General features: G+C 32.4%; 7 protein-coding genes across 14 annotated transcripts; 4 read left to right on the top strand and 3 right to left on the bottom strand.

The window, feature by feature from the left end:
• Nucleotides 1–31,275: 31,275 nt before the first annotated feature.
• On the top strand, nt 31,276–47,789 carry LOC127708092 (uncharacterized). The gene is made up of 9 exons (XM_052212919.1): nt 31,276–31,298; nt 34,310–34,342; nt 36,302–36,381; nt 40,380–40,451; nt 42,959–43,061; nt 43,814–43,902; nt 44,302–44,370; nt 44,980–45,139; nt 47,711–47,789. Exons 1-9 carry the CDS (start codon nt 31,280–31,282, stop codon nt 47,737–47,739), a joined length of 654 nt encoding a protein of 217 aa, XP_052068879.1. The 5' UTR covers nt 31,276–31,279; the 3' UTR covers nt 47,740–47,789.
• A 2,443-nt stretch (nt 47,790–50,232) lies between these two features.
• Nucleotides 50,233–89,930, top strand: LOC127708094 (prolactin-releasing peptide receptor-like). Its single transcript, XM_052212921.1, has 3 exons — nt 50,233–51,263; nt 77,451–77,672; nt 88,075–89,930. Exons 1-3 carry the CDS (start codon nt 50,430–50,432, stop codon nt 88,441–88,443), a joined length of 1,425 nt encoding a protein of 474 aa, XP_052068881.1. The 5' UTR covers nt 50,233–50,429; the 3' UTR covers nt 88,444–89,930.
• LOC127708093 (uncharacterized) lies at nt 65,112–67,447 on the top strand. The gene is made up of 2 exons (XM_052212920.1): nt 65,112–65,658; nt 66,265–67,447. The coding sequence occupies exons 1-2, from the start codon at nt 65,574–65,576 to the stop codon at nt 66,777–66,779; spliced, it is 600 nt and encodes a 199-aa protein (XP_052068880.1). The 5' UTR covers nt 65,112–65,573; the 3' UTR covers nt 66,780–67,447.
• Nucleotides 89,931–105,552: 15,622 nt separating the features above from the next.
• LOC127708091 (17-beta-hydroxysteroid dehydrogenase type 6-like) lies at nt 105,553–122,362 on the bottom strand. 2 transcript variants are annotated; one of them, XR_007985146.1, is made up of 6 exons: nt 122,060–122,362; nt 113,918–114,130; nt 112,367–112,549; nt 109,224–109,356; nt 108,109–108,865; nt 105,553–107,954 (listed from the first exon to the last, which is right to left on the bottom strand). XR_007985146.1 is itself a non-coding variant. In XM_052212918.1 (5 exons), the coding sequence occupies exons 1-5, from the start codon at nt 122,223–122,225 to the stop codon at nt 108,529–108,531; spliced, it is 1,032 nt and encodes a 343-aa protein (XP_052068878.1). In that variant the 5' UTR covers nt 122,226–122,362; the 3' UTR covers nt 105,553–108,528. The 2 variants fall into 2 exon arrangements, 1 of the variants encoding a protein (XP_052068878.1); XM_052212918.1 differs by having other exon boundaries at nt 105,553–108,865.
• A 5,602-nt stretch (nt 122,363–127,964) lies between these two features.
• On the bottom strand, nt 127,965–177,909 carry LOC127708088 (serine/threonine-protein kinase LMTK2-like). 2 transcript variants are annotated; one of them, XM_052212904.1, is made up of 12 exons: nt 177,811–177,909; nt 162,557–162,675; nt 159,844–160,033; nt 157,838–157,908; nt 156,058–156,185; nt 151,199–151,286; nt 150,159–150,292; nt 149,606–149,690; nt 148,514–148,632; nt 147,269–147,418; nt 142,896–144,764; nt 127,965–131,271 (listed from the first exon to the last, which is right to left on the bottom strand). In XM_052212904.1, exons 2-11 carry the CDS (start codon nt 162,659–162,661, stop codon nt 142,904–142,906), a joined length of 2,931 nt encoding a protein of 976 aa, XP_052068864.1. In that variant the 5' UTR covers nt 162,662–162,675; nt 177,811–177,909; the 3' UTR covers nt 127,965–131,271; nt 142,896–142,903. The 2 variants fall into 2 exon arrangements, with proteins under 2 accessions (XP_052068864.1, XP_052068865.1); XM_052212905.1 differs by having other exon boundaries at nt 143,126–144,764.
• A 1,739-nt stretch (nt 177,910–179,648) lies between these two features.
• LOC127708089 (cytohesin-1-like) lies at nt 179,649–219,958 on the top strand. Of its 6 annotated transcripts, none has more exons than XM_052212909.1 (12): nt 179,649–179,801; nt 186,067–186,140; nt 195,929–195,993; nt 199,387–199,453; nt 201,256–201,374; nt 202,742–202,935; nt 205,399–205,547; nt 206,157–206,268; nt 213,234–213,310; nt 214,627–214,783; nt 215,192–215,261; nt 216,654–219,958. In XM_052212909.1, the coding sequence occupies exons 1-12, from the start codon at nt 179,747–179,749 to the stop codon at nt 216,724–216,726; spliced, it is 1,212 nt and encodes a 403-aa protein (XP_052068869.1). In that variant the 5' UTR covers nt 179,649–179,746; the 3' UTR covers nt 216,727–219,958. The 6 variants fall into 6 exon arrangements, with proteins under 6 accessions (XP_052068869.1, XP_052068871.1, XP_052068870.1 ...); XM_052212910.1 differs by lacking the exon at nt 179,649–179,801 and adding an exon at nt 185,357–185,571; XM_052212911.1 differs by lacking the exon at nt 216,654–219,958 and having other exon boundaries at nt 215,192–215,265.
• A 6,849-nt stretch (nt 219,959–226,807) lies between these two features.
• On the bottom strand, nt 226,808–254,465 carry LOC127708087 (ubiquitin carboxyl-terminal hydrolase 36-like). Its single transcript, XM_052212903.1, has 18 exons — nt 254,413–254,465; nt 251,708–251,973; nt 248,264–248,488; nt 247,633–247,743; nt 246,819–246,930; nt 246,357–246,424; nt 239,825–239,895; nt 239,146–239,228; nt 238,569–238,646; nt 238,121–238,211; nt 237,653–237,778; nt 237,232–237,321; nt 236,819–236,894; nt 232,493–233,830; nt 231,595–231,747; nt 231,048–231,157; nt 230,619–230,714; nt 226,808–230,412 (listed from the first exon to the last, which is right to left on the bottom strand). The coding sequence occupies exons 2-18, from the start codon at nt 251,949–251,951 to the stop codon at nt 230,260–230,262; spliced, it is 3,225 nt and encodes a 1,074-aa protein (XP_052068863.1). The 5' UTR covers nt 251,952–251,973; nt 254,413–254,465; the 3' UTR covers nt 226,808–230,259.
• Between the last annotated feature and the right edge of the window lie 33,893 nt (nt 254,466–288,358).

Here is a 288,358-nt window from a genome sequence, read left to right as displayed (position 1 = left end):
TGTAGTGATCGGGTTCATGTTGCTCAGTCCTAAGTTGTATGTGTAGTGATCGGGTTCATGTTGCTCAGTCCTTAGTTGTCTGTGTAGTGATCGGGAACATGTTGCTCAGTCCTTAGTTGTATGTGTAGTTATCGGGAACATGTTGCTCAGTCCTTAGTTGTCTTTGTAGTGATCGGGAACATGTTGCTCAGTCCTTAGTTGTCTGTGTAGTGATCGGGTTCATGTTGCTCAGTCCTCAGTTGTCTGTGTAGTGATCGGGTTCATGTTGCTCAGTCCATAGTTGTCTGTGTAGTGATCGGGTTCATGTTGCTCAGTCCTTAGTTGTCTGTGTAGTGATAGGGTTCATGTTGCTCAGTCCTTAGTTGTCTGTGTAGTGATCGGGTTCATGTTGCTCAGTCCTTAGTTGTCTGTGTAGTGATCGGGTTCATGTTGCTCAGTCCTTAGTTGTCTGTGTAGTGATCGGGTTCATGTTGCTCAGTCCTTAGTTGTCTGTGTAGTGATCGGGTTCATGTTGCTCAGTCCTTAGTTGTCTGTGTAGTGATCGGGTTCATGTTGCTCCTTCCTTAGTTGTCTGTGTAGTGATCGGGTTCATGCTGATCAGTCCTTTGTTGTCTGTGTAGTGATCGGGTTCATGCTGATCAGTCCTTTGTTGTCTGTGTAGTGATCGGGTTCATGTTGCTCATCAGTCTTTAGTTGTCTGTGTAGTGATTGGGTACATGTTGCTCAGTCCTTAGTTGTCTGTGTAGTGATCGGGTTCTTGTTGCTCAGTCCTTAGTTGTCTGTGTAGTGTTTTGATGACTTATTCGTCTTTTCGTCACTTTTAGTGTTTTATCTTAGTGTTGTCAGTTCCTCTTCCTCTTCGTCTTCTCTCACCTCGTTTTTGTTCTTGGCGTTGTAAGTTCCTCTTCGACATCTTTCTCCTCGCTATCTTCCGCCTCTTTTTGTAAACATACGCTTAAACTTACAATGAATTGCGATTTGTATCGGTAAAGGTATTTTTAGACTGCATTGTCTCCCTTTTTTATTATTGGTTAAAAAATTCAGTCAATTGTATCACTTTTTTGGTAATAATAAGATTAAATAATTATCAATGTTTCAATAAAAGTTATAGAATCTTGATGCATGCTCCTTTTGGTATTAAAAAAAAGAAAATACATCCTTCTGAGTAACTGAATAACTAAAAAACATCAAAGTGTATTTCGCCCTGAACATGCACTGGACGTTAAGCAACCTTCAATCAATCAATTTAAAGTTATCAATGAATATAGACAAACAAATTTATTATTAACTTGTCGTGACAATTTATTTTTAAAGGGGTTAATAAGTATCTTTGAGATCAATATGTAGAACAGTACGAAAAGCGATTAGTTTTGGCTCAAGGTCTTTGAAAAGTTAAGGTCATACCATATTATAAGATTATTATGATTTAAATAACCAGCGAAGTGCTTATTTTGTTTACACTTGACCCTTTTTCAATATCATTTGGACATTAACCAATTGGATAAATTTCAATCGAAAATTAAATCTAAGTGTCTACATTATCAAAAATACCGACAGAAGTTCATTTTCTGATTACATATCATCGCATGTGGTTGAACTATTAATTACTGTCGGAAATTGCGACACCCGATTAATCCTGTCATAATATTCCGCTCACTACGATCACTTCATTAAAGGCAGAAAAATCCAAGATGGTTATGGCTTGAATTATTCGAGTCAGTGACTTGGTATTGGATTTTATAATTTATGTAAGAATTATTTCCCTCAAGGTTGGACATCGTTGTTCTAATGCTATACACTTCAAATACTTTTTATCGTTTAGTTACTTTCTTAATATATGAAATTATGGAAATCATCAAAATAGGATGGTCTCGTGTCGCATTGGAATCCCTATTTTGGTCGGGTTCGGGAAAGGTTGAAACTATTGTAGTACGCTGACGTTTGAGGATGATCTTATTTAAGTAAGCTTCAAATATAAACCTTATAAACCCTCGATTTTTTGCCTTATGATGGTCAAAATGGAAAATGTTTTTAGTAGAAAATCTTTCCACTTCTTTGAGAAAAAGTTTGCACGGCTTTTGTCAACTTTTATTTTGAAACTTCTACCTCAGGAATATAACCTTGGATGTTTTAGCAAAACCTTTCGGAAATGTTGGTTCCTCAATACTCTTCAATGTTGTATTTTATTTGAGTCGAGCGTCACTGGTGCGTCTTTTGTAATCAAACGCGCGCCTGGCGTACAAAATTATAAGAATGTTATCTTTGATGAGTTTTAATTTGGACTCTTTGTACGATATAAACCGTCAATCTTACCATGAAAATCAATGACCAGAAGTATATTCTAGCAAGTTAAACTTTTATTCAGATAATAAACTTTCAATTGCGTTTTTGATCGCAGAATAAGCATATACTTGAATCTGTCAAAAATATATTTTTAGTTAATTCGGTCATTCCTATCTCGTTTGGCAAACAGAGATTATCTTCATAATGTAAAATTAAGAATGAAACGCTTGTTGTTTAAACGCACGTTAATCTTAAAGTATATAGTACATTAGTATATGATTGATAGATTTTGTTTGCTTAACGTCAAAGGGCAAATGCTTTATGTCTATTCACAAACATAACAAAAATAAGTTAATAACGTTTTAATAAGGTTTTAATTGCATTTATAAGGGATTTCTAATAGAATAACTGATTTGGCAATAAAGGTTAAAGTGTTCCTCGTCATCTAAAGTTTTACAAACTTTACAAACAATATTCTCTCGGAATTTTCTTATATCGACCTATTTCAATTTCTAAGTTATGTTCACTTATACGGAATTTGTTAATTGTGGTACATAGACGACTTCATTATATATCTTTGTTTCTGAGCAAACCCTGTATTATGGAATGATATAGACAACAATCTTATATCGAATTTTCAACTCTAACCCTTTAGCATTTTACCTTATTCACGAAACAAAACTCCACACCAATTTTCAATGATAACGATATTGTTAGATTTATTCAAATGACTAATTGATGTACAGTGTAATAATAAATATAAACTTGTTTTGTCGTCATAGATTAATCGAATAATATAACAATCAAATAACATTAGTATTAACCTGATGCAAATTATAGAGCTAAGTTATCAATATGATAATAATGAAGTAGTCTTAAATTCAAAAAACAAAACTGTTCGGTTAACATTCGCTTTATTTTCTTTGGAGTTGGGCGACTGCTTAAATTCTGGCAAATCTTTTTTGAAGAAATGTACAACATGCTGTTTAATATGTTATAACATCCCAAAAGGAACATTTACCTTGAAAAATATTTTGAAACTTGAATCAATATAATCTTTTAACTTAGATATAAGAAATGTGGACGCTAAAAATTCGTCATTTCGTAATCACGGTTATAAATATTAAAGAAATATATAAAAAACCAAATCTAAGGAATTAAGTTACTAGTAGCTCAATCTTGTTTGTATATTTTTACATATTGCAAGTAGTTTATGTATCATTATTCCAGTAACTGCTTATTTTGATTATTTTGGGGGGAGGGGGTGGAGGGTTGTTTAGTTGTAATTCTTATTACATTTATTTGTCATTGTTTTCGATTTCAACTGATAAATGGAATTTAATAGTGTGCTTTTATTTTGTTTTGCAGTTAACATTATAGTCATATCATAGTCCGAGAAGAAAACTTTTTGAAGATACCAATAACTTTTTTAAACCTTCATGGAATTTTACGAAATTTGGACCGAGCTTCTTTGTGATTAAAAAAATCAGTATCCAAGGAAATATTTTGAAAATATTTCATTATCCTTCATGATTTTTCTGATAGATGGACTTTATAACTTTCTTAAACCTTTATATAATGTTACGAAAATTGAACAAAAGCATCTTCGTGACCAAAAAATAGCATCTGAAGAAGAAAATTTGATTTTCCCCGTCTTTTACTGATAAACAGAATTAGTAAATATTACACTTTTACATTGACAGTCGCAATTTCAGGCGAGACACATGGTTCCATGGAACCCCTCATTATATTTTTTTTTACAAATAGTGCATGTTGAATTGTCTTTCTTGATTAAATTGAGATTGCTTGTCCTAAGGAGAATGTCTTCCTATTTTTAAAGATATATTCATCACAATCAATTTAGAGGCTAGAAATAAGCCTCTTCATTGGTCATTTAAAAATGAAACTCATCTTCTATGATGTTACAATGTGTACAGAGTCTTAAATCTGGAGGAATTTTCTTGTATCTACCAGTTTCCACTAGCCCTTCCAAACTATGTAATACTCTATGATGAGACGAAGTGATTGATTCCCAGACCAAATGCATGGAAGGATTGGTGCGCCTGGTGCGACCACTTCGAATGTGCCTTTACATGGAAGTTTTGTGGTTAAATATCGATTTTTTGCAAGAGAAATAAATAACAGTAATGACTATTTTATAGTAGTATTCATCAGGCCGTCGGGTTTCTCGATTGAAGTCTTTCACATTGTTTCATACTAGCGTTTTTTATAGGTTACAATTTTTTCACATTGTTGAAGACCATACGGTTACCTGTGATTGTTTCCATCTTTGTCCTTTGGTCTAAATAGATAGCTGTCTCATTGATTTTCAACATTACCTTATTTTTATAAACTTTGAACGGCATAGTTCTATGTAGACCGTTTTTATACTAAACGACAACATTATGTTTAAGGAAATGTTTGGTACTAAGTGTACCGTATGTTTGTGTCATGTCTTATATTTTAGTCATTTCTTTTTATTTCTACTTCGTGACAGGCAAGAACAAGGTAAGGCTTGCTATCTAGGAAAATATTGATTAAATTATAAAAGAAGTAATTTCATAACTACTTGTTTTCCCCGTTGTCGCCTTTAGGTACTAAAATGACATATTATCTAATTTAAATGTGCACGTGGAATTTGATTACCGAAATTTACATTTTGCTGAAACTTCGATAATATGTTGATATATACATAGGTCAAATCAATTGAGCATATTCATATATACATTATATCGGAAATTATTGTATTATTATACAAATTCAATGTAATGAACACAAATATTTCTCTGTTGTTTTTTTCTTAGTTAGGTGTATCACCCTAAATTTTCAACGTTTATTGTTTTGATTGTATATAATTGAGAATGGAAATGGGGAATGTGTCAAAGAGACAACAACCCGACCATAGAGCATACAACAGCCGAAGGCCACCAATGGGTCTTCAATGCAGCGAGAAACTCCCGCACCCGAAGGCGTCCTTCAGCTGGCCCCTAAACAAATATATGTATATAATTGTTTCTGGTACCAATGTCAGGAGCATGAAGACGTTCATGGTATAACCTTCATCAAGTGCGGTCTTGACCAAAATCTAAGAAAATTAAATGTAAATAAAAAAATAAATGAATAAATAGAAAGATGGATAGATAAAACATTGTTTTAAAGTGTTAAATCAGAAAAGTCGAAACCCAGAACTGTACATATCGCCGAAGGTTAAGTGTGCCTGAACAATTTTTTAAATACATTGTCTATTTTTTTTTCTCATGTCGTTTCTGCATTTTTCTATTAATTATTTCAGTCTGGGTCACATTAAAAAAATGTGAAGGGTCTGTAACTGATATGTTTATGTTCAAATTTCTACATAACGGATTTTCCATAGTAAGGGAGATAACTTTGTTTTCTTAATATGTTTAAAATAATTCAAAAATTCTTGCGAATAAATGTCTTAACATACAGAGGAAATGTTTGTAAATGAATTGTATGAAGGCACAAATAAGTAAAATATATCATCTGAAGTGTAAACGTATTGTTCCCGTTTCAATGCGCTTGACATCTATTTCTTGTTTAAACCTTTATTAGGTACGCTTCAGGCGAAGTTTTGGGTCAAAGAAATCATGTTCAAATTAAGATGTGGAAATACTTCCTTCGGCTTATTCTCATTTCGCCTTAGCTGTCAAAATCTTTATATAAAATTAATCCCATTTTGCCTTAGTACAAGTTTTCAGGTAAAAAAGAATTAACTAAGGCGAAATGGGAACTTGTGTAAACAATGTAATTCAGTTATTTTTTGTTTGTATTGCAATTAGTGGATATTTGTTATTTTATTGTCAAAATCTGCCATGAAATACTTTTTAAAAGAAGACGGTTTTTTGGTGTCTTTCCGATTGTCTTTTAATTCTTTTTATAGTAGCTCATCTCTTTATGAAATGTCATTTTTCTTGTACTTGCTGCATAAAGAGATCATGGTTCGTCCGGCTTTCTCCTCCTACAGTTACATCATCATAACAAGGACAGTCTATACTAACTATATAGAAAAGAAAGTCCCTGATCATACAATACATACTGTTAAATTTATAATTTCCTATGGTCAGGCGGGGGCATCATTTGTGTCTTACAGACAGCGAAACAATTTCAAGTTATATGCCAACATCACTGTTTGTCAAATCTAAAATATGTGGAACTATACTTATGCATATATGGAAGAGCAGAAAGGGGGGGGGCATTGTCCATATCTAGTTTTTACTTATGTGATATATTTTGTGAATAAAGTCTTTGTTCTTGTTTCTTATTAGAGATGTCCAATAGGTTACAGAATATTTCATATTTTACTGAATAAAATAAAGAAAAATATCATACAATCATAACAAATATTTAATTTCTGAATCAGCAATGAATTACAAGCACAATTTTAAATTAGCATACTAATATTATCATATATCATAATTAGCACAATTTTAAAGATTTTTGTTTTTGATTTTTTTTATTAAAGTTTCTGTTATATATGTAAACAAGTCTGTGGGGAAACTTGTTTTTTTTGTTCTATTAAACCTTATTAGTTGCATAATGTTAAGGATAATTGAATTATTTAGATTTTTCTAATTGCATAAAATTCATAAATTGCAACTTTTATTAAATGAAACAAAAAATATTTCAAGAGAAGCAACATTCCTACTGACAAATCTTTTTATTGCAGATTTTTTTTCTGATTTCACAACTTTTGAAATCATAGAAATATTCAAGTTTGTTAATTGAATATAAAAATAACAACTCAAGAGAAACAATTCACCCATTACATGTTGTTTAAATTGTTATAAAAACACAAAAGTTTAATTTGTTTATTTAAATTTTTAAACTAAATTCACATTTCGCCTTAGTTCAATTCCCATCTCGCCTTAGTTTTTTTTTACCTTTTTTACCTGGAATTCACAGCTAAGGCGAAATGGGAACACACCCTTCCTTCTTACATCGCGTTTTTCTGTTGAAAAAAATGAGTAAATGCATACATTTTTTAGTTTATAAGCACTTCATTTCAAATTAATAAGTAATGGATTTTTATATATGTTGGCCTCGAGCATCTCTGAAGAGACATTTATTGTCGAAATGTGCATCTGTCTGGTGCAGTAAAATTGTTACCATTTATGATATACAATCATGAACACTGGCAAAAGTAAATACAATACAAACAATCCTAAATCTCGAGATTGGCCTTAGATTAGCAGAATTAATGTCATGACTATTATTATAATTACTGTTAGAACTACTATTCTTTTTACACTTTTTCAGAATACAAAATGATCTTTGCCAGTTTTGGTGAGATTTTATGTACATTTTCCGAGAGTACAGGTCGAACAGAGAAAAAGCTTATAACTGTTATAGTCCAAAAACAAGAATGTGTCCATAGGACACGGATGCCCCACTCGCATTATCATTTTCTATGTTCAGTGGACCGTGAAATTGGGGTCAAAACTCTAATTTAGCATTAAAATTAGAACGATCATATCGTAGAGAGCATGTGTAATAAGTTTCAACTTGATTGGACTTCACAGGTCGAACAGAGAAAAAGCTAATAACTGTAATAGTCCAAAAACAAGAATGTGTCCATAGGACACGGATGCCCCACTCGCACTATCATTTTCTATGTTCAGTGGACCGTGAAATTGGGGTCAAAACTCTAATTTAGCATTAAAATTAGAACGATCATATCGTAGGGAACATGTGTAATAAGTTTCAACTTGATTGGACTTCAACTTCATCAAAAACTACCTTGACCAAAAACTTCAACCTGAAGTGGGACAGACGGACGGACAAACGGACGAAGGAACGGACGGACGCACAGCCCGAAAAACATAATGCTCATAAATAGGGAACAAAAATCGATCCAAAATAATTACTCAAACTGACACACACACAGCAAAACATGCACGTAAAATCGTGTTAATATGTCTAAATTATTGATAAATGTTTGCTTAAAGTCCAGTTGCAAATTCTTCTTGCATTTTCTTAACGAGACCGGGATAAAAGGGGATAAATCTAACTACTGCTGGAAAATAACCTAACAATTGCCTTTCAACTTTCCACCTTCGGATCATTCAAATTTGGTTGCAAGTGTTCTTGAACCTACAAAGAGCTTGGTAATATTTCCGAACGACGCATGGATGTTTACATTATTATGATCGGACGTGGCTTCGTATTTATACTACCCGAACAACCATCTGTTACATATATTTTAAAATCGGATCTGAGAAATCCAGTTGACTATATCTATTTACCCGTGTCAACCAGTGGGGTCTCTAGCACTCAGAAAACGTATAAAAAGATAAATCCTGGACACAAAACACTTTTTCGGCGTTAATGCGATATGATCTATTTTATAAATGATGCTTAATACAATAAAAGCAAGTTTCTTGACCCTTAACATATTTAATGTTGTTAAAACTGATTTTGACACTGATTAATCTTTTTTTTTTTAAATTAAATTATGAATTATGTCTTGAGAAAGGACGAATTTAGGAGAAACTTGATATCGAACGTTCATGCCATATACAAATGAGGGGCGCAAAGGGGGAAATTGTGCATTGAAGAATGTGAAATAAACAGAAAATTGTTTTCAGGCGAAAAATTCTACAATCCTACTATTTACAAGAAACTAAGTCTTCGCAACTGTCACAAATGCACATCTATTTAATATTTTTGCAACTTATTGTCTGCAAACTGGGAAATATTTTAAATACATCTGTATTAAACATCACCAAAAGTACCGCATATCAACTACTAAAAATCGACTCCTCCATAAAACAGACATTAATAAAAAAAAAAAAAAAAAAAAGATAAACAACAATAAACAGCTCGTGATGCTTTTCGTGGGCACACACATCTCATCTTCTTCTTTCTAGACCATATCTATACTACTAAAATAACGAGGTCCAATTTGTTAGCCGGCATGACGTTAAAACCACGAATCAAATATTCAACTTTATATATAACTAATATAGGACAATGGTGTTGATTAAAATTACACCATTCAAGGCCTTTTTGTTTTCCACATAATTAATATTACCAATAATTAACAAGTCCCAGGCAGAATCCGATACCGATACCAATAGTAAAATTAACATGTTATCTGTTACCTGTTACCTAATGTGTACGATCCGCCTCTGTCAGGCGCACCACCAAACGGTGTATTTGGGATTTGTTATATACACGGGTCATAATCACACCTGTGAAATTCGTCATTATACAGGGATTGACACTACTAAATTCAATCATTAACAAAAACAATATATCTACAAGTAGTGTTTGGTTGTAGTAAGAAAAACTAGAACGGGTTAAACAGAAGGATTTTGAAAGCAGAAAAAAAATGTGCACCTTATAATAAGCATGACTTTATCAAATGACAATACCAATACTAAAAATCCAGGCTAAATATATGGCGTAAGTATTTTAATTCAGTCAGGAACATGCCGCGGGTGTGTTCTAGTGTTGTAAAATTAAAACACAATAAAAACTCTGTACAGTTTAGCGACCATTAGAATGACCATCAAATAGAACAAGGACAATGAAAACAGAACATAATTTTAAAAAAGGAAAAGATAAACACTTCATACATTTCTTGTGTCCGAAGCGCTTTTCTGGAACGCTATAAGTCGAATATTTGAAATCAAAGCCGGGATGTAAAAGAACCGAAGCAGGATCAAAATGTGATTGGTACTGTTTATTTTTGCACATTTTTCCCGGATCCGTCGTGTAAGGAATATTGATACCAAAACCAAATGTCATACGAATAGATAAAAACTCACAAACAAGGGAAAGAAACAGTGAAATCGTCCGATCTACGAATGGAGCTAACAGAGAGAAAGATACAAATTTGATACAAAAACATATATTTATACTTGTCAAAGGTAATTACCATACTAATGGAAGCCATAAAGAGAGATTATATCAATTAATCTTGGTAACAGAAATTTTATAACATTTTAGGAATACTACTGGCGTTATTGCCTTCTGTTGTTGGTAGGTATTTATACATTCATAGTTCTATGTTATTTGCTTTATGTTGTTGTGTGTTCCTCTTTCTTTTTTTATTGCATTAATTAGCTGTAGCAAAATAACATAATGTGGTTACACACCTCATTAAAGAAAATTACATCAATAAGTGACACGTGACCGTCTACAGAACTGTGAGATAATGGCGGCGTAAATATAACATTAAGTGCTTGTGCATCAACTAGCTAATGTAAAAAAAGTATCGTAAGAGATAGAAATATACAAGGCCACAATTAGAACACAAAACACAATGAATTAAACATTACCTACCAATTTACCTTTCGACGCAATTCTAATAGTATCCTAACGTAAAACTAAGTGTGTCTGTTTACTAGAGGGTCGAGTATGGATGTTTTGAATTAGATTCCTTAATTGCATGAAACAATCAAAATATTGCTGTAATAGTATATAATTCTTACTCCACTGTGCTGTAATACAGATCATGTCTCAAGCTTCCTTACCATACATTTTGATATGAGGAACAGCAGTTATGATTTGACACGTTGCATTGGGTTATTTTCAAATGCATGTAGGGAAATTGTGCCATGAATGTGTACGTCATACCCCTTTAGAATTATGAGAATGTGTCTTTTGGAAATATTTTGAAAAGGAACAGTTGATTAAAAATTAAGTGATGCAACGACATTCCTTCCATAGAGTAAAGTGCATTTGATTTGTATAGCCCACTCAAAAATTATTCATGATTAATTGGATTTCCGCCTGTTCTTAATCTTTTATATACCAACTTATTATTTAATTCTTAAGAAGCATATTTTTTTAATCATGTATCTAAAATATATCCCCATTAATTCTAAGTATTAATTAATTTTTAAAATATCAATTTTCTCCTGTGGAAATAAGTAACAGCACGAACTATCGAAACAGAATAAGTCAATGTGATAAAATCTTAAATTATACCAAAACACATCCCAAAAAGCGTTTTTAATTGTCAGATTCGTCAATGCTTTCATGCGTTCATGTGAAACCTAATTGAAATACGCTATCTGTGTTACTACGAAGCTTAGAATATATTGATATTAATGGTTGACACAAATGTAAAACATACTTTAAGAACCGTGTCCTGTAACTAGGTATATCTCATTAACTCGTTACATTCTGATTTTAGCATTAAAAATACATAATAATAAGAATTTAATTATTCTTTTTCTTGTGCGTTTTATAAAAAGTGTGCTTTGATTACCTGGGTTAAGGCAGATAACTCTTAAAATAATGGAGGCGTTTGTTATTGTCCGATTCATCAATGATTTCATTTAAAACAGAACTAATAAGTTGTATCTGTGTTACTTAGAAGCTGAGTTGTTCAAATCTTTGTCCTTTGGTCTTTGTTGATAGTTTTCTCATTTGCAATCATGCCACATTTCCTTATTTCAATCTTATATTGATCAACGCTTTGAAACCCAAATAAACTTAAGAAATAAGAAATTGATAAACAAAATATACAATGCATACATTAGTATGATATATCTACACTCGTAGGTTTGTATCTTATTATAATTTCTTGGCTTTGGAAAGAAGCGAGCAACCAGTTGCCGCAAATGTTGTGCTACAGACACATGTAATGCTAATCTTTGTAAAGAAAGTATGTATTCTTAAGCTACAGTTTAAAATTGTCGTGAAACATAACTCATATCAACACCTACTATATGATCAAAGAATCTGTAGATGAAACACATAATGAAAGATATACAGAAGTCGGTCAGAAAACGCAACTCGACAAAAAGATAGACAAAAGACAAACAATGGCAAAAGAAAAAAAAGGAAACAAACAAACATTGTCCACAAATTGCAGCGCATACAAAACTAACGCGAACCTATTAAACTCAGTTGCATCGAAATGAATTGACAGTTCATGCTTACCTAATGGGGCTCGTATAGTTGTTCATGGCAAGCTGTTCTTTTTATATTGTACAAACACTTTAAATAAAAAAAAATTAGGTACTGTCAGCAATTTGTAAAAATATAATATAGCACATCTTTTTTTGAAGAAGTGGCTGTATGGTTGGATGGAACATAAGGTTGATTTAAAAATATCGTTTCCATAAGTCATATCATGAGCAATGTAAATGGCTATTCTATTTATGGACCTTTCGGTTGTATAGCTCATAACGTTTCTACATTTACTTGATTTCAAATATTTAGTTTTGAGCGTTCCTAATGAAGCGCTTAGGACGTACAAAATATATACGAATTATTTTTTTTACTAGCACTGGGTCGATAAATAAAGGCAACAGTAGTATACCGCTATTTGAAATTCATAAATCGATTGAGAAAAAAACAAATCCGGGTTACAAACAAAAACTGAGGGAAACACATCAAATATAAGAGGAGAACAACGACACAACAGAAACACAACACTAAAATGCAACACATACAGAAACAAACTATAATATCACAATGGCCATTTTCCTGACTTGGTACAGGACATTTAAAGAAAAAATGGTGGGTTGAACCTGGTTTTGTGGCTAGCCAAACCTCCCGCTTTTATGGCAATGTTAAATATAACATTAAAATGACAAGATTACATGACAGGACTACAATACAAATAAATGGGAGAACATACAGGACAGAGACAAACACAAATAACAGCTATCAAAAGGTACCAGGCTTATAATTTAATACGCCAGACGCGCGTTTCGTCTACATAAGACCCATCAGTGACGCTCAGATCAAAAAAAGTTCGAAAGCCAAACCAAGTACAAGGTTGAAGAGCATTGAGGACCAAAAGTTCCAAAAAGTTGTGCCAAATACGGCTAAGGTTATATGCCTGGGATAAGAAAATCCTTAGTATTTAGAATAATTCATACTTTTGCAAACAGTAAATTTATAAAAATGCCTATATAATAGATATACATGTTAACACCGAAGTGGTGACTAACTACAGAATAAAACGAATACGTAAACTTAAATCAGCACATAAAAAAGGCACAGCCGAACAACGTATTATATGTTAGCCGAAGAGATCGACGCACAATGTGATGTCACATATAAATTTCTATAAATTTCCAAAAAATAGGATAGAGTTCAAGATACCACTACTGGTTGATTGAAAAGTTATGTAATTTCCAATAAGGATTGTTTTGTTTATGAAATAATTTTTTTTCATGGGATTTATTCTCATGTCTGTATCGTTTTTGACATAGTTGTATTGAATAGATCTTTTTTAATCCCCACTTCAATATTACTTTTTTTATCAAATTTCCTACAAATGAATTGTTTATTCCTATTTTGTCTATTGACTTTTATTTCTTTTGACGATACATCCTTAACCGATCAATGAATAATTGAATTTCTAGGAGACCTCACCAGTTTTATAAACATAAACATATCATTGATTATTCCTCATGGAAAAAAGGGTATGTCGTACTAATGACACTATGAATCCCGACATGCACTGTACTGAAACAAAAAAAAAAGTAATTTTTAGCGGTTCTCGATAATATAGAAACTACCACTCCAGTCGATGCTATGAGCCATATGATGTTGGTGTGAAGTGGTTGCTTCAAATCTTTATAAAAGACATTACAGCAACCTTCGAGACAAAAAGCAGCAATTAAGGCGATTTTGTTTTATATATTTAGTAACACTAATTGTGCATTGTTTATCTTTGAATTTCGAACTACCATCAAATCATTTTTTCTAAGTCATGATAACCTATTATATGTATTTCACCTTCTTGTGATTGCTTGGTATATTAATTAGTTTTTAACGCCACTTTCATCGCTGTTGGCTTTTATTAGTGGAGGAACCCGGGGAGAACCACCGACCTTCGGTAGGCAAACTTATCAACTAATATTGAAGTCAAACGCACCTGCCAAGTGCAGGACTCGAACTCACAACCTCAGTGTTGACAGGCTAGTTATACAGTAGTTGGACTTATAGACTAGCGGTAAAAACACAAAAAAATAATTTAATGCACCCATAGAACACACGGCTAAATTATTTAGCCTTGTAAAGAGAAAATCGTGAATTTTCATATTAATGATGCCGTAAGCCTCAGAAGTGGTCACAATTGTGCATAATGAGGGTCAAAGGTTAACAATTATATATTTCCAAATGTTGTCTTAACAGTAAATTTTGTGTTTATTTCAGAAATTTTTAACATTTGATAAGTCAGAGAACAATATTTGATTCAGCAATTGTGAAGCTTGTAGGAGATATCAAATTTAATAATAAAAAAAAAGAATACTTTAGTAACGTTTTTAAACGTTAAAATTGACGTTTATATTAGTTTAGGAATTTTGTCCATTTATGACTTAATTTTGTTTCCATACAAAGATAGCCTTGAACTTTGATTATACAAATGTACATATAAAAATGAAGATTTTAATCGACTTGTCAGTATTTTAAACTTAAACGGGAAGTAAAGGAGGGGTAAACCTTAATTTTATTGAATTTAGTCCCACTGGCTTTTTTAGTAAGGTATCTATGACATTTCTAGTTTTACATCAAAATGTGTTCGTATAAACTTTTTAAAAATATATTAGTATCCTGTCAGCGTTATTTGGCGTTCAAAATGTGCGAATTGCCATATCGTATAGAACGAAAATAATGTGTGTGTGCTAACTTACATAAATGTGTTAATAACAGAAACATAGACAAAAACTGAATGTTAAGTACGTTTTTAGAGTCATTCGAATGTTTAAGATGTAAATAGCTCAGATAATCAAACATCATCATCATCATCTGACATCATCATCATCTGTCATGTGTGTATTGATATAATGACACAGGTATGATGCTTGACATTGATAAAGTTCAGTACAAGGCAAATTATCTTCAAAACGCACACATGCACACCAAACATTGAAGGAAGTCAGATGACATTTGACCTTAAAAGAAGACCGATTCAAGATCAAACTTTCCTTCTTTCCAACCAAATTGTAAAAGCGACCCAATAACCGATTTGGATTTATACGCATTCATTAGACTTTTTCGCATCATACCACCTTGCTATCACACTGACATTGAATGAATCATCTATATCTTTTGGTGATATATAGAATAAGTCATTGAATTGATCTGGGATAAGTCATTGCATTGATCTGGGATAAGTCATTGAATTGATCTGATATAACTCATTGAATTGATCGGATGTTTCTTTTGGTGCCTTAATAAGGATATTTGCCTTAACTAAACAAAGATGATGTAGTTTCACATTCTGTAATAGCATGTGCAATTGGAAGGAACAAATATAGAACTGAATTCATTGACTTGCACAACTCATGAAGTGGAATGTAACGCAGACAATCCTTAAGGCTAGTAACTATTCCTGTATGAAAGTACGATGCAGATATGTGAGTCATTTGTGCGAAAGCTTTAATGGCACCACCAATATTAACAACATTAACGGTACCAATTTACTGCACCAGATGCGAATTTCGACAAGAAATGTCTCTTCAGTGATGATCGAGGTAAAAATATTTGAAAATCCAAAAATTGTTTACAAAAGATGAAAAGCTTATATACCAAAAAGGACAAAAAGTATAGCCAAGGCCGTGCGGGAAATTAGAGCTTTGCATGAAGGAGATATATCCCTTAAATTAAAATAATTTCAAACCTTTTGTAACAGAAAATTTTAATAACACAATATGCGTTTTTTTCATGCCAGTACCTAAGTACTGTCTACTGGGCTGTTGATACCTTCGGGAGAAACAGTCCACTAGCAGAAGTATTGACCCAGTGGTAATAATAACATCAAGGTACCAACTTTACTGCATCAGATGGGATAGATATGGAACTGCTGAATACTATGTTAGATTAACTCTGGCTTTGTTGAAGTTGTGTAATAATTGAATCGCCGTAATAATTCTACATCCTACTTTGCAATGTATCCGTTATTTATTTGTCAGCATGCTCCTTGTGTGGCAAGGAACGCAAATTTTCCAAGTAATGTCGGTATGAAGGTCTTATGCTTAAACTATTTAGCTAAGAATTTATTTCTGATATCAAATTCAAAAATTCAGTATTCTGGTTTCAAGATGTTCTTTCTGATCTCCCTTTTTTTGTGTTTTCAGTTGATACTTAAGTTAAACAGGGCAAATGGTAAAGTGAATTTTTATAAAACAAAAATATGTAAAACCGTTGATTCAATTTCAGGATTTATTTCTGGCTGCCTCTGGCACATTTTTCATTCTGTTTTCTAATTCAACTGTGTGCAGTCTTGTGTCTTTTCTGTTGGTCTTACAAAATATGCAGGAATATCAGTCAAATCGGGTTGTTATTCTAGATATGTTTACCAGCGCTTCCATTATTTCTTGTTTATAACGAGTAAGATTGTGTTTACTAGTGTATAATCTATGGTATTTACCTGTTTTTCATATTGTCATACTTCAGTAGCTCCAATAAAACTTACTTTGCCATTATACAATAAAATGTAGAATTTTTCCGATCTTTCAGTTTGACAAATAATACACTTTTGACAATTTAATAACAGATGTTTTGACTCACTTGGCGCTAGTTGGAGCAAGTTTTAATAAAGGACAAATTAGATATCGTTTTTAATAGAAAAAACAATGAAATTAACAAAAAATCTATTTAAGCAATGTGTTCCTCTTCGTACTTTTCATATATAAATTTGTATAAGTTAAAATGCATATTTGCAGAATATCTTACAATTGTAGTGGACCAGTCTGCATACGTTTTGAATTAAAGTTATATCCAATAAAAAGTAAAATAACAAAAAAAAAAACATACTCCAAGGGAAATTCAAAACGGAAAGTCCTTTATAAAATGGCAAAATCAAAAGCTGAAACACATCAAATAAATGGAAAGCAACTGTTCTCCTGACTTGGTACAGGCATTTCCTTATGTAGAAAATGGTGGATTGAACCTGGTTTTATAGCTAGCTAAACTTCTCACTTGTGTGATAGTCACATAGAAATCCATTATATTGACAGCAATGTGTGAGCAAAACAAATATTATTACTTTAACATGTACAAAATTATAACTTGTACACGACATTTTCTTTTCTACACTTTACACAAGTATTCCCCATTCCAAACTAAAAGACAAATTCAACGAGTTGGTCCTGCTTTGTTCAATAAAAAAGAATGGCCAACGTAGATACAAGTATCTTGTCTTAGGGAAGGATAAATCCTACTTTGTAAAAAATCATTATAATTCTAACAAAAAAAATCGCTGAAACTGACAACACATTTGTTACGTTTTGAGGACGAGTTTTTCAACAAACAATCGACATTCCCATGGGAACCAACTGTGCCCCTCTTCTTGCCGACTTCTTTTTTTATTTATATGAGGCTGAATTCATACAGGAACTTCTTAGGAAGAAAGAAAAGAAGTTTGCAGTATCCTTTAACTTTTCTTTCTGCTACATAGATAATGTTCTCTCACTAAATAATTCAAAATTTTGTGACTATGTTAAACGAATCTATCCCATCGAACTTGAGATAAAGGATACAACAGATAAAGTTAAGTCTGCCTCATATCTTGACTTACATCTAGAAATTGACAATGAGGGTCGGTTGAAAACAAAACTTTATGACAAAAGAGATCATTTCAGTTTTACAATTGTGAACTTTCCTTTTTTATGTAGCACCATTCCAGCAGTGCCTGCATACGAAGTATATATCTCCCAGTTGATACGATACTCCAGGACTTGTATTTCCTATCATGATTTCCTTAAAAGAGGGTTGCTGCTCACAAGGAAGCTATCAAACCAAGAGTTCCAAGTGGTGAAGTTGAAATCATCCCTTCGTAAATTTTACGGACGCCATCACGAGTTGGTTGACCGTTACGGAATATCCGTGTCACAGATAGCGGATATGTCCCTAATGTCGAAACTACAATCCCGTCCCCTTTTCTCAAATGTGACCTACCGAATCAGATTTATTACCGGGTTTGTACTAACATGAGCAACACGACGGGTGCCATGTGCTTTCCCTTTCGGAGCACCTGAGATCACCCCCAGTTTTTGGTGGGGTTCGTGTTGCTCAGTCTTTGGTTTTCTATGTTGTGTTTTGGTATACTATTGTTTGTCTGTTGGTCTTTTCTTTTTTAGCCATGGCGTTGTCAGTTTATTTTAGACTTATGAGTTTGATTGCCGCTTTGGTATCTTTCGTCTCTCTTTTTTAAATACAAGAAACATTTATCATATTACTATTTAATTTTATTACAGGCATGCTTGAAAGGGGGTGGTCATGGTTTCAGTTTTGGTGAGGTAACAGTTCCAAGTACAAACAAGAAAAATCTACTTGATGATTTGTTGATATGTCAGGCTTGCTGTAGAGGAGATCAATGTAACGTCCAGTATACAACATGTACCGCTATGCTTCATAGTAAGTGCCAACCTATAAAACCATGTGGAGCTATGCTTCTTTGAGAGTGAAAACATATCTACAATATATTTTGTAAAATTTCAATCCTTGTATCTATGATTAGTTTAATTATACACAAAATATGGTGATCTGCTTCATAGCAAGCACAACAGATATAAAACATGTGGCGCTATGCTTCATAAAACATATAAGCTTAAATACCCAACATGTGGCGCTATGCTTCATAGTAAGTTCAACATAAACACAACATCTAGCGCTGTGCTTCATGATAAGTACCAAAAAAAACAGTGACATAACAAAAATACCGAACTTAAAGGAAAATTCAAAACAGAAAGTCCCTTATCAAAAAGCAAAATCAAAAACTTAAACACATCAAACGAATGGAAAACAGCTGTCATATTCCTGACTTGGCACAGGCATTTCCTTTTGTAGAAAAATGATTAAACCTGGTTTTATAGCTAGCTAAACCTCTCACTTGTATGACAGTAGCATACAATTCCATTATATTGACAACAATGTGTGTGCAAAGCAAACAGACATAATGGGTAAAAATGTCAAAAATTGGGATACAGCAGTCAACATTGTGTTATAACCTTAATCACTATAAAAATATACAACTATGTCAACAAACAAAAATAAAATGGCACATATTCACTCTTTAGACAAAGCACATAAGCAAATATGAAAGACAAGAATACAAATTTGACTTTAGCACAATAACGCAATGGTGGGATGTATAAATACCGAGCCACGCTAAATTAATTATTACCAAAACTGAACTAAACAGTAAAGGTTAAAATATACAAAGACAAATAAAAAGAATACTATAACACGTAATTAAGATGATTAACAACGTCAGTACCTAAAATCTATACTTCAAAACCATCATGTATCATTTGTGAAGTTGCTACGGAATATTTATCAACAAGGTCATGGTATCTTCCGATGAACTTTTTTTAGAAAAAGGACGATACGTTCTTTAATATTACTCTGTTTCACCAACTTTCTGCTCAGACATAGGTGATATTTTATAAAGTCTGATTAGCAGCTGCAAGCTCTTGAATACCGAATGAGTTAGGAAATGAATATCCCATATGCAGGTAAAGTTGGTATATTGCTGCAAACGTGGGTGAAAGTTATAATTTCAAAATTAAAATCGTCTCGTTTGTAATAGATTCTGATACTGAGATGACCGGTTATGTCATATTTGAGATATAAGTATAAAAATGGGGCGGCGGAAGCCGTGTCTATTTTTTTTTTTTTCTTGTTCTGGAGGATACAAACTTAACTTCACAACATGTGGGGCTATGCTTCAGAGTAAGTAAAAAAATAAATACACACAACAATAATTGTGACGAAATCCAGACACATGGAGACACTTTGCATTATCCACACTTAAAAGACCTTAGCGAAAGAAATTCCACCGTTTGTGGTAGTGCAAACTTCTACAGCTAATAGGAAGAGACCTTATAGAGACACAACACGTCCTTGAACAACGCCTAGGACCACCCAGAAATCCATTTGCCCAAAAGTTGAAATTTGGTTGGTCATAATTAGAAATACACAAATTGATAAACAAACTATTCCGCTTGAAGTCAACACAAAGACGGCTAACATATTGCTTACGGAACCAGAACGACTTATTGCCTCGAGACCGGAAAAAGCTTTCGAGGACGAAAATCAACTAGTTGGCCAAGATAACGACCAAAATATTTAATTCAAATGTCAAAGTTGCAAAAACGCATGCCATACAATTACCTGAGTGTACTGGACCCAGCACCAAGACTTGTAGATTCATGCATTACTCTAAGGGGCAGCACTTGTGTCACCAAAAGCAAAATCTGTGACTTTTATGGAGAATTCTATGAATAATGCAAATTTCATTCCAGAATCAGCAATACCTGAAGTTCACGGAGAAGGAATAAGTTTCATTCGCAAACAACAACCTATTACGAAGCAAAGACCGATTGCTAACCTCAATCCGCCTTTGGACATGGGGCGGCGGAAGCCATGTCTATTTTTTTTTTCTTGTTCTGGAGGATACAAACTTAACTTCACAACATGTGGGGCTATGCTTCAGAGTAAGTAAAAAAATAAATACACACAACAATAATTGTGACGAAATCCAGACACATGGAGACACTTTGCATTATCCACACTTAAAAGACCTTAGCGAAAGAAATTCCACCGTTTGTGGTAGTGCAAACTTCTACTGCTAATAGGAAGAGACCTTATAGAGACACAACACGTCCTTGAACAACGCCTAGGACCACCCAGAAATCCATTTGCCCAAAAGTTGAAATTTGGTTGGTCATAATTAGAAATACACAAATTGATAAACAATCTATTCCGCTTGAAGTCAACACAAAGACGGCTAATATATTGCTTACGGAACCATAACGACTTATTGCCTCGAGACCGGAAATAGCTTTCGAGGACGAAAATCAACTAGTTGGCCAAGATAACGACCAAAATATTTAATTCAAATGTCAAAGTTGCAAAAACGCATGCCATACAATTACCTGAGTGTACTGGACCCAGCACCAAGACTTGTAGATTCATGCATTACTCTAAGGGGCAGCACTTGTGTCACCAAAAGCAAAATCTGTGACTTCTATGGAGAATTCTATGAATAATGCAAATTTCATTCCAGAATCAGCAATACCTGAAGTTCACGGAGAAGGAATAAGTTTCATTCGCAAACAACAACCTATTACGAAGCAAAGACCGATTGCTAACCTCAATCCGCCTTTGGACATGCAAGGACTTCTCCGAGTAGGAAGCTGTATCGACAAATCTGACTTGAATCTTCGTGAAAAGGAACCTGTGATCCTATATAATAGTAATGCCTATTGTCAGACACTTCTACGACAACATCAAACATCGAGGTCGCTACGCCAAAGATAGAGCAACAAGTTCCGCAGGATGGAACGTTAGGATGAAACGCTTGATTTCGTCTGATACACACAAACATGTGACATTACGCAAACTCAGAAGAGGACCAAGTGCTAAATCTCGTCTGACCTACCAGAGGATTATCTTCGATCGTCATCGCCATCTATCAACGTTGAAAAAAAAGTACTACCATCGCAACAGCAACAATAGAAAACTCCATACATCATAGTGATCTCGTCGGAGACATCCTTTTATAAACGATAAGAAACTGTGTCGAACCCATTTTCCCGTGGGATAAATTTATCTAAGAAACTCTAAAGCGAAAAGTTGAGAAACGACATTTCTCACACGGCTAATAGTGAACATGATTCCTGTAAATATGGATTTATTAAATTTAAATTCATATGCGATTTATCTATGTAAAAGTGATATGATAGATATCAGATGGGGCGTATTCTGTAACCTCAAATTGCTCTCTATATATTTGAACTTTTTATCCGTGAAATGCTTGAAATTTAACTGCTCTTGAAAGTACAACATTTTCTTCCATTCAACGGACTGTAGTATCAATTTTATATTTGACATTTCGTTCATCATAACATTAATTCAACACATTGTAAATTTGTATTTCATTTTGTATTTCAGCTTTTTATCATTTGTTAGATTGGTTTTTGATTAAAGTATCAGCACTTTATAGTCTTTTCTGCTCGAGCCCAATCGTCGGTTATACTTAATGGTCAGGCCATTTCATTCAACATTATCGTATATCGGGAAATTTCTCGTGGGTCTTATTTTCACTTTGTCTTTGCAATTTATCCTACACAATATAAAATTTGGAGATGTGGTATGAATGCCTAGGAGACAACTAACCAGCAGAGACCAAATGACGTAAATGTTAGCAATTATGGGTCGCCGTACTGCCTTCAACAATGAGCCCATGAGGAATTTTGGTTGGCTTTATTATAACATTTCTAATTATTACCTTTTTATATTTTGTACTTTCAGGCATGGTACCTTCGAACTTTACAAGATGAAACAGAATGTATTAAAACAGGCTATCTGGATCATGTAGTGTTTGTTGTTTATTGTCTTTGTTTGTGCATTTATTTCTCAATAGGGTCGGTCATTGGTGGTTTGTGTGGTCTGTTTTACTGTCCAATATTTTTTTGTTATTCCTTTCATTCTCTTTATGTATTACAAACAAATATGTATAAAGATACGTATACGTTTTGGGTAATCTCATGAATATTGTGAGGTCAAAATTTTCTAAATTAACTCTCAATTAAGGCACATTCCTTGCATTCAACATGCATGGCCTTTTACAACTCTCTATTTTAGATTTGTCACTGAAACCCTTATATATTCCTAAACTTTGTGGTTTCGTAAATTGTCTGGTTGATTTGACTCACATATTTAATGACAATACAAGCCAAATTTATCTCTGTAATCTAAACAAAAAGGTTAATTGTCGATTTTCTTCGGAATGTACATTTACGGTAAATGCATTTAGGCCGATTGCGACCATTTTCAATGTTCGCCTTATGATATTATATAAGACGAACTCGCAAAACCGTAGAAAGCATGCATGCATGTTTTTCCTTTTTCTTCTTTAAGATACGAAATATATCCCAAAAACAAATGAAGGAAAACTTATGGCATATTCAGTCCTCGGGAATGGGCTTTTATGTTGGAACACTTTCCCTTCCTCCACGACAAAGACGTCAGTCATACATTGAATATACGAGACAAAATGCATAGTTAAAACTTTAATTTGACTGAGGCTCCTCTAAAAGAACAATCCAATTTATGTATGAATCACAAAAATGAATCTAGAAAAACATCAATCATAAACGAAGTCCGACATTTTAGACATTTTCATATCATATTCATACCGATTAAGATACTATAAAACTAAAAAAGAAATGAATTATTATTATTCTTCATGCGCATGTCCCAAGTCGAGGAGCCTGTATTTCAGTGGTTATCGGTGGTAGTTGTCTGCCTTATTTGTTTCGTTTATTGATTTAGTATAAATCATGACGTTGATGTTCTCTTTTGAATTATTATACTTCTTCTACGATACAAACACCCATAGACTACACAACTCTATATACATAACCTCATAAATGCTAATAAAATCAAATTGAATAGCCACACGACAGTGCCATGTGCTGAGTTTAATTGCACATTATGATACATAATATCATGTCGACACAAGATAATCAGTAATTTATAAATTCTACTGAAATCAAATCATATCAAATATAGCATCCAATGTACTCACACAAGCAAGATAAAAATATTTACTGTGATTTATTCAAGTTGGTCCTGTCGTGCTGAATGGTTATATCTGATGGAGCGCGGGATAACAAATGACGGTCTATAGGCAGACGAATAGAAGAAATTAATTTCAATCTTATCCAGTTCCTTCAAATGGTTGAAATTACATTTCTTCTACAATTACTAACGCCCATAGACTACGACAGTGCCATGTGCTAAACTACAAAGAAATAGCAATGAAATTTGTATCATACTTATATAATTTAATTCACGTCGAAAACAAAGGGTCAATAGCAGATCATAGGCCTAAATTTTCAGAAACATGTAATGTATCTTTTCGGTTCTTATACATCCTTGGCTTTCATATATTCGGCTTTGATCGTTCCTGATGGAGGTAAATCCAGAAAAGCGCTTCGGACGAATGAAATTTATAACATGTTGTTTTCATTTTTTCAGCACTGGGTTGATACATCTGCTAGTGGACCATTAGTCCCAGAGGGTATCATCAACTCAGCAGTCGGTACTTCGGTACTAACATGATTTATAACACACTTTTCTAATATTGTCCGTTTATAAATTTTGAAATTACAAAGAAACTAAGGTTTCAACTCTCTCAAGCAAAGTTTACCTTAGATGGAGTTGGCTCTTTTAAGGTACTTTTTGATAATATAGCTCTTCAACTGTTTCGTTTCTTATACATCCTTGGCTTTCAAATATTAGGCTTTAAACATTCCTGATGAAGGCATTTGCTGTAAAGCGCTTCGGACGCGTAAAATTTATAATGTGTTGTTTAAATTTTTTAATATAACCGTACTTGGCGCCATCTACCATGCCTTTTAAATAAACGATCGGAAATGCCTAAATAAGCCCGAGTTGTAGCTCCACCAGAACGTAAATTGTGCAGTCCATATTTCTAAATATCCGACACAAACGATTAAAATGCTAAATGAATTATTTTCTCTTACGTGTGTAAGACAGCGGTTAGTCATCCTCCCGAAGTACAAAGCGATCCTTGAATTTGGTTAAATTTCTAAAGATGAATTCTTCTGAATCCGGAGAAATATCAGCCCACAACAAATATAACTTGAAATTCTTTACTTGACACATGTTAGAATCCATACATGCTGTTACTACAGAATTGCCATCACGATGAATATCGTTTTACTTTTCTGAATAAATATAGATATATTACATAATTCAAAATTAATATTATTATTGTATATATTCTGACTAATTTGATTCGTTTAGAAAGAGTCACATATACAACTATATTTTCAAACGTAGACTGAAAACAGCAGATACAAAAGTGATATCGCATGGTTATTTTTAGAATATATATCTAAAACAATTATCTTGATTGACAACATATTTGTTATGTTTGGAGGACGTGTTTTTCAACAGACTGTCGGAATTCCAATGGAAACCAATTGTGCCCCTCTTCTTGCCGACTTGTTTTTAGCAAGAAAGATAAGAAGTTAGCAATATCCTTTAAATTTACTTTCCGCTATATAGATGATGTTCTCTCACTAAATATTACAAAATTTGGTGACTATGTTGAACGAATCTATCCCATCGAAGTTGAGATAAAGGATACTACAGATACAGTTAAGTCTGCCTCATATCTTGAATTACATCTAGAAATTGACAATGAGGGTCAGTTGAAAACATAACATAACGACAAAAGAAATGATTTCAGCTTCCCAATTGTGAACTTTCCATTTCTATGTAGCAACATTCCAGTAGCGCCTGCATACGGATTATATTTCTCCCAATTGATACGATATTCCCGGGCTTGTATTTCCTATCATGATTTCCTTGATAGAGGATTGCTGCTCACAAGGAAGCTATTCAACCAAGAGTTCCAAGTGGTGAAGTTGAAATCATCCCTTTGTAAATTTTACGGACGCCATCACGAGTTGGTTGACCGTTACGGAATAACCGTTTCATAGATGATATCGGATATGTTCCTTATGTCGTAACTACAATACCCTTCCCTTTTCACGAATGTGACCTACCGAATTAGACTATTTACCGTATTTGTAATAAAATAAGCAACACGACGGGTGCCACATGTGGAGCAGGATCTGCTTACCCTTCCGGAGCACCTGAGATCACCCCGAGTTTTTGATGGGGTTTGTGTTGCTTAGTCTTAGGTCCTCAGCCAAATATACCTCTTTCAGGTCGATATATCCTCGTATCGATCTCACACAAAGGCTTTAATTGTATAATATCTCATCTCTGTATATTAAATAGCTCGGACGTTCACATAAATCCTGAATAAGCCAGTTAGCATTTGCAAATAATACGCTGCGACATAATATTACATTCCTTAAATAAAAAAACTATACATTTTAGATAGGAGCTCAGGAGTAATGGGTTCCTTTTTCTCAGTTCGGTTAGTTAAACGACGTTTTCCACCTTCTTAATCATTTTTCACAACTACATATTGGTAGGAGACGTTTGACGAATCATAAGTTGTGCCCATTGTATGCTCTAAATGCTGAAATAACCGGAATAGCTGTGTGACTGTTATGAACTCGATAAGATACAGACAGTGCAAAGTGCAAGGGTTTACCGGTAAAATATCACAACTATTTATACCATTATGAACAGACCACTTTTTCCAACAGTTTGAAAAGAAGTCTATTTTCAACATTTTTGTAATGAAATGAACCTTTATAATTGTGGCTATTATGTAACATAATATAATGGCCCCAATGAAATATTGTTCGTCTGTTCCTGGACAAATTTTTCATAGAAAAGTCATGAAATATTGTCTTGGAGGACAATATTCCATAGGACAATATATTGCTTTACAATTACACCATAGTTGTAAATACTATGAATTAAACATCCATATGCTCATTGCACTTATCACTTTCAAGGACTTTCAATTTTCTTATTCATCATAGTAAATGCTTTCTTACGGTATTAGTTTTATAATACTATTATTATGTTATCAATCAATATTTCTTTGTTTGAACATAAATGGGTCAAATTTTCATCACGTAAACATTGAACGGACTCTATATTAAAGAAAGTGTAATATAACAACTACACCAAAAATCTACTTCTTTGACAGTAAAAAAATCATCACTCTTACTTGAATATGAAATATATAATACTTCTGTGATTAAAGCAATATTTTGCTCGAGGAAATAGTTACTTTACAAAAATGTTTGTTAAATTGTCGAATGCCTGAATACAGATGCAATCCGTGTGGATACAATTCTTTCCAATTACTAAAGAATAAAACAGACAAAATATAAGATTATCTTGATGTTATTCCCTTGATTTATTGTCAAAACGTAAAATAAACAGTGTTTCACAAGAAATGGGTTAAGCTAGATAATTTATAAAATAATCAACTTTTTTTCTTGATTTCATTTTTTTAACTCTGGTATAAGGGGGAGGTTACTCTGAAAAAGTATAATCTATAAAGGAATCTTCATGCTCATTGACCTATATTTTTTAATATATTTTTGAACATATCACAGTATATACTACAATTTGGCAAAGTATAAAAACATTCTACCATTTTTTGTTTATACTCCCATACCACATTAATAACACAATTTCAATGAAACTCGTCTACCATAACGTTTCAATGTGTACAGAGTCTTAACTCTGTGGGAAATTTCCTGAATCTACCTGTTTGAACTCGCCCATTTAAAGTATGTAATATCCTTCAATGTCATATATCTGTATCCCAATTTAAAATACCCTTTTACTTTATCTTGAACCAATTAGAAGTTAGAGCAAAGATCAAAGTCTAGTAAGTCAAATCAAGCTTTGACCATGACCCCGATTTCAAGTTCATAAAACAAGGACCTCAAATCGAAAGACCCTAGGTCTCTACTATATATGGTTTATGAGTTATATCACCATACAGCTAATTTTAAATATAAGAGGGGAAAAACTCCCATTTAAAGTCTACGTACCCTTTCAACCAAAATTTCTGTTTTACGACATGTCGCAACTAACAATTCTGTAAAAATATTTTGTCGACATCTTATACGATTTCTGAAAATAAGTGATAACAAGCCAAAATCAAATTTAGAATTTGACCTTGACCTTTGACCTTGACCTCATTTTCTTTTTAATGACCAAGGACCTCAAATAAAAAGACCCTAGGTGTCCATCACTTATGATTTGCCAGTTTCAAATACATTTCACTTATATCAAATACTTAAGGGGAAATAACTCTCATATGGAATCTCTATACCGCTTCGGTCAAAATTAAACAAAATATTCTGAGGATATAACAAGTAATTTGGAAAAATAAATTTTCAGTTTTCTACGGTTGCAAAGTATTAGAAATAACAAGAAAAAGTATTCGATTAAGCGGTGTTAGTTTCAAAAGCGTATAATCTGTTCGATATCATATACCAAATATCTAAGCGACATCTTCCAAAATAACCACACAGCGAATTAAACAAAATAGGCGGAAGAACAAAAAAAATAATAATAATCAGAACAAAGGCAAAAGGTCCACGGAAAAGTGGAAAGACCTAATTAATGACTTTTTTTGTAGTATTCATCAGGCCGTCGGGTTTCTCGTTTGAATTCTATCACATTGTGTCATATCAGGGTCCTTTTATATGCTACATTTTTTTGCAGATTGCTGAAGGCCATTAGGTGACTTGTAATTGTTCACAGTTTTAAAGGATAATATTCTCATTGAAGCTCAAACCCCATTTCCTTATTTATATAAACTATGAACGGCTAAGTTCTATTTAGACCGTTAGTGTACCAAATGACTTCAATACATAATAGGAAATGTTTCTATTGTACGTTCTTGTCATGTCTTATCTCTTGGAAATTTCTTCTAATGTCTACTTCGTGACAGGAAAGGACAAGGTAAGGCTTGCTATCTAGAAAAATTTCTATAAAATTAAAATTAGCATTTTAAAATTTTTTTTTTTTTTCGTTGTTGTCTTAAAATAATATTATGCAATATAATCTCATATCAAATGTGTCAATGCAAATTATTTACCGACTTTTACATTTTGACGAAACTTCGTAAATATGTTTATATATTCATATTTCAAATCGATAATTGCGAGTATTTATATATACATTTAAAAAAACATATCGGATTTTTTATCATAAAATTCAGTGGTAATGGAAAAGAAATTTTCCCCTTATTATTCCGAGTTCGTTTTTTTCACGCTGGGTTGTCATTGTTAATTGTTTGATTGCTTGTATATTGTGACTGCTACCAATGTTAGGAAGCATGTTATGCCTTTTTATTGGTATTAGAACCTTGATTACCAAGGAGGAAGTCCTGGATAATCATAGGTCTGTTCTAAGTTCCTTTGGAATTTTAACTAAAGCTGACGAAATGGATCTTCCTTTTTTGTATTGGATACCTAAATTACATAAGTGTTCTTACAAACAACGTTATATCGATGTGTCTTCCAAGTACTCCATGAAACTTCTTTCTAAATTATTAACATCAATTTTATCAGCAATCAAAGCCGTGCTTCAAAAATATTGTGAAACTACCTATTCTAGATGTCGTGTGAATCAGATGTGGTTACATAAATTTCCACAGATCTGTGAGAGTATATACAATCTAACAAACAAACAAACAATAGTACACAAAACACAACATAGAAAACTAAAGACTAAGCAACACGAACTACAAGTATCTTGTCAACTGCCATTATCAACATTGTTGTCAATATAATTGAATTATATACGACTGGCACACAAGTGAGAGGTTTAAATTAGCTACCTATAAAACCAGGTTTAATCCACAATTTTCTAACTAAGGAATGACTGTCAGGAATGTGACAGTTGTTTTCTATTCGTTTGATGTGTTTGAGCTTTTGATTTTGTCATTTGATAAGGGACTTTCCGTTTTGAATTTTCCTTAAAGTTCGGTATTTTTGTTATTTTACTTTTTATCAAGATACTTGATTTCCTGATTGACAACATATTTGTTACGTTTGGAGGACGTGTTTTTCAACAAACATAGGAACCAACTGTGCTCTTCTTGGCAACTTGTTCCTTTATTCATATGAGGCTGACTTTATACAGGAGCTTTTTATGAAGAACGAAAAGAGGCTAGCATTATCCTTTAACTTCACTTTCCGCTATATAGATGATGTCTTTTCACTAAATACTTCATTGTTTGGTGGCTATTTTGAACGTATCTATCCCATCGAATTAGAAATAAAGGAAACAACAGATACAATTAAGTCGGCCTCATATTTTGACTTAAATCTATGTAGAAACATTCCAGCAGCGCCTGCATATAGAGTATATTTTCCCAGTTGAAACGATATTCCGAGCTTGCGTTTCCTATCATAATTTCCATGAAAGCGGGTTACTGCTCACAAGGAAGCTGTTAAACCAAGAGTTCCAAGTAGTGAAGTTGAAATAATTCCTTCGGAAATTTTACGGACGCCATCACGAGTTGGTTGACCGTTATAGAACATCTGTTCCAATCGTTATAACCACAATCACGTCCTCCTTTTCTCCGAATGTGATCTACCAAATAAGACTTATCACCGGGTTTGTACTTAAATGAGCAACACGACGGGTGCCACCTGTGGGCAGGATCTGCTTACCCTTCCGGAGAATCTGATATCACCCCGAGTTTTTGGTGGGGTTCGTGTTGCTCAGTTTTTTAAATTTCTGTGTTCTGTTTTGTATATTGTTGTTTGTATTTTGGTCTTTTCTTTTTTTGCCGTGGCGTTGTCAGTTTATTTTCGACTTTTGAGTTTGAAGGTCCCTTTGGTATCTTTCGCCTCTCTTTTTTCATCAAGTGCGACCAAGACTAAGAAAGTCAAATGTAAATAAATAAATAGATAGATAAAACATTTTAGAACGTTAAAATCAATGAGGCGAAACCCAGATCTCAATCATCGTAGAAGGTCAACTATGCATGAACTATTTAAACAAAAGATTTTTAATGTCGTTTCTGTAATTTTCTTATAATTTATTTGTATCTGAATCACATTATAAAAGTATCTACGTACTTATTACTACAATAACGGATGTTCCTTGTAGTAAGGGAGATAACTTTGTTTTCTTATATTTTAATCTTGCAAATAACATGAATAATATGACTAAATAGATAGAGGAAAGGATGGCAAATAAATTGTATAAATTCAAAATAAATAAAATATATCATCTGAATTGTTAACTTATTGTAAAATTGAGAATATAAATGGCGAATGTGTTTCAATGCGCTTGATAACGTCTTTCTTGTATAAACTGTATTATTTACGCTTCAGACCAAGTTTTGAAAGCTACAACAGCACAGTAGCCATGTGGAAATACTTTCTTCTTACATTGCGCTCTGTTCTTCTGATAGCATGAGTATATTCATACATAAATAAAACTTTGGCAAAAGTAAATACAATTCCTTAATCTCAAGATAGACCTTAGATTAACAGTAATAATGTAATAACTACTCTTAGAACTGTTATTCGTTTTCACTTTTTCAGAACACAAAATGAACTTTGCTAGTTTTGGTGAGTTTTTATTTACATTTCCCGAGATCATAGGTCGGACAGGTAAGTCCTTGCGAAGAGTATTTTTAAACAAAAACACGGTAGGTGTCGTGTCCGGCGGAGATCGTGTTTTTTTCGAGTGAATTTACATGCGATCAATCGATTTACTGCTATTTCGCAAGTGTATTAGTTTTATTCGTGACTGTTGTTCATCTTATTCTGAATGCTATACATGTTGTGCACACAAACGACGCAGAATTTCCTTTAAGTTAACTTACAATATAGTGTTTTAAATGTCCGTGTTTTTTCGAGAGCAACATTTAAACGTCCGGGTTTTTAAACAAATGGTCCGGGTTTTTTGAAGAAAATATGAATAAGAAAGAAGACATTCTTTGGCTTCAAAACTGACTTTTTCTAGTTTGTAACTATAATTTAGCGAAGGACAATATAATATATTCTTAATAAGTCACAAAAACAGATTACTATGTTGATAAAATTTAACCATTTTCAATTTGATAATTTTCTGTTCTGAAAACATTTAACCGTAACCCTGCAGTATTACGATATTATAAAAACTCAATGAGTCCTTTTAAAAAACGGTTTTAACAACAGACACTACAAACTGCTCAGAGTCTGAAAAGACCATATATTGTGCTCGACCAGTAAGGTCGAGCACAGATTTTACTTGACAAGACTCGACATCATCTCAACAGTACTTAACTGTACTTAACTGTACTCGACTTTGGTCTCGACTTTACCTAATAAGTCTGATTGAGTACTTGATAATCTTGGTATAGTCTGAATATGGTCTCGACAAATGCTCGACCAATCTCAACCAGTCTCGACCAGTCTCGACTCAGTCTCGACCAGTCTCGACTCAGTCTTGACCTTAAAATTTAGTCTAGACTGGTCTGAATCAGCCCATCTAACTCAATTATAATATATTGATCTTACAAAATTCCAGGTTATTTGGTAGTTGGTTCATTGCTGTCGGGGACTTGTCCAATGTATTTAATAAACAACAAAATAAATAATCTGTAGGCTTCAATACGATCCCTTTGAAATAATAATTAAAAAAAAATAAATGTGTTTATAATATGCGTTCCCCTCACAAACTTACATTGTCAATTTGTATTCTTTTAATTTCTGATGAAAATTAAGCAATTCTGGTGCTTTATTACTGTGTGACCAAGAATAGTATACGCTTGATCAGACTCCTCTTCACAGTAGGAGCAATTGAACATTTCTAGAACGATATAACATTATTTATTAGGAAGCAAGAGTCTTATCTTAAGAACAGACACTACAAACTGCTCAGAGTCTGAAAAGACCATATATTGTGCTCGACCAGTAAGGTTGAGCACAGAATTTACTTGACAAGACTCGACATAATCTCGACAGTACTTAACTGTACTTAACTGTACTCGACTTTTTGATCACATTCACTCGAAAACAAAGTGGTCACACTCGAAAAAAACACGATCAAATATCACTCAAAAAACCAGCTGGACACTATACCTACCACGAAACCGATTACGGTCAAAGAACAATGGTTTGGTGATGACACATTTATAATTATAAGTTCTATTCTGAATAATTAATACTTTGAAAATTCATATTCCTCTAATAGACCAAAGAATACCAATCCAAAAGAATTACTAAAACTGTCACACACCAGCACAAAACGCATGCAATGTCGTGTTAATAGATGATTGATTAATAAATGTTTTCTTACCTATTCAGGACGAGACCTCAGTGGGTCGACCAGGATAAAAGGCGGGACATTTTACCTACCACTGGAAAAAGATGATATGTTAGAAAATGACAACAAAAATGCCATAAACCTTACCACCTTCGAACCTTCAAATTTCGTTGAAAGGGTTCTTTAACCTGCTAAACGCTTGGTAATATCTCTGCACGACGCTTGCATATGATTATATTAGTATGGTTGGACGTGGCTACGTATTTATACAACCAAAACAACCAATGGACGTCCGCCTTTAGCATAGATTTTAATATCGGATCGGAGAAATCCAGTTGACCATATTTGTATACCCTAGTCAACTATTTGGGTCTCTAACATTTAGAAAACATCAAATAACGATAAAGCATGGACACAACATACTTTTTCAATTTTTTTCCGATATGACCGATTTTAGTTATGATGCTTAATATTACAATAAGAGCAAGTTTAGTGACCCTTCACATATTTGATATTGTTTAAACTTAGTTTTGACAATGATTAATCTTTTTTGAAATGATGAATTATGTCTGGAGAAAGAACGAATTTAGAAGAAATTTGATATTGAACGTTTGTGCCATATACAAACGAGGGTCGTAAAGGGGGAAATTGTGCATGGCAGAATGGGACGTTCGATTTTACAATAAACGAAAAATTGTTTTTAGACATAAATTCTGCATTTCTGTGGGTTTGCAAAAAACTAAGTCATCGTCACTGTCACAAATGCACGTCTATTTCACGATTTTTGCAATTTATAGAACGGAAGATATTTTGCGGCATTTATAATACAAATAATAGAATGACTTATGTCACCTAAAGTACCGTATAGTACAACGGACCATATTAACCGTTAAAACCAGACTTCTTCGAAAAACAGACGTACACATAAAGATAAACAACGAAGTGCTCATGATCAAGAAAACGTGACTTCCTATGGGCACGAAATGTGATACGGATAAACAGTTTTTCGTGGGCAATCCCTCCCCTTTGCCTTTCTAGACCATATGTCGTTACATTAAAACAAATCTGCACGGGACGGCCACCAACATAATGACCACTCAGAACTTGAATAAGAAAAATAAAACTTGACGAAACATAATTTAGAAAGCAGGATCAAAATGTGCTCGATACTGTTTATATTTGCCAATTTTCCAGGATCGTGCGTGTACGGAATACAAAGAGAAAGAGAGAGAGTTTCGCATTTGATAAAATGGTAAATACCATATTAAAAAGGGAAGCCTAAATGTGAAACTATATTATTCTGTGTAACATAAATTTTATTATATTTTAGGAATAATACTGGCGTTATTGCCTTCTGTTTTTGGTAGGTATTAATACATTCATTATTATATGTAATTTGTCTCATGGTTTTTGTTCCTCTTTCATTGTATTGCATTAATTAGCCGTAGCCAAATAACATAATGTGGTTTCACACTTCATTAAAGAAAATTACATCAATAAGTGACACGTAACCGTCTACAGAATTGCGAGATTATAGCGGCGTAAATATAGCGTTAAGTGCTTGTGCATCGATTAGCTAATGTAAGAAAAGTATCGTTAGAGATAGAAATATACAAGGCCACAATTAGAAAAAATAGAACACAAACAACAATTAATAAAACATTTCACAGTTAACTAAGGACACAGTTCTATCCTAGCGTAAAATTAATTGTGCATGTTAACTCGAGTGTCCCGGTAGGGTCAGCGGTAAGCTTCCTCGATCAAATGTACCAATATAATAAAGCTTAATTTTGATAGATATACAAATAAAGATGTGGTATGATTGCCAATTAGAAAACTGTCCGCCAGAGTGCAAATAAGTGAATATAAGCAATGGTAGGTCACCGTACGGCCTTTACAAAAGCTTTTACAAAAGCTACGAACTTGCAAAAGACTTTCTTTTGAATATGTTATATGATGGAAATTACTGAAAGTGTACAGAATAGTTTTATACCTTTTTCATGATGATCAAATTTGAGTTACACTGAGTAAGATTGTTGTTACGTTCTTCACAAACATGTTCACCATCACGTGTTCACCATCTGCAAACCATTACTCATAAATATAACAACGCTTTCCTGGTTTTTGAAAGGCTTTCTCACTGCTGTCATTGGTAATGGATGTATTGAATTATATTCCTTAAGGTGGTACCTAACACTACAGGGAGATAACTCTGTAAAAATCAGCTAAACGTTTTAATTACGTTGTATTGTTAAGGAAATATTAAGCTTCCCAATGATCAAAATTAATGTTTGTCAAACTGCTATATAACCAACGAAATTTTTCTGATAAAGTGGTTGGTTCAAATTTTTTGAAATTTTTATATTTTTGTCAAAGGGTCAAAGTAAACATTATGTCAAAATTTTATGAAAATTAAACGAGCCAAATTAATTTTAGTCAAGGTGTTGGGTACCACCTTAACTGTAAGAAACATTCAACATATTGCTGTATAATGGTCTTTGATTTTAACTCCAGTGTGCTGTAATACAGATCATGTATCCAAGCTTTCAATTGCTTACGATACAGTTTGATATAAAGAGCAGCAATAAAGCTATGTCTCTCTGCTTTGGGTCATTTTCAAGTCCATGTAGGGAAATTGGGTCACGAATGTATACGCCATACCACTTCTCCTTCCATTATCAAGTGACGCGCAATAATTTTCAGATTTATCAGAATATGTCTTTGTGAAATATTTTGAAAAGGGACAGTTGATTAAAAATTAAGTGATTCATTGACCTTCCTTTAATAGATTAAAGTGCATTTGATGTGTATAGACCACTTAAAAATTATTGATGATAAATTGGATTTCCGCCTTTTCTTAATCTTTGATATACTTATTATATAATTCATACGAAGAATGTTTTTATAACTTTTTTTCATGTAGTTAAATTGGTTCCCCATTAAGTCAAAGTATCAATTTAATCTTAAAATATCCATTTTCTACTCTGGGAATAAGTAACAGTACAAACAATCGAAACAAAATAAGTTAATGTGATAAAAACTTAAATTACACCAAAGCATATCCCATCAAATCACACCTTTTTCAATTTCCACTATAATTTATGTTTCTTTTTTTTTTTTTTAGATACTCTAGTATTTTGTGTTACTGTTGCTTGTTTTTTATTAGACGGAGCAGTGACATAAATTTAATTATTTTTTCCATGTAATACCATTTGGGAATTTCAACACGAAAAGACCATGTGAAAAACGCTAAGAGAAAAAGACCTACCACTTCATAATAGTATTTATTTGCATGATAAATTAATTATGGATTGTTTTACAGCATTAAGATGTCTGAAGTGTAACCAGGCAAATACAGTGAACCTTTGTGCCGATATTGCGACTTGTGATGATATCACTGAGGTAAATCATATAGATAAAATGACATTCGGATATACATCATTGACCAACCAAAGACATCTAGAGGTCAACATACTGTCTTCGATAAAGAGAGGCGAAAGATATCAAAGGGACATTCAAACTCATAAGTCGAAAATAAAATGACAACGCCATGGCTAAAAAAGAAAAAGACCAACAGACCAACAGACAAACAATAGTACACAAAACACAAAATAGAAAACTAAAGACTTAGCAACACGAACCCCTACAAAAACAGGGGGTGATCTCAGATGCTCTGGAAGGGCAGATCCTGCTCCACATGTGGCACCCTTCGTATTGCTTATACTAGTACAAACCCGATGATCAATCTAGTCCGGTAGGTCACATTCGGAAAATAGGCTGGTGTTTATACAATGAACTCATCATACCACCTCTAGATTTTGTACGCAAGATGCGCGTTTCGTCTACAAAAGACTGACTCATCGGTGATGCTCGAATAAAAAAAAGTCAAATAAAGTACAAAGTTAATGTCAGCTCTAAATAATCGAGAGTCTGAAAATGATGTGAATAGATTTACTAGACACTATCAAAATCTGCCATCTATATAAACAAAATCTCCAAATAAAAAAAATCTGTAAGATATGACATAAGACATTATTATACTTCATGTCAAAAGGCCAGATTTTGATTGGTTAATACGAGGGAGACAATTTACTCTAACCTTTGGCAAATACTCTATTACCCTTCACGGAGACACTTGAACAAGTGTGCGCTTTATTAAATACGGATGGTTGTTATGTACAAGATGTCATAGTTTATTACTATGAATTTGAAATTTAGTAAACAGTAATAACAGAACATTCAGTATAATAAATTAAATAACACAAATCGCCTCAGTTGACAATGTTTTCTCGGGGTAACAATCTGCTCTATCACCCTCTCAGCTATGTGTTATTTATATAATGACAGATGAGGTCCCTGATTTAAGAAATTCAATTTGAAGTCCAAGTAAAACATTTTTCATTATTTATTTAAGTCCTAGTTATTTCACACCTTGCACCCACTCGGTTGTTATAATAAACACTCGGTGACATAGTTGGTGCTCGGATAGAAGAAGCATATTTTTCTTCACATGAAAATCGTATCGTATAACTGAAGGTGTGGATGGGGGTTTACAGTATAGAGAATAATGAGCAAAAAATATAAAGAATAGAGAAAAATGGACCAAAAAAAAAAGAATAGAGAATAGTGCGCAAAAAGAGTACAGAATAGAGAAAAATGGCATAAAAATTAAAGAATACAGAAATGAAGGACCCCCATCCATACCCTCATAACTCGGTTGTAAATCAGAATACATTGAAAAATTCATATGATATTTTTTCGTGATGAGTTATCAATATCAACAATATGATGAGTTTATCTATCGAACAGGATATGCATTTACAAATATTTCATAACTCATTCCTTACCCATGAAGAAGTTGTAGAAATGAATACAATGAACACACTGACAGTTATTATTGCGTTTTCGATACAGCACAGTAATTGATTGGTCTGTGTGTAATTCGGGGTACATAATCGATATGATCGAACAATTATTGAGCTGTTTTTCAATGGTCCCGCCCCGGATTAAAGCAATGTTTTTTAACATGTAATTCATTCTTAATTGACTGCTTCATCGAATTTACAATACACAATTATTAATACTAATACTAAGACGAAGGAAGATACCACTTTTTTTGCCAAAGTACATGTCGTAACCTGCATCAACGCGGTACAAGTTAATTTTATCAAAAATGATTCACATAATCTCGATCAATGAAAATCAAAGATAACAACTGGAGTTATATAAAGGAGGAAATTCAATGTAATGAATGCCATCATAAAAACCATTTAGATTGTGTAAGAACGCGAAGGGAATGCCTGGCTATTCGGTGCTCTTGATTAGTTTTATCATTTATAGACGAGATAAAGGATATCAATAATCAACTTCATTATAAGACGGAGACAACTCGAAACAAAGACAGATTCAGAATACATAACATATTTACAAGGTAAAGTTATGGAAATCTGAACTATATTTACGAATGATCCCCTTAAAACGAACACAACACATGCTTCGGGAAGAACTAATGTAGGTACACTTAAGACCAAAGGTTGTTAACGCCAAAGATTCAAAGGGGTCGTAATAGAACAGCCAAACTTTGCATGTGAGAACTGCAACTTCATAACAAGGCATGGTCATTAAAATTATGTCAATACTTAATTGGATTGTTTATGAAATAGCATGCTATACGTACAAATACTTTAACAGACCTAATCGAGATTTAACCTTGGTTTTTGCCAAGGGTATACGACCATAGGGACTATTTAGTGTTTGTGGTCTTGAATTTGAAATCTATTGAATGCTTAGTTCAATTGTGATTGTGAACAGTACTTTAATTTGATGGAGAACAAAAACGACTCAGATCTTTGTTTGATATAGAGAGGCGAAATATACCAAAGGGACATTCAAACTCATATGTCGAAAATAAACTGACAACGCCATGACAAAAACAGAAAAAAGACCAAAAGACAAACAACAGTACACAAAACACAACATAGAAAACTAAAGGCTTAGCAACACAAACCCCACCAACACCCGGGTGTGATCTCAGGTGCTCCGGAAGGGTAAGCAACCTGCTCCACATGTGGCATCCGTCGTTGATGTATTGCTAAAAGCAAACGATCTGATTTCCGTGCGCATAGCGCATATTTCTGGAATAGTGTATATCAGTTACACTCGAGAAGTAGTAACTACAACAGCTAGAATCGTCGAAGGTCCGTTTTCCTGAGAGAACAGATCCTTCGCTTTTGCAAAATTGCATAAAATTGCAGAACTTCATGAACTGGAAACCCTATAGAAAATTAAATGAACTATTAATGCTGCGTTCACACGTAATTCGACTTCGATTCGCATTAACTAATTCGGTTTAGTTTAATTCGTATTCGAAACGTTTAACGTCCGAACGTAAATTTTAATACAAATTGCAATGCGCGTTAAATCGCTTTACTGTCCAAAAGACGTTAACTTTTAATACGCATTATCAATTATTTATAATTTAAAATAAAACAACCATTTTAGAGCCAATAACATCTCCAAACTTGCTCTCTTGATCTGATATGGCATTTATCGGAATTATTTTTCCTTCTTATTTCAATAACAGGGCTAGGGTTTTCCTATTTTTTCCAAGAACATTTTTGTTCCTGTTATTTTGCAAAAACCATTGTTGAATAAAAAAAATCTTTGATTTGTCTTTGAAATTTTGTCAAGATTTATCACTTCTTTAAAAACTTCTCCTTTAGGGAACGACCATTTTATTTCTATGGACGGTGCTAGGATCAAATTTGAAATAAAAAGGCAGGATCTCATAAGGGTGTAATATTTTTAACTTTTTTTTGCATTAAAGAATTTAAAAACCATCCTAAAATATATATGTTATTAGTGTTACGTTTTTAATTTTAAAGAATCAAGAAATAATGATGATATTCTTTTAATTTGTCCGTCCAAGCACTTGTTCGGGTAATTCAAATTACAATTTAAATAGTGTCCACACCACAGTTTAATTCGAATTGAAGCGAATTAACTAATTCGCATTAATGAAAACGCATTTCTAATGCGAATCGGATAATGCGACTTAGCCAATTCCAATTTGATTCGAATTAAAAAAAGAAGAGTGTCTGAACGCGATTAGAGAATTCGATTCGCATTCGATTCGAATTCAATTCGAATTAAATGTACGTGTGAACAATTAAACCATGCCGTAAATGATGCAAGCTAACATCAGTTTTGAAGTACATTTATAAAAACTCATTAAACATAATATTCAGAACGAAAAATACTTTGTATCTAACCATAATTTATTTATTCTATCAGACATAACTGAATGAATGTTTGATTCCATACAGCGTGCTCATCTTGACAATTATAATGTCAAGATCGATACTTGTTTTTTATATAGTAGTACTATTTTTCATTGATAGGAATGTTATCTAGAGAAAGTGACGACTGCGAATTTACAACTTGTATTTAATGGTGGTTGTAGGTCTAAGCAGGTATGTTTTGCTTGTTGAAGGCATTACAGGTAACTAAATGGAAGCTGCAAGTCTAATGAGGTGATGTGTGCTGTTCCTGTTTTATCTAAACAAGTTATTCTTGTCGTATTACTGATTTAGTAATATAATCTATGCTTACTATAGTCAAAAGATAATCTAAGACTGTGATGTATACTGCTTATACATATAAATTGTGGAGGTAAAGTTTGTTGTTTATACTTCTAAGGAGGTAACGTATGCTGGTTTAACCACGAGGAGATAGTGGATCCTGGTTGTGTGTCTGGTGAGGTTATGTATGCAAGTTGTGGGTCTAGAACGTAACGTTGGTCGGTTATATATCTAGGTCGTAACATTTGCTGTTTAAATTGCTGAAGAGGTAACGTTTACTGTTTATAGGTCTCGGATGTTACGTATTATTTTGGATGTAGACCTGGGACTGAATATATGATAGTTATAGATCAAGGGCGTAACATATACTGATTAAAAGTTTTAATCGTAACGTATGCTGGATATAGTTCTATGAAGTAACGTATGCTGGTCTTAGGTCTATGACGTCACATATGCTTGCTATAGTTCTCGGAAGTAACTTTTACTGGTTAATCTTTTGGAGTTAACGTATACTGTTAATAGGTCTAGTACGTAACATTTTCTGGTCATATGTCTAGGAACTGACGTATGCTGGTTATAGTCTTCAAATTATAATAAATGCTTGATATAATAGGTCTTAGAAAATATTGTATGCTAGTTACATGTCTGATCAGGTAATGTATGCTCGATTTACTTATACTAACTGGTAATGAATTGAGGAGGCGATGTATGTACGTGTTATGTAAAGGTATATACGAATACGAAAGTTTGACTTTGATTCGGTTCACATATAGCAATACAAACATAAGCTCTTGGGAGCTTTTTACCGAATATAAATAACATATAAATAACATTAAAACACAGAACATGCAGGAGTTAATAGATATGAGAAGATGTTGCATGAGTGCCAATGAGACAACTATCCATCCAAGTCACAATTTGTAAAAGTAATGTATGCTTTTATAGGTCTGATGAACATATTTACGATAAAAAGTCGAGTCCTACTTGAAATGAGCATCAAAAGTGTAACAAAATTGTTTGAAATTGATTTCCTTGATGAAGTATGAAAACTTTAGAAAAAGTATTGAAATATGTTATCTGGGTTACTAAGAAGCTTATAATATATTGATGAAAATAGGTGATACTAACGTAAAAAATATATTAAGAGCGCTGTCCCTTTATCTAGGTCTATCTCCTCAACTCGTTTTATTCTGTTTTTAGTATTGAAAATATAGCTAAGTTGCTTGTTTCATGCACACAAAATATGCTTTGTGAACAGTTATAGGAGACAACTCTTTTAATAATTAAGTCGTTTGTAATTGTCCGATTCATCCATAATTTCATGTTAAACAGAACTAAAATACTGTAAATTCAGAAATTATTGCGTGCAATTTATATTGCGATTTTGGCAAAATGGTCAAAAATGCGAGATTAATTCTTGCGATTTGGGGAAAAGCTGCATCCAGATATATCTGTCAGATATCAGAATGTGAGTTCTTATTATTGCGATTCTCACCCAGTCGCATTATTCGCAATAATAAAAACCTCGCACTAATTTCTGAATTTACAGTATATGTATCTGAGTTACTTAGAATCTTAATTATTTACATATTTGTCCTTTAGTCTTTTATTATTTTCATTTACCTGTGTTTAAAGTTATTGCAAATGGCTGACATTTTTTTCAAGCATATTGTTTTTCTTAAATTGTTTAATATTTCACAGCGGTTTAACATGTTACTTTAATTATTCTTCCCTTAGTTTATTTATTTTGTATTTACATTGTATCATAGATCAAATTTATTTGTTCAGTGTATGTTCAATGGTGTTGATATGTCTTTTGATTGAGTTAAGCCATTTCAATTGATATTTTATAGTGTGTCTTTCTATGTTGTGATGTTACACTATTGTTTCAGATAAGGGTGAAGGTTTGGTACCATTAAAACGTTTAAACCCGCTGCAATTGTTTGCACCTGTCCTAAGTTAGGAATCTTATGTTCAGGAGTTGTCGTTTGTTGATGTGGTTCATATGTGTTTCTCGTTTCTCGTTTTTTATATAGATTAGACCGTTGGTTTTCCCGTTTGAATGGTTTTAAACTAGTAATTTTTGGGGCCCGTTATAGCTTGTTGTTCGGTTTGAGCCAAGGCTCCGTGTTGAAGACCGTACTTTGACCTATAATGGTTTACTTTTATAAATTTTGACTGGGATGGAGAGTTGTCTCATTGGCACTCATACCACATCTTCTTTAACTTTTTAATATGGTTAGTTTTTTTATTTGAAATCATACCACATTCCCTCATTATATTTTCATTTTTATTTTGGTGAACGCTTTTAAACAAAATAAGACTACAAGAAAGCAACCATTTTTCAAATGAATAGTACCATACATGTATAAGAACGATATATATATCTCAACTTGTAGGTGTGTACGCTATTACAATCTCTTGGCATTGGAAAGAAGCGAGCGACCAGTTGCAGCAAGTGTTGTGGTGCAGACACATGTAATGCTAATCTGTGTCAGGAAAGTATGTATTCTTACACGACAGTTTAATAGTTGCGATGTTGGTGTAAATTACCTAGAGAAAAAAAGCCTTCGCCAAAAATCCCAAGAAGAAAGTGTTTATATTCATGATTTACTGAATAACCAAAAATTATAAAAGTTTTCTTTGTACATTCCTCTATTGCCAACTTCAAGCTTACTTTTGTCAATCAAGTGTTCCAATAAAAAAGTCTTTCTAATTCAGGTTTATTTTATGTTTTCTATATATAGAAGGTTGTTTTACGATAATGACCAAAGTCGATCAACAAATGATTGAAATTTAAAGAGACCCCATCAATTTTAAAAACAGATTATTGACTTTTCTTGATGGAAAAGAAAGGATATGTTGTCTTAATTGGACTTAATTTCTTCTTACACTCGGCAGAAACCCAAAACAAATTTTGTCTCAAGGTCATGTGTAGCGATTCTCGAGAATATGAAAAATACCGCTCTAGTCAAGCAACTGAAGAGACAAAGAACAGGAATAAAAAAGTAGTTTTTCATATAATATTAAAACTTTAGCATTTTGTGAAATTCTGTCTTATTATACATTACATGTTTTGTCTTCTTTGAATCAAATAATTGTTTATCGTTGAATTTTGAATTACCATCATATCATTTTTTCTATGTCATGGCAACCCATTATCTCTGTCTTTGTGAATCAACTATCTATGAAAATTGCATTCTTGTCATGGTTGTAGAATACCGATGAGATACTATCAACTTTCTTTTTAACAGATCTGGCACCTGCTGATCACTGTTGTAATCAACAGGGTCTTACTGATTTTTCGAGTTGCACACATTTTCTACAATGTCAGGATGACGAGGTATGTACTTGTCTTGGTTATGTGATGAAATCTCATTGACATTCACACAAAGTTTCATAATTTTATTGTTATCAATAAAAAATGTACTTAAATTAATAAATAGAAAAAAAAAGGTTTTAGATTTTGAGGTAACATAAGGCTCGTAAATTCGAAACGCAGTTGTACATATTTACTGACTTTTTTAGTGGGGCTCTATTGTACAAGGAAAAGTTACTATGTGATAACCCCATAATTTCCACAACCACTGATGCGTAGTTAACTAGCGTTTCTTATATATTTCAATTTCACACAAGTGAGGTAATTAAAACCATTATTTATTGATTTTTTTTTCCTTTAAAAACAATAAGTGAAATAAAAACAATAGTGGTGTAACATATGATACTTTGTTTACATTGATAGGCGTGTAGCTTGAAAACCTTCATCAGGAATCGAAATGTAGTGCACGATCTCGGATGTGAGAAACGAGTAGTAAGTATTCCAGGTATCTGGAATTTTTTTTTTAAAACCAGTAGTAAGTACATGTATTCTTAAACAAAAATGTGAAAAAAAACTAGTACATACCGGTAGTTAGTAGTCTAATTGCATGTATTCTAAACCTGTACATAGTTAGTAATCTAAGTACGTGTATTCTGAAAAGGATTGTGCAAAACTAGGACATAGTTCGTGCAAAGTGTGTAAAAAGGAGGCGAGAAATACCAATAGGGCATTCGGAACTTATTTGTCGAAGGGAAACTGACAACGCCATGGCAAAAACAGAAATACGATGATGAAAAGACAAATAAGTCCACAAAACACTACATAGATAACAAATGAGTATACATGTAACAAATCGTGTATGTCTATTGAAACAAAGGAGAAACATATACAGTGTTGCTCTTCACACTTTTCATATAACATTTCTATAAGTTTAAATACATATTTGACAACTTGTAGTGGGCCATTTTGCATAAGTTTTGAATTAAAACTATTACACGTATAATTACTATAACATTTACAAAATCACAACTTGTACACTACATATAAATACAGGAAACATTTATCATATTTTCGGTATTTAATTGATTAATTTCATTGTAGGCATGCTTGAAAGGGGGCGATAGTTACAATTTTGGAGAAGTAATCGTGCCACCTCAAACCAAGAAAGATCAACTGCCTGATGATATGTTGTTGTGCCAGGCTTGTTGTAGAGGGGATCAATGTAACATCCAGTATACAACGTGTACCGCTATGCTTCATAGTAAGTACAAACATATAAAAACATGTGACGCTATGCTTCATAGTATGTACCAACATATAAAAACATGTGGCGCTATGTTTCATAGTAAGTACCAACATATAAAAACATGTTGCGCTATGCTTTCTAGTTAGTACCAACATATAATAACATGTGGCGCTATGCTTCATAGTAAGTAGAAACATATAAAAACATGTGGAGCTATGTTTCATAGTTAGTACCAACATATAAAAACATGTGGAGCTATGCGTTTTAGTTATAGTACCAACATATAAAAACATGTGGCGCTATGCTTCATAGTAAGTACCAACATATAACAATGTGGCGATATGCTTCATAGTATGTACAAACATATTAAAACTTGTGGTGATATGCTTCATAGTAGGTACCAACATGTAAAGACATGTGTCGCTATGCTTCTTAGTTTGTACCAACATATAAAACATGTGGAGCTATGATTCTTAGTATGTACAAACATATAAAAACATGTGGCACTATTCTTCATAGTTAGTACCAACATATAAAAACATGTGGTGCTGTGCTTCATAGGTAGTACCAACATATGAAAACATGTGGCGCTATAGTTCATAGTTAGTACCACCATATACAAATATGTGTCGCTATGTTTCATAGTAGTTACCAACATATAAAGACATGTGGCGATATGCTTCATAGTAAGTATCAACATATAAAAACATGTGGCGCTATGCTTCATAATTAGTATCAATCTTTTAGAACATGTGGTGCTATGCTTCATAATACCAACATATAAAAACATGTGAGGCGTTATGTTTCATTGTAAGTACAAACATGAACACAAATGTGGCGGTATGCTTCATAGTAAGTACACACATATATACACAACATGTGTCGCTATGCTTCATAGTAAGTACACACATATATATACACAACATGTGTCGATGTGCTTCATAGTAATTACACACATATATACACAACATTTGTCGCTATGCTTCATAGTAAGTACACACATATATACACAACATGTGTCGTTATGCTTCATAGTAAGTACTCACATATATACACAAAATGTGTCGTTATGCTTCATAGTAAGTACACACATATTTACACAACATGTGTCGCTATGCTTCATAGTAAGTACACACATATATATACACAACATGTGTCGATGTGCTTCATAGTAAGTACACACATATATACACAACATGTGTCGCTATGCTTCATAGAAAGTACACACATATATACACAATATGTGTCGCTTTACTTCCTTGTAAGTACACACATATATACACAACATGTGTCGCTATGCTTCATAGTAAGTACACACATATTTACACAACATGTGTCGTTATGCTTCATAGTAAGTACACACATAATTATATACACAACATGTGTCGTTATGCTTCATAGTAAGTACACACATATATATACACAACATGTGTCGCTATGCTTCATAGTAAGTACACACATATATACACAACATGTGTCGCTTTACATCCTTGTAAGTACACATTTATAATTACAGCATGCGGCGATATGATTCATAGTGAATACAATCTTGATAAGTGAAGTAAAGGCGAACCGGGTTTAATGTCAATGAGGCAGCAACGTAACAATATAAAACCAAAACATTATCTAATCATGAAAATATGTTTAACCCATTTGTGTAACCGCGTACAGTTTAACCTTCTGGTTAAAAGCGTACAGTTTAGTCCTGTGTTCAACAATGTACAGTTTAACCCTGGTGTGTTTTACAGCGTACAGTTTAACCATATGTTTAACAGCGCACAAATTAATCCTGTGGTTAACAGTGTACAGTTTAATTTACAATAGCTTGGTTAAATTACGTCGACTCGTTTTCACGGAGTTGTAGATTTACAATTAGAGAGGATAATCAGGATGGGGGTCCTTTATTATGCCCCACCTAAAGGCATTATGTTTTTCGGTCTGTGCGTCCGTTCGTTCGTCCGTCTGTCCTGCTTCAGGTTAAAGTTTTGGTCAAGGTAGTCTTTGATGAGCTTGAACTTGAAACTTAGTACTCATTTTCCCGGTGATATGATCTTTCTAATTTTAATGCCAAATTAGAGTTTTGACCCCAATTTCACGGTCCACTGAACATAGAAAATGATAGTGCGAGTGGGGCACCCGTGTACTATGGACACATTCTTGTTACTTTATTCTTCAATTTTGTAGACAATTTTCTCTATTGTTTATTTTGCTTGACCATTATTCTCTATAATTTAACACCCCTTTATTCTCTATTCTGTATTATTTTTGTCTTTTTTTTCACTATTTTTTATTTTTATTGCCCTTTATTCTGCACTTTTTGTTCATTTTTCTCTATTCTGTATACTCCATCCACCAGACCGGCACAAGTATGACGCAGACGTCGGAAGACAAAACAAGTGATCACTATGCGTCGCTACAGCTTCGCTGTCAGACGACACAATAAATAAGGATGGGCAATTGGAAAATGTTTCTTATCACAGTAAAACAGACTCATATTTGTTTCTAAAGACAAAGACGTGTCTTAAATATACTGCTAGCATTTCTAACATTTCTAATGATTAATTTGTTTATGTTTTATTCTTTCAGGCATGGTACCTTCGAACTTTACAAGATAAAACAGCATTTCTTAATGACTTCATTTATACAATAAAGTTTTGTTAATGTGTTTATTATCCATTTTACACATTCTTACTTTTGCAACAACATATATTTTTTTCCTTTCTCTGAAAATTATAAAATATCCCACCCTTTTATAACGATAAAGATAATAAGCTATTTATTGTAGAGACAAGAAGAATACCCACAAGGAGGTCTAAATACCAAAAAAAATCATTGTACATGACAGACAGAATTTCTTTCCCTTACAAAAAAGCACTTGCTGACCCAAAATTAATTACGCAGACACGGGAAAGTATGAACAATAAACTAAACTTAATATTAAAGAATTTGAAGCACGAACGACGGTTCAGATCCGATAGACAAATGAGGAGTCGTGTGCGCTCGTACAATTGGTTGACCTCTTACACTTCGTGTGCCTGTGCCAAGTCAGGCTTTCTGTACAATGTGGAGTTCGTTGTAGATTGTTTTTGTAATTATTTCTCAACAGGGTTAATCCTTGATGATTGGTTTGGTCTGTTGTACTGTCCAATGTTTTTTTTTATTTCGTTGTGTCTCTTAATGTAATTACAAACTAAAATGTATAATGATATCGTATTGGGTACTATTCAAAATTCAAATTATTTCTCAGGTAAGACACGTTACATACATTCAGTATGCATAGCCTTCAACAATAATAAAACACGCTTCTTATTTAATTCAACATTGAAAAATATTTCGAAAAATATAAATTTTCCTAAGCTTTGTTGACTTGTCAATAGCATGGCTATTTAACTGACATCTTTAATGACAAAACAAGCCACATTTATTTTTTTGGATTCTGAAAAAGGTTAATTGTCAATTTTCTTCTAAACTTACATTTATATTCTTTCCCAGAATTAAATAAACACAAAATAGAAATGTTGTTATGGTGTCTCTCTGTTGTAACATGTATTTAAAAACTTAATTTCTTACCGAAACGAAAAGTTTACGTCTGGCAAGCGAGGGTTTTTTTTTATAGTAAAGCAACCCCTGACAGTCATACATTGAAACATACGCGACATGGTTGCATAGGTAAACAACAACGGGTTCCGAGAAGACAATAAAATTCAAATAATATATTCACAAAAATAAATCTAGAAAAGCATTATTATTAACATATACGTCAAACATATTTGAAATTATATTATTAAATTTAGACCAATTTAGTTATCGTAAAACTAAGAGCAAATTTTAGTAAACTATTTGAATTACGTAAAACATCGCATGCACTTTTGCCCAATTTGAGTTAGAGTGGCAAACATTATGAAAACGAAAACAAATCGGTCCTTTTTTTATTTGTCATTTATAAGATTTAGTAAAAATTTATAATCATCATTTTGAGTAATGGTTTAAAAGAAAATAATCATGTAGGTATAACTGCAATGATCTAATCACAGTGCGACATCAAGAAACCCATTAGCAAGAAAATATTTCTAAAACGGTAAATAATATGACATGAAAATTAAAACAAAATTTAAAAAATTGATATTCAAAAATATCGCGGCACTTTGTTCTTACAAGATTCTTAAGTCTATAAAATAGCCTGGGATCCTTACACGAAGAGGAGTTATGGCCAGGATGCCAGGTTAGTATATACAAACGAAGTTATTCTTGTTTTTAAATTTTATAGGGGATGGGTTCTTCTGTGTACAGACAGCGTATCTTTTGTAGAGTCAAATGTAATTAACAATTTTAACAAAGTTTTGGAATTATTTTCCCTTGCAGAATTTTTGACATTGAAACATTTAACTGTCAAGACGCACATGTTGTAAATTGAATCGTTATTTTGATTATTAGCACATTTAAACCTGGTATTTGCATATCATTCAAGAGCATTTTATACCACTTTCGTGTATATTTATTAAGTTAATTGCCTCGGGTTTTTATTTTATTTTTCAATCGTTCTTATCGGGCAGATGATTTCATTTTTGACATGTAAATGTACTTTAAAGTTCTCTTAAAACTAAAGTTGCACTTTTATGCACTTATATATGCAGTATTGGATTAGCCAGACAAAGCTGTTAAGTTTTATAGAGTTTGATAGATAACGTTGAGCATGCATTTATGTTTTGTCTATAGTTCCAGAAACAATTAGTCAAAGAATTATTGTGTATAATTAGTAAAGATATGAAATAATTACTACTGACTATCTGTAATAGAAAAACATGTACGTTTAATTTTATATTAGTCATTGTTTATTTATATTATAAAACAACATGAAATTAATATTACATGACAAGTAAAGATCAGTGTATCAGAAATCGTTTGTAAATCTAAAAACGATCGGAATATGTCACATTCGAGTTATATCCTAAATTCTTAATATTGGTTTTATTAATTAGGATGATTCTGTTCTCTAGTGGAATAGATAAAGCTGATCGTATTAACAGAAATTTACTTCAGTATTAATTACGGTGAATCCTCAAAGTAACTTACATCCGAGAATCAATTACAAACACACATTGATATTTACAGGCAAAGTAACATACAAAGGTACATGTCTTCTTTACCCAACTTCATTCTTAGGGATGTATATACCACGTATTGACGATGTTTAGTTCCGACAGAAATTCCTCTGCAGCATGTACGATATTCTTACAGGAAAATAGATAATCAGGAATTTACTTTTTATCTTTTATCCCTATTTTTATAGATATGGAAATAAATCATGACATTTATAAATGACTATAACTCTTCTACAAATTTTCTGGACCAAAATCATATTAATGTTTCAACATGTTTACTGGATTATAATTCAACATTTGGTAAAAATTGTGATTTGAAGTTAAATGGAAGTAATAACTCTTCAAGTTTTAGGAATAATTCCAATATTTACGTTTATCCGCCAATTCCAGAAGATGGACTCATAGGATTGATCGTTTTATATTCATTGACTACTCTTTTATCTATAGCAGGGAATTTATTTGTTGTTATTGTTTTTGCGAGGGGACGAAGATCAAGGACAGACTTACGGATTTACCTGATTAATTTAGCAGCATCCGATTTAGTTTTGGCGATATTTTGCATGCCATTTACGTTTGCGGACGTTATTTGTCAGCGTTGGGTGTTTCCCGATATAATGTGTCCCCTTGTTTTATTTCTGCAACCCTTGTCAGTCGCTGCTAGTGTTTTTACAAATATGGCGATTGGAGTAGACAGATTCATCGCCGTTATGTTTCCGTTACACCGCCGTTTGACTTACAGACGTGGAAAATATGTCATTTGCATTGTTTGGATTTGTGCGATATCATTAGCATCGATACAGTTATTTGTAGGAAAAACTAAAAAAATCTCGAACGAAATAACTGTTTGTGACGAACATTGGCCGCCATATCTATCCCGTAAAATTTATACGGTTTTCATTTTGTTACTGACCTATATCATTCCGTTAACGATACTTTCAATAACATATTTAGTCATTGGCATCATTCTTTGGAAAAGGACAGCACCTGGTAACTGTCATGTCGAACGAGATATGCATCAGCTGAGGGCAAAAATAAAGGTAATCAACAAAGTAAAACAAGAATCCCCAAATTAAGGTCGAATTTATAATTTAACTTTCTCCAAGTTAGAATTTCAATTTTTAATATTTGTATCTTTTCATACTTCATAAGAAATGGTTTATTGAAAATATGTTTTTCTCCGAAGTAAATAGAAAATTCATTATTCTCGCTTAAGGTAGATGGGGGCCTAAATTAAAATCCATAGAATTTCTTAATATTTGTCAAAATGTTGTTTATATCATGCTTTTTTCAAAATTATGATAAAAAGTATGGGTCACTGGGCTTTTTTTCACGCTACAGGTTGTGCAAAATTGTCAGATTTTGTATAGATTATGCATGGAAAACCCAATTTTGTTTTTAGGTATTAGCGTTCCTGGTGAAGTATAAATTAAGAAAAGCGTTTCAGACGCACAACATCTATGCTGTGTAATTTGCATATTTGTGAAAATTATTCGCTGGCACCGATTTTTTTTATGAGCAAAAATTTTGTCCTGTAACATTTCAGTCTAAATGGTTACAAAATTTACATTTTTCTTCCTTTAATTAAATTTATAAATCTTGGTGGTGTCACTTGAATTATGCAATGAATTACATCTTTAAACAACGACTGTTCTATCTTTATTTAAACTCATTGCTACTACGTTAAAAATGTTCAAGAATGGTATCAAACATATTTTTTTATTCTCGGGAAATTTAAAGGGTAACAAATTGGTAATATAACCTAATGGGGAACGATCCAAAATCTTCAGACGACAAGCAGCATAGCCAATAAGACGAAGTACTCAAAACATGTCCCACAGATTCTCCAGAAGTGTTGCGAAGTTCCTGCTCAACAAACACTGCGCGCCGTTTTACTTGTGTTAAAATTCAATGATAACTCAAGAATCGTTGTTAAGGCCTTATACAATAGAGGATTGCCCGTTGTATTTTGTTTAAATCTAAGACATATTTAAATTTATGCCAGATATTATCGAAAGAGACGAAAGGTACAATAGCGATGTGTATTCTTTAAAATTCCCATTGATCATTTTCCGAAAAATTGATATTCATGACATGTTGTTCTTTTTTAAGATTTTAGTTTTAGGTTGAATAGAAAAAAAATAGTGCTTTGAGTGTGTTGGAAGCAAATAATCCTTCAATCAATTAATTTTAATTTCTTTTACAGTTCTGTTCATTTATAGATTTGTGGTCGGATTAACCTAAACGCTTTTCCATATAACTTCTCTGTTCTTAAGGTAAAGAAATTGGAGCATGAGGTGTTCGAGTTGTTTAGAATCGTCATGTGTGTAGAAACTATTCTTCTTGTGTAATGTCACACGAAAAGGAAGACTGCAATTTCAAAATTCAATTCTCAATACTTCCCTAATCTTGCGGATAAAATAGGAAAACGCGAGCCATGATCGTTTGGCAATATTGAACTAATGGTTTAGAGTGACTCTAGACTCTCTCACTTCCACATTTATCACAAATACTCCAGTGAGTCGCAGTCAGTATGAATAGGCGTTGTCTGTTTTTTTTTTCGACTTAGAAGTTTGAATGTCCTTTTGGTATCCTTCGCCTCTCTTTTGAAAATAAACATGCAAAATACTATATATATAGTACTTGAATTACTGCTGATTTTTTTTAAGAATTTGTTCGCTAATTTAGATACGATAATTATTAAAGAAACCAGTCATAAAGGTTTATGCAATATTTCTGTTTCTGAAAAAACCCAGATATGATTAACTTTCAATAGGTGGCGCTGGTTACCAAAACTTTGGATAGTCAAAAATATGAAAATTTATGGGCATGAAAATTTAAAGAGTACCAATTGGATTGACAAACCCGTCTAAAGTCATCTTTGTCTGAAGGAGTTGTCAACTTAGATTTATCATGATTACATACTTTTGAATTAAAACAAACAAAATTTATCATTTAAATCGTTTCTATACCGAAGGACTTCATAGATCATTAGTGAATTCAGAATGTGAATTGTTTCTTATTCCATTTGATCAGGATACCTTTCATCTACCAAACCTTTGTAATTTAATTAACTTTTTAATAATTTCATGGTATTTTTGGTATAAACTGGGTATTATATCGGCATTGACATTCTGACTCTTAGTCTCATGTTGTCTAGAGGAATGTCATCTCAAGATGTTATTAACTTATTTGAGTTGATAATCTGTAGTGAATAGAACTGCATATTCCCAGCATCCGTGCTGCCTAGTTTGGTGGCCACATAGTTTGATATACAGAACTGCGACAATACAAAGTAATCAATATACAAACGTAAAAAGTGTAGCAATATTCCAATTCGATGATTACTTTAATGCACCCAGAAATTCAGCTAAAACGCTTGACAAGTACTCTTATTACCTAATGTAATTCCATCAAAGCAGAGACGTTGGTCATATATTTGCTTAAGCATTGACAACCTGCAAATCTTCACAAATCATGTATTTAGAAGGCGGTAGTTTACCGATGTTCAACTCGTATTCATTCAGTATATAAAGGATATTCCTTGCTGAATTCAAAACAACATTTTTATAACTCAAGACTTTTTTTTGTTGTTGTAGATAATGTAAAACATCACATTTATGATAAAAAAAAACGATATGTTGGTTAATGTGCTTGCTTTGAGATACAATTATTTGAATAAAATATCGGCTTATTATAAGCAGTTCAAGTGCCCTGTGATTTTCTCCTTTACTTACTATATGAACATATACTAAATTTTCACGAAAGGCATTTCATAGTTTATGATTTTGATATTTCAGGTCATGCATTATTTATAGCAAATACGATAAAACGTATCTCTTTGTATGAATAATATTGAAATGTTGACCTAATATTAATATATTATAGAACAAATATGTATCCCCGTTGTCCTATATCTTGCGGTGATGGTATATTTTTACTTTTCGAGATATATTCCACCTGCTGCCTTGTCATAATTTATGACGTCATTGTCTTGCTGTAATATACGTAGAAAATGTGTTTTATGGAGTTGACGTCATATTCAACGAGTAGGAAGAATTCCTTTTGTGCAATACAGTCTCTCAAATCAACGTGCTTTCTTCAATCATAAATTTATCGCCCAGGTTAAAACGTATACTGAAAGATTTTAGAAACGTAGCAATGTTATTTATTCTCTGAACTTAAAAAACGACCAAATCTTACCTTTATTTAGCAATATTTAGGATATAACGTTCTTATACAATAAACTAATTTAGTTTAGAATAGTATTTTATTGCTTAATGAAGATATAATAAACATCGGAGCAGTAGAATTTTACTTGGAAGTCTAATATTAGATTCAGAAACAAGTTTTGAAAAACTTTTATAAATCCGTCTAAACTGATTGATAACACTTTGAGATTTTCTACTTTAAAGAACCAAATTAGATTTTTTGTGACGTCTTCGCCATCTGTTACCAAATAAAGGCTGTAGATGCACTTTTGTTCAATTTCATTGCAATTTAATCATTCCCAATAATTGATTGCGGAATTGAAAATATACAGACGACAAATTTAGTGTTCACTGCTCAGTATTGTTGGTACAGCTATGTTTTATCATTTCGGTACTGCTATGATTTAAAACAAACCATTCTAAGTTGTCAGTTTATAAATTTATAAATTATTAGGAAACTAAGATTCCTCAAAGTGGACATTAAATAAATGTTGCTACTGTTTAAGATAGCTCTTCAACTGTTCTAATGTATCATTGGCTTTAAAATCTTCGGTTTTAGGCGAAATAAATCCCAGGGAAGGTAAATAGAGTAAGGCGCTTCGGATGACTGAAATTTATTACGCGTTTTTGTTTTTTTTTTTATCTTTTGGTCTCAGAATCAGTTTTAAAACAAAAATATATGCTAGGAGACAGGTAATCATGATCCAGTACACTAAAGAAAACAAAAGGCGCAAATCATTGTCACTGGGTTTTACATTTTAAAGTAAATAATCTACCATATTAAATAGAAAAAACTTCCAATAATGATACACAATTATCAAAATAAACATAAATCATCTCTGATTTTTTTTTATATTTACACTCTTTTGGGTAAAATCTAATTACTGCGTAATAAGAAAACAAATGAAACCTTAAAATGATTTTGTTTATCCTTCCAAAATTTGGTATGAACTCATTTTGTTTGTTTTAATATATGGTCTCGGAAAGGGTACGTAACACTAACCGATTTCAACGAAACAACTAGGTTAAAATATGATATTTCTCGAAGTCACAATTTATAAAAGTAAACCATTATAGGTCAAAGCACGATCTTCAACACGGAGCATTAACTCCCACCGCACAGCAAGCTATAAAGGGCCCCAAAAATTACTAGTGTAAATCCATTCAAACGGGAAAACCAACGGTCTAATATATATAAAAAACGAGAAACGAGAAACACTTATGAACCACATCAACAAACGACAACTACTGAACATCAGATTTCTTACTAAGGACAGGTGCAAACAATTGCAGCGGGTTTAAACGTTTTAATGGTACCCAACCTTCACCCTTATCTGAAACAATAGTGTAACATCACAACATAGAAAGACACACTATAAAATATCATTTGAAATAGCTTAACTCAATCAAAAGACATATTAACACAAGTGAACATACACTGAACGAATAAATTTGATCTATGATACAATGTAAATACAAAATCAATAAAATAAGGGTTTATAACAAAGTTTTCGCCGTTGATTAAGAAACTAAGCTGCCAACTCCTTCAGGTAAAGTAGACATTAGATGAATTTTGCTATGGTATGTCCTATTTGTTCATACAGCTCTTCACGTGTGTTGGTCTTACATCATAGGCTTTTAACTGTTTGAGTTTTAGCGTTCCTGATGAAGGTAAATAGAGAAAAGGGCTTCGGACGCACGAAATTATTAGTGTTATTTTCATTTAAATTAAGTTAGAATGAACTTAAATTAAACAATACTTTTTAGGTAAAATTCGGGATTTCTATTTATCAACAACAATTTCAATTTCGATAGACATAATCCATTTAAAATGCAAATTGCGGGCCCAAAATCGTTTGATGGTAAAGATGTGCAGTGTCAGTTGATTGTGTTCTTTACTGAACCTATAAAAATCTACTGATCGCTAATACATAGTTTATGATTTACATTTAGATTATATTTCAGGTCATGAAATTGATATATACAGAAATGACTGTGAAACCATCTTACAATTGATATTTATGTCAATCTGATATATGATTCATTAGTTATCATAAAGTTATATATCGGTGGTCGGATGATTTCAATTGATGTTATCTATATTTTTTGTATATATAAAAACTTTATATTCTACTTTTGGAAAACTAAGTTCACCTGCTGCTTTAAACTAATTCGTCATTGCCTTTTTTCTATGTGTCATAAATGCCAAATGGTGTATGACGTCAAATTAAGTGAGAAGAAAGGCTACATTATGTCTGATACATAATCGCAAATCTTAAAATCTGTCCCTTTTCGGTAATACTATGTTAACCTATGTCAAAATGCATTTACTTGTAGATGTTACGGAACGACTATAAAAATGCAACATTGTCAGTTTCCAAAGTTAACAAAAAATATTTTGGTGTTCGTGTTGCTCAGTCTTTAGTTTTCTAAGTTGTGTTTTGTATACTGTTCTTTCTCATTTGGTCTTTTTCTTTTCTTTTTGACATGGCGTTGTCAGTCTATTTTCGACTTATGAGTTTGAATGTCCCTTGGTATCTTTCGTCTCTCTTTTAATATCAACCAATAAATACATTTCTTTGTTGAAAGGCAGTATCGTACGATTTGGGAATAATTTGCCCTATAATAAATTGTAATTACAGTATCTTCTAATTTTGTAGATTATAAATATCGAATCTTTTATTTCAGTAAGATATTGTTACTCTGGTGAAATGTCTTTAAAGGCGACCATTGTACCAGGATAATTTGTTATTAGTTCCTAGATTAAATGTTGCGTTATTACTTCCCTTAGTATATTTCAATGAGTTTCAATACGGCTGTAAAGTGCTGTTGTTGGCAGGTGTATTAATTTCTGTGAAGGAGAAAAAACCGAGCGGAAACAATAAATCTATCATTATAACATTAACCTAGTGTAAAATAATTGGAGGTTGCATCATTAGGTAATATAACGGGGTTTTTGTTATTGTTATAAACATTAATAACATCTGAAGATGATTTGGCAATTAAAAATAATTGTAGGAATATAACTAGTTTTTATTTGAATGCTTTTAACTCTTTAATGATTTATTTGATCATAATATCTTCAATATGTTGAATCAAAATCGCTTCGCATACTTTAATACTCTATTTGTTCTAACAAACAAATAAATCTGTTTTATTCAATAAAAAAAATAATAAAGCATTTGTCATCTTAATTAAAAATTTTGTATATTGCTTTGAAATACAAATAAATGCATATTTTGTAATAATTGATTTCTCTTGTATTAGGTTTTAGTTTTGTTATGTATTATTTTTGTTGTTCTAATGTTTACACTTTATATTATGACATCATTAAAGCATGGTGTTACCATTTCAATAACTGCAAAATAAGGAAGAAAGGAACAAATCAAATGGAGCTCATTGCTGAAATTATACTTTAAAAAATGTGATGATTATTAGGCCAAATAAAAGTAATAAGATCACAGAAACATTTCAACCAGAACATCTTTTTTCAGGGTCTCAAAACGACAATCAGATTTCTTCTTTTCCATACAAGCTTGTCGAAATTAGATTTTAAGGTCACATTTCCCTTTAATTCTGTAGTTCTTACCCTTTAACGACCACTTTCTACGATGCCGTTGAAAGAACTTTTTTTATGATCACCATAAGAAAAATTTGAAAAAAAACTGAGCAACAGATATTTCTCAACTCGCGACAGTTGAATAAGGGCAAACTTCACATTTTATCACTTAAAGTTAAATTTAACTCTGTCGGGTGGAGACAATCTTGCCTTACTCGATGATATGATAAGTATTTGGGTTTTATAACGAATGAGAATTGATTATCGCTTGTTTTCTGTTTATTTGATGTGTTTGAGCTTTTAATTTTGCCATTTGTTAAGGGACTTCCGTTTTGAATTTTCCTTGGAGTTCGGCATTTTTGTTATTTTATTTTTTTGATATCAACAATCGGTATGTAACTTCAATAATAATAATAAACTCGTCTTTAAACTATATCCAGTCCGCTTTGTTAATGTCTATATATTTTTTTTTTCCTGTGTTGAATTATTTCTTTTTATTCAATATCTTTATAATACCTAAGCCAGTCAGCTAATGGTGAACAATTAGTCCCGATGATACCATTATCTCCTTTTGCAATTTCTTCGGTATTATTCGGTACTGGCATGTTTAGATAATACATGTTTGGAAATTTCTGTAATTCGAATTTTGCTGTTCACAAATAATGTAATATTGATAAAACTATGATGGTTCAACTCCAAAAAAAAAGGTTTTTTAAGACGGTATTGGAGATTCTTTTTTTATTTTTCGAGAGGTCAATTTTATTTTATTTTTTTAACAAAGGTGGACGCATCTCCTAATTCACTTAGATATCATTAAATAAAATATTTTCGAAAAGTTGACAAATGTTGTTTTCTGCTTTGATTCCTTTATGTAATTTACTGTACACGATTTATTAGCAAGGCAAATATCAGCAACAAACCTACTGAAAAATATACCTGTTGAAAAATATATGAATTCAACATTATATTTCCATTTTACCTATCGCTCCTGTTTATATATATATAAATATGTAATCGTGTTGCATCAGAGGTGTTAAAACAGAAATAGCAGTATGATTGACTTGTACTTTCACAATATAGTTTACATTTTCTTATATTTGTAAATTTGCAAGTCTCTGTATAATACATCATATATATATTACGTCATCCCCTTTGCAGTTGACGATTTAGGATCCCAATGATACAATGAAATAGGTTTATAATTGGTTACTGCCATCACAAGCAATAATGACTGGTTGGTTATCTTGTACTTATTCACAAGGGTATCGTAAAGACAGTTAAAAATTTGTAGTAGCAAATAAAATTTGCCAATCTCTGACGAATCTAGGACAACTGCAATAACACTCACAAAATATACATGCAATTGTTATTGATAAATTTACTTCAAATATATAATAATATTACGTAACGGTCTGAATTAGAAAAAAAATACCGAACTCTAAGGTAAATTAAAAAAGGGAAGTCTATAAAAACTGACAAAATCAAACGTTATCAATCAACGGAACGAGTGAAAAACTACTGTTATATTCCTGTACATGCATTTTTCGAAGAAAATGGTGGGATCAACCTAGTTTTATTGCTAGCTTAACCTCCCATTTGTATGGTAGTTGTTTATAGTTCCGTTATAAAAATTTTAACGGACAGTTTCAGAAAGGTATATAATAAATCATGTCAGCTGGTGATACTCTCGGGGACAAACATTCCACCAGCAGCGGTATGGACCAAGTGCTATGAAAATTAAAATAACAATATCTGTAATATCGTATTACCTAGGAAATATATACTAAATATGCAACTGCAGCTTTAATTTTGTTGTACAAAAATGGCTAAGTGTTGCATTTTAATTATTAGAAAGTACTATCTCAATGACCAAATTTCAACAGAATCAGCTTTAAACAACCGATCTTTTTATGCATGAACCGACAAAAGCAAAATGGGTATACTCTCAAATCGTACTTTCGTGTTTATTTGACCTGTTGACACAATTTGTAATGTATTTCTGTAATTCAATGTTTAATTATTTTGATTATATCTCGTCTCACTTTTTTTAATATGTACCACCTTTGATAAGTATTTAGTATGACGATAAATTTTCACTTCTGTACTCGTACTCTGAACAACAAATTTATTAATTTTGTAAAAAATGTTTAGTTCCGTACTCCTAATAACAAAATTATCATATTTAAATTTACCTGTGTACGTTGTTTTATTTAACGCCATTTTTCCCAGGCTAGGGTTGTCTTTTGACAATGTTTCTACTTCTTTTTTATCACTACCTGTAACGTCTATGTTATATAGGCACCTACGTTTTAATATTGTATTTATATTGTGTCACAGATCAAACTTATTCGTTCAGTGTATGTTTACTTGTTTTTATTTAAATGTCTGTTTGATCGAGTTAAGCCATTTCAATTGATATTTTATAGAACGTCTTTTTATGTTGTAGTGGTGCACTGCTGTCTCAGGTTAGGGTGATGGTTAGAATGTTTAAACCCGTTGCATTTTTATGCACCTATTCTAAGTCATGAGCCTATTGTTCAGTGGTTGTCGTTTGTTGGTGTGGTTCATAGGTGTTTCTCGTTTCTCGTTTTATTTTTTTTTTTGTATAGATTAGACTGTTGGTTTTCCTGTTTGAATAGTTTTACACTAGTCATTTTGGGGCCCTTTATAGCCTGTTGTTCGGTGTGAACCAAGGCTCCGTGTTGAAGGCCGTTCTTTGACCTATAATTGTTAACTTTTTTTTCCTTGAGACTTGAATGGAGAGTTGTCTCATTGGCACTCATACCACATCTTCTTATTTATATATATATATGTATTAAATACTAGAATTTAAAGCACTTCTTTTCATGCAACGGTATTCAACTTCTCAGAATTTCATATTCAATGGTAAGAATATTAAAGTTACAGATTTTCATAAACACTTGGGTGTTACATTTAGTAGAGATGCTAAATGGAACACTCATGTGGAAAGTATCATAAAAAATGTATCGAAACATTTGAATGTACTTAGAAAACTAAAGTACAGATTAAGTAGGAATAACTTAGAAAAGCTATACTTGATTTTTATAAGACCGTTACTCGAATACGCCTGTGAAGTTTGGGATAATATGGGTGTGGGTTATTGTAACAAATTTGACCAGCTGCAGCTTGAGGCAGCCAGAGTTGTAACAGGTCTTCCTATTTTTACTAGTAGTAGAATTATTTATGATGAGATTGGTTGGGAAACTCTAGCTGAACGAAGAGAAAGGAGGAAGTTACAATTTTTTATATAATATTTAACATAATAATGCACCAGCCTATCTTTGCAATTTAGTTCCACCATCAATCCAAAGTACAGCTGTTTACCCCTTACGTAATGGGAATGATATAATATACCCTTTTTGGAGACTTTCAAAGACCCAAGAACCCTTCATACCTTCAACTATACGACTGTGGAATAACCTTAATGTGGTGACCCGCAACATTGACTCTTGAGGAAAACTTAAAATCGAATTAAAAAATCTTAAACTGAATTCAAAAGCCCAATTACCTAAACATTATAAATTTGGCAATCGTAAACTCAACATCATTTTGGCTCAACTTAGATGCTCAGCCTCTTTTTTGAATTATGATCTTAACAGAGTCAATATAATTTCAGATCCGCCTGGTAGCTGTGGTGCTAAGCGTGAAGATTCATTTCACTTCTTTTTTTAATGTCCTCATTATACGAATATAAGAATCAAACTATCTAATAATCTGAACTGGTTACCAGAGAACTCTGCACTAAATTTGAACATCTTAACCTCCTTATTAACTAATGATGAAAATGAAAGAATTTTAAAGAATGTATATGAATTTATTAAAGAGTCAAAGAGGTTTCTAATTGTGTAATATAGCACACTAAAGTGCATATACATGTATATTGTGTACAACCATTCACATCATCACACATCATCTTTTTACATATCCAATATATATAATGTATTGTTTGCATGCATGCTTTGTAAAAAATTCTATTGTTATAAATTGTTCATGGGAGAAGACTATAAGTTTGATTAACTTGTGTCTCATCCCTTTTGCATATTTATGTACCAAGTCAGGAAAATGGCCATTGTTATATTATAGTTCGTTTCTGTGTGTGTTACATTTTAATGTTGTGTTTCTGTTGTGTCATAGTTCTTCTCTTATATTTGATGTGTTTCCCTCAGTTTTAGTTTGTAACCCGGATTTGTTTTTTTCTCAATCGATTTATGAATATACTACTGTTGCCTTTATTTATTAAGCAAATAAATTATGTTTAAACTAAACCTCTCCGACGTATACACAAGTATTCGTCTACCTCTACTCATAAAGACAGGCCGAATAAATTAATTCAAATTGCATGTTAATAATGGCCAACGTAGCTGCAAAGTTTTTTTAATGGAGGGACACTACATGTTTTGTAAACAAAAATCCTGTGATTTCAACAAATATATCTGAAACCGACGAAAACAAGATGTTTGATTTTCAAATGAAAAAAATTACCTTTTTTTTAAGTGTTTTTTCAAGAATAGTCATGTAGCGCTACAAGAAAACGATCCTCCTCTTCTCTCCAGGTGTTGTCTTATTCGTAGCTTGTGACCGACAAGTTACTTGATTCCGACGAGACACACTTTATACATTGGTTTGTCGCGTAGTACAATAACACGCATTATTCTTTAATTTCGAGTTTCGTTCTATATTGTGTGTCCTTTAACTGAATATGTTGGCTGTTGACCAACCTTTTCCATTGAACTCAAAATAAAGGATACCGCAAATAAAGCTAGGTCTACTACATGCCTTGATTTTCACATATAAATCAGCAATGAGGTTTGATTGGAGATTAAAGTTTACATTTAAACAAGAATTAAATTTTAGTATTCTGAACATTCGATTTTTGTATACCAAAATTAAAGCTTCAGTTGCATATTGGGTACATACCTCCCAGGTGAAACGATATTACAGATCTTGAATCTTTCATCAGGTTTTCCCTGAAAAGAGATTATTCGGACGAATACAATTCATAAAGTATTATATTCATTTTTTATAGCACTGGGTAGATACCGCTGCTGGTGGACTATAACTCCCCGGATAGTATCACCAGCTCATTAGTCAGTGCGTATGTACTGACATGATTTATAACATACCTTTCTCTAATTGTCCGTTTACAAATTAAGAAATTATAATTAAACTAAGGTTCGAACTCGCTCAGGCAAAATTGATCGAATCTTCATTTTCGACTGTTGTTTCTATTTTTGTATTTTTTCCATACGTCATGGTATCGGATGCCTTCTTTGACTATTTTATTGACCTTGATACAATTTCCATTAAGACCTCCAAATTTGACAAAAAAACATATAGGAAAGGGGGTTCTGTCTTGTCTGCTACTTGGTACATTCTCACTTATCTGAAAACTAAGCAATGGTATTAAGATTATTCGTTTGGTGTCAATGAAGACGAAAAGTAAACACCAATTAGACAAGCTTCAAGCTCGTTTGATATGTTTTAGTCAAGTTTTTTTTTCTTATCGCACACATTATAGCAGTCGACATTGCTAAGATTCGACAATTTGTTATGACGTCAAAAATCAACCTGTTTTAACCTTTGTCTTACAGACACGAAAGTTATCGCCTCGCCTCCAGCTATTATCGTTGTCGGTTTCTGGTATCACAATTCAATATTTCCCTTGACGAGTTTTGTTTTTCTGAGATAGTATGTTTTACTTCACACCGTCTGTAATGGATAAATATTCAATCAAATATCTAACAGGCCACACAGGGACTATTGATATGGTTAATAAAAACAATAGACAGATAGTGAAAATTATTCGTCACAGTTAATCAGATTTTTCATAGAACCTTCAATAGTTTTATAGTTCAAGTTCATTAATGGGGAACAATTTGCACATTGTATTCCCATTTTCTCAAGCAACATCTAACGCATCATTCAATACAGAAATAAAGAGAGGTGGAATGAATACAAATGAGACAACTATCCAATGTAGACCAAGGACATGGATGTAAGCAACTGTAGGTAACCGTACTGTCTTCGATAATACACAAAACACATTTAACATAGTCAGATATAAAAGGCCCCGTCATGACAAAATATGAAAACGCCCGATTTAGCTATAAACAATAAACGAAAAACAAATATGACAGCACAGCAGACAATGAAACAACCAACGATAACTACTGAACTACATGCTCCTGACTTGAGAGAGGCACATAAAGAATGATGCGGGTAAAAACAAGTGTGTGAGCGCCTCAATTCGTCCCATAACCAGGGATAGTTGTGTAACAGCACAACATAAGAACAAATAGTAAAAAATCAGTTTGAGAGAGCTTGACTATTCAGGTCGATTTAAAGCACAAAAACAACTACCAAAAAAACAAAATACACAAAATGCTGATCTAAGAGTACTCGCAGATAATAACAACAAATAAATAAATCTTGTATTCCCACACCACAATGTCAATCAGTACATATTCGGATTTAGTATAAAAACATCACAACAGTTTGTGAGAAAAAAACCAAGATATTGTGCAATACCAAAATATGAGTATCGACAGGATGTAAGACCATGTTCTAGAATATTTAGTAATACATATTTAGTTATGTATAAATGTGTCGAAAACAGAATCAATTTTAAGTCAGTTGTGTTGTACGTCTTTAATGTATGTTTACACAGTTTTAGCTGCTAGATCTCATTTATTGTCACATTAACCTATCATGTCTGTTTGGGTTGCTCAAATGTTGACAACATATATCGGAACTCTAAACATCTGTTATACAAGTGGGAGGTTTAGCTCGCTATAAAACCAGGTTTAACCCACCATTTTCTTCGGGAATGTCTGTACCAAGAAGGAATATGGCAGTTGTTTTTAAAGGCAGTGCTTTAATGCCTTTCTAGTTGCCGGGTTAATCCTTCCTTCCGCGATATCCATCTTATCTACGTGGGGGTCGTTAGGCTCCAAGTAGATCCGGAAATGTTGAATTCTCTCCTCTTCTTATTGCGATATAAAATGTTTTTTGTTTCATTTCATTTACATTGGGAAATAGAGAAACGATCATTGTGTTTTGCTAGTTTTAAAAACTTGAAATATATTTGTATTTTGCATTATAAGCAGTCAACCGATTGACAAACTAGAATTATTTGAATTCCGTGTGGAAAGAGCTCGGGTTAATTTCGAGTGTTATCTGCAATCTATATGTTTATAAATCATTTCAGTCGTTGATATAATAATTAAAGGTCGACTGAACATGAATTATATTATACAATTTAAAGCGCATTTCTGTTTATGCACGTGAACCCGTCTAACGTTATTGTTATTTCGCAGTTATATAAAGTAGCAAATTATCGTTCCTGAATAGGTGGCGCCGTGGTAGCCGATCCTGTTCCTCAATTTCCGGTTTCTGCACTGTGCAACTATTTCAGTTACATTTTTAATTAACGATGCCAATTACTTGTTGTTGTGTACCTGGATGTCATTTAAGAGGAGGACATGCATTTCCAAATGACTTAAAAAGAAGGAAAAGTTGGATCAACGCCATGGCCCATACGTAGATTGGACGAGAACACGATGAAATCGTGGAGTCCATCTCAATCAGCTGTTGTTTGCAAGGCACATTTTACTGAAAAAGACTACGTGCAGGAAACTATTCATGGTAAAACTCTATTTTCTTTTTGAAATATATAGTTATATATGTAATCGCCATGCGAATAAACCAAAAACTGTTTACAACCGCAATTATCGTTTTAGAATAAAAGGGGGTGGTTAATTCAAGACGTCATAATTTTTTGGATTACGATTCAATGTGATCTTTGGTGATTGCTACAATTATATTGATTTCTTACAAGAGGTATATCATACTGAGAGAATTATTTTAGCAGTAATTATGCTAATGTAGTAATGACAGGAATGCATAAGCTATGCCTCATAGACTTTCTTGAAAAATATCAATGACAATGTTAACAGGAACAAAACAATGACATGCTCTCATCTATATTATAGTTATTTAGGTACAAACAATGTACGTTTGTTGCATAAGTCTCTCATGTTATTTAGGTACAAACAATGTACGTTTGTTGCATAAGTCTCTCATTGTTTGTCCTTTGGATTTACATAACATACATTGAATCAGGCAAACACAGTTTTATCCAGATTGTAATGAATAAATCTAGTTAATATTTCGCCAGGTAATACAAAGTATACATTGCTAATGGAAGTTCATTTAATTATCAAAAAACTAATGTTTTATAACCTTTTTCAGGGCGCAAACCCACCATTCAGAGACTTAAGTCTACTGCCATTCCCAGCCTATTTTCCTGGACCAAGCAAGAGACTGAATCGTCCGCAAAAAGAAAAATCAGGGCAGTTTCCTGTGAAAACAAAAGAACCAAACTTGATGAATATTGTAGTAGAAATCTAGACGAAAGTTTTGATTGTAAAGTTGGTTTTCCTGAAGAAGTCATTCATACTGCAGAAAGGATTTATGACTGTCCACCACCAACTGCCGAGCTAATGTTGAGCTTCACAGATGGAATTATGCAAACACCATCAATGCCTATGTTTTCAGCAGAGAATTTTGAAATGAAGACATGTGACACAGCCATGCATTTTTATACCGGTTTAGAGTTGTATACTAAATTTTTATTTGTTTTGACCACACTTGGTCCAGCAGCACATTGTTTGAGATACAAATATTTTCAAATTGATAGGGTGTCAGTTGAAAATCAGTTTTTTTATGACTTTGATGAAATTGAGGCATTATACAACCAACTTTGAACTTTCTAGATTCTAGATTGAATCTAGTGTTAAGAATATTGTGTATACATGGATTGTTTTTATGTCTAAACAGTGGTGTGAGGCTAACACTTGGCCATCTAGTGGTTTAGTCAGGTATTTTTCACCATCCAACTTCAAATTAAAGTTTCCTACGACTTGGATTATTATTGACAGCACAGAATATCCCGTGATAAAACCTAAAGCTCCTAGAGCTCAGGCAACCTTTTCATCATATAAAAACAGAAACACTGAAAATACTTGTATGTTCGACACCTGGTGGTTTAGTCAACTATGTCTCTAATGCATATGTTGGTTCTACCAGTGACTATGAAATAGTTGAAAGATGTAGAATAGTTCAATTATGTGATCCAGGTGAAAGTGTGATGGCAGACAAAGGTTTAAATGTGCAAGATTTGTTTGCTAACTTTTTTCAAAAAAAGAAACAGAATTAGTTCCAAAACTCTTATACGGGATAGAAAAGTCTCCAATTAACATGTGCGCATAGAGCGAATTATTGGACTTGGCAAAACATACAAAATTCTAATAAATCCTATGAATGGAACTGAAACAAAACTTTCATCTGAAATAACATTTAGTTGTACTATGTTGTGTAATTTTAGAACTTGTATTGTGCCAAAGGATGCATAAATAAAAGTGACGCAATGAAATTGTTCTGATATATATATATATTTATAATTACATGGACATGTAAATTGTAATGCATATAAAAATAAGGAGATGTGGTATGATATTCAGTGAGTTTATCGAACTAAAGTGCATAAGAAATGGGTTTAAGCAGTTACAGGTGTTACTGTCACCGTAGAATCTCCAACAATGAGAAAAACTTGTACCATGTAAAACATTTCAGAGATCTTACCCTAAGTTTTGTTGTCTCACCTTGACTTTGGTGAATTGTTTATATCTGTTGATGTAAATATAAAAAAGAAGATTTGATATGATTGCAAATGAGACAACTCTCCACAAGAGACCAAATGACACAGAAATTAACAGCTATAGGTCACAGTACGGCCTTCAACAATGAACAAAACCCATACCGCACAGTCAGCTATAAAAGGCCCTGAAATGACAATGTAAAACAATTTAAACAAGAAAACTAACGGCCTAATTTATGTACAAAAAATGAACGAATATAACAAATATGCAACACATAAACAAACAACAACCACTGAATTACAGGCTCCTGACTTGGGACAGGCACGCCACATACATGTACATACAGAATGTGTCGGGGTTAAACATGTTAGCGGGATCCCAACCCTCCCCCTAACCTGGGACAGTGGTGTAACAGTACAATATAAGAACGAACTATAAAAATCAGTTGAAAGAGGCTTAACTCATCAGATGGATAAATACAAATACAAGTGGTTGTGGTCGGGTAGTTGTACATCCAAACAACAAAAAGACACTAAGTACAGATCTGAGAGTACTCAAAGTTACTGACAGCTAGTTCAAAGCCACTAACAACTGATAAAAAAATCTTGCATCTAAGACTAAATTATCAATCCGTAAGCTCCCTTTAGAATTTTATAAATTTTAGATTTTACATTTCTGAGTTATGCGGTTTTATTCATTAAAAAAGGGAGGATTTTCCAGTTTCTGTTGAGCCTGCGACTTTTGTCGCCTGAAAGCTCGACATAGGGATAGTGATGTGGCGGCGGCATTAGCTAACTTCTTAAAAGCTTTATATTTTAGAAGGTGGAAGACCTGGATGCTTCATACTTTGTATATGGATGCCTCATGTTACAAAGTTTCCGTCAGCCACATGTCCAATGTCCTTGACCTCATTTTCATGGTTCAGTGACTACTTGAAAAAAAAGTTAACATTTTTTGTAATGTTAAATTCTCTCTTATTATAAGTAGTAGGATAACTATATTTGGTATGTGCGTACCTTGCAAGGTCCTCATGCCCGTCAGACAGTTTTCACTTGACCTCGACCTCATTTCATGGATCAGTGAACAAGGTTAAGTTTTGGTGGTCAAGTCCATATCTCAGATACTATAAGCAATAGGTCAAGTATATTCGGTGTATGGAAGGACTGTAAGGCGTACATGTCCAACTGGCAGGTGTCATCTGACCTTGACCTCATTTTCATGGTTCAGTGGTTATAGTTAAGTTTTTGTGTTTTGGTCTGTTTTCTTATACTGTATGCAATAGGTCTACTATATTTGGTGTATGGAATGATTGTAAGGTGTACATGTCTAGCTGGCAGGTCTCATTTGACCTTGACCTCATTTTCATGGTTCAGTGGTCAAAGTTAAGATTTTGAGTTTTGGTCTTTTTTTCTAATACTATATGCAATAGGTCAACTATATTTGGTGTATGGAAATATTTGATGATCTATATGTCAGTCGCGCAGGTTTTATTTGACCTTGACCTCATTTTCACAGTTCATTGCTCAGTGTTAAGTTTTTGTGTTTTGGTCTGTTTTTCTTAAACTATAAGCAATAGGTCAACTATATTTGTTGTATGGAAGAATTGGTAGCTGTACATGTCTGCCTGGCATGGTTCATCTGACCTTGACCTCATTTTCATGGTTCATTGGTCAATGTTTAGTTTTCTTGGTTAATGTTAAGTTTATGTGACAGTTGTAATAAAGCTTTATATTAAGGACTATCAACATAATATCAGTGATTAGTAAAGAAGGCGAGACATTTCAGCGTGTGCACTCTTGTTGGACAACAACTCAAAAATGCTTTAAGCAGTTCGCATGAAACTTATTTATAGCTATTGATGTAATCTCCCTATAGATTTTCATAAAATTCAAATATGACATTGAGAAGAAATTGAACTTTATTTGTTTATAGTCTGGCAACAGATTTATTAAGTATTGCGCAACAGCACAGTGTATTGCACAACAGCAAGAAATCTTTAATTGAATATAAATTCAATTCATATAACCGATTTCAAGTTCTTTGACTACATTTATTCAGAAACTATAATATGTCAAATATTTAATTACAATCCAAATTCAGACCTGTATCAAGCTTGAATATTGTGTCCATTTTTGCACCAACTGTTCAGGGTTGGACCTCTGCGGGTGTATCCAGCTGCGCTCAGCGAATCAGTTTATTTCTTAATTAAGAACTCCTTTTTCATTCATAAATTACTTTAAACTTGGAAATATAATTTTGCTTGGAGTTATAGTTTCTTAAAAAAGTATTGTCATTGAAAGAGTTGACATGTTGCAATGTACATTTATTCTACATAGTTCTATGGTACCAAATCAAAAGTTTATATAAAAGAAAGAAGTCAAAGGTTTCCCATTATAGTTAAGTTACATACATTTTTTTTGTACCTGAGGTCGTTGAATATAGATCATTATATAAATAAGGAGATGTGTTATGATTGCCAATGAAACAACTATCATCCATACTTAACAGTAACAAACCACATTTGCAGAGTTGAATAAAATACAGTTGATAACATTTACTTATTACTAAAAAGAAAATGCCTAACTATTTTAAACAGTATTTGAATATCAATTATATGGTCATTTTTATAAACTTCCTATTACAAAACTTTGAATTTTTCGAAAAACTAAGGATTTTCTTATCCAAGGAATAGATTACCTTAGCCGTATTCGGCACAACTTTTTGGAATTTTGGGTCCTCAATGCTCTTCAACTTTGTACTTGTTTGGCTTTATAACCATTTTGATCTGAGCGTCACTGATAAGTCTTATGTAGACGAAACGCGCGTCTGGCGTATTAAATTATAATCCTGGTACCTTTGATAACTAATTTGACTATAAATATAGATAAAAAAGGTACAAACTGGACATAATGCACTAGATCATAAACAAGTGAGAACAATCACCTTCATATAGTGCTCAGAATATGACATTCATATAACTTGTTCAATATCATTAGAGAACTCTAAATCTTAAATACTGAAAGCCACCTCTGATAAGTACACTGTACTATGCAAGATAATGATATAACTGGACTAAAAATACACACAACCTGTAATTAACTGCCTTTACAGCGCTTTCGCGCTTTGATTCACTTGTTCCGGTGAGTGATAACATTTGATTTTGTTAGTTTTTATGGACTACCTCTTTTTGAATTTGCCTTGGAGTTCGGTACTTTTGTCATACTTGTTTAGTACCGATAAAGTGAATATTCAAAGATCTTACTTCAGTATTAAATTGATAACCACTATGATGACATTTATCAAAATGTTACGTCTCTATTAAAATATAACAAAGCGTCACAGAAAAGAGCGAAACCTACAATTTGACAAAATGAAAGTTATTACACAAATAAACAAAAGATTAACTAACAGTGAGATACAATAACAAATATAAATTTCTATATACTGTATTAAATTGTTGCTTCCAATCACTCCCGAACAATGCTCGAGTTTATAATCCAAGTTTGTCTAATGAATAAAGTTAATTCCAATTTTGCAGTTTAATAAATCCAACTCATCATAGATACTAAATAAAGTTTACAGGGAGACTGTCCGAAGATATTTCGCAAGTAATCAAAATATCTGACAGATTATATTTTTCACAAGTTGTAATATTATCTAAAGATATATCCAATAGTGCAATTATGTATAATTCTTAAAGGGGCATTAGCTGTCAAATTCATGTTAACTGATTTGACTCAAATTATTATATTTGATTGATAAAATACTAAAACGTATATCCAAATTACAAAAAGTCTAAAATAAACAGTTAACAATGTGTGGACTCGATAATATGTATCAACCTTTCCAGTGTATTTTTTTTCCAGATGTCATCTAATTAATCATCTTGATGACCTCCGAAGACTGCCGACGGTCATATTACCCGATATAAACATCAATATAGATATAAACAGATAGCGACCACGTGCAATTTGGATTTTTCTAGGTCTGTTTGATTTCATATTGTAGGTAAAACAGTATGTTTATCATCGTTTTTACCTGTATAACAATGATTTTTTATGGATCGAATCAGTCAACCAAATGGTTCATCCTTGTTTCACTTTCAATGTTGACATTCTTTTCCTTTTGATAGCTGAATACATGCGTACCCATCTCCAGATAAGGGGTTAAATTGAAGGTCACATGAATACGGATTCAATTAGGTCGGACTATTTACTTGCAAGTGATTAAATCATCAGCAATGTTTCTTGGCTTATGTTGACAAAATTGAACCGAATTGGCTATTAAAACCCAATTATTATTTCATTATATCATTTTCATTAATGATTCAACAACAACAAAAATAATATTTAATTTTTTTTTTATATCTCGTAGCTAATGCCCCTTTAATGTAATATCACAGAATAATATTGAAAACTTGACGGAGTTCTATTCTCTGAAAGTCTCTATATACTAGTAAAACAACTCAGTGTATGTCGTTGGTTTTTGTCAGTCGTATTATCAATGTTTGTCGTTGGTTGTTGTCCGTCGTATTATTAATGTTTGTCGTTGGTTGTTGTCTGTCGTATTATTAATGTTTGTCGTTGGTTTTTGTCAGTCGTATTATCAATGTTTGTCGTTGGTTGTTGTCCGTCGTATTATTAATGTTTGTCGTTGGTTGTTGTCCGTCGTATTATCAATGTTTGTCGTTGGTTGTTGTCTGTCGTATTATCAATGTTTGTCGTTGGTTGTTGTCTGTCGTATTATGAGTGTATGTCGTTGGTTGTTGTCTGTCGTATTATTAATGTTTGTCGTTGGTTGTTGTCCGTCGTATTATCAATGTTTGTCGTTGGTTGTTGTTTGTCGTATTATAGTTTCGTTTATTGTTTTGTCATAAATCAGGCCGTTGGTTTTTCGTTTCAATAATTTATTAATTTGCCATGACGGGGCCTTTTATAGCTGACCATACTTTATTGTTTTAACTCATTATTGACGGCCTTACGGCGACCTATAGTAACTAACATCCACGTCATTCGGACTCTGGTGGATAATTGTCTCATTGACAATGATACCATATCTCCTTATTTATAACGAAATGAGAAATAAGTTCGTGTTGATCCTACCTCAATTTATGGGATGTATAAACCACATCATCATGAAAATTATAAGATGTGATATCCAGTTTGTAATCAGGTTTCTACAGGTATAGCTAAACTGACAGACCAATCTGTGTATCTATGAAAGAATTTATTAAAGGATTAAAGTTATGTGTGGTAAGAAATTCCCTGAATTCATTTTCTACCAGTTATACATATGGCATACATATATTACGTTCATTAAAATCTATAATCTCACTACACACACGGCCATAGCAAACGAGTCGGGAAGTGAACACACCGTAAGAAGGGACAAAAGGATCACCACCGTCAAATATGGAGAAAATTTGGACAGTACAACAGACCACAACAACACAAAACACCAGAATCCACCCAACATCCTTGACGTAAAAATATAAAACAAACAACAACGAACAACATAGTCCATTTACCTGACTCGGTACATGCACAAAATATGGTGTAATCACAAATTATGTTATCTTTTATCTACGTTTATTGAAATCTAAACCATCACTATAAACATGAGTATAGCAAACGAGTCATGAAGTATACATATTGTAAGAAGGGCAAAACGGATCATCACCGTCAAAAAAGGAGAAAATATTGGACAGCACAATAGACCGCATCAATACAATAGACCGCATCAACACAAAACAACAATTCTAAACACTTAAATCCGAGATCCCTCAACAAAATTTTCCGACTTTTAGGAAAATATAATATGCACATTTTTACATAAGGTATTCATGGTCGAATAATACTGAATATGGTCTTTCAAATGCTATTCGAAGCATATATACTGTAACATACGCAACTAGTTATATTATGATGCTTGGAGCGTTTCAGATGTAATTGTCTCTATTAGTCGAATCATTTTATAATCAAAGAAAACAGCGATTCGTGGGAAAAGGTGTAAAACTTAATAGACGATAAGCAGAAATCCCAACCTTTAATACCTATTGGTGTTTACACCTAATTCAACCTTTTAACAACGTCGTAATGTCTAGGAATTATCAGATGTATGTACACCGAAATTGATAGGTCTGGTTAAAGGTAAATACATAGCTGATGAAAACTTAGGAAAGCTCAATTATCGAGACTTTGAGAGTTACCTGGCGAGAGACAAATCCTTTCTTTAGTTTATCACTCGCTGACAAGTGGTCGAACTTCACTAGCGAATATTTGAAAAAAAGACCGTCTTCTTTTCACAATATTTTGTTACCTTTCACCGCTTTTTACAGAGAGTTACTGTGGAATTATTATATGTTTTTTTAGAAGGTAGGGGTATGGATATTTTCGTTGGTTGTTGTCTTAATAACACATTCCCTACATCTCCCATTTAGTATTTGCTGCTTCTTCGCTTAGCATGAACATTTAGGAGTAAGACCAAAGACTGGTCGCTAGGATTCATACTAATACGCTTGGATAGGGTGACATGTATTCATGTTGACTAATACCTTTGTGCACTAGCACGTTAAATCCTGTTCAGCGTCAGATCAACATGTTGTTGTCCTGATATGCACGTAATATTTCCCACTTGATGTTAAACACCAATACATCAATCCTTTGCATATCTCCTTTCACAAGACAAATATGAGCAATAAAAAAACATTTCTCCTTCGGAATATCAAACATTTCTCTTTCGAATAGCTGTCTCATGAATATCAACCACTTCTGCTTCACTATATTCAAATCTCTTACCACTACCACTACCCAAAAATAATCTCATCAAAGATACCAGGCTTATAATTTTGTACGCCAAACGTGCGTTTCGTCTACAAATGACTCATCATTGACTCTCAAATCAAAAAGTTAAAAGGTCAAATAAAGTACAAAGTTGAAGAGCATTATTGAGGATGAAAAAATCCGAAAGGGTTTTCCAAATACAGCTAAGGTAATCTATGACGTAAATTATGTAAAGGAAACTCTCCTTGACCTTAAATTATTTTTCATTATTGATTATGAAATTGACAGAACATCAATGACAGGAAATATTAAGTGACTTAAAATGCAATTTTTGTCAATATTACAGACAGAAATTTGTTCATAAATCGTTGATTTAGCAGTTAACTGCCAAAGCTAAACATTACTTTTGATTTGAAGTTTGGCATATCGTTTCTCCTTTGAGGCTAATGAACGTAAGAAATAACCCGAAATAACTGTTTTCTTCATAACCAATAATACAATTAAGGTTTTGGTGTAATGGACTGTAATGATTCATGACGTTTCATTTGTGTGTAGATGAATTTTTGAGGTGCATGTCAGATATACTGCTCTAGGTTAATTAGATGATCACACGATACATATCAAAGATAAGAAAAGCTTTATTCTTTAAAAGAGATACTATAAATCATCCTCCCGTTCTTACTTTTCTATAGAAAGGATATTTGTCTTTCTTAGACTAAGAATACAATTAATGTTCTAGCGAATAAACTCATCATAGATACCAAGATTAAAATTTCGTCTACAAAAGCCTCATCAGCGACGCTCGAATCAAAAAAGTTAAAAAGGCCAAATAGAATACGAAGTTAAAGAGCAAGCACGAGTCAACCATTGTTATGTTTGAGTTCGATCTTTAGCTTTCTGAATTTTACCATAGGAATATAATTGTGAATGTCAAAGTTGTTTAAGAAAGTTGTTCCAGCATGTCTGAGTTTGAAAATAAATATGCAAAAATACTTTATAAATCAGTAAATTTTGAAATCGCATTTTGAATCATTAATTCCTTTATAAATACTAAATCGGTAGATTTTTTATTCGTCATGAATCTATAAGTACTTAGTATACGTAATGCTAATAGAGAAATGTTTGATATAAATCCCTTATCATTATCTAAATGCACTACAAATTTCTTGATTCACACTAGGTAGTCTTTGATGACATAACACAGAAAGATATAGTTTGATATGATTTAATTTCAACTGGGCGATCCAAATGAACTGAGAAATTACTGTTTTGTGGTTTCTTATCTTAATGCAATATAACAGTTTCATAACGATTCGGTGTTGTGTAAATGTTTTAGATTCGTGCCGAAAACAGTTGTTTATGAAGACACCAAATAAATTGTGGTTTATTTAGTTTTCAATGATTATTTATATATATGTTTCGGTTCTGATTAAGAAAAGACCATTACAAGTAACACATCTTACTCTACTTGTCTTGCTGTTTTCCGACGATTTACATATTTTAAAATAGTTTGAAGATGTTGGATATAAGCTCTAATTTATAGTTCGTACTTGAAAATGCATATTATTAAAATATTGAAAGAAAAAATGATAGTATTAAACTTGCTGGTTTTTTTACTACAAAATTAGAAAATAAAGGATATGGTGTTATTTCATGACACAAAGTCCCGACGCGCAAATGAATAGTCTATGCAAAAGAACAGCGCTAGAGTTTTTGACTTTTAACATAAAGCTTAAGCTCACACCTCAGTGCAAGTTCATCACCGCCCTAACATAGAAATGAACGGATTATTTTTGCTGTCGATAATGTACATCAACAGAAAGTATTCTTTCTGGTATTTATACTCAATATCTGCTGTTATTCATAGTCCAAGAAGACCAAGAACTTTATCTCAGATATCCAAAGTAGTTGGTTCACTAACTCATAATTTTGGCCCTTAAAACCTGACATTTTTAAATTGCGATGATTTTGTGAAAATTATATGAAAACATATATAAAAATGTCATATTTTTTCAGTTATAAAAGTTTTCACCAATTGCGTCATTATTGATGTATTTGTGACGTCATAAATTTAGGTGAATTTGTGAACGCCTGATTTTTGGCAGACGTTGGTGAAATTTATGTCAGTTTGATGAAAAATTTACAGTGGCGCCACCCCTCGTCCACAAATATTTTTGCTGAATGATTTTAAACATACCATATTCTTTACTCTTCAACAATAATTTCAATGGGCGAGGGTTGGCGCCACATATGAAATCATGAAATTATAAAGTACAAAAAGATGTCGAATTTCTAGAAAAATGGACTAAAATGAAATCTATACATAGTTCAGGCTAATATATTCATAATATATAAAGCTGGTATATCTTTTTTCTTATTATACTTTCAAAAATAATGCATTTATCAATACATACACAGTAAATTTACTCGAACATTAGGCTTTTTTCATATTACCGACTTTTGACTGCGGAGTATATAATTTTTCGACAAGTTACCTACTCCGCGGTAGGACATCCTGGTACTCGGCCAAGTAAGAGCAACCAAAAGAAGTAAAATCAAACATATAACCGGTGCAATTTGGGGGGAAAGTTTACTGTTTTCCGATGATTTTGTCGTGAATTAAAAACATGAACCAGTTAATTTCTCTCCAAAATTGTACCGATTGTAAGCTTAATTTTACCTCTTTCGTTAGCTCTCCCTTGACCGAGTACCAGGATGTCGAACCACAGAGTGTGTAAGCTGTTGAAAATTAAAAACTCCGGAGTCAAAAGTCGGTAATATGAAAATAGTCTATTGAAGTTTTTAAAATCCACCTTTATAGGGCCGTTTATTAGGGTTACAGACTCTACTCCTTTTGAAACTAGACGTTTATTTAAAAAAATAAGAATGCGAATCAGTTAATTTGTTGTTGTTGTCATTATTGGTATGTGTCACAAGTCTCTTGTTTACTTATATGACAATAAAGAATTTCATAATTATCATATTACTTTTATAGGTTGTGAAGATGTTGGTTATAGTTGTAGCTATTTTTGGACTTTGTTGGCTGCCTCTTCACGGATTGAATATGGCCAGAGATACCAACCCAGAAATAATGAAATTCCAGTCTCAGAAAGAATATTATGTGTTTCTAGGATTATATTTAACAGCCCATTGGCTAGCTATGAGTAATAGTTTTGCCAACCCAATTATATATGGATTTACGAACGAAAGTTTTCGGGTAAGTACTAACATATAAGTGCACATTGATCTTAACGGTGGATTTCTGTATGTGTTTTCCGTTTTTACTCCTTTTTATTTTAGGTTTAGTAATCGTAATTTTTTAACTTGTTGAAGTTCATTTTAGTCCAGCTTATTCGTGCATATTTTTAGAAGAATTGTGGGTTTGATGATAAAAGCATGAAACTTTGCACAATTGTATATATATATATATATAATTGGTAGTCAATTTAAGCTATGGACCAACTCTGAAAAATCCAATATGGCGGCCATTTTCAAGGTGTCTGCCAATCAGTCTAAATTTTACAACCAAGTATATATTAAAGCAAATAATAGTCAAACCAAAAATTTGAAAAACATATAAAATGTAATACAACATTTTAGTAAATCGTGACGTTATATTAGACTTTTTTTTCAAAATGGCCGCCAAAAAGTGAAAGGCTATACTGATATTTATTTTTTCTTTCGAATTGCACTTTGTAGATCATACAATATTCTAGGGATTGCGTTTCCATGATATATGGATGCTGCTTGAAGGACAATTTAATCAAAGATCCTATAGATGGAAAGATTCGAACAACTTTCGGGACGCCATCAGAATTTGTTTGACCAGTAGGTACCATCTGAGTCACAAATGATAATGGATAAAAGGCTGATATATTCCCCCGCCTAAAGCTTTCACATGATTTGAGAATGTTGTGTTTTTGCTTTTAACCCGTTCCTGGTGTAGAACATCATATGGATTACCTGATCACGTTTTATTATTTCAAAAGTGGATTGAAACTTGTGGGTCCATAGCTAATATTGTTTGAAACACCAAGAATTACTACCATGCCAAATTTGGTGCTTTTATCATCAAACCCACAATTTTGTCACCGATCCGCTGGACTATTTTGAAAAAAAATCTCGAATGACCTTTATTAAACAACAACAATTTAAGAAAAAAACAATCAAGACATTACACAACATATGTTATGTGTGTCGATCTAACAAAGATAACGGGAAACGTTATGGCTGTTCAGATTGCCGAAGTGTAGATGTACAACTCTCTGAAAAACATTTTTGAAGAACATTGAAAAACTAAATGGATTTATCTTCGAACGAATAAACAGACATATAAGGTATAAAACAATAAAACAGCAACCCGATAACACAATAAAATCACAAATCTAATTAAATAATTTTTGCTGCACTCCCTGCACTCGTCATATTGAATTACATCAGATTCGAGCAAGTCTCGTACATATAAAACAAACACGTCTATTTTTATATAAACGATTAAGTCCAGTGTGGACGACAAGCGTTTCTGGATATCCATAAATCTGGGACACTCACTCGAGACCAAAAGTTTGAAACCCAACTACATGAATGGCGTTAAGATTTCTCCAGTACTACTGCACAGATCGCCTTCATGTTTGGTCTGTAACTTTATCAAACTATAAAATGGTTAAACAATATTAATCTTTAAAGAAAATATACCAGATACAATGATTTAACAATGCAAGCATAATCTAATACGTTTAATAAAATTAACTTTATGAAGAAAAAATTACGTTAATATCTATACACGATTGACGTTTATATAAGAATATTAAAATCAAAGCTTGTGGCCCATCAAACAGCATAACTGCTGACATGTGAATAAAAAAATTTCAACTTTGAAAATCATCGAGACTGACGCAAAACTACTGAAACAAATCGTGCCTACTGGGAAACATAAATAATGATGTTTTGTACAGAAATAATACTACATCGAAGCTCTTCTCTTTTAATGAGTACTTTACTTTGTATAAAGTGCAGATTTGGATAATTATTCAAATGATATATTATGGGATGACGTAACTTACCGTGCCTTAAGTGTCCTGCTCATAGCAAATTAAAAAAAATAACGATATGCATGATCTGATCAAGTATAAGTCTGTATTTTTTTATTTAATAACTACATGAAGTTGCCAAATTTCAATTAAAATTTAAAAACAAAACGATGCCGATTGGGTAATCGAAAATCTTTAGTCGAAAGACCGACAACACCATTTCTAATAGAAAAACAATATCATACAAGACTACAATTAAAAGATTGAGTAACATTGAGATTGATCGATTGGTGTTTAATGCCACTTTCAGCACTATTGCGCTATTTCGTGACGGTCAGTTTTTATTGGTGGTGGAAGCCGGAATGCCCGGAGAAAACTAACGACCTTCGGTAGAAAAACTGACAATCCCTTAACATTGGAGTCGAACGCACCTACCACGTGCCCGCCCCCCCCCCTTTCGTGGGAAAATTTGGTTGATTGTATAGGGAATCACTGAAGCATGACTGGAGCGCCCCCCCCCCCCTTTTATGAAAAGTTCTGGATCCGCCACTGGGCTGTTATTTTTACCATTCGGAGAAATTGGTTCAATAGCTTTCTAGTAATCAGTAACCATCTGTGACTTCCTTTATATAGTAACGTTGTACCATCAAGAAAATCTTGAATGGAAACAAACGCTTCGGAATAGTGTTATATACAGTTGCTACTTTAATGTTGCCACGTATAAATTGAAGATCTTTTCGTCGTTTTTCCAATGAATTTGTGGGCTCTCTTTGTCTTATGATTTTTATTCTCCCATTGTTATCTTCTCTTTTCATAGCTGGAAAAGTGATGTCATGTCTTTTGTTTTATCACTCAGTGGTCAACCTGTCCTTTCTGTAGAGTTCTAGAAGTAGGTCAACGTATGACCTTGAAACTTCTTTGATATCGTCATTTCTAATAGATATAGGAAGATGTGGTATGAGTACCAATGAGACAACTCTCCATCCAAGTTACAATTTATAAAAGTAAACCATTATAGGTCAAGGTACGGCCTTCAAAATGGAGCATTGGCTCACACCAAACAGCAAGCTATAAAGGGCCCCAAAAAAATACTAGTGTAAAACCATTCAATCGGAAAAACCAACGGTCTAATCTATATGAAAACGAGAAACGAAAAACACGTATGAACTACATAAACAGACGACAACTACTGTAATCAGATTCCTGACTTAGGACAGGTGCAAACATTTGCAGCGGGATTAAACGTTTTAATGGTACCAAACTTTCTCCCTTTTCTGAAACAATAGTATAACATCACAACATAGAAAAACACACTATAAAATATCAATTGGAAGGCTTAACTCAATCAAAAAACGTAAATTAACACACAATGAACGAATAAATTTTACCTGTGACACCTGAATGCAAATACACAGTTAATAAAAAAATTACAAGGGATAAATAATTAAAGTCAAAGTTTATAAATTGGAAAGATGCTCTCAAACGTTGTATTATTCAGTGACAGCGAATCATCTTTATATTGACACACGAATTTAAAGGCATAATTCATAGACAATGACATTAACACATTCTGTGTATCCGAAGCGCTTTTCTGGATAAACTTTCATTAGGAACTCTAAAACCTTTACGTTGGAAAGCCGTAGATGTGTAAATACGTAGTAAAGTTAAGAGCTATATGACCACGTTTGGGATTTTTTTATTGATGAACAAGTGAGAAGGCAAACTTAATCCGTCAAAATACAACTATAACTATAGTAGTTTCTAAAATGGGTCATTTAAGGGACAACGTTTTGTTATAGTTGGTCCCAAACATATCTTTGAATTTCAATATCAAATGCAAATAAACGAATCCTTATCAAAACATGACCCCCCTCCCCCCAAAAAAAAATAAACAGGAAAATGTAACAATATGTAAAAGCATATTGTAGTTAGAGCATCACGATATGAGGTGTGTGTGGTTACCATATCCTTGATGTTTTTGTTAATGATTGGGATAATTTCAAGGTATAGCAAGACACATCTGCATTCAGTATAACTGATAAATCCATAGGGATCCCTTCCTGTCACAGAAATACACATTGATTTATTAGTGATACTAATATATCCTTGTGATAATTTCCAAATATAGCTTTTGAAGTACTATTTAGAATTAATGATCAGATCATCGTCTACAACGAGATTATAGTTCTGCAAATTAATACGCTCCGTGTAGATGGGTAAAAATTAAGAATCAATAACTTTGAAATCCCGTGTGTCAAGATATTTTATTAATCAAATTATAAGTATTTACAAGCCTAATAACATTAATTATGTCACTGTAGAAACATGTCAAATATAAACAATTCATGTAATTTGAATCTGTTATTTCCATTCTTTTGTTTCAATGTCCTATATATCGACAAATTGACAAATAATTCATTTAAATCGGAAGACTTTTTACAACATGCTTCGATAATTGAATTCGAATTTCGTTGTTATTTGGATGTAAATTATCATGGGACTTTTTTATTTACATAAATGTTGATTATGTCTGCTTAAGTCAATAACCGTCCTGTGCAAAAGTTTCCGACAAGATGTAGTAACTAAATGAAAAAGTCAGACGAGACATTATCAAACCCATTACAGACACTTTTGAGACTCTAATTGCGGTTGACGATAGCAGTCAGATCTGTTCAAAACAGCACACTATACAACAATATCAATGATAACGAAAAGCAGGAAGTATCAGTTCAGATTCGAAAATAAATATCTGCAGTCTGAATTTCGAGATTGGAAATTCGAACTTTAATACCTTTATTCTCTTTATAATTCGAAAATCGAATTAAGAAATTGAACATCTGAATACACCCTTCGAGATTCGAAATTCAATATCGTTATTAACAATTCAAAGGTACACCTTTAACTTTTAACTTAGTCATATGAAACGAATTTAAAAAAAAAAATGATGTTCAGAAAATTATTGAACCAATGCATGCATAAATACTAAACTAAGTCCTATATGCACGTTTTTTTTAAACATTTTTTACGAATCTATAACGTATAATCGACACATACTGTTTCATTCGGTGATTGTTGATCGCAAGCTCATTAACTTTCGAGTTTGTTGCCGAAGTTTACCGCATGGTGACATTGATAAACAATCAACACAGAAGCACGTGGAGCATGTAAAAAATAGGTGAATTGAAAGAGCAATGGTTTTTTTTTCCTATGCGTTCCGAGGTGCTTAATAAACTTTTCAATAGCTGTTGTTAAATGATTTTGTGAATTTAATTTGTTCTTTAAAAATCAATTATTACTATTTACCTTCCAGTGCACGTTTGTTTACATTCTGTCATCACTGTTTTCCCCTTGCACTTGCGCTGAGCGGTGGCGGAAGTTCTAACGAGAGGTCTCGTAGTTAAGGTCACTGCATACAGAAAAAATATCGACGAATTAGTATACGGGAAGACAATAGTCCAGTAACAGTACATTTCTGAAGATTTTGATAAGATAATGGATTTTCTTTCACAAGAAATTCCATGTACTCTTGTTTTATAATACAACTTAGCCATTCAAGTATATAAAACATATTCAACTTTATTTTTAAATTTGAAGTTTCATATGACTTTAAGAAATGGTATAAAACTATACCGATAACAGGTCATAGAGAAATTGAAAATGTACAATTGTTGCAGACTGAGAGCCAAAATGCATTGATGCATTAGAAAAGAACTGACATAAAAAATAGAAAATGAGTTATACAATGTGTAAAGCCTTTTCTAATATCTGCTTCCTTGGTCAATTATTTGTATTTTAATACTTAAGATTTGTTCGAGTACTAAAACTGAAATATCTCTCCTCGTGTAATGTTATTTAAACATTGGATCCTGTTTACAAGATTTCATCATTCAAAGCTTTAAGACAGAAATACAGAATTAGTCCAATTTCGTTTCATTACCCCCCATAAAGTGATGAATTATCTGAAAAAAATTACGTTTAAATGCCTTCAACAACAGAACTACATTTAAAGTAGAGGTGATTGCACAAAAAAGATGAGGATATTTTGAAATATTTTCCGAAGAATATTTTTCACAGCGATCAGTCAATGAAAGACAATGAAAGGGGAACGGTTGTTATTTCCTTATCTATCTTTAGATTTGCCTGTTTTTAAACTCATTAAAATGCAGTATTTTGTTTTTAATTTCGTCTATATTAAATGAAAGGTCTAGCAATTGGAAGATTTCGGGAAAGTTTAATTTAATTTGTATAGAAAGCAACCCAAGCGTACCGTGGAATATGCGTCCAAGACCCGTGGATCATTTGTCAACTTGCCTTTGAAGTTAATTAACTTACCAACGCCTTCCAAATTGTTGAATCGGCTCAGAAAAAAAGGTGTGAATGTTTGAAGTAAGGCCTATAATAGTAAGTTCATAGTAGTCTGATCTTAAATTATGTGACTTGCTTAACATTTTTGACTGAAAAACTTTACTTATTTTTGGTTGAGGCTTTTGACTGTTTTATAACTCATTTTCCCTTTTTTGTTTTGATTTTTTTATGGGTTCTCCTCAAATCAAACATGAAAACAACACATAAACATGAAAAACATTAGCTACGATTTAGACAAAAATTTAAAGCATGATTTTGTTTTGTTTTCAAGCATAAATAAAAAATAGAATATTGAAATAATACTGTCGCTATAAGCAATCACTTTTCTTCAGTTTTGTTAAAATAAGCTCAAATCATCGCTGATATATATTCGACCTGATTTGGGTCCATCTGGATGCAATCTTTAATTTGATCGTTAGTTGGAGATAGGTCGCGCATGTGCTCAGCATATTCAGTTATTATAAAGAAAATAATTTCAAAATTAAAATGTGAAACAAATGAGCCACCAGTAAAACGATTTCGATGGTTCGGCCACAAAAACCATTCCTAATCAGATAAAACGATGACATATGAAGTCTTTCAATCTATGACACGAAATCAAACAGACCTAAAAAAAATCGTCATGAAACTATTGCACGAGCTTATTCATATCCATAGTTATGCTTATGTCGTTCACATGACTATCGGAAGTCTTCGGAGGTCATCTCACTTTTTAATTAGTTGGGGTCTTGTCCTAAAATAACCAGGAAATGTGGAAGTCATGCATTGTTTATTGTTTCCTATGGATTTTTTTTAATTAAGGTAAATGTTTGAGTATGCAATAAATCTAATTAAAGAATTGGAATCAAGTCGGTGGTATCGAATTTGGCAGTGTTATGCCCTTTTTAGTGTATAGTTTTAAAAATATTTTACATGAAATAATCCATTGTAAAATAAAGGGTTGGTGGGTAGTAATTATTATTATACCTTCTGACTGTATTCTACTTGTGATATGCTTTGTTTACGATAAAAGAGATGTTTTTTCATTCCCTATTATTAACTATCCATTTTTAGATGGTGAAGTTCCCTTGTCACCATCTTATGGTGTTTATATATCTCAACTTGTTCGATTCGCTCGTGTATGTAACAACGTATTTGATTTTAACGAAAGAAACCTCTGTATTACTGAAAAATCATTGCACCAAGGTTTTCGATATCACAAATTAGTCAAAACATTTACTAAATTTTATCATCGGTACAAGGACATCATTCGTAAATATAAATCAACATGTTGACGTCTTATACGTTCAGGTATTTCACATCCAATCTTAAATGGTAATATTCTTTACAAAGCACACAAATGTCGGCATTCACCTCAAAACTAACCAAACCTTTAAACAGACTTATTCAGAAGGGGTATAGTTACTATACTGTGTTTAGGTCATTAAAGATGGCATATTTTGGAATTAATATTGATTCACTCATAGGGTCTTTGCATCGGAAATAAACACATTTATTCTAAAACCAGTTGTTAGCATGATACGGGTTATTTTCTTCTCATATATTTTATGATGGTATGATAACAAACCTCTAACGAGAGGGATTGTGCTTGAATTTCATATCCTGAAGACATAATCTTTCAATCAGTTTAATTGAGGTCTGGAGCTGGCATGTCAGTAACTGCTAGTAGTCCTTTGTTAATTTATGTATCATTGTCATTTTGCTTAGTTTTTTCTGTTACCTATTCTGACATCGGACTCGGTCTTCTTTTAAACTGAGTTTTACTGTGCGTATTGCTGTGTGTTTGTTTATTCTACATTGGCTAGAGGTATAGGGGAGGGTTGAGATCTCACAAAACATGTTTAACCCCGCCGCTTTTTTGCGCCTGTCCCAAGCCAGGAGCCTCTGGCCTTTGTTAGTCTTGTATGTTTTTTTAATTTTAGTTCGGAGTTTAGTGTGACGTCCATTAATTTTCGCTGAACTAGTACACATTTTTGTTTAGGGGCCAGCTGAAGTCCACCTCCGGGTGCGGGATTTTCTCGCTGTGTTGAATACCTACTGGTGACCTTGGGCTGTTTTCTGCTCTTTGGTCGGGTTGTTGTCTCTTTGACACATTCCCCATTTCCATTCTCAATTTTATTAAAGGAGATGTGGTGTATACGTCAATGAGACAACATCCTAACAATACACTGAAATTAGTAAGGGTATGACCATTTGATTTTACTATGTCTTGGGGAGGAAAGTGTTGAAAATGAACATCATGGCCTGCTGAGAGCTGAAAATTAAAAAAAAATATTGCACACGACGGGGAGTAAAATTAAGATAAGAATGCGTACCAGCAGATGAAAATGGATAGTCATAACGCAAAAAAATCCTCCTGTCCCCGTCCTCCCCCGATATCAAATGGTCATTACCTAGAGACATCCAGTGATCAACACATGCAGTCTTCAACAAATGAATATACCATTATCTCATATTCTAAATCGGCACGTGTATAGACCAATTTTGAATAATAAAAAAAAGTATAAAAGTTCTGTTATCTATGCTGACTCCTTTAAATAAACTCATCGTAGATACCAAAATTAAAATTATGTACGCCAGACGCTTTAATGAGACTCCTTTCAAATGGCAAATACAATATTGATATAAACAATAGCAAGCACTGACGAGGTTCTTACAAATTTGTTTCGAGTTTATACAATCTGTAGTCCTCAACACTTTTCATCTTTATCATTCGAATTAAAAAGTTTATTCTATTTTATGTGGAAAAACGACATGTGTATTTCTGTGACATTAAATTAATAGTTTTTTTTATAAATTAATGGTTTTTTTTCCTACTTAGTTTAAGGTTAATAAATTTAAGATGATTTGACGACGTTAAGCCTATTGACGCTAATGTGTTCTTCGGTGGTTGACATTTTCGTTTAATCTTCCTCTTATTTAACAAATGATGTGAAAAACTGAGCGGATATTGAAAATATGTTTTTCCCCGACAGCTTTTGAAATACTAGTATACTGATTAGTAACAACATGTTTTAACAGTTCGGGCAAATATTGCACATATTGGGTAAATAAGAGGTGGCGCGCGCGAGCTGGTTGATTCCATGTGTACCTCTGGTACGGGCATGATATAAATGATGCATCCTGGTTATAAGTTTTCAGTTGATTTATAGAAGACCAAAGGTTGCAACTCCCTCAAGCAAAACTAGGCTTAGAAACTTTTCACTGTTGTTTTTATAAGTTCTTCTTGTTTTTGATGCACATCAAATGTTAAAACATTAATCTAATATTTTATTACGATACGATAGTAGAGGGCATTATGTTTTTCGGTCTGAGCGTCCGTTCGTCTGTCCCGCTTCAGGTTAAAGTTTTCTGTCAGGGTAGATTTTGATGAAGTTGAAGTCCAATCAACTTGAAACTTAGTACAAATGTACCCTATGATATGATCTTTCTAATTTTAATGCCAAATTAGAGTTTTTACCCCAATTTCACGGTCCACTGAGCATAGAAAATGAAAGTGCGAGTGGGGCATCCGTGTACTATGGACACATTCTTGTTTAATAATATATAATTTAAAAGGTAACAGCATTTATATAAAAATATGGAAAAACTATGGTTTCTTAAGTAAGTTTATTTATTTTAATGCCACGAGTAGATCATTGCAATTAATTATTTATGAGCTCATGAGTTTATTGCGCCTTGGTGTCTTTTGGCTATCAATTTTAGGTCTTTTTGGGCCATAAAGCTGTTCAACCGTATCGGTTCTTATACTTTATTGTCTTTCAAATTTTCGGCTTTAAGCGTTCCTGATAAAGGTAATCCAGAAAAACGCCTTGGACGCGTGAAATTTATAGTGTTGTTTTAATTTTGTATGCCTCCTGTGTAAGGAGTTTCACTCAATAGATTTGTACTAAGCACAAAATCTACCAATTATTGATGGCCACCATAGATGTTGAATAGGGATATTTGCAGTCGCCTTCAGTCTTCATAACATTTATGGTGTAGTAGGGATGTACTTCTGTTAGTGAAATCTCCATAAAGAAAACATGCTTTGGAATATCGTATGAGCTGATATACATTATATGTCACCTTTTTCATATCGTATGAGATGATATACATTACATTACAGCTTTGCTAATAGGCCTGTATTCTAGTCATTAACAAGACGCTAGTATTAATGCTAAAACTGACTTCATTAACATTCACTTTTCTAATATTTTAACACATAACCTTTTCTTGTTATAGGCAGATCTTATTGTAATGTTACACAACTGGTTACCATGTTGCGCTTGTTTGAGAGAGCTAATGATGAGAAGTTACAGTCTGTCAACATATGATAGTATGATGTATACCAAACGAAATGCAAGTCAACTCAGACAAACCAGTTGTAACATAAGCCATAGGAAAATGTCCGGACGTCGGCCATCTAGAAGTATAAATGGACTCAGGAAAATTGGTATGGAAGCAAGCAGACCTCCTTCGGAATATGGATTTCAAAATGGAAAGATGGATTCTGTTGATTTATCATCTAAACATTACAACTTGTCAGAACCAAACCTTGCAATTCCTGGAGTACTTACTATTAACGATGAAACCCAGTCCTCTCGTTTTTAATTAAAAAATATTTAATCATTTATAATATGTAAAGCTTCCATAAGCAAATGTTTCCATTGGTGAAAGTAAATACTCGCCAAAAAATGTTGTCAGGAAAAAATAACATAATCTCCCTCAAATGCCTCAATTTTCATATGAATTTTCAAAATATGAGCTGGAAATGGACATCAAAAATATGAAACCTTGTATACATCCTTGGCTTTTAAATGATTTGGTTTGAGCGTTCCATGTGAAGGTAAATCCGTCACAATTTATAAAGACTTATTTTGATTGTATGAACAAATAAAGGATTTTTTCCAAAAAAGGTCAAAAGTGAATTTATGAGTCCGTTTTTTTATTCAATATTGTCAAAAGACTAGCGTTAAAACATACCCCCAAAAATTACTGTTCTGCACTTATTAAAAAGAGTGTTCCTTCCATACAAATATTGAAACGAAACGGATTTTTTTATATTTTATTGTCCAATTGTTAAGCATACTTGGGTCAGGCAAAACAAACCATCAAGCAGGATCTTGATAAATCTTTTGTTTTAGAGTAGATGCAAATTCTTATATTTTGATCTTGTTCATCAATCTATTTATAAAAAAAATCATTGTTTAAACTTGTTTTCGTAAGGATATTATCTATTATGGTTTGTCAATAGAAGTGGTTTGAAAACTTAAATCGATTTTGTTTTTGATACCGATGTCGACTGTGTAAATGAAAAGTCGACTTGATTACTGCACAACGGTAAATATACAAAAATGTATATGGTATGATAATTGTCCTTCACTTAGTCTAGGTCGCCCCCGAAGTTGTATAACATAACAAATGTCTTAAATCCTTTCAAAATATTGTTAATTTTATTGCCAAGTTTATACGAAAATAAAGACTCGCATATAGTGCAGAGAGGCTAGCTTGAACGTCACTGTGCAATCATAAACATTTGTCCTTTATGTGTTATTACGCATACAGTTGTTTTGTAAAATAAAACATTAGCAACAGCTTTTCCAAAGAAGATAAAACTCAAATTAGCATCTTTGTACGAGATATCTTGTAGCCAAATATTTTTTGTGTAAGGCTGTTCCTCATATTTAAAATGTCAAATCAAAACCATACATATAGACAGCGAGAGATCAGTAAAAGCTAATTCTTTGTATAGTTAAAAATAAAATCAAAGTCGCTCATGCAGCTTCTTTTCCATTCGAAGCGCTTTCCTTAAATAACCTTTATCAGGAACATTCTGTCAAAAATTTAGACAGCCAATGTCCTATTGAAACAAGGAGGGGTAATCTAATAAATCGTCAGATTGTCTACCGGATAAAGAACTTTGGTTTTGTTGAATGAACAAAATGCAATGGAAAATTGTGACCAATGCAAAGCACCGACATCTCGGGCGAAGTGCACAGCTGTGTTATGTCATTTGATTTTTTTTCAATTCAAGTTTGTTATTGTTAAAATCTGTGTGATATAATTCAATTGTTGTGTTATTAAATGTATATGATTTGTATCTTGTCCGTTTAATGAGCTTGATGAATTGAAGTCTGTAAACAAAATACTTAGCTGATATGAATGTTAAATGTAATATGAGAGCAAAGATAAAACTTCATTAGAAGCAAAGTAGAGTAATTTCAAAAGTACATAAAACCGAATATTTTATGAACAGTAAGAAAACAACTGTTATATTAATCATATGATTATGATCGTGCATCCGCTTATGAATTAGCAATGGTATGGTTATGTTTTACTTCTGTTAGTTAATAACTAGAGGTTATAATATTTCAATAATTGGACTATATTTAATTAGTTATCTTCTCCTTATCTGATGGGTTTACGGTGCATTCTATACATCTGATATCTCTATTTATTACATCTAGTATTGATTTACCAACTGCACGATTCTTCATCAGACTTGTACTAATAAGCTTTTAAGCAACAAGTGAAGTGGGAAAACTTATCAAATATAAACTTTGCTGGAATATCAGGAATTACATTGTAAATGCAATATTCTTTATGTGTCTGTCCAACGTCAGGAGCTTGTCATTCGGTGGTCGTTGGTTTCTGACTGTAAGAATTGTTGTCTTTTGTTGCTTTTTCATTAATAAGTCCGTGGATTTTCTCGTTTGAATAGTTTTACATCTTGTCATGTTGGGACCTTTTAAAGCAGACTATACGGTATGAGTTTTTACTCATTGTTGAAGACCTTATAATAGAACTTAATTGGGTATATGTGCTTACACTTGGACTTGGAACACTATCCACCAGGGACCAACACATGCTTAAATATGTAATACTTCCGTTTTATTTACACGATTATGGTATTTCCAGTCCAAACATATCTATTCATCTTATATTCAGACCGGATGTAATGGGTATTCATACCGGATGTAATGGGTATTCATACCAGATGTAATGGGTATTCATACATCCCATTGCAAAAACAAACAAGAGGCTGTCGAGTGACAGCAAACCGGATTTTCCTGCAGAGGTCGAACCCTGAACAGTTGAGCAAGTATGGACACAATATTTAAGCTTAAAACAGCTCTGAATTTGGATTGTGATTGAATATTTATAATAGATTATTATCTAATTAATAACGAAAAAAAATCCCAAGGGTTCCAAGGAACCCAGTGTCTCGCCTACTTTTGCTGTTGTCTATGTTTTCAGTGTGATAGGGGAATGCACATAATAGATTTACAGTTAATGAAATAAAACGTTTGAAATGTAGAAAAAAAAGTTAACCTTGTAAAAAATGAATACAGTATGCAATTAAATCTATAGATTTAAAAAAGATATGAAACATAAATTTATTGAATGAACAAATGATAAAGAAGATAATTTTTACATTGCTTGATGATTTATCCCTTAATTCAGACGACGACGGAATGTAGGATCGCTATGTTTCGCTTTTGCTGTTAGTCGCAGGCTCAACAAAAATGGGGAAAACATTATTAAAAAGTTTCCTCTAGATACTATCTTTTGATTGTAAAAAGCTTCTGTCCAAGTTTGGTAAAAATCAAGGATGGTTTATGAATCTTATAAATGTTTTAAGGTAGATCATAGGTATATATTTCCTCAGATAGAATTTTTTTATACTTTGCCTAAATAAAGATTTTTCTATGCTTTTTCCAAAAATATAATAAAAAGTATGGGTCACCGTGCTATTTTTCAAGCTACGGGTCGTACGAAATTGCACAAATTTGCTTAGATTGTTCATGAAAAAACACATTTTTGTGCTTAAAAAGAAATCTATGAGATAGAATTTTGAAATATAATATGAGAAGATAGGTTTTATAATAAGCTTTAAGAAAATAAAAAGAAAAAATGGTGTCAACGAACTTGTTATCCTGCTACAAATAAAACATTAAAATTTCCCTATCAGTCCAGTATATTTTTTTTACTAAAAGAGTTATCTCCCCTTAAATGGCCAAGCGGGAAAAATGATTCTAAAAACACAATTATTTGATATTTATTTAAACATTTTAAATAATGCAATAAATCACCAAGTTTTCTTTCATTAAATAAACAGTCTAACCTACAAATTGCCTATCTGTCTCCAAATTTGCAGATTTGGGCAAAGATCTAGACCGATTGTGTACTGCGATTGTACAATCCAAGATGGCGGTATACCATGAATCTACCTTAAAATTTTTAAATGCAGACTCTATGTAATGTTAACTGGAAGAAAAACTAAGTCCATTTATAAGTGATATATGGAAAAACAGGAAATTAATTTTTACAAAACTTCCTTCTAGATACTAGCTTTTGATCATAAACAAGCTTCTGTCCAAGTTAGGTACAAATCCTGGATAGTTTAAGAAAGTTATTAAAATTTTAAAAACCTTTAACCACAGAGTGAATGTAATGTTAATTGGCAGAAAAACTAAGTCCATTTATAAGTGAAATACGTATAAACAGGATTTTTTTTTACAAAATTTACTTCTGAATACTATCTTATGATCATAAACAAGCTTCTGTCCAAGTTTGGTAAAAATCCAGGATATTTTAAGAAAGTTATTAAAATTTCAAAAACTTTAACCACAGAGTGAACGTAATGTTAACTGGCAGAAAAAATAAGTCCATTTATAAGTAAAATACGGATACACAGGATTTTTTTTTTACAAAATTTACTTCTGGATACTATCTTATTATCATAAACAAGCTTCTGTCCAAGTTTGGTGGAAATCCAGGATAATTTAAGAAAGTTATCAAAATTTCAAAAACTTTAACCACAGAGTGAATGTAATGTTAACTGGCAGAAAAACTAAGTCCATTTATAAGTAAAATACGGATACACAGGGTTTTTTTTTACAAAATTTACTTCTTGATACTATCTTATTATCATAAACAAGCTTCTGTCCAAGTTCGGTAGAAATCCAGGATAGTTTAAGAAAGTTATTAAAATTTCAAAAACTTTAACCACAGAGTGAATGTAATGTTAACTGGCGGAAAACTATATATTAGTAAGTCCATTTATAAGTAAAATACGGATAAACAGGATTTTTTTTTACAAAATTTACTTCTGGATACTATCTTATGATCATAAACAAACTTCTGTCCAAGTTTGGTAGAAATCCAGGATAGTTTTAAGAAAGTTATTAAAATTTCAAAAACTTTAACCACAGAGTGAACGTAATGTTAACTGGCAGAAAAAATAAGTCCATTTATAAGTAAAATACGGATACACAGGATTTTTTTTTACAAAATTTACTTCTGGATACTATCTTATTATCATAAACAAGCTTCTGTCCAAGTTTGGTGGAAATCCAGGATAATTTAAGAAAGTTATCAAAATTTCAAAAACTTTAACCACAGAGTGAATGTAATGTTAACTGGCAGAAAAACTAAGTCCATTTATAAGTAAAATACGGATACACAGGTTTTTTTTTACAAAATTTACTTCTTGATACTATCTTATTATCATAAACAAGCTTCTGTCCATGTTCGGTAGAAATCCAGGATAGTTTAAGAAAGTTATTAAAATTTCAAAAACTTTAACCACAGAGTGAATGTAATGTTAACTGGCGGAAAACTATATATTAGTAAGTCCATTTATAAGTAAAATACGGATAAACAGGTTTTTTTTTACAAAATTTACTTCTGGATACTATCTTATGATCATAAACAAGCTTCTGTCCAAGTTTGGTAGAAATCCAGGATAGTTTTAAGAAAGTTATTAAGATTTCAAAAACTTTAACCACAGAGTGAATATTTGTGGACACCGCCGACGACGAAATGTAGGATCGCTATGTCTCACTTTTGCGACAAAAATCGCAGTCTCGACAATGATATTTGATAATCTGAACCCCAAACAGGATCATGTAAAGATTAAACATTAACACACACAACAAAAATAAAATACCGCATAACAACTGTGACATCTACATTCCTAACACACATGACTTAAAAAAAAATAGCTATAAAGAAATTTTGATGTTATCATTACTGATTCATGGAATAAGTTTGAGTTATTTCCCTTTAAACAGAAATATAGTTTAACATAAGATATGACTTCACTAAAAATAGTTCTCTAAAATTAGATATGATGTAACACAATGTATGTCTATTTCTAAATTATAATCAAATATAATTAATAGTTCCAAATACTTTTTTCTTTCATTTGTCACAAACTAATATAGATCTGTAACTTATCTATCAACTTTATCTACACAATGTAATGTAATGAAATATATCCTTTAATTAAAATAGATTATAACCTAATTAAAGGAGTTCACTTCATCAAAAAAAAATTATATATATAGCATTCAGAAAATTTGTTAATACAGAATAACAAACAAACCTGCAACAAAATTCTTCAAACAATTTACCAAAGAAAAGAAAAAAATGATTTATTTCCCTTTGTACAGAAATGTATTAATTCATCAAAAATTGAATTCTTGGGAAAGGGCTATAACTGAACAACGAGAAAAGCTAAAATCATGAAAATTGAACTTGACCTTCATTTAGTCACAGGAAACAACATATCTAAATTTGAAAAAAAAATCTTTAAAGCGTTTTCATGTAAATGAACGGACACTGTTTGACAGCCGCCCGCCCATCCGCCCGCCCGCCGTCATCCCCAAATCAATAACCGATTTTTACTTCGAAAATCCGGTTGAAAACGCTCCTCAGCAACGGTTCTTCAAATTTATATTTTCTGGACTCTATCTTGATTTGTGTGACCGCTCTACAATATCTGTGTCACGGATGACCACGGATACGTTCCATTTGTCATAATTACTATCACGTCTTTCTTTCTCTTTTCGACAACAATAAATGCGACTGGTTGCTGAATTTTTTACTTTTTTACTTGTCATGAACAACAGGACGGGTACCAAAAGACTAGTATCTGAGTTCAATCCAGGTTTATGGAGTTTTTCGTGTATTACAAAATCTATAGTTTTCTGTGTACTGTTTTCTTTCCTTGTAGACGTGGTGTTGTCTGTGTTTCTTCGACTTATGTTTGTGTTGCCCCTTTGCATATACATTTTGTTTATCGCACACATGTATATTTCCTTCAACGGACCAATTCAGATTGGTCGTGACTGCGTATTCATACATCCAAAATGGCTTAACTGGTTCTAGTGACAATAGTTGTCAGACTGGTCGTGACTGCGTATTTATACATCCCCAAAAAATAAATAAACTTTCTTAGCAAGAGTGGTTTAAAGTGCACTTTAATTTTAATAGAATGAAAACCTATTATTAAGAATAAACATTTAAAGTTTTAAAATATCGACGAAATCGTGCAACTTTTTAAAGTGACAAATATCTCACAAATGTGTGAATCAATAAAAACCGAGATAAAAAGGAAAAGGCCATAACAATAAACGATAGACCTACAAATCAATGACACACAGTTGTTATAACACTTATCAATAAAATGAGATGTTGGGTATACGTCAATGAGACAACAATCAAACGACAAAAATACATTTAACAAACATAATTCTTAGAGGACAGCATGTAGCCTTCAACAATAGATAGGGACCTATACAATATGTCAAGCTCTAAATCGTCACGAGGATGTAAAAGTTGTCATTAAATTTAAAACAACAATCGAAGATCTCCAATTAACATATTTATATAGACAACAAGTGTTAATTTCATTTTTACAGGTCTGGTTCGATACTGCTGCTGGTGGACTTTTAGTCCCCGGAGGTATCACTGAAGCTCAGGAGTTCGTGCTTCGGTACTGAAATGATTTAAAACATACCTATCTAATATTGTCCGTTCATAAATCTAGAAATTAGAAATAAGAAGATGTGGTATGAGTGCCAATGAGACAACTCTCCATCCAAGTCACAATGTGTAAAAAGTACGGCCTTCAACACGGAGCCTTGGCTCACACAGAACAGCAAACTATAAAGGGCCTCAAAATGACTAGTGTAAAACAATTCAAACAGGAAAACCAACGGTAGAATCTATATAAAAAAATTCGTAAGGGTTCCACGGAACCCAGTGTCTCGCCTACTCTTGCTGTTAATCACAGGCTCAACAAAATTGAGGAAAAAAATTAATAAAAATATTCCTCTCTATACTATCTTTTGATTGTAAGTAGCTTCTGTCCAAGTTTGGTAAAAATCCAGGATAGTTTATGAATCTAATAAATGTTTTAAAAACTTAAACTGCAGACTGTTATGTAATGTTAACTGGAAGAAAAACTAAGTCCATTTATAAGTAAAATACGGAAAAAATGGAACAAAATTTTAACAAAATTTCCTTTTAGATACTATATATATATAGCTTTTAATCAAAAACAAGCTTCTGTCCAAGTTTGGTACAAATCCAGGATAGTTTAAGAAAGTTGTTAAAATTTTAAAAACTTTAACCACAGAGTGAATGTAATGTTAACTGGCAGAAAAACTAAGTCCATTTATAAGTAAAATACGGAAAAAATTCTGGATAAGTATCTTATAATCATAAACAAGCTTCTATCCAAGTTTGGTACAAATCCAGGATAGTTTAAGAAAGTTATTAAAATTTCAAAAACTTTAACCACAGAGTGAATGTAATGTTCCCTGGCAGAAAAACTAAGTCCATTTATAAGTAAAATACGGAAAAAATGGAATTTTTTTTTTACAAAATTCACTTTTGAATATTATCTTATGATAATAAACAAGCTTCTGTCCAAGTTTGGAAGAAATCCAGAATAGTTTAAGAAAGTTATTAAAATTTCAAAAACTTTAACCACAGAGTGAATATTTGTGGACGCCGCCGACGACAACGACGACGACGACGACGACGCCGACGGAATGAATGTAGGATCGCTATGTCTCGCTTTTTCGACAAAAGTCGAAGGCTCGACAAAAACGAGAAACACTTATGAACCACATCAACAAACGACAACCACTGAACAACAGGCTCCTGACTTGGGACAGGTGCATACAAATGCTGTGGGTTTAAACATTTTAACAGGCGCCAACCTTCACCCTAACCTGAAACAGTAGTGTAACATTACAACACAAAAAGACACACTATAAAATATCAATTGAAATGGCTTAACTCGATCAAAAGACATATAAACAAAAAACAGGTAAACATACACTGAACGAATAAGTTTGATCTATGACACAATATAAATACAATATTAATAAAAAAAAAAGTTGTAGAACAATGTCAAAAAAGACAACTCTAACCTGGGACAAAATGGCGTTAAATAAAATAACGTACACAAGTAAATTTAAATATAATAATTTTGTTGTTAGGAGTACGGAAATATTTTTTCAAAATAAATAAATTTGTTGTTCACATAGCGAGTACAGAAGTGAAAATTTATCGTCATACTAAATACTTATCAAAGGTGGTACATAGTAAAAATTGTGAGACGAGATATAACACCAAATAAGTAAACATTGAATAACAAAAATGCATTACAAATTGTGTCAACAGATCAAATTAGCACGAAAATACGATTTGAGAGTACTCGCATTTACTGAAAGCTAGTTAAAAGCCAAAAACAATTAATAATAAAAAATCATGCATCAGAGACTAAAATCAATTAAAATACCTCCCAGGGATTTTGTGTTTTAACGCTATGGACATGCAGTTTTAAGAAACTAAGGTTTCAACTCCCTCAGACAAAGTTGACCTTAGATGGATTTGGCTATTTTTATCTCTTTCGGTCATAAAGTTAGACATGTGTTTCGGTAGTTAAACATCCTTGGCTTTCAAATATTTGGCTTTGGTTGTTGATGAAGGTAAATCAGGCCAGAAAAGCACGAACGGACGAATTAAAATTTAATATGTTTTTTCCTTTTTTTTGCTGGAGAAGAATAAGTGCGATGATAGTCCATTGCATTGGCTAAATAAAGGTAAGGAAGTATATGGGAGAAAATAAGGGGCAGAGTTCTCTTTTTAACATAGATACCACTTACAAGATTTTAATTCAGAATATTATTTAGGTAACTCAAATGAAAAAAAAAAGGAATATTCGTAAACTATAGCTAATGACTACGTCTGTAATTGGCTTTTTAAGGGATAATTGTGTTTTCCCAGCAAACTTCTTTAATGGGTTGCTGAAATTATGACTTTCTATTATGTGTAGGTGTAAGTAAGGTAACGTGACTGTTCTTCATATGTTGAAATTCCATAGGATATCTATACACAAATAAAAAAACAACTGTTTATCTCTAAAAAAAAGAATACGCGCATTGTATTTTACAATGAAAAAGATGTGTGCAGTTTTGGAACTCCAAGAAAAAATGAAAATAACACTAAAGGAATTGCATGCGTCCGAAGCGATTTTCTGGATTAACCTTCACCAGGAATGCTCGAAGCGAAAGCCAAGGATGTATAAGAACCGAAACATATGAAGTGTTATATGACCAGAAAGGGACCAAAAATAATAGCCAAATCAATCTAAGGTCAGCTTTGCCTGAGGGAGTTGAAACCTGTTTCTTGATAATTTATAAATTTGTAAACGGCCAATTTCAGAAAGGTTTGTTACAAATCATGTAAGTACCGACGTACTGACTACTTGACTGATGATACACTCGGGAACTGATAGTCCACCAGCAGCGGTATCGACCCCGTGCTATGAAAAAAAATGAATATTATTTAAATACTATAAATTTTAGGAGTACGAAGAAAGCTTTGTTCAATTTTCAAAAAAATGTTTCAACTTTTATTAGTGCTTTGTGGCACCGATAAAGTCCACAATTCCTCTAAAGTCCACAACACCGCTAAAGTCCACAACAAATTTCCGCTAAAGTCCACAACGCCGCTAAAGTCCACAAACTTTCCGCTAAAGTCCACAAAATGACCTCCGCTAAAGTCCACAAAAAAACAGCGTTAAAGTCCACAATAACAAGTTCCGCTAAAGTCCACAAAAAAACACCGTTAAAGTCCACACAACTTTTTTTTTATTATCAAAAAATCAATTCGCTTTTTTTTTTTTTAATCCCGATGGTATAGATCTAATAAAAAGCATGGACTTGCTGTTCTTGGAAAGTATTTCTTATCCGCTTGAATTATATTTTTGATAAATGAAAAGATTCTGATTTTGATCCCCATAAAAGATCTTTGTATTGTGATTTTCTATGAATCAAACAGGCAACATTTCTGAAAAGTTATCTAGCTATGGTGCTCTTTTTGTATTTTCTTTGGTAACCATTTATACACACTGACATATCTTGGAGCCTATATTTAACATTGAAATTTCGTTTGCAAATATCTTTGCAAATATCTATTATAAAACATAAGAACGAAATCCATTCAGTTTCTGTCCACAGCAGCCAAAACGGTCCCTTATTCCAAAAATAGACTTTAAACCATAATGTTCTTGTTTGAAATCAAAATAATGATAAATAAAAGAATTCCTCACATGCATTTTGTGGTGCTAAGTAGATTTCGATCACTCACTAGTTTGCATAAAATTGAGAATGGAAATGGGGAATGTGTCAAAGAGACAACAACCCGACCATAGATCAGACAACAGCCGAAGGCCACCAATGGGTCTTCAATGCAGCGAGAAACTCCCGCATCCGGAGGAGTCCTTCAGCTGGCCCCTAAACAAATATGTATACTAGTTCAGTGATAATGGACGCCATACTAAACTCCAAATTATACACAAGAAACTAAAATTAAAAATGATACAAGACTAACAAAGGCCAGAGGCTCCTGACTTGGGACAGGCGCAAAAATGCGGCGGGGTTAAACAGGTTTTTTGAGATCTCAACCCTCCCCCTATACCTCTAGCCAATGTAGAAAAAACAAACGTACAACAGTACGCACAGTAAAACTCAGTTCAAGAGAAGTCCGAGTCCGATGTCAGAATAGGAAACAAAAGAAAATAAACAAAATGACAATAATACATAAATAAGGACAGACTACTAGCATGTTTGTTTGGTTTACAAAAAGGAAAATGTATTTGTTTCAGAATGCGTTGAAGATGAATTGAATAGATTATACGCAGATGCGGTTCTGTATTATGTCTTACCCATGATGAGTACAAGTATAAAAGATTTGCGCACATTTTTAGAATGAAGCGCTTCCTTCATACAAAATGTACTTCTGTCAACGCTTTTACACCCCAATGAATTTACAAAAAGAAGCATTCAATTTTTAAATACAGGCATTTGTTAAAATCTTAAACTTACATTGTTACAATTACATGAATAAAAAGAATAAGCGAACATTCAATCAATTGAAATGAATTATTTATTTTCTTTTTTGGCACTCTCGCCCACAAGGTACATTAGATTTTTTACATTTACATGGTTTGTTCATGCATATTCCTTTCCATTTACATTTTTTAGTAAAGTTCCTAAATATTCTAAAAAGTTTTCTTCCCACATTATGTTTACTTCCAATAACTTCAATTTCAGCGAGCATAATTCAATTTCGTGTATTACAGACATGCTAAATACAGAAGATTACCATATCAAATGTACATGACTTTTTTGAATAATTAAAATTTTAAGTTTTTATTTCAATTGCAATTGAACTTTTTGTATTAATCTAAGATTTCAGTAATGTTGATCTGTAATGTACATTTGTATCTAATACACAAAATTAGGCAGACCGTACGCGTACAGTCCGACCGTATGCGTATTTTGAAAAAGTACGCTTTCGCTCCAGAGAACATATATGTTGTAGGTCACTGTAAAACAATTTGAATTTGATCAAAACACTTCTAAATAAAATTGGCTGAACTTGCATAAACTAGGTTTCAGATTTAGATGAGAAAATCATCAGACTCTAATACCATGAACTTGCAAATATCTATAAAACATAAGAACGAAATCCATTCAGTTTCTGTTATGCTCCACAGCAGCCAAAACGGTCCTTTGCAGATTACTTTAAACAAGACCTTTGACCACCCACTTTACTTCCGGTTAATCAGTTAATAGGTCGAATGACCTGGTATGCAAACATTTCCAATTGACAACATCAAAATTAAAATATTACTCTGATTTCAAGTTTCACAGGAATTACTAAACAAATCAAAGTGGCTGATCGTGTCTTAGTTCCTTCCCTTGATTTGTTTGGTATCAAAAAAAATAAGAAAGGCGATCAACATTACTTTCGTTTTTTGGTTTTATGAGAATTGATAATAATGAAGTATAGAATGAACATTCAAATTTAATAAACAACAGGAAATTCTGTACAACATATACATATCTAAATATTATTAAAACTAGAGTATCATGTGATCTTAAGCTTGTATTGTTCACTTGACCTAAATATGATCATTGTTGGTTTTAAGGAACACATAGTTTAAGTTTTTTCTATTGAAGCGTATTCTAAACTTTGGACCTCCAGTGCTCGGTCCCCATGGAGATGCATTTCTTTAAACTAAGTCTTCACATCCATTCTACTGAAGCTTCGTAGGAAAATTTAACATCTTACATAGCTTACATGACCAACAGGGTCATGTACTTGACTTGGCTTTCAACCGTACAATAACGGCTTCGATATAACCCTTTACTCATAATCTTATACCGAAATTTACATCTTTAGGACCCTGTACCGTACACATTCTCAGTAAAACAATCATGTACTTCGTTATTGGTGAACAAGGTAAATTCAAAACTAAATTAAATGTACGAATACTCAGAATTCTTATCTAGCTATTTCATTCGTGTTAAAAATCTAACACTGCCTTTTATAATAACTAGCAAGTAACTGATAGACAGGCATTCTGCATTAATTAAATGAAAATATAACTTCTTCCTCTTTTTGTAAAAATCAACATAACTTTATGATGTAATTGTTTTTTACATTTTTTTAGTAGTTCACCTACTAATTATATCAAATTGTAATCACTTTAATCACATCAAATCCAATGTACGGATGTGCATTTAGAATATACGCGTATATGGTCTGAACCGTAGACGAACTTATTCAAAGTACGTATACGGTCGGACCGTACGCGCGCCGTCTGTCTAATTTTAAGAAATTTGTCAAATCTAGAGTTTAAAAATGAAATAAAAACTTTAACTAAATACAAAAGTCACGCTACATTGTAACTTTATCAGTTAATCTCCTGTATTAAGTATGAAATTGAGTTAAAAAGCTCACTGAAATTGAAGTTATTTGAAATGCAAATAATGTTGGAAGATAAGTTTTTAGAAAATTTAGGAACTAAAACCGTCAAGCCAGCTGTTTCTTTGTGAGAAGACTGATAGAATTAAAATGAAATGCTAAATATATGACAGTTTCTCAGATATTATAAGTGATATTAAAGTCATGTATACATCTTGTGTATTGAATGGTTGTAAGGTGTACATGACTGTCTGTCTGGTCTGTGACATATTTCCTTGACCTAATTTAATGGTTCATTAGTCAAAGTTCTTATTTCTTGATGATGTTTGCTTCCGAGTTACTTTAAGCGATAGCTAACTTAATTTGGTATATCATGGGATGAATTTATACGGCCTCCATGTCTGTCTGAAAAGATTTATCTCACCTTGACATCATGTTCATTGATCATGTTCATTGATAATTTTGCTTGGTGTAAAAAAAATTGTTCACTTTCAAAAAACTTCAATTATAAACACTAAAACAGGGAAGACATTTAAGTGTGTCCAGTCTTGTTATAATGATCATGTATACAATGTAGGTTCTTAATAACGTTAATCCGATAGCAATTATCATACAAAAATATTGGATGGAGAGTGGTCTCATTGGCACTCATACCAAATCTTATTTACACAGGTACATTGGGTCACGATGATATACCCTGTCCTCCCTCTTTTTTACGAGGCAATATTTTGTAAAAGTTCTGATTTAAAGCCATTTATACAAATGACGTTTACCTATCTATTCCTGGTCATCTATACTGATATTTTTACTTATTTGTGCTGTTTTACTATCCAGCTATTTTTATATCGGCAAACTATATAAAAGTTGAAAAAAAAGCTGGAGGCGAGTGCAGGATACATTATTATGACCCCATGTCCATGTGCTTATGTTTAGTAACAATTTTTGCTCTGTACATTTATAGTGACGTAAAACAGTGATTATATACAAAGAATAAAAAAAAAACAGCACTTGAAGATTCCAGTAATTATGTAATAACTAACGAATTTACTATGACTAGATAACTTTTCAGAAATGATGTCCATATTGGCTTGTTTGATTCATTGATCGGATCATCATAATACAAAGATCAAATTAATGGAACAAAATCTTCTACAGATACTTTTTTTCATTTATCAAACTGATAAAAAATAACTACCAAGAACAAAAGCCCATGCTTTGTATTGTACTACCGGGATAAAAAAAAAGCGAATTGATATTCTAATAATAAAAAAAGTTGTGTGGACTTTAACGGCGTATTTTGTGGACTTTAGTGGAACTTATTATTGTGGACTTTAACGGCGTTTTCTTGTGGACTTTAGCGGAGGTTATTTTGTGGACTTTAGCGGAAAGTTTGTGGACTTTAGCGGAGTTGTGGACTTTAGCGGTGTTGTGGACTTTAGAGGAATTGTGGACTTTAACGGTGCCACAGTGCTTCACAAAAAAATCTAAATTTAAAAGAAATGCCGTAACCACAAAAGATAGACCTACAATTCAATGCCTCACAGTTATTTCAACAGTTATCAATAAAAGTAGACGTCAATGAGACAGCAACCAAGCGACAAAAATAACCCAAAGTCCTACTGGCTGTATGCAAATTAAAATGTATGACTGAATCCCGGCGATATTCAAAAACAATATGCGCAACATACCTTTTCAAGAATAGCTAAAAAACAGTATATATCAACTACCGGTCAAAGTAATATCTAATCATGAAGAATCCATTGTTTAGTCTTAGGTCAAAATTCTGTAAAATAAAATCAATTTTAATAAAAACTTAATCGTAATCAGATTTAAGTAGTAAAACTCTAAATACTTTTCCTTTCCAAATAAACTATTCTACCCATTGTAGAAATAAGTGCTGAAAATGTATTCAGACGGACTAACTGACAGACTAACATGTTGGTATCAGACGGACTAACAGACAGACTAACGTGTTGGTATCAGACGGACTAACTGACAGACTAACATGTTGGAATCAGACGGACTAACAGACAGACTTACATGTTGGTATCAGACGGACTAACTGACAGACTAACATGTTGGTATCAGACGGACTAACAGACAGACTAACATGTTGGAATCAGACCGACTATCTGACAGACTAACATGTTGGTATCAGACGGACTAACTGACAGACTAACATGTTGGAAACGGACTAACTGACAGACTAACATGTTGGTATCAGACGGACTAACTGACAGACTAACATGTTGGTATCAGAAGGACTAACAGACAGACTAACATGTTGGTATCAGACGGACTAACAGACAGACTAACATGTTGGTATCAGAAGGACTAACAGACAGACTAACATGTTGGTATCAGACGGACTAACTGACAGACTAACATGTTGGAATCAGACGGACTAACAGACAGACTAACATGTTGGTATTAGACGGACTAACTGACAGACTAACATGTTTGTTTCAGACGGACTAACTGACAGACTAACATGTTTGTTTCAGAAGGACTAACAGACAGACTAACATGTTGGTATCAGACGGACTAACTGACAGACTAACATGTTGGAATCAGACGGACTAACAGACAGACTAACATGTTGGTATCAGAAGGACTAACAGACAGACTAACATGTTGGTATCAGACGGACTAACTGACAGACTAAAATGTTGGTATCAGACAAACTAACAGACAGACTAACATGTTGGTATCAGACGGACTAACTGACAGACTAACATGTTGATTTTCTCGTTTTAATTGTTTTACATTTTGTCATGTCGGGACAAATTTTAAGCTTACTAGTATTATACGATATTCGTTTTTGTATATGACCTATAATTGCTTGCATCCACTTCATTTGGTCTCTGGTGGATAGTTGTCTCATTGGCAATCATACAACATCTCATTATCTTTATAACATACGGTGATAAAGGGAGCCTATGGGACCAAAAAAAAGCTACCACGTGGTGATTTATTAAAGTAACCTTAGTGTAAAAATACTGTCATGATAATTAAACCACGCTCTAAACAAATCCCCTATTGCCGAAAACTTGCATATATACAGAGCATAGGCAACATACACAAACCAAATCCCCTCTTCCCGAAAACTTGCATATATTCAGACAAATAGACCACATGCACTCTTCCCGAAACTTGAATATATTCAGACACATAGATCACACGCACAAACCAAATCACATCTTCCTAAAAGCTTGCATAAAAACAAAAGAAATGACCACACACACAAACCAAATCACCTCTTCCCAAAAGTCTGTATTTTTTAATTCAAAAGGAAAATTGATTTACAGAGGTTAGTCTTCAGAGCACATTATAGTTATTTCAAAAATATCTACCCTCTTTTCTGAAGATGATACCGCTGTGACTTACAACAATGATCAACAATATTGTAACGTCTTTTAAATAAGCAAAGACTCAACCTAAAAATAATTAGAACGCCGAAAGTCCACTGATCAGAACATGAAAGATACAGCCCTAAACAGAAAAAAAGACCAGCACTGATGCACGACAACGGCACGTGCAAACTTCACACGTCACTGAAAAGTAGGACTTGGACAGTAGAGTAAACTGACTTGAAAACTGATAAGAAAAAAAAAGGAAATAAAGTTTTATATAACTTCCAAACAAAGTTATGTCGTGTTTATTGTATTCATTTTAATGAATTTTACAAATAAGAAACAAAATGCATTATCTGGTTTCCAGTGCCTTATTGTATAGTGAATCTTACATAATAAATACTATAATAATACGTAAGAATAGATTGAATTATATAACAAAATACAATTATATATTGGTTGTATATATGTAATTAAATATTCAAGCCATTGTACTGATCGGTACAGAATATAAATTTGTCGCCATACAAATTTTAATAATCATATAACAAAAGATACACGTAAGAACACCTGTCACGAACATGTATAAAAATTCCAACTGTGACTGGACCGGTCCCACGAAAATATATGGGGGAGATGGAAATAATTGGAGAACTGTGGAAAGGGTTAAAGCAGGGGAACGAACAAGACATTAAGAGAATTTAAAAGTGGTTAAAATTGTTGAATTTAGAAAAGAAGAATATTTGTGATAGGTGCATCCCTTTGCCGATCGTATATATTCAAAACAACCTCGAATATTAGCCAAAACACCAATACACATTTGAATATTTCGAAAAATGACAAATATTATTACAATTTTATGAAATATGAATAAAAACAAGCAGAATTTATAAACGATACATTTTGTAATCCTTAATGGATTGAAATATTCCTTTGTGAAAATACTTTTCTTAAAGCATTAAAAACATATTAGCCAAGACAAGGACTATTTAAAGCTTTGAACAATTAAAATGAAATTTGTCTTTGATATATTGACAACTAATAACAATGTATATGCTTTTAAAAAAAAATAACAACAAATCTCAATTTAACTTTAATTGTCATGATTTATAACTTTAAATACCTTTGAATTCTTATTCATAATTTATAATTGACTGTCAAAGCAAGACTTTGTCCACCGGGCTAATGCTGAAAATGTAATACATGTACACGGCTTTTAAAAACAAATTTAATGCAATCATGAGAAAAGTTTTTTTTCTGAATTGAATTCGGTTGCAGATCATAAATAAGATCTTTAATAAGATAGAAAAATTAAAACTAATTATAAGATTATCCGAAACAAGATTTGAAAAAAGAAATCTTTGCAATCTATGAAGCGTAGTGATTTTCTTCTAAATTGTAGAGGGCATTTATAAAAAATCAAGGAGAAAACAGCACCTGCCTATATTGTAGTTTGCATGTAATGAGGATGGAGTACACTTCTTTTTCCACCTGTCTAAAAATAAAGCTCTAGAATTTGAAAATAATATTTATAAACATATAAAAAACTATATAATTATGAAAAATGAAAATAAAGACAAATCTTTTCATCAACACCTGATCTAATGTCATGTGTTGCTCCATTTATCAAAAAGCCCATAGCACTACGGAGAGTGGACAAGTTAATTGTATAGAACACAACTTCTTTATGTTATTACCATAGTTTTGCGGGATATTTCAGATTATCTGTTATGTGTCATTATATACCATCAACAATCATTATTCAAATTTATCATTGACAAGGGCGTCTGATGTGATAGAGAGTGACAAGGGCGTCTGATGTGATAGAGAGTGACAAGGGCGTCTGATGTGATAGAGAGAGAAAAAAAAATAAGACTACATAATATAAAATATTGATTTTAAATACAAACGTTTTTTGTTAACATGCACCGTCTTTCATAACTTTATTTTCACTGAATATACTAGTCAAGACTTTTAAGAATGTCAAGGAAGGAGATGAAAGGAATTTCTAAGCGCTGTATATCTAAAGTTTTAACAGCATATTATAAAACAGATTTTATAGAAATTGTTCATAGATGAAGTCTGAACACTGAATTATGCAAAACATTGTGAAATGGACATTTACAAATATTTATAAAAGTAAAAATCACAACGAAAAAAACAAAACACATTAAGAAAAATAAAAAAAATAGTAAATATATACAGGTCACAATACGATCGTCCACAATGGACAATCGCCAACATCGTGTGACAAGTCCAAAATCTCCCTGAGACTAGACAAGTAAATTATCAAAAAATTGGACAAAGACGACAACTTATCAGTAAAACAATTTAGCCAAATTTTCAACAACAAAAAACGACAATGAAAAAACAAAGATAATCACTTTCAATACCGGTAGTCTTGCCCTGTAACAAAAACAAAACATTTTGAAATATGGCCTTCCGTTTTCAAGCCTAAAATCACAACGAAGCCTAGTTAAATAGACTATAAAAAGATAAATTTAATAAAAAATTACAAAATAATAAAATTGACAATGTTGTCGACTTTTTATTGGTAAATGTTAGTTAAATTGAGCTGTTTTAAAGGATGGTTTACATTACACACAAGGTGGTGAAAAAGTAACTCTTTCTTACGTCGAACGTGTAGCTAATGCATCGTCAATATTAGTAAGCATGTGCTCCTGACCAAACCTCTTCTCCACGTCAGTAGTCCGTTTACTGTGGGGCAGTGAGACAGGATCCCATGCTAAGGAAGTTCCTGACCAAACCTCTTCTCCACGTCAGTAGTCCGTCTACTGTGGGGCAGTGAGACAGGATCCCAGGCTAAGAAAGCTCCTGACCAAACCTCTTCTCCACGTCAGTAGTCCGACTACTATGAGGCAGTGACACATGATCCAAGGCTTAGAAAAATGATTCGGGAGGATAACATGCTAATTTACGACATGTTGTCTGCGAATGAATCTCATTCCGTTCTGTCCTGTAATTTTCTATTAAATATATACAGAGAATAATCGTGAAAAATCATTGGCAAATCAGACTGAGTCATTTTTCCTGAATCACCTTGTGTGTACTGTAACCTAAATATAGGTTAATCGTACACTAGTAACCTAATCAGTCAGCTTAAAGAATTCACTATAGCGTGAGGAAAAAAGAACGACTTCCGAATCCGGAGAAAACACCTCTTTAGCATTTCTATTCCGTATCTTTACTACATACGTTTACGTTCACCAGTATTGGATATACACTAGCGACCAAATTTTTCAAATCATTGTTTCTTTACGTGAACTGGTCCTTTAACTTTGTAAGTCTTTCTAAAGAAAGCATCAGTGACACTTTGCGGTAAGTACATCAGCACCGTCGCTCGAATATATGTAAGCCAGTGAGGTACATATCTACATTTCGGATTCTCTCTAGTGACGGCTTCTACCATCTGGTCGATCACCTCCTCAACATTACTCCTAGCACGCTTCATCTGTTTTGATATTGTCTCTAAAAACGATTCAAAATATTCTTCCCCATACACATCTTTTATCTCGGATGGTGTCTCTGCCCAGGATTTCCTATTTTGCGTGATAAGATATTCTTCTGATGCTATCGGAGTTCTGAAATTGGATAATAATAATAATAATGAGGATGATACTACACACGACAACTTATTTTAATAAGACAGACAAACTATGTGCTTTATTGTTTCCTTGTTTTTTTTTCCCGCAGTCCTCGTACGTTTGTTGTTCCATTTTGGTCAAAACAATTGGTTCATATGACAAACTTGGACAAACTGTGAGTAAATTCAATATAGACGCAAACCGTATGACAAACTTGAACAAATTGTGCGCAAATTAAATATAGACGCATACCGTATGACAACTTGGACAAATTGTGAGCAAAAATAGACAAAAACAAATGCTGTGACGTGAAACACGCCGATTGAAAATGTAAAATTTAAAACCAATGACTCACTTGTATAATCCGGGTTCTACAGTAATGACACGTACTCCAAACTTTGCCATTTCTTGTCTCAATCCATCAGAAAATGCAATACAAGCCTTTTTAGACATTGAATATGCAGCAAATGCTGGGACAGTGAATCGGCCTGCAATATAAAGTGATAGATAATGATAAAGGATTGTACTTAGTCTTAGTGGACGAAGTGTTTGGAAAATCTAAATCCTTTGTCTTGGTTGACGAAGTATTTGGATAATCCAACTCCTTTTAATCATATTGTACCATGCCTGACATATTGGATATATAGGAGTTTCATCGTTATATTATCACACTTTGTTATGCAGTTGAATTCTTGCCAGAAGTAATAGAAGTCCTGTAATAGAGGTCGTCCGGGATGAAGGTCGGGGGAATTTGGACTGCCACTAGAAAATGGGGGCGTCCGTTTGGCTGATCAGGATGTACAAGTACGCAGTCACGTACGGTCAGAATGAGGACGTTAAATCCGATACCTCGTGTAAAAAGAGAGCCACGCTCTTTGCACGTTACGTAGCCTTGCTATAACTCTTTGAGGGGTTCGTAGGTGGCCTGTTACAAGGCAAAATTTCTGTCCTTATCCAAAATACCCCACTTTGGCAAGGGTTTTACTGCCGGTTGGAAGAATGCCTAAGTGACCATATTTGTTTTCCTCAGTCACCCTTGGGGGATTGTTTTTGGTGGTCTGAGATAATAATATAAAAAATATACATCATAAAGTCTTTGAAAATCGCTAAGAAATTAGGTACTTTTTATGGAATATTTGAACTTAGGTCATATATATGTCTTAAATTATTACTTCGTATAAAATAGAAACATTGATTTCTATACCAATGAGTAGTTTTACTAGATAATCAAAACAACAAAAATCCTCTAAAGCCTGTCTTACGAATTCTATTTAAGATAATATGTTACTGCTCCCGAAATTTCTCTTTTATTAATTGATACAAAATTTATGAGGTAATGAAATTTTCTTAACTGATTGGGGTTGTGTTTGTCATATGTTATTAAAAAAACATTGCAATTATAATAACGCACGACTTTGACCTTTTACGATTTTAATTAACTTTGAATATACATGTATGTAGTTAACTCTTGGGGAAAACACAAATAATCCAGACCTTCATAAACCATTACAATGGTCCAAATATTAAACCTTGCAACATAGACATAACTACTTGTGATAATGTCTTTAGGGCCTTGTAGTAAAATAATATTCATTAAGCACACTAACATATTTTGTAAAATTAGAAAACGTTAGGTTTTCTACATACAAAGTATTTTTACATTAGTTTATTGAGATTGTTTATCTCCGTACTTCTCACTCCAAGATACAAATCAACTTATGCGGTTCCAGTTACATGTGTTTGCAGTTGCTTTTTTTTTTTGCTTTCTTTTTTATTTATTGTCGCGGTAAACCTGATTTGAGTGCTCCTGCACCATTCCTCTCACATTCAACAAAATGCGTGGTCATGATATGAACATATTTCTTTTGTAACAATATATTTGTCAATTGACTATAAGTAGAGATAATGTCCTGATATGTTTTGTATATCTATCGATTTGAAGAGATATTGCTTAAGGTCAAGTTACAGTAAATGGGTCATGTCACAGACTGTTTTAAATTTTGCTTACAACTGCGGTATGTTTAACTAATAGCTGAAAATCGAAAAAATAATAATTTTTCTTATTTTCTACAATATTATTTTCTGAATTCTTCCATATAGATTTACAACTATATAGAAAACTCCTCAAATCGTTAAAAACGTTTAAAAATTGTCTTAAAATCATCAAATCTCCAAAATCAAAACATAGATTTTTCTCGCTTAGCAAATGTCTATAAAACGATGGCCTTTTCATCAGCAGACTGTTTGCTATTTTTTCTCTTAACGTGTTTGATTCTAATTACTTCTACATGTTTGAAGTAAAACATGTACAAATATTGTATTTAAATTATTTACCGTGCATCTCAGTGGTTATAACTAAAAACACTTGAAAAAGGAAAACAAAACAAAATTGAAGACCAAATATATTTGAGAACCATTCATTAAATGCTGCCAAAATTCACAGCCTGTGTAATGATTTTAACGAAATTTATTTATCTACTGATTATTTTTCATATAACAACGTATACAGTACAACAAATTTTTCCATAAATCCTTGATATGTCACGAATTAGAGTGTAGTTTAAATATATGCAGTGGGAAACCATTCAATCTTCTTTAACATCACAAGTACAAATTATGAATGCGTTCTTTATATTTATTTGTGTTATAAATGAATTAGGGAAGACAAGCTCATTTATCGCACTCGATTGACCCACAGGCCTCGTAACGTATTCAAGGTCACGTCTAACTAAAACGGCCGAGGTAAATGCAATCGCCCCAAAAATCTCGTTTTGATTTAGAATTGACCAGCAAATTCAGTGTTAAAAAAAACAATGTATCAATTCTTCAAATGATGTCTGCAGTTTAATCTAATTATGATTTGGCTAAATAAATAATAGCATGAAGTTGATTGTGTTTTTCGAAGCTTGAATTTTCTTCAAGGCGTTCCGACTTTAAGAAAAGTGGAATTTTAACATCTGATTTCGTTTACAAATAAAGTAAGGTTCGCTGGTATCAGTCATTTCAATTAATACAATCGACGAAAGTAAGCGTTTTATTTCACCGTCAAAACTGACAAAACACATTCAGATAAGAACTGCTCTTACAAGGGAAGTAAGTTTCTCTGAAATCTAAAATCTTAGTTCAAAGCCAAAACAATACAATTTCAAACAGAGTATCAAAATGTGTTTTTAAAATCGTTGTCAGAGTGGGAACAGTGATACATGATGCGAAAGATACTCTAGAAGAGCACGGGCTGTGATGTCAGCCCAATAGTATTAGATTTATAAAACATATTAATCTGATATGTTAGAATCGTTTTTCTTGATGACCTCCGGCGACTAGATTGCCAAAACCCAAACGTTAGAGTGTCAAATAAATGTTAAAAAATATACTTTTACCTCCAAAAAAACCGTCAAAAATGTTTTCCTTCATTTCCAGACTGCTGTCTGTTTATCTCAAAATACACGTGTGCTGTTCCTTACAAATCGATAAGTTCTTTTTAGTAATAAATTATACCTGCCAGACTTGCAACGTTAATTACTCTTCCTCCTCCCTCTCTCAGTAGAGGTAGAGTAGCTTTAGTTACTCTAACAACGCCCAAAACGTTTACATCTAGTAGTTGTTGAAACTGTTCTACAGCACACCATTCTATTTCTTGAAAAACTGCAATGCCAGCGTTATTTACTACTGCCCACAGAACTGCCAAAAACAAGAAAGTTATTATAATACTAAAATAAACGGGTCTATAAATAAAACGCGTATACGCATAAATAATGTAACCATGACTGTTTTCGATTTTAGAAACAACTGCGATATATCGACATTCTTATTACCGATTGTGATTCCTATCAACATTATTATTAACGTTTTTGAATCCTATCGACATTCTTATTTATCTATTGTAATTCATATCGACATTCTTATTAATGTATTGTAATTCATATCGACATTCTTGCTATCGATTGTGATTAATACAAATATTCTTATTATCAATTGTGATTCCTATCGACATGTTTATTATTGATTGTGATTCCTTTTAATATGATCATTATCGATTAAGATTTAAATCGACATTCTTATTATCGATTGTAATTCCTAAAGATATTCTTATGATCGATTAAGATTCTAACGACATTCTTATTATTGATTAAGATTTATATCGACATGTCATATATCGATTAAGATTCATATCGACATGTCATATATCAATTAAGATTCATATCGACATTCTTATTATCAATTGTGATTCCTAACGACAATCGTCTTATCGATTGAGATTCATATCGACATTCGTATTATCAATTGTAATCCGTATCGAATTATTACTATCAATAGTGATTCCTATCGAAGTTAGAAATCGTAAGTTTTTTTTAGGCAAATTGTTATTACATTTATCGATGTCGTAATTTTTCAACAATTATTGTAAAGTACTGTTAAACATAAATTTATATTTTCTGTATCGTTGCAAAATAGAAATAGCTTGTTTATTTCTCTATTAGTGAATGACATCAATTCAAACACGCTAATACAATTTGATTCATAGAGTTATCCGAAGCTGTCGTAATTGGTTAAGAAAAAAATCCACATTTTCGGATTACTCAGTAAGCTTTTTTTATGAAAAATTATTTCAAAACATAATCTCAAGACGGAGTTTCGTCCTTTCCTTGTACAAGTTGTTAGTCATCGCATATTAGTTTGAGCGTTACTGATGAAGGTAAATCCAAAAAAATCGTTTCGGACGCATGAAATTTATAAGAGTTGTTTTAATTTTATGGCAAATTCCCTGTGCAAGTTTTTTATTGTGTGTTACGACAAAGAGTCTAGATAGGCAAATGCTTGGGTTTGTGTGCACTGAAACAGTTTGCCTGTATCAAGTCAAGCTATATGGACCATGTGTTGTTTCTGTCTTTGTTGTCTTTGAATGTACATCTGGTTTGTTTAGGGTTTTTATTTGTTCTTTTTTAGGGGGGGGGGGGGGGTAGGAATCGAAATTTTATGGTTGGTGTGGTCTGTTGTACTATAAAAACATTTGGTAATTTCTGTTATCCTTTTTATGCACTATTTTACCATTGCCATTCATCTTTTGTTTTACTGCAGCGATCATTTCTCTAACTTTCCAATCATCTGTGACATCTAGATGCACGATGTTTAATCTGTCAGAGCAGGCCTCTTTCAGGTCACGGGCCCCTTCTCTGTCTGGGGCTAAACATCCAGCAAATACTATGAACCCTTTGGCATCCAGACGTCTGGCAAGTTTATTTCCAAATCCACTATCACAACCTTAAAACGTTATAACATTCATCAGTTTATATTGATAATATTAAAATAAGAAGATATGGTATGATTGCCAATGAGAAAGCACTCCACCAAAGACTAATGAGGTTTATGAATAAGTAGGCAACTGTAGGTCACCGTAAGTCCTTTAACAATGAGCAAAAACCATACTGCATAGCAAGCTATAAAAGACTCTGACATCTTTAAACCTGTGCTAGTACTTGTATATAGTTTTTTGTATAATGTCTGGTGGACTGTTGTTTTCATCTGTTCGTCATTTTTCTTTCGATCCTGATGTTGTCTGTTTGTTTTATTCGACGTATGTATGTTTATATTAACTCCTTGATATCATCCCTTTTTTTTACATAAAATTGTTCTTAAAATTTGTCATTAAAAGTTGTGGTATTTGGCAATTAAACCGATCAAAATTTATGCCTAATGAAATTCTATATTTTCATTTAGTCAAAAGTGATATGACAAGAATAACAATAATAATATTTAGAGTATTTATTGTTCCAATTAAGGGTCCTTAATGGTCAGCATGACATTTATACTCACAAAACAATACACTATGATTTTGTAGATTTTTTTTTTAATTCGAAATAAAATATGTAATGTTCTTATAGTTATAAACCTACATATATTTCTTCATCTTATTTAAATCATGTACATTTTATTCCAGACAGGACCAGAACCATAAAATCGTTACAATAATCATCGTTATAAAATATATGATATGAGTTGTGATGAGAAAATGTAAACAGTGAAAATTGCATTTCTAGATAGTTGGTAAAAGCTTTAATACATCTGGTTTGTTTCTGTTTTATAAATGAAGATAACAATAAAATAAGTTTTTATTACTTCTTTTTACATTGAATATATAAATTCTCTCATGTATCCTCGGTCACGATTGAGACCTCGGATAGTAGATAAGACACAATATATGTTAAGGTATAAAAAAAAGTTTGAAACAAACACTTCTGGTACATGAACAAAAAGATCATTCAATAAAATTCTAACCTTCTTTAACCCCTGTCCCAACTCGCAAAGAAAACAGTCGGTTCCTTACAATGGAATTTAAAATATGTGACAAGTAATTTCTTTCATCTTTCAGTATATAGTGACATGAGCATTCGTATTGATGTAAAATCCTCCTATCTATTTGTTACACATTTCTTTATCCGTTTTCCCCGGCAAGACACACATTGAAAAATCTACCTCATATGTTATTATTTAATTTTTTCTTAAATTATTTGCATAAAATATTTGACACTGAGCCTTAAATTAATACAATCAATTGGTCAATGATAAAATGCAAGTACAGTTTCATTTTATAAGTGAAAATAATAAATGCCTAGATGTTGGGAATAGAGGCCCAAAAAAGACTTACTTAAAATATTGTGCAAAACGTATTTTTAACTGAATGTTTGTAATAAATACGTCGGTTCCCTCGTCTATCTGAATTACGTCAATGCATAGACGAGGAAGCTACATGTATTTATGTTCCATAGAAGAAATAAACAATCGTTTAATTGTTGTCTCCAGTGATATCATTTATTATACATAAAGTTGTGAGAGTAAGTTATACTTTCTATCAACGTGTTTTAGTAATTATCTTAAATGTTTTTTTTAATTGTTTATCTGATATTATATCTATGTTCACAGTATGGAAGATTAAGTTCTCATTAAATTGTGTCTTAAATATGAATTTTTTGCCAAAACCTAAAGCATTTGCTGATAAATGATAGCACTTCTATATAGTCAATTAAAACTATCGTCTTCTACTTTTTAATTCAGGAAGTCGGTTAAATTTCAGTCAATGAGTTTAAGTTTAAGGTGAAACGTGTCATCCCCTGGTTTTAAATTAACGTATATAGAATGTTAAGTGTCCATACTTATCAAATATTTGAATGAAAACGAATCTTGTATTTCCGTTCGAACAATTCAAACTAAAAATAGGGTAATTAAGTTTTACTATTCATAACAGTTCTTCTCCAACAATAATTAAACTTAGTTTGTTATTTTTTTTCCAAACCGACTGCAAGTCACGACAATGCAACTACAATGGTGGATATTTGGATCACATACAAAATATGCATGCCGGGTTACCCCTTGTAAATCTGATTCATACCGGGTTACCCCTTGTAAGTCGGATTCATACCGGGTTACCCATTGTAAGTCTGATTCATACCCGGTTTCCCCTTGTAAGTCTGATTCATACCCGGTTACCCCTTGTTAGTCTGATTCATACCCGGTTACCCCTTGTAAGTCTGATTCATACCCGGTTACCCCTTGTAAGTCTGATTCATACCGGGTTACCCCTTGTAAGTCTGATTAAAAGAAGGCGATTGATGAACATCTAGTGGCAAATATTTCATGCATATTTAGAACGAGAACAAATCAACAGTAGGTTCTTCAAAATGAGTCGACTGGGATGAAGGGTGCCACTTTTAAATAAGGGTATGTTTGGATAGGGACAAAAAAGATGCCTTGCAACAGGCCACCAAGATCCCTCAAAAAGATTTTATCCTATTTTGACCGGACGTAGCTGTAAAACATCCCGCGGTCAAACGGACACCCCTCTTTAACATGGGTTTTACTGAGAAGTCCATATTCCTATACTCCTTTCAACTCTTAGGTTTCATTGGTTTGATATAAAGTCGTAATAGTTTTGTGTATGTTGATTTGTTATGCATCCATGCATGCAGACGACAGTATCAGACGTTATGAAATGGACACATGTGTAGAGTGCTTAGAACTCCGATTTGGAACAACTGCTAGTATTCAAGGTATCCGTTGTCCTTGTTTGTTTTATTGACATTCTTTGTTAACTAACATGTTACTACAGTCATGTTGTGGTATTTCAAATTAGCCGAAACCGACGTATTATTCGAACACCCGACACAAAGGACCTTTCGGCGCAATTAGTAATCCGTAGTTTTTTTCATGAGTAAATAATATCATTATGCAGTTCACGTTAATTGACGTTTGTGCAACCCAGTACAACGATATAGATTTAACGGTATATGATAGGTACGAAATGGTAAAAAATCAGGCTTACGTGTATAAAGAGTCCGATACACTCTCATTTGCAACATTGGATCCGCATTGGGTCGTTTGTTATAAAAAAAATCGACCTTAACAACTCCCATGTAATTTAACAGCGTGGATTATGGACATACACGTATGTGATAGGTTCAACATGCTTCCCTCCCCAATCTGGAACAGATCGAGATATGATAACAAAAACAATACAACTAACGATTAACTACGAATACTTGCGGTCAGTCAATCTTGCTTCCCTCTTCTTTTTTTTTAATTTTAGATGCATAACATACTCAGATAATATATATCAAATATAGTTGTCATGTTACTCATAATAACTAAAATCAAGTACAAAATACAAAAAAATGAAGTGATAAAAAAACCAATGTAGTTTTATAAGCAATCGCCGAAACATGAAAATGAGTTCAAGGATAACGGACATGTGCTAGACGGGAACTTTAGAACATTAGGCATCTGTATATAAAGCATCTTGGTCGTCTACTTTCTGAAATATGATGCTTTATACAACAAACTAATGACACTTTCGGTAGCAGCATAATTTTGTTTCGATCTTCATCGCAAGAGAGACAAAATAAGAAGATGCGATATGATTGCCGATGAGAAAACTAATATTACAAAATGTTGAAAAGATAAATGTTATTAATACAGTTATGAAACAGAACTATATGAGTATTAATAATTGTACCTCAATTTACGAGCTTTATAAATAATTATGATTGATTGTTATCGATTGCTATGTAAATAAATGTATTACATTCACATTTCAGACGAGAACAAAGCAAACAATGAATCAAGTAGGATATGTACAGCTATCGTCCACGGAGATAAAACTATCGTCCACGGAGATAAAGTTATCATCCACGGCTGTAAAGCTATCGTCCACGGAGATAAAGCTATCGTTCACGGAGAAAAAGCTATCGTCCACGGAGATAAAACTATAGTCCACGGCTGTAAACCTATCGTCCACGAAGATAAAACTGTAGTCCAAGTCTGTAAAGCTATCGTCCACGGAGATAAAGCTATCGTCCATGGAGATTAAGCTATCGTCCACGGAGATAAAGCTATCGTCCACGGAGATAAAGCTATCGTCCACGAAGATAAGCTATCTGTCTACAACGTACATTGAGCAAAGCAGCTAAGTTTCTATATCTAAGCCACTGGACGTTGAACAAAGCAGCTAAGTTTCTATATATCTAAGCCACTGGACGTTGAGCAAAGCAGTTAAGTTTCTATATCTAAGCCACTGGACGTTGAGCAAAGCAGTCAAGTTTCTATATCTAAGCCACTGGACGTTGAGCAAAGCAGCTAAGTTTCTATATCTAAGCCACTGGACGTCTCAAGCAAAGCAGTTAAGTTTCTATATCTAAGCCACTGGACGTTGAGCAAAGCAGCTAAGTTTCTATATCTAAGACACTGGACGTTGAGCAAAGCAGCTGAGTTTCTATATCTTAGCCACTGGACGTTGAGCAAAGCAGCTATATATATAAGTTTCTATATCTAAGCCACTGGACGTTGAGCAAAGCAGCTAAGTTTCTACATCTAAGCCACTGGACGTTGAGCAAAGCAGCTAAGTTTCTACATCTAAGCCACTGGACGTTGAGCAAAGCAGCTAAGTTTCTACATCTAAGCCACTGGACGTTGAGCAAAGCAGTTAAGTTTCTATATCTAAGCCACTGGACGTTGAGCAAAGCAGCTAAGTTTCTATATCTAAGCCACTGGACGTTGAGCAATGCAGCTATTTTTTGAGGTATAACCAATAATGTGGTTTACTACTTTGTTACAAAAGTATTATATAAGTTCATTCAATAATTGCGTGAGGTTAACTTATAACACGTAATATCAACTGTTTGATACCCAAATGACTGTGAGAAAATGTTAATGATATGAACAATTACGGAACGTAATTTGAGTACAACTGGTAAATTATTCAGACACGGATTTCGTTACTACACATTATTAAGACCTTTATAGATATATGTATTGATTGAGTTTTGCTTATATCTATAAAGGTCTTAATAATGTGTAGTAACGAAATCCGTGTCTGAATAACATTATTGGTTATACCTCAAAAAATGGTTTTACACTAGTAATTTTTTGGGGCCCTTTATAGCTTACTGTTCGGTGTGAGCCAAGGCTCCGTGTTGAAGACCGTACTGTGACCTATAATGGTTTACTTTTATAAATTTTAACTTGGATGGACAGTTGTCTTATTGGCACTCATACCACATCTTCTTATATCAAGTTTCTATATTTAAGCCACAGGACGTTGAGCAAAGCAGCTAAGTTTCTATATCTAAGCCACTGGACGTTGAGCAAAGCAGCTAAGTTTCTATATCTAAGCCACTGGGCGTTGAACAAGCAAAACTCAATCAATACATATATCTATAAAGGTCTTAATAATGTGTAGTAACGAAATCCGTGTCTGAATAATTTACCAGTTGTACTCAAATTACGTTCCGTAATTGTTCATATCATTAACATTTTCTCACAGTCATTTGGGTATCAAACAGTTGATATTACGTGTTATAAGTTAACCTCACGCAATTATTGAATGAACTTATATAATACTTTTGTAACAAAGTAGTAAACCACATTATTGGTTATACCTCAAAAAATCTGAATGCATAGCGGAAAAACATCCTTGTCGCTTTAATAAACAGAAGCTGTGTATCGTGAGATGTTATCGGCTAACAAATATTTTAAATATTAACGGATTTTGTTTGTCAGTGGTCTTTTGGTGTCATTTATTTCTGACGTCTGTTACAAAAAGTCAGCGGGAGGTTATTACATTATAGCTTTTATGTTTAATTGTACAGCGAAAGATGATTATATTAATTTCGTGGAAATTTTATACCTAATTAAAATACATTATAAAATTAAACGGTTGATTGACAACAAGATTTATCGCCAGATTAAAAAAACAGCGCAGTATAAATTTAATTGCAGGTATGCGTGCATGTAACTCTCCAAAATATGCCTTGATCTCCCAGAACGAAATTGGTTTTCATAATCTAATTTACCTCGCAATGGCTGCTGACCCGAACAATTGTGTTTATTCCTTCCAGCGTTTAAAATCGTCTGGCTAATATCAGTTTATAAATAAAATGACTTGGTTACAACACAAAGCCATACAAAAGTGTAATGTTCTTTTCTTTAATAAATTACACTGCGTTTAAAAATACGCCCTAAAATTTGTCTTTTTATTACAGTTAAGCTCGATTCTACATCGAACCTCTACATTGAACGTATGTCAATCAATTCATCAGAATCTAAAGGAATATGCTATGGGTAATTGCATTGTTCGTACACCAAAACAGAAATAACGTCATTGGTTAAATTTCCAGTTTACGACGTTCTTAGCTTATCATAACGTTTTGGTGTACGCTTTTGAAAATATGACACAGAATGATTTAGATACCGAAACGACGATTAGACAACAGTATAACCTAAGAACGATTAGCCAAGAATACTGTAACATATAATAATCTTAAATCAGATACAAAAATTACCAATGGAATTTACAAATCCAATGTACATTTGCAAATTTTAAATTTAGATTTGAATTGATAAATTGAATTTAAATATATTTTTGGAAGTGATTGTTTGGCTTAGTTTAAATCGGTCGAAATACAGTTAAAATTAACATTGTATATTAAAAACATTTTAAAGGAACTAGTGAACTTTAAAATATAGCAACATAAAGACAGAGATCATAGTAAGTATTTTTGAGATGTATGTCAAGAACGCCACCTTTAAAAGACTCGTTCTGTGTGAAGAATGATGCAACGATATAATTTCATTTTTGTAAGAGCAAGTATAGAATAATATATTCTTTTGTATGATATGTCTTCATTTTTTGTTCATAACAACGTTTTGCTTTGTATGCATTTTGACAATTATGATAAGGTGTAAACTAACCGACTTTGCTGCTGAGATCAAGATTAATTATAGCCCGGGATCCTGACTAACTGATCGATGCGTTGCAGAGGTTGAGTTACTTTAATCGAGCGACGCGTTCGAAAGTTTCTGATGATCCCGAAGCACACTTTGATAATTGTTCTTTTGCACCATATTTATTCATTTGGTGAATTTACTATTGCAAACCGAAACAATAGTATAAGATACTGACAGAAAATAAACTATCCTTTCCATTTGAATACAAGACCTTTCATTATGGCTTTCTATGCATCTTGTTCATGATAATTTAGCGATACAAAGAGAAGTGTGTGATATAAAACCATTTAACATTGACCAAATAATTTTGTTTCTACGTTAGTTAATAGGTAACACTTTCGTCTTGATTATCTGTCTAGGGGTCTAGACAAATTAAATTTTTCCTGTAAAAACTAATTTACATATTAACTTTTTTCAGTTTAGTGAAATTGACACGCTTATTTCTGGTGTGATAAGGGAATTCGATTCTAGAAGCAACAACCTTGCCGCTTTCTATTTCTGAGAGCTATTAGATCAAATTAAAAGCATTGGAAAGTTAACGAATGACAAAGACTAGTGTTTGATGGGTTAGTTATAACCATAGCCATGGCTATTATATCTAAGGTTGTACACTATCGGTTAACTAAATTTCGTAAAATAACCGAAAGTCAAGATTACGACCGTAAACAGTCTCCCTTTCGTTTCTGCTTCAAGTATATTGGTCATGTAGATCTTTAGAAGTGTAGCAAAAAGTTGGTTTTATTAACTTTAAACATTCTGAAAGTTGGTTAAGGTAATGACAATTTGTATGAATGACTTCGTTCAAAACTATTTTGAATAAGATGTTAATACAACTGCTAATGATTTTATTTCCATATGTAGTGAACAAATTCCTATCATTAATGCATTTTGATAACTATCAGATTGACAACTCACCTGTAATAATAACAATCTTGTTAGCGGGTGAAACATATCTTCCCTTTTCAGGTAGAAATAGAACGCAAGCACCAATTAAGCACAAGCCAGACCACAGAATACCTATATCCAATTTCCATAACAGAAAAGAAACTGCTAATAACGCATATCCAAGCCTTGTGTACATATTGTTATTAAAGACTCCCTTCCGTCACCATTTTATAAATTAATCTTTACCTGGGTTTAAACTTCACTCCAATTATCCTATAAATGTTTACACTATGACGTTCTACCTTGAAGGGTGATTTTTCACAGGTCAATAAACTTACAGTACTATAATATGTTGTTAAATATTTTTATACAAAGATTCTACTATGTTACAACGTAAGAGATAAGAAAAACACATGCACCACGCCGTGAATCCTATGGGTTTACTAACTTGATTAGGTTTTCTATTTGTTAATGCATCTGTTTTGATATATCTTGTTTTCTATCAAAACAAACACAAAGTTGGTTATATACCTGTATTTCGCTTAGGAACGTAGAAATGAGAGAAAGTTGAAGTAATCACGTTCCCACCTATATTAGTGAGCGATATAGAAGTAATGTAAACATGCAATGTTTGCTAACTATCGAATGCATTTTAAATGCATAATTGGTATTTTTGTCATCTTATAAATAATGTTGGCTACACCCCTGGACCAAAATATGAGAGACAGGAACAATATTGCCTGAATATTTTCCACGCTGAAGTAGTGCACACGCGTATTGTTTGTTAACTATTAAATGCATAATTGGTAAGTTTTCATCTACAAAAACAATAGCTACACCCCTGGACCTAAATATGAAAGGTAGGAACCATTTACCCTGAATCTTTTTTTCATACTTTTGCCATTTTCAAAAGGTCTTTTTTTTTTCCTTGTCCAATATATCCTAATTTTCCAGTAGCATCAGAAAGACAAAAACTGATACACAAATTAACCATTACACTATAATATTAAGTTTTAAAAAAAAAGTTTAATATAAGATCGCAGAGTATGAAGCATAACTACTACATGTGTGTACTTTTCGTCACTATGAGTTTCTTTTGTCTGTATTTGATTGAAAGATATCATACCGAGCCACGTGAACAATTAATTTTGTTGTGAACCGCAACAGATATCCTACCGAGGGACGTGATTCATTTCATTTTTAGTTTGCACCGCAACATAATATCTTACCGTTACATGTGTATCAATTCGAGACCCGCGGTCACCTATGAAATTTTCATCCCACCATCAGCGAAGAATTTTTTTCCTTTTTATTTTTGCACCGCAACATATATCCTACCGAGCCATGTGAATCAATTCCTTGTTCAGCACAGCAACACATACAATATAATGTTGTTTGCTTACTAGCATCGTGGGATTAAATTCTTGAAATAGCATTAACGGTTCCAATTTTACAATACCAGATGCGCAATTCGATGTACAAATATTCATGACTGTATCTCAAATCTTTAAGCAAATGGCAACTTTCAATGACATAGTTATGTTGATTGTATATACACCTTTTAACAGCAAGCAACCTCTAAAAACTAAAACTCGTGCAATACACTATTCTAATTTTGTGACTTGACTAGTTTTCACTTGTTGGGTCAAACAAAGTAGGATAAATTAGAATGACACAATATAAAAGTGAAGACTTGGTATTAGGTCATTAACTGTACGATCCTGTATGATCTTGGACATCTTGGACTCGAAGTTTATCTATCTATCACAGGCACTTGTCTCAGAAATTTTGTTTTCTATATACCTTAATATGGAAAAAAAATTCTGAGACAAGTGCCTGTGCTATCTATACGTTCACTTGAAACCTGTACTACTTTATTGCAGTGAAAAATGGACACCTGGTAGGATCATTTGAGACAATTCGAGTCCTGAATGTAAACATTTTTCATTTTTGCCCTCAAAATTACAGATAAAATTTGCTTAATATCTTTTTAATTGTTGATGTAAACATGGTAAATAAAGGTGCAATTAACACAACAGTTTAAGCAGAAATATGTATGTTTCCTATTGCTATTGAAGCTTTTAGGCTTCTATAGGTTTTTTGAGCCATTTGATAAATGCAAAAGAAGAAAGATATGCTTCAAATACCTATAATAGGGGGCGGGAGGGGGCGGGGTGGGTGGTGCTGAGAGATTAACACTATAAAATGTAGTTTACATTTACAGAATGGTTGTGCTGCAAAAATGAAATATAGCTCTTTCAAAAATAGGGATAAATCATGTATGGGAAAATACGACTGAATAATGCTGTAGGGAATAAATTAGCTGAAAGATATATAGATTTCTGGGGAGGGGAGTCTTTTTAATGACTTAAATACCTCGAATACAGAAAATTAGAAAACGATTACAAATTAGATTTTTTTTATTGGTAGTTGTAGACCGATAAATGCTATCTAATTTTATTAGAATAAGATTAAGTAATAGTAATCAAAATATTGAGCATGATAGACACCGTAAATTACCCCTCGAAAAAAAAAGATTACGTTCTCTCTGTAAAAAGGGGGTTGAAGATGAATGTCATTTTGCTTTAAAATGTCATTTTTTTTTAAAAGTAGGCAAAAAATGTTTCATGAAGTAGAGGGCATGATCCCATCTTCCAACAAAATGTCATGAGAAAAAATGTATTTTTGTTTATATTTCACGAATATGACATAACTAAAATTATAGTTAAGAGGTACACGATTTATATGTACTAAGAAATAACCTAAATGACAATAAATACTAGAATTATGTAATACAACTTTTTAATTATTATTTATTACATAGACATTTGTTTTGTTTTATTTTATAACAATCTCATTAAGAATATTGTACATTTATTTTCAAATTTGAAATATCACCTCCTCCAAAATATCTAAATATATGATATATTTATATTATATGAAAGTTTGTTAACATTGAATTTTGAATGTTAATTGTAAATGTTGTCATGTTAGTTTTTGTAACAATCCAATATTGATGTTGTTTGCTTAACATCCGCTTGCATGCATATTCAAGACATCTAAAATTAGAAGTACATAAAAAAAAAATGAAAACAAAACGTTATAAATTCCATGCATTCGAAGCGCTTTTCTGGATTTACCTTCATCAGGAAAGCTCAAAGCCGAATACTTGAAAGCCAAGAATGTATAAGAACGGAAATAATTGAAGAGCTATAAAAGAATCAAAAAGGACCTTAAAAATAGCCAAATCCTTATAAGGCCAACTTTGCCTGAGGGAGTTGAAACCTTAGTTTCTTAATAATTTCAAAATATATAAAACGGACAATTTTAGAAAGGTTTGTTACAAATCATGTCAGTGCCGAAATACAGACTACTGAGCTGATGATACCCTCTGGGACTGATAGTCCACCGACAGAGGTATCTACCCAGTGCTGTAAAAAATGAAAACAACACGTTATAAAATGGTTGTTCTGCAATCACATCAATGGTACCAATTTTACTGCACCTGATGCGTATTTCGACAATCAATGTCTCTTCAGTGATGCTAGTAACTTAAATATTTGAAAGTTCTAAACATAATTTAAACATTAAAGAGCTGATTAAAACAAGAAGAATCAAAGGTCAATCCAAACCCTGACCAGGAATCAAAGGAGGGTCATGAAGGGTGTGACTTTCGACAGACACTGGTAAATGAGGATAGACAGTGTATGATGATAGGGACAGAAATTTAGCCTTGTAACAGGCCACCTTTGGACCCTTCAAAGAGTTGTCGTACTGTACAAAGATTCTGTATTTCTCTACGTCCTCTACATGAGGCATGTAGAAATTGACAAAGAGGGTCGGTTGATAACAAAACTTTACGACAAAAGAGATGATGTCAGCTTCCCAATTGTGAATTTTCTATTTCTATTTCTATGTAGCAACATTCCAGCAGCACCTGGAAATGGAGTATATATTTCATACTTGATACGATATTCCAGAGCTTGCATTTCCTATCATTATTTCCTCGGTGGAAGGTTGCTGCTTACAAGGAAGCTATTAAACCAAGAGTTCCAGGATAAAAACAAAACAGACAGCCTTCGACGACAACCACTTAAGTATGGGCTCCTGACAAAAAGTATCGATCTAAAAGTTCGTGCAGTTACTGGAAGCTAGTTCGAAGGCAATCACAACAAATATATAAATGCTGTTCTCCTAGACTAAAGTATCAATCAGGACACATCCAACGATTTCGCGAAAAGACGTCATAAACAGTCTGAGAAACGCACGACTTTGTGTAATGCCAAAAATATACGTACACAGTACAGAAAGAATGTCGGACCACAAGTTTTTATAGCTGTATATCATACTTCAAAATCAAAGTTATAGTGCTGATAGTAACAATAGATCTTACTATGGTGTTATATTGATAACCTTTAAAGAATAAATCTATTCAAGGGATCGTAGCTATTTCATAAAACAACTTTGCAAGAGTTTCCACAGCCTGCTTAAGTGAACAAAGTATTTAATTATTTAAGTTAATCCAGTTACATTTAGTGCTGCTTTGAGACGATCCGCATTTGTAGACCACAGTTGTTTCATACATCAAAAGAATATTTTGGTAATTGGAAAAATATAAATGTCATGTCTATTCTGTCAAAATACACACGGTTCAGTTTACACTTTAAACAAATAATTTCCTTAAGAAATTTGGTTGTTTTGGGGCTTATTCTAGCATTAAATTAATATGGGCAGTTTACATACGGCTAGGAATTTAATTAAGTAAATGCCAGGATATAACTTTTCAGATGAACCCTGCCAGACAGACATGTTCACCTAACAATAATTCCATAAACCAATTATAGTTGACTTATAACTTATAGTATCTGATTAACATAAACCATGAAAACTTAACATTGACCAATGAATCATGAAAATGGGGTCAAGGTCATATGACCCCTGCCAGACAGACATATACACCTTACAATCATTACATTCACCAAATATAGTGGCCCTGCTACTTCTAGTATCTGAAAAATAGACCAAACTGGAAAAACTTAACGTTGTCCAATAAAACCATCTGACAGACAGAAACTTCATAACATAAGGCATCTGCATACAAGGTATGAAGATCTAAGGTTTTCTACCTTTTCAAATATAAAGCTTTACACAAACAGTTTACACCACTCCTATGTGTGCAGAATTTGTCAAAGACAAGACAAAAAAAAATAAAAATTTCTAAACATTAACATTTCAGGGGCAATAACTCAAAATAGGTTGTCTGATTTTTTTGAAAATATATTAGATAGAAGTTTGACCTGCTGATCATTTTTATCCATGTCAGTTTTGCTCTAATTGCTTTAGTTTTTAAGATATAAACCTAAAACTGCATTTTACCCCTATGTTCTATTTTTTTAGCAGCCATGTTTATTGATGGATAAACTCCCAAGATACCATTTTTTTAAGTAGATACCCTAAGGAACATTGAGGTAATGTTCGGTAATACTTAGCCCAGTAGTTTCAGAGGTGAAATTTTTTTTAAAAGTTTATGACGCTGGAGGAACAACCACGACAGACACTGAGTGATTGCAAAAGCTCCCATGACCTTTTAGGCAAGGTGAGCTAAAAAGCTTTCATCTCAGCATCAAAACAACATACAAAGTATCATGAAGATGTGAACTTTGACTGAACACAATGCTTTCATATCATATTCAATTTATATATACCATGTTTGGTTAGTGCCATAGTGGAAGCAACCTAATAGCTCTCATTGTGTCTTTAGAAAATATGGTGAATGGCTATACAGACAGATGTTTAGAGATACTAAAATATCACATAGACATTTTCCAAATGATCTGACAAGCAGGGATATCTTTTTTCTACATGTACAAATTGGACACAATGAAAAACTTTGGTAATACAGATTAAGCAGACATCTTGAATAAAAAGAAACAAATTTACAAAAAAAAGATTTTATTTAAACAAAATTTGTGAATGAACATGAACGAAATGAATAAATATTCCTGACAATTGCACCATGTTTAGAATCTCTTGTTAAAATAAATATAATATATTAGATATGACTAGTAATACATGATTAATATAAATAAGTAACATATACACTGCATTTAAAAATGCCATAGAAAGTTCCCTATAAAATTACATATGTGTATGTGGTGGAACTTATGTCACTTTTTCAACAAGATTGAAAAGATTCTATTGTCTGTAAATCATTAAATGATGATTTATTGCAGAAATTTGCATATTAATTGATAGCTATTAGAAATAAAAACTTTGAAATTTGGTTTTGTAATTTACAGGTGCTTATAATAATATGTGGATTTACAGTTTAAGGATGTTCGCTCCTCTTGTTTTTGATTATTGCCAGATATTCAGAATCCTCTGGTTTTATCCATGTAGTGCCATTAAAAATTTTGCCTGCTAACCCCTACTTTTCTTTCCATTATTTGATTACATATAGTTTAAAATGCCATCTTTGAAAATCTTATAAAATCCTTGTTATTTTTGCATAGTTTCTGAAAGAAAAAAGGTGCCTATGTTAAATGTATGAAAAATCTAGAGAATCATTTCCTGCCAAGTTTTCAAAGGCTTATATCTCAAAAACGAGCACTCGGACCCTTCATTTTTTTCTGCTTTTTTAGTCCCTTTATTTATATACCATCAATTCATAACAGTCTTTTTGAAAGCTTGTTATTTTGAAACAGAGTAGCGAACATCCTTAAAATGTACTAGAAAATTTTCACAATTAATTTTTACAGGATGTACTATTGGTTCAGTGGGTATGAAGATCTAAGTCTTCTATCTTTTTTAACTGATTAAACACGATTAATATAAAAATAAGTACGATTGCCAATGAGACAACTATCCACCAAAGTTCAAATGAAGTGGATGTAGACACTATGTTAATCTTACTATGAAAATGAGCCCATGAGTGCAATAAGGTTATGTTGATCTTGTGAACTTTCGAAGGTATTTTCAAATGTGGTGTATTAGTTTTTGTTGAAATATAAAAATGTCTGTTATTAGGGAAATATATTTTCTGTTTATAAAATATATGCACAAAATACATCTTATTTTACCAAAAAAAAAGATCATGTTTGTGATCACAGAACTACCTCCATCATAATATAAGACAAATACTGTTCTGAAAGGAGCACTCCCTCTCCTTTCACTTTATGAGCAGTGCCATTCAATAAATGGTAAGTACAATCCAACATTTCATATGAACTAGGTAAAAAAACAGTTTTAATTAATGTTATTCAAGCTGAAATAAAACTAGAAATGGTCCCTGCACAATATTAATGTTAGTTCCCTGACCTAACCTCTACCATTATAAATAAATCAGTTGTAAAAATAAAAAAAAACGTGTCTTAACCGAGCAGGTTTTAGATGATTTTGATCTTCACATTGGAATAGAATTTTATGAATGATATTTGGCCTTTGGTGATGGCTTTATGTTGATCAACTAGACACCTTACATACTTAAGTGGTGTTGTTGGGATGCTCTTTCAATAAGCTTTACCATCACTTCCCTAATAAAAGTGTTGATATAAAAACACTTATTTCATTTATGTTAAAAAAAAATTATCCAAGATGGGAAAACTTCTAAGGTATCCAAGGTAGGCAAATCATTTTCTGGTATTGAAGCCCTGATAAACATGTACTTTTTCAAAGTTTTGCCAAAAAATCCAGAATAGAATTACTTCATTCAACATGCTAAAATCCATTCATAAAAAGAAAATTTTACGTTGTTTAATGTAACACTATATGTAATATGTTTTGGGTTTTATCACTTCATGTACAGCCATACTGAACATGCTGAAAATGTGGCAAATTAGTTTTCTTTTTTTCCATATTTCATTAGAAAATAACTGGTGTGAATGAATTTACAACCAGAAATTGCAAATTTCAAGGTTCTACTGTTTTTATTAATATTCATGAAAACAATGAGGCTAAGAATGGGAAGACACTAAAACTTTCTTCATCCTGGCCTTACTGAACAGTTTACAGAAACTAAGTGCTATTAAACATTTAAGTATAAAACGGTTTGCATTTTTATCCGTGATGCATCAAAAATAAATATTGATTTCATAAACAATTAAATAAATTTCTTTTCTCAAGAGGGGTAATTCTAAAACAACTTTCTTATCTGTTGAAAGTATAACTTCTAAAACATCAAAATTTACTTTAATCTTATGTTTGAAGGTACCATTAAAGTTGTCATCTGTTCGAAAACTGGTTCCAGGTTTAAGTCTAAACTAACAATAGGGAGGAACAGTTTGTTTACATTGTACAGAAGCTACTTAAATGTTTTGTCTCATTTAAACATATCACCTGATAGTCATCAGCAATTTAACCAAATGGATTGGATGATGAATTATGGAATTCAATATCCAGGATTTATCAAGGTTCTTCAGTCAGAGTAATCAAGGAGGGTCTGGAAGGGGGGTCCTTCATTTCTGTATTCTTTTATTATTTAAGCCATTTTTCTTTATTCCTTATACTTTTTGCCCATTTTTCTCTATTCTTTATTTTTTTTGCTCATTATTCTGTAAACCCCCCATCCACATCCTCCTCATCAATGGCATAACACAAATATTTAAATCGATTGTTAAATGATGTTTTCATGTACATTAATAACACAGATGGTACTGATACTTAAATCTGTGAAATCGGCAATAAATGTGATTAAACCAATTCTGTTATTTCATTATAGTTCTATTATATACAAAATTTGAGGATTGAAAGCAATTCTGTAATCATGTTTCATAAAAGTTTAGTAGTTTTGTGAATTATACAAGACTGTTTATATCTTTTCCTCATTAAACGAGCATATCGTTAAACGAGGAGTGTATATATATTCACAAATTCAGACACATTCATTTTGGCAATAATGTACTGGTATATATAACCAATACAATTTAAAACCTTGTTGTTATCAAATCATCCCACAACGGACTTCAATTAATTTCCAGTCCCATTGATTTCAAAATAAACACGAAAATATCAAACCATACGTCTGCCGAAAAAAGTCGAAATTGTGAAATCAACAAAATTTGACATTGCAGACATAAAGCACTTTTCAGTAACATTTTTCATGCGTTTAAATAACACACTGCAAATATAAAGCAATATTTTGAAACTACTGTCCAGGATTTCGTCAGACTTTTCTACTCCCTGTTAACACCATCATCTGTCAGAGTTTTGTCTGTATCCAATAATGTAGTGTCTTCATCAGAATCCTGAAAAGGAGATAACTGTCTAATCATTCAGTGATACATCTTTATAATACAACAGGTTGAAAATTCTTTTGCATTGCAATGCATTTTAACTTTTGCAGCTCAGGGCATGTACAGTACATACTATTTAACCCTACCTGTTTTTGTGCCAGTACTAAGTCTGCCTATCTAAACCATGTGTTTTCAAAGTTGTCTTTGTACAGGTATTTCTCAAGGAGTTGGTTGTTGGTGTAGACTGTTGTACTGTCCAATATTTTTGAAAATGCCTTGAAAAAGTTTTATCTTTTTTATGTATTATTAAATTGATTTGGTAAAAAATAACCTTGATGGTGTTATGTGAATTTTTGCGAATTCAAGTGATTGCAATTACCCTCTGACTTAAGACTCTACAGAACAAGGAGAGATATTTCAGAGTGAATCACCCACATTCACCAGAATTAAAGTGACTGCAATTACCCTCTGACTCAAGACTCTACAGAACCTGGAGAGATATTTCAGAGTGAATCACTCACATTCACCAGAATTAAAGTGATTGCAATTACCCTCTGACTCAAGACTCTACAGAATATGGAGAGATATTTCAGAGTGAATCACCCACATTCACCAGAAAGAGTAGTTTTTATCTGAACCACTTTGTAAGTAATATACTTGTAAAGCATATATAACAAAACTTGATAAAAATTTAGAGAAATATTTTTCTTGAGTAAAAGGAGCAATGAAACAGCCACAGGGCAACATATTAGTTCATCGAAAATTTAAATCTAGTTTTTTTAAATTACATATCTCATTATAATTTTCATTTCTATAAACTTCTAAGTGCAGATTCATAAACAGCAATTTAAATTTTGAATGATAAAATTTCTTTCAAACCTTAAAAAGGTAATTACACTTTAACAAAAATTCAATATTGTGATTATGTGCAGATCCACATCAAATGAGATTTTTTTTCTTCTTTGTTAAATTTTACATTTTTAACAACTTCATATATATTTTTAAATTTCAAAATGCACATTAAATTCAACAGGTAAAATTTTGGCTAACATTAAACAGAAAATTCCTTACATAAAGATGATAAAATTAATGGAAACTAGAAAAATAGGTGACTTATTTCATGATCTAAACATACTTTCCTCATCATTTATCCAGGGAATGTACCTAGAAATTTATATACTTCTGGTACATTCAATAACTTCATTTTTATTAATACTCTTTTGTAAAAAAAGACGAACATTTTAAAAAGGTTTTATTGGCCTTGAAGTGTTATTTTACCGATAATACGATACTTTCAGATTTGTGACCTCTTTATGTCAGTGTTTGCTCTATTACTTTAAGATTTGTGGTTTAAATATCTGTAAAGTTTGTTCCGCCTTTGAATGTACTTACATACATGACATAACATAGGTAGTTACAGAGAGGAGATTTAAGTGGTTGGAAGTTGGAACCCTCCTTTATAAATTTTTTTTTTATATAATCACTTTAAAGCCAATGAAAATTTGGCTGGAATCTCCTAGAACCCCCTTTTCTACCTGGAAAAACCTAAGAAACTCTCCTCCAATTCTAATATTTCTGGATACATGCCTAAAATTATGTTTGGCAATAAGCGTCTTTAAAATGTTTCTTCCTTTTTCAGGCCTATGACAGTTATTTTTGCTTTCTTTTTACAATATAATTCTTAAATGTATTTTTCATATTTGAGCCCAATCTACATAACATGAGGGTACCCAAATTGCACCTGTTTTGACAGTTTTTTACTTACATTTATTTATGATCCTGACAAAAGTTTCCATTATGTGTTTATTTTGTAGATGTATCCATTTTTACTATATAGTTCCACCAATTTAATTTTGAATCCATATTGAATCATAGAAATATGGGTTTGACCCGACCTCCAAACAACCCATGTTTCTGTAATTCGACATACCCAAACTGCATCTGTACTTAAATTCACATCCTTAAAAATCGATTAACTGATGTTTTGTTTTATTTCTTCAATTAGAATATCAAGAACAATTTGACACTAGTCCATGCTTACTATTCATTTTTTAAGAATTGGATGCCTGTAACATATTTTAATTGCTCATTTTTAAAAGTTGACTTTTTGTGGAATTCGCATGGCGTACATTTTGGAGTGAATACTTCATCTGTTGATATATACTGCAAACATTTTGTGTATCTTTAAATATATCTAGCTACGTTGAAAGACGTGCATAATGTCAAATCATAATAAAGAGCTGCGCCATGACTGCATGATAGGCCTGTCGCTTTTTCAACTTATAAAGTTCCATAACTCCTCAGTGTCATATCAGAAATTTATAAAAAAAAAACTAAAGGGAGGTTATTTTGATAGATATAAACCAGTCACCAAAGTTTCAAGAAAACTGCTCAAAGCATTTCTGAATTATTGTCTGAAAACTGGAAAATCACCCCTTTTTTATGAATAAAATCCCATTACTCAGTAATGTAAAATCTAAAATTTATAAAAAATCGAAAGGGAGCTTACATCAATAGATATAAACAATTCACCAAAGTTTCATGAAAATTGGTTCAAGCGTTTTTGAGTTATTGTCCGATATGTTGACTACGGACGGACAGACAACGTTATATCATAATAAGTCCCATAAACAGGCGTATAAAAAAACACAAATTGTTACAGCAGATTCCATTGAGTGTGTAGCCAAAGGTAATATCTTTGGTTAGCTTGCTTGTTAGCTGAACCGTGAAGTCATTATTAGGTCAGGTATACTACCCTCTTTTCGAAGTAGCATAGTCCAACAGACAGATCGATTGGTTTTCTGTCGGACTAGTCTATTCTTAAAGTAGGGTAGTTTACCTAACCTAACAATGACTTCATGGTTCAGCTAACAAGCAAGCTAACCAAAGATATTACCTTTGGCTACACACTCAATGGAATCTGCTGTAAGTCTCTAAGAAAACTTGTACGACTTCCATTGCTATTTTTGCTAAATTAGTGCAATTTGGGTACTGTGACGTTTTATTCTAAAATAATAATGGCTCATGATCATTGGTAATGTATACTTGATTTAATCCAGGTCATTTGGACTGTGTTGGATAGTTGTCTCATAAACAATCATAACATCTCTTTATTTTATACTGTAGTCAACTTTGTGGTACATATATTATAAATAAAGATATTTACTTGAGTGGACAAGCTGTGGGTATCATAAATCTATATCCATTTATTACTTATCAATAAAGTTTGTATTATCAAGTTACATTATATGTTTATGGTCATTGATGGTGGTCAGTCTTGAGGGAAATAAAGATATGATCTGGTTAAGTATACCACTAACATAAAATGGGTCATCAATTCTTTTAAGTTTCCCTGGTATGATGGATGAAATCACATTCAATTAAGGATGAATAAAAGCTCATAAAAGCTTATAAAATATATTGTATAGAAAGGCGAACAGGAATCAACCAAAATATTTGACAGTAAAACAGACCACAACAACAACTAACTCCTCTGAGAAAAGACATACAAACTATACTTGTTTGTTATAATTCATTGATTTGGATGGCATATAAGAACAATTGTTACTCTTTCAACAATTTATATAGAGTAAACAAAAGTAATATTCAATTCATACCAAACAAAAAAGAAAACTTAAATGTAACATGCTTCAGGACAATGTCCATCCTACCTAGACACATTATTCTGACTCTGAACCTATCAGTCTTTGCTCTTACTTGTAAATGCCACTTGCTTGGCAGAGACAAATACAAATTTTGAAGTCTATGGTTTTTAATCAGCAATGGATCAAACCCACAACCTCCAACTCTCTAGGCAACCATGATACCATAAGACCACTGAGACTGTAGAAGTTATTTTGATATTTCGGTATCCCTCAATAAAACTTACTTTATATCTCTCAAAGTACATCATAAAACATTGCAAGGGGTGACTCCATACAGTACTAGTACTTTAAGTATTCAAATTATTACTAAAATAGTAAGGGGGAAAAATTATCTACTCATTAATCTACATATTGGAACCACAAAGCTTCACTGGGACCACTAGATTTGCAGTCTTTGCCATCCTAAAGCTTAAGACAGACAGGCAAAAAATGACTTGGAGAAATCTGTAGTGCACTTGTACTTAACAAGCTCTTTTGAAGAAACTACAGTGTCAAAATATTAGGATTCATGAGTCTTTGACAATGTTGTAATTTCTAGTGACATGTTTAAAAGGTGATTGCTTGGTGTCAATACATCTGGTTTATCTACAAACATTTAGAATAGTACAAAGGGGCAATGAAAAAAAAATGTCAAGATGACACATAAAACAAAGACTAAAAGAACTAGAGGCTCGTTTGTCGCTCACCTAGGTATTGTATCTTCAACAATGGACACTCACCAATAATGTGGACTAGAATAGAATCCATGATCTCTTTTTTAATTGATCTAGTTTAGCTGATCATTTTTTTCTGTTTACAATTTCCGACTATCTTTTTTAGTTATCATGGTTATTGCCCAAAACACTAAAACGGGTAAAAAGTAGTCATTTAAGGGTAATCACTCCTATTAAAAGTCTTTAAACCATTTTGGTTAAATTTGACTTCTCTGTGAATCTTGTCTTGCGAATCATTTTTACCATTTAAAATGTCTATCTATCTTTTATAGATTTCAAAATAATATGCAATAATTTAAATGCTCCGCAGGGCGCAGCTTGATATGATCGCAGAGGTCGAACCCTGAACAGTTGGGGCAAGTATATATGGACACAACATTCAAGCTTGATACAGCTCTGAATTTGGATTGTGATTAAATATTTGACACAGCATAGGTTTCTGACACAGAATGAATGTGGTCTAAGAACTTAAAATTTTTAAATTGGACATTCACCTATTATGGTCCAATATCCAAAATCTAAATACATGGTTAGATTCAGCATATCAAAGAACCCCAAGAATTCAATTTTTGATGAAATCAAACAAAGTTTAATTTTGGACCCTTTTGACCTCAATGTGGACAAAGTTGATAATGGGGCCCAAAAATCAAAAATCTAAATACATGGTTAGATTCAGCATATCAAAGAACCCCATATATTCAATTTTTGTTGAAATCAAACAAAGTTTAATTTTGGACCCCGATTTGGACCAACTTGAAAACTGGGCCCATAATCAAAAATCTAAATACATGTTTAGATTCAGCATATCAAAGAACCCTAAGAATTCAATTTTTGTTAAAATCAAACTAAGTTTAATTTTGGACCCTTTGGACCTTAATGTAGACCAATTTGAAAACGGAACAAAAAATTAAGAATCTAAATACATGGTTAGATTCTGCATATCGAAGAACCCCAATAATTTAACTTTTGATGAAACCAAACAAAGTTTAATTTTGGACCCTTTGGACCACAATGTGGACCAATTTAAAAATGGGGCCCAAAATCCAAAAACTTAATACACGGTTAGAATCAGCATATTAAAGAACCCCAACAATTCAAGAATAAAACCCCATTGAAATTGGTCAAGAAATAAGCAATTTATACAAATAAAATTGAGAATGGAAATGGGGAATGTGTCAAAGAGACAACAACCCCACCACAGAACAGACAACAGCAGAAGGCCACCAACAGGTCTTCAATGCAGCGAGAAATTCCCGCACCCGGAGGCGTCCTTCAGCTGGCCCCTAAACAAATATATATACTAGTTCAGTGATAATGAACGCCATACTAAACTCCAAATTTTACACAAGAAACTAAAATTAAAAATAATACAAGACTAACAAAGGCTAGAGGCTCCTGACTTGGGACACAATACTGTGCAATTGAATATTTCTTGCTATTGCGCAATACTGTACAGTTGACAATTTCTTGCTAATACGCAATATTGTGCTATTGGATATTTCTTGCTATTGCACAATACTGTGCAATTGAAGATTTCTTGCTATTGTGCAATACTGTGCAATTGAAGATTTCTTGCTATTGTGCAATACTGTGCAATTGAAAATTTCTTGCTATTGCGCAATACTTATTATATAATAATTTACACATCCTGTTTGGTGTGTATCTCCTACCATATCATTATTATTTGCTTTTAAATATAAAACAGAAATAACCAACTTAAAATGGAAAATTTTAAAAGAAAAAAAAAAGGAAAAAAAGAAAAATAAGGGAAAAAAAAAAAATCCCCCCCCCCCCAAATTTTTTGAACCCCCTTATGATTCATCACCCCCAAACTCAATCCCAGCCTTCCCTTTGTGGTATGGTACCTTGCAGTACAATTTCAGAGAGATCCATACACTTGAACACAAGTTATTGTCTGGAAACTAGAAAAATGCTTATTTTTGGCCCCTAATTCCTAATATTTCGAGGCAATTACCCCCAAAATCAATCCCAGCATTCCCTGTGTGATATGGAACCTTGTGGTACAATGTCAGAGAGATCCATACACTTACACACAAGTTATGTCTGGAAGTTACAAAAATGTTTATTTTTGGCCCCTAATTCCATAACTGTTGGTACCATAACCCCCAAAATCAATCCCAACCTTCCTTTTGTGGTATTGAACCTTATGGTAAAATTTCATAGAGATCCATTCACTTAAACTAAAGTTAGAGTGGGAAAACCAATGTGTCTTCGGACAACGACGCCAACGTCATTCCAATATACGACCGCAAAATTTTTGCGGTCGTATAAAAATGCAAAATAATGGTAATAAACTGTTATCACAGAGATATGTCTCGCCCTTGTGTACATGTGATTATGCAAATGTTGAAATTAAAATAGCTATACTTTAACATGTTTCATAAGTTATGCAAATATTCAAAGTCAATGAACCATGACTGAGGTACATGGCTATACAATCTCCATGTAAATAAGATGTGCCAAATTGACTTATTATAAGTCGTTCCCTTTAAACAAACCTAAACACAAACATTAACTTGTTAACTATGTAAAAATTTCAAAGTCAATGAACCATGAAGAGGGGGTGGGGGCTATATAATCTCCATGAAAACAATACTTGCAAACGCCAATAAATTTGCATACCAAATATCATTGACTTAACATAAGCAGTTCATCTTAAACTGATCTAATCACACACAAACTAATACATGTAAACTAAGCAAAAGTTTCTAAGTCGATAGACCATGGCTAAGGGGGTGGAGCCAAATAATCTCCATGGAAATGAGATATGCCAATGCTTATACAACTGCACACCAAATATCATTTACCTACCACTAGTGGTTCCCCATAAAATGACCTAATCACAAACTAATACATGTAAAATAAGCAAAAGTTTCAAAGTCAATAGACCATGACTGAGGGGGCAGGGCCAAATTATCTCTATGGAAATGAGATGTGCCAATGCTAATACAACTGCATACCAAATATGATTGACCTACCACTTGTGGTTCCCTATAAACTGACCTAATCACAAACTAATACATGTAAAATAAGCAAAAGTTTCAAAGTCAATAGACCATGACTGAGGGGGCAGGGCCAAATTATCTCTATGGAAATGAGATGTGCCAATGCTAATACAACTGCATACCAAATATGATTGACCTACCACTTGTGGTTCCCTATAAACTGACCTAATCACAAACTAATACATGTAAAATAAGCAAAAGTTTCAAAGTCAATAGACCATGACTAAGGGGGCAGGGCCAAATTATCTCTATGGAAATGAGATGTGCCAATGCTAATACAACTGCATACCAAATATGATTGACCTACCACTTGTGGTTCACCATAAACTAGACCTAAGCATAAACTAATACATTGTTGACGATGCCGCCGACGCTGGAAACAGCATACCTAGGACTAGCTTTTTGACTCCGTCAAGGCAAGACAAAAATCGTGATAAAAGAGCAAGAACTCCAATTAGGAGTTGACTTACGATTTTGGCCATGTATGATTTATTTGTAGATCTTGTATTGTTGCTCATTTTTGCTATTTAAAGTGTCTACCTATCTATTATTGTTTCAAGATAAGAGGCAGAACACTAAAAGATGGTAAATATTGTCTTATAGAGTAATAACATCAATAATGAGAGCATTGATGATTTCGGCCATAAACCTTATCTATTTGAAGATCTTGTCAGCTTTTCATTTTTGCTCATTTATGTTTCTAATTATCTATAAAAGTTTTTTTTTTCAGAAATAAGCCAAAAATGCAAAATAAATTGGTAAAATTTGCCATTAAAGGGCAGTAACTCAACAATAAGGGGTCATCAGATGATTTCAACCATGTTGACTTATTTGTAGATCTTGCCTTGCTGATAATTTTTGCTATATATAAAGTTTCTCTATTTCTATTACAGTTTTGGTGTAAATGAATAAAAAGTAGATTTCATCTTTCTTAACATTTCTGTCCGTGTCAGATTTTCTCTATTTTATTTTATAGCAGTTTTCAAGATAAAATACAAAACTTGCCCCTATGTTCTACTTTTAGCCATATAGGCCATGTTGGTTAGAAGGCAAGGTCATCAGACACATTTTTACAGCGGATGACCTTGAGGGCATTCCAATGTTATGTTGCCGCAGACATTTCTACCCATGTGACTTGCGCTTTTGACTGATAACCGTTCGGACGTATTACGTATAAATATGCGGATATTATCGAGTGCAAAATAACATTCCTTATTGCTTGTTATAAATTCATTTCTTCAATGAATACTCATGAAAATATTTTTTAAGAACATAAATAAATAATATGAAAATGTTTTTTCGTGAGAAATATTTATATATATAAGTGAAAAAATTCGTAAGGGTTCCGCGGAACCCAGTGTCTCGCCTACTTTTGCTGTTAATCGCAGGCTCAACAAAAATGAGGAAAAAAATCAATAAAAATATTCCTTTAGATACTATCTTTTGATTGTAAGCAGCTTCTGTCAAAGTTTGGTATAAATCCAGGATAGTTTATGAATCTAATAAATGTTTTAAAAACTTAAACTGCAGACTACATATTTAATGTTAACTGGAAGAAAAACTATGTCCATTTATAAGTAAAATACGGATAAACAGGTACAAAATTTTAACAAAATTTCCTTCTAGATACTAGCTTTTGATCATAAACAAGCTTCTGTCCAAGTTTGGTACAAATCCAGGATAGTTTAAGAAGGTTATTAAAATTTTAAAAACTTTAACCACAGAGTGAATGTAATGATTCCTGGCAGAAAAACTAAGTCCATTTATAAGTAAAATACGGAAAAACTGGAATTTTTTTTTTACAAAATTTACTTCTGGATATTATCTTATGATCATAAACAAGCCTCTGTCCAAGTTTGGTACAAATCCAGGATAGTTTAAGAAAGTAATTAAAATTTTAAAAACTTTAACCACAGAGTGAATGTAATATTTCCTGGCAGAAAAACTAAGTCCATTTATAAGTAAAATACCGAAAAACTGGAATTTTTTTTTTACAAAATTTACTTCTGGATATTATCTTATGATCATAAACAAGCCTCTGTCCAAGTTTGGTACAAATCCAGGATAGTTTAAGAAAGTTATTAAAATTTCAAAAACTTTAACCACAGAGTGAATATTTGTGGACGCCGCCGACGACAACGACGACGACGACGGAATGTAGGATCGCTATGTCTCGCTTTTTTGACATAAGTCAAAGGCTCGACAAAAATCATGAGTATATATGCACAGGTACCAAACTCAAAGAGAAAAGAATTACTGTAATGTTCATTCAAAAATAATCAGAAAACTCATGAATAATTTACTGGACATGCTTTTCAGGGTATATTTATATTTATGAAACTTAAAGAAATCTTTCAATTTGACAGTAAGAACAAGTGAAACTGCGAGCTACTTCTCACTGATGATACCCCCACTAAAAGTGGATAATTTTAATAGTGTAAAAATATGTAAGTGTTCGGTAAACAGGAAGTTGTTGAGTGATGAATCTGAAAACGTATCACACGGTATAGCTGAATTATATAAACCCTGAAACCAAATTTCAGAAATCCTTGTAATGTAGTTCCTGAGAAAGATGCGACAAAAAATATTCTTGGGACGGAAGGACGGACGGACAGACAGAGGTAAAACAGTATACCACACTTTTTTTAAGCCTGAGTATAAGAATTATTAAGCAGTATGCCAGAGAGTCTTCAGGACAGTTCTACTGATGATATTAGGTGTATAAACATGATAAAGGATACAACATGCTTTTTAAATAGTTTGTCATATAAGAGTTCAGACATATCTACTATATTACATACAATATAATAACATGCTATATAAAGAACTAGAGTAAGGCCATTGAAAAGTAATATTTGATTCTCATCCCATCATAGGTTCTTGAATGTGTGACCTAAATTCACCTGGTAGCATCCCCTAAAACCTTGCAAAAAGGCCTCCACACTCACCCCATATATTGTAAATACCTGGGGCCACCCTTAACAAATTCTTTGTTTGATGTTGCCTACCCATGCCTTGTAGGGTTGGGTAGGTAAGTAGGGATTTTTTTTATGGCCAACAACATAAGTTACATGTTTTAGACAAGAAAGCGACTTTAGAGCACGAAAAAAAATTTCAAAAAAATTTTGAAACGATTTGTGTCATAAAATTTTCGGGTAGGCCTCTTTTTAGGTGGGTAGGTAGGCAACATCAAACAATTTAAATTTTCTTTTTGGCCTGGTATGTAAAGACATCTTAAGCAGTAATTTTCTTTTTGGAAGGGTACCTGTCATTTTTTTTCTAAATGGGCTTCTGCATTGCAATTTGCAAGCTTTGGTAAACAGATTTTTTTTGTGTGTTTTTAAACTGTTTCTGTTTTTCTAACATCAAGATAAAAAATTAGGGCAAAGTTGAGTAGAGGAATAGTGTCAATGGTAGCTGCTATATATTCAGTGCCAGTGGTCAGTGGATCTGTATTTATTTTCAGAGGTGACTGATGGGGCGGCCCGCAATGAAAAATAAGCAAAATGTATGAAAATAAACACCCTGGATTCTTTCCATGGTCTTTTAGTTTAGTATACGTAGTAACCACTAGTTTAAAATGTGGATGATTTAGAGTTTGTACTACACCTTACCTTACAAACGCTTTAGGTGACCTTTAAATTCTATTTTGTAACTTGTGTTGTTAAGTTGCTAGCCTATAATATTAAACCTTTACCCAACATCAAATTAATCATAATTTCATCTATAAATTATGATTGGGGAAGAGATAAATCACTTTAGCTAGTTTTAGTGATTCAGTGTATATGTGATGCCTGGTGACGTGAGGTGACAACGCTCTGATTTACAACCCTGTGATATACTTTCTATTATACAGACAATGACTGTCAGGACAGAGAGTTGTTGAGTGGTATCACCCATAGACAGTCATCAGCAATCTCTTTGAAAAAACACCACATTTTCTTACAGAATTACTTGTGTGTTACAGTCTTGTAAATTTCTAGAAGGGAGATATTAAGATAGAGAATCAAAATTTATATTTTCATAGCCTTATTCACAGCTTCAGAATCAAAAGGATTATGGGTAATTTAATAATTCGTACACAAAAATAGTTACATCAGAATGGTCAACTATCAATTGTTTTGGATGTTGTCTATAGATCAATCAAAATTTTGTTGTCAACATTTTTGAAAATATTACTCAGAATGCATTAGATTCTGAAGCAGTGAATTTAAGCAAGCAGGATAGTTTACCTTGTCTGTCATATTTCCCATTCATCCATAGGGTTATATAGGGAAGCAGTACTGGTTCCATGCTCCTGTTCCTGGTCAGTATTATGAGAGAAGGAGTAGAAAGATACATTCTTATTAGTGTTAGATGAACGATTAGAGAGGATATGTTTTACATAAGAATGTGCAGCAGCTCCAAGCGGACTCTTTGGACTTCTTGTAGAAGCCAGAGCCCCGAGTGGACTGTTCTTTACCTCAGAGTCTGACAAGTTGGATGTATTCATTTTTTTTCCTGATTTTCCACTGGGATTGGCCTCAGTTTTTGAGTCATTCTGAATTTCACTGTCTTGACTAGAGGAATCTTGTTCCATAGTCCAGTCTGGGAAATCAATGGACTCTCTAGGAGATATGTCACTATTTCGGACCCGGCCCACTAGTTCATCTCCTATGTAATCGTCCCATTCAAAACTGTCTATGTAAGAATCAGAAATATTGAAGTCCTCTGAAGGTTCAACAAACTTTAGTTCGTTTGATGAGGCTATAGTCTGAGGTTCATTCTCATTCTCACAAAGAAGTTCGTCTTCCAGAATTGTATTAAGACTACGAGTTGATGTATATTTAGACGGAGGAACAGACATGCCCTTTGACATGTAAATTTCACGTGCAATATCCATATCGTCTGATGTTGGACTAGATATACCACTATTTTCATCTGTTGAACTTTTCATGTCTGTTGATAATAATACACCTGATAGAGTAAGTTTCAACAGTTTTAATTTCTCAGCCTCGTCCTCTTCATTCTCGTCTGACAAATCATCAATATTGTCTGTTTTACTATTCGTTTCTGAATGGATATCTTCAACATTGTCACTCTTTGGCAAGCCACTTAACATTTTTTGTTTATGAACACTATTATGAGTTTCTCCATATTTTTCTTCAAAATCTATAATACTATCAACACTATTATTTACAAAACTAACGCTATTCTCGTTTTTATGTATTTTCTCTTCATTTCTTCCCATACCACCGGAAACTATACTTTGTGAATCTTTACCTTCTTTATCTACCGTTAAATATAATTGGGTCTTACAAACGCTACTTTCTGAACTAGGATTGTTTTCTATTTTTGTACCGTTTATACAAATGTCAGGTATACTGCTATCAAGCTTAACTCTGTCCTCATTAATAGAAGAAAGAGCTTGGTCCTTGCTTGTAACTTGCTGTGGTCTAATACCAGTTTGGTCCTTGTTTGAGAGGGTTTTAACACTAATAGTAGACTTGTCCTCATCTGTGATGGACTGAGAAGTCCTGACTTTGTTCAATTCATTTGATGATACTTCAGATGTATTCATCTGGGAATTTAAATTACTGACTTTCTTTACATCTTTGGCGAACACTTGAGGAGTATTAGGTTGAGAATTACTGACTTTGTTTACATCTTTGCCTAACGAAACAGGTGTACTAGGTTGTGAATTATTGACTTTGTTTGAATCTTTATTTGACCCAACAGGTGTACTAGTAGACCGATGGACCGTAGGTCTGTTAGGAGTACTAATAGGACTGTCGTGTCCTATACTTCCACTTACGATTTCACAATTAAAAATGGTATCTCCCTTTTCATCAACATTTATATGAGTGGGCAAGGAATTTGAATTAAAATCTGCTGCACAAATGTCATCGACAACATTATGTTTTAATCCCGAAATATCACTAGCATGAACTTCTACTTTAACAACTCTAGCTTCCCGTGTGGACATCTTGGCCCATTTCCTCTCGAATTCTGCTTCATCTGCAGCCTCCTTCTCAGATTGAATCTTCTGAAGCTGAGCATGAATCTCCTCTATCTGGGGACGATGTGATGAATCCTGCCAACACAACTGCATCATCTGGTACCTAAGATTTTAAATCAACAGCATAGATAAGTATGGTTCTGGACATTACAGCTAAATTACTTGAGTGTGTAGTCAGTACAAAATCCCAGAAAAATAAAACCTGAATCCCAAATGCCCCCCAAAAAATAAAGCATCCTTTCCAGGATTTCGAAAAATTAATCATTAATTCCTGTGTCCTAAAGAGTAGATCCTGAATTCCATCAAAAATTAAAGGCCCAATACAGACGTCCCGAAAAAAGGTCCTTTCACCCCTCTTAATTTTGTAATGTATGTATGTCAGATTTTTGTGTGTGTGTTTATTTTAGCAATCTGTATCCATTTGTATTAATATAAATTTTAAGGGGAAGTCTTGGGAGAAAGATTACCATAAACATGATTACAAATACCTAGTTGGTTTGCTTGTGGGAAACGAATAAATTAAGTATCCTGAAAACAACCATTTTCATAAATTAGTGGCCCTTTTTAGTCATTCAGAAGGACTAAGCCAGACTGTAAAGGAAATATAATAAAATAAAAAAACAATTTCAAGAGCTGAAAACATTGCCACATAAACTCATAAAAAGTAAAAATAAAATATGATAAGTGCTAAAAAAATTAGATTCAAAAACAGAACTGACCTGATGAATTCCACAATTACTTTGAGTATGTAACTTAATATAAAAATAAGAAGATGTGGTATGATTGCCAATGAGACAACTATCCACCATAAGCCTTTAACTACTTCCATGTTTCATACTTTATTTCTATCAATATTAAAATATATACTTGTACTTTTTCCAATATCATTTACCATTTTTTTACTTATCATGAGTATAATTCAGTGCCTTCAGCCTAAATAAACATGAATGACAGTCAAAATAATTTGTATTGTTTAAATACATGTATCTATCTATAGCTGCAAGCTTCCTATTATTAAAAAACATAACCTGCAGATATTCTGATGTTCATTTTTTTTTAATTTTATTTCAGCCTATAATATTTTGAAGATCATAACATACAACTGTTGAACATATTTCTTGGTCTTTATCTCAAATTTTCTTATTTTAAAAATGTATAATGTAAAATGTATCTAATTGACTAAGAAAGATATTTTTTATTATTTTCTAAGAAATAAACATTAAAAATAACTGTTAATTGACTTAGAAAGATATTTTTTATTACTTTCTTAAATAAACTGTTGACACAGAGATATGTCACGCCTGTTGGCAAAAAATTCAGAAAAAGACAATCTGATGGACAGCAACATTGCAAATTAATTCAAAGTTGCTGGACCATGAATGATTCAAACTGAGATGTACTGATAGTAATGCAACTTTATAGAAAATATCATTATCTATCAGAAGAAGTTCCTATCAAATTAACCTAAGCAGTAAATTTAACATTGAAAATTGCCAATCAATTCAAAGTCACAGGACCATGACCTAGGGGAAGGGCCTTATAATACTCATAAAACTGATAAGTACAGATACATGTAGTAATGCGACTTTATAGAAAATATAATTGATCTATCACAAGCAGTTCTTAACAAACCAACTTAAGCAGAAAACTTAACATTAAAAATTGCATATTAATTGAAAGTCGCTAGACCTTGACCTAGGGAGCAGGGCCTCGAAATAGTTGTCAAACTTATATATATTGATAGTAATGCAACTTTAAAGAAAATATCATTGATCTATCACAAGCAGTTCCTATCAAACTGACTTAAGCAGTAAACTTTACAATTGCTGACTCAGGCAACGATGCGTCGGAAAAGCAACACCTATGTCTCACCTTCCACAACTTTCATTGCAGGTGAGACAAAAATAAACATTAACATCAACTGTTAATGATTTACAACTGAGATTTAGAAGGATCATCTGTGTGGGGTAGCTATTCATGCCTTACAACTGAGAATTTATAAGATCATCAGCGTGTGGGGTAACTGTTCATGACTTACAACTGAGATTTAATAGGATCATGTGTGTGGGGGAACAGTTAATGACTTACAACTGAGATTATATAGGACCATCTATGTGGGGGAACTGTTAATGACTGGGGTAACTATTAATGACTTACAACTGAGATTTAATAGGATCATCTGTGTGGGGTAACTGTTAATGACTCACAACTGCTATCTAATAGGACCATCTGTGTGGGGTTACTGTTAATGACTTACAACTGAGATTTAATAGGATCATCTGTGTGGGGTAACTGTTAATGACTCAAAACTGAGATTTAATAGGATCATCTGTGTGGGGTAACTGTTAATGACTTACAACTGAGATTTAATAGGATCTTCTGTGTGGGGTAACTGTTAATGACTCACAACTGTGATTTAATACGACCATCTGTGTGGGGTTACTGTTAATGACTTACAACTGAGATTTAATAGGACCATCTGTGTGGGGTAACTGTTAATGACTTACAACTGAGATTTAATAGGATCATCTGTGTGGGGTAACTGTTAATGACTCACAACTGCGATTTAATAGGACCATCTGTGTGGGGTTACTGTTAATGACTTACAACTGAGATTTAATAGGATCATCTGTGTGGGGTAACTCTATACTTGTAGGATAAGCTTTAATCATATTCTGTAAGACCATTTCATCTGTTAGATCTTTATATGGTTGTTGTCCATACTCCGTTACTTCAAACATGGCTACTCCAAAACTCCTTTAAATAACAAGAAAAACATGTATTGTCTTCATAATAAACCTTCATGTAATTACTACAATCATATATGAAATAAGCAAAATATCATGATGTACATAATTGTATTCTAAATATTTGTATTTTATAATGATATTGTCAGTCAAACTTCTGAGATAATTTTTTTCAGATTAAGTTATCCTGGATCAGTGTTTTTCATTGTACAAATCTAGCAAAGAATTACTTGAAAACCAGTGCTTAGAGGCTGTCATGAATCATCAGTGAGGTGTGAAAATTAGTTTTGAAATCCTCACTGTGACTTTGAGATGAAGAAAAGCAATAAAACCCCTGTTTCTTTGCTTTTGTTTTTGATCAAGTCCTTGAAATAATTTTGTGATATGAATCAATACACCCAATCCTTTATTTTTAATAAGCAGGCAAAAACTTTATTATTTCTTTCCATAATATTTTTGAACTGCTATTTGTTTTCGTGATTTTCTTCTTCAGATAATTTTTCTTTTTAAATACAAAAGGAATGTGTACGAGGGCCCCCTCTCAAGCTTTGAAAATGGGATGGACAGATGAACAGAAAGACGTAAAGACTGAAGGACAAGGGTAACACTTAATGCCCCCATCACCTACGGCAGGGGAATAAAACTTAGCTATATTTTTCAAGCTGTCAGGGTTTTTGTATGGCCTAATAACAATAATTTATCGTAGACTTATGGCACGAAGAAAAAAAACAAGTCATCCAAAATTTTCTTTCAGTCAAGAACTTAACTACTGTAAATTCAAAAATAATGCATGGATTTATTATGGCTAATCACTGGTATAAATGTGATTGCAAAAATTTTGAGAAGATAATCACTGCTGAAATTATGAATGAGAGTTTTTATAATTTGAACCTGACAATGTCGCATTATTAGCATTAATTAAAAAAAAAGCAATAATTTCTTAATTTACAGTACTTCCAGAACAAGTTGAGGATCTCACAAATACCAATTTTTCACAGAGTAAAAGACAAACACAATGTCCAAGAAGATTATTAAAAGTAAATGTTCAAACTTTCTATTTTCAAGTCGAACAAATAATAACTTTCAAAACTGACAATTGACATACCACATGTTAGACTGTTTAGTGAACTCTGTAACCTGCCAAATAGAATTAGTTAAAGATATACTCTCTGGAGCCATCCATCTGATAGGTAAAAGGTCCTGGCCATTGTCATAATAATCCTCCTGAAAAAATACAAAGTAAATAAGTACAGGTACTGCAGAAGAATAAGAATACATAATTAATTTTATGAACTCCCAAGTTTCCCTATTTTACTTGTTGCAGTATGCTCTTTAGTATTTACTGCTGCAACTTTATAATGGCATAATATTTAAGCTATTATAATATAATATCAAATACTTAATGTAGATTTCTATTTCAAAATATTGTTGAAGGTCAGTGGTTCTCTATGGGCACTCCAGTTTCCTCCACCAAAAAAAAAAAAAAAAAAGACTGCCACCATATAGCCAATAGTGCTGAAAGTGGAATTAAACACCAAAAAATCAATCAATCATAATCTTTAAAAAAATTAAAATGTAAAAATTTCATTATATATATACTTAAAATGTACAGCATTTCCATTTAATTAAAAATAATGGCTAGGGGTCATTAAACTTAAGATCTTTAGGAAGAAGTGACCTCTCCCTGGTAGTTAAACAGGGACAAGTGAAACTCAAAAGGAGACTTTCAGCTGTTTATCAGGTCTATAGATCTATAAATAACCAGATTCAATGTTATAAGGGATTTCTCCCTATCTTCCAGGCAAAAAGACAGGAAAGTGTACTAAAATTTATATAAACAGATTTGAACATATGTTTGCAAGATTACTTCTTTTATCATAATTTTGAAAATTGATATTTAGTTTGAAGGTACAGTCAAGAATTATTTTTTTTATAGAAAGAATGCTACCATATGCTTGAGTTGTTAACTAGAAACTAAGACATGTGTGTCAGGTGAAAGATCACCTGAAATTAACCTGCCTGACAGGTAATAAACAACGACATGCATCTGCAATGATATTAATTACAATTTTGCAGAGATATGAAAACAATTTCAAGACAGTGCCATTTTAACACAAAAATCTACAATTTCAATTTCCAAACTGTATATCAAAATTACACTAGATGTGGTGTTCAGCTTTCCATTGTAGATACTAACCCTAAAATGGTCTTCAGCTACACCATAATCCCCAATCTTTACAGTCATATTTGACATCACCATACAATTACGACAGGCAAAGTCACTGTAATGAAATAAAAAAATTGTGGATATACCTTCACTGTTTATCATAGGTTTAACACAATTAAATTTAACATTTTCTTCTTCCATGGTTAACATCACAAACATATAAACTATGTCAACAGTTAAACTTTGAAAAAGGTTAATAAAGTGAGATAAAACAAATAAATTTATGATATTTTATCTAGATAGGGCTTAAGTTTCTGCATAAATGATGTCCCTTTTTATATCTTTACAACATTGAGTTGATACGTTCAGTAAAATATGAACTCTACAGTGGTGATTTTTTTCTCTTTCATAGATATCTTTTAATGCTTGCTTGTACTGCAAAGCAGAATGATAAAGCTGCAGGGAAGAATGATAATACAACATATAATGATAACAGTTGGTCAAATTGGCCCCCAGTCTGTATACAGTCACATCAGTCCTAAGTTAGTATAGTTAGTCTATTTAGTATACTACAGATAATTACTGATGGAGATATCCATTAACATGTAAACATTGCAGTCCTGAGGCCATGTCTGTTAAGAACTGCATTCTCACTATACCATCCTTCATTGTTTTTACAATTTGTCGTTCTTTCCTCAAGTAACTCTTCAGATCTCCCTAAAAATATGAAATATAACTGATCATACAAGAATCTAATAATCAGAGGCTCCTAAGGGGCTTAATTTCTAACCTGGCAAAAAAATGTCAATCTAAATTAAATATTTATTTTAACTTTTTTCCAATGAAATAATTTTTTTCATGAATTATAATAAATTACTTATTTTCATGTATATAAAGCTTTTGGAGTACATTCAAGTTAAATCAAGGACACTGAATTATTATTAGGCAAACTATAAAGTTAGAGAAAGGAAACGACAGATTTAGCATTTTTTTTCATTTATAAAGGGGCATAACTCATGAACAGTAAAAGTGACACCACCCAATTTCGAACTTGATCTCTGTTTTGTGGCAATATGCATTGTGAATAAATTTTATAATATTTGATTTAGGCAAACTAAAGTTAGAGAACGGAAACCAATTTTGGGGATGTTCAGGACGGACAGACGGTACGGACAGACATGGGTAACACTTAATGGTCCCTCCGCTATGGCGGGGGCATAAAACTTAAAACTTTTTTCTTCTGAAGATATTTTTTGATCTTTAAGAAGCTTCTGTCTAAGTTTCATAACATTCTATGAATGTTTGACAAAGTTACTGATGTCTAAAAAAAAATAATCTTAGATTGTATCTAAATGTCAACTGCAAAAAAAGTCCATTTATCAGAAAAATATGAAAAAATAAAGGACAAAAACATTTTAAAAATTTTGCATTGAACATTATTTCTTAATCATAAAAAAGCTTTTGCCAAAGTAATGTAAAGTTCTATGAAGTTTTGACAAAGTAACTGATGTCTATAAAACTTGAACCCCAGTCTGTACTGTACCTAATGTTAACTGCAAATAAACTTAGTCTACATGTATTTATCAGTAAAATTATGGAAAAAAAGAATAAAAATAGACTTACCATGCTAGCATACTCAACAATAGTTAAAAAAGGAGAGGCTTCTGTACATTGTCCTAGCAACTTCAATACATTGGGATGGTCCAGCTCTCTGAAATAAACAATTTGATCTGTTACATAAGAAAACAAGGGTAAAATCAATCCTCTAAATATCTATTTTTTAAGTAAGTGACACTAACTTCCCCCTTATAAAGGATACTAATATTTAATTTAATCAGTCAAATTACATGTGTCTATGATTGCCATTGTATAATGAACTCATGAAATATCTATACTACAAAGGATGTTGACTATAGGGGTAAATTCAGTAAATAAATATACGTCATCAGGGACCGCCCATTTGGGGGAGAGCTTTCTGTATAAAACTGAAGTCATGTGCTCTTCTGATTGGTAGATAATGTTTGTAATAAATATTTTTTGATAGATGGATAAAAATTAGAGTTGAAAAAAAATAAAAAATAAATGCTGAATGTACTAAATTTTTTTACTACAGGGTTGAAAAGTAATGGGGGTCAGTGAAGGAATTAAGTGCGAATCTACAGTGTTTGTAAACAAGGCCATGTGAATGCCCAAAAATGCCGCATGACCCTATGTTTTTATTGTTGCAAATGATAGGGCTACATTTGTACTTTCATGAATGATATATGAAATTTTCTAATTTCTAAAGGTAAATCAGGTATAAATTTAATTCAAGACATAGATTAGCATTACAGTCAATGGGAGATTTTTTACTGAATTTACCCCTATAGGAAAATATGCATTCTGTCACTGTACTTGTCCAAGGCCATACAATCATCACAAAACTTATTTCCTGTGTATATTAATGTAATGGAAGCATTTTGGAACCATTTGAAGTTGTTTTTTACACAAATTTCTATGTTTAACTCGGCTATCCAAGATGCACTGAGTGTACTGTGAGAGGAAGCATGGGGTATATGGTAAAAATCAGTTTTTGTTTCCAGATTGAAAGAAACAATAGAAATTACACTTGAGAGTTATGATATCAATGAAAGGCATAAATATTCCCCCCATTTTACAACACATTTTGCACATATTTCTCCTCATTATGTGTAAAATCATATGGAAAATCAGAATTACCTCCCTTTGACAGTGTTTTTTTTTTTAACTGTGTTTCACCATGTTAAGTTGTAGAACAAGTTGTAAATAAGCACTTCTCAAGTATTTTAACACTTGAATAATCTGACCGCATGGAGATATTCATTTATTTTTACATAACGCATTGCGTTTCTTTATTTAAAAAAAATTGTAGATAACTTTTTATGATTACATGCCCTTCATCTATGAAACTAGTGTTGAAATGTTTGTAATTGGATTACTATGTTAAATAATTGCTTTTAAATATTCTAAATTGTTACTTTAATCTTCCAAATGCAAAGTTTGGTCATACCCAGTCTTATTTTTTCATATTTGGCACTTTTTTCTACTTCAGTTTTGTCTGTCTAGTTTTGGCGAAGAAACCATCCTGATGTTGGGGTAACAGGAATTTCTGCAGAGTGATTGTCAATGACATTTTGTGAACTTTACAAGTAATTAAAACACAAATTTAGTAAAATGAAACATAATCGTTGGTTTTTTTGTATGAAACTGCTTAAAAAAGCCTTTGAAAAGTGTTTTTGTGGTCTTTTCAGGGTATGTAATCAAAAACTTCCATATAAGGCAAAATTTAACTAAGAGTACATCAAGACTTTAGTTTCTAGATGTACTTGCAATACTGGTCAAAGCAAACACAGAAAACAATTCATATTTATTAAGCATAGTATTTTACACCATTCTTTTACAAACAGTCAATATGCAACTTTATATACCAAATATACATTGGCCGCAGTATGGGCTGTAGTATAAATTTTCCTCTATCTTTACAAGTTCAGCATTTATGAATGTTGTATTGAAACTGGAACTTGAAAATTGGATATATTACATGATTATTACAAAAAAAGAGGGAAAAGCTACTAAAAAGTCCCTTATAGGGGTAAATTCAGTAAATAAATATACGTCATCAGGGACCGCCCATTTGGGGGAGAGCTTTCTGTATAAAACTGAAGTCATGTGCTCTTCTGATTGGTAGATAATGTTTGTAATAAATATTTTTTGATAGATGGATAAAAATTAGAGTTGAAAAAAAATAAAAAATAAATGCTGAATGTACTAAATTTTTTTACTACAGGGTTGAAAAGTAATGGGGGTCAGTGAAGGAATTAAGTGCGAATCTACAGTGTTTGTAAACAAGGCCATGTGAATGCCCAAAAATGCCGCATGACCCTATGTTTTTATTGTTGCAAATGATAGGGCTACATTTGTACTTTCATGAATGATATATGAAATTTTCTAATTTCTAAAGGTAAATCAGGTATAAATTTAATTCAAGACATAGATTAGCATTACAGTCAATGGGAGATTTTTTACTGAATTTACCCCTTCTACAGGAAATAGAGTGAGTTGTCTCCTCTTGCATCTTGTTTACAGTGTATTTATTCTAACTCTTCTTTGGAGTTAGGCAAGTGTGGAAAATAACATAGCAATATCATACAAGACTTCTTATTCTGAATACAAAAACAAATTATTTGTGAGCTTTCAGACCTTTGTTAAAATTTCATTGCATTAATAGGAAGAAAACAATTTTATGATTGTACTATTTTCTCATCATAAAACCAAACATACAGGCTTATCAAAATGTGCAGATCTAAGGTCCAAACCGTTTTCGCTTTGAGTAAGGACCTTGTGTAATTTATAACAAGTATTCTGAGAGTATTGCATGGCAATACATAGTCCCCTACCGGGTAAAAACTCCTTATACTGGAACAAAATGCTAACTTGTTCTATAACTTGTCATGGTGTAAACAAAAAGTAAATATCATGTCAATATCTTCAAGCATGACTAAAAACAGTGTGGAAAACTGATTATATGAGTGAATTTTTCAAGTCCAACAGTGATCTGGAAGGAATTTTTCTCTATGGGCCCAGGGCCCCCATAAAATAAATTCAATGGGCCATTTTTAGAATTAATGGGCCATGTTGTCAAATGAGTGGGCCATTCGTTTACAATAAATAATTTAAAAATAAAATGTATATTTCAGCAATGAGGCAGTGGTACTTACAGTACCTGTATGATTCTAATTGATATCATGGATATTGTTCCTGTGCTTTGTAATTTCAATTTCAATGAATATACAATAATTTCTTCCAAACCTGGCAATATTTACGATAACCTTTATTTACAACTGGTACTGTTGCCTTGTTCATGTTCATGTTTTTCTTTACATTAAATTTGGGTCTTCGTCGATTGCCATACTTTATTCCAGACGTTCCGTATTAGAGGACGTTTCTGGCATTTCCTCTGCACTTCTTGTATTATTATTACTTCATCGCGATGACAAGAATAACAGTAGAGAGTAATGTTAATTGATAAGACACAACAACAATTCGCTGAAGGCATGTTTACAAAATGTTCAAACAAGCTAAAGACCAAAAAATTGACAAGGACAGTTAAGCGCCTTTTATGGAAACAAATACTACATTCATAAAAAGGCTTTTGGGTTTTTCAATCGAAATAATAGCAAGATTACTTAAAAAATTATAATTAGAGAAAAATTTTCGACTGTTCTAGCCAAATTTCACAAATTTAAAGTTGTTTATAAAAATTTATATCATGAATGATGGTTTATTACGTATTTTGGGTAATCAGTTATACCGCATGTTGCTATTATTACCATAAAAACGCCCGAGACGTCCTAAAAATCAATAGGTGGTGCTCCTATCATTGGAGGGAACACTACACAGTTTTGTACACACACATGGCGACATGATTCACGATCGGAAATCCATTTTACGATATCTAAAGTTTAAAAACGAAGTGAAAAATATCGTGTGCCATGTGGGCGCTTACATTTGTCACCCTATGCAACATTTATGGTCGAAAAGCGCAATTGGCGCATTGCGCACGTCCTTCCCGATCACTGGTCCAAGGACCATAACTCTACACAAAATTATTAGACCGAAACAAAAATTTGAACTTGATCTGTAACTTGTCATGATAAAACTATATACCAATTATCAATCATTATCATATAAGCATGATGAAAAAAACATCAGCTATGATTAATAGTTCTCTAAAATTAGATATGATGTAATACAGTGTATATCTATTTTCAAATTATAATCAGATATAATTAATAGTTCCAAATATTTTTTTCTTTCATTTGTCACAAACTAATATAGATTTGTAACTTATCTATAAAATGTCAACAACTTTTATCTACACAATGTAATGTATTGAAATATATACATTAATAAAAATAGATTATTATCTAATTAAAGGATTTCTCTTCATAATTTTTTTTTATATATATAGCATTCAGAAAATTAGTTTATAATAAATAAAAAACAAACCTGTCAAAAAAATTCTTCAAATAATTTAACAAAGAATGTCTTTTAAAAAATGAGTTATCTCCCTTTGTACAGAAATATGGTTTAACATAGTACTCTAACATTAGATATGGTCTAGAGTTATGGTCCATAACTCTGGACTAAATCATCAGACCGGAACAAAATTCGAACTTGATCTATAACTTGTCATGATAAAACTATATACCAAATATGAAATCAATATCTTCAAGAACGAAGAAAAAAAGTGTGGAAAGCTCATTTGCCGGACTGACAGATGGACAGACAGACAGACAGACGGACAGACAGACGGAGTGCAAACTTAAAGTCCCCTTTGACTTCGTCAGTAGGGGACTAAAAAAATAATTTCCCAGGCTTTTTTATTGAGAATCCAAAAAATACGCAAATTGTGTTCTTTTACCAAATCACTCTTTCCTGCAAATTTAAGTTGTTAAAGTTACCTGTAGACTGAGAGATCCTGAAGAAATAGTTGTTGTTCTGTTGAGTTGGCATCATCTTTCATCATTTTGACAACAACACGGGTACTCCTACTACTGGTCACCATGTTGTACGCTTCACTTACAAGTACCTGTAATAGATATCTTAAAATTGACAAATAAGAAATTAAAGGATTGTAATTTAAAACTAGATGTGTTGGAACGAAACTAATGGCCCCTCTCACAAAAAGTGTTTTCATTGAAAAAATGGTCAGCTGAATGGCATGAACACTAACTGGCAGGGCCATAACAATAATGATGGAAAGCAGTATATAAAACAGGTATTCACTGTGTAAAATTGTAAACAGGATTTCACATAAAATGAATGTTAATTTACTAATATACCGTCAGAACAGTTTCACAGGCAATATAGTTTTGTAAGTGTTTATGAAATTTCTATCTGACACAATTATAAGTTAAAATGCTTATTTGTAGGACGTTAATTGATGTGCAAACCGTGCAAGCTAACTCAAAAATTAAACAAAACCCAAAAGACTTAGTGAGTGAAAGATCAAGTACAATAATTAAAATAAAACCCACTAAAAATTATTTCCAAATAAAACAAGGGTAAAACTTAATGCCCCTCTTCTAGGCGGGGGCATAAAAAAATCTCTTATCAACATACTTACCAGTACACACAAACTAATAAAGTTCAAGTATAAATATAAGAAAACTTTTTCCAAAAACATTGCAAAATATAAAAAGTGCTTTATGAACTCTTAGGGGTTAAGATTGCTTTCATTTTCCACTGTAATTTTAATTGTATTATTCAGGCAATATTTTGAATTGAGTTATCTCCCTTTGTCCATAATTTTAGTAGGTATGTCATTTTGAAAGGAATTTGTTTTCTTGACCACTAGTGATACATAAATACATTCTCATGATTCTTTTGTATAAACTTGAATATCTGAGTTTAATTTACATATACATTGCATGACATGGGCATGGATATCAAAGATCTAAATAAATGTTTACCTCACTGCGCTATGATGTGTTTACTCATGACATGGGCATGGATATTAAAGATCTAAATAAATGTTTACCTCACTGCACTATGATGTGTTTACTCATGACATGGGCATGGATATTAAAGATCTAAACTAATGTTTACCTCACTGCACTATGATGTGTTTACTCATGACATGGGCATGGATATTAAAGATCTAAAATAATGTTTACCTCACTGCACTATGATGTGTTTACTCATGACATGGACATGGATATTAAAGATCTAAATTAATGTTTACCTCAATGCACTATGATGTGTTTACTCAAAAAGGTAGAAATAGGCCTAGGTATGAAGCCAGTGATCGATTCAATGATTGTTGCTTGCTGAATGTCCAGTGGCAATTATTTCATGCATATTCAGGATGAGAAACTATTAACACGAAAAGAGGCAGACAGTTTGAATTGCAACCTGCTACCTACAGACCCCTCAAAAGTTGTGGTAAAGATTTTTTTTAACATATAGTGAGGGTGACACTGATGTATTGTGCTATGATGTTCAGTTAATTTTGTTGACATATGATGATAAGGACCTACAGTTTGTTGGTTAATATCTGCACTTTGAAAATGTTCCTTTTAAACATAGATAACTCACTGCCAGATGGATGGTTTTAATTTGGTGGATACACATTTTTTTTTAACCAAAGAATATATCATATATATCTACACTTATGGCAAATAGAGTATTCTTGTATGATATATCATTGAAGGTCATTAAATTTTATTCAATATTACTAACCTGACCAAACCAACCAACACCCATTTCTTTAATGTAGGTCAGATGACTTCTAGGAAAAGCTTTGAAGGAAGCTGAAATAAAAATGACTGTGGATTCACTATAGTACATATAGGGTGTTAAGCTCAATTACATAAAAGAAAGGTGTGCTAAAAATATAAAAATTAAAAAGGGTTCCATATATTTAAATCCTGATACTTCCTTGCTATGTTTTGGTTTTTTGCATACTGTAAACATGGAAATATTTATGCAGTTCAATCTTCGCCTATTTCATGTTCACATCAAATACATGAAAATATTCCCTGCACAAATTAACTTCAGAATGCAAAATATTTATATGAAGTGCAAATTTATCATAATGCCCAAATTTAACCGCCATGCAGAAATAGATGCAGTCAAACCTCAAAAATATGCACGTATACAGTACAGCTGTTTCTGTATTTTTTTATGGTGGGTGTATGTATATGTATTGTTCAGACATGATCCACAAAAAAATATATGTCTGCTTAAGGTTACATCATTAAAAAAAAATAAGGTAGGTAGGTCGGTATTTCCATTTTATTTTATTTTTTCATTTTATTTTTTGCGACATGAATTTGAGTCGTACGGTCCGTCTTAACGTGGTTTGAGTTGTCCATGGGCTGAGTTTACCAGTATTTTTAACGATTGGATTATTTCCCTTGGTAATTGGTTGGGAAAAAATGGCGGCAAAGTGATTTATTTCATCACATGAGTCGCAAGTTTCTTTAAACAGATGTCATATTCACGATTGTGAACATTTAGATATAATAGGCAATGGATTTATTTTATTGGCAACTCTTAACTTCGTTCATTTAATTTTTCACTTTACTACGGGAACAATATGACTTAAGGTCAGCGCTCAAAAGTAGGGTCGGTTGGGTAACCACAAACAGACATATTTTTTTTTGGCCTAACAAGCATTCATCTCTAGGAAATATAGAAAGTCTCAGAGTATTCAGCAATTATTTGAGCTAACATACAAAAGAGCAATACATGAAAAGTGTCACTGTTTTTCTTTCATGATAATATAGGTCTCACTTGTATAAGTAGAATAACAAACACAATGACCACTCCATTCCTATGTGCCTGTGATTATTGTATTATAGGATTAATTTAGCTAGTGATATAGCACTTTATTTCTGCTATTTGTGACGGTTTCAATTACCCAATTGTTAAGCACATTGTTTGTGTTTTTTGTGATGGTTTCAATTACCAACTCATTTACCACTTTTTGGTAAAAAATGTGTGACATTTTCACTTACAAGAATGTTTCCCACTGTGTTTTGGTAATTTGTGGTGTTATGACCGACTTACCCACTCGTTTAGCACTGTTTCTGTAATGTGTGGTTGTATGACCGACTTACCCACTTGTTGAGCACTCTGGTTCTGTAATGTGTTGTGGTATGACTGACTTACCCACTCGTTTAGCACTCTGTTTCTGTAATGTGTTGTGGTATGACTGACTTACCCACTCATTTATCGTTCTGTTTCTGTAATGTGTTGCGGTATGACTGACTTACCCACTCGTTTAGCACTCTGTTTCTGTAATGTGTTGTGGTATGACTGACTTACCCACTCGTTTAGCACTCTGGTTCTGTAATGTGTTGTGGTATGACTGACTTACCCACTCGTTTAGCACTCTGGTTCTGTAATGTGTTGTGGTATGACTGACTTACCCACTCGTTTAGCACTCTGGTTCTGTAATGTGTGGTGGTATGACTGACTTACCCACTCGTTTAGCACTCTGTTTCTGTAATTTGTGGTGGTATGACCGACTTACCCACTCGTTTAGCACTCTGGTTCTGTAATCTGTGGTGGTATGACTGACTTACCCACTCGTTTAGCACTCTGGTTCTGTAATGTGTGGTGGTATGACTGACTTACCCACTCGTTTAGCACTCTGTTTCTGTAATTTGTGGTGGTATGACTGACTTACCCACTTGTTTAGTACTCTGGTTCTGTAATGTGTGGTGGTATGACTGACTTACCCACTCGTTTAGCACTCTGTTTCTGTATTTCTGTATTGGTACATGATATTCTAGGCCTCAATGCTGTAGCAGTGACTGTTTTGGCTAGTATATCTGGGATGGTCTCAAATGTAACTTGTGATATATCAGAGGTATCACCTTGGGAGAAGACTGTGTTTCCAAAGCCACCCTCCAAATCATTTTCAAATGTCTGGATAAAATAAAAACAAAAATTGTATTGGTCTAAGTAAAGCATTTACAATTGACTTGAAACACACATTTATTTTATGTTACTGTTATTGTTCTACTAAAGCATGTTTAAGGACCTGTCCCAAGTCAGGAGCCTGTAGTTCAGTGGTTGTCTTTGGTTCATAAATTGTTTTGTTATAAATTAGGCCATTTGTGTCCTCAATTGGATTGTTTCATATTTTTCATGTCAGTGCCTTTTATAGCTGATTATACGGTATGGGTTTTTCTTATTGTTGAAGGCCATATGGTTGCCTATAATTACTTACATCCTCTTCATTTGAACTATGGTGGATAGTTGTCTCATTGGCCAATTTATTTTCACATTAGCAAGCAAAAACATTTTTTTGATTTTTAATCAAGATCCAAGATATTTGTAGTAGACTTCATGCAAAACATGTTTACACATAAATGTGTTATATATCGGTATATAGCTATTGCATTTATACTTTCAAAATAATTGAACTACATATAGCAACAAATAATTAATTCTATATTTAAGTGTTAATTTTTTTATACTAGATATTTGCCTATACAAGAACCAACATTGCTTATCAGAGTTAGGTTTCATGTGTAACATCTTATGACAAGACGGCAGACAGAGTCAGTGTTCTAACTAGCCCAAAATATAGCGTCAAACCTCCCCTCTGTCATTATAGTAATGTTCTACATGTTCTTAGCATTTATGCATTCTGAAGGACAATAAATACTTTCCAATGCAAAAAAAAAGAAGAATTTTAAGTGCTGGAAAAAGGTTTTGACAATCCAAGAATACTATGATTCTATGAATCCAGTAAATATTCATTTATTTCCTGTAAAATTACATTAATTTGTCCTCAATTATTATTCATTCATTATCTGTAAACATGATCAAGATGTCCCTTGTGATCAAGATGTTCCTTGTTAGAAAGAAACAGTGCTAACATGATCAAGATGTCCCTTGGTAGATAGAAACAGTGCTAACATGATCAAGATGTCCCTTGTTAGATAGAAACAGTGCTAACATGATCAAGATGTCCCTTGTTAGATAGAAACAGTGCTAACATGATCAAGATGTCCCTTGTTAGAAAGAAACAGTGCTAACATGATCAAGATGTCCCTTGTTAGAAAGAAACAGTGCTAACATGATCAAGATGTCCCTTGTTAGAAAGAAACAGTGCTAACATGATCAAGATGTCCCTTGTTAGATAGAAACAGTGCTAACATGATCAAGATGTCCCTTGTTAGAAAGAAACAGTGCTAACATGATCAAGATGTCCCTTGTTAGATAGAAACAGTGCTAACATGATCAAGATGTCCCTTGTTAGATAGAAACAGTGCTTTCATGATCAAGATGTCCCTTGTTAGATAGAAACAGTGCTTTCATGATCAAGATGTCCCTTGTTAGATAGAAACAGTGCTAACATGATCAAGATGTCCCTTGTTAGATAGAAACAGTGCTAATATGATCAAGATGTCCCTTGTTAGAAAGAAACAGTGCTAACATTCCCTTCATCCTTAAACTCTGTGTCTCTACATTTAAACCCTAGCTGGACTATTGTGAGTTTAAGACACCATCAAAATCACAGGGAAATAAATGAGTTTATTTGTCTATTTTTTTAAAATTTGAATTGTCAACTTACAAAATGTATCTAGTAATTACTAAAAGTTGAAAAATTAGGTGAATGCTTTTTTTCAAGCACACTTTGTAACTTTGCAACTTCCTTGCTATACTTTTATCTTAATAAGTTTGACAGGAATGAGTTAGAATAGGAATTGTTTACCTTTCTGTAAGTCATATTTTGTAGAAAATCATATAGCTCATAGTGTAATGTTCATGTTGTGCTCTTGACTACTTTAGTGGATTCGTTAGTTTTCTTCAGATACCAACTTTTGTTGATCTCATGAGTCAAGGTAAACCACAAATTTAAATGCTCACTGAAACACCTTTTTTTAAAGCTTGAACGCAGGCTTTGACAAAACCACGAGATCGGATGTCAATCCATGAAAGAAATAGTTTTTCCTCAATCCATGAAAAATTGGTATCCACAAATATAAGTGAATCCACAGTACATGTACTTATGTTTAAAAATTAAAGGAATAGTTTGAATATGGTGAGTAATTCATAACACAAAATCCCTTCACAAAACATTGAAGAAGAGGAACAGCATTTTCTCCTTGGACACTTGTTGTCTTTATTTATCAATCATTTCATCTCTTTACAATCATGGTTATATCTTTATTAAAAAATTAGAGAACGGAAACGAAAAATTCAGCAACTTTTCCATTTGTAAAGGGCATAACTCTAGAGCGGTATAAGGTGACACCACCAAAATTCAAACTTGATCTGTGTTTTGTGGTAATAAGCATCGTGTATAAGTTTCATAACATTTGGTTGAGGCAAACTAAAGTTAGAAAACGGAAACCAATTTTGGGACGTACGTACGTACAGGCAGACAAGGGTAAAATTTAATGCCCCCTCCGCTACGGCGGGGGCATAAAAACTTACTGTGAATCCTGATCCTCTCTTAAACAGATGACAAACACATCCAAACACCAACACAACAGAGGAAATGACAATAGCCACCCCGGCCAGTACAGCTATGTCTATCATTCTGCTATGTTAGTCTGAAAAATAAATATCTAAATTCTAAATACTGCGCATGCAGAGCTCTGAAACCAACACTTAATCCTAGATCACTGATGATTGACTTAAAGTTACTAACTTAGCATTTCAGAATGCATTTCAGAGTCTTCTCAAATGTTGAAATCAATGGTTTCATTTACATGTATCACAATAATTGACAGATTTAGACTAAACTATTGATGTGATAAGATGTATGCACACTATTGTTTTTCATATCTTGTTTAAACTTTTAACTAGATTAAACAGCCTACACTGTTAGCCACTAGTCTGATGCCCCAGACTAGTAAAATTTTATCGGACTAGTAATTTTGCAAAACTTTGTTAAGACACATAAGGAAAATTTGTCTTGTGACTAGTAGTTGGAAAAGATTTTGTTACAGACTGTAAAATTAAAATGTGGCTAAATTTCTTGTACTGTGTCTTATTACCTACAGGTAATGCTTATGTAATAAATGTGTTCACTTCAAGTGTATTTTTTAATGAAAGAAGCTTAAAATTAACCTCATTGAATATTTCATAAGTGAGAAATAAGTAACAATAACTGTAAACAAGGAGGTTGTCCTCCTAGACCTAACTATCATCAGTTTGGGCATAAAAGTCAACTGCACACTTCTGAAATATATGAATTATTGTATTTATCTTTAAGGGCACACAGCCACACATTCAATTAATAACTTTTTTGATTGTAAAACTTTGAATTCATTCGAATAGTTAAATAAAATGCTCCGCAGGGCGCAGCTTGATACGACCGCAGAGGTCTAACCCTGAACAGTTGGGGCAAGTATGGACACAACATTCAAGCTTGATACAGCTTTGCATTTGGATTGTGATTAAATATTTGACACAGCATAGGTTTCTGACAAAGAATGAATGTGGTCTAAGAACTTAAAAATTTTAAATTGGACATTCACCTATTATGGTCCAATATCCAAAATCTAAATACATGGTTAGATTCAGCATATCAAAGAACCCCAAGAATTCAATTTTTGATGAAATCAAACAAAGTTTAATTTTGGACCCTTTTGACCTCAATGTGGACCAATTTGATAACGGGGCCCAAAAATCAAAAATCTAAATACATGGTTAGATTCAGCATATCAAAGAACCCCATATATTCAATTTTTGTTGAAATCAAACAAAGTTTAATTTTGGACCCCGATTTGGACCAACTTGAAAACTGGGCCCATAATCAAAAATCTAAATACATGTTTAGATTCAGCATATCAAAGAACCCTAAGAATTCAATTTTTGTTAAAATCAAACTAAGTTTAATTTTGGACCCTTTGGACCTTAATGTAGACCAATTTGAAAACCGAACCAAAAATTAAGAATCTAAATACACGGTTAGATTCGGCATATCAAAGAACCCCAATAATTCAATTTTTGATGAAATCAAACAAAGTTTAATTTTGGACCCTTTTGACCTCAATGTGGACAAAGTTGATAACGGGACCCAAAAATCAAAAATCTAAATACATGGTTAGATTCAGCATATCAAAGAACCCCATATATTCAATTTTTGTTGAAATCAAACAAATTTAATTTTGGACCCCGATTTGGACCAACTTGAAAACTGGGCCCATAATCAAAAATCTAAATACATGTTTAGATTCAGCATATCAAAGAACCCTAAGAATTCAATTTTTGTTAAAATCAAACTAAGTTTAATTTTGGACCCTTTGGACCTTAATGTAGACCAATTTGAAAACGGAACCAAAATTTAAGAATCTAAATACACGGTTAGATTCGGCATATCAAAGAACCCCAATAATTCAATTTTTGATGAAATCAAACAAAGTTTAATTTTGGACCCTTTTGACCTCAATGTGGACAAAGTTGATAACGGGACCCAAAAATCAAAAATCTAAATACATGGTTAGATTCAGCATATCAAAGAACCCCATATATTCAATTTTTGTTGAAATCAAACAAATTTAATTTTGGACCCCGATTTGGACCAACTTGAAAACTGGGCCCATAATCAAAAATCTAAATACATGTTTAGATTCAGCATATCAAAGAACCCTAAGAATTCAATTTTTGTTAAAATCAAACTAAGTTTAATTTTGGACCCTTTGGACCTCAATGTGGACCAATTTAAAAACGGGGCCTAAATCCAAAAACTAAATACACGGTTAGATTCAGCATATTAAAGAACCCCAAGAATTCAAGAATAAAACCCCATTGAAATTGGTCAAGAAATAAGCATTTTATACAAAGTATCTTCTTTTGCACAATACTGTGCAATTAAATATTTCTTGCTATTGCGCAATACTGTACAATTGACAATTTCTTGCTATTGCGCAATATTGTGCTATTGGATATTTCTTGCTTTTGCGCAATACTGTGCAATTGAAGATTTCTTGCTATTGCGCAATACTGTGCAATTGAAATTTCTTGCTTTTGTGCAATACTGTGCAATTGAAAATTTCTTGCTATTGCACAATACTTATTATATAATAATTTACACATCCTGTTTGGTGTGTATCTCCTATCATATCATTATTATTTGCTTTTAAATATAAATCAGAAATAACCAACTTAAAATGGAAAATTTTAAAAGAAAAAAAAAATGAAAAAAAAAAAAATCCCCCCCCCAAATTTTTTGAACCCCCTTATGATTCATCACCCCCAAACTCAATCCCAGCCTTCCCTTTGTGGTATGGTACCTTGCAGTACAATTTCAGAGAGATCCATACACTTGAACACAAGTTATTGTCTGGAAACTAGAAAAATGTGTTTTTTGGCCCCTTTTTGGCCCCAAATTCCTAAAATATTGAGGCAATTACCCCCATCATCAATCCCAGCCTTCCCTTTGTGGTATGGTACCTTGCAGTACAATTTCAGAGAGATCCATACACTTACACACAAGTTATTGTCCTGAAACTGTAAAAATGCTTGTTTTTTTGCCCCTTTTTGGCCCCTTATTCCTAAAATATTGAGGCAATTACCCCCATCATCAATCCCAGCCTTCCCTTTGTGGTATGGTACCTTGCAGTACAATTTCAGAGAGATCCATACACTTGAACACAAGTTATTGTCTGGAAACTAGAAAAATGTTTATTTTTGGCCCCTTTTTGGCCCCCAATTCCTTAATATTTCGGCTATTACCCCCAAACTCAATTCCAGCTTTCCCTTTATGATATGGAACCTTGTAGTACAATTTCAGAAAGATCCATACACTTACACACAAGTTATTGTCATGAAACTAGAAAAATGCTTGTGTTTTGCCCCTTTTTTGGCCCCTAATTCCTAAAATTTGAGGCCATTACCCCCAAAATCAATCCCAGCATTCCTTTTGTGATATGGAACCTTGTGGTACAATGTCAGAGAGATCCATACACTAACACACAAGTTATGTCTGGAAGTTACAAAAATGCTTATTTTTGGCCCCTTTTTGGCCCCTAATTCCTTTACTGTTGGTACCATAACCCCCAAAATCAATCCCAACCTTCCTTTTGTGGTATTGAACCTTGTGGTAAAATTTCATAGAGATCCATTCACTTAAACTAAAGTTAGAGTGCGAAAACCAATGTGTCTTCGGACGACGACGACGCCGGACGACGACAATGACGACGACGACGACGACGACGACGCCAACGTCATACCAATATACGACCACAAATTTTTTTTGCAGTCGTATAAAAAGTGTTAGGTTATTGGCAAAATACAAATATGAAAAGCAATTTTGATCAGAATTAAAAACCAATTGTTCAGAGAACAATTGAAGGTCTTTCCACCCATAAAGATCAATTTTGATATAGAACTTTTAAAATATCATATCCAGCGTCAAAGGATAACTTATTGTACACTGATTCCAAAAATATATGGTTTCTATACATTTTTTTTCTAAATAAGGGAGATACATTGTTACTTCCGGTTTGAAAAATGTCACTTCCGTTTTTTTTTTATAGTTTACTTGATACTGATTCCAAAAATATATGGTTCAATATACTTTTACATTTAATAAGTACAAAAAATAGCTACTTCCGGTTTATACATGGTCACTTCCGGTTGGCTTTTCCATGGTCAAGTGGCTTGCAACGTAATGCAAAAAGTCCCATGGCTTTATCATGTATACATATGAGCTAAAAGCAAAGGTCAATATCTGGAACGTCAAATTTACCAATGACCTTGAGCTCAATTTCAAGGTCATTAACCAAGGGCTTCAAATCAAAAGACCCTAGGTCTTAATTATACATGGTTAATGAGTTATATCACTATATGCCTAATTTTTAATATAAGAGGGGCGAAAACTCCCATTTAATGTCTACGCACCCTTTGAACCAAAATTTAGAAGTTACCACATGTTGCAAATGACAAATTAATAGAAATATATCGTCAATATCTTGTACGGTTTATGAAAAGAAGTGAGAATAAGCCAAGGTCTCTAACACTTTTGGTTTTTCATTTACCAATGCAAATTACTTATATCAAATGCATAAGGGGAAATAACTCTCATATGGAGTCTCCGGATAGCTTCGGTTCAAATGATACCCTTAATCCTGAAGATATAACGAGCAATTTGGTAAAATAAATTTGTCGTAATCTTTTACGGTTACGAAGAAGTAGCAAACACAAGAAAAACAGTGTTCGGGGAGATAACTCTTACAAAGAAAAGTATTCAGTTAAGCAGGGTCAGTTTTGAAAGCGCATAAACTGTTCGATATCATATACCAAATATCAAACCGACATCTTGCGAAACAACCAAACAGCAAAAGAAAAAAAATAATCAGAACAAAATCAATAGGTCTTTCCACGGAAAAGTGGAAAGACCTAATAATAATCAGAACAAATACAATAGGTCTTTCCATCGAAAAGTAGAAAGACCTAATTGCCTAATTTTTAAAGATGCATAAAAAACTTGGAAATTTCATGGATATCTATTTTCTTTATTAAGATCCATACAGTGTTCTATGTGAAAAGCTGAAGCAATTAGATAAAAAATAATATTTGTGTTGACAGTACCCGACCCACCATAACTTTTTAGAGCAGACCCTATCCTTTTTCACTGAAAATCAAGCAAATTACATTTTTACCTGTATTGTTCTAGACAGCGATGTTTTTGTTAAAATGCTCGCATAATGCAGAAAATCGTTAACAAGTATTGTATGAAACCGATTTTTTTCGTTATTTTTTTAAAGATATAATTTTCAAATCATGCCATTTTATAGTTGACTATACGGTATGGGTTTTGCTCATTGTTGAAGGCAGTACTGTGACCTATAGTTGTTAAAATCTATGTCATTTGGTCTCTTGCGGAGAGTTGTCTCATTGGCAATCATACCACATCTTCTTATTTTTATATTTGTTTTCTTGTTTGAATTAATCAAAACTGCCATGCCAGGGCCTTCTACAGCTTACTATACCAGGGTTTGAAATTAGCGGTTGCCCACTCGCCATTGTCGAGTAAATTTCAGTGTGGGCCCATAAATATTCCATCTCTACCCCCCACTTGGCGAGTGATTATCAAATTCCAGTGTGGGCCAAAAATCTAATCAATGTCGCTTTTTCAGTGTAAATAAAAATTTAACAAGAGTGCACACGCTGAAATGTCTCGCCTGTTTTACTGACCATTGATTTTATGTCTTAAAGATAAAGGTTTTACTACAAGTATCACATAAACTTAACATTTTAAAGATCCATGACAATGAGGTCAAGGTCAGATAAAAAACAGTCACACAGACATGTACACATTTATGCTTAGGGGTCAGCTGAAGCACGTCTCCAGGTGCGGGATTTTCTCTCTGTGTTGAAGACCCATTGGTGGCCTTTGGCTGTTTTCTGCTCTTTGGTCGGGTTGTTGTCTTTTTGACACATTCCCCTTTTCCATTCTCAATTTTACACCTTACAATTATTCCATACACCAAATATAGTTGACCCATTACTTATGGTAATTGAAAAACAGACCAAAACACAAAAAACTTTATGTTAACCAATGAACCATAGAAATGAGGTCAAGGTCAGATGATACTGGCTAGACAGACATGTATACCTTACAAGCATTCAATACACCAATAATAGATGACCTATTCTATTAGTATTTGAAAAACAGACCAAAACACAAAAACTTAACATTGACCAATTAACCATGAAAATGAGGTCATGGTCAAATGACACCGGCTAGACAGACATGTACACCTTACAATCATTCCATAAACCAAATATAGTTGACCTATTGCTTACAGTACTTGAAAAAGAGACCAAAACACAAAAACTTAACATTGACCAATTAACCATGAAAATGAGGTCATGGTCAAATGACACCGGCTAGACAGACATGTACACCTTACAATCATTCCATACACCAAATATAGTTGACCCATTACTTATGGTAATTGAAAAACAGACCAAAACACAAAAAACTTTATGTTAACCAATGAACCATAGAAATGAGGTCAAGGTCAGATGATACTGGCTAGACAGACATGTATACCTTACAAGCATTCAATACACCAATAATAGATGACCTATTCTATTAGTATTTGAAAAACAGACCAAAACACAAAAACTTAACATTGACCAATTAACCATGAAAATGAGGTCATGGTCAAATGACACCGGCTAGACAGACATGTACACCTTACAATCATTCCATAAACCAAATATAGTTGACCTATTGCTTACAGTACTTGAAAAAGAGACCAAAACACAAAAACTTAACATTGACCAATTAACCATGAAAATGAGGTCATGGTCAAATGACACCGGCTAGACAGACATGTACACCTTACAATCATTCCATACACCAAATATAGTTGACCCATTACTTATGGTAATTGAAAAACAGACCAAAACACAAAAAACTTTATGTTAACCAATGAACCATAGAAATGAGGTCAAGGTCAGATGATACTGGCTAGACAGACATGTATACCTTACAAGCATTCAATACACCAATAATAGATGACCTATTCTATTAGTATTTGAAAAACAGACCAAAACACAAAAACTTAACATTGACCAATTAACCATGAAAATGAGGTCATGGTCAAATGACACCGGCTAGACAGACATGTACACCTTACAATCATTCCATAAACCAAATATAGTTGACCTATTGCTTACAGTACTTGAAAAAGAGACCAAAACACAAAAACTTAACATTGACCAATTAACCATGAAAATGAGGTCATGGTCAAATGACACCGGCTAGACAGACATGTACACCTTACAATCATTCCAAACACCAAATATAGTTGACCTATTGCTTACAGTACTTGAAAAACAGACCAAACCATAAAAAAATTAAGAATGAAAATGAGGATAAGGTCAGCTGAAACCTGCCAGTCTGACATGTACCCCTTACAATCATTCCATATACCACATATAGTTGACTGCTGCTTGTAGTATCTGAGAAACAGACCTAAACACCCAACTTTAAACTTGATCACTGATCCATGAATTGAGGCTGAGGTCAGGTTAACCTTGTCTGACAGACATGTAGACATTGCAAGGAACCTATATACCAAATATAGTTATCCTATTACTCATAATAAGTGAGAAATTCACATGACAAAAAAACTGTAATTTTTTTCAAGCAGTCACTGAAACATGAAAATGAGGTCAAGGACAATGGGCATATGACTGATGGAACCTTAGTAACATAAGGTATCTGAATACAAGGTATGAAGCATCCAGGTCTTCTACCTTCTGAAATATAAAGCTTTATACACAATAGTTTACGCCGCTGTCGCTGCCGCATACAGCGATAGGCGAGACAAAAACCAGAATTTTATATTCCGACTTTGTTTACTAAGTTTTTGCATGCTTCTTTAAACTGGCCACCCGTTGATTGATGCTCTGCCAAAAACTTTTAGATAAGAGTGAAATAGGGGTCCAGTTTAATGCTTCTTCTTACTGTAACTTCAGTTTGGTGTCGTTTGGCTGTTCCTTTTAACCTATTATTCTATTTTTAAAAGATGATGAATAAAGTTAAGCAGAGATCCATCAGAAGATGAAAATTTCTCTGTTAGTAATGTTTTTCTCGTACGAAAATTTATACACCCTTCTCCCGACTTTGCGATTATTATACTTCAATCATAATATCCAGTCAGGGAAATGTCTCGACTGACCAATTCTTCTTCCTTAAGTTTCTAGCGATCCTTTAGTCATTGAAGAATATTCGCCGGGCGTCTCAATTTGAATCCCTTACTTCATATTAAAGTAGACTAAATATTTTTTTTTGGTTGCCCACTTGGCTACTACTATATTTTCTAAGCTTCAAACCCAGAATATGGTATACTTTTTGCTCTTTGTTGAAGGCCATATATACGTAACCTAAAATTGCTTACTTCTACCATTTTGCGGCCACCATAAATATAGAATCCGGGTCCGTTCGCTCCATTTCACGTTCGCACCCTTTTCATTGGTTTTGTGTTCAATAATTTTTCAATCGTTTTTTGGTAAGTGTATTGCTATAAATATTTTTTTGTTCATTGTTTCAAAATGAAGTGACTTTCTAAAAAACGATTTTTGTGTTGAATAATTTTGTAATCATGTTTTGGTTATGGTATTGCTATAAATAAGTGTTTTTTCATCATGTTCATTGTTTCAAAATAAAGTGACATTCTTTGTGTTGAATACTTTTTTAATCATGTTTTGGTTAGTGTATTGCTATAAAAAAAATATTTCCATTGTTTCAAAATAAAGTGACTTTCTAAAAAGGTTTTTTGTGTTGAATATTTTTTTAATGTTAAGATACCAAACCACTATTAAACTCAACAACAATAACATTTTGGAATTTTCAAAGTCATTGTTTTTACTCATACCAAGCTAAATATATGCTAACTACATGCAGAATTTACAAGCTAGTTAAATCAATAATCACGATTTTCAAACACATAACAATAACACCAAGTTAAGCTGTGTAAACACCATATTAACAGTAATCATACATAATTAACATATAATAATTAATCATCAAATCATTTTAAAACTATATTTCATTTAAAAATTCCTGAATTTTAATTATGAAAATAATAATATTTTAATATAAACATCTAATAGTTTGTTAGATTTTAGAATAAAAAAAGGGTGCGAACGTACCTAGGGGCGAATGTGTGGGGTGCGAAAGTGTATTGGGTGCGAACGGACCTGATACCATAAATATACTGCTTATATCCACATCTTTTGGTCTTTGGTGATCTCATTAGCAATCCTTATAATTTTTTATAATAATGGATTTTCATATTTATGCTATTTGAGCATTCATTGTTCCCAACATGTTCAATTGCCCCTGTTTTACTAGGACAGAAGCGAATAACCTTACTGAGGATAATCTGTAGATAAAGATGTTTGAATTATGAGTATGGGCAAGTTTCAGAAATATTTTTTGGATGACTACCCAAATGCCTGAAATGGGCTATTCCAGAAATAAACCATCCCCCCCCTATGGAAGACATCAGTTGTGAAAAAAAAAATCCATGGAAATATTTTTCACCATTGCCAGAATTTTCTGGAATTCCAGCATTTGAAATTATAATACTACTTAAAAATCCTGGAATTTTTTTCATGATGCTGTCAATATGTCTGGAAATTTGAGTGTACAGGTCAGAAGCAATACCTATGGAAGACACCAGTTTTTAATTTTTTGTCTGGAATTTATCTGTTTCTGTGTAAATATGCAAAAAAATCCTGGAATTTACTTAGTAATACATGTATATGCAGCCATAACCAAGAGAAGTGTATTTAAAAGTTAAGCGCAAACATATTCCTGACTAAAAACTACATTTTTGTTTGTTTACCCTTGTATTTATGACGTACACCACTATTTCCAGGAGAATTTGTATCCAGCACATACCCCACCCTTTTCATATCATATTTTTACTTATCAAGAATGTATATCTGTCATAACAGCATATAAATGTATTTATGAACAAATAATAGACCTATAGTATATTAAACAGATGAAAGTTACATTGCCATTTCCTCTAAACACATCAGAATTTCTTTTTAGGACAGTAATGTAGTGTTTTATTGTTACATATTTTATAATGTTTATTTATAAATTAGGTGAAAATGTCAAAATAATTGGATTAAAAGCACAAACAGCAAATTAATAGCTGGTAAGAATGCATGGGAAAATTGATTAAGAGATAATTGATTTGACCACTATTGGAAACATTTACAAACATCAAAAGATTCTGATATCTAATTAGTTTCAGACACTTGTGATTTAAACAGGCAAGTTTAAAACTTGACCTTCATCTAAATTTCCAGATTTTATCATGAGATATGTAATGAAGCTTGAAATAGTGACCATGGTGACCGGCTCATCCCTACCACTTATTGAAATTGGATTTCCTGTTTGAAAATGCAAGTTATTCAACAACACTACCTGCTAAAGTTCACTTATGAATGCAATAAGCATTCCATAAAATTTCTAGACCTTGAAATCTTCAAAGACAAAAACATGAACATACTGGTGTTTTAGATATGAAATTCTATGAAAAAAATACAGAAAAATTCCAATATCTTCTTAAAAACTCAAACCACCCTATTTGGAACTTTAAATCCTATATTAAAGGCAAATTTATTCACTTACCTAGAAACACAAACCAGAAAAAAAGACTATTTTATTAACTGAAATTGGTAAAACAAATTCTATCAAAAGTCAAATTCCAAGACAGACAAGTGTTGTCTGCTCTATGATCGGGTTGTTGTCTCTTTGACACATTCCCCATTTCCATTCTCAATTTTAAGATAAAATAAAGAAAAAGAAGGAAGTTGAAAATAGATGTAATGTATCATTCATTACATATTATCATTCTCAAGCAGAAAAACTTCAAAAAGTATTCAGGAAATACTGGCATCTTATTAAAACAGATTCTACAATAGGTGCTATATCCCATTAAAACCTATCCATAAGATTCAAAAGAAATAGAACATTGGTGAATTAGTGAAATGAGCTATAAAACATCACAGTTCCTACAAAATTTCTCACTGTGCAGAACTAATTAATGACCATCATCATTAAAACCACACATGTAAACAAATATTCTTATAAGACAAAATTCTTACTATTAAACATTTAATTCAACATTTATTGAAATTGGTTGAAATAGTTAGAAAATCAGAAAATCAAAATTTAAATTCAAATTCAAATTAACAAATTTTATAAAATTATGAAAAATAAATAAAAAATAAAACAGTATTAAAAAAAAATGAAAAACAGAAGGGGTGGTCTCTGCTGAAAGTTTCCCTTAAATTAACACATTTCCGGAAAAACCAAAAACATTGCTACACAGTATTAATGAAAGGCCAGAGAAATGATTTGCACTAAAAATTATAGGTAAGGTGGATATTGGATCATATTTCTATGAAATTATCCCAAAACACAGAAAACAATCGTGCGAGTGCTTTGGACACATTTACTTGTTTTACTGAATGAAAAAAAAAATCACCGTTCTGCGCATTGTGCTCTAAACTATAAATCTTTATATCAAAAGTTGCAAATAATACATGTACTAGTTTGCAGTTAGCTTAAAGGATCACCATGGCCCGCTGATTACAAACAATTTAGATGAAATATTGCTCATACTTGGATGTTTGCACTATTCATCAATCATGTTAACTATTTAATAATGTGATTTGTTGAATTAAAATGTTGCTTATTAGCTTAGTGGTAGCTTTATAAGGCGCGACCTCCCTCTAAATCCCCATCTGCAATATGACCCTTATCTCTTGAGTTTAAATTATTGCAAGACATGTTTATATCTTTACTTTAAAAATAAAATCAAAATTTGCTCCGGGTTCTTTCTCTTGATTTAAGAAGAAGCTTCTGTCTAATTTTTATAAGTTTTGTAAAATTTCATGAAGGTTTGACAAAGTTATTCAAGAACTTTCATTTTAATACCTAAAGGTTGACTGCAAAATAATTATTGATAAGTAAATTATGGAAGAATGCATAAAAAAATTATAATTTTTAGTCAACATGTCAGGTAATTATAGAGTATGAAGAATCTTCTTTAAAAGTTTCCTGATATTGCTTAAAGGTTTGAGGACGTTATTGATATTTTGCTAAATTCAACCCTAGGCTGTATCTAAATGTTTATTGAACAAAAATAAGGGCTTTAGTGCCCAAGTGTTTTAAGTATTCTAACACTGTATCATTGGCTCATTGCATAGGCAGATCTAGGGGAAGGGACCCCCTTTTGGTGGGAAAAATTTGGTTGCTTATATAGGTAATCAATGAAGCATGACTGGAGCAGCCCAACCCCTTAAGTCAGCTAGGTTAGTCAGTGCCCCCCGCCCCTTTTACAAAAAGTTCTGGATCCGCCACTGCATTGGCCTGTCAACTATTCCTACACAAGGCAGTGCCCTCAACTTCAATCATAATTTACTAGGATTCCGATTGTTAGTTTTCCAACAGAAGGTCGTTTTTCTCCGGCTTCCTCCACCAATAAAAACTGACAGCCAGGCCCACAAAATAGCACAATAGTGCTGAAGTGGCATTAAACACCAATCAACATATCAACTATTCCATAATGCTTGACAAAGTTATTGAAGTCTTAAAAAAAGCTTAACCCTCAGACTGTTTAAAAAACCACATTGTTGATACCAGGCTTAAAATTGTGTACACCAGATAGGGTTCTCTCTACAAAATACTCAACAGTGATGATTGAATCAAAAAGTTTAATAAAAGACCTAATAATTTATAAATTATGAAGTTGAAGAGCATTGGCCCAAAATTCCATAGAGGTTTTGCAAAATACAGCTACGGTAATCTATTCCTGGAATAAAAAAATCCTTGGTATTTTGAAAAAATTAAAGTTTTGTACATGTATACCTTGTTAGTGCAAAATAAACCGTTTGAATGGTTTTACACTAGTAATTTTTTGGGGCCCTTTATAGCTTACTGTTCGGTGTGAGCCAAGGCTCTGTGTTGAAGACTGTACTGTGACCTATAATGGTTTACTTTTATAAATTTTGACTTGGATGGAGAGTTGTCTCATTGGCACTCATACCACATCTTCTTATATCTAAATAGTCCATTCATTGAAGTATTATATTCATTTTCCATGGTCCATTAAATGAATGAAATATTGAAAAAAAGAATAAAAATCTCTGGATGCTATCTTCATGATCAATGTATAGAAGAAGTGTCTGTCAGTTAAGCAGAATTCCATGAAGATTTAACAAAGCTTCTGTCGTTTAAAAAAATAGAAATTAACTTAAAAATGAACTTAAATGTTGATGATGCTAGAGTGAAGGATTGCTACATATGTCTAGCTTTGCCGACTAGTGGCAGGCTAGACAAAAAATAAATAATTAAACAGGGTATATATTAGGAATGTCAGGGTTTTTTTTGTGAAAAGAATTTTTATCAACTTTTTAAATTTTCAAAACTTATTTCTTTTAAAAACATCAGTCATTTCTTATTCATATCCCTTTTCCATATCTTAGTTATATTCTTTCGTGTGAAAATAAAACACTAACCACAAATACTCAACTATTGCCTTGTATTAAGACTATTAATTTTAAAAAAAGGGGGGATCTTCTTAATGTAAATTCAAAAGTCAGGAGACAGTTTTCCACTGATTCTGATAACAATCTATTTATTTGTAGCAGTATTTTGCAAACCATAGTAGAGTCATAGTCCACAGCTGGTCATTTCTGGTCAGTCTTCTACAATATTGTGGTAATTAGACAATTTCCTGCTGTGAAGACAAACAAGTGTGTTTGAATAAATGATGTATCAATTATCTGTTAATTGGTAAATGTTCTGGCTATTTAAAGTGACCTAAAATCTGGCATTAGTTGATGTTATAGGACAAACCCTAAATTTCATCATAAAATTTAGGATATCAAATTGCACAATTTATTGGTGTTAATTAATCCTTTAATATATATGAAAAGGGTGAAAAATACAGATTTTAATACATAACTTGGTTGAAATTATCATCTCCTTGATTATATATATTACATCACAAGTGTCTGAAGCTACATTTAATCATATGTCAAGATATATTTTTGATGTGTTAACAAAGGTCATTAAGGCATTCAATATTTATCAAACCATAAAAGTATTATATTTAATATATAATACTTCCATGATCAAACCAAATTTTCTCTGTTTTTATCTTTCCATGTGATATAATTTTCCACTAGTGAGTAGTCATATATGCTATTAATCCAATTATTGTGACATTTGCACCTGATTAACATTCAACAGTTTTGTATATATATATGAAACAATTCAAGATAGAATATAGGTTGCACTTCTGTAAATAAAGACAATGCAATTTCCCATAGGAACTACGGGTACCTTTACAGCTAAAACTGTGCCTCTTGTACTATGAAGTTTCGTAAAAATTTAATTATATCCTGAAATGGAAAGTTGTTGATATGTACTACTATTTTATTCAAAGGTCAAAACAAAGGGCTGTGCAGCATATACTTTTAACATTTACATGCACAAACTTCTAAAGAGTTTAAACAAATAAATACTAAATTCTGTAGTATCTCTACCCCACAAAATCATATCTGGGAACTAGTACATACACAAAACAAAATATCTACGAATAATATATATATATCTCTCCAAAAGAGACAGTCTGTGAAAAAGCTTTATTTACAAAGTGCAACTTATAAAATGAATAAAACAATATTTTGAATGCTCCTGCTCTTTAAATTTAAACTATACTATCACTGTATCAAAGTTTTGTCCCCTCCCCCATTATTTTGAAGTCTTTTAAGAGATGAACATACATAAAGAATTGATCAGAACTCTTGTGTTTTATACCTGGAAATAATGGGTTGCCAAGTATTTCTGTTCTGGAAATTCTTAACGACTACCAGTAAAAATTATGTGGAAATTACTCTACCCTTTGGAAAATTCATGGAATTTCTTGTGCACCAATAGACAAGAAGTTTGGAAATTTTTTGTGCAGATTGGAAATTTGTCTGGAATTTTAGAAAAAATTGAGAAAAAAAAATCTGGAATTCCAATGTCTTCCATAGGGGGGGGATGGATTATTTCTGGAATAGCCCAATGGCAAATCAAACTGTCGAATCTGCTTTCAAACACGCCTCTGACTCCCTTCAAAATTACTTTGTCAAAATCTGTACGTGTTCAAATGATTAGTTACTGAAAACAGTGGAAAGAAACATACTGTATACTCTGTGCATTCACATAACAAGAAGGTGTGCCTTAATATTTTCTTTGATTCTCCCCTTTCGTTTTTCCATTTTTAATCTTCTTTCGGAATATCTTTTGACTGGTCATCGTTGACTCATCTTTCTGAAATTAATATGTTTTCGTCCCTTTTACAATTTCGACCCTAGTATTCACACCGTCTCGAACAATCTCTATTTTTTTTTTTTTTTATCATTGCTGTTGAAATGTTGTTTCATTGGAATATATGACATCTTAATTATATAACTGCAACAGTTATATTAATTTTCATCTATAAGAAAATGGATAAATTATTGAATATCCGTTTCACCGTGTTAGTACTAACATGAGCAACACGACAGGTGCCATATGTGGAGCAGGATCTGCTTACCCTTCCGTAGCACCTGATATCACCCCAGTTTTTGGTGGGGTTCGTGTTGCTCAGTCTTTAGTTTTCTATGTTGTGTTTTGTGTACTATTGTTTGTCTGTTGGTATTTTTCTTTTTTAGCCATGGCGTTTTCAGTTTATTTTCGATTAATGAGTTTGAATGTCCCTTTGGTATCTTTCGACTGTCTTTTATTGAAGAGTTTTCATTGCCACTGATGCGCCATCGTAACTATTTTAAAACTAGTTACTTATAGAATAAATTAACGGTACATCTCTACATTGCATGTGTCATGGCATTGAAGTTCCATTATGATATGTATTCCAAATGGAATAAATATTCTGTACTTATTTCCTCTGTGAGAAATATAACATCTTTTTTTTTTACAAATGTTTAACAAATTTTCCGTAGGAACTTCTGAAAGTTATTAGTAAGAACAAATAAATGTTGACACATGGTTAGTAATCGTATTTGATAGCTAACGGACTATTAAACGTAATTTACCTTCCATTTTTAAATAATATTTTCCAACATTGAAACTAAATTTGAAGGTTTTAAATGTCGGATGGGGAAGGGGGACAAAGACAGCAATATTTCAAATGATCTTTAAAAACTCAGGAGATACCAGTACCAATGTAAGAACTGCAACGTACTGAACTAATACATTATATCATTATATGAGGTGTTTTTAATCTACGTAATACTTAAAACCATAACTAATTGATAACAAAGAATGTTTAAGGTTGGTAGTTGTTATTTGTATTCAGTTTTTTTTTGTGATTTATTTTGTGATTAGTTGAAATATCCTCTGCAGGTCCTACAATAAGAATAAACATATTCGAATTTGAATATTTGAATTTGACTCTAATCCTTAATTTAGGTTTTAACTTTAATTTGAATTAAGATTTGAATTTGAATTTGAACATGAGTTTGAATTTGAATTTGAATTTGAATTTGAATTTGAATTTGAATTTGAATTTGACTCTGAAGTTTAATTTCGATTTTAACTTTAATTTGAATTTGAATTTGAATTTGAACATGAACATGAACAATTTGAATTTAAATTTGAATTTGAATTTGAATTTGAATTTGAAGTTTAATTACGATTTTAACTGGAATTTGAATTAAGTTTTAAATTTGAATAAATTTGAATGATTTTGAAAGGATTTGAATGAATTTGAATAGATTTGAATGAATTTGTATGAATTTGAATTTTTCTTATATTGCAGAGTCTCCAGACAAGTCTGGCATCTATCAACTCCTGATTTGTAAAAAATAAACTCTTTCAAAACATTTTTAATGTGTGATTATAGAAAAATAATGTGAGCGACGAAAATTCAGGTCAACACATTTGCTTCGTAGACAGTACGTGCTGGCCGGTACATCCTTATTCAATTGAGGGACGAAAATACGTAAGACAATCTTGGCATTCGGAACCCCTTGGATAATTACATCTTGTAATGGCCGCTGCTGTGTAGGCGGAGGAGGAAGTTGGATTGGCTACTGTTTTGGTTAAATTGTCAGATTATTTACAGAAGATAATATTAAATGGTGATCCAAATGACAATGAGTTCAGAAACTTGCAACTCGTTTGATCTATCAGGTCAGTACTTATGCAATTCTAGATTTAAAATATGTTGCTTTGTTCGCGAACTATGTTTATATCGACAATTAAATTATAAAGGTCAATAAAGATCCATCCTATACAGTAATCATTTGTTTGAGACAAAGGTCATGTCGGATATTAAGTTATCTTTTCTTGCCACATTTTTTTTTATAGTTCATACTCAGATGCTGTGTAGAGGCCAAGTTGCATTAAATTCCTGTCACTTCATGATTCATGAGAATCATACAACTCAATAATTTCCACATCCATACTTTTTATATAACATTGGTTAAAGCTACCATTTTCTGATAAAGTTATATCAAGTTTTGTTGCATTTGATTGTAAATTGCCCATTAGAATAAAAGCAAATTTAAAGACATTTGAGAGAGTATTGTATAGTTAATCATAAAATTTTTATTTGTTTTGGTTCCGTTCCATTTACTTTATTGATTCGATAGTTGAGTCAGACATCATTGAAATTATGTATGGTGATTGTCTTGATTGCTGCAGTGGACTACACAGGACCAGAGGCTCTAGACCTTCAACTGTTAAAATTTGTCTAGTCATGATCACAAACCGGTATTACTAATCGCTCTCTTAGATTTGTGAATTCTTAATTACTGTCAAAAGCTGAATTTACTGAAGACAAAGGACTTGCGATTGTTATATATATGTAACCTGTAGTACAATAAGTTACCTCAAAACACACCATTTTGGCCTAACTGAATCAGGGCCAGATGGATAATGGAATAAGTGGAACACACATTAGCCTTCAAGGATGGATGCTTATTATATAATAAAAAATATGTATATATCACCTACTTCAATTCATACATGAAGAAGTATCTGATTTTGTGCCAAACACAGCATTGACATGATTGAGGATTTTAAGAATGTTAAAATCAGGATGTGCTTCTCTAAGGTGAAATGTCTACCACTAAACAGCATCTTGTAAACTATCGATTTAAAATAAACATCTAAATCATTGTTTGAGCAACTAATATAAAGCAGGTTTGGGGTAATCTTCAGGAGACATTAACAGCTACATGTACATGTATTATTGTGCTGAAAAGGATTGTAATATTTGCCACTGGACATTAAATTATGGAATGATACAATTAACCAAGGAACTTTGTCAACAACCTATCATCAAAAAGGTTAAGGTAACCTTGTCCACTGGAAAAGATTGGTATGGTGTATTTTAAAATACATTACATGAAATATGAATATGTATACACAAAGGAAATACCAAAACTAAATAGCACCATTTTTAACAGGAGGCTTTAGATCTCAGTATAAATTATATAATTTTGCTTTTAACATGCTTATTGAATTCTAAATATGTGTATTTCATGAGTTGTCTCCCTGTTTTTTTAAGCAAAATATGACTAACAGTAACAAGCAAACCAATAAATGTTGTGCTAGAAAAATATTTGACATGACTGAATATTATCTTGTTCAAGTCCATAATTTGCACAATTTATTGGCAAACTTCAAGACCCATGTTCCAATAGAAACAGTCTTCCATTCTCAATTTTATTGCATCTACATGAAATTGGAGACTATACTTTAATTCTTTAATGCAACAATTTACATTTACAATTGTATAACCATTTGAATATGAAAATACATTTACTTAGAATATATAAATATTAGGAAAATGTGTAAAATGTGATCATTGAATTTTCTTTAAAATAATTCAAATCCTTGTTAATTCTCAGTCAAAATACATTATCATACATGTAGGTGATGTATTTTGGCCATAAATTCAAATGAAGGGTTCTCATCCTTTTTTCTGAAACAAAATGGATCTGAACATTCTTATTTTCTGGATAAGACAAGTCCAACATTAGCCTCGCTGCAAGTTCAAGATTGCCCTTAGCAGTGGTTTGAGCTAAATTTTTTGCTAGATATTTATAATACTTCAGCTGTGTAATAAAAATAAAAAAAACAGGGTTTTATCTACCTACCCAATACCCGGTGTGAGCAGCCCACTCAGGTAAGTTTTGTCTCACCTGGGACGATAGTAACGGAAAGAGATGTGCATGTTTTTGTAAGTGGTTCAAAGAATTGTTTAAGTATGTGATTAGGTTACACAGGTGAGAAAAAAACAGTTTATATAAACCTCAATAACCCAATCATCTTTTTAAGGAATATATTGAATGTTCAATTCTTATGATGAATGGGCATGTCCCCTCCAAAGTGTGGATGTAGTGGATCATCTTAAAGTTTTGTCCACTGTCTGGCCACTCCCATTGTGAGCAAAATCATGTTAATCTGAAGAGTAGTTTAGAATACATTTTGGTCTTTTCTGGTACCTTGCCATAATGATGATTTTTTTTTTTTTTCACACTTTGCAGGAAATAAATTTTTGAAAAGAGAAAATATTTGGCATCGTCCTATCAAAAGTGTTTGTTTTTATGATATTGTTTGTACAGACTGCTTACAGATAATTTTGCAAGGTTAGTTGTAGTAAAATTGCTGATTTTCAGAAATAGTATTTAATTGCCAATAGTGGCTGTTATGTTGAAAAACACAATTTTGTCAGGACCCACAGAAGCTTCGATAAATTGTTTTGTTTAAAGATTCTTACATGTACAATAACATATTTTAATGTTCTAAAACTATGAACGTTTTATGGCATTCAAAACCGTAAAGATTGGATACCTAATTTTAAGTGTTTTCATGCAGATTTGCTTTAAAAATGTTACCAAAACACTCAGGTTTATCATAAGGATCACTAAGGGAAGAACTTCAAGACCGGCTCTTTTTTAGTCTAGTTGCTAAAATTGTTTCAGAATTGATCATGTGATCACAAGAAGAACAGGATGTTAGTGAAACAGATCCTGTGATCTCAGTAAACTTCAACACCATTTGACAAACTTTGGAAACCAGTATTTAGAATGTTACAGTGAGGCCATGGGTTAAGGGTTTGCTTATAGTCCCAACTGACTCAGGGCAGTGCTGTATTTAGAGAGGTGTGTGCTTGGTGAGGCCCCCATCACCTTTGAATCTGCCTCTGATTCATAACAATGACCCTATTTAGCTTTGTGGTTTGGATGAACTTGAAATTTAGCAAAGTGTAATTTATTTTCTTTGATGTGATGGTTTTATATCAACTTGCTGAAGACAGGGCTGCGTTTGCATAACCCAGGGGTCGCATGTTTTCTGTACCAGTAAAGTTAAATAAATGGACCATAATAGAATTGTATGAAAACAAATAGAATGAGTAAAAATCAATTGCCATCAACTGTGGCATTGTAGGACTCTTGAAGTTCAAGATCACTGTTACTATAAATACAGATGGCATTCTAGGACCCTTGAAGTTCAAGATCACTGTTACTATAAATACAGATGGCATTCTAGGACCCTTGAAGTTCAAGATCACTGTTACTATAAATACAGATGGCATTCTATGACCCTTGAAGTTCAAGATCACTGTTACTATAAATACAGATGGCATTCTAGGACCCTTGGAAGTTCAAGATCACTGTTACTATAAAAACAGATGGCATTCTAGGACCCTTGGAAGTTCAAGATCACTGTTACTATAAATACAGATGGCATTGTAGGACCCTTGGACGTTCAAGATCACTGTTACTATAAATACACAGTCATTCCCAAGGTCGCCGGACATTGGGCAAAGACCAGTAAAAGTTGGTTTGGTCCAGTTAAGTGATATGCATTACTGGACCAAATGACCAGTAAAATTTTTAATTTTGTCCAAATCATATTTGTAAATGTCCTGTTATAAAGAGTCTGGTCCAGATAAGAAGAATTGATTACTGGACCAAATGTCCAGTTGATTTCTCAAAGCCTTGGGAACCACTGAATACAGATGGCATTCTAGGACCCTTGAAGTTCAAGATCACTGTTACTATAAATACAGATGGCATTCTAGGACCCTTTAAGTTCAAGATCACTGTTACTATAAATACCGATGGCATTCTAGGACCCTTTAAGTTCAAGATCACTGTTACTATAAATACCGATGGCATTCTAGGACCCTTTAAGTTCAAGATCACTGTTACTATAAATACCGATGGCATTCTAGGACCCTTTAAGTTCAAGATCACTGTTACTATAAATACAGATGGCATTCTAGGACCCTTTAAGTTCAAGATCACTGTTACTATAAATACAGATGGCATTCTAGGACCCTTGAAGTTCCAGATCACTGTTACTATAAATACAGATGGCATTCTAGGACCCTTGGAAGTTCAAGATCACTGTTACTATAAATACAGATGGCATTCTAGGACCCTTGAAGTTCAAGATCACTGTTACTATAAGACAGATGGCATTCTAGGACCCTTGAAGTTCAAGATCACTGTTACTATAAATACTGATGGCATTCTAGGACCCTTGAAGTTCAATATCACTGTCACTGTAAATACTGAAATTTTAAGCAAATTCTTCTATATATGAGAGGGTGGGGGGTCCTTCATTTCTGTATTCTATAATTTTTTAGGCTATTTTTTTCTATTCTTTATACTTTTTGCCCATTATTTTCTATTTTTTATATTTTAGCTCCTAATTTTTCTCTATTCTTTATATTTTTTACCCATTACTCTCTATTCTGTAAACCCCCATCCACACCCTCATATGAAATCTTGAGTTTCCCTTGCTGGATTACAACAAAACTTATACAATTTAAAGATATAAGGAAAGGAAAAAGCCAATTGACTATGGCTTTTTTATTTTCAGGAATATTACTATTGATGCCCCCCAGACCAGGAAGGTTAACCAGGGTCAGGGTACCTTTGCCAAATATTTTAACTGGGTACTTCGAAAGGGTTTTCTGTATATTCAAGCTCTGGAGGAAGTATTTGAATAGATAAAATAAAAAAATCATGTTGCATCAATATCATAAGTTACATGTATGTAGGAGATCATCCATCAATGTCACATGTACACGTGCAGATCAAGGAGCAAAGGTTGGTCTTGCCAAATGTCTACTTGGTTTCCTGAAAATGTTCACTTAGGAAAATTTTCTTAAATAAAACACTCAGTAGCACAAAAGTGATTTAATAATAGTTTCTGACAAAACTTCATCTGGAGTGTTGGCAAAGAATAACTACAACTGTTTGTTATAATCTGACTTATCACAGACCTCCAGGGTCCACTTTCAACAATGTCCTTCAACCTGCAGTGCCTTGTACAGTTTAAACTGTTTATATTTATCAGTATGTGTTATATTGTGTATGTAAATTTATGAATGGAAAGTTTAAAGATATTCAGTAAGCAAGAAAATGAAAATATCCAGCTATTACAAACTGATATATATAAATAGCCAAAGTAATTAATTTTATGTATATAGATTGTACCATATGGTGGCTACAAATCTCTGTTATAAAACATGTTCATTTCGTACCATGTTTCATTTCATGCATGGTTAGAAAATTGTAGACAGGAATTTGATTAGTTGAAAACAGATGGATTAAAGTTAAAAGAAATCTGGTCAAGGTTTTTGTGTAAAAATACAAAAATAAAAGCACAGATGCTGTTTATATGTTGTTAGCAGTTCTTACATATTTATTTTCATGTGTTGCTCTACATATAAGTGTTTATCTTTAGACATTGATATAAATTCAACATGTTGGATGTGAAATAAATTGGATTATATGTATCTTTGTTAACCATGTGAAATCTAAGATTTGTGTATGAAAAGTTCAACATCAAAAGGGATGTTTGTTTTTAGTTCATTAATTGATGAAGATAAATCTCTCTTGTGACTTTGATTCAGGATCTACACAACAAAACTGCAGTGAGAACTTTTTTCTTTATGATAATTACATGTATTATGAGTGGATTCTTATCTTTTCTTTCTTTTGTTCTGTCTTCCCTCTTTGTTCTTTGTTCTTTCTTTGTTGCATGCATACTTTTTATTTTGATAAACATGATAAAACAAAGAATAATGAATACACCTAGTTTTGGACAAACTGCTGTGAGTTTTATCTTTTAATCATTGTTTTAAAGCAAAATTACAAATTTTACAATCCATTCTTTCTGTTTTCTTTCCTTTCTCTTTGTTTTTTCTCTCTTAATGATGCTATTTTTGCCACAAAATTTTATTCAAACAAACTATAATGATTACACCTGATAATTACAGAAATTCACCTGACAGTTTATTTTATCATGATATATTGTAAGAAAAAACAGTTGGCGGTTTGTTTTTGCAATATTTAGACTTAAGTAGCCACATGTATACAGTGAATCATTAGTGATGTTGATATACTTAATTGTTCGGCATTTGTTTTAGATTTGACGCCCGAGGAAAAGCTGCTTCTTGATAGCATTAGAAAGAGAAAGTTGCAGCTTCTACAGGAAATACAGGTATGTGAAGCCAAGTTATCAAACTGTTTTAATGTGCATATTATATTGCTGCATGCTGAAGTTTTAGGGAATTAATGTTTCTGTACAGACAACTGCTTAAGTGCTGAAGGAGGCATTTTACTGTGTTGATAATAGAGAAATATATAAAGGTGTACCCATATACAAATGCTTAAGTGCTGAAAGAGGCATTTTACTATGTTAATGATGGAGAAATATATAAGAGATGTATATAAAATTACCTTTAACATATATATAGGATTACTGTACTTTCTACTATTTGCCACACTTTAATAGAAATTACGGTGATTCTAAATATTGCTTGCAGCTAATTTTATTCATATGTTTTACTGGCAATCTGGATGTTTTATTAGCTACAAAACTCTTTAATTTGACTACATGGGGCAAGCTATTGGTAGAAAGTGGCACAGTTTTCTGTAAAAAAATTCCCTGTAGAACTTGGTATACCTAGCATGTCAATAATAAATTGAATGTTAAATGGAATTTAAAAAAATGAGTAAAATTTCATATACAACAATTTACATGTAGAGCAATATGATTGAATTAGAAATTTTGTATAATGGGATAAATCTAGTTTCAGAAAAGACGGTTGTAGGCAATCTAGGGTTTATACCAAGGAAAATGGGTTGGGGTATTTTTTGTCTCACCTGTGATGAAAGTCATAGTATGCGAGACAGGGATTACTATCAGGCAGTGTAAACTATTTGTATAAGGCTTTATTTTTCAGAAGGTAGAAGACCTAGATGCTTCATATCTCGCATGCAGATATATACATTATGTTACACAGTTTCCGCCTGTCATATGTCCATTGCCCTTGACCTCATTTTCATGGTTCAGTGACTGCTTGAAAAAAAATGTTGTTTTTTGTCATGTATTTTCTCATTTATTATGAGTAATAGAATAACTATATTTGGTATATGGGTTCCTTGCAATGTCTAGATGCCCTTTAGACAGGGTTCACTTATGCTCAACCTCATTTCATGGATCAGTGATCAAGGTTAAAGTGAAAGTGATTAGGTCCATTTCTCAGATACTATAAGCAGTAGGTCAACTATGTGTTGTGTATAAAATGATTACAAGGGTACATGTCAGTCTGGCAGGTTTCATCTGACATTGACCTCATTTTTCATGGTTTATTGGTCAATGTTAAGTTTTTGTGTTTTGGTCTTTTTTTCAAGTACTATTAGCAATATATAGGTCAACTATATTTGGTGTATGGAATGATTGTAAGATGTACATGTCTGTCTGGCAGGTATCATCTGACTGACCTCATTTTTATGGTTCATTTGTCAATGTAAAGTTTTTTGTGTTTTGGTCTGTTTTTCAAGTACTATAAGCAATAGGTCAACTATATTTGGTGTATGAAATAATTGTAAGGTGTACATAGATATAAGAAGATGTGGTATGAGTGCCATTGAGACAACTCTCCATCCAAGTCACAATTAGTAAAAGTAAACCATTATAGGTCAAAGTACGGCCTTCAACACGGAGCCTTGGCTCACACCAAACAGCAAGCTATAAAGGGCCCCCAAAATGACTAGTGTAAAACCATTCAAACAGGAAAACCAACGGTCTAATCTATATAAAAAACGAGAGAGGAGAAACACATCAACAAATGACAACCACTGAACATCAGGTACCTGACTTAGGACAGGTGCAAACAAATGCAGCGGGTTTAAATGTTTTAATAGATGCCAACCTTCATCCTACCTGAAACAATAGTGTAACATCACAACATAGAAAGACACACTATAAAATATCAATTGAAATGGCTTAACTCAATCAAAAGACATATTAACAAAAACAGGTGAACATAAACTGAGCAAATAAATTTGATCTATGACACAATGTAAATACAAAATTAATGAAACAAGGGGGTTAGATGTAAAACAATATCAAAAAGACAACCATAACCTTGGAAAAATGCCGCCAAATAAAATAACGTACACAGGTAAATAAAAATAATTTTGTTGTAAGGTATACATGGAGTATGGAATAATTTTTACAAAATAAATAACTTTGTTGTTCCTAGTATGAGAACAAAAGTGAAAATTTTATGCCTGTCTGTCTGACAGGATTTATCTGACCTTGACCTCATTGTCATGGATCTTTAAAAATGTTAACTTTATGTGATCCTTATAGTAAAACCTTTATCTTTAAGACTTTCAACATAAAATCAATGGTCAGGAAATTAGGTGACATTTCAGTGTGTTCACTCTTGTTTGTCAATTTCTATGCAATAAATACTAAGATATTATAGGAGGATCTTCTAGTATATAGAATTATAGATTGACCCTTTATTAGTCCCCTACCGACGAAGTCGAAGGGGACTTTAGGTTTGCACTCCGTCCGTCTGTCCGTCAGTCCAGCAAATCAGCTTTCCACAGTTTTTTTCTTCTTTCTTGAAGATATTGATTTGATATTTGGTATATAGTTTTATCATGACAAGTTATAGATCAAGTTCGAATTTTATTCTGGTCTGATGATTTAGTCCAGAATTATGGACCATAATTCTTGACCATTTCTAATGTTAGAGTACTATGTTAAACCATCTCTCTGTACAAAGAGAGATAACTCATTTTTTAAAAGACATTCTTTGTTAAATTATTTGAAGAATTTTTTGGCAGGTTTTTTTGTTATTTAGTATAAACTAATTTTCTGAATGCTATATATATATAAAAAAAAATTATGAAGAGAAATCCTTTAATTAGATAATAATCTATTTTTATTAATGTATATATTTCAATACATTACATTGTGTAGATAATAGTTGTTGACATTTTATAGATAAGTTACAAATCTATATTAGTTTGTGACAAATGAAAGAAAAAATATTTTGAACTATTAATTATATTTGATTATAATTTGAAAATAGATATACACTGTATAACATGATATCTAATTTTAGAGAACTATTTATCATATCTAATGTTTTTTTCATCATGCTTATAAGATATTGATTGATAATTGGTATATAGTTTTATCATGACAAGTTACAGATCAAGTTCAAATTTTTGTTTCGGTCTAATGATTTTGTGCAGAGTTATGGTCCTTGGACTTGAAAAATTCACTCATATAATCAGTTTTCCACACTTTTTTTAGTCATGCTTGAAGATATTGACATGATATTTACTTTTGTTTACACCATGACAAGTTATAGAACAAGTTAGCATTTTGTTCCGGTATAATGAATTTTTACCCGGTAGGGGACTATGTATTGCCATGCAATACTCTCAGAATGCTTGTTACATTTGCAAGGAATTTATCTTTGTTCAGTACCAAGCTTAAAATATGAATCAAAAACATATGTTGTCTATGAAGTAGTGACCAAATGTAATCTCATGAATAGGCTTAACAGCTACATGTACACCCAGGGTTTGAAATTAGCAGGGGCCCACTCGCCAATGGCCCCTCAAATTTGGTGTGGGCTTCTTAAATTTCTGCCTATCTTGTATAGGACTATATATGTGGGCTACAAAATTTAAGCTGTGGGCTACCATTGCCAAAGTCTTAAGTTCAATCCCTGGACACCCTAGTTGCCAATTGTGCTACTTTGAAATAGTAATTTAATTTCAGCTTTAATAAAGTTATGGATCCCATAACTTTATATCAAAACAAAATATGAACCAAAATCTAGTAGCCCTGACCAGATTATCTAATGGATGGACTATATTACCCCTGCTTATTGCCATTCTTGGTTTTATATAAACATGAACAGTAGTAGACCCTCTTATAGACCCAGCTTGTATAAAATGAGTCCTTTACAATACTCCTGCCAATGTCAGAATCTGGCAATTGGCAAAGTTTAATGCCAGACAAAAGGAAAATCTGATACCTAATTATCAGGAAATTGATTGGTAAGGTGGTGAAACTGGATTGTTATATTTAATGTGTTTGGATTAGATGTCAGATCAATCGGTCATTGACAGTCTAGGTTACCAGTAAATACATCCAAAACACCTGTCATTAGGTGAGAAGTACACACATAAAATATTGATTTATAACAAGTACTATCTGACTATTCTGAAACGCATAATAATGGCAGACTAAGCAGCTACCTAACAAGCAATATATATTCAGTAGTAAGGTCAGTTTAGATATTTTTTAGAAAGCTTGTCAGATTTGTAAAAAAAAGTGAACATGGTGTAAGAAAGGTCTACAAATTTATTATCTCCCTTATCATGATTATTTATCGACTAAAGGTAGACAACTGTCTTTATGATATTCATTGAAGCAGCTTACATATATATATGTATAACATGTATAACTATGAAAAAAATCTGTGAAAACTTGTTAATAACAGCAAATGATTAGTCTGTCAATCTCTTAAGTTACATCTAAGTGGAGCACTGTTTAATGACTTTGATATGCTTCACAACAGCTGAAATGGACTTGACACCCACCAACAGAAGGTGCAGGGTTCTCATTAAGGTGATTCCATAAGTACTGGTCTCATAAAAATTTGTCTGGACTCAAAACTGGTGAGTCCAAAGATGCATCAAGATTGTAAAATGTATCAACTGACCACATATAAGTTTATAACAAAAATAAAAAAATAATCTAAATTTGATGTCATTTCCTTCCAGTTTTTGGTCAAGTGGACTGAATTAATAAATTACCAGGTTATATAGCAATACAATTTAAATCTCTTACTGTTGGACTCACCATGGCCAAAAATGACCAGTTCCTGGACACGCCTTATGAATCCTTAGTGAGAACCCTGACTGTATGAATCCTTAGTGAGAACCCTGACTGTAGGAAAAAAACCTTAAGCTTGTCCTTATGAAGTGGATATGCTGTTTCTTTTTGTAAACTTACAAGTATAATCATTTATATGGTATCTTTTGGTTATGGGTGTCATTGCCTTTCTATTTCATTCAATGGTGTATACAGCACATCACCTTTTCCACATTAAATAAATTTAGGCATATTTATATTCCACATTTTTATTAAATAAAAAGTATAAACTGCAGTAGAAATTTTATGGGCAGCTATCTTGTGGTGCTTCTTCAACCTAGGTTAATCTACAACTTGTGGATAGGTGAAAAAAGCAAAATCCATGCAAGCTATACTGTACATCATTTTATTTTTAATGTACTTTTATATATGTATGTCAGAAATACATGCATTCAATTGCATGCACACATTTTATACATACAGTGAATTTGAGGAACATCCTAAAATGAGAAATCAAGTCTTGGTGTAGTTGATCCCACATTCCAGAGCACACTACATTTGTAAGTAGCAAACCTTCCCGTGAGAAGATGTCAGTTTTAAAAAGTATAATTTCGTTACTAAAATTGAAGTTGCTATTTCCTAAATTGTTAAAAGGCTATAAATGTCATTATGTCATACACGATATACATGTATATGTGTGTTACTAACTCTTTTGTGAATCATTATGCTGCACAATATATTAACAATAGGTAATGTTATAAAAGCACTTCAAAGCTTTGAGGACCAACTGGCTTGTATATTTCCTGTTGTTCGGTTTTTGGCTTTTTTTCGTTATTCCCCCATTATAATAATCAAAGTGATGAGTTTGAAATGGGTTAAAAAGAAAACCTGGAAGTGAAAAATGTAATTTTTTTAATTATTATTATTGTATAATTTTGTGGATGTAATAGGTATTTTTGAAGTAGTTCAAAAATGTGAATCGAAAATGGAGGCTCATAATGTTATATGTTTAATACAACAGAGTTGATGTGATGTGCTGTGTAATAATATCTCAATTGTTCAAAAGGATTATTAATTTGTGTTTTTTGATGATGCCAGAGTAAAACAGAAGAAAATGTTCACAATGTGTTTATGCCAAATTTCAAATCATTAAGGAAATTACTCATTATAAACAAGAGAAACTTTTGATCTGTTTGGTATACAGATATAAGCATGGTCTCTATGGCTGGAAAGGAACATGTGTCCACATTGTTTTTGGCAGAATATAATGATACTTGGAAATTAGTTATGAAATCATTAGTTGAAGACGCTAAAATGAAAAAAACTGTTGCTTCTAAATTGAAAAGAAAAGATGCCTATGTCAGGGTTAAATATAAAAAGAAGAAACGAGTATTTTTAGGAAAGGATTGTGCAAAGGCTTTCACGCCACCTGACAAAAAGGTGAGATTGTATAAGATAGAAATTATAGGCAAATTTCATGAGCTCATTGAAATAGAAATTCAGTCATCAATTTAATATAAATTCATGCTTATTTGAAAATCTGTTGCTTATATGGAAAAGAAAGGTCAAGGAAACTTTTAACTGAATTTTCTTTCTTCCTGGACATGTAGGAGGAGTTTTTACCGATCAAACCCACCCAACCACAAGGGTCTTAACCCTATTTTCTGTCTGACCCCATTCCTGTTGAACCAAGACAGTATTTAGCATTGCCATTGTTAAATCCATAGTTAATGATTGTCACTAGCATCAACTTAAGTGTTCATATAGAAGCTTGATTTTATGATGGATCATTGTTGTATAACCTCTTCACCCCCAATCCTGCATGTGGTCGAGATTGCAACAGCCATTCTTTTATAGCACATATGATCCTCCATACTTTTTCAGAACTGCCCTAGCTGAACTGTGTTGACAGCAGGGAGATCAATTTTGCAATTCATGGTCCATAAAAACTTTCCAGATGTGTTGTCATGAAAATATGAAAGCCTTAATACCCTTCTTGGAGTTGACAAAAAATTGGAGTTAGAAAAATGTGAAAATGTAGCCAAAATCAGGGTGGGGTGGGAGTTATTTGATGGCCACTTCATGAATGGTATAGGCCGTAGGTTTTTAAAATATTATCCTATATGCATGAATAGGTAGACAATCGAGTCACATTTACTTCTTAAAAAACCTATATGTTGATGATACATTAATTTTCATCTTAATGGTTTAAAATAATAATAGGGTCACCTACTTCGTTTTAATGGTATATATCATTCAGTGTAGTGTTCATATTATGTGAAAAAAGTACGGAAAAAACATCGAAATAATCGTTATATCATTCGTTGTAGCCCGTAAAAGGTCGATTTTAAACGATTTTTACTACCAACTAGGTAACAATTTGGTTAATACACAAAAAACAAAGTCAGTGATCATAGATTATTTTATATAATTAAAAAAGAAATTTATGTAATTGAAATTGGAGATTTGATGATTTTATTATAAGACAAATTTGAGACTGTTTTTCGCTGATTTTATATGCTTTCTATACAAATGTTCACCTATTTTGAAAGAATTCAATCACTCATATTTCAGAAAATAAAATGGATAAATGCATTATTTTTTTTGATTTTCAGTTATAGTTCAACAATCTAAAACTGTATGCAGAATTTTGATAAAATCTGTGACATAGCCCATTTAGTGTTCCTTGACCTTAACAAGTTTGTGTGCACTGGGTACACAAAAAAGCTTCATTCAAACTCAGTAACATATTGTTGTACTGACAATCTGATTAAAATACACAGATCCTGTGTCCAAGCTCTGCTTTATACAAGAAAATGCCCCATTCTTCTTTCTGATTTAAAGATTTTTCAAGATCCTCTGGTTTGTCGGATTAATACACACCTTCAAAAATTTGAGGGCTGAAATTTCGTTCCCTGATGTAATAATACCAGAACAGACAGTAAAAGTGAGTGTTGTCAGATCCTTATAAGCAAAGCTTGAACACAGGATATGTATTTTAATCAGATAGTTGTACTGCATATGTGTGTGAGAAAACTCTCCTGATGTGTAAAATTCATTTGTCCAACCATCCATCCACTCCATGCTGTAAAAGTGATCAGTCACACTTCTTACCCATGACATTTTGTTGAACAAGGAAGGAAGTCTTGTATTACATTTTATCACTGGTATCTTTACTGCAGATGTTTGTATCTCCTTGCTGAATGTAACATAGATAAATGTTTAATTAAAAATCGTCATAAAAAGCAATGTGTTTTATCATAATGATAAAGTATCTGGGGGATAAAGATAAAAAGGGCGACCTGCAGTCAGGCACAGCCATAAAGTAGTACTGCTTAGAGGATGTTTGTCTTCCCAATGTCAATTAAATCACACAAGTAGTACTTCCTGTTGCTGATAAGATTAGGGTAGATTTTACTGGTGCCAGTAGGGTACTAGACTTGCTACATGTCCCTTCCTAATTTTCTTTTTTTTTTCAATTTTGCCCCTTTAACAATTTTACTGCTATAACTAAGAGATTTCCATTATACTGACATCTGCAGAGGAAGGTATACCGGTACTGGCAGTTTTCAGTAAACATATAAATTAATAAGAAAGAAATAAAAGAAAGGGAATTGTAGCAAGTCTAATAAAGTACCAGCTTGACAAATAAAAAGAGACACTTTGTACCACTTTGACAAATAGAAATAGACATTTTGTACCAGTTTGATGATTGAAAATAGACATTTTGTATAAATTTGACAAATGCAAAGAGACAGTTTTAATGAGAGGTGGAACTTTTTTATTAAGCTAATAAAAAGATTTGAACATACATGTAATGCATGGTTCACAAAATGTTAAAGGATAAATAAAAAGGTGATTCCTTGAGATCCAACTGTCCTTTATCATGTTAATATTTAGTACTTTTATTGTTGGTGCTTGACCAAACACTGTTAAGAAAATTTAAGAGGTCAATGGTAAAGTATTGCACTTTGCCTTAAATTATCTTTTAATGATAAAAAACCTGTACACTGGCAAATCTAATTTGAATCATGGTGATATAGGAAACCCACACTTATAATATGTTTGGCCTAATTGGTCTTAGGATACTCAGTATTGGCATTTTAATTATCTGATAAACTCATTACCTATCTCTCCATTCAGATAGTATAGGACATTTTTTTATGTAATTTGGATGCACAGTATTAATCTATGTAGATTTCGTGATTATTTATGAGGCAATCTAGTAATTTAGTTCCAAGTTAAAATCCCTATTTTCATTTGCAATGAAAAAAAAAAAAAAAAAACATTAATCCTCTTACATAAGCTTGTTTGATAGATAAGGTCATCAGCTGTCATTTGAACAGCTTGACTTTTTTTACATTTTTATATCCCCACTCTTAAATTGAGAGCTGAAAGTTTCTCAGAAACTACCAGACAGAATGATTTCATATTTGGTCAGCAGCTTGACAATGATCAGTTAAACTATGTGAGCATTTTTCAGATCTGAAAGTCACCTTCTTCATGTTTGCCGAAACTGTGAATTTTTCCAAATAATGAAAAAAAATAAAATAAATCTCATATTTTTCTCAGAAACTACTGAACAGGATGATATTTGGTCAGCCACTTGACAATGATAAAAAATAATATGTGTGGTTTTTTGTTCGTTTGACACTGTTTTCCTGTTTCCCCATACACTGGAGTACGAGTTGGAGTATGCTTTAAACGGTACATTTGATCTAATGGTAAATAATGTCAGAATTGATGCTCATTTAGCTTTTTGCCTTATACTTTAAGTTAGAGACCTGAAAACTGTTAAAGGTCTATGAATACTTATAGCACATTGGAAAATCAGGATGAAATGACTTCTTCTTTAACGTTAAATCTGACTGAACAGTGTACATTACAACAATGACTTTTCTAAATTAATGGACTCAAAAACTATAGAAATTACAAATTTATTGATTATAAAAATGGAACTACAATTGCTTCAATGTATCTGTTTGAAATTTATGTACCATATTAAAAAGGACATGTAGACATTAGATAGTAAGTGTAATGACTTGCTGTACATGTACTGTTAAAATATCTAACTGTAAATTTGATCATTTCAGGAACTTAAAGATGAGATAGCAGACGTCCAGTCTGAAATGGACATGATAGATGTCTCTGATGGCAGGTAAGATTTGATCAAAGTATAATTTTTCTCAAAAGCAGGTAAAATCTAATTTTGTTAACATTTTGAAAAAACAAAGAGATTTCAGTTCACCTTAGAAAATGTAGGAAAATGCAGGATATTCTATGCTTTAAAGAGTATATATATGTTCATTCTCATCGCTTCAATGTGTGGGCATAAAGTTTATTCTCTTTGCTTCAATGTGTGAACATTTATCCATTCTCATGTTCACATTGAATTCTTAAAATCATTTACAAACTTCGAAATTATTAAGATAAAGTTTTTGCAATGTTATCACCTTAAACCTGTAAACAAGGAATTATTTGAATCTGGAATAGTTTTGAATTCTAGAAAATTGATAAGAAATGTATGATGAAAACTAACCCAATTAAGTTGGCTTGCCATGCATGCATGGCTAAGGGGGTTAGTTAGTTCATACTGAAATATCAGTGAAAGTAAAATTTACCTTAGAGAATAACCCTATTTAGTTGGGTTAGTTTGTCATCATACATTTCTTCTCGATTTTCCAGAATTCAAAATTATTCCAAATTCAAATAATTCCTTGTTTGTACTTTATTGTCCGAAGGCCTTTGTACTACAGTAGAGTAAGAATGCCACAGAGAACCTGTACTTTATTGTCCAATGGCCTTTGTACTACAGTAGAGTAAGATTGCCACACAGAACCTGAACTTGATTGTCCAATGGCCTTTGTACTACAGTAAAGTAAGATTGCCACACAGAACCTGTACTTTATTGTCCCATGGCCTTTGTACTACATTACTAGTAGAGTAAGATTGCCACAGAGAACCTGTACTTTATTGTCTAATGGCCTTTGTACTACAGTAGAGTAAGATTGCCACACAGAACCTGTACTTTATTGTCCCATGGCCTTTGTACTACAGTAGAGTAAGATTGCCACACAGAACCTGTACTTTATTGTCCAATGACCTTTGTACTACAGTAGAGTAAGATTGCCACTCAAAACCTGAACTTTATTGTTTAATGGCCTTTGTACTACAGTAGAGTAAGATTGCCACACAGAACCTGTACTTTATTGTCCAATAGCTTTTGTACTACAGTAGAGTAAGATTGCCACACAGAACCTGAACTTTATTGTCCGATGGCCATTGTACTACAGTAGAGTAAGATTGCCACACAGAACCTGTACTTTATTGTCCAATGGCCTTTGTACTACAGTAGAGTAAGATTGCCACACAGAACCTGTACTTTATTGTCTAATGGCCTTTGTACTACAGTAGAGTAAGATTGCCACACAGAACCTGAACTTTATTGTCAGATGACTTTTGTACTACAGTATAGTAAGATTGCCACACAGAACCTGTACTTTATTGTCCAATGACCTTTGTACTACAGTAGAGTAAGATTGCCACAGAGAACCTGTACTTTATTGTCCAATGACCTTTGTACTACAGTAGAGTAAGATTGCCACACAGAACCTGCACTTTATTGTCCGATGGCCATTGTACTACAGTAAAGTAAGATTGCCACACATACCCTGAACTTTATTGTCTGATGACCTTTGTACTACAGTAGAGTAAGATTGCCACACAGACCCTGAACTTTATTGTCTGATGACCTTTGTACTACAGTACTAGTAGAGTAAGATTGCCACAGAGAACCTGTACTTTATTATCCAATGGCCTTTGTACTACAGTAGAGTAAGATTGCCACACAGAACCTGTACTTTATTGTCCAATGGCCTTTGTACTACAGTAGAGTAAGATTGCCACACAGAACCTGTACTTTATTGTCCGATGACCTTAGTACTACAGTAGAGTAAGATTGCCACACAGAACCTGTACTTTATTGTCTAATGGCCTTTGTACTACAGTAGAGTAAGATTGCCACACAGAACCTGAACTTTATTGTCAGATGACTTTTGTACTACAGTATAGTAAGATTGCCACACAGAACCTGTACTTTATTGTCTGATGACCTTTGTACTACAGTAGAGTAAGATTGCCACAGAGAACCTGTACTTTATTGTCCAATGACCTTTGTACTACAGTAGAGTAAGATTGCCACACAGAACCTGCACTTTATTGTCCGATGGCCATTGTACTACAGTAGAGTAAGATTGCCACACAGACCCTGAACTTTATTGTCTGATGACCTTTGTACTACAGTAGAGTAAGATTGCCACACAGACCCTGAACTTTATTGTCTGATGACCTTTGTACTACAGTACTAGTAGAGTAAGATTGCCACAGAGAACCTGTACTTTATTATCCAATGGCCTTTGTACTACAGTAGAGTAAGATTGCCACACAGAACCTGTACTTTATTGTCCAATGGCCTTTGTACTACAGTAGAGTAAGATTGCCACACAGAACCTGTACTTTATTGTCCGATGACCTTAGTACTACAGTAGAGTAAGATTGCCACACAGAACCTGTACTTTATTGTCCGATGACCTTTGTACTACAGTAGAGTAAGATTGCCACACAGACCCTGAACTTTATTGTTGGATGACCTTTGTACTACAGTAGAGTAAGATTGCCATACAAAACCTGTACTTTATTGTCGGATGACCTTTGTACTACAGTAGAGTAAGATTGCCATACAAAACCTGTACTTTATTGTTGGATGACCTTTGTACTACAGTACTAGTAGAGCAAGAATGCCACACAGAACCTGAACTTTATTGTCTGATGCCCTTTGTACTACAGTAGAGTAAGAATGCCACACAGAACCTGTACTTTATTGTCGGATAACCTTTGTACTACAGTAGAGTAAGATTGCCACACAGAACCTGAACTTTATTGTCTGATGACCTTTGTACTACAGTAGAGTAAGAATGCCACACAGAACCTGAACTTTATTGTCGGATAACCTTTGTACTACAGTAGAGTAAGATTGCCACACAAAACCTGTACTTTTATAGTCTGATGGCCTTTATACTACAGGATGTATAATTGTGCAATCACTTACCATGTATGTAAGAGGATGCATTAGACTTCAGATCAGTTACTTCCTATACAACTTAGCTAAAAAATGAAACTTGAATACAGTCATACGTCTTGATATAGGGAGACATCTTATGTAATCTGTCCATTAAAAGTAACAATACAAAAAATTAAATTCTGCCAATTGTTTATTTTATTGATAAGAAAACTTCCAATTCTTTTATCATTCAACATATCAAAACTGAATGTCTTCTGTAAAGTTTATAGTTAGATATAAGCTTCTGTTAGTCATGTTTTAGAAATAAACTTCATGAAAAAACTGCTTTATTGTAGCTCAGACATATTCTTGCAAGGTTTTTTTCTGGTTCTCAAAATGCATAGGCATAAAACCTGAAGACATCTTAGCTTTGTAAATTTGATATCTGTAGAATGGCTGTAATGTAATTTTACATTATGTATCTGTTTTTAGTCAGAACAACCCAAAGACTAAACAGATGTCCATAGGGAAGAAGAAATTTAATATGGACCCCAAAAAGGTAGGTAATTATAATAAGACTAAACATCATTTTCTGTGACCCAGTTTATTGGGGGAAAGTGGAAAAAACTTTTAAATAGAGATGTTGAAATCAAGTGAAAAATTGTGGGAAAGTTCACTGCTTTAGATGTTATGATTCATCCCATCATTTAGTAGGAGTTTGAGACTGTATAACATAATTTATAAGGAAGGAAATGGAATTTCTAAAATTGTCTGTAAAATATGAAATTGCAGAGTATAGATATGAACATAGGGAAGTATATTGTGGGTTATGTCATTGAGGCAGCATTCCAAAAATAGATCGCAACCAAAAAAGACTGATTTCTGTAATTATAACCAGGAACCTTCAATTGAGAGATTATATACTGGAAAAAATAGGGTATATAATTTGACAGCAAAATTTTTAAGACCCTAAAATAGCGGAGGGGTCATTAAGTTTTACCCTTGTCTGTCTGTACGTCCGTAAGTCCCCAAATTGGTTTCCGTTCTCTAACTTTAGTATGCCTCAACCAAATGTTATGAAATTAAAACAAAATGCTTATTACCACAAAACCTAGATCAACTGTGAACTTGGGTGGTGTCACTTTTACCTTTCTAGAGTTATGCCCCTTTACAAATGGAAAAATTGCTGAATTTTTCGTTTCTGTTCTCTAACTTAAGTTTGCCTCAACCAAATGTTATGAATCTTATACACAATGATTATTACCACAAAACACCCGATCAAATTTTGAATTTTGGTCACATCACTTTTACCATTCTAGAGTTATAAAATTTAGAATGGAAATGGGGAATATGTCAAAGAGACAACAACCGGACCACAGAGCAGAAAACAGCTGAAGGCCACCAATGGATCTTCAACACAGCGAGAAAATACGGCACCCAGAGGCAGGCTTCAGCTGGCCCCTTAATTAAAATGTGTACTAGTTCAGTGAAAATGGACGTCATACTACACTCCAAAAGATATAAATGAACTAAAATTAAAAAACATACAAGACTAACAAAGGCCAGAGGCTCCTGACTTGGGACAGGCGCAAAAATGCGGCGGGGTTAAACATGTTTTGTGATATCTCAACCCTCCCCCAATACCTGTAGCCAATGTAAAATAAACAAACACACAGCGATACGCACAGTTAAACTCAGTTTAAAAGAAGTCCAAGTCCAATGTCAGAATAGGTAACAAAAGAAACTAAGCAAAATGACAAATTGACAATGATTCATAAATTAAGAAAGGACTTCTAGCAGTTACTGACATGCCAGCTCCAGACTTCAATTAAACTGATTAAAAGATTATGTCTTCATCATATGAAAATCAAGCACAATCCCTCCAGTTAGTATTTATGCCCCTTTACAAATGGAAAATTGCTGAATTTTTTGTTTCCTATAACTTAAGTTTGCCTCAACCAAATGTTATGAAACTTATAAACAATGCTTATTACCACAAAACTCAGATCAAATAGGAATTTGGGTAGCATCACTTTTACCATTCTTGAGTTGTGTCCCTTTATAATGTTATATGCAAGCGGGGCATCATCTGTGTCCCATGGACACATTCCCCATTTATTTTATATGCATTAATGGAAAAAATAGGGTATATGTCAATGTGACAGTAGATAAATCTAAAGAGATCAAAAAGCAACATTCTTTAACAGTAAACAAAATGTTGCTACTCCATTATTTTGTTATCAATTTTCAAACGATCATAATGTTTTAATTTCTACTTTTGAAATATTACCCAGGGTTCATTAGATTTTGAATTGCCCATCATTATATAGGACTATTTGATAAAGGATTATGATTTTTTAGGGTATAGAATATTTGATAGACCATCAGCTTCTACCCAACACACCTGAAGAGGTTGCTAAATTCCTTTTCCAAGGTGAAGGACTTAACAAGACTGCCATCGGAGACTATCTTGGTGAAGCGTAAGTATCCAGTTTCATTTTGTACTTGATCTGGTTATAGAGAAAATAATTGTATAGGTTTTCTTTCAAAATTTATTTCAGCAATTTTTTATGAGCATCTTCTTTTTGCTGGCTACAGTATTCATTCATTGGTCTTTGCTGTTGCTGGTTTACATTAAAAATGCAAAATCAAATCAATCAGGATATTCATCTTACTTAAAGTAGCTTGCCAAGAGTTCCTTGGTTTAATCTACATTTTTATACGACCGCAAAAAAACTTTTGTGGTCGTATATTGGTATGACGTTGGCGTCGTCGTCGTTGCCTCCAAATTTTAGGAATTAGTGGCCACAAAAGGGGTAAAAAACAAGCATTTTTCTAGTTTCATGACAATAACTTGTGTGTAAGTGTATGGATCTTTCTGAAATTGTACTACAAGGTTCCATATCACAAAGGGAAAGCTGAAATTGAGTTTGGGGGTAATTGCCCAAAATGTTTAGGAATAAGGGGCCAAAAATAAGCATTTTCCTAGTTTCCAGACAATAACTTGTGTTCAAGTGTATGGATCTCTCTAAAATTGTACTGCAAGGTACCATACCACAAAGGGAAGGCTGGGATTGATTTTGGGGGTAATTGCCCAAAACTTTTAGGAATAAGGGGCCAAAAAGGGGCCAAAAATAAGCATTTTTCTAGTTTCCAGACAATAACTTGTGTTCAAGTGTATGGATCTCTCTGAAATTGTACTGCAAGGTACCATACCACAAAGGGAAGGCTGGGATTGAGTTAGGGGGTGATGAATCATAAGGGGGTTCAAAAAATTTGGGGGGGGATTTTTTTTCCCCTTTTTTTTTTCTTTAAAATTTTCCATTTTAAATTGGTTATTTCTGATTTATCTATAAAAGCAAATAATAATGATATGGTTTGAATAGGTAAATTAAAATTTTTTAAGTTCTTAGACCACATTCATTCTGTGTCAGAAACCTATGCTGTGTCAAATATTTAATTTCAATCCAAATTCAGTGCTGTATCAAGCTTGAATTTTGTGTCCATACTTGCCCCAACTGTTCAGGGTTCGACCTCTGCGGTCGTATCAAGCTGTGACCAGCGGAGCATTTTATTGTTCAATATCAAAGTAGGTTATTATCACTGGATCGTAATTGATTGCTTAATAAAGCAGATAGATAAATCAAAGTCTCCAAAAATAAATTCCACTAATTTATATGCACATGAATAGGAATATATTAAATAAAAAAACACATAGAAATGTTTTTCTTCAAATCCAACCTATATAAGTTTGCAGTTGCAAAAATAACCCACCATACAGTAAAAACTACTGAGTTTCCATATAAATTTTGGGCACTGCATTAATGTGATATTTTGATTTTTACAGAAAAGATTTCAATATATCTGTACTGAAAGCATTTGTGAACCTCCATGAGTTTTCTGATATGATACTAGTACAAGCTTTACGACAGTTCCTATGGAGTTTCCGTCTGCCAGGAGAGGCACAGAAGATAGACAGAATGATGGAATGCTTCGCTGAAAGATATTGTGAATTAAACCCAGGGATGTTCACCAGTACAGGTATTGTTTTTGCTGAAAATTTATAGCAAATAAATTACTATACTGATAAATCACCATTTGCTGTTCACAAGGAAGAAAACAAAAGGTTTTTTGAGGGGTAAAGTACATGTTGGTGTTTTCATTTAACCACGGTTAGCTGACCAAAAGTATTTTGAGAATGCCTATGGAATTTATACCACATGATAAGAGAAAAAGACCAGGATGCAAATTTAAAATTTAGGACAATACTTTTGTTAACTTTGACCTGCTTGACATACTTTGAAATACCTTCTACATATTTGTGTTTTTTTGGTAGAATTTCCATACATGCGTGGTGTTTCAATATCAAAGTCAATAGTCTGACTCATCTCACCTAGACTCATCATTTTCATCTGCTCCTGGAACTACCAAAAAAAATTAAAGTAATGATCTCCACAATAGACATACTCATCAAAATTTGAAGGAGGGCTTCTTAATTGACTTAATCAAAACCATATAAATATCCCTGATAAAGTGTTTTCCAGCATTCCAGATTTGTATGCCCCCGTCGCAGCAGAGGTATCATTAAGTTTTACCCTTGTCCTTCTGTACATCTGTCCGTCCATACGCCCCAAAATTGATTTTCGTTCTTTAACTTTAGTTTGCCTCAACCAAATGTTATGAAACTTATACACAATGCTTATTACCACAAAACACAGATCAAGTTTGAATTTTGGTGTTGTCACTTTTACTGTTCTAGAGTTATGCCCCTTTACAAATGGAAAAATTGCTGAATTTTTCTTTTCCCCTCTCTAACTTTAGTTTGCCTCAACCAAATGTTATGAAAATTATACACAATGCGTAATATTACCACAAAACTCAGATCAAGTACAAATTTGGGTAGCGTCACTTTACGGTTCTTGAATTATGTCCCTTTATAAAGTTACATGCAAGTGGGGGCATCATCTGTGTCCCATGGACACACATGGGACATATTCTCCATTTATTTCTGATATCACCTTATTATGTAGCAGATACATGTATAAAAAAAAATATGCCATTTAATTTTTCATCTAACCATGTTTAAAATCATGCTAATACACTTGGATACAAAGTAGTTTTCATACCAGGACTGTATTTTTAGAATATCTTTTATAACTAATTATGAAATTTTGAGGAAATGAGTGAATTTGATGAATTGCAGTGAATCGTCAACTACCATTTGTAAATGAAAATAACATTTAATAAATTTCGTGCATCTGAAGCTCTTTACTGGATTTACCTTCAACAGGAACTCTATAACCCAAACATTTGAAAGCCAAGGATGTAGAAATTCTTAAAAAGGTGAGGAGCTGTATGAACAAAAGGGAACTTAACAGTATAGCCAAATTATCTATTGTCAACTTTGCCTATAAAGGAAGTTGAACCTTTTAAAATTATTCACCTGTCGCAGTGGAGAGGGCATTGAAGTGTTACCCTTGTCCATCTGTACATCCTAAAATTAGTTTTCCGCTCTCTAACTTAAGTTTGCCTCATCCAGGTGTTATGAAACTTATAGTCATTGGTTATTACCACAAAACACAGATCAAGATTGAATTTAGGTTGCGTCACTTTTACTGTTCTAGAGTTATGCCCTTTACAAATGGAAAAATTGCTGAATTTTTCGTTTTTATTCTCTGACTTAAGTTTGCTTCAACCAAATGTTATGAAACTTTTACACTATGCTTATTACTACAAAACTCAGATCAAGATTGAATTTGGGTGGCATCACTTTTACCGTTCTTGAGTTATGTTCCTTTATAATGCTATATGAAGCGGGGGCACCATCTGTATCCCATGGACACGTTCTCCATTTATTTCATAATTGTAACAATTAATAGTAAGATCGCAAAAATTGTGACTACAATTCTGTTAATAATTGTTCCCAAATATATATTTCAGATACCTGTTATGTCCTTATTTTTAATGCATTAAACTGTTAATAGGTATACCTAATATATATTTCAGATACCTGTTATGTCCTTATTTATAATACATTAAACTGTTAATAGGTATACCTAATATATATTTCAGATACCTGTTATGTCCATAATACATTAAACTGTTAATAGGTATACCTAATATATATTTCAGATACCTGTTATGTCCTTATTTATAATACATTAAACTGTTAATAGGTATACCTAATATATATTTCAGATACCTGTTATGTCCTTATTTATAATACATTAAACTGTTAATAGGTATACCTAATATATATTTCAGATACCTGTTATGTCCATAATACATTAAACTGTTAATAGGTATACCTAATATATATTTCAGATACCTGTTATGTCCTTAATACATTGAACTGTTAATAGGTATACCTAATATATATTTCAGATACCTGTTATGTCCATAATACATAAAACTGTTAATAGGTATACAAAATATATATTTCAGATCCCTGTTATGTCTTTAATACATTAAACTGTTAATAGGTATACCTAATATGTATTTCAGATACCTGTTATGTCTTGTCATTTGCTATCATTATGTTGAATACAACTTTACACAACCCTGCAGTAAAAGACAAACCATCTGTTGAAAGATTTATAACTATGAATCGGGGCATAAATGATGGTGTGAATTTGCCTGATGAACTTCTTAAGGTAAGCTAAAATCTATGAAGAAAATATATATAGACATTAAATTGGTTTTTTTCCTTACTTATTAAGAAAGTATTAGTTCCTTACTGTTTACATATAGATCCTTGTGATTAGATATCAGTAGAGTTTGTCAACATTGTTGATTTTACACAAAAGGATATATAAATACTTTTAATGTAATTCTAGGGTGTGTAGTAAAGATTGTAAAATTAGGATGTGAAATAAAGAATTTAAAAATATTGTGTGAAATAAAGTATGTAAAATTAGGGTGTGAAAGAAAGAAAGTAAAATTGGGGTGTGAAAGAAAGAGTGTAAAATTGGGGTGTGAAATAAAGAATGTTAAATTAGGGTGTGAAATAAACAATGTAAAACTAGCATGTGAAATGAAACAACACCATTGTAAATAGGCTTTATTTAAGGTCTGTAACAAATGGCAAAATTTGAAGCCTGACTGCACATTTTTACCAAAAATTGTCAAAAAAATATTGGTTAAACAATAAGCTAGTGTTTACATAATGAACATCTTAAATAATCTAGAATACAACATATGTAACACAACAGTACTGATAAAATACTAAAACGTCAGTTACTGATTAATTCTTATCTACACAGAGTCTATATGAGAGTATAAAGAATGAACCATTTAAAATCCCAGAAGACGATGGAAATGATCTCATGCATACATTCTTCAATCCAGACAAAGAAGGCTGGCTATGGAAACAAGGTTAGTTGCTATATTTAGATTTTGAATGTCATCTTCATACAACAGTTACCAGTGTCAGATACTATTTTAACTACAGTAACCAGTGTCAGATACTTTCATGTTGTTCCAAAGACTATTACTCTTAATCCTAAAGAAATCGTTTTTTATTTCTGGTTTTTCATTTTTGGAATTGTACTCAATTAGAAGAATACAACACCCTAGTAATATTTGAGGAGTTGTTAGTTTTCTCAAGATGAAGTACAGCAATAAAAGTTCTGATCCTTTAATACATTGGTTATTTCCTAGTAAATCTTGAAATTTTATGTCTTGTCTACATCTACCTATACTCTTTCTTTCATAAGGTTGTCATTAAAAACAAAATTATCCTGGAAGACCTCTGGTAAACATAAGGGAAGGTTCCCTTAATCAGTTTGTTTTCCTTAGGACATTTTGTGAACAATTCAGACTACAATTTTTAAATAGCTCTTATAAACTTTACTTGAACTCATCAGTTGTAAGGAGATGTGGATAAGTTGTTGGTGATTTCACTATGAGTGAAAATCCCCGAAACCATCTACAATTATACCAGATTTTTTCCCCCATCAATCTTTATGAAATATTGAATTTAACCTTTAATTGATATGAATAATTTACATAAACTAAAGACTCTTACGAGCAAATAATCAGAAATAATGACTTCATTTCAAATGAAACACTTTTATCAAGTGATTTTCATTCCTTATTTGTTAAACAAGAAAGAAAAGAATTATCCTGATCTTATTTGTTTTGTAACAATAATTTCCTGTTGAAAATCATAATGTAGACTGAAAGTAAAAATAATTAATCTTCTTACAGACAGGGAAGATAAATATTAATGTACTATTGTTAAAGTTCATTAATGTACATACCGGGGTATATCCTTAATTGTTTGCTAAAATAGAACAATGTCTAAACAGGAAGTTAAATACTTGATTTGATTTTCAAATGAACACTCCTGTATTGTTTTTCTTGTAACCACAAATTTTTATGTAATAGTACATATATTTGTATGACATCCTCCTTGTTAATTCACTTATTTAAATGTAACTTTGTTATTGACTTGGATTGGAGCGTCATCTTATAAATATTTGAATAGCTTAGAGCCTCTAGGTAGAAATTCAAAGTGGACTGACAAGAAATTAAATAAATTTGTGTATGAATTTTGATGTATAAAGTTAATACCATAGGTGTGAACAACATTTATAAAACTAAAGGTATTGATGGGGCATCTTTAATTTCCTATAAAATACTCTTATTTCCATACACTCCCTTTATAGACAATCAAAAAGTAATCTGAACAGGAGTTCATGACAAGTTATTTCTTACACGTTGTATGTTACAACTTAAAGTGTATATACAGTTAATTTGCACAAGACGAAATAAAATTGAACAGGACAATTTATGCAATTGGTTCTTTAATACTAACACTGTGTCTATCAATCCTGCATGAGAAGATAGGTTAACAAAAGGGTGTGAATAAGAGCATGAATTTAAACAATCTCTGAAACAGTGGCGTCAGTTAATTGCTATACTTTTAGCTCTGCCACACAGTCATCTTGAATATTACAAAGCTCATATTCAACTGTCTATAATCTACTCAGTATCATTAGCTGTGGTATGTTAGGATTTTTTTCTATTCCTGTGATACGTAGGGGACAGACCTCTGTTTCAGAGATTTTAACTTATAAGCATGAAGAAAACTAACTACACTTAACTGACTAATAGATTTTTAGGGGCACCCACATCAAAAATGTTTGTTGAGAGTTGTCGGGAGCAAAATCTTAATCTATGATCCATGTCCACTTTTATAAATGATAGAAAAACACAGGTTCTATATATTATTTTTTTTTCACTTTGGTGCACCTCTAATATCTATCCCTAGAGTACTTGACAATTCTCAGTTGTGCTATATATATATACAAGGTTTAGTTGAATTTTCTTTGCTAAAAATAAATGGTGAAAATGTTTGAATTTAAAAAGAAGAGCAAAGTTAGGTTTTTAAAGTATCGGTATTTCTTATTATATGTTTTGTGAACTTCGGGTCACAACCATTATAGTAGTCAGAAGGTACCAATGACCAATCAAAAAGCCTTAGTCTGATACAGCAACTAAACAAAATGATAAAAACATATGATGGTATATGGTATGAGGGTCTTTTAAAACATACAAATGTCCCTACAGTAGGTAAGGCTCTCTAAATTACCTGACCTCTAAATAAGTTCTGAGTGAATTCAACAAAGGCTTTCTAAGATCTGCAATCAACAACATTTACTTTACTTTGATACCATTTAATTCAGTGTTACAGTTGAAAACAAAAGGGAACCTTGTATATTAGCCAAATTTACATATACAGCATAGAATTTAAGGAGTTTTGTCTGCAAACCAAAATAATCCCAGATTATACAGATAATATTAACATGTTGTTCTTTTATCAGGAGGTAAGAGAGGTGTAAGTGGTGAATGACTTTTGACCTTTTGTTTTATTTTGAACTTGTTCAGCTATTGCTGGGTATTACTGGTGTGCATGTTTTTTAGAAGGAGTTTTGTTTTTAGCATGTTTTTATTTGAATTTAAAACTAAATCACCTGCATCTCACATTTTCGTTAGATCTTAAAATATATTTTTAAAAAGAATAATTTGAATTTGGACATTATTTTCTTTAATGGAGTACCAGTAATTTATAAACAATGTTGCATCATGGGAATAGGCTTGTTATGAACGTCTCTGTTTATACCATGAAACTGAAATTAAATTTGGAATTGGTCCTCCCAATATATCTTGCTTGCTTTCACTTTTCATGATGGTGCAAATTTGAAAATGGAAAGGGGTGACAACTTCAGAGAGGCCTTAGAAAGAATAATTTATTTCTAATTTTCCAGGCCAATTATTAATTTTTATATGATACCTGGCTACAGAAGATCAATTTATGTCAGTTTTTGATTTCCAGAATTTGTAGGAGTTGAATGACATTTTTTATACGGCCGCAAAAAAATTTTTATGGTCTTATATTGGTATGACGTTGGCGTCGTCTTCGTCGTCGTCCGATGACACATTAGTTTTCGCACTCTAACTTTAGTTTAAGTAAATGGATCTCAATGAAATTTTACCATAAGGTTCAATACCACAAAAGGAAGGTGGGGATTGATTTTGGGGGTTATGGTACTCACAGTTAAGGAATTAGGGGCCAAAAAGGGGCAAAAAATAAGCATTTTTGTAACTTCCAGACATAACTTGTGTGTAAGTGTATGGATCTCTCTCTTACATTGTACCACAAGGTTCCATATCACAAAGGGAATGCTGGGATTGATTTTGGGGGTAATTGCCTCCAAATTTTAGGAATTAGGGGCCAAAAAGGGGCAAAAAACAAGCATGTTTCTAGTTTCATGACAATAACTTGTGTGTAAGTGTATGGATCTCACTGACATTGTATCACAAGGTTCCATATCACAAAGGGAATGCTGGGATTGATTTTGGGGGTAATTGCCTCCAAATTTTAGGAATTAGGGGCCAAAAAGGGGCAAAAAACAAGCATTTTTCTAGTTTCATGACAATAACTTGTGTGTAAGTGTATGGATCTTTATGAAATTGTACTACAAGGTTCCATATCACAAAGGGAAAGCTGGAATTGAGTTTGGGGGTAATTGTCCAAAAAGTTTAGGAATAAGGGGCCAAAAATAAGCATTTTTCTAGTTTCCAGACAATCACTTGTGTTCAAATGTATGGATCTCTGAAATTGTACTGCAAGGTACTATACCACAAAGGGAAGGCTGGGATTGATTTTGGGGGTAATTCCCTCAAAATTTTATTAATTAGGGGCCATAAAAGGGCAAAAAACAAGCATTTTTCTAGTTTCAGGACAATAACTTGTGTGTAAGTGTATGGATCTTTATGAAATTGTACTGCAAGGTTCCATATCACAAAGGGAAAGCTGGGTATGAGTTTGGGGGTAATTGACCTAAACGTTTAGGAATTTTGGGCCAAAAAGGGGCCAAAAAACAAGCATTTTTCTAGTTTCCAGACAATAACTTGTGTTCAAGTGTATGGATCTCTCTCAAATTGTACTGCAAGGTACCATACCACAAAGGGAAAGCTGGGATTGAGTTTGGGGGTGATGAATCATAAGTGGAATCAAAAAATTGGGGGGGGGGGGGGGGGGGGGGGGTTTCCTCATTTTCTTAAAAATTTTCCATTTTAAATTGGTTATTTCTGATTTATATATAAAAGCAAATAATAATGATATGGTTTGAATAGGTAAATTAAAAATTTTTAAGTTCTTAGACCACTTTCATTCTCTGTGAGAAACCTATGCTGTGTCAAATCCAAATTCAGTGCTGTATCAAGCTTGAATGTTGTGTCCATACTTGCCCCAACTGTTCATGGTTGGACCTCTGCGGTCGTATCAAGCTGCGCCCCAGCGGAGCATTTTATTTCATGTTATTAAATTATTACTGAAGTGAAATTTCATGATCATGATAATTAAGTGATTACCCAAGAAGTGTTTCATCTATATAGTTGTTTAGTATGGACTGTGGTTCTTGAACAAAAAGAAGACACTTTTATACCAAATTGTGCAGTCCAAAAGTTCAAACTTTATAGAAAAAAGAAGATTAGATTATTCATTCAAAATTACTTTGTAATTCTGTACATATATTTATACTTAATTCCAAAAGTTGTCCTTTATTCTTATATCTTGTGAGAGTTGTCGAGAATTTCAGAAAATTTATAATAATATATTTTTCAATTTAATGACTGATTGTTTGATTGATTGATTGTCGGTACATTGTATCATATTATGACGGAAAATTTAGCCCTTTAAAGTTGCAACATCTTCCTAGTCCTAAGGTTGTAGTGTGGCACTCTTCACACACACATCACACATGGTCCACAACTAGGCTTTCTTCATCATCATCACTTAATACACTTTTTCAGTTTAATGTCATAAAATGATTTTAAGCCAAATCAAAATTAGTACATTTAGTAATTTGGAGTATTTTAAATAAAACATTTTTTTTTATTGATGTTTGAGATATATATCTGAAGAATAATGTTTAAAGTTGTTGTCCTATATGTTGTTGTATATCAAACTATATTCCCACAACAGAAGAAATTCTTGCTGATAATTACAGTAAAATATGAAATAGATCTTCATCAACGCTCATTGCTTTGACATGCATAATCATATGTCTTCATTAATTAAGTAGTTAACACTGCCTGTAACAAAGATTTGATTTGATTTTGATTTTTGGTGTTTTAACGCCACTTTTAAGCACCGCTTTCGGGCTATTTCGTGGCGGCCAGTTTGTATTGGTGGAGGAAGCCGGAGAAAACCACCGACCTTCGATAGGAAAACTGACAATCCTAGTCAATTAAGATTGAAGTCGAGTGCACCCGCATGAGCGTTGTTCGAAATCACAACCTCAGTGTTGACTGGCTAGTGATTACAGTAGTAACTACTTAGACCACTCGGCCACCATGGCCCCTCCTGTAACAAAGTTGTAAGTGAAATTATTGAATGCACCATCAAAAATCAATATGGACTACTACACAAGTTTTATAAAAAGTTGTATCATGTTGCAAGTCATTTTTTTTTTTCATTTATTTAATTTAGCATAATGATGATGATATGGTGGAGGAAAATTAACATTTAACTCACTAAACTCTTTCAAAAAGATAAGATTGATTGTTGAGGTTTAACACCACTTTATACAATTAAGCTTCCTGGTAGTAAATTATGGAACATTATCTACCTTACAGGCTACTCAAACACAATTTGTAACATCTATGAAATTCTTTGGTATACCTAAATGTGCCAAACTGAATCGCTACTCAAACACAATTTGTAACATCTATCAAATTCTTTGGTATACCTAAATGTGCCAAACTGAATCCATTATAGTTGTACATTAGAAGACAAGTTTTTTTTTCTTAACAAATTAGAGAAAGTTTTGTTTATTGAACTAATTAATCTTTAAAAATCAAATCCATTTGCATGATCACATGGTAAAAAAGAATGAATAATTACTCTTATACATATAAAGTGTTATTAGCAAAATATTCTGCAAGCACTTGACTGCTTAATTCTTAAAAAAAATAACTTTTTGACCGTTGCATAAAGACAGTAGTGTATTATCTCTTCTGTTTAGTTAAGCTATTCCCTGCCACTGAAAGCTGCAACATATGCATTAATAAAAGGTAGTTTCTCCATAAAAAAAATAGTTCAGCGTATTACATTTAAATTCTAGACATTTGATTTTTAAGATGTTGTACTAGTCAGCTGTGATGGAAGATGTATTGACATGCATATAAAACTCTGACATCCACTTGTGTCTTTCTGAGGATTTATTTTTTTCTGTGTTTGATCAAATACAAAATCTAGATGCATCTTAAATATGCATGAAATTCAGATTTGCTTGTATTATATCATTCTATCGATAGTTATGCTTTTTGGCATAATAATGATTAAAGATACTGTGGATTCATTATTATTCGTTGGATCCCAATTTTCTTGGATTTGGTGGGTATAGGTAATCCACGAAATTAAATGCTCAACAAAGTATAAATTTTCTATTGGCATTTATACAGACTTTGGCAAAACCATGAAATCAAATATCCACGAAAATGCAATTTTACCTCAATCCACGAAAAATTGGTATCCACGAAAATAAATTAATCCACAGTAGAAATAATGTGAAAAAGAGTGTCCTTTTTGAATTAACCTTGCATGTTAAGGAAATGATAAAAGTTGGTGCAGTGAAATTGGTACTGTTAATAGAATTGCAAACTATATATAATGATTGGATTATTGGGGAATTTAATTTGTTTTTAGGAGTTATCACCCGTAAGAGAAAAAACAACATCAAAGCTTAAGGTTCGAAAAGATTAATTGGAATTCTATTCTGGTAGACCATTTAATAATCATTGAAGAATGATTTTATTTCTATTTTCAGGTGGTCGTGTTAAGAACTGGAAGAGGAGGTGGTTTATTCTCAATGACAATTGTCTTTACTATTTCCAGTTTACAACAGTAAGTCACTGCTAATACTAAATCTTTAACTATTTACAGTATTAATGCTACACAAAGACAACAACATCGTAGATTACTGCAAGGAAAATCTTTATTATGGTCTACATGTTTCGCCACTTACGGTGGCGTCTTCAGGACAATTTAAACATAGAAAATAAATACTGAAGTACATAAAATGCGGTGCATATGGGGTTACAAAGGTTAACAAGACGTAACGTCACAATAATAGATTTGACAACGTTAAAATGAAAGTGAAAGTAAAAGTTAATAATGAATTGTCAGTGTCTTTTCCAAAATGGACAACACCTCACAGGACATTCCGTACCATTCCAAAAGGTTTCACTCGGAAAGAGGTACTACTTCCAATTGCGTCGGGAATGTTGTATTAAAGATGTATGGTAGTCGCACATGTAGGGCATGGTTGAAGTTGTGGTGAATTGGTTACATTTTGCGGTTGTGGTACACTATCCATGTTGCAAGTTTATTTCAACAATAATCGTGCGGTTTACAGTATTGTTCTTTTCCACTTTTTGAAGTGGTTGGTATGTAGTGATTAGGATGTCCGTCCTTCTACCCCACTGTTGTATCTGCCTGCCACTGCTCATGAACCACATGACAGAATTTTGTTTGTTTCACAGAATCCTAATCGTGATGTGCTTTGCCCCATCCAAGTCATATCTTCCAACTTAATAAATTTTGGGATTTACTTCGGAATGACATGAACTTTTATAGTACACATTTGTATCTTCTTCCTCTTCTAAAACTCAAACTAAATTTTAATGAACTTTTCACAGAATATTTATATAATGCCATTGTACACCTACTAGAATTTTTATATCCGAAATTTTATTTGAGTTTCCCTTAGCAAATTATGGACTTCAAGGGGCATTGGCATTATTTTGTGAACTTTACTAGCAGTAGTTCTGTTTTAGTTTTTTTGAGTATTCCCTTGCAGGTTCTGAACAATAACTTTCCACTACTACTGAGTATTCTTTTACAGCTTACACTACTGTAAATTCAGAAATTATTGGGTGCATTTATTATTGCGATTTTTTAAGAATGGACAAAAATGTGAGTTTTATTTTTGCGATTTCGAAAAAAAAGTTCATACAGGTCTATGTTTCAGATATCAGAATGCGAGTTTTTATTATTGCGATACCCACCCAGTCGCATTATTTGCATTATTAAAAACCTCACAATAATTTTTGAATTTACAGTATTCATCTGCTATCAATTTCTCTGAAATGATAAATTCTATTTTGATTTTTTCAATAGCTATTTAAAAGAATGTTATGTATTATAATATACTTTTCTAGGACAAAGAGCCTAAAGGAATTATACCTCTAGAGAATATACAGGTCCGTGAGGTACCAACAGAGAAAGCGAACAAACCTAATTGTTTTGAGCTGTATACACCAGTACAAGACATCATCAAAGCATGTAAAATGGACAAAGAAGGCAAAGTGGTAGAAGGTATATAGATAAGTCATCTTATAACGTTTGCGTCTTTGTTGAATATGAGGTATTGGGACACATCAATGAGACAGCATTCTTACAATACAAACCAGTATAAGGTCAATGACATTTAAAACAGCTGATGAAAAATGTTTTCAACTAAAACCTTTCAGAAAGATGACACAAAACAGAACAAACTTATTATAATCACCGTAAAAATCTGTAAACCAGCTATAAATTAAAAAACCCTGGCCTAGCATTTGGATATGTTGGCAGATTTGACCAAAAAGTTTTGGTTCAATTTTAATTTTGTGGAATGGAAATTAGACAATGACATTTTAATGACAGTGTTTACATTCTATTTCATTTGTAGTTAAGAATGTTTTAGTAGATTGTAAACTTATATTATCAACACTGTCTTTGTAGGAAAACATAGTGTATATAGGATGTCTGCAGCCACTAAAGATGACAAAGATGAATGGATCAGATGTATAAAGTAAGTAGTATCATTGATAACAATGTCTTGACAATTTATTGATCGGATATCGGAGAAGCAGTTTATAAATACTTATTTGAATTTTTTGGTTTGCCAGGGAACTTTAAGGGATTTTCTTCACCTTGACAATTTCTTGAAGATCACTGAATCACACCCTACAGCAAGATCAAGATAGCTTGTAAGTTATTTCAACTTGATCGGGTAGACCTTGGTTAAGAGAGACAACTCTATATCAGTAATGGGATTGTAGGTTACTATAAACCATAAGGTCTTGTGGGTGCAGCCATTTCATGAAGATAACATGATATTCAGAATTAAGAGTATGGCTGATTTGTGGTTGTGTGGACCCAATATTTTTTATTACTAAACACTTTGTGCACTCCGAGTTATACCAAAGGCATAATAATGTATTTTTCTTAGCCCTAAGGACCTGAGAAGTCCTTTCTAAGCTGTGACAAGACACATATTTTTAAGTGCAGAATTGATAGGAAAGGGAGGTGGGGGCAGATTGTGTTAGGCAAGGAAGGTGGGTGCAGATTGTGTTAGGCAAGGGAGGTGGGTGAAGATTGTGTTAGGCAAGGGAGGTGGGTGCAGATTGTGTTAGGCAAGGGAGGTGGGTGCAGATTGTGTTAAGAAGAGCAACAGGAACCTATATTTTTATCTCGCCTGCAATGAAAGTCGGGGAAAGCGAAACATAGGGATTGCTTTTCCGGCGACAGCGTCAACAATTGTTAAGTTTTCTGCTTAAGTTAGTTTAATAGGAACTACTTGTGATAGATCATTGATATTTAATATAAAGTTGCATTACTATCAGTACGTATCAGTTTGATGACTATTTCGGGGCCCTTCCCCCTAGGTCATGGTCAACTTTGAAATGATTAGCAAATTTTCATAGTTTGATAGGATCTACTTGTGATAGATCAATGATATTTTGTATGAAGTTGCATTACTATCAGTTCAAATCAGTTTGACGATTATTTTCAGGCCCTGCCCACTATATTATGGTCCAGCGACTGAATTAATAAACCATATTGCTGTCCATCAGATGTCTTTTTCTGAATTTTATGCCGACAGGCGAGACATTTCTCTTGTGTCAACATTTTATTTAGATTTTAAAATTACTGTCATAATTATTTGTTTTGAAAAAGGCTATTATTTTCGCATATGGGGAAATCTATTGTAGTTTGAAATCTGTAAACGTTATTTTCATCAATGCTTTTCAAGCCCATGTGAAACAGAATTAAAAGCTGGGTAACTTAGAATTTTGGTATGTAATAATGAAAGTGGTTGACATAAATGTACTTGTGTTTGTTAAAAGTTATGTCTCTAACAATAAGTCGAACTCCTGGATTCAATTAATTGCATATAAAACTGTTATATATTCTGTTTCAGAGCTAGTATTAGTGAAAATCCATTCTATGACATGCTGGCAGCTAGAAGGAAGAAGGTGCTACACCAAAAATAAAGACATCTTTATAAAAAGATACATGTATATATTGTAAATATAGGTGTATATTTATGTAACTCACAGTTGTATATCAGGTTTATTGTTTAGAAGCTTTTAGACCTGTATAGTCATGTACAGCTTTTTTATAACTGCAAATGTTCGAGACATTTTATAAATTTATGGAAAAAACCTTGTCTTCCATTGTGATACAGGTTGCCTTCAGATTCTAATCAATTGTGATAAAAGGCCAAAATATAAAATAGATAAGTGTGTTTCTGGTCTCTCAAGCTTTGTTATATATGTATATCCTTAGAGTTCGTTGACAATTTTTGGTAAAGTATTTAAAAGTCATTATTTTCATTATTTTTTTAGAATAAATAAGTAGGATTTCTTTTATTAGCTATTAAAACAAAAATAACAAAATAGATCCTTTCCTATTTTTTAAAACTGAAATCTGAAACATGCTTTTTTGAGTTTGTCTTAAATTCATACATTCTTGGTAAAAAAAATTACTGATAGCAGAGAAACTCAGGAATCTAGTTATTATTATCTTATGTTAAGATAAACATCATATGAATTTTATGTTCATGGAAAAGTTGAATGGTAACCCAAGTTGTTTCTCATAAAAGCAGTTATTAAACAGTGCAGTTGTTTTATTTTTAATTATGTATATAGATATTTGTTTAACCATGAATATTATATCATTAATGTTGGAATTTGACTCACAGAGAACATCAGACTCTGCCAATTCATTACATTGAGTACAAATGAATTATTTAAAAAACAAGTCTATCACTGCTTAAAATTGCTAAACAAAATTTCATCATGCTTGATTGTTTTTTTTTTCAATTATCTACCCGTCTCAAGAAGAGATTATTACATTTTACACATCAAGTTGTAGAATCTGATTAAAATTTCTATGGTACTTTTGACGTTTTGTAGAGTGGTAGGAATTCTTGTAGATAGTTTCTGTGTGATTTCTCTGATATAGATGATGAGAAGTATGATATTATTTTTCAGGGTAACATGTTCATTGTTAACTGGCAGTTTCTGAATCTAAAGGACTCTGGGTAATTTTATTGTTTGAACCCAAAAATGAAAATAACGTTACGTCATTGGTTGAATTTCCATTGTTGAGGACGGTTTTGACCAATCACGACATCTTGTTATACACTTTTGTAAATATTAACCAGAATACATTAGATTCTGAAACGGCAAATTATCTTCTATACAACCAATTTATGTGTTATTCAAGTTTTTTGGTGACTAGTCAGTTCAATTAAGGTTTTATCAAGAGATATTCAAACAGTGTTGAAGTCATTGTTCATAGTTTTCAACATAATTTAAGTGTGAGTTAATCACCTTGGTCACCATGTTGGAAGGCAAACTGGTTGATTTTTCTTTTTAACTAACCAAATTAAAACATGTGATATAAGTAAGTCTGATAAGAGAAGCTTGCTTGTTTGTATTTATAAATTATACAAGGCTTACACAAATCAAAACTGTTTAGATATCTACCTTTTTTTTTTGAAGTCGGGCTGACCTCAAAGATTCATTGGACAATAGCAATAAAATTTAAGAAGAATTGACAACTTAAACAATTATTGCTTAGTATATAAATGATTTCTAGTGTTAGTGGTTAACTTTCGTAAAATAGGGCCATAGTAAAACATGATAGAAAATCTCACCAAAAACATGACAATGACATTACAATATTCATCTTAATCATGGGAACTGCAGAAAGTTGTATAGAATTCACTGTAAGATCATGAAATGAGGGGAAATAGCCATATACTGTTCTCCGAAGACTTTTATTAAAAGAACTGGACAAGAAATATGGTTTCCAAATAATTTATAACAAAACCCTATTGTTAGTTGGTTGAGATTTTCTTCTGTTTACAAATATGTAGAAATTCTCTATTTCTTTCAAGTATTAGCATGATTTGCTCACAATGTAATATACTCATATATAACCTAGTCATAATACATGTTATAATATATTGTGGAATTTTGTAAGCGTCTGTATTTTGTAAGTGTCTGTATGTTGTGAGCTTTTAATTATCTGTTGAAAGTTTTTTTTGTGTATAAGGAAACTGTTTGAATATTTGTACTTTAGTACGTTGTGAATGTGTAAATGTCTTGACTAAGAGAGAAATAATGATAATGTGTGAAAATGAACGTGTTTAATTGCTGAATAGAATGTATTAATGTAATATTATAAGTGTCCCTTAGTGATTGGTACTAAAATAATAAATTTAGTTTTTTTTTTTTTTTAAATGCAAATGAATTTATAAAGGTAAAGAACTGAAATGAATTAAGATGTGAGTTACCAGTTCCAATTGAAATTATATAAAGTATTAAACAATAGGGATCATTTCTTAAAATAGGATTAAGTAGTAATGGACAAGTGTGTCAAGCTGGTTGAGTCAATGATTTCTGTGTGTATGAAAGGAAAGTAAGTAATGGAAAATACATATTTTCAAAAATGTGATAAAGTTTTATAGTTTGAAAGTTACTGAATAAAAGTTGTGTGTTCATTGTTTGTAAATGTAATAAGTGTGCATTATACACAAAAGTGGGTTTAATTATAACATGGATATTTTTATTGTTGTATTTTATTAAACCTGTATTGAACATAATCTGTCACAGAAGTAGTGTAAATTCATATGCCAGTACTCAAGTTATAAATAAGTTTTGTACCAGAAATTAAAACAATTAAAAAATTACAAGAACAGACTGGTGCATTCAGTTGTAATTACGTTATATTTAAAAATTGTAATATTTCTATAATGAAGGTCTGAAAAAAATATGTGTAAAAACAAATCCCCCCCAAAAAAAACTTACACAAACTGGCTTTACAAATAGAACTAATTTAATGGTATTATTCAATAACTATAGCCACTCACAAGATCTCATTATTTCATTTTATCTGTGTATTTTGATTAACCATGTTCAACTAATGAGTAAGCATTACACAGATTTTAATAATCATTTTCATTTTAATGTCATCGTAGTAAGGCATAATTCATTATTCTTTGGATTTTATTTGATTTTATAAGACACAATAGATGAAGTCACTCATATATCAGGGAATACATAAAAAGATATATTTCATTATTCTCTGAATTTTATTTTATTTTATAAGATACAGTAATTGGAGAAAATCATTTTTAAATAAGTATACAAATAATAAAGAAATTTGAAATGTTATGCAAATGTAATCATGAAAAATAAAGATGATCCAATCTTATTATTATGTGATTATTATAGTCTTCTTTGGTAAAATGTTGTCTTACTCTAATTTTTTTTCCCTTCTACTTACAAAGTAACAATTTTTAGCTAACCTCGCTCATGTGTGCTTTTGTTTGTCAATTTGCATCTGCCATGCATATTAAGAGACAATTTTCATCTTTTCTTCTGAAACCATTATGCCATTTTGAACCAAATTTGGCAGAAACATTGTATGGAAGGTCCTTTACACAAATTCTTTATTTTTTTCCAATCTAATGAGATATATGACTTCAAGAGGCATTCTTTGATTCTGATCAGCCTATTTTGAATGATGATCAGGATGCAGCATTGTTGTCATTGGTGTGGATTAAAGCAACTATAGGTCAACATACAGCCTTCAACAATAGGCAAAACTTACAATGAAGAGTAAGCGTTAAAAGGCCCAGGCATGACAAAATGTAAAATAATTCAAAAGAGAAAACCATTGACCTGATTTATGTAAAAACTATAAGCAAACAAAAATGCTAAGTTGGCTGGAATGAACATCAGGTCTATGGATGGTGGCATTAAAGAGCACAAGGTCTACAGTAACATTAATTAAAATAAGGTCTACAGTGGCATTAATGGAAATAAGGCTGCAAAGGCATTAATAAATATAAGAAATCAAATTGTTGTCCAGACCATTTTTATGTATGCCTACTGATATGATATGATTTTGATAATGATGTCTTACAGATAGAGTTTGATTTTTGTTCCTGTTGACTCACTTTTAGCAGAATTTTGGCTTTTGGACCTGCTGAAAGTTGTACTTAACCTCACTTTTTTTCTGTGACTACAGATCCAGAGCTGACTTTCAGTGTGTTAGGGTATAATGACAACCAAGAGATAAACTTTGCATTTTGTTCTGATTTAGCAACTATTTGTGGGATTCCAGGTCAAATTTAAATAGCCGGTGATATCTTGTCATTCTATTTGACCAATTTTTCCCATTTAACAAGTACATAATGATTTTCTTTGTTTAAACCTATGAACAAAGATGCCAGTGTATGTCCCTGATACAACTATCCTTTTAATTGAATTCCCGGAAACCTACATTTATTGATAAGGCTGCAGGCAGTGGCATTCATGTTGCACTGACACCTCTGGTTTTTGTCGAGCCTGCAACTTCTGTTGCAGAAAGCTCGATATAGGGATAGTGATCTTTTGGCGGCGGCAGTGTTAATTAACTTCTTTAAAGCTTAATATTTCAGAAGGTAGAAGACCTGGATCCTTCATACTTTGTATATAGATGCCTTATGTTATGAAGTTTCCGTCTGTCATATGTCCATTGTCCTTGACCTCATTTTCATGGTTCAGTGACTACATGAAAAAAAAGTTAAGATTATTAGTATTCTTAATATCGCTCTTATTTTGAGTAGTAGGATAACTATATTTGGTATGTGCAAACCTTGCAAGGTCCTCATGCCTGTCAGACAGTTTTCACTTTACCTCAACCTCATTTCATGGATCATTGATCAAGGTTAAGTTTTCGTGGTCAAGTCCATATCTCAGATACTATAAGCAATAGGTCTACTTTATTTGGTGTATGGAATGATTGTAAGGTGTACATGTCCAACTGGAAGGTGTCATCTGACCTTGACCTCATTTTCATGGTTCAGTGGTTAAAGTTAAGTTTTTGTGTTTTGGTCTGTTTTTCTTATACTATATGCAATAGGTCAACTATATTAGGTTAATGTGATAGTTGTAGTGAAGCTTTATATTTAGGATTATCAACATTAAATCAATGGTCAGTAAAGAAGGCGTGTGCACTCTTGTGGTAAATAAAACTAATGAAAAAGTAGGTTAAAATGAACCTATATAACTAGTTAAGAGCCTGTGTCGCTCACCTAGGTCTATGTGCATCTTTAACATTGTAGACTACTGTTTACAGTTTCTATCTTATTTAGTTTTTGCCCAAAACACAAGAGGGTAAAAAAAATCGCTATTTAAGGGCAATCACTCCTTTCTACTAACTTTTTTTTGTAGAATGTGACCTGATTGTAGATCTTGTCTTGCTGATCATTTTTGTTATCTAAAGTTTCTATCTATCTTTTAAAGTTTTCAAGATAATAGGCAAAAACAGAAAAAAAAATTGTAAAAAAGGTCATTAAAGAGCAATAACTTCAATAACCAGATGACTGAAGAATTTAGCTATTAGACTTATTTGTAGATCTGGTCTTGCTAATCACTTATGCTGTTTTAAGTTTCTATTTATCTATTGTAGTTTTTAAGATTTTAGGCAAAAAAAAAACAATGGTAAAAATTGTCATTAAAGGGTAATAACTTTAATAAGGAATCGATTGACGATTTCTGCTTTATTAACTTATTTGAAGATCTTGTCTTGCTGATCAATTTTGCTGCTTGAAGTTTCTCTCTATCTATTATAGTTTTCAAGATAATAGGCAAAATCAAAAAAAAGTAGTAAAATTCGTAATTTTTGGGCAATAACTCCTTTAAGAAATTGTCTGGACAGTTTTGAAGTAAATAGATAATAGGCAGAGCTCAACATTCTGAACATTTTTGCCCCTGTAAGATTTTCTCTATTGATAGCGGTTTTCAAAATAATAGACAAAACTTAAATTTTATCCCATGTTCTATTTTTAACTGTCTGCCATCTTGGTTGGCAAAAGAGGGAGGAGGGGATGTCTCGCATGCGACAAAAGTTGCAGTATGCAAGACATGGGTATTACTATCCGGCATAAACTATTTTTATAAAGCGTTATATTTCAGAAGGTAGAAGACCTGGATGATTCATACCTTTTATGCAGATACCTTATGTTACAAAGATTCCTTCAGTCATATGCCCATTGTCCTTGACCTCATTTATATGGTTCAGTGACTGCTTGAAAAAAAATTAAAGTTTTTTCGTCATGTGAATTTCTCACTTATTATGAGTAATAGGATAACGATATTTGGTACATGGGTTCCTTGCAATGTCTACCTCATTTGAATGGTTCATTGGTCAATGTTAAGTTTATGTGTTTTGGTTTGTTTTTCAAGTACTGTAAGCAATAGGTCAACTATATTTGGTTTATGGAATGATTGTAAGGTGTACATGTCTGTCTTGCCGGTGTCATCTGACCTTGACCTCATTTTCATGGTTCATTGGTTAATGTTAAGTTTTTGTGTTTTGGTCTGTTTTTAGTCCCCTACCGAATAAGTCAAAGGGGACTTTAGTTTTTCACAACGTCTGTCGGTCCATCCATCAGTCCGGCAAATCAGTTTTCCATACTTTTTTTCGTCATACTTGAAGATATCGATTTGTTAATTGGTATATAGTTTTATCATTTGTTAACAAGTTACAGATCAAGTTTGAATTTTGTTCTGGTCTGATGATTTTGTGCAGAGTTATGGTCCTTGGAGTTAGAAAATTCACTCAAATAATCAGTTTTCCTCACTTTTTTTCGTCATGCTTGAAGATATTGATTTGATAATTGGTATATAGTTTTATCATGACAAGTTACAGATCAAGTTTGAATTTCTGCTCTGATGATTTTGTGCAGAGCTATGGTCCTTGGACTTCGAAAATTCACTTAAATAATAAGTTTTCCACACTTTTTTTCATCATGCTTGAAGATATTGACTTGATATTTGTTATATAGTTTACACCATGACATGTTATAGATCAAGTTAGCATATTGTTCTAGTACAATGAATAAAATAAAATGCTCCGCAGGGCGCAGCTTGATACGACCGCAGAGGTCGAACCCTGAACAGTTGGGGCAAGTATGGACACAACATTCAAGCTTGATACAGCTTTGCATTTGGATTGTGATTAAATATTTGACACAGCATAGGTTTCTGACACAGAATGAATGTGGTCTAAGAACTTAAAAATTTTAAATTGGACATTCACCTATTATGGTCCAATATCCAAAATCTAAATACATGGTTAGATTCAGCATATCAAAGAACCCCAAGAATTCAATTTTTGATGAAATCAAAAAAAGTTTAATTTTGGACCCTTTTGACCTCAATGTGGACACAGTTGACAACGGGGCCCAAAAATCAAAAATCTAAATACATGGTTAGATTCAGCATATCAAAGAACCCCATATATTCAATTTTTGTTGAAATCAAACAAAGTTTAATTTTGGACCCCAATTTGGACCAACTTGAAAACTGGGCCCATAATCAAAAATCTAAATACTTGTTTAGATTCAGCATATCAAAGAACCCTAAGAATTCAATTTTTGTTAAAATCAAACTAAGTTTAATTTTGGACCCTTTGGACCTTAATGTAGACCAATTTGAAAACGGAACCAAAAATTAAGAATCTAAATACACGGTTAGATTTGGCATATCAAAGAACCCCAATAATTCAATTTTTGATGAAATCAAACAAAGTTTAATTTTGGACCCTTTGGACCTAAATGTGGACCAATTTAAAAACAGGGCATAAAATCCAAAAACTAAATACACGGTTAGATTCAGCATATTAAAGAACCCCAAGAATTCAAGAATAAAACCCCATTGAAATTGGTCAAGAAATAAGCAATTTATATGAAGTATCTTCTTTTGCACAATACTGTGCAATTAAATATTTCTTGCTATTGCGCAATACTGTACAATTGACAATTTCTTGCTATTGCGCATACTGTGCTATTGGATATTTCTTGCTATTGCGCAATACTGTGCAATTGAAGATTTCTTGCTATTGAGCAATACTGTGCAATTGAAGATTTCTTGCTATTGTGCAATACTGTGCAATTGAAAATTTCTTGCTATTGCACAATACTTATTATATAATAATTTACACATCCTGTTTGGTGTGTATCTCCTACCATATCATTATTATTTGCTTTTAAATACAAATCAGAAATAACCAACTTAAAATGGAAAATTTTAAAAGAAAAAAAAAAGGAAAAAAGGAAAAAAAAAGGAAAAAAAAAAAAATCCCCCCCCCAAAATTTTTTGAACCCCCTTATGATTCATCACCCTCAAATTAATCCCAGCCTTCCCTTTGTGGTATGGTACCTTGCAGTACAATTTCAGAGAGATCCATACACTTGAACACAAGTTATTGTCTGGAAACTAGAAAAATGTGTTTTTTGGCCCCTTTTTGGCCCCAAATTCCTAAACATTTAGGGCAATTACCCCAAAACTCAAACCCAGCTTTCCCTTTGTGATATGGAACCTTGTAGTACAATTTCAGAAAGATCCATACACTTACACACAAGTTATTGTCCTGAAACTAGAAAAATGCTTGTTTTTTGCCCCTTTTTGGCCCCTAATTCCTAAAATATTGAGGCAATTATCCCCATCATCAATCCCAGCCTTCCATTTGTGGTATGGTACCTTGCAGTACAATTTCAGAGAGATCCATAAACTTGAACACAAGTTATTGTCTGGAAACTAAAAAAATGCTGATTTTTGGCCCCTTTTTGGCCTCCAATTCCTAAACGTTTCTGCAATTACCCCCAAACTCAATTCCAGCTTTCCCTTTGTGATATGGAACCTTGTAGTACAATTTCAGAAAGATCCATACACTTACACACAAGTTATTGTCATGAAACTAGATAAATGCTTGGTTTTTGCCCCTTTTTTGGCCCCTAATTCCTAAAATTTTGAGGCAATTACCCCAAAATCAATCCCAGCATTCCTTTTGTGATATGGAACCTTGTGGTACAATGTCAGAGAGATCCATACACTTAAACACAAGTTATGTCTGGAAGTTACAAAAATGCTTATTTTTGGCCCCTAATTCCTTTACTGTTGGTACCATAACCCCCAAAATCAATCCCAACCTTCCTTTTGTGGTAATGAACCTTGTGGTAAAATTTCATAGAGATCCATTCACTTAAACTAAAGTTAGAGTGCGAAAACCAATGTGTCTTCGGACGACGCAGGACGACGACGACAACGTCATACCAATATACGACCACAAAAATTTTTTTGCAGTCGTATAAAAATAACATTTTATAAATTTTGTGCATCCAAAGTGCTTTTCTAGATTTACATTTATATCAAGAATGCTCAAACCAACAAATTTGAAAGTTAAGGAGGATTAAATTCTTAGATATATCTCACAAAACATGTTTAACCCCACTGCATATGTGTGCCTGTCCCAAGTCAGGAGCCTCTGGCCTTTGTTAGTCTAGTATGTTTTTTTAATTTATGTTTTGGAGTTTAGTGTGACGTCCATTTTCACACTGAACTAGCACACAATTTTATTTAGGGGCCAGCTGAGGACCACCTCCGGGTGCGGGATTTTCTCGCTGCATTGAAGCCCATTGGTGGCCTTCGGCTGTTGTCTGCTTTTTGGTTGGGTTGTTGTCTCTTTGACATATTCCCCATTTCCATTCTTAATTTTACTAAATGATTATGATGTGATGAAAGCTGATTTATACAAAAATTTGGCCGAGTGTAAAATATAAGTCTTAGTGATAATCTTTTTTCTGACTGTGAACATACTCATTTACTGTATGGCACATCATGTAATAGATGGTCAGAGGTATGAATGTTAACTTTAACCAAATCAGTAGAGCATGGAAATTAGGCCAAAACTACATTGTACTGTAAATTCAGAAATTATTGCGAGGTTTTTATTAATGCGAATAATGCAACTGATTGAGAATCACAATAATAAGAACTCACATTATCATATCTGCTACATAGATACGTTTGCTGATTTTCAAGAAATCGCAATAATAAATGCACGTATTAATTTCTGAATTTACAGTAAAATGTTTGTCCATCACTGTAGATAATGCATACCTCTAAATGACCTTTATTGGTTGGGTTTGCTGTACAAGAGGAGAGTAAGGATGTCTACAGCTATCCCCACTCCCCTCCTTTTGGCATTTAAAGGAAAAAAGTACTGACAAAAAAGAATTTTATGATTTTATTTATATATATTTCACTCTGAATTCATGATCAAATAAATTCTTGATAACATTCAATCTATCAACCATTAATTTTATACAATCATTATTGCAATTCTTAATAAATACAATAAATATCTCTTAGTCAAAAACAAGCGAAGATAAATAAATCAATTACTGGTCAATTACTGGTACTCCCTTCTGTAAAATCAAATCTGATCATCCTGCTACCATAAAATTGTAATGGTTGACTCTAGGCAAAGTGTAGGAAGAAGTCATCCTTTAAAAGGTTTTCTCACACAAACCAGTTCAGGAATGCATTTCACATAAAGTTGTATGATTTAAGACCAGTTATCATTCCTATAGTTTCAGGTTTACAACTGGTTGTAAGTTGTACAATCTTTTCTGAAATGCAAACCTGTACCTTCGTCATATGTTAAAATATAAAAACTCACAAGTGTTTCATTTTCAAGTAAAATATATTATAAGTTAAACATAGTTTACCTGAAAGTAATAATGTAGCAAAATCTTCAAATTTTCTTCCAATTTATATTGGTTTTCATTCATTGTTTAACAAAAGTTTTAAGATTAATGACTTGTAACTTCATAATTATTTTTTGTACAGAATAAAAGAAAGAAAATTGACATGTGGATTCTTCATTGCTTGATAAAAAAAAAACAACCTAGCAACAACAAGCTTACATGACCGAATCTGATATCATTCAATGAAGTATTTTCAAATAACAATGATTTATTTGTAATCAACTGACAGCTGAAAACAACCAATGCACAATGAGAAGGCACTTTGAGATGTCCTCATTTTTGTTCCACACTAATGAAGCAATTAAAATAAACTGAATCTTTTGGTTTTTATTCAATTTTCTTGTCATCCTCACACGGTTAAGAAGGAATCACACTGTATCAAAAGAATCAAGCAAGTCAGAAATTATTTTAGAACTTCATTATTGGAATAATGAATAATGATTGATATTACTTTAAATGAATATATAATTACAGAAACTGGTATTTGCTGAATTAATCTTTGATTAAACAAAATAACTTAAGAATTTTAGTCAATAAGGACCTTCCCAATTGCTAAATCTAGTATAACTGCTCTAAGTGAGGGATAAAAACACCAGAAATAGAACAATAAACAGATTAAAGGGTTTTTTGCTAATATATATCATAAAATATCAATGTGTAATTATTTTGCTCACTCGCCTAAAAAGTTAACATAGCGGCTTGAGGCTGATATTTTATGATATCATGGAGTATAAAACCCAACAGACTGAGCATACAGATAATACTATTAACCACAACAAATGATAAGAATTGATGTATGGAAACTGATGAACAGTGATTAATACATGGAGGTATTATGAAATTATATGTAAAAATGAAAAAGATCATACATTGTATTTCAGAGGCATACATTACTTGGCAAGTTTTTAACAGTATACCATAAAAACTTTGCAAATCAAAATTTTTATCTAATGAGAATACTCAAAGTATTCTGCAAGCTTTTATTCACATATAAAATCTGCACACAAGATTTTAGATTCTAATAAAAAATTAAATCGTACATACAAATAATTTTGTTGTAATACATGTAATAGTAATAATTATTTTTTTTAAATCCATTAAATTTACTGTTTTTTATTTCATTATATCAGAAAATAATCTAATTTATGATTTTACCAAAAAACAATTATAAAATCAAAGGTTAAAATTATTTTTAAAAGATGCATCAAACTTTATGATCTCCGCCAAGGTGTTTAAACATATTTCTGATACATCATTACTTGGAAAACCACAGGGATATAGATAAGGAATACCAGTATAAACAACTCTCTCTCACTACTATTAAACAGACAACAAACATAAAACTGAAAGACTCAACCAAAATAGTATATATCAACCTTATACAACAAAGTATTTTACCACTGTACTTCAAAATAATGATCTGTGTTAGTTTATTGTCCGGTGAAAATATTTCAAAACATATGCAGGACAATGGCCTCACTCAAGATATGGCTAAAAGGTCATCAAAATAATTATTCCTGCTAATGTATGTCAATGAAGAAGGAGCAATTTTTATTGTAAATCCCTTCCCCTTAAAAACAAATTAACAAGAATTTAAGCAAGAATTGATGTGCTTCATACCCAAACCTATTATTATAGTATGTATTTATAATACACAGCAATGGGGGAATATGAAATATAATACACAATGACTAGTTTATGGTACAGCCATTTCCATTTCACATTTCTGTGAAAAAGAATTATGCCTGATAATTTTCCTCTTATTCAAACATATATACAAATTGAAGGCATTAAGATGTTCTCTTTTTGAATACTACACAAGTGAGGAGATAATTCTTGCCATCTGACATTATTTTAATTACGATATAATATTGGTTGTGTTTTTGCCTTATTTCTAATTAAATATTATACATTCATTCAAGAATACAAGGTTAGTTGGTAAATTGGTTATATAGTTTCCTGAAGATATAATAATAGAATCCTGGTAAACAGGAAAACAATATAGTAGGGCTCTTTACCTTGAAACAGGAAACCCATATGGAATACTCCTGTCTATTTCCCCGAATTAATTATTATTTTAAGTACAGTGGCAGTCAATAATTACAGTTTATATATTGCACTTCAAATATTGTCAAAAGAACATACTACTAAAAACAAAATATATTTTCTCGACTATTTTTCTTAAGTTAGTAACTCTATTCACAGAAACTTTTACAACCAAGGTTATAACAACATATATGCAAACCACCTCTTGATCCAAACAATAGATATTGTTGACGATGTCTGTAATTTGTTTTTTTTTTCTATCTATAATTACATGTAGATGTTAACCATTAAGTATTATTTAAAAAAAAAACTGTTTGAGAATACATTCAGTGACTGCTACACAGAATCATACAGGAGACAGAACAGATCAACTTCTACTGTATATAATCCAGAGAGATCTAGAAGTATATTTTCTCAGTCATTAAAGTGCTTAAAATTACAGGGCTATCAATGAAAACAAATCATCAAATGATTCTAAACAATAACTTAGCAGGGAAATCCATGTCAAAAACACAGCTGACAGCTATTTCAGGAATAAATACATAAACATTATCAAAAAAGTTGCAATGGTTGGTACCTGCATTCAAATATAAACTTCATTAATTTATAATTTTTATTGAAAAAAGCCACGAGAATGTTAAAAAAATGTTAGTTCATATACAAATGCATGCATAATAGCATTAGATGCAACTCTTAGAAAATCACAGTTGTTTCAATTATACACACATCTTCATAACTGCTCGACTTTTACACAAAATGAAATGGCATTGAGATCAACATGGACAAAAATCATGTGACCCGATAACACAAAACATGGGTATAGCTGTCTGGTTTTACACTGGTTCCCTGATGATTCTTCAGCAGCACTTTAATACTTCTGGCCAGAGTTGTGTTTCCTGTGGTCTCTATGGCCTTGGTTTCCACGGTAGCTGTTGTGATGACCTTTGTAACCTGAGTGGTGATGATGTTGATGATTGTGGTAAGAATGAGACTGACCAACGCTATGGTTTCCACTAAAATGCTACAGAAAGTAAAAAAAAATCAGTATTAACTCCATCAATTATGTTTAAACAATACTCAACATAAAATTCCTTGTACATCATACCCTTAAGGTATATATTACTCAAATTCTTAAACTCTGTATTCTTATCTTTTTGAAAGTTCTCCCCTAGACTACAAGGGTTGTTGTAAGAATGGTGGTGTTAAATATATTTTTCCATAACTTACCTTTGAGTTATCTTTATTCCGTTCATCCTGGACATATTGAAACACATTGGATCCATGTAAAGCTGTATCTGAGTAATGTTGCTTCACCTTTTTAACCTGAAGCAAAATTTTGGATTACACTTTACTTTCAAAAGAAATGTTATTAAGTTTAAAATTTGCATATACAGTATCAATGGCTACTGTGAATGTTTGTTAATTTTTGACACTCAATGTATATTGACCTGCAACACTTTCACCTGTAGGCTCTTAAAATGACTATTTTCTTGGAATTATAATTTCATGATTTCTAGAAGTTTATGAAGTTTTATTATTTTGTGTTATTCTTGTCCATTCCTTGCAAGTTGCAAAGACATATTGTAGGGTAAACTTATGCTTGGATATCCTTCCCCTTTCATCTGTAAATTACTGTAACTTCTGACTGATCAATACCTTTCCTGTGTCTATTTCTTCATCATAATCCTCTGACCAATGTCTCTTTCTCTCTTTATCTTTCTCTACTTCTTTGTCTAAAGTGCTCTTTCCTCCATCCCATGATAAAACTGAAAATACAAGATTTGAATCAGCAAAGAGATAAACAAAGTCAATCAATTCAATTCATTTTAATGGTTACAAAAAATGTGAACTTGTCAAAAGTTATCATATATTTATCAATCATGATGAACTTTTTTCTAAAACCATGTTTAACATACAGTGATAGACAAAATTATTCAGGTGTAAAGTAATAGTCTTTAATTCACACTTAATCAATAAATACATAACAATTTTATTTAGATTTCTTACTCGTTCTTGATCTCAGATTTCATAGAACTTCAAATTACAAAATCGTTATCAGCATTGTAAACTTACATTTTTAACTGATCATCTGGTGTTACATAAAACACAATGGATTTAAAATCAGAGAGGGTTCAAACTAAGAAAGGTACACGACTCTTGGACTATAAGACTAACAGTTTGATATGTATGTTTGCTTATTTACCTGAGGGACCAAAGCTATGCAGTGATGCGGTTTTCTCTAAGGTCTCAGCCACAGATGAGTTTTTACTACCATCCCATGTAGGTTTACTGTGAGAGCCATTCTTCTGTCTCTTATATCCATCTTTCACATGATGATCCCAAGACTGTACAGGAGCTAAACAAATCAAATAATATGTATAAAAAGAAATTGTTTAGTCGTTCAAATAAAGGTGATTAGATATAATCGAGTAAATTTATACTGTTCAAATATATGATGAGGTGCAGTAACAATATTAATGATGTTGACCTCTTACAATTTTCAAAAAAAAAATTCTTAATTTTTTTATGGGCATCAAATTACCTACACTTTCATAAACCAAACAGTACAAATATTTGATGAGGTGCAGTGACAATGATGTTGATCTCTTACAATTTTCAAAAAAAAAATCTTAATTTTTTTATGGGCATCAAATGACCTACACTTTCATAAACCAAACAGTACACTCAACACATTATCATAATTATGATTGCACAGATTGTTTAGAATTAGAATATGAAAAAAAATATGCGACTTAACAATACAGATATTTCACTAATATCCATTATGACAAAGATGCCAAATAAATCACACCATCATACTGATGTCACTCATATCGCACTCTGACAAAAATATTTCACTCATATGGTACTATGTCGTCCTGAACATGCATGAATTATTTGTCACTAGACATTAAGCAACCAACACATGCAACAATCAATCAATCACAATGTCATGAATGTCATTAGTCTTAATAAATTAAGCTGTTAATTCTGTAAAAAATTATTTTATTATCTATATATTTTTCTTGTCCTGTTTTTTAGGATTTTTGCCACATTTGTTTATTTACTTTTGTACTGTAACACACCAAAAAGAAACTTACCACTCTGACTTGTTTTACTGGTCAACGAGTCCTTTGTTTTCTCTATCCAGACAAGTTCTGTACTATCGTCTGACTCAGTATCCAGTTTCCTTTTCTTACTGTCGTCATGGTGACGTTTTTTATCTTCATCATCCCTGTGTCTCTTCTTCTTTTTTTCACTAAAATCTTCCTCTTCTTTGTCTTTCTTATGTTTATGTTTCTTCTTTTTATGCTTTTTACGTTGTGTTTCCGTGTCAGAACTGCTGACTGATTCCTGATGTTTATAATCTTTATTTTCATGTTCTTTCTCATGCTTACGTTTCTTCTTTTTATGTTTTTTACTGTATTCTGTTGGATCTGCATTAGACGAAGTTATAAGATTGTCTTTAGAAGCTAACTGGTAGTTATGATCAGATCTCACATCTGAAAAAGTATCATGAACATTGACCTCTTTCACTGACACAGAAGAATTGGACTCCTTTGAAGTTTCTGCTACATGTCTATGACCACTTTTAGAGTCTGACTGATTGGTGCCATCTGTTACCTTCCATCCAGCATGCTGGCAGTTTGGCACTTTTGGAAATAGAGGAACATCTTTTGAATCCTTGATCTGCCACTCAGTGGTAGAATTATTACTTTCCTTACTGGAATTAGAGCCTCGCGAAGGACTTAGGATCAAATCCTGATTAAGAACATGCCAGTTTGATGTTGCATTAATCTTAGTAGTCGTAACACAAGACAAACTAGAAATTTCAAGCATACTCTTCTTATCAGATATTAAGTCTTTACTGGCATTTATGGGTAATGAATGTCCGTTATTTTTGTGTTTCATCCCACCATTGGCTCTGCTCTCTTTTTGTGACGTTTCCAATAAATGTTGATTTCCAGGGACAGAAGTTGTTGCATTCAGTTTCTGATCAAAGATTACACCATTTCCATTCCTATGTTTTGCAGAACTTTCATTTTCTACTTTCATTTTATCCATCTGAGATTGTACTTTGGGTACAGGTCCATTAGTTTTTGTCTGACCAATTTCATCCTCTGAATCACTCTCACCGTCATATGGAACCAGTTTTGACTTCCCATTAGGAGATTTTTCATAAGTTGTCACTTTACCATTTTTAATCTGCATTACAATTCTTGGTTTTTCCTTTGTATTTTCGTCATGTGGTTTAATCATTTGTTTCGGCCTGATTCCAAAGGCTACTTTTTCCCTGTTTGCAGGGAGCGGTGTTGAAGCTGCCGGTCTTCTTGTGTCATGACTAATATGAGAAATTGATGAAGAAGCACTGGTATGGGGTTTAATGACTGGAGTTGTTTTCCTCTGTACAAGCATTCCAACATCGTTGCTGTGATGAACTAAAACAAAGGAACATTTTATTCTTTTAATCTTATAAAATTCTCTGATCATTACCACATAAGTGCTTGAATTGATAGCAATGTTATTAAGTAAGAAACCATTTTTAACATTACGAGCTGACATATGCAATTTTCATTTGATGAAAAAAAAAATATATACTGAAAAATGTTGATGCCAAACAATATACTGAAGACTGTTGATGCCACAATTACCTGATCTGGTTCAACTATTTATATCTGCATAGTTTCTGTTTTTAATATCTCTTTTATTCTGCAGAATGTCACACATTGAATACATTTAAACATTTGCGCGGATTAAATTTGTTAAGTATGAATAAAAATATGACTGAAGATAAAATTTTCATTTAGTTATAATTCTTACAAATTCTATAGAAAATGCATTCACCCACAGGTAAGTAATTTGAAACTTCTTTTTAAAAAATAATTCTGAGACCACAAAGTATTCAATCAATTCAACCATTCAAGTCCTAAATTTCACACTACTATAATTGATAATGAAGTGTCAAAACAATCCTGAAAGATATCTAAACAGGGAATGCATTTGAAAGTGGAAATCATTCAGTGTTCTCTCCAGGCTTTTATAGAGATGCAGTTTACAGCCTTATCACATTTTTAAATCAGTATGATTAGATTGTGAATGTACCTCAGCTGAATCAATTTTTTAAAGTCTTTAATTTCCGAGGCTTACATGTTTAATTTTGTTCACATGATCACCTAGTTAAATGACTGAGTGTGTATATTTACCTCGAGATGTCAACTATTTAGAACCCAGTTCAATAAAAGATAACAAAATGGCGTTCTTGCCAAGATTTCTACATTTCTTTCAAGTTTTTGACTAAAACTTCACAAGTTATAGAATGATTCCATTGATAAATTCCCACCTTCAAAAAATATAAAGATAGGAGATATATTGGATGTATTTTCACATATAAAGACTAAAATGAAAATACTCCTGGTGTAAGGGTACTACTTTAAAACTTTTCAAAGCAAAACAAATATTTTCCTTTAAGGAGACAGATCTCTTGTCTACCATGTTAACACATGTATTTTAATCTTACAAGTTTTAAATTCAATGACATAAAATATTTCATCTTAAAAAGATTATCACACAATTTTACATGTAGTAAACACATCTTATAAGAAAACAACATTACTTTAAAATATTCCAAATATATCATTACAAAATTCATATTAACATTAACCAAGGCATTTATTCTTTTATTATTTAAACTAATTAAAACATAACTTCTGTCCATTTCTGTTTATTTATATGTTTAGAAATATAGTTTTTATATATTTCTTTATTAAAACAAATAATATGAACAACATAACATTAAAGACTAAGATCCTACCACGGCACAAAAAGTGAATCAGCCAAATATAGCATGCATACCATAGGGTTATTAAATAATCCTGAGAGAACACGTGAATCAGCCAAATATAGCATGCATACCATAGGGCTATTAAATAATCCTGGGAGAACACGTGAATCAGCCAAATATAGCATGCATACCATAGGGCTATTAAATAATCCTGGGAGAACACGTGAATCAGCCAAATAAAGCATGCATACCATAGGGCTATTTAATAATCCTGGGAGAACACGTGAATCAGCCAAATATAGCATGCATACCATAGGGCTATTAAATAATCCTACGAGAAGACGTGAATCAGCCAAATATAGCATGCATACCATAGGGCTATTAAATAATCCTGGGAGTACACTTGAAACAGCCAAATATAGCATGCATACAATAGGGTTATAACATAATCCTGGGAGAACACGTGAATCAGCCAAATATAGCATGCATACCATAGGGCTATTAAATAATCCTGGGAGAGCACGTGAATCAGCCAAATATAGCATGCATACCATAGGGCTATTAAATAATCCTGGGAGAACACGTGAATCAGCCAAATATAGCATGCATACCATAGGGCTATTAAATAATCCTGGGAGAACACTGAGTCCTGACCATTAAAATTTCATTTGGGAGCTTTGAATGTGCAACAAATAAAGAACTGGTCATCAAAAACATTTCATACTTCTGTATACCGTAGAAAGGCTTGTATAGTCTGCGGTTTTATTCTCCAAAATTGGACCTTCCAGACGGGGTGCGGACTATAGAGTACAATAAGCAAGCAATAAGAGAAAAATTTCAATTTCGCAGGCGAGGTGGTTTGTTTACGTTCCGCCATCTTTGTTATTTATATTGTAGAGGGCGCTCTTATCATTTTTCAAACTAATAATTTTAACTCATCCATATTAATAAGTTATTTCTATTCAATATCAAATTAATACTGATAAATATAAAAACTAAACCTTTCATTCCAATTTTTCGTTTCTTTTCAATGCATTGGTTGAAATAAACTGGTATCTGCTTGATTGAAACGATACAAACATAGTGAAAAAGACAACGGTAAACCAGCTTAGAATTTGGAAACTACAAAACGTAATTGGTTATTGTTCGTTCCATTTTGGTGTTTCATACTGACTAATATGGTTTGTATTAGCTTAAGACCCTTCAAACATTAATGTGATAGATATATTAAAGACTGTTTTACAAAAGGATGGAACTGTTTTACTTTCAAAGTCGTATTATAGTGATATCTGTTACGTACGGATTTCGACTCTTGCCGGTTCTTTTACACGTGCTTTTTAAACTTCCTGTTTAAACATACACAAGTTTCTAAATTGTTTTTAAGTGAATTAAACTTATTTTAACAATCATGAAGCGTTCTAGAATCATTTACAAGCAGTTTCAGCTTCTGTTTGATGATGGAAAACAGGTTTTTCCAAGAAAATACCGCAAACGACCGCACAGGATTTGAAATTACCGGAGTTTCATTAGACCTTTTCTAACAGTTACAAAAAGTTTTTTTACTTAAAATTTCGTGGGGAGAAGGGGGTGCAGACTATGTACCAGTGCGAACTATACAAGCCTTTCTATGGTATTAAGCTTTTACCTTTTATTCCATTTACAGCTGTGCTGAATTTGTTGTTAATGTGGTTATTTGGTTGTACTGGTCCAATAAGATGTGTCTGTAAAACAAAAAAGGAAATCAAATTTACATCATATTACTTTTCTATAAGGTTGAAATAAGTGGTTATACAGCATATACCTTTTAGAATGTATTCCAATATCTTAAGAGATAATATGCATCTTTTCAGCAGCACATGGGTTTGTCAGAGAATTTCTCGATAGGATATTACATCATAATCAACATTAAGCCAAGTTATTTTAATATCATCTTAAATCTTATTTAAAATTGTACTGCACAAATTTAACTAAATTTCTAAAATTGTCCTACTTGATGGTGCTATGAGATTGTCTGTATCTGTAGTGTTGACATATTTTACAATTCAAAAGCTATTTTACCTTTTGTTTCTGTACAGATGGTTTAACTTTACTGTAAAACAGCAGATAAGCTTCTGAAGATAAGACTCGAGCTGCACTGACCTGGGTAACCTGAAAACATAAATGTTCATCCATATTTAATTTCATTCACAAAAATGTAGTCCAATTTCACAATTGAATATAACTTCTTACAATCAAAATTACACATCACTTCCAATTAAAAGGTTATCGTTAAACCTTTTAGTTGAACATTTTTGGCTTAATCTTCACTAAGTAAAAGGACTTTTATGAAGACAGTAGTTCACTTGAAGGTTTTCTTATCTTATGTAAATGCTATTTTCATACATTTTCACAACACACAATGAAAATTGCCTGTAGATACTAAACAAACTAAAGATTGAGGCAGATTTCACTAAAATGTAAATGAGTGAGTAGATCTTACCATAGAATCATTCATGCAGTACCATATTTGACTTGGAGACTTGACATAGCAGTAGTAATGACCAGAATTACAATGTACTCCTGAGTGTACTAACACAGCATATAGACTGTACTGAACAGGTTCACCCTGAAACAATCAATATGTCAAAAGTCACTTAATCTTGACTTTTGCGAACAAAACAAAATTGAATCATAAGTCCAATACATCTTTATTTAAAAAGTACAAGCATACTCCACAGTATTTTCAATTAGCACCATGGGATTTGAAATAGAACCTTTTCTCTTAAATTATAGCACATCTAAAATACATTCTGTTATATAAAATCTATTCACATAACACCAGCATGGTGCTTTAAGGGTTGGGAAAAACACAAGGTATATTAAACAAATATCAGCAGGGAAAAATTAAGTAATTTTAAAAGAACAGAAAATAATTGATTAATTTGAGACTACAGCTATGAATATTTACCTGTCTAATACTCATGTAAGGTCTGATGTTTAACTTTTCAGGGAAGTTGATGTGTCTTGTAATCTTACCCATCATTCTATGGAAATCAAACCTAAAAGATAAATATATTACATCTTATAAAACATAGTATTAGAGATTAAAAGGAGATGGGTAGTTTAATCCTGACCCATGTCCAGGTATCATTCCAAGTCTGGAAACTCACCATTGGTTGTCATACGTTATTATATCTAAATGTGTTATGTCATTTTGAGAATGTTGTGATGACAGATCTTTAGATTGTCTGCTAAATGTATTCAATACTTTTTTTAGGCTTGGAGATATATAGCTTATCACATTTTATTGTAGGTCTTTTGGGGTTGTTTTCTCTCTGTATGTGTGTATGATAAGATTAGTGACATCTTTTTTCTTTCAGACCTATGTTCAAGATCTTAAATAATATAATACCAACCTTTTAAAGGATATTGTTAATACATTTGGAGGTTTATGAACAGAAAACCTTTTCTGAGCTGGTACCTTCTGTTTACATCTACAATAAAATATATCTTTGTAAGAGATTGGTATTTAACATCATACTTTTATCACATACATCATTATATGGTTTCTACATGGTTTCATTTGGAGAGTGAAATTAATTACTTTTTTCTTACCCCGGTTTGACTGTTTGATTAAAATGGCAATAAATGTCACTTCTTTGCACATCAAGAGAAACCTTATAAAAATTTCTCATCACCCTAAATTACAAAATCTAACTAGAAACAAAAAACATTCTTTAATATAAAATGGATGTGCAAATTGAAGCAAGGTCAAAATCAATACAAAGACATTGTTCTGCTTCATATATTGATTTATTTATAATATTACTATATTGGTTGCTATTAATTTGCTTTTAAATGGTTCACAAAGTTGTACCAATTTCTTCTTCTTCTTCATCAAGTGTAAATTTTATTTAATTACACTGTATATAATTCACAAAACATATGGTATAACAAGTGTTTACCTATAGACTAATTTCATATATTACTCACTTTGTACACATGTAAGCATTTTCATTGTCTAACATCTCAGGAAGAACATACTTCTCAAAAGCTTTCTCAAGGGTTGGTACATTCTGAAAACAAATGTGATCTTTAGTAATTATCAATTTTCAGGTATATGAGACACGCTGAACTTATTTTCCTTTCATTAATTAATTCTTATTTTTTTATATTCATATCTTTTCAGTTTTCTTATACTTTGGCACAGACATCAAAATTTGAAATGGGCACATTTTTTAAATTAAATTTGGTATCAATATTCTTTCTTGTCTTTGCTGTTTTAACCTTAACTTAATTAGTAAGGGCTATTCAAGAAAAAACAATGAGGGGGTTGGAAGGCACAATTTTTTTTATGGCCATAGCCCATAGAATTGCATTTTACTATGCATACATAACCACACAATTTGTACTTTTAAACGTGCCCCCACCCATACAAAAATAATTAAAGTATTAAAGTGCCTCCCCCCCCCCCCTGTATATTTTTTCTGGAATAGCCTTAATGAAAATCAAGCAAATAATAAACTACCACATACAAGACGATGAAACACTCCATGGCGTTTGCAACATTCTATAACTTGTCATAAGCAAGGTATAACGGATAAGCATACTTATACTTAAATTCATTGCTCATTGTTTTTTTTAAAACAAGTAAAACCTTTCATTTCCATACCTTGATATCTAAACTTATGTCCAGAAGGGGGTCGTATGTATTGGATCTCTCTTTACACTTCAAACATTGAACTGAAAAAGTCAAAACAAAATATTACAAATTCTACATATTTCAGTTTATATCTAAGCATACATAAAATCATCTTTTGTACAAAGGTCCCTTTTTTGAAAGCATATCTTTCTGCCATCAACATGAACTTAAACACAGCAATAATTTTGTACCATCATTTAAGCAAATTTACTTCAATTTTGATTCATTAATTCTCCTTGCAGAATACTAAGAAGCTTCAAATTGTATCAATCTATTCTGCTGCCCTTTAAATAATGTCATAACACAATAAAATGCTCCGCTGGGGCGCAGCTTGATACGACCGCAGAGGTCGAACCCTGAACAGTTGGGGCAAGTATGGACACAACATTCAAGCTTGATACAGCACTGAATTTGGATTGTAATTAAATATTTGACACAGCATAGGTTTCTCACACAGAATGAAAGTAGTCTAAGAACTTAAAATTTTTTAATTTACCTATTCAAACCATATCATTATTATTTGCTTTTATATATAAATCAGAAATAACCAATTTAAAATGGAAAATTTTAAAGAAAAAAAAGGAAAAAAAAATCCCCCCCCCCCCCCCAAATTTTTTGAAACCCCCTTATGATTCATCACCCCCAAACTCAATCCCAGCCTTCCCTTTGTGGTATGGTACCTTGCAGTACAATTTCAGAGAGATCCATACACTTGAACACAAATTATTGTCTGGAAACTAGAAAAATGCTTGGGTTTTTTGCACCTTTTTGGCCCCAAATTTCTAAAAGTTTAGGGCAATTACCCCCAAACTCAAACCAAGCTTTCCCTTTGTGATATGGAACCTTGCAGTACAATGTCATAAAGATCCATACACTTACACACAAGTTATTGTCATGAAACTAGAAAAATGCTTGTTTTTTTGCCCCTTTATGGCCCCTGACACAGAATGAAAGTGGTCTAAGAACTTAAAAATTTTCAATTTACCTATTCATACATGTGATGGACTGTGAAACTCAGATCAGGAGATTGGGAAATTTTGGTCAGGAGATTAGGACTCAGATCAGGAGGTTTTTAATCGACATTAATTTTGTTGTAAATGTAACCGTGTGCTGTAAAAATGGTCTTTTAAAGTGTGTTTTCTTCAACTTTCCATCCAATTTATTATGTTTATAGTACCCTTGTACTTATAAAGTTTCTCCATCTTTATATTCTACATGTTCAATCTAACATTGTATTTTTCCAGTATGTTCTTTAAATTTTTTACTTCATATTCTATAAAACAATCATTGCAACCAGAACATTTGTTTAGCTATTTGCATTTTATTTTTTTCTCTTGCATATAGTTTTTATTTTTTTTTTTATCTTTATGCATATAGTTTTTATTTGCAAACTCAGAAAATCATTTTATCTGTAAATTTAGGGTCATAGTTATTATATAAATTTCAATTTAAGCCTTGAAAGGAAGTCTAGAATCCTCAAATAATTTTCAAATTATTATTTTTTTATTTGTCCTAAGACATTTAAAATCATTTAATAACCATCCTTTTATGATTATTTGTTCAATTTATATTTTATTTATATTCTTTTAAAAATTTTCATTATTAAAAGGAAAGTAACTTAAAACAGGATAAATCAAGGGAAGTAACCCAATAAATACACAGTTTTTGTAACACAACGGCAGTTAGCCTGAGGTAAAAATCGTTGATTACCTGTATGTTTGACACCCAAGCTAACAAGTGAAGCCATATAATTATGCATGTTAATTGATTTACAGGTAAAATATAACTTCAGGTAATGTCAGTTACACCAGATGCCTGAGATGATATGTTGGGCAGAAATTTTTCATTCATGAAAAATTTCATACACGGGATTTTTTCCTCTTCAACGGGAGGTCGGGAGGAGACCCCTGAAAACGGGATTATTGTACTCCCGTCGGGAGGTTCACATGTATGCCTATTCAAACCATATCATTATTATTTGCTTTTATATATAAATCAGAAATAACCAATTTAAAATGGAAAATGTTAAAGAAAAAAAAGGAAAAAAAAATTCCCCCCCCAATTTTTTGAACCCCCTTATGATTCATCACCCCCAAACTCAATCCCAGCTTTCCCTTTGTGGTATGGTACCTTGCAGTACAATTTCAGAGAGATTCATACACTTGAACACAAGTTATTGTCTGGAAACTAGAAAAATGCTTGTTTTTTGGCCCCTTTTTGGCCCCAAATTCCTAAACGTTTAGGGCAATTACCCCCAAACTCAATTCCAGCTTTCCCTTTGTGATATGGAACCTTGCAGTACAATTTCATAAAGATCCATACACTTACACACAAGTTATTGTCCTGAAACTAGAAAAATGCATGTTTTTTTGCCCTTTTATGGCCCCTAATTACTAAAATTTTGAGGGAAAACCCCCAAAATCAATCCCAGCCTTCCCTTTGTGATATGGAACCTTGTAGTACAATTTCATAAAGATCCATACACTTACAAACAAGTTATTGTCATGAAACTAGAAAAATGCTTGTTTTTTGCCCCTTTTTGGCCCCTAATTCCTAAAATTTGGAGGAAATTACCCCAAAAATCAATCCCAGTATTCCCTTTGTGATATGGAACCTTGTAGTACAATTTCATAAAGATCCATACACTTACAAACAAGATATTGTCATGAAACTAGAAAAATGCTTGTTTTTTGCCCCTTTTTGGCCCCCCAATTCCTAAAATTTGGAGGCAATTACCCCCAAAATCAATCCCAGCATTCCCTTTGTGATATGGAACCTTGTGGTACAATGTTAGAGAGATCCATACACTTACACACAAGTTATGTCTGGAAGTTACAAAAATGCTTATTTTTGGCCCCTTTTGGCCTCTAATTCCTTAACTGTTAGTACCATAACCCCCAAAACCAATCCCCACCTTCCTTTTGTGGTATTGAACCTTATGGTAAAATTTCATTGAGATCCATTCACTTAAACTAAAGTTAGAGTGCGAAAACTAATGTGTATTCGGACGACGACGCCGGACGACGACGACGCCAACGTCATACCAATATACGACCACAAAAATTTTTTGCGGTCGTATAAAAATGACATCATAGTCATGGCTAAAAATAAACAAAATCCTTAATCAGCAACATTTTACAGTAATATCTAAAAATAAAATTCCTTTGTAACCATAAAAGCCCATTTAAATACATCATGACAGATATTAAAATAGAAAATGACATCATAGTCATGGCTAAACATAGCAAAAACCTTAATCAGCATCATTTAACAGTAATATCTAAAAATAAAAATTTCTTTGCAACCATAAAAGTAAAATAGAAAATGACATCATAATCATAGCTAAAAATAAACAAAATTTTTTTTTATTACCAAATTTAAATGGAGTTTATTAAACTAAAACAATAAATTTGCAACCATAAAACCCCATTTAAACACATCATAAAAGTATTAAATAATTCAACTACATCATAAGGCTATAAAAATAGAAAATGACTTCATAGTCAAGGCTAAAGGTAAACAAAAAACCTTCATCAGCAAAATTTTATATTGGCAAATTTCCAATGAAGTTTATTATACTAAAATTGTTGGCAAATTTCCAATGCATTTATTAACAATAAAGTTATTGGCAAATTTCCAATTTACATAATTTAAAAGCAGTGTAAGTGAGATATTTAAATGAGTTTGAATTACCAACCTTACACTGCTTTTAAATAATGTTTTGTACTTATTTGTCTATTAACCTGGAAACCCTTGTTTTTTCACCTTTTTTTCCCTTATTATTTAAAGGTTTGAGCCATAACCCTACCCCAAAGCCAATTCTTAAATTCCAATGTAACCTAAATTTACAATATACATAACTTCAATTTAAGTTTTTGATAAAATCAAACCACATCATTATTATTTGCTTTTATATCTAAATCAGAAATAATTAACCAACTTTAAGTGGAAAATTTTCACACATCACACCCCCCCAAACTCAATCCCAGCCTTCAGTTTGTGGTATGGTACTTTGCAGTACAATTTCACAGAGATCCAATTACTTAAACACAATTAATTGTTGGAAACTAAAAAAAAATGCTTATTTTTAACCCCTTTTTTAGCCCCTTATTCCTAAACATTTGAGCAATTATCCCCCAAACTCAATTCCAACTTTCTCTTTGTGATCAGAATTAACCAACTTAAAATGGAAAATTTTAAAGAAAAAAAAAGGAAAAAAAATCCCCCCCCCCCCCAAAATTTTTTGACCCACTTCCCTTTGTGGTATGGTACCTTTAAGTACAATTTCAGAGAAATCCATACACTTGAACACAAGTTAATGTCTGGAAACTAAAATAAACTGCTTCGCTGAGCGCAGCTAGATACGCCCGCAAAGGTCCAACCCTGAACAGTTGGGGCAAAAATGGACACAATATTCAAGCTTGATTCAGGTCTGAATTTGGATTGTAATTAAATATTTGACATATTATAGGTTTCTGAATAAATGTAGTCAAAGAACTTGAAATTGGTTATATGAATTGAATTTATATTCAATTAAAGATTTCTTGCTGTTGTGCAATACTTAGTAAATCTGTTGTCAGACTATAAACAAATAAAGTTCAATTAATTCTCAATGTCATGAGAATTGGTGACAGTATTTTTGAGTTATTGTCCGAAAACTGGAAAATCACCCCTTTTTTTAATGAATAAAACCCCATAACTGAGAAATGTAAAATGTAAAATTTATAAAATTCTAAAGGGAGCTTACATCAATACATACAAACAATTCACCAAAGTTTCATAAGAATTGCTGAAAGCATTTTTGAGTTTTTGTCCGAAAACTGGAAAATCCCCCCTTTTTTTATGAATAAAACCCTGTTACTCGGAAACGTAAAATCTTAAATTTATAAAAATCGAAAGGGAGCTCATGTCAATAGATATAAACAATTCACCACACTTTCTTGCAAGTTGGTGAAAGCAATCTTGACTTATTGTCCGAAAACTGGAAAATCCACCTTTTTTTAATGAATAAAACCCCATAACTTGGAAACGTAAAATCTAAATTTTATAAAAAACGAAAGGGAGCTCACGTCAATAGATATAAACAATTCACCAAAGTTTCATGCAAATTGGTTAAAGCATTTTTGAGTAAATGTCCGACATGTTGACGACGGACAGACGGACGGACAGACGGACAACGGTATACCATAATACGTCCCGTAAACGGGGGTATAAAAATGCTTATTTTTGCCCCCTTTTTTGGCCACTTATTAATAAATGTTTTGGGCAAACATTTTACATTATATTTTAAAACTGAAATTAATTTGTAACCTTAAAATTAAATAGAAAATGACATCATAGTCATAGCTAAAAATAAACAAACTATTGGTAAATTTCCAATGGAGTTTATTATATTAAAACAATAAATTTGCAACCATAAAAGCGCATTAAAATACATCATAAAAGTATTAAAAAAAATTTAACGACATCATAAGGCTATTAAAATAGAAAATGACATCATAGTCAGACTAAAGGTAAACAAAAAACCTTCATCAGCAAAATTTTATATTGGCAAATTTCCAATGAAGTTTATTATACTAAAATAATTGGCAAATTTCCAATTTACATAATTCAAACATAGTGCAGGTGAGATATTTAAATGAGTTTGAATTACCAACCTTACACTGCTTTTAAATAATGTTCTTTACTCAATTATTTGTCTATTAAAATGGAAACCCTAGTTTTTTAACCTTTTTTCCCCTTATTCCTTAAACGAAAAAAAATAATTACCCCTTTTTTGACCCCCCCCCCCCCTATGATTCATCACCCCCCCCTTCCCCCCCAAACCAAGCTCAATAACAGCCTTGCCTTTGTGGTATGGTACCTTGTAATACAATTTTAGAGAGATCCATACACTTGAACACAAGTTATTGTCTAGAAACTAAAAAATGCTTATTTTTCACCCCTTTTTAGGCCCCTTATTACTAAACGTTTTGGGCAATTACCACAAAACTCAATTCCAGCTTTCCCTTTGCGAAATGGAACCTTGTAGTAAAATTTCAGAAAGATCCATACACTTACACACAAGTTATTGTCATGAAACTAGAAAAATGCTTGTTTTTTGCCCCCTTTTGGCCCCTTATTCCTAAAATTTCGAGGAAATTAACCCCAAAATCAATCCCATCATCGACCCTTTGTGATATGGAATCTTGTAGTACAATGTCAAAGAGATCCATACAATAACACACAAGTTATGTCTGGAAGTTACAAAAATGCTTATTTTCGGCCCCTTTTTGGCCCCTAATTATTTAACTGTTGGAACCATAACCCCCAAAATCAATCCCCACCTTCCTATTGTGGTATTGAACCTTATGGTAAAATTTCATAGAGATCCATTCACTTAAACTAAAGTTAGAGTGCGAAAACCATTGTGTATTCGGACGATGACGACGACGACGCCAACGTCATACCAATATACGACCACAAAAATTTTTTGTGGTCGTATAAAAACATATATACATACCCTGGCTTCTTAGAAATCCTCCAAAAATCTGATTAACTACCGTTGTTTCTTTGCTAAATTTGTCCAACCTAAAAGTATGAAATAATTCATAGAGCAAAATCATTCCCCCAAGTTTGTGTAATAGACAAGAAAATGTTTGGCGTACTATAAGGCCATTTGGCTTTTACTTCAATAAATATTGTAGTAAAATCGTTATCCATAACAAATTAAAATATTGAAATCATCAATACATCTAGTTTGTCCTCATTTCGTGTTGTAGAAGTTCTCTTTGCTACTTTATTTATATTCAATTTTTATGCTTGATTGTTTCTTGAAATATCTTTTTTACAACAGCCCTGGTTTTTTGCCATGTATATACTCTGCATGGTAAAAAGTATATTTGTTTTTTATTGTTTTTGAAGCAATTATTTTGTAGTTAATTGCCTTTTTTTTATAATTTTAGTCATATTTTCCCCCACTCACTTAGCAAATCCATTTAGGTTGTTATGACAGGACTTCTGCAAGGCTTCCACCAGATAGCGAAGAAATTCATGGGCATCTTCTTGTCTTCCCCAATGCATGTGTTTGGCAATCACTACAAAATAGTTCAATAATGAATAAAAAGGCTATTGTATGGGTAACTCTTTCTGGTTTTTGACCTGGGAGGTTGATGTTAATATAAAAGAATAGTTCATGAAACAAATGTTCTAGTTTTCCTTATGAATTTCAGTTTCAATCAATAAAATGAATACTTTATTTTTCATTGTTACAACATTCATACAGCTAAAATGAAGTAACTGTACATTGGATAATATGTGCAAATGCTTTAGTGCAATCTTATTGCAATATATGTATGGAACAATCATGTGACCTCACAATGTTCTATCTTTACTATATTTGTTTTTCAGGTCTAGTACCCAAATTCAATAAGAAAATATAATGTAGTTTGAATATTTTTGTTTAACAAATATCACAGAAACATTAATAACTTAACTGTAAAACATAAAAAAACATGTTGAGTTAATTAATGAATGTATATTATTATAGTTTTATGATTTTTCAAAAGCACTGAACAACATCAATTTCTGTATAAAGGATAACACAGTTTCATAGATGTTCCCATTTCAACACCACCTGTGTTCCAGTAAGCCACTAACTAAAGTCTCTGAAATTTAGCTGTCTCTCGTTTTTGTTTAAACCAATTCAATTACAAGTATTTTCTACAACCGAATGTTCATATGATTTCCTAGACCTTATATTTCTATATTGACACATTGTGGCATTAATTACAGCTTACATCTAAGTTTCTGTAATATTGACTGTGGTTTAATAGCATTTCCATAATTCTCATAACATCTTTTGATGTGTCTCTGTAACTCACACATCATACAAAATCCAGCTTGTTTACCTGTAAATATAGAAGGTATCAAGTTCAATCAAAGGTCTAGGTTATTATAACGTATACATTCACAAGTAACATAAAAAAAAAAAAATTTGTATTGATTTTAAAGCAGACAGTTTGCAGTTTCTTGATGTGAACAAGTTTAACAAATATAGATGAAAAGAATTGGAAATCATCTACCAAAAAAAAATTCTACATCAATTTTTCTTTTATATATCATTCAGACACAAACTTTGTCATTGTCTATCATAAATGAACAAGAAATTGTGTCCATTTCAAACTGTTCTTTTCATGTTTTTTTTTAATGGACTTGTCATTTTTCAGTGCCCCTTGGTACCTTATAACTTTTTTTTCCCAAAACCAGATCAACTTCTTGCATTAAGAAATTATGAGGATCAATTAAAATGTCATGCAGTCAATCTAGACATTCCTTTTGCTCCCCCCCATTTTTTGTTAAAGGAAAAAGCCTAGACATACATATGATAAGATTTAACAGGTCTTGCCTACAAAATATTATACTACTTACATGATGAATTGTGTTCATCACTCATGTAATAATTAACAAGAGGTGCTGTGTAAGTCAGACATTGTAATGTAGAGTTCAGGAAGCAAGTGTTGCCCATGTTGACTAGGCCAGCCCCAATCCTCTGAATCTTCCGCCATTCTAACTTGACGTTCTCCTCTGGGTACAACACCACTTTTGGTACAGGAAAACCATCTTCCACGTCTCCTGAACCATTCATTTTACGTTCTGAAAATTTAATTGTTGTTTTCATTAAAATTATTTCTTCTTGGACCTTTGCTACAGTTCATGTAAACATTTAGTAACACTGATCAACTAATGCAGAGACAAATGGCAATAAGACATGCTTCAAAATGTCAAATTTTTCAAGGATAAAAATTGGACAGCTCGGCTCTATTTAATTTTTTGCAATTTCAAAAATCATTTATTTAAACATTGTTAAATAATAAAAGTAAGGGATGCACTATCCCATTAAGCCCTGAATATTTTCTTCATGTTTAATTTGAAGGTTGTCACTGGCATGGTCATGTGAATACAAAATAAAATGCTCCGCAGGGCGCAGCTTGATACGACCACAGAGGTCGAACCCTGAACAGTTGGGGGAAGTATGGACACAACATTCAAGCTTGATACAGCTTTGGATTTGGATTGTGATTAAATATTTGACACAGCATAGGTTTCTAACACAGATTGAATGTGGTCTAAGAACTTAAAAATTTTAAATTGGACATTCACCTATTATGGTCCAATATCCAAAATCTAAATACATGGTTAGATTCAGCATATCAAAGAACCCCAAGAATTCAATTTTTGATGAAATCAAACAAAGTTTAATTTTGGACCCTTTTGACCTCAATGTGGACAAAGTTGATAACGGGGCCCAAAAATCAAAAATCTAAATACATGGTTAGATTCAGCATATCAAAGAACCCCATATATTCAATTTTTGTTGAAATCAAACAAAGTTGAATTTTGGACCCCGATTTGGACCAACTTGAAAACTGGGCCCATAATCAAAAATCTAAATACATGTTTAGATTCAGCATATCAAAGAACCCTAAGAATTCAATTTTTGTTAAAATCAAACTAAGTTTAATTTTGGACCCTTTGGACCTTAATGGAGACCAATTTGAAAACGGAACCAAAAATTAAGAATCTAAATACACGGTTAGATTCGGCATATCAAAGAACCCCAATAATTCAATTTTTGATGAAATCAAACAAAGTTTAATTTTGAACCCTTTTGACCTCAATGTGGACAAAGTTGATAACGGGGCCCAAAAATCAAAAATCGAAATACATGGTTAGATTCAGCATATCAAAGAACCCCATATATTCAATTTTTGTTGAAATCAAACAAAGTTTAATTTTGGACCCCGATTTGGACCAACTTGAAAACTGGGCCCATAATCAAAAATCTAAATACATGTTTAGATTCAGCATATCAAAGAACCCTAAGAATTCAATTTTTGTTAAAATCAAACTAAGTTTAATTTTGGACCCTTTGGACCTTAATGTAGACCAATTTGAAAACGGAACCAAAATTTAAGAATCTAAATACACAGTTAGATTCGGCATATCAAAGAACCCCAATAATTCAATTTTTGATGAAATCAAACAAAGTTTAATTTTGGACCCTTTGGACCTCAATGTGGACCAATTTAAAAACGGGGCCCAAAATCCAAAAACTAAATACACGGTTAGATTCAGCATATTAAAGAACCCCATGAAATCAAGAATAAAACCCCATTGAAATTGGTCAAGAAATAAGCAATTTATAGGAAGTATCTTCTTTTGCACAATCCTGTGCTATTAAATATTTCTTGCTATTGCGCAATACTGTACAATTGACAATTTCTTGCTATTGCGCAATATTGTGCTATTGGATATTTCTTGCTATTGCGCAATACTGTGCAATTGAAGATTTCTTGCTATTGCGCAATACTGTGCAATTGAAGATTTCTTGCTATTGTGCAATACTGTGCAATTGAAAATTTCTTGCTATTGCACAATACTTATTATATAATAATTTACACATCCTGTTTGGTGTGTATCTCCTACCATATCATTATTATTTGATTTTAAATATAAATCAGAAATAACCAACTTAAAATGGAAAATTTTAAAAGAAACAAAAAAGGAAAAAAAGAAAAAAAAGGAAAAAAAAAAAAAATCCCCCCCCCAAAATTTTTTGAACCCCCATTATGATTCATCACCCCCAAACTCAATCCCAGCCTTCCCTTTGTGGTATGGTACCTTGCAGTACAATTTCAGAGAGATCCATACACTTGAACACAAGTTATTGTCTGGAAACTAGAAAAAAATGTGTTTTTTTAACCCTTTTTGGCCCCAAATTCCTAAATGTTTAGGGCAATTACCCCCAAACTCAAACCCAGCTTTCCCTTTGTGATATGGAACCTTGTAGTACAATTTCAGAAAGATCCATACACTTACACACAAGTTATTGTCATGAAACTAGAAAAATGCTTGTTTTTTGCCCCTTTTTTGGCCCCTAATTCCTAAAATTTGGAGGCAATTACCCCCAAAATCAATCCCAGCATTCCTTTAGTGATATGGAACCTTGTGGTACAATGTCAGAGAGATCCATACACTAAGACACAAGTTATGTCTGGAAGTTACAAAAATGCTTATTTTTGGCCCCTTTTTGGCCCCTAATTCCTTTACTGTTATTACCATAACCCCCAAAATCAATCCCAACCTTCCTTTTGTGGTATTGAACCTTGTGGTAAAATTTCATAAGGATCCATTCACTTAAACTAAAGTTAGAGTGCGAAAACCAATGTGTCTTCGGACGACGCCGGAGACGACGACGACGCCAACGTCATACCAATATACGACCACAAAAATTTTTTTGCGGTCGTATAAAAATTCAAACTTGATCTGTGTTTTGTGGTAATAAGCATTGTGTATAAGTTTCATAACATATGGTTGAGGCAAACTAAAGTTAGAGAACGGAAACCAATTTTGGGACGTACAGACGGACAAGGGTAAAACTTAATCCTCTGCTATGGTGGGGGCATAAAAAGAATGATAAAGGAAGAAACATCTCTTCACTATGCAGGTAAATTATCATTTTAAGAAAGGATTTAATCTATGCCTGCATATAAAATATTTTATATATCAAATATTTTCATTTTCATTTTGGGAAAACATTTTCAGTTAACACATAGTTTATCTAGTTAAAATCATCTTGGTGGCGAATTTTCATAGTGAATGTTGGTGAATCAAAGTGATTCCATCTGAAATACATGTTTCCTCTGTATATATTATGTTATATATGAACATGGTCATAAATTAATAGTGTTATCACTACATTTTACAAGGAATCACTCTACACAGGCAAGAGTTATTTTGAAATGTTTCATCTTGTGTGTATACATGCATCTGTTTTTTAATATGTTATACACTTTCCCTCCAGTTACTGACCTTTTTTATGCTCAGCATCGCCACGGTCTTGATTGTTCTGGGAAGGGTTTAAGGGTATGTACTTCTTTCTTAATGAATCAATTTGCAATGAATATGGTTTCTCAGCAGGTTTAAATACAATCTGAGTCAAAAGAATCCTTTTAGATGATGAAGTAATATCACTATCTAAGTCTCCACCTCCAGAAAGGGACGACTTTAGAGTCTCCTCAATTTGGTAGATATTGTCAGAAGAACTTGCAGGCATAGCATTGATAATTAAATTCTATCTGAAAATTAAAAGAAAAAATCAAAAGTCAATATGACATCCAAATAGGTCACAATATATTGCACACGGGTCAAAAATAAGACAAGTGTTATTATCAAACATTAACAACTCTTTTACAACTCAGGATTCTTGAGGAAAAGTTTTAAAGTTCAATGGACCAAAACACTTGTTCAGCATGAACTATAAATATGATCTTTATTTCCATGTTTCTTCCAAAATATTAATAGATAATAACTTTTGATGCAATAACAATACAAAATTAAATCCCTTCTTTTTTCATAACGAAATAATGAGGGCATCTAAATTTGAATGAATTTCCCTTGAGTATTCTGAATTGTTACCAGGGAATTCCTGGATCATGACACAACTGCTAATGGCAATGAATTTTTGTACTTTAAATGCAGAAAATCAATATAATTATCAACTTGGTCATGTGAAATAATAAATAGTCTCTAGTGATAAATCAGCAAGTACGTGTAATATGCAACATGTGTTGTATTAATTTCAACAAGTTTATTGTAAATATAGTTGTTTGCTTCTTGTGATTCAGATGTTAGTCCAAGGTGAATTTAACAGTGACATCATCAACTAGAAAAAATAGAAATAAGATCTGGTAAAGTTCAGAATGAAAACTTAGGTCCATCTCTCTGAAGTCTAAACCCATCAAAACAAGAACTAGCAACATCAGAAGTATATAACAAATTTTTCACTCATTCATCATGGATGCCAACTGCAATACATTCTAAACATGAATTTATTAGACATTGCCTAAAAAGTTGCCATTCTAACTTTGGTTGACAATTGTCTCACTGGCAATCCTACCACATCTCCTTATTATTCTACAAAATGTATTACATTATATGTAGTTGTTGTATGCATTTAAAAGCAAAATTGTCCATCAACCATTGATGGACGGTTAAAAAAAACTGTTAAAAATAAAACTTAGATGAATGCTGATGTTTAACTTTAAACAATAACAATACTTATACTACATTTAAAATACATATTTCAAATGAATCAAATAATTGACTTTCAATATCTTTTTTAATTCATAATTAGTATTTTTTTCGAAGTCATACGCATGTTCCTGTTTAAGCTCAGTTGTTCCTCATAAGGATATTTAAAAACTTTCAGTTGACAAATTCGTAGAATGATAATGATATCCCAAATTGCGGTACCAAGATTTCCAGAAAACCGATAGATATTACCTGAAAAATTTATTTTGTATGGTGTTATACTGCTTTGACAGTTATTAAAGAATATAAATTTAAGATATGTTATTTTTACTAAAAAAATATACAATTTTACTTCGGGAATTTGATATGTGTGTCTTGTATGCAAGTTCCTTGTATAACAATATATATGGCAGATGAAATTATTCAAAAGGTAGACATGGCAGATAGCTTTATCTAAATAAAAGTATTTAGTCATTTTTTACAGTTTTAAATCTAAGTTTTCCAAATAATGTATTTACTTTTCAAATTTCCATCATAAGCAAATTAATCATTCAGTACTTTTTCATACTTTTATCTAGATAGAGTTATCTACCTTTTAAATAATTATATAGATCTGCCATACTGCTCTACTAGGAACTTGCATACAAAATGCACAAATCAAATTCCTGAAGTAAAATTGTACTCTTATTGAGTAAATGTTTTCTTTGTTTCCACATTTAATTGACAATAATGTATTAAATGAATATGTTTCATTCTATGATGAATGAAATTTCATCTGTGCATTATCAGATATATTTGTGATTATCTTCAAAAGATTTTAGGATATGTAGTCAGTGGATTTGATTTTGATGTTGAAGTTGTTGAATCTCATGACAATCTGGATTACTGCAGCGATCTTTACGTTGAAAACAAATTCTTCTTTAGTCATCTTGAATTAAACTTTATGATATTTAATAACATATACTTTTAAACTATGAGCTGTAAACTAAAGTAAAGTTCTATTGTTCAAAGCCATTTGTATAGTAGTAATACCTCATTAAAACTATTTTTTTATACCCTGAATAGTAATATACATGCAAGTCTTAACAGCTTTAAAGCACATTCTTTGGTATGTTTGGGATCAGCACATGTGAATTGTTTACAACTACATGTACCATGTTTATAATTTGAGTAAGCCCATACAAGTTTATAATATACAAATATAACTACATATATATGGAAAACTTTAAAATCTAACATTGTATCACGAAATATAAGAAGACAATCAACATAATGCAATGAAAATATTATAGAAAAACGAACACGAGTCAGTCGACAGCATGGCTTCTGTCAACTGCACCGGTTTCAATCTTTTGAGAGCTACAACTGAGTTTATACGAGCCGACATACATTGGTATCATGTTGAAACGAAAAAATGATATAAAATCAAAATACAGGAGTGTTAAATGATTGTGGGAACATGTAATTTGGAAACATAAATCTACCTGAAGATAAATCCAATGCATCAAAATGCAACATCCGGGGATTTGTACTAAATGATTGTTCCTTGCGCATGCTCTATAACTACAGAACAAGCTAAATTAAGTCATTCAATGTTCTAACTACGTTCAAACAAACAAACAAACAAACACACAAATATTTTAATTTGACAAGGATGAGCAGGTTATTCAATAATCACTATTATAACCAAAGACAATGAAAAATATTTTTTTTTAAATAATTATGACACGATTACAGTAGCTATTAATTCAATTGATCAACATTTTAAAAACATATGCAAGTATTATTTAAATGATGATAAGTCAGTATAATAGTGTATTGATGACCCATTCATTGTTTATTACTCTGAACCATAAAAAAACCTGACCAACGTAAATACAAAAACAACAACATTTCTCTGAAAAAAACACCGATTCTCTGAAATTGTCATCGACAAGATACTTGGTCACAGTCTAGTTGGGTTTAAAACTGTTTTTTTTTATTGACAACATACTTTTTTATTTATGAAGGCAATATTTTCATCAACAGACAATCAACATTCTTGTTGTGCATTTATTTGTATTTGACGACGTTCTACTCGGAAATCTCAAGAGGAATGAAAATAAACTAAACTAAACTTAAGTTCATGAAACTCTATATATTACATTCTTGCACTTAGATCTCGAGTTATATATGTTAAGGGTTGGGAATTATTGAACCAATGCATGCACATATACTAAACTAAGTCCTCAAATATGATATTTTACTATATGAATTTATATGCAGGCGTGGAATATATCCTCCCCAGAGTAAATGCTTTTTTAATTAATGCAACTGCAAGCTGCATTATTTTATATGATGACAAAATTATAATTTGCAACTATAGATTTTAATTTGATTCTGTGAATCCTGGATAGATCTATAGTTCAGTTCAATATCATTTTCAAGCTGCTTGCGAAATTTTTTTTCGCATCTTCAACTTCTGTATATATTACCATGTTTACGAATTCGATTTCTCCTTGAATTCTTGTGTATCTATCCTCTCTGTTTTCACAAAAATTTCACTTTTTCGCATTTTTCAAAAAAATCTTTCTTTTTAATCATTTTGAAGAATGTCTGTTCTCTTCTATATTTCCACAATAATGTCTTTCTGTTTTAAAAAATATTTTGAAGAATAAATTTGTCTGTTTCCTATTTTGTTTTATTTTTGCTGTATACACAAAGATGTTTACTTCTTTCTTTACTGAAAAATACCAGTTCTGTAGATTTACATAATTGATTATGTATGCTTTACGTCCAGTGGCAACCATTTCGTGCATATAAAGGAAGAGAGATTAATATAAACAAAAATTCGAAATTCACTTCTCTCATCGATACAGTTGTTGCTGATTATGATATTTTCTATTTAATTCATGGTCTCTCGAATAAGGAAACCGATTCATTTTTCAGAATAATTTGGGTTTTTTTTTAACGGAAAACAACATAAAAGAATAAGAATAAATGGAAATTGATGATGTGTAGTAGCAACGGCAACAAATTTTACTGCACCAGATGCGAATTTTGACAATCAATGTCTTCTTAGTGATTCTAGAGACAGACATTTTTGAAAATTCAAAACTTATACTAACGACGAAGAACTGATTAAACAAAAAAGGACCTAAACTATATGTCAAGTTCAATATTGTAGCTTATGGTTCTAAATATACCGACTTTTCAAAATTCTTGAGTGAAAAGAGGGAAACATTTGCTGCTCACCCTTGGCTTGTAATAACAACACAAAATCAATCAATATCTCTATTATAAAAAAGTCTAAATTGAAAACAACGTTCAAACCTATGATTGCATTGGATAAAAACCGCAATTTTTATACGTGTGCATACAAAACAAATTTCTTGGTAGAGGGGTCTAAATACAGCACAAACAACATTTTCCAAAAGACCACAAAGTGAAAAAGTATATTTTAACAAAACGCATTTGACTTGCAGAACAACGGATGTTCTTAAACCCTGCTGACTGCTATGGCGATTGTCAAATAAACGGATCACCAGATGTAACAAAATGAATCTTAATTATTAATTTAATACCAAACAGAAAACAATAAACTTGCGGAAAAGATGGTATTCAGCAAACATGAGGTTCAAAACTTTGTACAGCATATCCGGATTTCGACAATTAATGTCTCTTCAGTGATGTTAGAAATCGAAACGGTTTATGGAAGGCCATATAATTTACCTCAATTTAGGATTGACTCTTGAATTTTGAAGAGTCGAAATATAGGATGAACGGATTATATTAACCCGAAGGCAAATATAATACAAGCCCAAACGAAAAAAATATAAACAAGTCTAAATTGAAAACAACGTTCAAACCTATGATTGCGTTGGATAAAAACCGCAATTTTTATACGTGCGCATGCAAAACAAATTTCTTGGTAGAGGGGTCTAAATACAGCACAAACAACATTTTCTAAAAGACCAAAAAAGTGAAAAAGTATATTTTAACAAAACGCATTTGACTATCAGGTCGAACAACGGATGTTCTTAAACCCTGCTGACTGCCATGGCGATTGCCAAATAAACGGATCACCAGATGTAACAAAATGGGTCTTAATTATTAATTTAATACCAAACAGAAAACAACAAACTTTCGGAAAAGATGGTATACCGCAAACATGAGGTGCAAAAATTTGTACACAATATCCGGATTTCGACAATTAATGTCTCTTCAGTGATGTTAGGAATCGAAACAGTATTTGGAAGGCCATATAATTTACCTCAATTTAGGATTGACTCTTGTATTTTGAAGAGTCGAAATAGGATGAACGGAAAATAATATATCTATTATATCTATATATTTTAATAACAAAATATTAACAGGTAGTGTAAATAAATATACGGAACCACCAGTATAACAAGAGTACTTGGCCATCTATAATATAGCCCATTTATGTACTGTCTAAAACAGGAAATTTCAAAAAGGACTTAATTGTTGGTATTTTCATAACGGCGTCTAACACAAGTACGATGTTCCTTGAATATGCATTGAGATTTATGCCATTGCATGGACGTACACTGGATTAAGCTTGTTTTTACGTTATGAACACAGTGCGTGTAGTAGTCAGACGAGAACCACTGAGCTCATGCACGGACGTTAAGCACACACCAATCAATCAATTACAACTACAATGGAAATGATCCTTTTAGCTTCGAATATGTCTGAATGTCACTGAGTGTGTAATGATATTATTAAATTTTATCTTCCATAACGTAACTCTATCTTTAAACACAACAAACAGTTAATCAGTTAATTCACACGCTTTGTTAAAGAGACGATTTCCCGTTAATTAATAATATTGTAATTAAATAATACTCCTGGGTCTGAAAATCTGTTTTCAACATAGGATTAGGATTGGAAACACGCATATTATAGTGACAATACAATTTAATGTCCTGACATAAAGATAGGACATACAAAAAATTATGAACTTAATATTCTAATCACGGGCTAACAATTAACAGAAGTACATGCCACCCTCATCCGATTTTAACACCTTCTTTTGACTACGAAATAAACCAGTTGAAGATGTAACTTCTCAATGCTGAGTGTTTAGCAAAGAAGCAAGAAGTACCCGAATGTTTTTGTTCATTTGTTCATTAAGTTTTTAAGTAAGATTTGTGTTAGTCTCTCTTGAAGTTATTGTACAAATGTTCTAGACACTGGATAGAAGCTTGGCATATGGTATAAAGCTCGTCTTAAAGGCCGTATGTTGACTTTGTTTTTTAAATGTTTGTTTGTTTATTTAGTTTAGTTTTGATTTATTTTGTTTGTTTGTTTATTTTAATTTGTTTTGTTTTCAAGTTCTTTTATTTCTTTGTGGTTTTTGTGTGTGTGTTGGGGGGGGGGGGGGGGGGGGGGGTAGCTAGGGAGTTTGTGTTTGATTAACCTTTACCCATCACATATTTTATATACATATTTTAACGTAGGTTTTTTACTCTAACATTTAATGGGTCTTGTTCTGGGGTGTCAGTTGATATTAGCTATCCTTACTCCTGGTCTCATACTACTCACACCATTTTACTTGATATATTATCAACTTGTTTTTGTTTTGAAAGTCACGAAATATTTGCCACTGCACGTTCAATATTCAACCATGCATCTATCAATGGGAGTGTTTGCAGGACTCAAAGTTTGCGACAGGTTTAATAATCGCTTATCGGAGCTGTCACTCTTTGGACAATTTTCATTAAAATTGCCACATAACCTTAAGTTAGAAAAATTAAAGGAAAATAAGAATAACTTTTGGGAAATTGATAAAAATTATCATAGGCGAACAACCAAAACAGGCATGGTCGTTTTAACAACATGGTATCCAGGTTTAAGACTCTTTCTGACGAGGGCTCCTTTTTCCTATCTCTAATGTGTAGATACAATGCCTCGTTCGGTCTTATTGGGAACACTAAACTTATAGCAAATAAACTCATCATAGATACCAGGATTATAATTTTGTACGCCAGACATGTGTTTTATCTACAAAAGACTCATCAGTGACACTTGAATTAAAAAAATTAAAAAGGCCAAATAAAGTACGAAGTTGAAGAGCATTGCGAACTCCAAATTCCGAAAGATTTTTGCTAAATACAACTAAGGCACTCCATTCCTTTTGTATAGAAATTCTTTGAATTTCGAAACATTCAAATAGAAAAACAAAGGATATGGGATATCCATCCATGACACAAAATCAGTACATGTACAGCAAAAAAATAAACACACAAAAAGCAAAAGAACAACGTTGTTATTGCTGTTCTTCATCTCAAAGTTACAGTGAGGCCTTCAGAACGGAGTCAAAAAAATCTTATATTACTGCAAGTTTAAGACGGTCCCTAGCACCGGCTTGAGTGGAATTCTTTGCAAAAATAATTTGGATAGACTTTGTAAGCTGTAACAACACAAACTCTGGAAAGTAGTACAGATTTAAAACAAAATAGTTCCTAAACATTGGTGTAAATATAAAACTATGTAGAATATGTAGAATTTTAGTAATCAAGGTATCAGATGAAAGGTGAAGGACTGGTGGTCCTTGTAGAACACATATCGACTGATAAGTTTGAATAATACAAAAAAGTATGAATGAATTCTAGAAGTCAGTTTGGTTCAATTTTGTCAAAATAAGCTCAAAACATAGCTGATGTATTTTTGGCTTGAAAGTCAATTTTGTAATCGGTATTCATGCGAACTTTAATTTGACTCTTACCATTATATAGAGATTGTTAGTCTTCGGAGGTCACCTTGATGGTATAATTAGATGGCGTCTAGTCTGAAATACGAACGAAACGCCTATACAGTTCTTAAAGATACGAATGTTTTACTTTCATTTAGTATATATGTATACTGTAAATTTTAAATGTAAATGTGTAAAAATATGTTTACATGTATATATTGTGTCTTAAAAGTCTCTCATAAATCTTTTTAAGATTGGTGCATACAATGCAAATGTTTTAATGTTTTATGTTTATTTCTGTGAATCTCATTTTATGTTTGTATGTGGCGAGACTATAATAAAATATTGAATCTTGAATCTGAATCTACATTATAATAAGCCCATGCATTGCTAATTGTTCCTTTTGGATTTTTTGTAATTAATTGGATATACCTAAATAATACCCTTTTTCTGTCCGCAGCGAAAGAGGGTCTTCAGAAATACTGTGAAACTGTTTACTCGTGAAGTGGTATTGACCATATGTGGATTCTAAAAAACTCTAACGAACTTCTGGATAATTTTAAATCTCGATCTTTCTCTGAAATTAATTCTATCTAAACTTTTGATTTTTCAACCCTGTATACCACCATTTCCCATGTGAAACTGAAAAATCGTCTAAGAGAAATAGTCAATAATGCTTTTCAATATAAAAATGGTAATATACGCTATAAATTTATTACTTTGAGATACCATACGGCATATTTTGTTAATAGTGAACAAAAAGGTAAAATATGCTACACAGAGGAACAAGTGATCAGTATGCTGGAGTCTTTTATTGACAACATATCTGTTGAATTTGGAGGTAGACTTTTTCAAAAAATTGTAGGCTTTCCCATGGGAACGAACTGTGCGCGTCTTCTTGCCGACCTCTTCTTATTTTCATATGAGTCGGATTTCAAACACTTGTCAAAAACAAGAAAATCAAAGAAGCTAGATCTTTTTATTAATTTCACATTCAGATATGTTGATGATGTTCTTTCCATTAACAATCCAAACTTTTTTGATTGGGTTCCATTAATATATCCTCCAAAACTCTGAAAAACTATAATAGATAGATAGAAACTTTTAAAATAAGCAAAAATGATCAGCAAGACTTGATCTACAAATAAGTCAAATAGCCGAAATCATCAGTCGACTCCTTGTAGGAGTACTTGCTCTTTAATGACGATTTTTACCAATATTTTACGTTTTTGCCTACTATCTTGAAAATTAAAAAAAGAAAAACACTAAAAATAGCAAAAAATGATCTGCAAGACAAGATCTATAGATAAGTAAAATTTTCCGAAACTGTTGGTGTACTCTTTATAGGAGTGATTGCCTTTATTGATATTATATTTAACGTTTTTTTTTGTGTTTTTGGCAAACACTAAAGAAAATAGAGAGAAACTGTAAACAGAGAAAATTATCAGCAATACAAGATCAACAGAAAAAAGAATTTTGTCATGAATTCTATTCTAGTCCACAATGTTGGATGAATCAGTATAATTTAAAGTAAATCATATTATCTCATTACTTAATACTATTAGCCACGGAAATTAACTTTTATAATCTTTAGCAATTTATCTAAAGACACAGGACAATAGATATAAATAAGTTTTATCTGGACAAAGTGATATTATGTAATCTTGGGTCATTTACCTATTTACGAATCTCAATAATCCGTTTTATGTCAAGAAAAGTTAAGGTGATATTTTTGTTAGCGTCCCCCTATATGACATGGGGCCAGCTAAAGGATATTTTTTAATTAAACCTTTTGTTAGCTTTCAAAGTAAACCTTGTCGAACCTCACCTGAAAACTAAGCAGGAAACTTTGTTAATAAGCGTCAGTGTTGGTGAGTTTCATTCCAACCAGCACTGAATAAAGTTGTATTCTTAAAAGCTTGTTTTCATTACAGTCTCGCAAGCAGCAGAACATCAGCAAACATACAAACAAGAACATCATCACTACATTCAGTTGTCATAACCCCCAGAACGCACCCAAAACCTCGTTCACAGAGCGTCCATTGTTGAAGATGCTCATAGACCTTGGTGAGCGACACAGGCTCTTTAGATCCTCTAGTTAGACTTATACCTTGAATTTGACATAAGCGATCATCTCAGTTCCATAATCTATGACAAACGATACGATTTTAATTTTGAAATTATCAATTTCCCCCACCTTAGTAGCAATATACCAACTTCACCTGCATATGGGATGTACTGTGATAATTTCCCAACTCATTCGGTATTAAAGAGCTTGCTGCTGCTACTCAGACTGTATAAAACGTCTAAAGTGTCTGAGCAGAAAGTTAATAAACCAGGGTTATGTCAAAGAACGTCTCGGCCTTTTTCTAAAAAAAAGTTCATCGGAAGATACCAAGACCTTGTTGATAAATACTCCGTATCAACTTCACAAATAATATACATGATGGTCTTGAAGTATAGATTATATGTACTGACGTTGTTTATCATCTTAATTACGTCTTAAAGTGTTCTTTTATTTGTAATATTTTTTCTGTCTATGAAGAAATAATATAAAAAATGTGGTGCACACTGAATAACCCGCGTAGCGGGTTATTTAAAAGTGTGCACCACATTTTTTAGGTTATTTCGAATAGACAGAAAAAATATTACAGTCATTCTTTATAATTTAATTCTAAATTCCATTTTTAAGGAGTAAATTTTGAAAAAAAACGTTGGTGACGTCACGGTCACATGACAAAATTATGTCTATGAGCTAAAAGACAAAACACTTTCAGCCAATCAGAAGACGTGTTACATCCAAAATTAAATTATAAATTTTAATAACCTTTACTGTTCGGTCCATATTTGGTAATATCCTTTTGGTGTGGCTCGGTACTTTAAGATAAGATAAAGACGTTTATTGCAATAAGCACAATTATGCTATAGCACATTTAAATTACAACATTATCATGTGTAAGCAACATGAAATTTATAATAATATAATAATATATAAGTATATAAAACAGCAGAGAATATAATAAACATTATGAACACTTTGTTAATGAAAAAAAAAGACAATATATATAAAACTACGTTAATATGAAAGTTCTCAGTTTCCAACTTTCACACAAAAAACACATCAAATTGTAAATAACTGTTTTTGTTTGAACTTGTAGTAATAAATACAGTTTGTTAATACTTATACATCCCGCCATTGTGTTATTGTGCTATGGTCATTTTTTGTATTCTTTTCTTATATTTTTTGCTTATGTGCTTTGTCTATATGCCATTTTGTTTTTCTTTGTTGACATATTTGTTTGTTTTATAGTGATTTAGATTATAACACAATGTTGACTGCTGTACCCCCATTTTTGACATTTTTACCTATTATGTCTGTTTGTTTTTCTCACACATTGTTGTCAATATAATGGAATCTGATGCGACTGTCACGGACTGTCATACAAGTCAGAGGTTAAGCTAACTGTAAAACCAGGTTTAATCCACCATTTTCTACATAAGGAAATGCCTGTACCAATTCAGGAATATGATAGTTGTTTTCCATTCGTTTTATGTGTTTGAGCTTTTGATTGATAAGGGACGTTCCGTTTTGAATTTTCCTTGAAGTTCGGTTTTTTTTATTTTACTTTTTAGTATGTTGAAAATAAAATATATGAGAATTTGAGTCAGATCGGTGAACATGAATTTGACAGCTAATGTCCATGTCATTCGTTAGTACATTGACTTTTTAAATTAGATTAATAAATGTTGTCAGTTAGTCGCAATGTAAGTCTCATGTGTAGTTCAAACTATACATTTAAACTACGTTCAAATATGATCTACCAGTTTTTTTAGCATTATTGGAATTTGCAGACGCGAGACATTTTTGCGTGTCCACCAATGTTTATTTGAATTTTAAAACATTATTGGTGCCATTTACGTGACAAAGTGATATTGAACTTTCCCAAGGAAGATGACGTGGTACTTTTTTCCGTTTGAACTGAAAACCCCTTCACAAATACATTTGTAAACTATTAAATTGAATATAAAAAGGACGTCAAAACAGAAATTAGAGAAATAACTCCAAGAATACAAAGGAAATACTTGGAGGTCATTAAACTCTGTAATCACTTTCTTTGTGACAAAAACAACATATTATTGTTATGATGGCAACTGGAAATACGTGCATTTGGTCTTGGTCTTGGTTTTTTGTATTTTTGGTTTTTGTTTAATGCATCTTTTATACCACGACCCTTTGTAGGACATCAAGATTGTTTACTCTTGACCATTAGAGTATTCCATAAGAACGTTCATTTTGTGCTCTTCTATCTATTTTCTTTGTTTATAAAACAATGGCATTATTACTACTTTTTTCAGATTTGCCTTTGTTTTGATACTGCAATATCAATTTGAGAAAATGGTCGCATTCACAGACGTATTTGAACACCGCCCATTGCGACACTTTTATTACCAGTCCAAACTATTGGATTTAACATAGCTCGGTACCCAGAGGGGGACAGAAAACAATCAGTTTATACTACCATTTTAGTATCATTAATGTTCACATACGATCGATTGTATTTATGCATCATAATTCTTCATTTAATTTTTTTTTTCATCTTAACTTGTGTCCATTCATTTTAATTAAAATTTTATCTGGGAAAAAGAAAAATCCTACAAACAAACAAAAATAGCTGTTTTTTTATTTTTTAATATTTCACTTATATTTTGATAAAATCAGGAATTCTAAATTTTACCATGAGTTAAGAAAAATACACCGTTGAATGATAGTTCAAATCTTTTTAAACATGAGATTAAACATGTTTCATTTCGGCAAGCCACCTTGCGTTTAATGTAAAGGAGTAGGTACGCCCCACGAGATAGAGAGAGAGAGAGAGAGAGAAGAGAGAGAGAGAGAGAGAGAGAGAGAGAGAGAGAGAGAGAGAGAGAGAGAGCTAATATCAAATTCAAAGGACATTTATAGGTCAACATACATACTTCAGTAATGCTTGAAAAGAGTCTGGACTTTGTGGTATTTAAGGCGAATTATACGTAATTGGGTCGTAATTTTGCATTCACATTGTCCGTCCATTCGTCCAAAATATATTGTAGTTACACTTTTCTCAGAAACTATAAACAGAATGACTTCATATTTAGTCAACAGCTTGACATGCATGCAGTGACGATTGTAACGTGTGAGAATTTTTCGGAACTTCCTGTTTGCCGAATATCCAAAATGTTGAATGAACCTAAAACTTTTCATCACACATATCTCCATTTCTTAAACTAAACTGTTACTTCTTAAAAGAATGACTTCAAAATTAATCGGACATCAATAGTGTTGAGTTGTAATGTGTGTGCGCTTTTCGGATCTGTCAGAAACCTATGCTTTCTCATTTCCGATACATTGAATAATAGCGAATGGGAATATGCTTAGCATGATAACTTGTGCATTATTATCTTGCATGAATTTAGAAATCGTTGAAGTGCATCTGAATTCGTGGAAAATTATATGTAGTATTTGTACTTTCCCAGAGATACAATTGGTCGTTTTTTATTGCTGTTCTTTATCTAAAAGACACAGTTAAGGAAGACTGCATTTTAACCAATATTTGTCTTGTGTTTTTTTTTTAGTCGGTGGGTTGCTGCGTCATTGGCGCTGAGGCGGATTTTTAACGTGCTACTTCACAAGATAAAAGTCCACAAGAAGACACATTATTCTGAAGTCGAGCGGACCTGTCTTTGTTCTTATCATAAGATGCCGCATATTTTAGCGGAGGAGCAACGCATACATATTTCACTACAAGTCATTGGTTTGACTCAGCTAAGGATCGAACCAACGACCTCCAGCACTGCACGCTATCGCGAGGCAACTGAAGCGGTTTATATTAATTGATATATTATTTTAATTACAGTATCCTTGTATATAACGATGTCCTTTTACATATTTCAATAAAAGACACCCACTTCCGTTTTCTAGTTTAAACATGTGTTCAGTTTTGTGAGCCTTTGTTTCTTTGCACCTGCATGTTTCCAGTTATGTATTATTGCAATTGCTCAATAATATTTAAAGGAAATTGAACAATTTTACATGCAAGTAAAACTGTCAGAAAAGAGTTATTTTTGGTTTAGAAATTGTTTTATTTCGTCTTTATATGTTTTCTTTGTTTATATGAAGATTCGAATTAAAAGTAATCACTTGTTGATAAGAGATGTTATTTTATGAATTTTTAATGATACTTGATTAGATCAATTTAGATAATGGGACACTACCTGAAATAATTGCAAAATTGGAATATCAACAGCTTCTTAATTACACATCGTGAGACGAGATATCATTGAATTTCTGCGATAAATCACGCGAGAACATTAAAAGACTGGTGGTATGATTCAAAGATAATTTTAATGCATAGTTACAAAACGCCACATCTCTAAAGGATTATAACCGTCCTGTGTTTTTGTTCTCTCGGAGATTTTTACCTTTGGTGCTGCAATGTTAAAGTCATGTAATGAAAAACTAGTCATGAAAACTATTCTAATACTTGTTATATGCTTAGAACTTAATGGTAAGTTGAATTTTAATTTTTAACAATTATAAAAATTCGAAAAAACTACATATAATAAAAAAAAAATTATTGCGTTACTATTTACTCCACAATTCCTTCCGGTACGCGTCCGTACAACGTAATTTCTTGTGATAAAAACCTCATAGATAACAACTCGGAATTAAAAATAAACTTAATAGACGTTTTTACGCTTTTTGGTATTTAGTCGAATTGTCTCCGAATGACCCTAGATTTGTCTCCGAATAAAATTTTGACGTCATGCAAAAGTCACTTTTACATAATGACTTTATTTTTTTGAATTGTGATGCAAAATTTTGCGGGAACTTTTTGTGATTTTAAGTAATGGCAGACCAATTGACTTTCAAGTGTAAATACGTCTTTATTTAAAGTATTAAAGTGACATATATCGTTCATTGTTGTATAAAACGTTGTACTTATATCAAGATTTGAGAAAATCTGAGCAAGCTCGGCTTTTCTTACCGTTTCAAAGTTTTCATTCAATTTATAAAAATGGGCATACATTGTATACAAGTGCTAGAGAAGAACGCATTTAGCGTATAAAAGGAGAAATGTATATTTTTTTTGTGCGCACGTCTAAAATTTTGCGCTTCTCACTTTTTATATTATGAGTTCAAGTTTTAGAACGTTTTCAAACAACTGTGAAAACATACGTGTTCAACTTTAAAAATCGAAAAGTTTGAAAATCGTGAGATCAATTTTTAAACCCGTAAAACTTTAAAAGATGTTGACACATTTATCAAAGTTGTACATAACTTTTTATACCTTTTTGTTTTGTCAACTGTTTAAACCTCAAAAGAGGGAGAAAACTCTCTCTCTCTATCTCTCGGACAAAATGCGGTTTCTTATGGAGATTGCCCTGTACTTTCTGCTCCATTTTATAGACACTTTATAGCTATTTGTATGAAAAAAACCAACGCAAGGCAAGTTACCTATTTTGTGTAAGAAGCTAGACGTGCTTTCATAATAGTTAGGATCAAAATTGTTTTTTTTTAAATGAGAACGTTGAAGCAATTTAAGTATCATGAAATCCTTTTTATAAACACTTCTGTAAAGTGACCTGCAAACGGAAAATGGCAAATGAGGTATTGGTTACCTAAACTACACAAAAACCCGTAAAATATCGTTTCATCTCGGCCTCTAGTAAGTGTTCTACTATTAATCTTTCTGTGCTTTTAACGAGTTCCTTAACTACTATCAAAGAACTCATCGTTAATTTTTGTAATAAAACATATGAAAACAGTGGAATTAACCATTTTTGGAGTGTAAAAAATTCTTTGGATGTTTTAGATAAATCATGTGCATTTGATGGTCCTTTTGATTCGGTTGACAGTTTTGGTTTTTCCACTCTTTATACTACACTTCAACACAATCTTATCAAACAAAAATTTTCCTATCTAATTAAATGGTCGTTTGATAAATCTGGTTGCAAATTTATTTGCTGCAACTCATATAAAGCTCTTTTCTCTAATGAGAAAGGTAAATATGCTAGATATACTTACTGGAGGTGTGATGAGATGATTAAAACACTCAATTTTCTCCTTGACAACATTTATGTACGTTTCGGCAATAAAATTTATCGACAGATTGTATGTATTCCTATGGGCACCAATTGTGCCCCTTTAATAGCAGACTTGTTCCTTTACTGTCATGAATCACAGTTTATGGCCAAACTAAGTAAAAAACCTTCTAAATTCCATTTAATTGATAAATTCAACAACACTTACCGTTATCTTGATGATATTTGTTCGTTAAATAATCAAGAATTCTCTAACTACACTGCTGAAATTTACCCAAAGGAACTTACTTTAAATAAATCTAATATCAACAGCAATAACTGCCCCTTTCTAGTTCAGATATTTCTGTATTACACCAGAAACTCTACACAAAAATTTACGACAAAAGGGATGAGTTTTCTTTCCCTATTGTTAATTTTCCCTTTTTGAACGGTGATGTTTCTTTGACACCGTCTTACGGTGTTAATATATCCCAACTCGTTCGATATGCTCGTGTCTGTAGTGACGTTTTGGATTTTGATGAGCGTAATCTATTTATTACTAGTAAATTATTAAGTCAGGGATTTCGTTACCACAAATTACTTAAAACCTTTACTAAATTCTTTCATAGATACAAAGATTTGGTCTGCAAATTTGGCTGTACCTATAGAAAACTTATTTCAAACGGAATAGCACATCCTAAATTTTACGGTGATGTTGTTAACCGAGCCCGGAAATTTAGATACGATCCGGGTAAACTTATCAATCCTCTAGATAAACTTATTCTAAAAAGTTACCTATTCAACACTGTAATTAAATCTTATATTGTTTTTATTGGTGTAAATATTAATTTTGTTATCAGTAAATTAAAACAATACTAAATATTACACATATGTGCTTTCACGGTACTAGTAGTCTACAATATGTCGATACTTATAGTTTGGAATTGCACAAGGTCATGTTTTTCTCTGATTTGTTAATGACGTCTATACACTAAATCGATTGGATGTTGGATGTGTACTGATTGATATTTTAGTCTTAGTAACATGATTTTTTTTATAAGTTGTTATTGGCTTTGAACTAGCTGTCAGTAACTGTGAGTACTCTCAGATCTGTACTTAGTGTCTTTTTGTTTTTGGGATGTACAAGTACCCGTCCACGTCTACTTTGTGTTTTTGTTAGATGTATTTCTATTTATATCCATCTGATAAGTTAAGCCTTTTTCAACTGATTTTTATAGTTTGTTCTTATGTTGTACTGTTACACCACTGTCCCAAGTTGGGGGGGGGGGGGGTCATAAACTTTTTTTGTTATAAATTAGGCCGTTAGTTTTCTCAATTGAATTGTTTCATATTTTTCATGTCGGACCTTTTACAGCCGAACACACGGTATGGGTTTTTCTCATTGTTGAAGGCCGTACGGTTGCCTATAATTGCTTACATACACTTCATTTGAACTTTGGTGGATAGTTGTTTTATTGGCAATCATACCACATCTCCTTATTTTTATATTGAAATATAAAATGGTACCACAAAGCTGAAATAAGTATTGATAATGTTACGTTTCTATCTATATCTGATTTAGTATTTTGTCAATGAAAATGCTTGCTGTTCCTTGTCCTTATTCTAAAAAAAGATCTGCTTTTGCACGTGCATATTTGTTTACACCAAACAGCCTCTGAATTGCCCGGTTTCAGAAACGCCAACATAAAAAGATAGATATAAACAGTTGAATAAATGTGTACAGAAAAAAAATAAGTTTTCTTCTTAGCGTTCAGTGGCAAATAATTCATGCCTATTTAGGACGAGTTCAACAACAAACCAAATAGGTAGGTTGTGCAAAATGGGTCGATTTAAGGCCAAAGAAATTTATGAAAGAAATCATTTTAAATACTTTTTTTAAAGATTGTTTCCTGTTCTAACGTTGATTTCTTGTCTAAAACAGAAACTTATGCTGTTCGCCACAAAAAAATAACAAAATCTCTAATTACCTACCCAACCCTACAAGGCATGGGTAGGCAACAACAAACAAAGAATATTTTAAGGGTGGCCTAGATGAATGGCAGGATATTTAGACTGTCACTGAATAAAAGAGGGTATGGTCGATAGAAGTAGGATTTTTTCCTTGCAACCTACGGACCCAATGAATCGTTGCAACTGTCTTTTTACGTGCTGCATGAGAGCGAGACATGAGAAATTGGAATTATTAAAAGTCCGGGCCATTTGGAACGCACGTCACTCTTAAGCATGCAGGGTTTTACTGCTAGATTAATGAAGTGTATGTGATTTTACTTTTACACCAGACCCAACCTTGTTTTTGTCATTGACTTGCAATATAAATAACGTTTACTACATAGATTTTTAATTCATAGCTGATGAATTGTGATACATATCAGAGTTAAGTTTGTCTCAAGTTAGATCGTGAAAACTTTTCATATGACATTTAGATCAAATAAAATACAATTGGTAAAGGAAGGTATGCTTCGTAAGTTGTCCTACTTGAAGACAATGACACTTAGGATCGGTTGAGTACTAAACTTTACGAAAAAAGACAGGATTTCAATTTTCCTTTTTCAGCTTTTAATATTATGTAACGATAGTTTCATAGCACCTGCCAATGGAATAGTTATTTCCATTTTGGTTCGATATTTCGTTTATTATCATGATTTCTTTGAAAGAGCGTCGTTGCTTAAAACGAAAGCTATTATGAACCAATTGTTCTTAACTGTAGAGTTGAAGCTATTTTGACCCAATGGTTCTTAACTGTAGAGTTGAAGTCATCTCTTCAAAAGTTCCACGGTCGCCATCCTAATTAGATTGATGGTTATAGTATATTTGTGTCATAGATTACTATGGATATGTTCCACAATCCCGTCCTTATTGTTCTCGTTAATGACATCGCGGATGTGGCTCGTCACTGGATTTTTGACTTGACATGCTGCAAATGAAAAAAAACATGGTTTCAAAATTTTGCTCTAGTTGCTATCTCCTAATCATGAAGAAAATTTTGTGTAAGTTGAAGGTTTGACAAAGTTCATGGTAAAAAAATGCGTAACCAGAATTTTTTAAATGTTTACTTAAAAAAAGGTCCATTAATCAGTAAGATAAGGAATAAACCTATTTTTTCTCCAAAATTTCTAATGCATGCTATCTCTGGCCAAATTTCGTGAAATTCCATGACAAAGTTATTGATGTTTGAAAAGATCTTTAACCACGAACTAAACCAAAACGTTGACAACACGACAATGCCAACGGAATTTTTTGTTTTGTTTACTTCAATATCGGTATGAAGAAAACTTTATAGATTTATATTTCTCATTTTTTTAATTGATTGTACTTCTTTGAGTATACTTTCGCAGATATACTTTTCGATATTCAGATGCTGTTCAACGAGTTCTAAGTGCATATTAAATTTCATAAAAGTACGAACTACCTTCCAATATACGTATACTTCGTTTTAAGGTAGATCGGGTGTCTTCCGCCATCATATAGATATAAGAAGATGTGGTATGAGTGCCAATGAGACAACTCTCCATCCAAGTCAAAATTTATAAAAGTAAACCATTATAACACCGAACAGTAAGCTATAAAGGGCCCCAAAAAATTACTAGTGTAAAACCATTCAAACGGGAAAACCAACGGTCTAATCTATATAAAAAACGAGAAACGAGAAACACTTATGAAGCACATCAACAAACGACAACTACTGAACATCAGATTCCTGACTTAGGACAGGTGCAAACAAATGCAACAAATGGAAGTTTTTAACGACCTTGACTGGCTATACAGCCCTTGCACGGTCGGTTAACAAATGCAGCGGGTTTAAACGTTTTTAAATGAATTGTAAAATAGCAGGAAACAATCTGTCTAGATCTTTAATGAAATATGCAAATTTTGAAAGATAGAAATTTAACACAATGATTAGACTTTTCCTTTGAATAAGGAAAATTATGTGTTTTATCTTAATATATATGCGATCGTTTTAACAAATGTAGAATATTTGTTCTTGATTCATTTTTTTCTTCTTCAACTTAGCCACATAAGGGGAAGTAACTCCGATAATCTTACTTTTTATAACAGAATGTGTAGTAAATTTACCTACTTTGTCTTGTAGCATGAACACAAGTCCCGTGACCCCAATTTTTCTTAACATTTTCTGAAAGCACATTATAAGAGTTATTTTCTTATATTTTATCTTAAAATTCTATCGTTAAGTTTTCTTTTCATCACACACAATTGGTTTTTCCATTAATAATCTGACAATTTTGCACAATCTGTAGCTTAAAAATAATCATCGTGACCCATTCATGTTATTATTTTTTTTGAAAGAAGCATGATTTCTACTACATTTAAAAAAACATTTTTGAAGCAATCTATCGATTTTAGTTTAGACCCACTGGCACTTGTCTCTGAAAAAATTACCTATATACCTAAATATAACAAAATTATAGACAAGTGCCTGTATGTAGACATCCCATCCAACATATCTTAGATGCACACGCCAAAAAGTTTACACTGTCATTTCCCCTTATTCAAGTTATAATAATGAGGTATGTATTCGAAAGTTCGTTTCAATATAGATCTATCTTATAAAAGTGTTTATGCAACCTTGCAATACGTTTACCTAATTTGCATATAGAATTGTTGCGTGCGGGAGTCCTTGTACATAGTTGACGACCGTATTATTTTTCTTTTTTATTCTTTGGTCTTTATCTTATAATTGCATCGGAACTTTACTCAGTGAGAAAGTTTCAAATAAACATCTTGTTCCTGATTTTTAAAGCTTGAACGATATTGTCTAATTGGAACGAGTACAATAGAGTTCGAATTACTGTCACAAAAATAAAGAGAATTGTTCAGTTGTAAAAATTTAGCTTCCTAGATATTGAGATTATCTTAAATCAGATAAGATCGACATGATTGACATTTCATACTGAAATAGTACAGCGGCATATAACCTACTTTTTATTAAAAGTGCAGAAGTAAGTGATATTGTGTCATAATGTATGTCAGATTTGCATATTTACCATAAAGCTATGTTTTTATTATGACAAATGAAAAGAACAACAGTTATAAAAATTTAGTTTGAAATTGTCATAATGTTGTTATGAGAAAACAAAACTCACCAACGACACAAGGCGCTCAATTCCTAACGTAGCAACCTAAATTTATTTTAACTTCCCAACGTAACAGTACCCAAATTGCACCCATTTAGAAAAAATAGCTGCGGAAGTTATCTTAGAGACTAAACAATTTATATTTTTATGATTTGACATTATGCACGTCTTTCAACATAGCTAAATATATTTTAATATGCACACAACGGTCACAGTATATATCAACAGATAAAGTATTCAGTGAAAAAGTAAAATCTACGGAAATGTCGCCATGCGACGTCTACAATAAGTCAACTTTTAGTAATGAGCAATTAAAATATGTCGCAGGCATCCATTTCTTTAAAAATTAATAGTAAGCATAGATCATTGTCAAATTGTTCGAATTATTTGGAGAAATTGATCAAAACATCATTCGATTTTACGGATGTGAATTTAATAGATATAAGAAGATGTGGTATGAGTGCCAATGAGACAACTCTCCATCCAAGTCACAATTTATAAAAGTAAACCATTATAGGTCAACGTACGGTCTTCAACACGGAGCCTTGGCTCACACAGCACAGCAAGCTATAAAGGGCTCAAAAAATTACTAGTGTAAAACCATTTACAAACGGGAAAACCAACGGTCTAATCTATATAAAAAACGAGAAACGAGAAACACTTATGAACCACATCAACAAACGACAACTACTGAACCTCAGATTCCTGACTTAGGACAGGTGCAAACAATTGCAGCGTGTTTAAACGTTTTAATGGTACCAAACCTTCACCCTTATCTGAAACAATAGTGTAACATCACAACATAGAAAGGCACACTATGAAATATCAATTGAAATGGCTTAACTTGATCAAAAGACATATTAACACAAGTGAACATACACTGAACGAATAAATTTGATCTATGATACAATGTAAATACTAAATCAATAAAATAAGGAATGAATAATTAAAGTAACAGTATTATACCGCTGTGAAATGTTAAACTATTTCAGAAAAACAACAATAACCTTATACAAAAATCCGCCATTTACAATAATATTATACACAGGTAAATGAAAATAATTTTGTTGTGAGGTATACAGTTTAAAAGGAGAAAGGAAATATTTTTACAAAATAAATAATTTTGATGTTCATAGTTCGAAGAAGTGAAAATTTATAGTAATACCAAACACTTATCAAAACTGGTATATATACCAGATATAACCCTGAATAAATGAACATTAAATAACAAAAAAGCATGGATGCAAGTTGGGTACTCCTCATAACGGTCTCAAGTGTCGTTTGGAGGTCATTTCAAACCCATTTTTCAATGATTCAATATGGATTCAAAATTAAATTGGTGGAACTACAGTAAAACAATGGTACATCTACAAAATAAACACAGAATGGAAACTTTTGTCTGGATCATAAATAAAAGGATGTGAAAAATCTGTCAAAATATGTACAATTAAGGTACCCTCACGTTATATATGTCACAACAACATGCCAATAATCTGAATATCGTATACTATGTAGGCTAGGCCAGAGGAGTTCAAGTAAATTTACCATATGAAACAAAGCTTAACACTTTGAGATTAAGTCAATATGTCAAATTCGAAGGACCATTATTCGGACAAACAAATTTAACGAACATCTTATAGATATACTTAGTTGTTGAAAATTAGAAAATTTCGGGACGATTTGTATCATTCTTAGGACTATCAGGAACACTCTGAAAATTTATGTATCGAAAGAGCTAAGTTGGTCCCCTCTGTAAAATATTCTGTTTGCCTTCTAGTATGACGAAACTAAATAAGTCCGCTTTTTTCAGATTTTAGTTGGCATACATATCTTTTTTCTATTTCTGAATTTCAAAATTAAATTAAGTTCTATAATTCATTATCGGTTTGATGGCAGTGTACAGATCTAAATCAAAGTATGCATTAGGTTGTGATCTTACCCTTGCATATTCATTTTAGAACGGCAAAAACGCTTACGAGTTTACCCGGTTTATTCTGAAAATAATATTTTCAAAGCCAAATCATGTTTATATTGTAAATCTTTAGTTTTCAGTGTGTACATGTGTATGCTTTTTCTAGACTAGAAACATTTATAAGGTTTGCGCACTTCATAGACGTTTGTTTATCGTTGATGATCGTATGTTGACTTCTCAATGTGATTTGTGTCGTTCTGCTACTGTGTAAGTAACATGTCCCTAATAGTAACTCATTTTAGTCATACTGCAATCATTGTCCTTGTTACATTAATCATTTATGCATCTCTGCTTTTCCGAATTTATCTGCATTGGTTTTGCACTGTCCCACGTGCATTGTCCCAATAGTAATTTTGGAATTCCGATTTAGTTGTCTCTAAGGTCATCTAGATGTATTTTTGCAAATCGAATTCAACGCCTTGATAAAAAACTAATAAAATGTTAATAGAATATAAATGATTCAGTATCCAATTAAATCATCTTTTGAAAAGTATCGTGACTGTATCTTTAAGCACTTCAAATATGATCCTTGACATTTAAAAACTCCATCTTATTGCGTAGTTTTATTGTATATGGAAGTGTTTTACTGCACGGTCACAACAATAAGATAAAACCACAGTGCACATTTGAAACCTCTTCACGGTATCTCCTTCTTCATGTCTGGTGATTTTTTCTTCAGTTTCCTTGATAAAGAGGTAGAGCCAATTTAACCTGAATTTATTTCACACCGTGGCCATTTTCATATCGTCTTCCAATCTTTACTAAAATGCATGTAGTGTCCAGCTTCTTGTGTGTTCCTTGAGGTTCTTACAACGTTGTGGTGTATTTGAACATGTTATCAAATTCTAAATGACAAAAGATGACTAAAAACTGAAACAATATTATAGTATACAATTGAGTCAAGATAACTAAAACCAAAATTCTATTTGAAGTAAAGTAGGTTTTGTATTTCAGACACAAGTTTATTCATGTTGGTTTAAGCTGTTCCTGAATCCAAAATTTAACAAAATAAATACAAAATTTGCGATGTTGTATCAAAACTGTCTCCAATAATAATGTATATCTCTGAATATCATTATAATGTACATTTTGTTTCTATTTTCCAACCGTTTGTTCTGCGTTAATTATGTTTGTGAATGCGCATCTTCTTGCTTTTGAATTGGAATTTCTTGTCAATTCGGTATTGTCATCTTAGTTTTGATTTCAATCGTTTACCATGATTTTGCTTGTTTGTTAATCATGTGATGTTATATTTGGTTTTTAATGAAATCCATATGAATATAAACAAAAAAGTATTCACCTAAAATAATTTTAAAATAAATATATTCCTCATTGCTATGGTAAATGTCATGTGCAAAGTTGACATATTTGGCTTTGTGTGTTCCTGGTTTAATATTGGAATTTTCGAAAACGAATAATTATGAAGCAAATAAAGATGGTGTGACTTTGACGGAACATTACATACGAATTTGTGTGTCAACAGTATAAAATAACATGTACGATAATTGCATGCTTATTAAAATCGACAAGACTTACAATTCTCAATTTTATTAGTTTAAGTTAAGAGATCTTTAAGCTTTCCTTAATACACTTGATGGAAATGGTTACCATCATCTAAACGATGAATGTTAATATTTCCGATACAACTTTCGAAATACAATAATGAATTAATGCATTACTTAAAAATCATTTTAAAGTAGCCTGCCTAGTTTCTTGTGTTTTTATAAATTGGATTGTTTCATTTGATTTATTTTGTCTGCAAAATAATTTCCAGATTATCAATTTTATGTAATTATGATGAAAGTAATGTTGCAAATCCATCAGATAAAGTTAACTAGAAGATTTGCAGTTCTGTTATGGGCCTTTGGATTTTTATGCTCTCATTTTTTTTACTATCCAATCTTTTGTCTTGAGTTTACATGGTGGTGAGAAGGAGACATAGACTAACGGAGGGGGTACTCGTAAATAGTTAAATGAATTAGTACTAGTTCAAAACAAAATGTACTACTATCTGAATTTACCTTAGTTTACCAGTAAAACGAATGCACGCAAATGTAATCAAAAGCTGCGCGCAAACGTAAGGATTTTTGCGCGTGAATGTAATGCACCGGTTTACATTATGAAGATTATTCCATGAACACTTGTTTAGCTCATGAATATAACATACGTTTTTTTACTTCTATTTTCTCCCGTTTCGATTATGAAATTCCTGAAATGTTTTGTACAAGAAAATAACACGACAAAGCTCTTAGAATAAAAAAAAACTTTAGGAATATTAGTATTTTTCTCAACTATACCATTTGACAACAAGCGGAAACTTACCTGGCGTGGCTGTGTATAATTATCATTCCTAACAGGAATTTTCTTCTTTGCTTGAACGATATTTCTTGCATGGAGCAATGTGAATTACTAGTATTTGAAGTGCATTGTTCACTTGTGCAGCCTTCCTTAGAGTTAATCATACTTATTCTAACTTCAGATTTTTTTCCTTTTAAAAAATAGTTTGTAGGTAAAGATGAGGCAACATTCTTAAACTCTCTACCCATTAGCATTTAGGTACATGATCAATGTCCCTGAGATCACCCCCGGTTTATTGTGGGGTTCATATTGCTCTGTCTTTAGTTTTCTGTGAAGTGATTTGTGGACTTCGTTTTTCGCCATGGCTTTGTCAATTTTACTTGGACTTATGAGTTTTGAATGTCCCAATGGTATCTTCCGACTCTTTTTTTTAGAGTTGAATATAACATTTTGTTGTTATCTATATTAAAAGAATGTTTCTGTTTTAAATGTATATATATATCAGTTCATACTAAGCTTAGTCATACAAGAACGGATAAATAAGTTTAAAAAAACATCATTTTCGTTCAACGTGTTTGCCATTTTATTCCACGTGTTTTCGTGCTGAAAGCGTATTCTTCAACCTTGTTTCTTACAACATGGTAGAAACATACCATATTTTTATTTAGAAACCGGAAACATACCAGATAATTGTTATCTAGAAACCGGAAACATACCAGATTATTGTATTTAGAAACCGGAAACATACCAGATTATTGTTATTTAGAAACCGGAAACACACCAGATTATTGTTATTTAGTAAGGCTTTATGCTTCCAAAAAAAATATTTAAACATGTTATATTGTCGAAAAATTTGAATGGAATTAATGTGATAAGTTGGTGAAATTTTCATGTATTTATTTGGTAAATATAACAACTGACATTAGACATCAAAACATGCCTCAGAAGAAATTTAATCACAAAGTTTGGAAATTTTTAAATTATCAAAACAAAACAACAAAACAATAAAAAGCGAAAAACAACAAATGACTCGCTTTTATGTTGACCATCCAATTGTACAATTTATAAATTTCGTGCGTCCGAAACATTTTTCTTGATATAACTTCATCAGGAACGCCCAAACAAAAACGCTTGAAAGACATGGATGTATATATATATATATGTGGAAACGTTAGGAACTTCAATAACCAAATGGAACTTAAAAAGAATAACCAGAATCATCTAAGGTAAACTTCCTTTCTTAGTATTTTTGATTGATCAACGGGGAATATTATGAAAAAAAAATGTTCATGTCAGTACAGAAGTACTAAGTGCGGAGCTGATGATACCCGCTGGGGAACTAAAAGTTACTAGTAAACGAAAACAATCCCCCATCTAATGACCAAACATCTTTACAATGAAGAAAAAAAAAACAATTAATGAATATCGTGCGTTCGAAGTTTTCTTGATTTACATTCAACATGAACGCTCAAATCCGAACGTTTGAAAGCCAGGGATGTATAAATACGTAGAAACGCTAGGAGCTATGTGATCAAAAGTTACATAAAAAGAAAAGCCAAATTCGCCGAAGGTAAACTTTGCCTGAGGAAGTTTAAACCGTAGTTTAATTTATCATTTTGACAAACAGCATATATATGCGAAATTCTGTCAAGCAGAATATTAATGTCAAATTTCTTTTCTTATTTGAAATGGAACAACATTTTCAAGTTGTTATGGGAAAAAATCTATTTGAATGTACAATGATGTTATAATATCAAGGCTGCAGTATGTAATCTCAAACATAATACCTGAAAAGTTAATCAGTAGCTAGTGACTGTCTAAGTAAATGGTCTTAATTCACAGAGGCATGTCTCTCATATGACCAAATAAGAGGGTTTGTTTCTCATACAACCTCCTTGGTTTTAACAAGTCTTAACCCCTCACCTAACGACTTTTAATTTGAGAATAGATATTTATACGTATCTATCCATTATTGTTTAAATCTAATTATGTTACACATACGAAAAACATCATTACTGGAAGTATTGTCAAGTGTAATTTAAAAGTCATTGATACTTCTTTAACTCAAAATGCATTTTAGCGGGTGCCGCTGCGTTAAAATGTTTAAATACTTCAGAAATTTCGCCCATTCCGGTTTGTGTTATGAAATTAAACAATCTAATTAAAATTTTCTCCGCATTTGCTCCTCATTTTCACTCGGTTGTTTATACGTCGCGCATGGGAGATCTAACTAAAGCGCGACATATAAACACCCAAACGAAAACGAGGAGCAAGTGCGGAGAACTCATTTCATATAGATTGGTTAATTTCATAACAAATTGAAAATTTTCTAATTTTAATTTTTTTTTTAAATTTAAAAATTTAGGAATGAAGTTTTTATTTTGTTTTTCATCTTGGAATTTTAGAATAAACCAGTTTATTTTGTTTTCAAATTAAGCATCAACTATGAAAACATGACTAGTTTTTGTTTCTTTTTGTTTTTTTTTTTTATGTACGAGGGGGTATACAATAAATACAAAAAACAAAAATAAAAGAAATTTACACTGTTTAAAAAAACTATATAAACAAAAAACTAAAAACAAAACGAAACGAAATAATAGGTTTAAAAACGCTCCGTTTTGTACAATAAACAGCTAATATCTTATTGAAAATTTCGATTGAATTATCGTTTAAGTAAAACTTGAAATGAAATTCAAAGGAAAAATTTACTAAAAAACGAAATGAGACAATTGAAAATGGAAATCCCAAAACTATGTCAATACACGTTAAAGCATGAACTTGTGTTCACCGCTGGTTTTTGGTAGTGTTCGTGTTTCTCAATCTTTGGCTTTATGTTAAGTGTTTCGTGGACTTGTTTTTCTGCTTTCCCTTATCTTTTGTCTATAGTAGTGTTGGTTTTCCCGCGATTTTAGGTTTTAATCCCCCCCCCCTTGTTATATTCTCCTCTTTTCATACTATTGAATACGAAATGAAAAACCTGAACCAAGATGTTCGGAAAAAATAAACTGACTATAAAATCTCCGTGAATATTGTGATTATAAGAATACTACAATTCTTTATTCATTTTCAGATGGTAACAAAGCAGAAAATGAATCTCAAGAGAAGTCATCAAGAGAAACAGAATTGATAAAGCTTTCAAAAAATCACAACTCTCTAGAAATTGACAATACAATTGATTACAACGACAGTAAATATTCAAATGACTTCCGAACATCCAAAACAGGATGGGAAAATGTTATTTATGAATTTGTACAGAATGTGAAAATTCCAAACGGTTACGAAACAGAATATGACGTCCCAGAAAAGGAGTACCACCATCTTCATAAGCGCAGAAAACGACAGGCAGAGACGACCATTAGTCCAGGACACAGAGGAAGCTTGAAAATCATACAGGGTATAGAATGGCACAATGATCTTTTGAATGTCACATCAGACGCCTTTGTACAACTCGAAGCAGAGGTACTTGAAATGGTACGTATAAATTTGATTTAATCATCACACGTAGTATTTATGTGATTTTTATTGTATATTTTTACCAAAAATTGGAAGCTTGTAGACTTCGGATCTGGTTTTTGATCTGGTTTTTATGCTCTTCAATGTTAATTTTTTTTGTACTGCAAAATTTTCGAGTGCATCGGATGATGATTGTCACACAAAACATGTTATATGTTGCTCAGGCTTAAGTTTCTATATAGTGTGTTGTAGATTTGTTTGTCTTTTCGTCGTTTTTCGCCATTGTGTTGTTAGTTTTTGTTCCGCTTTAGAGTTTTAAAAGTCCCCTGGGCTCCGTCCGCCTCTTTTGTATCCAATCGGATATTATTTCATATGTTTTAAGGCATCCAGTTTAAGGCACCCGTGCCGTCATTGTAATATTGGATATTATACAAAAATTCAGATAACAATCACTTTGATTTGACAAATCGGTATCTTTATCTGTCCTTTTACTTATTTAAAACTGTTTGCAACCCTTTGCGGTTTGCCAGGATCTGAACTTATTTTCATTCTTAAATAATGGCAAAAGATTCTGTTCTTTTCACGTCATCATTACTCTATGGTGACGTGACAAATCTTAATTGCGTTGCGGCAATTTTGTAATATACTATAAATTGAAGGTCTTACGATGACCTGTAGATGCTTACATTCACGTCATTTGGTCTCTGGTGGATAGTTGTCTCATTTACAATCAAACCGAATCTCCTAATTTTGCTATATTGACTTTTTTTGTGTTAATACCCTTGGGGAATGGAAAACGTGTTTCAAAGGTTGTTCTGATTATCAAAAAGATTCAATATAATTATATGACATCAGAAATTTCATAATCAAATTAAAATGATCCGACAGATGAATTGTTCTGTTTCATGATGAATGGCTATTTTTTGTCGCTAACATATTTACATAGTCAGTTAATTATATCGATTTATAATTAGATTGCAAATATTATCGTTATACATATTTACTTTGTTTTGTTGGTGTCGTTCTGCATATGGTGTTTTGGCATAAAAGAAACACCGCTGATCAAACTGAAAGTTGAAACTGTTTTTAAAAACTATACTATTAGCGAAAGTGTATTGTCAAAGGAATTTCGTGTTGAATTGAGAATTACATAGTGTTTTAGCAATGATTAACGAAACGTACAGAAACGAACATACATGCATAGAAAACGAGTAAAGTAAAAGTGTATATATACGATAGCTCAAAATCGTAAACGAGGCGAATAAATAACGTATACTATCAAAGATCTGCCGTAAACACCCATATTCCCATCGGTTGCCTGTTTTATATCCTATTTCGTTATCTTTGTCGTGTTATGTAAGTTGGTGTACGGATATTTGATGTCTTAACCTTTTTTTAAATGCTATTCAGGTTTTTTTTCATGTTTTTTATTCTAATAATTGCCTGTTTATTTTTTAGAAGTTTCCATTTTTTAAGTATTTTGCACTTTTCAGAAATTATTCAGATTTCGACCGTACCTGATCAATCAAAATATTGAATTTGGCATCGCTTATCTATTATCACTGTTTTATAGAAAAATATGGAGTTAATGATCTATTTTTTTCCAAAGCCAAACCGCCTTATAATTTTTAAGCTTGTCTCCAGGTTTTGAAATATATCTCATAGTATGATCGGTTTACCGAGTTTAATTTTGTCGTTAATTACTTTCTGATAATAGCATTTTGCGACTTAATTATGCCTTTATAATACTAATCGAAACATTGAAGTTTTATCAAGTTACAGGAACACTTGTCGCATAGAATTTATTTATCTCAGTATGGCTGACTTAATTATAAATTTATAAATAGATAGTGGGGAATAACGTCATATATCCATGCACGGTAGGAATTAAGCTGCTTTTATAGACAATACGTCATAGATTGTATAACGTCATAGTGCCGTGGGACGAGAATCGAAGAATTTATTTATCATAACATTACTCTTCAAGAACAAATCTTAATAAATGCATAAAAGTTGATTACTTCCGGTAGTATAGAAAAAGCCCGGATGTACAGCAAATATCAATACGAGACATTCATTTCCAAGAAAATTGCTGTTTAATTGATTTTTAGTATGACTTCCACACTTTGTTGTCATTGTAAGAAAGAATAAAGATTTAAAACGAATTAAAAGAACATTTAAATCAGAGTTTGAACTCATACATGGATGACATAAACCTCGAACTACCATTTAATATAATGGGTTAATCACGTTTCCTGGCAATTCAATTGAAGGGAGATTCCTTTTTTTATCCGAACGACACTTTTTCCTAAATTTTACCATAATTATTTATTTTGTTGCAACAAACAATAATGTTGGTTTCTAGATTAATATTTGATTGCAGATGGTTGCAAATGATCAGTCTAGATTGAAACATACAAAAAAATAACAAAATAAACAAAAAGAAGCCACTCTCTGAAAATACTTATATTAAACCGAAGCAGCACATAAATCATTGTATTATTTGAAATTCTATCAATATTGATCAAGACGAATAACATATGAATAAAAGCAACCAAAAAAAAAGGGATGCTAGAAAAAAAACTGATATCATGCAAAAATAAAGTTTAAAAACAATGGAAATAATTATATGATATTTTTAGTATGCATAAAAATGCATTAGGTATAAAGATAGACCGGTAAAATGCATCCACAAAGGAGGGGGGGACAAAATAAATAAATCGGAATTACAAAGGATAATTCACAAACAAGATAAGTTAGAAGTGAAAGAAATGAAATATTGGCTTAAAATTCTAAATAAATGTGGGGAGGTTATCGCAACCAGTCTTACATTAAACATAATATATGCACATTCAAAAAATTGATTTATTTATCTGAGAGGTATTTAAACAACACTTTCGGATTGAAACTCAGGCCTTATAATACTGATTACTGAATCAAATTAATTCCCTTTTGAATTAAAAGAAGTGATTGCGTTTAAAAGTCTGATGTTTTTCGTTTTCTCTATGTGCATGTTTCAAAGAATGTCATAAAATATATTTTTTATGAGTGATTTGTTTCTGTTTCACGTCTTACAACATCAATCACAAATTTCCTTGACTGTTTTGGTCATATTTATTTATTAATGTCGAAATCTCATTTTTTGGTAGATATTGAACTTTCTATTTGAACCATTGCATACACTTTGGTTTTATTTTTTACGCTTTGACAATTATTAACTTTTTAGAATTATATTTTATGAAATGAAAATAAAATAAATGCAAAAATAATCTTCAGTGGTATCAAATTATATATTAACTTATTGAAAATTCAACACTTTTTAAAAAGATCACTAGTATATAATTTACGTAGATAATATCTCTTTTGTATACACAATTCTTGCTGTTTTTTAAAAAAATTGAAGATGTTTTCTTTTTTGTTTCAGTTTAATAATTTTTTGACCAATGGGCCGCTCGGACACAGCTACTCGTACGCAATAGTCGAGTCGTTCAGGTTTGATGATGTGTGACTGTATGTATACCTATATCTGCATGCTATCTCATAACTATTTGGATATCTTTCTTATATATTCGCCTTTCACCTTTTTCATACTTGCATCTTTCTTGGAAACCGTAAACCTAGGAATAAAAAAATGTAAAACTATCTCAAATTTGTATTTATAATGATAGCAACGCTAAAATATTTCTGAACGCCTTAATAAGATTTTCCTTTGACAACGACAAAATAAGAGACGCTTACATTTTGTAAAGCAATTTAATGATTACGCGAGATTTTGCGTGAAAACAGATGCCTTAGCGCATATTTTAAGCTTAAGTATTCTCTGTTGTTGCTGTGACTGTATCATTAGGGATTACTTGTATATCATTGTTTAAAAGATGCAGCTCTATTTATCAGAGAGAAATACTTTAGAAGATTGGAAGTCACTTTCATCTGAAACGTCCAATCTTCACAAATTCAAGTTTTTTTCCCGAAGTTTTTCGACGAAACCCACACGTGGTTATGGTAAGGATTCTTTGACTAAAACAAAGTCAAAACTGATATTGATAGTCGTATTTTACTTTTTATTTGGTTGGCAAAATTAATTTTAGTTGTTTTATTTACACCCGGTTTTAGTTGTCAATATGGATTTTAGTAATCCTAATTACACCCAATTTTGGTTGGTGATGTTGATTTTAGTGGTCCTATTTCCAGTTTTAATCATAGGTAATAAAAACTTTCTGATATTTTGGATTTCCCTACTTTTGCTTTGCAGTACCTGATATACACTTTCTAAAAAAGAAATGCAACATGTAAAAAAATAACTTCAAATTTTCAACCATATTTTGAAAACAAAAATAAGCTTCACTTAGTCTTTACACTGAAACTTGCTACACTGGTCGTTCAAACTTTAAAGTTCTTTAATACAATGTCAAATGTGTCACATTTAAGTCCATAGCAATCAGATGACGTCACTTTACAGTCAATATCTGTTGTGCCTATCATTTGCCTGTAACACAGCATTGACCCGTCTCAGCATAGACTCGATCAATCGACGAATACGGTCTTGCGGAATTTTCCCGATTCTTGCTCAAGAACGTGCTGTAGTTCTTACAGTTTCCTGAAAGACGACAGCGCACGCGTTTATCCAAATCATCCCACAAATGTTCTCGAACCTCTCATTCCGGCGTCTGTAGACACTTGTACGGTCATTTCTTTTTTACATCATGAATCTTGATTCATCGCAAGAATCGCCTCAAGTTTTGCACGTCCCAGCCTCTATTCTGTTGCATCATCGGGCCCTTGCTAGTCGATGCCGGCGTCTTAGAAATGTGTCAATGTAAGGACGTCTAGCGCGTTGGCCGTTTTCACGGAGACGGTTTCTGACTGTCTGATCCGATATTTGTCGGAGACCTAGGACATTTGGTGCTGTTTTTGTTGCTGTCATTGTTTTGTTTCTCCAGTAAAGTAGACGCTAAACCGATCTTGGGATGCTCAGGTCGGCAAGAACGTTGAACCGGATTGCTGGTACCGTTGCAAGAGTCTGGAAATCGTGCTTCAGTGAACATTATAAATTCTAGTGGCTGCATTCTGTGTTTGACTGTCATTGAGATGACCAATGACGATATTCCGGGTAGTAGGAGTCTTGACACGTTCTAGCATGATGTTCGATGTTCGAGAAATAATCTAACGAACGAATTCACTTAAACGGTTAGGTGTTTTTTATACAAATGAAACCGCATAAGATAATGTATGACTCGCACGTGCAACTTTCCCAATCATAACCGTACGTATTTCTCGTACAGCGTTACACATACTGACCCGAAAAGGTCACGTTTAATCAACAGCCACTATCAGAAATTTGAATTCGATTATCGCGGGCTGTTTTCATCTCTCAATAACGCAATTTTATAATAAAATTCATATTTTGAATTTAGTAAATTGATTGTTGCGTTTCTTTTTTTGGAAGAGTATATTTATAAAGAATGAATTTTACGCATGATATTTTGCATAAGTTTTGAACTCGCTATGGTGTAAATATATTTCATATTGTTCAATAAGTGTTGAAATTAGGTTTACTACATGGGGGAGGAGAATTGTTGTTAAAATTTATATTTCGTTTTCGATAATTTGAAATCTTGAAGATTATATTTTTTTATTCATAGGCATGGTGAAGATAAACTCGGACAGAACTCTCGGCAACGTTCTTTTAAATTTAACTAAATTCATGTCCGATTAACAATTAAGAACATTTTATTAAGAGACGACTTATCAGAAGAAAAAATATCATATACTTATGATAAAAAAAAATAGTAGTTGGTTGTTTTAGATTGAAAAAAATATATATATATTTGTATGTATATTGCACATGAACAAAGGTAATGACTTTTCACATGGAATTTATACATTATATTTTTTTTATTTTTTTTATAAAACAGTGAATTTAAACTATTAAACGAATCTTGATAAATTCTGCTTTGTATTATCTTTAATCTATATTCTTAACTTTTAATTGTCTGTATTTGTAGTGAGTGAAAACGTTTGTATTTTAAAGCCACACATGTACTAGTAATCTGCGTAATTTCTTAACTCATTCTATCTCAGATCCTGTTTACGTTGTCTTCTTTCAATAAACTATTATTATTATGATATTGTTATGTGACTTCAAAGGGTTTAAATAAAAAAAATGAATATAGCTAAATAAATATTTAATGTTGCAAAAAAAATGATTTAATTCCCGGTTTACTTTACAGGAAATTGAATTTAAGACGTCACACTATGTTTTACAATCAAAATCTCCTTTGTAGTTTAATGTAAAGGGTTTCGGTTTTTGCATAAACAAATTGTTCTCAAATTACTGATATGCCCATGTTGCATATTAGTTCGTAGTTGAAAGCATAATCTTCCCACTTGATGCAAACAGACAAGGACAGTAAACAAGATGGCTTTCATCTAATTATTTTTTATATTCATTTAGGTTTTTTCTCTTATAACTTGAGATCGATAATCAAAACAGAGATTTATTACATAAATAAAAATACATGGCACGCAATTACAAAGAAATAAACGTTTCTTCAATTTGATTTATTATTTCTTTTTAAGGAATGACGCATGATAAATTATAAAAAAAGATTACGCCTGATCTATTCGTTTCATAATTGTTTCAGCAATTTTGTAATTTTCATAATGTGTAAATAAAAGAAAGAATCGATAACTTGACAAACATGTAATAATTACGTATTTCCTTTTGCCAGGCAAGGGAGTATAGAAGTGTTATTTGTGCTTCAACTGAAATCCAATGATTCGTCAACGACACAGTCAGCAGATACTATTACTGAATTGCTGAGACAAGCTATCCATAATTCATCACATTCACTTAATTTCACCATCGACACTGATCAAGTGATAATTTTTGGTATGTTATAAATAATGGCAAATCTCACAAGTAACCATTTTTCCCCAAATGAAATAATAAAAGCTGTCGTTGATAAATGTCAGTTACACCCTTCATAGAAAATCTAAAAATTTACATATTTGGATTTTGCATTAAAAGTGTTATTCAGTAAAAGAAAACATAACCAATTGTAATGATTAGCCTTCATATCGTTTTTATACATTGTATAGCAATTGTCAAACCATTTATGTTGCTAATTGAAAGATATATTACGATGGTGGTTAATTGAAAGGCGCACACCGAATTTAACATGAAATGTGTTTTATGTCTACGAGAGTGTAGATATAAGAAGATGTGGTATGAGTGCCAATGAGACAACTCTCCATCCAAGTCAAAATTTTTAAAAGTAAACCACTATAGGTCACAGTACTGTCTTCAACACGGAGCCTTGGCTCACACCAAACAGTAAGCTATAAAGGGCCCCAAAAAATTACTAGTGTAAAACCATTCAAACGGGAAAACCAACGGTCTAATCTATATAAAAAACAAGAAACGAGAAACACTCATGAACCACATCAACAAACGACAACTACTGAACATCAGATTCCTGACTTAGGACAGGTGCAAACAAATGCAGCGGGTTTAAACGTTTTAATGGTACCAAACCTTCACCCTTTTTCTGAAACAATAGTGTAACATCACAACATAGAAAGACACACTATAACATATTAACTGAAATAGCTTAACTCAATCAAAGGACATATTAACACCATTGAACATACACTGAACAAATAAATTTGACCTATGACACAATGTAAATACAAAATAAATAAACTAAGGGAAGAATAATAAAAGTAACATGTTATATCGGTAAGAAATGTTAAACAATTAAAGAAAAACAATACACCTATTGTTTTATGAACACCTCTTTCTAACGACCATTTAAAAGTGCTCCCAATGATAC

The sequence above is a fragment of the Mytilus californianus genome, unplaced genomic scaffold, assembly GCF_021869535.1.
Source record: "Mytilus californianus isolate M0D057914Y unplaced genomic scaffold, xbMytCali1.0.p SCAF_7, whole genome shotgun sequence".
Lineage (NCBI taxonomy): Eukaryota > Metazoa > Mollusca > Bivalvia > Mytilida > Mytilidae > Mytilus > Mytilus californianus.
The sequence above is the reverse complement of the archived record's forward strand: the minus strand, read 5'-3'. Positions and strand labels throughout refer to the sequence as shown.

Coding starts and splice junctions, on each gene's coding strand:
- LOC127708093 (XM_052212920.1), top strand. CDS start 65,574: ATGAAATCGTGGAGTCCATCTCAATCAGCTGTTGTTTGCAAGGCACAT. Junction 65,659..66,264: donor CGTGCAGGAAACTATTCATG/GTAAAACTCTAT, acceptor AACCTTTTTCAG/GGCGCAAACCCACCATTCAG.
- LOC127708092 (XM_052212919.1), top strand. Junction 43,062..43,813: donor TGCTAATCTGTGTCAGGAAA/GTATGTATTCTT, acceptor TCTTTTTAACAG/ATCTGGCACCTGCTGATCAC. Junction 45,140..47,710: donor GTGTACCGCTATGCTTCATA/GTAAGTACAAAC, acceptor TTATTCTTTCAG/GCATGGTACCTTCGAACTTT.
- LOC127708091 (XM_052212918.1), bottom strand. CDS start 122,225: ATGTACACAAGGCTTGGATATGCGTTATTAGCAGTTTCTTTTCTGTTA. Junction 114,131..122,059: donor CAAGATTGTTATTATTACAG/GTGAGTTGTCAA, acceptor TAACGTTTTAAG/GTTGTGATAGTGGATTTGGA. Junction 112,550..113,917: donor ACAAAAGATGAATGGCAATG/GTAAAATAGTGC, acceptor TGTTTTTGGCAG/TTCTGTGGGCAGTAGTAAAT.
- LOC127708087 (XM_052212903.1), bottom strand. CDS start 251,951: ATGCCTGCAAGTTCTTCTGACAATATCTACCAAATTGAGGAGACTCTA. Junction 231,748..232,492: donor CAGTAAAACAAGTCAGAGTG/GTAAGTTTCTTT, acceptor TGATTTGTTTAG/CTCCTGTACAGTCTTGGGAT. Junction 230,715..231,047: donor AAGAAATAGACACAGGAAAG/GTATTGATCAGT, acceptor ATTTTGCTTCAG/GTTAAAAAGGTGAAGCAACA.
- LOC127708088 (XM_052212904.1), bottom strand. CDS start 162,661: ATGATAGACATAGCTGTACTGGCCGGGGTGGCTATTGTCATTTCCTCT. Junction 156,186..157,837: donor GTGTTGGTTGGTTTGGTCAG/GTTAGTAATATT, acceptor TATCTATTACAG/GTACTTGTAAGTGAAGCGTA. Junction 151,287..156,057: donor CAGGATCTCTCAGTCTACAG/GTAACTTTAACA, acceptor TGTTTATTTCAG/AGAGCTGGACCATCCCAATG.
- LOC127708094 (XM_052212921.1), top strand. CDS start 50,430: ATGACATTTATAAATGACTATAACTCTTCTACAAATTTTCTGGACCAA. Junction 51,264..77,450: donor AGCTGAGGGCAAAAATAAAG/GTAATCAACAAA, acceptor TTACTTTTATAG/GTTGTGAAGATGTTGGTTAT. Junction 77,673..88,074: donor TTACGAACGAAAGTTTTCGG/GTAAGTACTAAC, acceptor TTCTTGTTATAG/GCAGATCTTATTGTAATGTT.
- LOC127708089 (XM_052212906.1), top strand. CDS start 192,048: ATGGTCTCTATGGCTGGAAAGGAACATGTGTCCACATTGTTTTTGGCA. Junction 195,994..199,386: donor ATAGATGTCTCTGATGGCAG/GTAAGATTTGAT, acceptor ATCTGTTTTTAG/TCAGAACAACCCAAAGACTA. Junction 199,454..201,255: donor TTAATATGGACCCCAAAAAG/GTAGGTAATTAT, acceptor ATGATTTTTTAG/GGTATAGAATATTTGATAGA.